The 206844-nt window shown below is 47.7% G+C and overlaps 8 protein-coding genes and 1 long non-coding RNA gene across 19 annotated transcripts; 3 read left to right on the plus strand and 6 right to left on the minus strand.

Annotated features, from left to right (window-relative positions):
• Nucleotides 1–3794: 3794 nt before the first annotated feature.
• Nucleotides 3795–13976, minus strand: ARRDC2 (arrestin domain containing 2). Of its 2 annotated transcripts, none has more exons than XM_066336327.1 (8): nucleotides 13502–13976; nucleotides 7017–7083; nucleotides 6776–6923; nucleotides 6334–6436; nucleotides 5823–6079; nucleotides 5540–5699; nucleotides 5140–5291; nucleotides 3795–5054 (listed from the first exon to the last, which is right to left on the minus strand). In XM_066336327.1, the coding sequence occupies exons 1-8, from the start codon at nucleotides 13752–13754 to the stop codon at nucleotides 5001–5003; spliced, it is 1194 nt and encodes a 397-aa protein (XP_066192424.1). In that variant the 5' UTR covers nucleotides 13755–13976; the 3' UTR covers nucleotides 3795–5000. The 2 variants fall into 2 exon arrangements, with proteins under 2 accessions (XP_066192424.1, XP_066192423.1); XM_066336326.1 differs by lacking the exon at nucleotides 13502–13976 and adding an exon at nucleotides 7947–8660.
• Nucleotides 13977–16690: 2714 nt separating this feature from the next.
• LOC136371950 (uncharacterized) lies at nucleotides 16691–17844 on the minus strand. The gene is made up of 2 exons (XR_010745426.1): nucleotides 17274–17844; nucleotides 16691–16826 (listed from the first exon to the last, which is right to left on the minus strand). It is a non-coding gene; the product is annotated as an uncharacterized lncRNA (long non-coding RNA).
• A 706-nt stretch (nucleotides 17845–18550) lies between these two features.
• Nucleotides 18551–21455, plus strand: PEX11G (peroxisomal biogenesis factor 11 gamma). 2 transcript variants are annotated; one of them, XM_066336335.1, is made up of 5 exons: nucleotides 18551–18821; nucleotides 19305–19481; nucleotides 19556–19734; nucleotides 19872–19922; nucleotides 20352–21455. In XM_066336335.1, exons 1-5 carry the CDS (start codon nucleotides 18756–18758, stop codon nucleotides 20575–20577), a joined length of 699 nt encoding a protein of 232 aa, XP_066192432.1. In that variant the 5' UTR covers nucleotides 18551–18755; the 3' UTR covers nucleotides 20578–21455. The 2 variants fall into 2 exon arrangements, with proteins under 2 accessions (XP_066192432.1, XP_066192433.1); XM_066336336.1 differs by having other exon boundaries at nucleotides 20355–21455.
• Nucleotides 21456–23127: 1672 nt separating this feature from the next.
• On the plus strand, nucleotides 23128–27178 carry LOC136371932 (ectoderm-neural cortex protein 1-like). 2 transcript variants are annotated; one of them, XM_066336314.1, is made up of 3 exons: nucleotides 23128–23201; nucleotides 23914–25719; nucleotides 26638–27178. In XM_066336314.1, the coding sequence occupies exon 2, from the start codon at nucleotides 23929–23931 to the stop codon at nucleotides 25696–25698; it is 1770 nt and encodes a 589-aa protein (XP_066192411.1). In that variant the 5' UTR covers nucleotides 23128–23201; nucleotides 23914–23928; the 3' UTR covers nucleotides 25699–25719; nucleotides 26638–27178. The 2 variants fall into 2 exon arrangements, with proteins under 2 accessions (XP_066192411.1, XP_066192412.1); XM_066336315.1 differs by lacking the exon at nucleotides 23128–23201 and adding an exon at nucleotides 23437–23740 and having other exon boundaries at nucleotides 23916–25719.
• A 4925-nt stretch (nucleotides 27179–32103) lies between these two features.
• ARHGEF18 (Rho/Rac guanine nucleotide exchange factor 18) lies at nucleotides 32104–80545 on the minus strand. Its single transcript, XM_066336292.1, has 31 exons — nucleotides 80470–80545; nucleotides 75346–75482; nucleotides 74545–75044; nucleotides 72726–72936; nucleotides 71972–72086; nucleotides 71280–71337; nucleotides 71026–71070; nucleotides 70662–70742; nucleotides 70196–70301; nucleotides 69518–69692; nucleotides 57314–57381; nucleotides 55705–55768; nucleotides 52680–52824; nucleotides 51815–51927; nucleotides 51512–51652; nucleotides 50802–51052; nucleotides 50035–50160; nucleotides 48696–48813; nucleotides 47689–47937; nucleotides 46772–46848; nucleotides 44832–45010; nucleotides 44353–44444; nucleotides 43855–44043; nucleotides 43056–43187; nucleotides 41975–42087; nucleotides 41514–41570; nucleotides 40964–41011; nucleotides 39944–40411; nucleotides 38938–39262; nucleotides 37102–37224; nucleotides 32104–37009 (listed from the first exon to the last, which is right to left on the minus strand). The coding sequence occupies exons 1-31, from the start codon at nucleotides 80543–80545 to the stop codon at nucleotides 36849–36851; spliced, it is 4743 nt and encodes a 1580-aa protein (XP_066192389.1). The 3' UTR covers nucleotides 32104–36848.
• Nucleotides 80546–87625: 7080 nt separating this feature from the next.
• INSR (insulin receptor) lies at nucleotides 87626–139922 on the minus strand. Its single transcript, XM_066336298.1, has 21 exons — nucleotides 139699–139922; nucleotides 131486–132037; nucleotides 108880–109195; nucleotides 107138–107283; nucleotides 106734–106878; nucleotides 106278–106492; nucleotides 103895–104021; nucleotides 103018–103268; nucleotides 102517–102684; nucleotides 101669–101870; nucleotides 96890–97152; nucleotides 96551–96693; nucleotides 95291–95450; nucleotides 94870–94969; nucleotides 94550–94617; nucleotides 94125–94354; nucleotides 93458–93568; nucleotides 93015–93174; nucleotides 92083–92212; nucleotides 91715–91849; nucleotides 87626–90672 (listed from the first exon to the last, which is right to left on the minus strand). Exons 1-21 carry the CDS (start codon nucleotides 139781–139783, stop codon nucleotides 90318–90320), a joined length of 4062 nt encoding a protein of 1353 aa, XP_066192395.1. The 5' UTR covers nucleotides 139784–139922; the 3' UTR covers nucleotides 87626–90317.
• Nucleotides 139923–146956: 7034 nt separating this feature from the next.
• USE1 (unconventional SNARE in the ER 1) lies at nucleotides 146957–152260 on the minus strand. The gene is made up of 8 exons (XM_066336497.1): nucleotides 151969–152260; nucleotides 151762–151811; nucleotides 151131–151209; nucleotides 150520–150672; nucleotides 150292–150310; nucleotides 149546–149576; nucleotides 149145–149307; nucleotides 146957–148935 (listed from the first exon to the last, which is right to left on the minus strand). Exons 1-8 carry the CDS (start codon nucleotides 152104–152106, stop codon nucleotides 148753–148755), a joined length of 816 nt encoding a protein of 271 aa, XP_066192594.1. The 5' UTR covers nucleotides 152107–152260; the 3' UTR covers nucleotides 146957–148752.
• Nucleotides 152261–152622: 362 nt separating this feature from the next.
• MYO9B (myosin IXB) lies at nucleotides 152623–194693 on the minus strand. Of its 8 annotated transcripts, none has more exons than XM_066336274.1 (43): nucleotides 194640–194693; nucleotides 189213–189321; nucleotides 185696–186589; nucleotides 178589–178683; nucleotides 177272–177334; nucleotides 177040–177139; nucleotides 176792–176892; nucleotides 176464–176593; nucleotides 175919–176008; nucleotides 175560–175676; nucleotides 175140–175274; nucleotides 173171–173292; nucleotides 172464–172605; nucleotides 172040–172235; nucleotides 170780–170855; nucleotides 170293–170382; nucleotides 169142–169252; nucleotides 168034–168073; nucleotides 167458–167580; nucleotides 166957–167037; nucleotides 166666–166776; nucleotides 166033–166155; nucleotides 165399–165548; nucleotides 165118–165284; nucleotides 163612–164568; nucleotides 163031–163097; nucleotides 162541–162671; nucleotides 161736–161893; nucleotides 161449–161627; nucleotides 160860–160958; nucleotides 160188–160364; nucleotides 159671–159712; nucleotides 159025–159136; nucleotides 158805–158875; nucleotides 158167–158359; nucleotides 157721–157849; nucleotides 157033–157138; nucleotides 156227–156358; nucleotides 155123–155246; nucleotides 154663–154710; nucleotides 154049–154188; nucleotides 153665–153792; nucleotides 152623–153514 (listed from the first exon to the last, which is right to left on the minus strand). In XM_066336274.1, exons 3-43 carry the CDS (start codon nucleotides 186530–186532, stop codon nucleotides 153078–153080), a joined length of 6630 nt encoding a protein of 2209 aa, XP_066192371.1. In that variant the 5' UTR covers nucleotides 186533–186589; nucleotides 189213–189321; nucleotides 194640–194693; the 3' UTR covers nucleotides 152623–153077. The 8 variants fall into 8 exon arrangements, with proteins under 8 accessions (XP_066192371.1, XP_066192372.1, XP_066192375.1 ...); XM_066336275.1 differs by having other exon boundaries at nucleotides 189190–189321; XM_066336281.1 differs by having other exon boundaries at nucleotides 153381–153514; nucleotides 153653–153792.
• A 1116-nt stretch (nucleotides 194694–195809) lies between these two features.
• HAUS8 (HAUS augmin like complex subunit 8) lies at nucleotides 195810–203432 on the plus strand. Its single transcript, XM_066336098.1, has 10 exons — nucleotides 195810–195932; nucleotides 196075–196196; nucleotides 196426–196519; nucleotides 197867–197980; nucleotides 198462–198550; nucleotides 199165–199236; nucleotides 199724–199882; nucleotides 200698–200839; nucleotides 201867–202008; nucleotides 202758–203432. The coding sequence occupies exons 1-10, from the start codon at nucleotides 195872–195874 to the stop codon at nucleotides 202876–202878; spliced, it is 1116 nt and encodes a 371-aa protein (XP_066192195.1). The 5' UTR covers nucleotides 195810–195871; the 3' UTR covers nucleotides 202879–203432.
• The last annotated feature ends 3412 nt before the right edge of the window (nucleotides 203433–206844 follow it).

The raw sequence follows: 206844 nt of genomic DNA on the forward strand, positions 1-206844 counted from the left end.
CGGCCGTGTCACCCGCAATCCCGGCCCGGCCCCGCGCGTGGCGTGGGAGCCGTGCCCTGTCCCCGGCTGGGCGGGCGCTGTCCCCAGGCTCCGTGTTTGTGTGCCAACACATCACGTGCCGCCGCTGGATGACCCGGGAGGGGGATTTATTTTTCTTTAAGTGCTGTTGTTGTTGTTGTTGTTGTTGTTTTAACAAAGCCAAAATATTTGCGTCCCCCACGGGGACGGCTCTGGGTCACCGAGCTGGAACGCCAGGCTGGTGGCCCGGCAGGACAGGGGACACCCGGCTCCGTGGGGAGGGTCCGGTGCCGGCGGCTCCATCCCTGGCGCGGTCCCCAGTGTTTATACATAGACATGTTTGTGCGCGGCTCCGGCCCCTTCCTCGCTCCCAAACAACTGCAGGAAAGTCAAAAAGTCACAAAAATTTTCCATTGCCCGAGGAAGGGAGGGAATGAGGAGTGACCGTGCAAGGGCAGTGCCAACAGCGAGGGACCCCAAATGAGGGGTCACACGCAAAAAAGCAAGGGGTTGGTCTTGATATAGTGAATAAAGGTGGCGGTTTGCTGCAAAGATAACGCCGGCAGCAGCGGCCACCATCGGGGTTTGTGAGGTGTCACGGTGATGTCACCATCACGATCGTGCTGCTGGCACTATGCTCACAGGGGAGTGGACGTGTGGCACGTGCAACGCGGCCATCGGCTGCTCCAGATCCCGTCTTTTGGCTTTAAAAAAAAAAAAAAAAAAAAAAAAAAAGGTTTGGAATTAAAAAATCCTGCGGTTTCTGCGCAGTTTCCCCCCGCAGCATGAGGGGCTCGCTGCCCGCACCAGGCTGGGGAAAAGCTGCGATTCCCGTCGAGCCAGCGGGAAAAGCCCCGCTGCAGGGATGCGGGGACTTTGCCTGCGGTTTCCGTGGGCGGGAGCGGCTCCGGCAAACAGGCGGCTGAGTCAGCGGGCGGAGGGCGGCCGCGATGCCGCCCCGGCATGTCGGGGTGCACGGCTGCTTCCCGGAGCCCTGGCACAGCATGAAGGGGAGCCTCAGAGTCCCAGCCCCCAAAGATGCTGCCAGGCCCAAAGCCGTGCCGTCCTCAGCCCTGGTGCTACTGCAGCGCCGGAGGCTGGGCAAACCCAAAGCAAGGCCTGGTGCTGCTGGGGACTGTGCGTGTCCCCGCGGTGCCCAGGGACCCTGTAACCCGGGCTGGGCAGGTCTCCGTGTTCCCGAGCCTCCATCAGCACCGACTGCTGCACCGCAGGGTGCGAGTGTTGCGAGCCCTGCCTCCCACCCGCTCAAAGATGCTGAATTTGGGCAGTGCCCGACCCCAGCGCAGGGACAGAGCAGGGCGTTCTGCTTCGGCCTAAATCTCGATTTATCATCGCTGCCCGTCCCCCGTGCAACCAGATCAGCCCCCGGTGGGTGCCCCTGGGCAGGTTCTGGGGTGAGCTGCACCCCGCAGGGCTCAGCCCAGCCGGGACGAGGGGAGGCGGTGCTTGTTTTGGGAGCTGGACGGGCGCCCGAGCCGGAGGCAGCAGCGGCGCAGCTAATCCCGGCCCTCGCAGGGCTGCGCCAGCCCCGGCACATTCTGTCCCTGCCAGCGCCGGGACGGCCACAGGCTTTGCGTGTCCCCGTCCCCGCGGCACGGCCACGCCACTGAGCCCCCGGGCCGCAGGACAAACAGCCTCAGCTGCGGCTGGGGCCGCCGGGGTGGCACCGAGCATCCTCCGGGCCCGGGCAGGGCTGCGCGAAGGGGGGGACACCCAAAAGGCTGCAGAAAGGGGCCGCACACCGGGCTGCCCCAGCGCCCTGCAGAGCCCGGAGCTGCCGTGGGGAGTGGGTTCCCAGCGGCCCTCCGGCCCAGGCAAAGGGGGTCCCACGATTTTGGGAATGAAAGGCCAAAATGACAGGATAGAGGAGCAGAGCAGGGGCTGGGGGTGGGTTTCCGTGCCCCTCGCAAGGAGCAGATTCTGACGGATGGTCTGGGCAGCATTTTCCAGCGCACGGGGCCAAGAGCTATAAATAATCCCGGCACTGTAATTGCATCACGCGCCTCCTGCCCGGGGTCGGGTCTCGGTGCTGCCGCGGCATCACCGCCAGGGCACGGGGCCGTTCCGGCTCAGCGGACCCCCAGAGAGCCCCAAACTCCAGGACTGAACCAATAAACCTGGAACAGCCCGGGCTGTTCAATCAGGACTTTGGAGCCGGGGCAGATAAACAACAGAAGATTGGAGGGAGCACCGGCAGCACTGCCAGCAGTTGTGAAAGCACTGCCTGGAAGGGTCTGCACCATGCCCTGGCTCCAAACGTCCAGACGAGGTATTTTTAGCCCCTCCGGGGTTCAGGATTCAGGAGTACAGCCCTTTCCTGGCAGGAGCTCCAGCTTGGCCACGGCCCCCCCACCAACCTCGCTGTGCTACTGCCCGACTGTACGAGAGAAACCTGGAGGTACTGGAAACAAGAATCCCCGCTGGCGACAGAGAGAGCTGCCACACGGGCCCCGGGAGCGCTGCCCACCGGCATTGGGTTCCCCGGGCCGGCATGGCCTGTCCCCGTCACCGTGTGACGCGTTTTCCCAGGAACACACAGCAGGACAGAGGCGGGGTGCTGGGCGCTGGCCTCCCCCGATGGCCCGGGGAATAAACACCCCCTTGTGCAGCCGGGGCAGATGATCCGGGGCTGACCAGCAGCCCCCGGCCATCCCCGCTGCTCAGAGCGGCACAGAATGGCTCCCTTGTGCCTGGCTGCCATCAGCCCGGTCACAGGGCTGCCTTTAGGGCCAGCCTCACCTGGGGGTGCGCTGTGCTGCGTGTCCCCTTTGATGTCCCCAAAAACCCCCAAGAGGCCACGCAGCACCGGCCGCTGCTGCTGCCGCCAGCGGCAGATCCAGACACGATCCCCCCCAAACGGGGATGTAAACAAATTCCCTGCGAGGCCGGTTAATCCTCCCCCGGGAAGAATTAATCAGAGCACCAGGGATGCCAAATAAAAATCAGATTTGAATAAAGGTTGCAGGAGCACCAGGTTCTCACAGGCAAACACAGGGACAAGTTCTCTCGCCTGGCCCAGGGCAGGAGCACGTGCTCTGATGCAGCTGCAGGGCTGAGCAGCTCAGCAAACAAACAAAAAAAAATAAAATTTAAAGGGGGGGTGGGAAATCACATTCCAGTGGCAGTATTTTTAAGCAGCACAGTCCATGGAAGAGAAAACTAAAGCCCTGATTCAAACCCTGCCTTGCATGCACCAAGATTTGCCGTGCCCAGTGGAGATGTGGAACACAGAAACGCTGTGAAAAACCAAATTCCAGCCCAGAGAAGCAGGTGAAGGAGCCTCTCTGCTCTTCCCACACAGCAGCAGCTCCCAGTCAGCCCAGCATGGGGCTGATCCCAACCCTCCTTGGGACTGGCTGAGCCATGGCAGGAGTGTCCCAGCTCCCAGCTGGACCTGCTGGGTCCCTGCCAGGCTTCCAGGATGGAGGAGAATGTCTGTACTCCAGGAGCCTGGACACAAACAGGAAGCAAGTGTGGAAAAATACAACAGGTTTGCTTGCAGTTCTGCATCCCAGGTAAAGGGAAAAGTGCCAGAACTGCACAGATGTGAGGAGCTGGCTCAAGGGACCAATCCTGCTGGAGAGCAGTGCCTGCCAAGTGACCCAGCTAATCCCAGTGTAAAACTGGGTGCAGGGTGGAGCTGGGTGCCTGCAGGGCAGCAAAGAGAGGGCAGGGAGCTCTCCCACATCCCAGCCACAGCATGGCTCCAGAAAACGGGAAGCAGAAAGAGCTACAGAAAACTATCCAGGCATCAGTTTGGTTTAAAGAATTTATTTCAGACAAAAAAGTCGTACAAAAAGAGTAGAGACAAAGAGTGGTCATTACAAAAGTGTTCACAGATAGAAAAGACTCATCTGAGCAACCCCAGCACAGAGCCCAAGGCACGGTGACTTTGGCTGTGCACAGCCAGGGATTGTCTCAGTGAGGGAATGCAAAGGTCCTCAGCCCCCAAACTCTGCTCAGGTCCCCCTGCAGCGAGCGGGGTCAGCCCCTGGCTCCACACCACAACGTCCAGCTCACCCTTCCCACACTGCTTCCCAGCCCAATGAGCACAAGTTGCTGCTGTGTTCTCACTCCCCCAGGGCCCTCAATCCCTCTGTGAGTGCAGCACCAAGGACTCCCAGCCCTGAAGGATCCATCCCAACCCACATCTCCCATCAGCACCTGTGGCTGCCACCAGCCTTAGACTCGGCTTTCCTCTCTCTTCCTCGGCCACCAGCCACAGCTCCAGCCCCCTGTGCTGGTACCAGTTTGGGGCTGCTTTCAGCCCCATCTTGGGGGAGGCAGCAGCACACTGTGCAGGTTTGGTGCTGACACTCACGAACCAGCTTTGCTGTTCTCAGTAAACGGCATCAAAACACTGCCACAGATCATAAATTCATCTCCCAAGTCCTTGTATCAGCCCTTGGAGGCCTTTAGAGTTTGGTGAAGTGGCTCAAACCATTCCCCCCGCAGATACCCACAGGCTTGTGGCAAAGATTATCAGCAGTGGCTGAGCCCTCTGCTTCATCCAGCCAGAAAAGGACCTTTCACTGCCTTGGGGACCTGCAGTCCTGGTGAGCCACAGGTGAAGGGCTGCACCTACATCACCCCGGGGCCCAACCCTGAGCACCATCCAAACATTCTCCAGTAATCCTGAGAAATGCCCTCAAGCTCCCGTTTTCCACACCAGGAGCTGACAGAAGTGTTCAGAGCACGGCACTGCAGGCAAGCAGAGAGCAATCCCTGCTCGTATTCCCTGTTCTAAGCCCAAAAATCCCGGGGCAGTTCTGAGCCCTGCGTGTCCTGCCCGGCCACACACGGAGCCGCTCCGCGCCGCCGGCCCCTCGCGTTCTCCTGCCCTGCCCGGGGCCACGGCACCACGCTGGCTCTGGACCCCTGGGACAGTCACCACAGGGCTGGGAGGGTGTAAGCTGCCATCCCCAGGGATGCTCACGCTGTCACACGCCGATGTGCCTCTCTCAGCAGGTCATGCAGCGCGGGCGGATGGCATCTGACGTGGGGTTCGGATCCACCTGCGGAGCCAAGGTCAGAGTCAGAAACCTCAGCAGTAGCCCAGCCCAGCCTCCAGCAGCCCCCCAGCCCAGGAGGATGCATCACCTCTGAATACAGTGGAGGTGGTCGGAAGCGGAATTCCTGGATGTAGGTGAAGAAAGGACCCTCCAGGATGTCCCAGAGTTCGCTGCGACACGGGGGAGCCAGGCTCTGCTCGGCCTCTGGGCTGGACACGACTGCTGAGTACTCAGGAGGGGCTGAAATGAAAGGAGAACCATCAGGGAATAGCAAACACTCACCATAAATGGGGGACATGCAGGTAAAAGGGCTTCAAACCCACTACTTCCCAAACCCTCCCATTTCCCTGAGGAACGAACCCAGGAGATTCAACACCGCAACCAAAAAATTAGGTTACGAAAAAAGAAAGCCCAACTGGCTCAGTGGAGAACTTTGAGTCTTGCTGTCCTGGGCAGGGGGTTTATCCCAGGGAGAAGGAGATGCTCACCCTCCAGCTGCTCCGGGATGGTGCTGAGCCAGTCCAGGTTGACGCTGTACTGGCTGCTGACACTGGAGGTGCGGCTCCCGAAGGGATGCAGCGGGATGGTCCCAATGACAAGAGGCAATTCAAGAAGCAGCTTGGAAGTCCCAGGAATATCCACACAAACCTGCCGAGACAGAGAGCAGCAGGGAAGCTCAGCTGGTGCTGTTTTCCCCGTCTGGAGGGGCAGGTATCTCTGCTGAGCAGGGCAGGAGGGAATTCCTGCAGAGCTCCTCGGGAGCTGCCTCACCTTCAGGGAGTATTCCACCTGGATGATGCGGCACTGGAGGATGGACGGCCCCACGGGAGGGATCTTCAGCGCCCGCCCGTGCCACACCTCCCTCTTCCCAGCTGGAATGGGGTCCCCAGTGATGCTGGTCACCACTGACTTCTTCTGCTTCTTGGTGCCCCGGGCAATGAAGGTCTGGGTCTGGATTATGGCTGCCTTGGGCACCACGGCGCGGCTCGTGCAGTTGTCGATCTCAGCAAAGATGGGGATGACCTCACCTGCCAAAACAGACACACACAGGTTGGAGGAGGGGAGGCAGAGCCCAGTCCTGCCTCAAGGAATCGCTGCACTGAGGGCTGGCCACACTGTCTGACAGGGCAGGCACATGAGTTCACCCAGGAGCAGTGTCCCAAGGACACTGCCCACACTGGAGCTCTCTGATTTCCTTCCAGCTCACCGTGACCCAAACCCCCTCCTCTGGGCTCTACCCCAGGGCCCACTGAGGTTCAAGGGCCCCAGCTCCTGGTCTCACCTGGGGTGTAGCCTTTTCGGTCAATCTTGGCAGTCACAGACACTTGGCCACGGTTGCAGTACCAGGCACGAGCAAGTTTCTCCTTAGCACCTGCCTGGGGAGCCTGGAGAAAGGGAAATATTTAGGCTATTTAGTAACTAAGGATGAAACTCAAAGCAATCACCTCCCTGGCACCAAGAACCTGCCGGGGAGCATCAGCAACTTCTCAGGTATCTGATGCAAGAAGCTGTTGCAATGCATTTAAAGTTTCCAAAAACAAAGAGGCACAGCTGACCTCTGCCCAGCCCAGGTAATGCTGGAGGGCACAAGTTGCAGGGGGGAACATTCCCTCTGGAAACCAAGCCTGCACTGTAATGCTGAAGGGGAGGCAGACACCTTCCCCACGGGCTTCCTGGGTAAGTTTTGGATGCCAGAGCCCTGGGGTGGAGCAGGGGGAGCTCACCAGCAGTGCCGGGGTGTTGATGTCGATGGGTTCAATCACAGTGAACTCCTTCTTTGCTTTTTTCACTGTTGACCAGGGTCTGTGCAGCTTGGCCTTCACCCAGTAGCGCACACTACCATGCTTTCCCTCAAAGGAGGTGGCCAGGGTCCTGGGCACGAAAACAAACAATTTTTTAAGGGTTTTTGCTCAAAAAAATCCCTCCTTTTCAAGATGTCCTCTCCCCCCAAAAATGCCAACTTACTCAGGGAGCTGGAAGGTGAAGGGGAACTCGTGCCTTCCTGCCTGCAGGACAGTGGCCTCACCATTGTCTGTGGGCAAAACAGATTGAGGAGGATTAACTCCTCCTGCAGAACTTCCTCCCCAGGCAGGTCACAGAGATGTGCAGCACCCAGCAAGGGGCAGGACAAGGGCACAGCAGAGTTTCTGCCAGGGCTGAGCTGCAGCAGCTGTGACACAAGAGCTGGGCACTGTCTGCATTCCATGTGTCTGCAGACACGCACTGCCCAGGGGCACCTCCTTGGAGAGCTGGGCAGCTTCCCCAGGAGGGCTCTGCTTCATCCTGCAGCCACTTTGCTCCACAGCTTTGGAGTGAGAGCCCACGGTGCCCAGCTGGAGGGCGAGTGGCCAGCCAAGCCCCAAAGCCCCTCAAGAGTTTGCACCCCAGGGTTGGAGGGACCTCAGGGGATCATTTAGGCCAATCCCTGATGCCCAAAACAATCTCCTGAACCTCCACAGTTCTCCAATGCTGCTCCCCTGCCGTGAACAGCTCAGAGAAAAGAGGGAGTCCTGTCCCTGACCGAGGTGCCCTGCACAGCAGCAGGGTGCAGCACTGCACCTCAAGATTCTGGGGTGCACCCAGAACGTGCAGAGCCTGCAGGGACCTACACAGCCCATTCCCAGAGCGCTCACACCCTAAGGCACCCCGATTTCAGCTTGTTGGTGTGTCACGCACCCAGCAGCCAAGCTGTCCCCGGCACCCAGACTGCTGCAGTTTTGGGGTGCCATACACTCAGCACCGGCGGCTGCCCCAGGCACGCAGATTTCAGGGGTTGGGGCGCCTGGAGCACACAGCAGCCGGGGTGTCCAGGCTGCCGCACACCCGCCTTGCTCCATTCCCCGGTGCCCCCACGCCCCGGCTCGGGGGGTCCCCCCGGGGCAGGAGATGCCGTACCTGGGGGTGCCATCAGCGTGTCGCGGTGGTTCAGAAACTCCACCTGGTCGCTGTAGCTCTGCGTGTAGGCGGTGCTGGAGCCGGCGCTGCGGGACTCGGTCCAGTGGACGCGGGCAGCGCCCAGCGCCCGCAGCCGCAGCGCCCCGAGCCGAGCGGCCGCCGCCAGCTCCAGCACCACGCGGCCCGACACCGCCTGCCCGGGGCTGAAGGCGGCGGGGCCGTCCCGCTCCGAGCCCTCCAGCACGATGGAGAAGCGTTTGAGACGATCGAAAATCATGGCGCGGCTCGGCCCCGACCGGCGCGATGCGGTTTTATCCTGCCCGGCGCGGCTTTAAGCCCTGCCCGGAGCGGCCGGGGGCGGCCCCGGCGGGGCGGGACAGGCCGAGCCGTGCCAGCCCCGCTGAGCCCTGCAAAACAAGGCAGGGAGCATGTGCGGATCGGCCCCTCGGCACGGCTGCCGACAGCTCCCCGGGGGGGTCGGGCCGTGGGGTGCCGTGTCCAGCCCGCCGGGGCTCCCCGCCTTATCGCCGGGACATCGCCGCGGGGACGTGGGCAGGGGGCTGAGCACGGCCAGTGCTCGGGGGGTGAGCCCCTGTCTGCTGCCGGCTCCTTCGGTGCCCCCCCAAGACTCCCATCCTTGCCCCTCGAACTCCATTCCAGCTCCTAAGCTTGTCCTCAAAATCTCCGTCTTTGCCCCACAAAATCCCCATCCTTGTCCTTCAAAATCCCCCACCCTCGACCCCCAAGCCCTCTTCTAACTTCCATCTTTGCCCCCCACATTTGCTCTCCATCCTTGTCTCCCAAAACTCCTTTCCAGCTCCCATCCTTGCCCCTCAAGTTCCCTCACCAGTTTCTATCCTTGCCCCCCAATATCGCCATCCTTGCCCCCCAATATTCTCACTCTTGCCCCCCAGTATCCCCATCTTTGCCCCTCAAACTCCCCGTGCAGCTCCAATCCCGATGTCCCACCCCATCATCATCCAGAATCCCCATTCTCACAGCCGTGGGCTGTGGCCAGGGGGATTCCTCACTCAAAGCCTCTCTCCTTCCAGTGCCCCCAGGCCAGCGCCGAGGGCTGTGCCACGCATTGACCCGCATCCTTCCTTCCCCAAGAGCCATTCCCAGGGCTCAGAACAGGCCACAACTGGATCTGGGCTCCTGACACAGCCCGGCCAGCTGGCGGTGATGTCTGGGACATCACTAAGTTCTAAGAAATCAAGAACTGGCTGGGATTCAGCTTGTGCAACAGGGTGAGCAATCCTCTTCCCTGCACTTGTTAACCAGGCAAGCGCCAGTTTTCCACCAGATCCTGCTGGGATTGGTGTCCAAAACCCAGTGATAAATTCCTGCCTAGGCAGAATCAGCAAAGGGACTTGCTCCATCTGCAGGGACCCTCCATCCATCCGTGGCTGCCGGCGCTCAGCTGGGGTGAAAGTGTGGAAAGTGAGAACTGGGGATTCCCAGGGTGGACATCACCATCAGCAGCGCCCAGAGATGTTGTAAAAGCAAGGAGAAAGGAATCTGTGCCCCCCAAAAGGGTAAGTGCAGCCTTAGAAACTTCCACTTTAGTGATGGTTGTCGTGTTTGGGGAGCACCAGAGCCCTGCAACCCCGGCACGGGAGGGGGATGAGACAGAACAGGCACTAAAAACGTTACTCAGCGTTTGGCCGCCAGAGTTTTGGGGATTTTTGAGTTGCTCCCGGCCACGCTGGGCAGGACCTGCTGTGCTGAACTCGGCTGATCTCAGCCGCTTAAAAAACGAGCTGGGCTGAAGCCTGGCACTGCTGTTTCCAAGGTCGGACTGGAATTGTCTGTCTCCCTCCCCAGGGGAAGGGGGACTGTGGTTTGTTTTATGTGCACGACCATTTACTGCCACGGGCGAACATGAATCATAGCAAACGCTGCGGAGGGAGAGGGAAAGGAGGAAGGAAGGCACGTCACAGCGCGAGTTGACTGGTGACACCGGCTCTGGGAAGGCGCCTGGTGTCCCTGCAGTGACATTAAAGGTGGGGAGGCTCTTGAGAGGGGCTGGAGCCTTGGCTGGGCCCCTCTCTTTGCTCGGCATCCTCCTCCTCCTCCCGCCTGCCGGCACACACCCCTGGGCCGTGACTCAGCCCTCGCCCACGGGATGCGGATCCCTGCAAACCAAACCCTCCTCCCGTGGCAGCGCACGCGATGCCCCCGGCTGTCCCCTGCACGTGGGGAGGGAGGGCAGCCCTTCTGGGACCCTTCTGGGACATTTCTGGGACCCCTCTGGGACCCCCGCACCCAGAGAGGGTCTCTCCCCTCTCCTGGGATCTCCAAGCACAGCCAAGGGCTTTCCTTGCAGGAACGGCGCCGTGCCCAAGGCAAGCCCAGCCAGGCCGGGCACAGCGCTCGGGGCACGATCTCCAACTCTTCAGCCCCATCTAGAGTCTGGCCGGGCTGGAGCCGCTCCCGGCAGGAGCTGACAGACACCCTGCCCTTGCCCGTGGGGGCTGCACCTTCCCTGAGCCGCTGCTGGGACCTGGTGGCTTCTCCCCACCGAGCCCGGAGTCCCACGAGGGGCCCTGGAGCGCCCGAGAGGAGGGAATGCAGCAGGTAGAGAGGTGAGGCAGCAGCCCAGTGTGGGGTGAGATGGGGCAAAGCAGAGCCTGGCACAAGCAGGTGCTGCCAGGCTGAGGAGGCAGCTCTGTCCCTGCCAGATGTGGGACTGCTGTGTATGGACAAGGGTTAAGGTGCTGATTGAGGGCCACGCTGCAAAGGAAGGAGAGCCCTGATGCCATAACTCCCCTGGATGTCTCCATGAACATAAAATGGCTTCTGGATGTTTGCTGCTTGCCAGGGCAGGAGCTACACCTTTGAGAAGTGCTGCAGGGTCCTCGGACAGAAAAGATCAGTGCACAACAATTATTTATGTTCCCTAGGGCACCCTCCCATCACCTCACCGAGAAGAGTCCAGGGCTCTGCTTGTGCTGCCTTTGCCCATTAAAGCCCTCTCATTTCCTCTCGTCCTGCTCCCTCTCTCAGATGATTACACAACACACGTTTAAAGGCCCTGCCTGAACATCCTCCTTGCACACTTTTTTCTTGTCTCTCAGCGCAGCACCCCGGTGCCAGCACTCACCACCCTGCCAGGAAACTGCAGATAAACTCAGCTGAGGGGAGAGCAGGAGGGAGGGCGCTTATCTGTGCCCGGCTTCCCTCCTCTGCACTGCCTTGTTACCATGACAAAACCTGCATTTTTTAAACACCACGCAGACACAGCTGATCTCGTGGAGAAGCTACAAGAAAGGAGCAGTCACAGGGACTGACTGTCGGATGGTGGCACGTTTCTCACCAGCTGACATCAGGAAGGCCCTCACGCTGCTGCTGGGGACAGAACAGGGGACAGCAGGATCCAAAGGAAGTTATTTTGGCTGCAGGACGGCCCCTCTCTGCTGTTCGCTCCTTTAAACTGCCCTGGTGATCACACGTGTCTCTCTCACAAGGCAGAAAAGGACTCTGTGTACAGACAGAGACAAGAAAATCCCAGCTCCCCAAGTCCTGGCGAGGCTCTGTCCCCCAGACAGCCCAGCTCAGCACTCCCTGTGCAGTAAGGGGGGACCAGGAGCCATCAGCTCTGAGGTACAGGTGTGCAGGGTACCTGTGAGGCCAAACAGCTCCTGCAATTCCTGCAGCCCTTGGCCACAGCCCTTCCCCACATGGCTCCAGGGGCTCACAATCCCAGCAGCACGATCCAAACGTGCTGGCAGCAGCTTGTGGCTTCCCTACAGACATTCCCTGCAGGGATAACGGGGGATAAAACTCACCCTGTCACCTCAGAGCTAACGAGGACCAAGTGCTGCATGACCAAGTGCTCAGGACCTTTGCTGCTGGTCTCCAGGGCACGGGTTTAATTGTAATTTGGACACTTTGTAGAGGTGCAGCTGCCAAGGGGACATCCTTAGGCACAGCATGAAAGAGCTGCTGCCAAAAGACAGAAACTCCAGAGCAGTGCAGGTGTTTGGAGCAGATGGCAGGGCACAGTCATCCAGAAATAGAGAAAATTACCTTCCCAGTGCAGTCTGGAGACAGGAACACCTCCAGGAAGCCAACTCAGGTTCTCTTTCCATCCCTCCAGTTTATTCCTGCAACGTCTACATTTGCCACATTGGGCTGGCACCACTCTCTGGGTTGCACTTGGCCACTGACACAATGAAATGCCCTCAGCCTAAATCCTACAGCCATCTCCAGGGCTGGGCAAGCAGGCCACAGGTAGGAAAAAAGCCACGAGGACCAGGGAAAGGGGGAGGAAAAGCAACAGAGGAATGGCTGTGACTGTTATTGGAGGGGAGGATAAAAGACATGCACGTTCCCAAGAAAAGCCAGAGTTAATGAGTGGATGGACAGTTGAGACATGCCATATCCCTCAGCTCTGGATCATTTCATCCCAAGCACACAAAGAATGGCTTGTGGCATGCAAGTGGCTCTTCCTCTTGCAGCAGATCCAAGCAACGTGCCAGCTGGGCACGCGGTCCCAGCATCAGGGACCCAAAAACAAACACTGGCTGAAGCACTAAGTGCTCTTTCCACACTTGTGAACAGACACTCGTGTTTGCTCTTCCCTGTGCAAACACAACAAAAGCCACAAATCTCTGGAGCTCCCCAGCCCTGGCTTTGCCAGCAGCCTCCTGGAAACCAGCAGCGAGAGAGAAACCCTCAGCTGAGGAGAGAAGAGGGGCAAATAGCCCTGGGTGGGTCGGCAACACCCCTAAGGGCAGAGGTGTCCTCTGAGGGGACATCTGCAGCCTGAGGGGGCCCCATCCCCACAGCCTGGCACACAGACCCATCCAAAGGGCTCCCAGCCCCACAGCCTGGCACACAGACCCATCCAAAGGGCTCCCAGCCCCAGAGCCTGGCACACAGACCCATCCAAAGGGGTCCCCGCCCCAGAGCCTGGCACACAGACCCATCCAAAGGGCTCCCAGCCCCAGAGTCTGGCACACAGACCCATCCAAAGGGCTCCCAGCCCCACAGCCTGGCACACAGACCCATTCAAGGGGGTTCCAACCCCTCACCTTGGCACACAGACCCACCCAAGGGGATCCCAACTCCATAGCCTGGCACACAGACTCATTTAAGAGGGTTCAAACCCCAGAGCCTGATACCCAGACCCACCCTAGGGTGTCCCAACACCACAGCCTGGCATACAGACCCATTCAGGGGGGATCCCAACCCCATGCCCTGGCACACAGTCCCACCCAAGGGGATCCCAACACCATAGCCTGGCATACAGACTCATTTAAGGGGGTTCCAACCCCTCACACTGGGTTGGAACTCAGTGGGCACACAGAGATACCCAAGGGGATCCCAACTCCACACCTTGGCACACAGACCCACCCAAGGGGATCCCAACCCAACACCCTGGCACATAGACTCACTCAAAAGTGTTCCAACCCAACATCTTGGCACACAGACCCACCCAAGGGGTTCCAAACCACACACCTGGCAGACAGACCCACCCAAGACCCACCCAGGGGAGTCCCAGCCCTCGGCCCTGGCGCAGACACCTGCCCTGGGTGCCCTGGGCTCACCGGGGATGAGCTGGCGCCGGCGGTACAGGAAGGTCTGGCAGGATGTGTAGTCCCGGTAGACGACGTTGAGGCCGATGCTGCGGCTCTCCAGCCAGTGCACGGTGGCCATGCCCCGGGCACACACCTCCAGCGCCCGCACCCGCAGCGCCCTTCGCAGCTCCAGCTGCACCCAGCCGTGCAGCAGCTGCCCGCTGCCATGCGCCGCATCCTGCAGCCTCACCGCCAGCCTCTGCACCAGCCCCGGCGGCTGCATGGCTGCTGACCTGACCACGGCTCCCTGCCTGACCGCAGCCTTGCAGGGAGAGGAGGAAGAGCAAAGGCGACACCAAAAATCCCTGAATTTATGCCGGCTCCTAGCTGGCCCCACCCTGCAGGCCTTGCCGGGGGTTGGACTGAGCCCCTGTTTTGCGGTGATGCTTTAGCACTGACCTCATGTGCGTGAGGCTGACGATGTGCCGGGGTGACGAGGGACGTGTTTTTAAACCGACTGAGAGAAAAAAAACGTGATTTCATCTTATCTCTGAGGCACAGGCACTGGCGACGTGACACCGAGACGTGCTGGTGGCGGCACGGGCAGGGAGGGGTGGCACACACCTCACAGTGGCACATTTCACACAGTGGGACAGCCAGAGAAAGCCTGCTTGGCCTTCCCACTTCAGGCATTCCTGGGGCACTGCTGGAATGGGAGAGGAGTTTAGAAAGCAGAGGCCCTCACTCCAAACACCAGCTTTGCTTTCCGTGTCTGAAGTTGTATTAAAATCCGCATGAAAAAGAAAATTAATGATCACTGAGACTCCCTCAGCAACAGCTCTCCCAGCCAGCTGGTGCCTCCAAGGGTGATTCCAGCACTTATCCCCGTGGCTGTTCCTCCAGCAGCACAGGTGGCAATGCCACCTCAGGGTCACATCGAAGTAGTGGGGCAGACCTGGAGCAGATGCAAGTTGCTGTTACTCCACCAAATGATGCAACTGAGCTGCTTGACTGGAGGCATTCAAAACATGCTGGCATGAGGGACTGATGTGAGTGACTGCGTGCACTTGGAAGATGTGAGTGCACGGCTTCTTTGAAGCACGATTGGAGCAGAGACTACCCCATTCCTGAAAAATAAAGAGTCAAATCTGTAAGGGAAGGTACAAGGCCCATGGGCCCAGGCACCGCTCACACACAGACTGAAGCAGTTGTGAAGCTTCAGTCCCAGTGCTCAAAGGGTCCCGAGGAATCAAACCTGTGAGCATGAAAAGGCTGAGAAGAGCTTGAGAAGGGGCAGCTGTGCCACCCTGCTCACTCAACCCCCAAGGGAAGGGGCTGACCAGCCCCCACTGATCCCTCTGCAACACACCTAGATCCCAAACAGAGTTAGTGCAAGCTCAGCAGTCAGGAAGCCCATGTGAGTGACCAACTCGACAAAAACACAGGGCTCACCTCTAGGAAAACAGCCCACTCATCACAAGCTGGGCAGAGCTGCCTCGCTGTCCTACTGTTCACTGACCTTTGGTTGCAGGCCTTGACACCAAAATCCAAACAGATAATAAGGGAATATTCCATCCCCCAAACAGCCCTGATAGTGCCTCTGGCTCTGTTTGATCTCCTGCTTCTCCTCTGTGCTTCCCCCTACCCTTCCTGCTTGTTCCACCCGGGGCCTGCCCAGAGGCGCTCCGTGGGTCCTGCAATCCTGAGGGATGTGTCACCCACGCCTTTGGGCTAATCTCCTAGTGTTTATTCTTGCTGTCACAACACCTCCTTGTGTCCTCATTCAATCTGAGAAATAGATGTTCCCTGTGACAACACGCAGACGGGCCAAGAGCAGAGCACAAGGACGGCTCTGAGATCCCACGCCGTGTAGGCAGCTCAGAGTGCGTCAACAGGCACTGGAGAAGGGGGGACATCACCTTCCTCTAGGGACAGGGCCCTTCCAGGGTCCCCATGGGGACACAGCTGTCTTGGGAGTTTGCCTTTTGGATTTCACTGGGCTTCTGGGCTTGGGTGTGAACTCACCTCTGCTCAGCGCTGCAGACATTCTGTGCCCTCCTGGGCAGCCCCCGGAATGAACATTTCATCTGAGGAGACAAAACAGCTTTCAGCTCACTGGGATGGGGCTGAGAAAGGGGCAGGTGGCACCGTTGAACCTGGCAGGCCCAAGACCTGAGCCCTGTGTTGTCACCTAAAGGGTCACCTCACCCGGGCAACTGCAGCACCCTCCATCTCTGGTACCTGGCAGACGCTCAGCTTTCTCTGCTGGTGGTGCAGAGATGTTTACCCTGGCTGGAACAGCTCTAGACATGACAACTTTCCTCCTCTGACCCTCTGTGGGGGGACTTCAGTTATGTTCTACCTCCCCTCATAGTTCCCTGGCTTAGGGATTTGGTTGCCTGTCCTTCCTCTCCCTTCAAAATATTTCTCATTGACTACTCTGCTCCCACCTGAGGCTGGTGCAGGCAGGGTTTGGTGCTCACTGGTCCATCTCAAGTAGCTCAGGAGCATACTCCAAGGTGGGTTAAGGGGAGGCTGGAGCTTTGTTGGCTGTAAACTCACTTCCCCTGTGGTTAATCCAGGCCTATTCAGGCTGGACCTGCTGTAGCACATCTTTGGGGAGTCCCTCTGCTGCCTGTGTAGTACCAGCATGGTTCTGACAGAACTTTCATCTGCTGACAGATGGAATCAAAATAAAAATTAAATTCGAGGCAGGAAATTAGGAGGCAGCAGCAGGAAAGCTCTGCAGTCACAGATACCTGTGTGCATTTCCCCTGAAGAAAAGGCCAGCTCTGCCATCAGCATGTTGCTCAAAACCTTCGCCCAAACAGAAAACAGCTCTCAGGGCGAGGAAGCAAATGAAGAAATTCACATGGCAGTTACGGGAATATCACTCCATATGGTAGTTATGGAGCTGCTCCAGAAGTTGAGGGCCAAGGAAAAGACCAATTCAACTGTGATCTGTTCCACTTTTAGTAAATCAAAAGGCTTAATCACAGATCCATGGCATGAAGGGACCTCTCTCTTAACTGCTGGAGAAACAGGAGGCAACGTCAGAGGAGGAATTTCTTCATACCTTCCATGACCAGCTCTAACCACATCCCTTCCTGAGGTTGCATAAGCACAGCTTTTGATTAAAATCCTTGCCTGCCTTCCAAAAATAAATGTAAAACAACTTTTAAAAACAAAAGTAGCGATGGAGAAAGATCAAGACATTGGTTCATGTCCCAGAAATCATTTATTTTATTAGTTTTATGTAATGAGGTGGCAAAGGGATTGACACCAGATTGCAGTGAGGTGAATCACAAGGCTGTGGAACAAGGATGTGATGCATCAGGTGGGATAACTGCAGCATCTGAGGATACAGGAAGTGTAGAACAGAGTCACTGAATATCCAAGTGGGAAGGGACCCACAAGGATCTCAAGTCCAGCTCGCAGACTGGAAAGGCTGTGCAGCAAAAGCTTGGCTGGGAGCGGCTCTGCTATGAACCTGTTTTATGAAATCATCAGATTGATTTATTCAAATGATGATTTACTCAAAAGCTTCATTGACTCAAAAAGGTTCTTCCCCCCGAGGGTGCTGGGGCACTGCCCAGGCTCCCCAGGGAATGGTCCCAGCCCCAAGGTGCCAGAGCTCCAGGAGGGTTTGGACAAGGCTCTCAGGGATGCTCAGGGTGGGATTGTTGGGGTGTCTGTGCAGGGATAAGGGCTGCACTGATGATCCCTGTGGGTCTCTTCCCACTCAGGATATTCTGGGATTCAGCTATAAAAATAGAAAGCAAGATATCCAAGTAGCTCTTACAGCTTTAATTAAGAGCAGTGTGAGTGGGACTCTGTGCCCAGCCACCGGACCCACTGGAGGCCGGGAGGGGGCGGCTGGGATCCTCGTGCAGAATAGGGAAGGTGTGGGAGGATGGAGAGAGCCCATTTCTGTCTCCACACAGAACGTTCCCATCCCTCAGCCGGGGGCTGGGAGGTCTCCAAAGGTGGGACAGGAGATGTCCCTGTCTCCGGGGCATGTGGAGATCTGTGTGTATGTGAACGCAGCACTGTCGGGGCCGCAAGGGCCTCTTAAATTTGGCTTTCCCACATTTATTTGAATCCACCCCGGCCCGGCCCAGCACCACTGCAGCTGCGGGCCGGCACAGAACTCCCCAGAACGGGGAAACTGGGGGTGAGAAAAGGGCTGATGGAGGATTCGCTGGAGGGCTGCGGAGGCCGTGAGGGGCACGGACAGCGGCTCCTATCTCTGAGCAGGGCACCATCCCCGGGCCTGCTCCATCCCCGGGCCTGCTCCATCCCCGGGCCTGCTCCATCCCCGGGCCTGCTCCATCCCCGGGCCTGCTCCATCCCCGGGTCTGCTCCATCCCCGGGCCGGCTCCATCCCCGTGTCTGCTCCATCCCCAGGCCGGCACCATCCCCGGGCCTGCTCCATCCCCAGGCCGGCACCATCCCCGGGCCTGCTCCATCCCCAGGCCGGCACCATCCCCGGGCCTGCTCCATCCCCAGGCCGGCACCATCCCCGGGCCTGCTCCATCCCCAGGCCGGCACCATCCCCGTGTCTGCTCCATCCCCAGGCCGGCTCCATCCCCGTGTCTGCTCCATCCCCGGGCCTGCTCCATCCCCGTGTCTGCTCCATCCCCGTGTCTGCTCCATCCCCGTGTCTGCTCCATCCCCGTGTCTGCTCCATCCCCGGGCCGGCTCCATCCCCGTGTCTGCTCCATCCCCGGGTCTGCTCCATCCCCGTGTCTGCTCCATCCCCGGGTCTGCTCCATCCCCGGGCCGGCTCCATCCCCGTGTCTGCTCCATCCCCGTGTCTGCTCCATCCCCGGGCCGGCTCCATCCCCGTGTCTGCTCCATCCCCGGGCCTGCCCCATCCCCGGGCCGGCTCCATCCCCGGGCCTGCTCCATCCCCGGGTCTGCTCCATCCCCGTGTCTGCTCCATCCCCGGGCCGGCTCCATCCCCGGGTCTGCTCCATCCCCGGGCCTGCCCCATCCCCGTGTCTGCTCCATCCCCGGGCCTGCTCCATCCCCGGGTCTGCTCCATCCCCGTGTCTGCTCCATCCCCGGGCCGGCTCCATCCCCGTGTCTGCTCCATCCCCGTGTCTGCTCCATCCCCGGGCCTGCTCCATCCCCGGGTCTGCTCCATCCCCAGGCCGGCACCATCCCCGGGCAGGGCCCGGCTGGGCCGGGGGCAGCCAGGCCGCGTTCCCATGGCGACAGTTCCGCCTCCTTCCCGGCGTGCCGCGCGTCCACACATGACGTCATACCCGGAAGTGTTGCCATGGCGGCGGGCGCGCTCTGGGGGCTCGTGGCCGCGCTGGAGACGCACCGGGGCCGCGACCGGGCGGTGAGTGAGGGGTCTGAGCCCTCCGGCACCGGGCAGTGGGTGACAGAAAGGGGGTCTGAGCCCTCCGGCACCGGGCAGTGGGTGACAGAAACGGGGTCTGAGCCCTCCGGTACCGGGCGGTGAACGACGGGACCCGACTCTGCCTGTAGCGACCCACCCTTTAAGGGGAAGGAAGCACCTAAGAGATTAGTAAGTGCTGGCTGTGGAAAGGAGCAACAGGCAGAGGGTCCACAAACAATCCATGTTTTGCCGGTAAATGATGCGCCTGGGATGGAAATGGGTATGAGAGTCCCGGAGCCCAGGGCAATGGGGTTCGGGTAAAGGGAAGAGAAGTTGAGTAGGGAGAGATGAATTAAAGAAAGGAGAAGAGAAAGAAAGAAGGGGGAAAAGAGAGGATTAAAGAGGAGAGAAAGAGTTCTGCAGCCCTGGTTGCAGCATCCCCTTGCCGGGGGCTCTGCACCCGGCGGCTCCGGTTCCCCGCAGGTCCGGGCGCTGTCCTACGGCTGCCAGCTGGCGGGGGCAGCGCTGCCCGGGCCCGCGGCGCTGCCCGGGGGGCTCCTGGCCGCCTCTGCCCAGCTCAGCTCCTGCCGCACCGTCCTGCGCCTCTTCGACGACCTGGCCATGCTGCGGCACAGCTGCAGCTACGGGCTGGGCCCCGAGGTGAGCGCGGCCCCGGGGGTCCCCGGCAAACCCCGGCCCCGCCGCGGCCGTGCCTCATGTGCCGCTCCCCGCAGGGCGAGGACGCGCTGGTGCGGGGGCTCTCGGTGCTCTGCAACGTGGCCAACCAGCTCTACTACCCCTGCGAGCACCTGGCGTGGGCGGCGGATGTCGGCATCGTCCGCGCCGGCTCCCAGCAGTGGTGGGCGCGGAGCACGGCGCTCTGGGGCTGTGCCCTGCTCCTGAGCATCCTGCGGTACGGGACGGGCCGGGATGACCCCGGGTACAGCCGTGGGAGGTGCTCTTCCTCACTGAAGGAGTTAGTGGAAGAGGGGGAAAAAAATATAGCGCTGCTGTTTGATGCTGTAGGAGAAATAACTCTGTTCTTTTCAGATCCCTGAGAATCTTGTTCCAGTTAAGAAGAAAACTGAGCCAGCACAAGTGGTATGATTTCGCTGCGTGGCTGCAGAGCTGATCGTGCAATGCCAGGATGGTTTGGGTTGGGAGGACCTCAAAGCCCAGCCAGTGCCACCCCTGCCATGGCAGGGACACCTCCCACTGTCCCAAGCTGCTCCAAGCCCTGTCCAGCCTGGCCTTGGGCACTGCCAGGGATCCAGGGGCAGCCACAGCTGCTCTGGGCACCCTGTGCCAGGGTCTGCCCACCCTTACAGGGAACAATTCCTGCCCAATATCCCATCTAAATTTCACTTTTTCAGTGGAAAGCCATTCCCCCTTGTCCTGTCTCTGCATGCTGTTTTCCAAAGTCCCTCTCCGTCTTTCCTGTAACTCACCCAACATCTGTCAGTTCTCAGCTGTAGCCATCACAGTTATTAGGACATTCTGGACTGTCACTAATATCACCTTTTGTTCCAGCAGCACTTCACCTCAGAGCCAGCAGAAGCTGAGAGCTCAGATGAAGGCTGAAGTTCTGAGCATCCTCATGGACACAGCAGATCTCTCCAATGCAATCCACTGGCTGCCTCCAGGATTCCTGTGGGCAGGAAGGTTCCCTCCATGGTTAGTAGGACTCCTGGGGACCATCTCCTCCCTGATTGGAATCTACCAGGCATCAAGAGGAGCAAGTTCTGAAGCTGCTTAAGCCATAACTGAGCTTCACAAGCCCAGTTTTCACATGGTAAAAGTGCCTTTAGTGAGGCAGGTTGTATTTTAACTTTCCTGGGTCGATGATTGTCATTCCAGATATCCCATAATTGGGATTGGAATCCAGATGGCCTGTTGCAGAGGGGATTGTTTGCAGCTAACAATTATTATCACTCTTCACCAGAGAAATAATTCAGAAATAATGAATCCTCTGAAAATCAAGAATCTTCTACAATGGGTAAAACTAAGGGGGAAAGAGTTGCTGCCATCTGTCCCAAAAGATAAATGCAACCTCCCAGTGTTTTCTGCCACTTAAAAGAGCACTGAGGCCACGGTTCTGTCACAGAGAACTGGTAAGGGATGAATCCTGTGAGCTCACACTCTGGGCTTGGTGCTTGGTGCTGCATCTGAGCCAGGGATGGGACCCCTGTCCTGGGAGTTCTCCTGGTATTTTGGGTTTTTGGCTCAGAGCTGATGCCCAGAGCTCAGACAGGAGCGAACAGGGGTGTTGTTTGTGACATTTGTGTTTCCTTAGAGGTGGGAGGGGCAGGAAATTGCCGCTGGAAGAAGCACCGTGAACCTTCCTAGCCTGTCTTGGCCGTTTAAGGAGAAATGTTGGAAGTGGAGACGTCCCACAGAGCTGAGGCTCCAGCTGTGCCTTTGTGGAATGCCACCGGGTGGAGCTCTTCCACCAGGCTCCGGCAGCTGCCAACGGACCTGTTTCATTAAAAAAAAAAAAAAAAAAAAAAAAAAAAAAAAAAAAAAAAGGAAATTTATTAATCACCTTTCAAAGGAGCAATCAAACCAGTGCCAGGATGGGGTTTGGGGTTTGCAGTTCTGGGCGTTGCCAATAATAAACGACACAAATGCTTCAAAGGTGGCCTTGAGTGATCATTCCTCCTAATAACAGGGAGAAGTTCTTTATCTTTGGTTCTGGAAAGCTCCAAAACATTAGTGCTGTGTGAGCTGCAGCTCCACATGTGTCACCAGCCCTCCTCCTGCTGAAATAATTCCCAGCCCCTGCCTGACTGCCATGGAAATTCATCCTTTGAAAACAGTTCTGCTTAGTCTGCGTGGCCCTGCCCCCAGCACGGCACATGCTGCACTTCCAGGAGGTTTGACCTTGGGCTGTGTTGTTGTTTTTGGCCTGGACAAGGGGAACTGTGTCCTGCCTGTGTTCAAAGAGCAGAGTGAGGCCTGGATACTCTTTATCCTTTGCCCTGTCCTTGGTGTTTATCTGGACCTTCAGCCTGCAGAGCAGCCCTGAGGATCCTTGCTGGCTGTGCTGGGGATTTGCTGCCAGACTGACAGGTTTTGGTACAACTTGGGGCTTACCTGGAGGAGACTCCTGATTTTTCTCTCCTGTTCTCATTCCTGTGCCTGAACAGGATGAGCACCCAAGTCCTGCTGCTTAGGGACAGCTCTGGTTGTTGCCTGGTCCTGTTACCCACTGTGGTGGCTCCTGCTGCACTTTAGTGTTTTTTAATAATAAATCAGATTTATTTTGTATTCTTAACCCCATTGAATCATTCCTCCAGGACTCACTGTACTGCTCAACACAGGACAAGGTGTAGATCTGCCAATTTTAAGAAAAAAACAAAGCAAGAAACCTCACATAACCTCTGATGCTAAATTAATAAACTTCTTAACCATGCATTAATTTTAATGTAGAGAAGGACACTGTAAACTGCTCTAAGTGCATTTGCTTCATCAATTCCTCAACGAGTGACCTTAATTTGCAGCTGGTAAAGCTGGAACATGCAGAGAATAAATTAAAATTGAGTAATTCAGAATTTCTGGAATTAGTATTTTTTTCTTGAGGTGGTTTTGATCCCTGCTGACACAGTGTTTAAACACCCGTGCTGGCTGCTGCTGCCTCTCCAGGGCAGCACTCACTCATTTTTAGCACAAGACCTTGTGCAGGCAGACCCAATCTTCCCAAAACTTGGTGCTTTTTTTCTCTTTTCTGATGTGACCATCAGCCCAACTCGTCTCTCGCTCCTGAGAGAGGGTGACAGTTCCTTCCCTTGGGAGGAAAGCACTCTGCCCTGCTGTTGGTGGTGCAGATGATGGGCCGGGCTCCACATCTCTGAGGTGGGCTCCATGCAGGGAAACATTTGCTGAGCAGGGCTGATTTATTCGGCCGCGACCTGCCTTTGTCAGCAGGCCGGGATCCAAAGGCCGCGGGCAGGCGCTGCTGGTGCCGGCGCCGCTGCCCCGTTTATGGCCCTTTATGGCGGGGTGACTCCGTCCGCAAAGCTCGGCCGAGCTCGGCAGCCTCACATCCGCCGTCCCGGCCCCTTGGCGCGGCTGGCCGCGGTGTTCGGAGCGGGGCACACCGTGGGACACCGTGGGACACCGGGGGACACCGAGGGACACCGCACACGTGGGGAGGCGACACGGCCACGCCGCCCGCGGCCAGGGCGGGGTCAGCGCGCGGCGCATGCGCACGGCCGGCTCCGCCTCCCATTCACAAAGAGCGAGCGCCGGGCGCCGCGGCCGCTGATTGGCTGCGGGACGAGCAGGGGCGGGGCCTGCGTGGGGCGGCCACGCGGCGGCGGCGGCGGGGCGGTGGCAGAGCCGGAGCGGAGCGGGACCGGGCGGGACGGGGCACGGGACCAGGTACGGGATAGCGGGGACCGGGTACACAACCGGGTACGGGATAGCGGGAACCGGGTACGGAACCGGGTACGGATAGCGGGGACCGGGTACGGAACCGGGTACGGGATAGCGGGGACCGGGTACGGAACCGGGTACGGATAGCGGGCACCGCGGGGAACTGGGTACGGGATAGCGGGGACCGCGCGAAACCGGATACGGCACCGGGTACGGGATAGCCGGGACCGGGAGGGAGTACGGAACCGGGTGCGGAACCGGCTACGGGACCGGCTACGAGGTAGGGGGACCGTGCGGGATAACCGGACCAGGTGTGGGATCGCGGGTCGGGTGCAGAATAACTGAGTCAGGCGCGGGACAGCGGAGCCGGGTGGGACACCACGGGTGCGGGACAGCGGAACCGGCTGGGGGACCCCTGAGCTGGGTGCGGGACCGCGGGGCGGGCTGGGCGTGGGCATCACCTGCAGTGCACATCGCCCCCTTCCCGGTACTAAGTGAGGCCCAGTGGAGTCGTGCGCTGTGCTTGGTCCCGGTGCCCCGTTTCGGTCGGTGCCCTGTGGCTGCAGGACGGCCCCACCGCGCTCCCGTTCCCGGCCGGTACCGCGCTCCCGCCGCAGGCTCCTCTCCGCGGCAGCCGTCCCGCCGCAGCCCGGCCGTGCCGTGCCGTGCCGGGCCGGGCCCGCGCTGCCCGTGCTGACTCGCCGGTTTTGCCTCGCAGAGCGGCCTCAGCACTATGTCCGTCAGCAGCCACGAGAACCGGAAATCCCGCTCGAGCTCCGGCTCCATGAACATCCATCTCTTCCACAAACCGGGCCACGCCGACAGCCTCCTCACCCAACTGAACCTGCTCCGCCAGCAGAACCTCTTCACCGACGTGGTGCTGCGGGCGGGGAACCAGAGCTTCCCCTGCCACCGCGCTGTCCTGGCCGCCTGCAGCCGCTACTTCAACGCCATGTTCAGCGGGGGCCTGAAAGAGAGCAGAGATGGTGAGGTCAACTTCCACGACTCGCTGCACCCCGAGGTGCTGGAGCTGCTGCTGGACTACGCTTACTCATCCCGGGTGCTGATCAATGAGGAGAATGCCGAGTCCCTGCTGGAGGCCGGGGACATGCTGCAGTTCCAGGATATTCGGGATGCTTCAGCTGACTTTTTGGAGAAGAATCTCTACCCTGGGAATTGCCTGAACATGCTGCTGCTGTCCGATGCCCATTGCTGCGAGCGGCTGCTGGAGCTGTCCTGGAGGATGGCCTTGGCCAACTTCACCTCGCTCTGCAAGACTGAAGATTTCCTCCGACTGCCCAAAGGCAAGCTGCTGGAGCTGGTGGAGAGCGAGGAGCTGGAGGTAGAGGACGAGACGCTGGTCTATGAAGCCGTTATAGGCTGGATCCGCTATGATTTGCCCCGACGCCACGAAGTTCTGCCCGAGCTGCTGCGCTCCGTCCGCCTGGCCCTGCTGCCCGAGTCCTACCTGCGCAAGCAGGTGGCCTGTGAGAAGCTGGTGACCAGCCACAAGCTGGGGGAGGAGATCGTGGCCGACGCCGTGCGATGCAAAATGAAGATCCTGCAGAACGACGGGCTGGTGACGGGGTGCTGCGCCCGGCCCCGCAAGGTCAGCCAGGCCCTGCTGCTGCTCGGGGGCCAGACCTTCATGTGCGACAAGATTTACACGCTGGACCATAAAACCAGCGAGATCATCCCCCGTGCCGACATCCCCAGCCCCCGCAAGGAGTGCAGCGCCTGCGCCATCGGCTGCAAGGTCTACATCACCGGCGGCAAGGGCTCCGAGAACGGCGCTTCCAGGGACGTCTGGGTGTACGACACCCTCCACGACGAGTGGGCCAAAGCTGCTCCCATGCTGGTGGCGCGGTTTGGCCACGGCTCCGCCGAGCTGGAGCACTGCCTGTACGTGGTGGGGGGTCACACGGCCATGAGCGGCGCCTTCCCGGCCTCTCCCTCCGTGTCCCTCAAGCAAGTGGAGCACTACGACCCTCAGCTGGACAAGTGGTCGCTGGTGGCTCCTCTCCGGGAGGGCGTGAGCAACGCCGCCGTGGTGGGAGCCAAGATGAAGCTGTTTGTTTTCGGGGGCACCAGCGCCAACCAGAACAAGCTGCCCAAGGTGCAGTGCTTCGACCCCTGCCAGAACCGCTGGACGGTGCCCGCCAGCTGCCCCCAGCCCTGGCGCTACACGGCGGCCGCCGTGGTGGGCAGCCACGTCATCGTCATCGGCGGGGACACGGAGTTCTCCGCCAGCTCCGCTTACCGCTTCCACAGCGACACCTTCCAGTGGTCCAAGTTTGGGGATGTCACCGCCAAGTGCATCAGCTGCCGCGCTGTCACCTCGGGGAACAGGCTCTACGTGGTGGGGGGCTACTGCGGGGCTCAGCGCTGCAAAACCCTGGACTGCTACGACCCCTCATCTGACACCTGGAGCAGCGTCACCACGGTGCCGTACTCCCTCATCCCCACCGCCTTCGTCAGCACCTGGAAGTACCTGTCTGCTTGAGCGTGGCCAGGGACCTGCAAGGTAAATAGTTGTGGGTTAACCAGAGCTCCTCTTTATCAGGTTAAAACTTGAGGGGCAGGTGCATGCAGCTCTGGACTGGAGCTGTCTTAGAGAACAGCCTTGTGTGAATATCAGCTCCAGAACTTCCAGGCTGGTAATGTTCAATCTAAAACCCTGCAGGAGGAGAGAAGGTCTCTCTAGGTGCTGAAACGCTACAGGGAGAAGATCAGTATAAATAAAAAGACTCTTAACCTGGCATCTTGGCCTGTGCAAAGATTTTGGGGAATGCTGTGTGTGAGGATTGGGTGTCGTCCCTGGGTCAGGAGGCTGGAGGAGTTGATGTTTTTGCAGGCAGGCTGTCTGCAGGAGCTGGGACAGACCCCGTGGTGCCACCGGGTCCGGCTGCTGCTTTTAGCACAGCCTCCTCCTGGTGCCACGCTTAATCTGCCAGTGGCACCCAAATGTCTTGTGGGACGCCAGGGCTGTGAGCTGGTGCCAGAACAAGATTATAGCTGGGATTTAGTCCCAGAATGGTGGGTAATTGCATTTATAAGACAAGCCTTGTCTATGTATAAACACAGGGTTTCTCTGCTTCTAATTATTCCCTGGTGTCCCTTTCATGCCATTGCTTTTCTGCTACACAGAGATTGACTTTCAACATTTGCAACTGGAATTAAACCTTTCTACTAAAGGCTTTTGGCAGAAACGATGCCAGTGAATCACAGACCCTGCAGGGTTTTCCTTTTCTCCTTGCAAGAGTCATGCTGTCTAAATAAAATTACGTACTGTAATAAAACATCCAGCGATACCTTTTAGAAAATTCCTGGCTGTAGAGGGAAATCAGCAGGCATTGCTGGGATTTCTCTGGGATTTGAGGCCTGAGGAGTGGGGTTGGGGTTGCTGTGCCCTGGTCTCACAATGCTCTGCTCTGCACCACAGGCTTCTCACCTGATTTTGCCAAGTGCCTCGCTTGACTGAGGATCCAGATGGAACATGCAGGCAGCAGGAGCACCTCCTCCCACCTGGCAAGTCTGTGAGCTGGGTGCCAGCGTGGAGCCCATCAGCACCAGCAGGGCTCAAGGCAACTCGGTTTTGGCTTTGAATTGCTTCTGCAAATCCATCCCCTTGGTCAGGCCAGGGAGGGGACAGGCACAGAGGGACCTCCTTGGTCTGACAGCTTGTGCTGTCCCTTGAGACAGCAAAAGGTTTCCAAGTTTTCTCCTAACTTGTGTGATCTCAGAGCAGGAACCAGAGGGATTATTTTGGTTTCAGTGATACTAGAAAGGAGAAAGGACTCTCCTTACCAGCTGCAGGACTGCACTGCTGGGACTTGCAGCACCCAAGCAGTGGCCTGGAATGTCAGAACATGTAACAGTACTTTGCCCACGGGCTGGTTCTGTACATTTATTTCTTTTTTATACAGCAGTTTTGTGTGTTTATTACTCAGCCTGGAGCTGCATCAATAAATCTGAATAACATCTACCATGTGCCTTGCCTGTTCTGTGTGCTTAAGGTGCAGGTTTTCCCAGCCCACACTGGAGACCATATCTAGAACAATAAGGAGCACTCCCTGCTGCAGTCCAAATCAAGGGCTCAGATATCCCTGTATCTTTGTAACTTGGGACTGAGGAAAGCTCAGATCTCACACTGCTTTCTGTCTTTGAAGGAGACACAAATCTCTTCAAAACTTCAAAGATTAAAGTGTTCTTTTCCCTTTCCTGGTCACTCTCCACAGAGTGGGGTTTCCTCACTATGCAGAAGAATGGGAGAAGGTGCTGCCTCTTCTGTCCCAAAGGGCTGTGTGCTCCAGGACCTGCTCCAGGTGAGGGGAGGCAGTGCCTGAGAAAGAAAAGCTCTGTTGAGGGGAGGAGGTGAGACAGGAACCAGCATGGTCAGAGGAAACAGGCACCAAAGGTACAACCAACTGTCTCACCACAGAAGCACGGTTTGGGTGTGATCCATTATTTCAGAATTAAATAAATCAATGTCACAGTTCTTCCGAGCTGCTTGCACAGGCAAGAGCTGGCAGGATGGGAAGGAAGGGACCTGCCCTGCTGCTGGGGGCTGGAGCAGATGCACCAGCTTCATTTCCACCCTCTTTTCTGATGCTTTTGCCATTTTCAGCCCCCAGGCTGAGCCTTTTTTCATGCGCCCTTGTTGTGCCTCCTCTCCATCGCTGGCTGAGCCCAACGGGAGCTCGTCAGGCTGCAGGGAGAGGAGCCCACAGCCCGCCTGGAGCACACAGACAGCAGCAGGGAGACAGACTCATTTTGATGAGAAAAAGCTGTTAAGATCATGGGATCCAACCATCCAGCAGGTCGCAGCCTGGCTGTGCCTTGCAAGAGGGGAAAGTCACAGCACAGGGCTCTGCTGGAACCAGCAGCCGTCTTGGAAGTTAACCCTGTTAACCAGCCAGGAGCTGCCTCACCTTTGTTACATCTCCAGCTACTCCTGAGGGCTGGACAGAGTCCGACTGTGCTCAGCGAGTCAGAGGAGCAGAGATTTCATTCATGGCCGTTTGAGCAGCAGCAGCTGTTTTGTTTATGCTGCCAAGCAATAAACGCTGGCTCCCCGCCACATCCGCCTCCCGCTCCGGGGCTGGAGCAGCTTCCAGCAGCACGGATCTGTCTGCCTGGCGTTATCTGAGCCAGGCTCGGCTGTTCTCAGCTGGGGGAACGAGCCGCAGCTCTGCTGCTGCAGCCTTTGCAGGGGCTGAGTATTGCTCCCTCTTTTCAATCCAACCCCCTCTGAGGGAAAAGCGGCGCTCCAAGCACACCTGGGCTGGGCTGCTGCCGGCAACAAAGCCAGCAACAAAGCCAGCCGGGGCTGCACTGCATCGGTTCATCCTCCTTCACCTGGCAGAGAGCCCCGTGCTGTCCCTCCAGCTCCACCTCCTCCTGGCAGGAACCGGCTCCCGGCTCCCGAGTACCCTGGGGAAAACGAGGGAGCTTCACTGGTGCGTGCCGGAGTCTTCCCAACAGACCTGTTTTCCCAGTTTGACATTTCCATGCGTGGATCCACTCGCTGCTTCAGTGCCAGGGCCAGAAGGTTCAGGCCAACTGAGCTGGAGGTGAATTTGGTTTAGAGGTGAATTTAGTTGCTGGGGTAGGAATCCTTGTGAATTAATAGAATTAGTTTAGAATCTCAGCATAGTTCAAATCTAGACCTCTCCTAGCCCTCCACTTTGTGTCTGCATCTCCAGCTGCAGGACGAAGTCACATCGAGAAGAAGCAACTCACATGGGCATCACTAGGCTCAAAGGCAAAACAATCAAAGTATGGTATCACTGTCCCATGGGATGGTCCTCTTCTCACACAAAGTTTAGAAGCCATCACAGCCAGAGAAGTTTGGGGTCAGACTGATCCACCTCCCTCCTGGCCACAGGACAGACAGGGTTGATTTTAAGGGAATTGCTGCTTGGGTTTGTAGGTGCCTCCAGCTCAGCAGCTCCTGCTGCCAGAGCACCAAGACAGCACTGTGGCCTTTCTCCCTCTCCCTCCCTTCCTTTCTCAGCAGTGGCTGAGAAATTCCCCTTCCTGGTTAGGATGTGATATACACTATGAAAATGTTCTGCAGCACACCCACCTCACATCTAGCAAGGAACTGTTGCAATGATAATTCATGGCAGCCTAGAAAACAAAGTTTTAATTGCACACAGTGTGGTTTTGTTCATGATTCCCAATGTTCCAGAAGGGAAAAAGGGGCATTGCACACCTGAAATTCCCTGGCAGATCTGCATTTCATATGTAGTCATCTGGCATGGCTTCAGGTCTAGCAAGACATTGTGTTCCACACAGAGAAATGACATCAGCTGCTGCTCTGACACAGGAGAGGCACATCCACACTGTGCTGTCAGCGAGGAGTCTTCATGATCCTGTGCACAGGGAGTCATGGAATGGTTTGGTTGGAAGGGACCTTAAAGCCCATTCAGTGCCAACCCAGCCATGGGCAGGGACACATTTCACTGTCCCAGGCTGCTCCAAACCCCATCCAGCCTGGCCTTGGACACTTCCAGGGATCCAGGGGCACCCACAGCTGCTCTGGGCACCCTGTGCCAGGGTCTCACAGCCCTCCCAGGGAACAATTCCTGCCCAATATCCCATCTGACCCTGCCCCCTGGCAGTGGGAAGCCATTCTGTGTCCTGTCACTCCAGGCCTTGTGCAAAGTCAAGGAGCCCCAGAACGAAGGGATGCTGCCCTGTCTGAGCCTCCAGTGCCTGTGACAGCCCCTGAGATGGGGATCCTGTGTCACACTCTCCAGCACTGCCAGCTCCAGGAGGGTTTGGCATTTATTCTCTGTCAGATCCCATGGGCACAGCAGCAGCAAATGATGTAGGACAGGCCCCACATCCCTCAGCTGCTGAGCCTTGGGCTGGCCCCATCGCTGGGATGAGAAATTAATTCGGATTTGAGTCACAGGGCTGAGGAAAGGGAAAGGCAGCAAGCAGCACATTCCCACTGCTGGAGCACACTGTGGAGCCAATATCCTTTGTGCATGTTTGTCCTCGAGCATCTGCCTCCCAGATGAATCTCAGATGCATGTATGGGAACCATCAGCCTTGTCTCACCCACATGAAAGAAGGAGGTTTAGCATAAAGCTGGTCATTGCCGATGGCCTCGGCGTGATTCATCCACAGAAAGAATGTGGTTTGGGTTTCGGGTTAATTAGCTACAGATTTGAGAGAGAGACAAGGCAGGGCGGAGCTGCTGGAATATCGGTGTGAGCGAGTTACCAGCTCTGAAGGCACCGCCAGTCGTGTCCTGAAGTCACACCCTCCCTGAAATCACACCCTCCGTGTCTCACAGAGGAGTGACAGCGTTATCAGTGCCACTGCCAGGCAAGGTGTTTGCAATCCCCAAGGAATGTCTGCCCTGCTATTGTGGCAAAAACTGAACACAGCAACACCTACACACCTTTGAACAGGGATGGCTGCAGCAGCACCGAACTTCTAACAGATGCAAATTCTGCCCAGGATTTAAACTTGCCTCTGCTGAGCTCTGGGCTGCTGCAGCTGGGCAGTTCCCAGTGGGAATCTGTGCTGCAGGGATCCCTCTTGGCCATGTTAACCCTGGATCTCCCTGATCCAGGCTCTTCTTGTCTCCTTGAAAACAATTCCTACAGGTGTGACATGAAAACAGCTGCACAAGAGCACAGGGCAGCTCCTCTTAGCTTTTCCCCTAGATTCTCCCTCCCTGCTGTCCCCCACAAAACCGCTTTGATTCCACTTCATGCTGCCAAAAAATATTTAGAAATGGACATGGAGTGACAGCCTTGCTGTGGTGACACAGACACGAGGTCTGGAAGCACAGAGGCAGTGACTGATCTCCAGTGGGCACTGTGGCTCGGCTCCCAGGAGCTCCACACATGGAAGAAATATTTTCCTAAAAAGAACACAAGCAAAAGCTTCTACACACACTCACTTTGAGACGTCATTCTCTCACATGACAGTCTGTTAGCTCCCATAAAGACCAAATTTTAAACACTGGTCTGCCCAGAAGTCTTTGATTATTTATGTATATGGAAAAAGTAGAAAAAAAAATTTGTTTTTCCAGTGGAGTTCCAGTTTGTGTCACAACCCAGATGTCGCATGCACTTCAGAGGCTGACAAATGCTGGCTTGTTTTACTGACTCCTGCACACAAAGGCCCAGGGTCCCCCCAAAGCTGCTTTGATAACCCCAAAAGGCAGTGACAGGCAGAGCACACTGCTGGCACTGCCACCAACCCTGGCTCAGGGTTTTCCTCACCTCTGGCTGAGGCACAGGATTGTGATGATAAAACTCTCTGTCCCTGAGAGCACCAATCCAAGGCTCAGTGCTCCCACTGTCTCCCTGGTTTTGCATCTCTTTTCTCTAGAAATGATTGGAGGTTACAGCTCTTGGATTGCCACCAGTGGGGATTTCACCAGGAAACTCAGCCTGCTGCAGTGCTGGGAAGAGCAGCCCCAGCCAGGGGCTATGGGATGGTGCTGGCAGCAAGGGCTGCCAAACTGGCACGAGCACTAGGGAGAAAGTTTCTATTTTTGTTCTCCTCGTTCCAAGTGGGAACCGATACTGCCTGGGACAGAGCCAGGCATGTCTCAGGCTGGCACCATGCAAAGCACCTCCACGTTAATGTAAGCAACTTAACCAAGCTCTCTCTCTCTCTCACCAGCAGAGTTCAGATGTTTGAGAGCAGCTGATCTTTCCCTCAGGTGTTCACCTCACTGCCAAGGGCTGCAGCTTTTTGTGTTCTGCACTCAACACCTCCTATGCTCCATCCTCTCCTTCAGAAAAGTATCAGTTTTGTTCCTGTGGCACACAATTTCTGTCCAGGGTAGAAAATGAGAAGCACGTGAGAAGTGGTAGCTGCTTTGATCTTCTTTCAAACAGAAAACAATAAATAATTATAGATAAAAGGCAGACAGTTTTTAAATGTTCTTTTTTTTATTGCTAGAAGTTGGTTTCAGTCCTATTGCAGCTCTGAAATCCTTCAGTGGAGAAACATTGCAATCATTGTAAAAATCATCATTTGGTGTGCTAAGATCATGTTTACAATTAATCAAGAGTGCACAATCCAACAGAATATTAACATTTAACCATCAACTTTACAAATAAAATAAAGACTACAAAGATGTTGCTACTGCAGTATCAACAGTAAAGGAAATATTTACAATGTTTACACCCTAACAAAAAAAACAAAACCAAACTCTTCCCCAACAAAATGGTCAATTAAACCATGGACCATGATTATTTATTAAATCTTTACAGTGCAAGGTGGGCCTAGAAACCAGACCTAAGACTAAAGAGTGTCAAGAGAGTTCACAGCTCTGAGTGAGATGCACGCAGTTATGCAAACAGGATCTACACCCATGAGAGATCTCCTTCCGGCTACAGACAGAAATGGAATTTGAAATCAACTTTTCTAAAGTGCTCCAATTTCTTTCAGTACAAAAATATAAAAAACTGATTTATAAACATGGCACAAATGTTATGAACCAGAGCTCACACACATGCTGTTTGAAGAGGAACATGCTGATGGTGGATGACGAAGTCTCCAGTGGTTACGAAGGTGTTGGGTCTGGTCTCGAAGAGAGAGCAGGGGAAAGGCTTTGCTTTGCCTACAGCACTTGTGTAACCTGGCATGCAGATCTGTTTCCTGGTAAATGTGAGAACTGCTGGGGAAGACAACAAAATCTCCAAACTCCCTTGCATGGGGGGCACAACACATAGGGACTCCACTGAGCAGCACCAGGGAGCTTCAGCTCCCATTCCGCAGAGTTAGAAGTAAAATGAAATAAGTATTTTTAACCCTTTCCTAGTTTAAGTTTTGACTCTCATTGTAAATGCAAATGACAAACACCAAGTTCCATGTATGCAGAATCATCTGACCACTACTCAGAAAGACAAAACTGCCTGCAAATTATTTAGAATGACTCCTAGCTGTGCAGGAAGGCGAGTACCTGGATGAGCAAGCGTCTCTAGGAACACCAATTCTTCTGCCTCACGCTGGGGGATGATCAGCGATCTCAATTCGTGGGACATGCCACAGCTACAATCCACAGACAGCACAGTTAAAAACTAGGGAAGCATCCACAACACACACAGGGCAGCTGTGCTCAGCACTAGTGGCCACGGAGGCATCCTCAGCCTGGAACATGGAACCTCCACATTCCAGATGGGAAGAGAAGGAGGAAGCCTCCTTTAACACCAGGGTTCAAATTGAAATCAGAACCATAGAAACAGCCTCTACGTTGCAACATCACAATACTGAAGGACAAACATGCTGATAATTTTAAGGCTGTGACACCAAGCAAACATGGCAGCAGTTCAAAGCTCGTGCTGGCATTTCCTCCACACCCCAGCTCAGAAAGAAGCCAAAAGGCACCTGGGAGGCACAGAATTTTGAACTGTCTAATCCTCAGAAATCACTTAAAAGGAAAGTTTTATCTGAAGTGATCAACAAGTCCAATAGGAAGGATGTGACTCAGAATCAGTAGCAGGTTACTTAGCCCAGGACACAGCAGTACTAATTTACCTAGAAGAGTTGTTTTTCTAGGAACAAGATTTGAGTGAAGAGTCCAAAACCAGTTCACTCAACCGGAGTGATTTGTTAACAATTTCACAGATTCAGTTTTGCACAAGTCAAGAGACCCGTGATTCATTTAAAGAAAGTCATATTTATTAAAAGAAAATAATTCACTTGCTCTTTTAGCCTTCTATGGATCCCCTGCCCACACTCTGGTAACAATGAAGTATCACAGCACCTGCTAATTCCAAAACTTTCTCCAGGATGACCCAAGTGACACCATCTCTGCTCAGGGTGCTAACAGGTTTCATAAAGGCAGCTGCAGCCAGACACGTGCACTGAGGACAGAGAATGACTTCTAAGGTCATTTCTCAGTTACAGATTGAAGTCCCATATTCCAAGAAGCTTTTGGAGTTTGAACCAACAGCCTGTCACAGGCCTGGGTCCATTTGTTAACAGCCAAAACTTATTTCAAGCACTGCTGACAAGAAGTATTAAAGAAGCTACATTTAAGTTAAAACATTAAATAAATGGGACCTCATTGCAGACTTCATTTTCCCCATGTCACTGTTCTATATTCAAATTCTTCCATTGCACAGAAGAAGAAAGCAGCCAATGAGCCGCTCCACCCCTTCCAAGACTCCCTCCCATACTTTAGGACAGGCACAAAATAAACCTAAATAAATGTTTCCAAAAATTGCTTCCAGGCACCAAAACTGACATCCCTTTCTGGCTGAGGTGATTTACTCCACTGATGCAACTTAGCTTTGGGCTAAAACTCCTAAAAACCTGGTAATTTAAGGCAATGGAGGCACCGAGTTTTCACTAGGAGTGGCCCAAACCACAGCATGAAGGACAGAACATCCTGTGCATTCCTGCTGCTTCCCTGTGTGCTTCCAGGGGAAATTACAGGGGACCAGAGGTGACTGGAGTCTGCACATCACTCAGTGGGAAAATCAGTGCCAGTCCTACAGAGCTGCTGGATCCCACACTGCTGCATGGATCAGGAGTTACGCTGATTTTAAGAATTCCCCTCCATTCCAAACTAACTTTTTGGAAAGCAAAAACTGAATATGGAGTGGAACTCTGTTCTAATCACCAAAGATCTGCTATCCCAATAACACCAAATCAGCAGTGGGACAGTCCCACTCTGTTTCCTGCTGACAATCACTCCAGGCTCTGCAATGCTGCTGATTTGCCAAGCAGTACTTTGGTATTAACGCCAAGTGTGTGCATTTTCACTTGCTGGGGGCTGGGGGAGTGTCCCCAGCCTGGTAAGGAGCCAGTCTGGAGTTTCCTCTCACTGAACTCAGTGCCACTGCCTCAGGTTTGTACCAGCTAAGAAAAAGACCCTTAAATCCAAGAGCTCTTCCAGCAGGTGTGCTTGTCCCTAAGACCTACTCAGTATTTTAGAGCTTATCTTTCCCCTGACCAGTAAATTTGGGTTTTTCAGTTTCTTGCCTGAAGGCAGTAACCCAAATTATCACCACCTGAAAATATAAACTGCTGCTGTTTCGTGCTGAAAATTAAGTTTCTTGCACCGTAACTACTGAAATAATTTTAAAGTTCTCAAGCAAAGAGAAGTTATGGCCTTAAAGACATCACTAACATCACACAGGGCCTAATCACAGGGACAATTCAGTGATTTGAGGAGACTGGCAAACACCTCTGGATCCATTGCCATAAGACTGGATGGAGAACTGACCAGGCCTTCAACCCACTGCTGCTAAAATCACTTTAAATCAGTTAAAAATATATAAAAAAAACCCTATTATCAAATATGTCCTGAAAGGTATTAATCCAAGATTTTAAGCTTCAAGATCCTGATTCCTTTATTCTGTAACAATACCCCTAAACAATCTCTCCTGTGCATCATTATCTGACTAGTCACATTCAACACACACCAGAACACACATCTTGGGTGAGGGTGGGAAAAGAATTTGAGACAGAATGAAAAACACAACACAAAATGACTGTGCAAATTACTACAAAGGGAAATAATGCCTTTTCAGCAGAACACTTAATGTCACCACCATTCCATGATCAAGAACTGACCCATTTCACAAGAGGTATCAAAGCTGGTTTAGCTGAAACCAGCTAAACACAGGTTTAGCTAAGAGTATTTTTTTTAGCATAATTATTTTTAATTCTAAAACTGAACAGTTCTTATTCCCTTCATTCCTAACATGATGTGGCAGAGAAGTCTCTGCAGTAACAGCAGCTTTGATATCTTCTGGTACTGGGAGTAAAGTCCCAACAAGTTAACAGACAAACGAAGGATGCAGAAAACAGGATTAAACAAGACAATAAATTACTGCATTCAAATGCTTCTTAGACATGTCTTCAGCAAAGGACAAAATCCAAGCCTCTAAGTTCAATCAGAACCAACTCATGAGTTTGCCTGGGAACCTGTACTGCTGTCCCCAAGGGGGAGACAGGATCCCAGTGACGCTGGTGGCCAATGAAATGTGCATTCAGTCCAATTCTTCATCATCACTGTGAATTCTCACATGTCCAACCCTTCTCCTCCACAAACAGGTGGAGCTCCTGCCCCTTGAAAACGCTGTCAGAAGCTCACCTTACCTTCTTTTCCACTGTACCTGGCCACGGGGCTTGTGCCACTGGGTTCACAGTGCCTGGCACACCTGGCTGGGAGGGGACTGGCTTGCTGTCACCTGGTTACCAACACAAAACCCATTACTGACCTGGACCTGGGAAAACAGATTTAAAAATTTGCAGCCATTTTGGGCCCTACTACTAAAAGTTTTTACATAAAAATCTGGGTGGTTCAACATCACTGATAACAATTTACAAGATGGTGCCCATGAACAGTTACATTCTCCAAAAAGAGCACATTACAATAAATGTCAGAATTTTAACATGCTCTGAATTGATATAGCCATGCCATGTGTTAACACACTGGAGAATTTAAAAGCAAGTTGTTACTACTGTGCCCTCATTCTGAGCTGCTGGCAGAGAAGACAACAAAGCAGGACAGTAATGGGCTGGTCCTTGCTTGTAGTAACTGGGCAGGGATCAGAAGACATCCATGCTGGGTCTCCATCACGGTGCACACTGGGGCCTGAGTTCTTGGAACAGTGTGTCAAGTGATTCATCTTCAAATGAATCACTTTTCTTCTTCAGTTAGAAGAAAATGACATCCTCTTTGCTGGTATCATCTTGCACATTCAACAGGCTGGGCTGAGAGGGCACCACGGGCTGAACCTGAACGTTATTGGGCTTGAAGAGGGTCGCTGAGGCAGATGAAAGTGCTTCTGGCTGAGCATCTGCAGGGCCATACAGTTCTAGAGGGAATAAAATGGAAGAAGACATATTTGTGACACTGCAGAGAGAACCTGAGGCACTTCCATGGACAGGCAGGTTGGCCAAGGCATACCTGGCTGGAATGCAGTGGTCTGGCTGCTTGGGAGGGATGGACTTGCTGACCGCCTGCCCCTCAGGACAGCCTCCTCTCGTCCAGCAAGCCTGGGGGGAAGCAGCTGCTTCTGATCAACAGAGGCTGAAGAAAATATTTCATAAATTAGTATTTGAGGCAAGCAGCACTTCACAAATGTCACTACTTCATGATGAGGCCATTCTACTGACACCTTTACACACCTAAGAAAACTGCAAAACCACAAGGAGTTGGTCCTACTTATATTATCTCTTCAGCTGTTTAAACTACGAGTACTTTTCTTTTCCTTGAAACTCCTAGTTCAGTTACTGGCAGACCCTGACAATCTCAGATTTAAAACACAGAATTGTCAAGCACAGCAGAGAGAAAAAAAAATCTTTGTAGAATTCAAATAGCAAATGGCCATTTGTGCTACTTCTAACACGCAGAGCTGTGATGAACTTTTGTCTCTGCTCTCCATCTGTCTCACAGCTGCTCCACAGCACAGTCCACTGATTCTGGTTTTACAGCCTCTCAGTTTCTTAGTTTCAACAATGAAAGTACTTCATGAAACGGCTATTCTGGATCTAAAGGACTTCTTTCTTTCAGTACACATTCCTTACATGTCTCAAAACCCAAATTCAATACACAGCATTTTGCCTCTGGTACAGAAAGTTTTGTTCCATTTTATTCTAAGATCTACACATGGGCATAACAAGCATGAAGCTCACTAATGCTCACAAGAGAATAGAGACCAATATATTTGTGGTTTATACCTTTCATATAAATTACAGAAAAACACCATTTAGTCCATTTCCACTGCAGAGACCATTATGTAAGAGCTATTAAAAATAAACTGGGGAGATGTGGCATTAGAACTTTATATTACCACCATTTGGTATGAAACCATAAGCAAACCCTAAGCCATAAGCAAGTTTGCAAAGGCACTAAACTTTATGCAGGACAGAGACAGATGTTTCTGCAATGTGCCAAAGCCACTCCCCCTGCTCTCTGTCAGGTTTGGCCCAGAGTCCTTTACAGCAGTGCAGAGTGATGGACAAGATTGCCAAGTCTGAATCCGGCACAATGCTAAAAAGATAATTTTGTAACTTAAAATTACAGGCCATTCCTCTAAGCTGGCAGTGGGGCTACTTTAAGTGGTCGAGATAAAATGGTTTTAGTGTGTCTGTCATTGGCAAAGATCACTGCTCCACTACTCAGCAGTTAGAAAGCAGAAATTACACCAGGACAGGGTGACTGCATTTTTACTTGCTTCTATTTGTGACAAAATTAGACCCTTTCAACTCTGCAACACACACAACATCTCAATTTTGGCCTGGAGATCTGTATTTAATGACTAACTGCTGCTAAGAAAAGCACTGCATTCAATGTCACTACAACTCTGGACAGACAGCAAGAAAAGGCTAAGCTAGCCTCAGAACATTTTAAAACATTTTACTCATGCACAACAGCTTTTTTTTTTTTTTTTTTTTTTTTTTCTTCTTCTTTTGGTTTTGGGCTTTTCGTTAACACTACAGTTAGACAAAAAGATTTTCCATCCAGTTTTAAAACCTCCCATCACCATTCTGTTTGCTGGAATACACAACTCCATTTTCAACATTATCCCTTTGGGTTACACTTCCAATTCAAATACTATAGACATGGAACTCCTAACAGGATTTTAGGACATTAAGAGATTTTAATTGCAGCAAACACACCAGTAACTTGTAGCATATTAATTTCTGGGTTTCATACAGAGGTTTATCTGCAGGGTTCTGTCCCCCTGTGATCCTGGTGGAGATCAGAAATGCATTTGAACAGACTTAAAATCACACATACCTGAACTGTCTGTGCGATGAGATGCTTTGCTCTTGCCACCTTTCTCCTTGCTTCCTTTTGTGAAGGTGGCCAGCTTGGTGGGGATCTGCTGCTGGACTGCAGCTGGTTTCTGGATCTGGTTGGTTGCACTCAGGAGATGTATTGGCACTTCATTCTTCAGGGAGGGCCTGTTCTCCAGGGTGGTGCTGTCCCTGCGGGCCAGGTCTGGCCGCTCCAGGAACTCCAGCCCAGCCACCGAGCTCACCCTCACTGAGGATTTGGAGCCAGCTGCAGATGCTTCCACCCCTTCTCCGTTGAAGCTGATGGAATGACTGATCATCTGGCTCTGCAGGAGGAAAAAGGCATTCTCAGTCAAATTTTCACCTTCTCCAGGATGAGGAGGAGAGACCAGCTCCAGCCCTGAGAGCAAGAAGCACTTCCTAGTGCAAAGCAGAACAGGGTAGACAAAGCCTAAAGGTTCCTGAGGAACAGAAGGAAGAGCACAAGTGTAAGTCCTTGGACACTGAAACGAACCTCAGCAGCTCCAAACTGCTTAACAGTGCACCTAGGAAAGAGAAGACTGCACAGGCTGATGACAGAGCAGAGAGAAAGCAGGACTTTGAGAAAGTTTCAATGAACCAATTTAATCAGACCTTCAAATTTCTATTTAAAACACAAGAAATCAACTGTACAAAATGCTGTTGATGTAGCACAGCTTCTGCAATCACTTGCCTGCAATAGGACAGTTCCTGAACTTGAAAACTACTCAGTCAGGAGTACTTTCAACACAATTGAAAAGAACTTATTCTCCATTTCTATACTTTTAAAAAATATTCTCATTGTCAGACATCTGGGTGGAACTTCACAGACACTGGGAAACTGCCAAGCTCTGATCTCAGAGCTACTTCAGGTGATGGTTCAAGGACCCCAGTGAAAGGCAAAGACAGGTTGGTGCTGCAGCAAGTGCAACCTTCATCCAGAAACCAGTGGGGTATCAGGAATAAAACTGAGAAAACTAATCCCTCACCTGGCCCATTTCTGGGGAGAAGGTGCCCGACACCGTGTTCTGCTTCTTCAGCTTCTTTAGCTGATCCAGGCGCTCCCTCTCCTTCTCCACAGCTCTCTGGGCTTCCCGCAGCCTCTCCAGGTCGTGCTGATAGGCCTCCCTCTGCCTCTCCAGCTCTTCCCTGTCCTGGCTCAGCCTCTCCCGCAGCTGCCGCATCTCCTCCACGCGCTCCTGCAGCCGCGCTTCCGTCAGTTCAAATTCCCTCTGCTGCCGGCTCCTCTCCCGCTCCAGGCGCTGCTGCTCCAGCTTCAGCTGGCTCTGGAGCTTCTGGACATTCATCAGTTCTTCCCTCTGCTTTTCAAAGTTCCGCTGCTTCTCCTGCTCCAGCAGCAGATTCCCTCGGGTGGACTGCAGCCGGTACTGCTTCTCCCGGTCTGCCATGGTGGCTCGCTGCACCTCAATGTAGCTGTCCTGCTGAGAGATCACAGCCTGCAGGGGATAAAAGTCCAGCATCAGGCACCCAGGTTCAACAAACATGCACAGCTAAGCAGGAGACAACAGCATCTACCAGCTGAGGTCACAGAGTCTTCCTCTTCCGTATCTTAATTCCAGCTCACACAGCCCATGGTGGCTGACACAACATTGAAGATGGCCAAGCAAATAAATTATGCTTATGTGTGTAAAACTGGACATTTCTTGCACCTAGTATTGTTATCCAGAATCAAAACAGTCAAAATACTGCTGATTACAAGGTAACAGTAAAAACAACCAACTCATACAGACGTGCATGAACAATGAGCACAGAGAGCAGACAGAGCTCAAAGCAGGAAAAGAATTAAGTGAGCAGGAAAAAGGAAATAATTACTTAAGACAACAGCTCTAACACTTCCTCCAAAATACCAGAGGCAATTTCCTTGTCTCAGGTTCTGCACTTCATTCCAGCTTTAGGAGGTATTTTCAAAGTAGCTCCTCTCCTCACCTGCATAAATTTCATTACATTTAGTGCCTAACAAATCTCTTGAATGGTAAAAAATGGTTTACCTGAAGACTGAAGAGCAACTGTAACAGCATCTGTATCCTTTGGACAAGCTGAAGAGGAGGAAAAAAACATTAGGCACTTGAGGAGAGCTCTGTTTTGAGGCTTTAGACTTTTTGGATTTTTATTTTTAAGCAGTGAAAATAATCCATGGTATCTGTACAAAAACACACACAGTGGAAGCATGGCCACCAGAGTACTCTAGCATAGCAAAAGCCAATATGCAGGTACAAAGAATTCCACTTTATTATCTTTGTGCAGATGTGAATCAGTGCCCAGCAAATCTCCCTGGGATTCCATGGAGAAGTCCTCATCATCTTCTCTTCACCTGAACTATTTAACCATCACTTCCTCCCATGCCCCAGCACTGAATCACTGCACAGGTACAGACCTCACAGGGATTCAGAGGCAAGTTTGGCCAGTGAGCTGTTAATGTGCTGGGTTCCACAGGCATTACAAACACTGAGTTTTGGAGGTGGTTTGGTTTGATTTTACATGCTATTATTATATTATGGCTATTTGCCATTGGATTTCTTAACAGCAGAAATAACATACCTGAGACTCTACGGTGGGCTGAAAACCACTGCTGTCATCCAGCCTTGTCCCATCACTCTGTAAGGGAGACAAAACCAACATCTGTGCTAGGGACCCTTGCTGGGTACTGGCAATGCTGCCAGAAAAAGCTGGGATTGCTCCCATGCACTGAAGGACATACAACAAAAATACTAAATTCATAAGCCAAGCTGAAACAGCAGTGTGGTGATTAAAGTCTGTGTTAATGGTACAGCATCAAATGAGCAAATGGAAAATTGAATTTTCTTGCCTCTCAAGTGCTGAGCTACTAAGTTGCCCCAAAAAACATCCTAAATAGAGTCAAGTAATTTTATAGACAAAGCTGTTCCAAGTCCAGCCCTGCCAGCTATGACAACTTTTAACTTTGTGAAATTTGTTCTGCAGTGCTATCATGATGAGGAACACAAGGAAAAGCATTTAAATCCCTCAGAAGCTCAACATACAGTTTGAGATCCTTCTTCTGCATCAGAAGACAGGTCATGGAGTTGCACATCTGAAGTCACTGCAGGGCCTCTCCAGTCCCACTGCCTTTGGTCACCACCACTGTTCTTCCTGCCTGAAATAGGAGAGGAGTATGAGGAGCTCACACCAGCACAGGGCCTGGGATAACTCAGCGAGTGCCAGAGCAAGTAGAAAAACATGGTGACTTTGAACCAAAATGTAACTGCATGGCTTCTCCATGCTGATCTCAAGTGGAAGATCAGGCAACAGTGACACATAGGGCTGCTCAAAAAAGTTTAAAAACTTGAGAAGGCTGGGTTAAGATAAATAGGGAGGGTAAGTTCAAATTACATTACACTATTTTAAGTGAAGCAACCACAATGTCTGCATGAAAATAATCGGCTCCCAGAATTACAAGTTCATGACATGGAATACGGGCCAGCAGGAATACTGCAGTCACAGCAGCACCAGTGAGTGTGGAAGGAGGTAAGGGGAGATGGACCTCCTCTTGCAAAAAGTACATAACAGATGTATGGAGCCTTTCAGAAAGTGTTCTAGAGATTAACAACCAGTGAAATAAGAGCCATTCCTTTTTCAATTAATGCATGAAGCAAAAATGGAGCTAAATAGTATCTGGTCCTTCCTCTTATTTCATTAGTTAACTGATACATCATCTGTGTCAAAAGGACAATTTATATTATCTAAGGATTCAGGAAACCTCTAGTGACTGTGCAGATACAAAGCAGAAAAAAGTGTTCATGACATAATGAAAGCAGAAAGCTGAATTCAGATTTTCAGGTCAAGCTTATTTTTTTTTAAACAAAATTAAAGTTTTGTGTGGAACTGTGGTAATTACAAAGAATGGGTTAAAGTAATGCTCTCAGCATATCACTGGGAGCCCTACTCTGCTCTCTAGTGTTGGCATCAGGAGCTAAAGATCCAACATGTTGGAGATTGCTCTGATCTTCCTTTTTAGAGCTTAGCGAAGCTTCCTTACATGAGAGCCTCAATTCCTTGTTCTTATTCTCTGTACAGTAATCACAGTAAAAATATCAGAAAAATGCTGAATGTTCCTTTTCTTACTTTTACTTGAAACTGAGGGACTACTGTCATATCCTCCAAAGGTCTCTGCTCGCCGGGGGAGTCCTGAGCCATCCTCAGGCTGACAGGATGCACTGCCAAAGTGAGTGAAGATAAAGTCCTGGAGATTCTCAGCTGGGGAAGAGGGGAACATGTCATGTAAACAGCCATGTCTATACAGCAATACAAGTTATCATGCTAATAAAAAAAAAAAAAAACAAAAAACAAAAAACAAAAAAACAACATTTCAATCATCAAGTCCACTAGAAGTTCTGCACTCTGAGATGTTCTGTAGTACAGATGAATTTTTCTTTGTGAGTAGCTCTGCATGACAGGCTCTTCACATGAAGATGAGCTCTTCCTTAACTGCAAGTTAAGATTATCAAGCTTTGAGTGTTTTTTTTTTTTTTTTTTTTTTTTTAATAGAAACTATGTTGGGTTTATTTTCTTTCTAAACATACTATCTTTAGATAGGCTGTTTTTAGTAGATAACCCTCCTATAACATTACATTTCAGTACTGTGTATTATTAGAGCACTCTGTTACCCTTTCTAAACAGACTTGTCCTAAGATTCCACTGGTTGATCCTTAAAAATAAAACAATCCAAGCTGTGCAGGTCTTCCACCTAAACCCACATCACCTTTCTTGCAGATTGGTTCTGAGAACGAGGAAGTCTGAAGCGTGTTACATAAAAGCATTATGTTATTAGAGGATGATTTTCAGGGCCTGTACTTAGATCCTGGGTGTTTATCCCCACCCCAGCACCTGAGTGAATGCCCACACATTCCCACATTCCATTCACCTTCAGTCACCGCAGACTTGAGAATCGCCTCTCCTTGCAGATTCTCTGAGATATCCCCCCGAAGAAGGAGCCTGGCTCGGGAACCTTGGGAATGGTCTTCAAAGCCATTCACCTCAGCCATTTCCAGATAAATCTGTTGCTTCTCAGTGAGACTTTGCAGAATCAGGTCATCTTTCATGTTCAAACGCTCTGAAGGAAGAAACAAATTCAGTCCTGCCTTCCTTGTCGCTGTCACAGAACTGTGCTCAATTTGGGAGATTAGCATCCATTTTATGGCCAGAGCATCAAATGCAGAGATATAATTAACAGTTAAGGAGAAAACTGACGGAGCAGACAAAGCTTATTAGACTTCTTTAGCCACTATTTCTACAGAACCTTACACCACCTTGAAAGACTTATGAAGGAGAAGCTTGATCATATCTTGATAAAGAATTAGACAGCCATAAATCACAAATAATTCTGAGAAGCAGCTTGTGGAATATATAACTAAGTCATTACCTTGAAAATCTTTTAACTTCGCAGCTCTTGCTTCAGCCAGCCTCCTCTCTGTTTCAGGTTCATTAAATGTTCCTCCTTCCTCATCAGGACAGCTGTCCAAAGGGAAAGACAGATTTATGATTGATTTGCATGTGAGATAATTTAAAACCATCTCAGGATTCAACTTGAAGCTTTTGCTTCAATTGTGGTTTATCCTGGGAGTCAGTATTCCTCCCTTTTCCAAAGCCCTGTTGCATGTGACATCAGTGAGCCTTTTAAAACTTTTTTAAATAAAGGCAGGATAAAGTCTTTGACTAGTTTTTATTTCATCTTTATCAGTGGTTTCTTCTCAATGAACACAAACAGAATTGCACACTGAAGTCTTACAAATAAAGTTTAGGGAGAGTCAAATGGATTTTAAAGATAAATTTACACCTGTGAGTGCTGTGAAGAGAAGACAAGCAAGAAATTGGTCCCTCCTGCTTTCCCTCCTCCCTTACCTCTCCACAGCCCTGCGGATGTGTGCCATCCAGGAATTCCTCTCCTCTTTGGAGCTGGTGTGAATTTCATACATTTCTGGTCCTTTTAAGGAAGCACTAATTAAGAACATTGCCTTTTCCTCATTAGCTACCTCTCTCACAATCAACTTCTGCAGTGAGATAACTGGTGGCTTAGAGTCCTGTAAAATAAAATACCATTTATTGCAGTACATTATATGTGTTCTTTAGGAATTGTGTTTCCTAGCTGCCCCCTCTTCCTACTTATCCAGAGCCACCAGGAGCTGTAACATCATGAGATAACTCTGACTTTTTCACATGACACTTTTTACGTTGTCATTTTTCTACCATGAATCAAAACATGGAATGAAGAATGAACGTGTCAAAAACAAAAGGTCTTGATATGTGATTGAACATCAAAGCCTGTGTTAATATAAAGATTTCCACTGAGTCCCAGAAGTCAAGAACAGGCTCAAAAAATTTTGCTCAGGAGGCAAACCCAAAATTTGAGAAAGAAAACAGAAACCTTAATGACACACTGTGAAGTGAAAGGAGAGAACAAGAGGAAGTGTTAGAGATTTTATGTTGGTTACAAGAGAAATAAAACAGAGGTATTAGAGGGTGTCAGGCCATGATAAAAATTATACCAGATGACAGGTAGTGTATTGTATAATGAGCAGTAATTGGATTAGCTGTCAGCCTTTGCAGTGAAAACACATTTACAGGAGGGATATTAGATACTAAAAACCTGTCTAGGCTTCCTACAGCATAGCTCCAACATTTGAAGCCTAGAAAGTTCCTTCCCAGGATAAAGCAGCTCTTTGTGACTGCTGAACCTTCACAGAATAATCTAGAGCCATGATTAGAGAACTGAACTGTGAAGCAAACACCAGGAACACCAGCTTCTGCCAGCTTCTCTGAGCAGCTGTACTGCAATTCCAGCCACAAACAGAGGTCACTGGAAAAACAGAATCACTGAGCAGATCCATTTGCTCCCTCACTTGATTTATTTATGGAGAAGTGATATTAAATTTCAAATGAACTGTATACATACAAAGATGAAAAAAAATGGTCAGCCTAAGTGTAGAGCACGTTTCCAGAGGGGAAAAAATCCACCACACAGCACCCTGTTCTGTGCATTAGGAGAAGGGTAATTTGAAAAGCAGTTGTTTGTACAGCCCTGAGGTCACAAAAATAGCTTTTGCCATTAGAATTCAGCTCTAATGTTAATGTCTTGAAAAAAAATACATGCAAGAAAACAATTACATAGAAGAGCTTCTCTGTAACAGGTTCTACAACAGCCATCAGTGAACTAGATCAGGACGAAATGTACAAATTAATTTCTTTGAGGACACCTGTGGAAATGCCCTAGAAAAGCAAATGAATTCACTGAATGTTCTGGAGTGCTGCAGTAATAACATCTGCGTTTAGTGCTTATTCCATGTACTTCAGGAAAGTTCTCTGCCCCTAGTAAATCTCAGGGCACTATGACCACAGTTACCATGTTCCTGACTGAGATGGCAGATTCTTAACCTGCACACTAAACAGAAGCAGGATCTATTTGCAAGTGCTTTTCAAAGCACAGTTCTAGCATGTGCAATGTCCATGACTTGTACAAAATCTCAGCCTAACAAAATCCAGTGAAAGGGCAAGTCACAGCACAAGAAGAGAGGCAGTGAAAATCATGGGAGATGTGGCAGCTACAACTGGCCAATCCAAGGAAATACTTTTTGCACTGGGAGACTGGGGAAAGGATTCAACAAGTACCAGAACTGCTTCAGAAAAAGCAAATCCATAATATGTGGCTGATTTATTCACTTAATTTTCTTTCTGAACCTCCTATAACAAGTATCTAACATCCCTAATTGTGTTTCTTTCTGTAGTTACTGTCACTTTCATAAATCCTCTAAGTGCATGTATTAAATAAAGAGAAAAATACCTACCACAGATGCAAATGTGTATTTTTGGTCCTTTTCTTGTAAGAGCAACAGTACATCAGTGAGCAGGACTGCCAGGATATCTACAGTAACAAAAGAGACAAGGGAAAAAGGAAAGAAAGTAATATTTTAAAGCAGAAAGACCAGTCCAGACTCAAAAATCACTTAATTTATATTTCCTGCAGGCCAGGGAACAGTATGTCACCATTTTCAATATTGGGTCTGTTACTGCCTTCCATTTGGGCTGTCCCCAGCCAGGCTGCAGCACACAGAACCAGCTGATTTAAACAGAGCTCATTTAAACCTTGACAACACCCACACACACATCCTACACACGGACTCCAGCACTCCAGAGGGAACATGTCTCTCTCAACAGCAGATTCTTCTGGAACTGCAGCCATTCAGGGTCCCACCTACTCCTGGCTGCACTTTCTGTGCCACTGAAGCTTCTCCTTGAACACTTGAGCAGTGAAGCCACTCAAATATTCCCTGATGGCTACTGCTTTGATTTTCTGGCAAATGCAGAATTAAGTGTCATGCAGCTGACATGACACAGGTTTTGCAAAGTGTGAAGCAGAGCTCGCACAAGATAATGCCTTTCCACAGGAGACTAAGTCAGGATGACTCAAAGCTTTGTCATCCACCTGAAGACTTCCCTCTTGAATTGGGAAGTAGATCAGCCAGATAATAAGCAAACAGCATAAGGAACTTATCATGCACCATTATAGAGATGCTTATTGGACAAGCCAAGAATAGAACAAGTGCTATTTCCTCCAATATCCTATTAAACAAGCAGGTTATTGTCATCTTATTTTATACCCAATCGATCAGTAATAAACAGTTACTAAAAAAAAAAAAAAAAAAAGAAAACCCAACATAAATCTTGTTTCCCAGTTGTGTTTTTGCCCTTGCTGGTGCTGTACCTTTGAGGCGCCCTGAGGCAGCTTTCCAGTACAGCATCCCATCCAGGAGCAGCCGCCTCTGGCCCATGTCATCCTTCCGGAACAAAAGCCCATTCTTGCATTTCCCGGATGATTTCAGCTCCATTTTGTGCATGATCTCCTTGAGTCGCTGCCCCTTCTCACACTCGTTTACCATGGCATCCACATGGGTGATGGTGTCCTTAATTAAACCAAGGGCCTGGGTCAGCTCTTCGTAATCTCTAGTTCCAGCTAGGGGAAAAGAGAAGCAGTCAGCCACATTCTCAATTTCAGAATACAAGACATAAGCCATCCAAATGTATTTTAGCATAAGGGTTTGTTACTGGACATCTAACAGTATTTTCTAAGAGCTTAAGTTTAAAAGCAAAATATAACAACCTAAAGCTAATGAATGAACAGGTTTAACTACTGTGGGTCTATGGTTGCAGACTTTAAATGCTGCTCTTCTCCTCTGAGGAGAGCCTGGGAGAATTTGGATTGCTCAGCCTGAAGAAAAGAAATTTCAGAGTGATCTAAGTGTGGCCTGAAGGGAACCTACAGGAAAGATTGAGAGAGACTATTTAACAAAGGCCTGGAGTGACACAAGGGGGAATGGCTTTGAGATGAAGAAGGGCAGGGTTAGATGGCATACTGGGAATTCTCCACTGTGAGGGTGGGGAGGCCCTGGCACAGGGTGCCCAGAGCAGCTGTGGCTGCCCCTGGATCCCTGGAAGTGCCCAAGGCCAGGCTGGATGGGGTTTGGAGCAACCTGGAATAGTGACAGGTGTCTCTGCCCATGGCAGAGGGTGGAATGAGATAAAACTTTAAAGTCCATTTCAACCCAAACCAGTCTGTGATTCTCTTGACCCTCTGACATGAGACTGATCTGGCACCATCAGCCAACAGAGAAGTGAGAAAGCAGGTAACAGCCTGTCTGAGGTAAGAACATGCAAAACATGGCAGAAAATGGACCAGCTGACAACTTGTGAGGCTTGCAGGAAGCATCCCACCTTCTGTGTTCTGAATGATCCGCTCCACCAGCACCGGGTACTTGGTGATGCGCTGGGTGACCAGGAGGATGCACTCCTGAACACCCAACCTCCTCACGATGGAACTGTTCCCAATTTTCTAGAAAACAAGACAAACTGGTCACACCCACTGTGCATGGTGCTGCTCTAACTCCCTCTCCATTCATATGCTTTCTGCCCCAAAACACTTCTGCACATTAGAGACAGCACCATGAAACTAGCTGCACTCTTCTACTAAAGAAAAACTCCTGATAGTATTCAAAAAATTGCCTTGATTACTGGAAAATATCTTAGGTATTGCTCTCAACTACTGTTAACTAAAAGTGGAGTCAATCAGGGAAACTTCCAAACCTGAACTAACTAACAAACCTGTTGCTAACTGATCACCCTTTATAACAGGGTCAGACCTTAAATATATAGGAAAGTTCTGTGATTTTAAAACCACACCCAACCACCGACCAGACAAATCAGATCAATAATGAAGAAATTAAGTGTTTATTTTACCACTGTATGCTCCCCAATAGCCTGACCTACAGAAACACATTTCTGTTTAGAAAGGGAGGACTGTAAAAAGCACCAATTAATCTGACTGCAGGTACACCACACACCTGGCAGCAGAAGAACACAGTACCAAGATCTTTCTGTACAGGGACTGAAGCTATATATTTTCAAACTCTGGTCACTTATTTAGTGCCTTGGAAGGGAAGGGGTCTCACTTTAAAGGTGCCTGGCTAAGATGAGCTATAAGTACAGAGCTGTGCTGGAAAGTTCACACAGTATCACTTACTGGTGACTGGAAAATGAGAATATTTAGGCCTCTGCAAAGCCATCTGAGACTCAGGTTACAGCTTCCACTTGGGCCATGTCTCTTCAGCCCTTCCTATTAACTGCACGTTAAAAACCACCCTGTAGCAAATCTCCTGGGTTTGGAAAGATGATGGCGTGGGCAAAATCTGACTAAGAGTCCCTGCTTTTTCTACAGCAGCTCATCAACAGCATTTATCATTGATTTAATTTATTAACAAACCAATTTACCCTGATGGCCACACAGCAGGACAGAGCTCTGAATAGAACAAATACTCTATTCCCCAGTCCTAGGTGCTCTCAAGAGCCTGCCTCAAATGTAACACTTGCTAATTGTGGTTTTGTCTCCAAATAGCTCAAATGATCCAAAATACAAACAGTTCACAACCTACCAAATGACAATATGCCTCTAACCCTGCTCATTTACATTTGAGGGATCTTCAAGTATAAAACAAAGCCTGAATTAGTGAAGTATATTTTACATAGTCAGAATAAGAGACTTCTGGTTACTGTTTACCTTTATTAAGTTTTGGAACTTCTTATTGCTTTGGAGCAGGTCTTTGTAATGGCTAACAGCTTCATTGTGTCCACAACAGAACACAGTATATTTTTCTTTCATTCTCTCCCCATTTTCACCTGAAAACTAATTGGAAATAGAAGAATGAAAGACATGAATCATTCAGAGTAAACCTATCTCCACTACAAACCCCAGGTTTAACATGGTTTCTGAGACATTTCTCCTGTATTTCAATTTCTTCTGTACCAGAAATGAGAGACTTATGCAATATGACATGTGAGGGCTTGGGATACCATAAGATAACCAAATATTAAATGATAGTTGTACTAATGAGAATTTTTTTAAAGGATTTCTGGATCTCCAGAAATGGATAACATTGTTGCATCCACTCCATGCCAGAATGGTGCTAAAGCTGTCATGAATTCAAAGGATCCTAACTCTGAATTTTTAAAAGATCAGAAGGAAGAAGTCTGGCTTTACCTGAAGGAGAGCCAAGTTTGGAATGGACACTAGGAATATGTTACTTTACTCTTGGAATAGAGTAAAAGTAGAACCAGACAAGTCACATATCCCACAGCGTGCATATGTGCATGCTCAGAGAACATTCAATGACCATTTCATATTATTTGTGATTAGATATATTCCCACATTAACTGGGAAGAGAACCATAAACCCAGGATTAATCCACCCTTGCATCACATTACTGTCATAGGTAGCTTTTTAGAAGCTTTATAGTGTCAACATCACTGGCAGGATTTAATTCCCACCTGTTTTACCAAGAGGTCTCCAATGTTCTGGATTACATAATTTCGGTCACTGCCTTCTTCCAAGGATTCCTTCCGTCTCTCCTTCAGCTGGAGCAGGAACTGCCCGTGCATCTCCAGCAGCTCATCCACACAGGGGAAGAGCTTGTTGATGACTGCATTTGAGAACTGCAGCTCCTCTCTCATGGCTTTGGAGTACACCTTCAGCATTATTTTCAGCGTCCTAACATGGTGCATTTCAGTCTGCATTAGCTCTGGGCAAGGGGAAATACAGAAATAAAACAGAAGTCATTTATATGCTGTGCGGTGAGCAGTGAGACACAAGAGCAGGCTCTGAAAGCCACGATCGTCTTCTTCACTACAGTCTTTGCATCACTCATGTGAAGCTCTTAAATTTGCCTTGCTAATGTCCCAGCCCAGCAGTGAGTGACCCTACTTATTTAAGGACATCTCCCAGTGGCAGTTGAGCTGCTCCCTAATTGTAGAGCTGGGCTTTGCTGCTTACAGAGCCCTGCTGAAACCCACGGGATGCTTAAAGGCATTCACACAAGGAATTATACACATTAATGCAGGTAACAGACTCCAGAACTGTCACTCAGTTTCAGTTTTCAAGCACAAACCAAAATGGGAACCAACAAAAATGATTTCTGATTTGTTTCACAACAGTGGCACTATGAAATGGAAAAAAATTTAAGAGTAACAAATACTCTTACCATAAATTACATCTTGCCTTTTTATAACGTCTTTTCTTTGCCTCTTTGCATAAGGCTGTTCCACTGCAACACTCCAAGACTCTGCCTCAAACTCATGAGCATCTGCTTCTATTTCACTCCGGAGGGACACAGAATATGCATCTAGACCAAAAGCACATTCAATTTCAATTTTTATTAAACTGTTTCTCACCATATCCCTCTTTACCATCAGTAACAATAACAAGAGCAAAAACACCTCGAAGCTGCTTTCAAACCCCTGGGAGAAGTTGCATAACAATCCTGAAAAGCACAGAAATTCCATACCTTCCAGAAAAATGGAGTCTGCTGTTGAAGGTGCAAGCGAGACAACGTCATCTGAAGTCTGCTTAAATTTTATAAAGCCTGAATCCCCTTCATCCATGTCTCCTGAAATTAGCCTAAATGGCCAAAGAAATTAGACCAGAACAATTAAATTAAAAAAAAAAAAATTCCAACTTCTTTAACAATCATCTTTCCTAAACTATAGTGCAATTATCTTACAATAAATAAATAAGATATCACTGCGCTCTTTAAACAGTTAAATCAATTTAGCAACCCCAACGCTGAAATACTGCAGTTTAATTAGAGCAGCACGAGCAAAGCTTGTAACTTCTGGTATGACAGTTTACAAGGACATCACCTGGTGACAAGCCACAGCCAGTTCAGAGTACAAAGGGCACTTTCACTGGGAAGGGAGGATAACTGGGGCACATCAAAAGTAAATAGCTACTTAAAACAGCAGATAGCCTTGAGTTTGCCTACTATTTTAATGAAGGTATTTAGCAATTTAAAACACTGCTGCCTCCTACACCAGTCAGCACCAGCCCAACCTAGAACAGCTGAACTCAGACAAGATCACTGAATTTCACAGCAGTTCTCAAGACAAACAGATCCATGAAAACCATAATCTAGACAGAAACACTCAAATACAGCACTATTTTATACAATATCTTTTGTGACACAGGACAGAGAGACTAAAGGCAAAAAGGAAAAAAAAAAACCCATTGTTCACGGAAAAATCTTTTAGAATTAAAAGCTCAATAAAACTCTTCTGAGATTGAAAACATGATACGAGTTCTCATTTTTCTTTTCACTGAGGAGGTGGGGAGTAGCTGAAGCCAGTGGATTAGAAGAGAAGCATTTTACTCACCCAAATTTATTAACAGCTCCAGCAGTGTTCAGTGAAGGCTGGGGATGTCCCCTCTGGGCGATAGTCATCCCGAGGTTCCGGGACAGTGCTGGGGTGCCATCCGGTCCCAGGAGAAGACTTCGGGGCTGCTCCTTCAGAGAAGTGGCTAAAGAGGCAAAAATGGAATTGGTACTCAGAAAATGAGGCGTGCACTGCAGCTCGCTCGCTCTCAGCCCTCGCTCGGAATGCGGACGGAGAACTGACAGGATCTTGGATGTCAGGAGCTCATTGTCCAAAAAAACATTCTCATTCCATTTTCTTGAAAAGGAACCACAAAAAGACAGCTCGGGGTGAGCTGGAATGGCATTGCTTCTGCCGCTGCTTTTTGAATTTGTATTCCCCATGCTCACCACTGGCTGCCCTCAGACCTGCCACAGTAAAGTGGCCCCAGAGATGCTCTGTTTTTATACTACCTGTGATCCTTCTAGAAATGTAAAGCTGCCACTTAACTTACTGTATTGGCTAAATCAGCAGGTCTGAAGTGCAGGAAATTGGTCCCTACTGTGCCCATTTAGTGTGGAAATTGCAAAGTATCTTCTCCTTTAGTAAAACACCAGAACCTACACACAATTATTCACACCCCACCGTATAAGGGCATAGAACATTTCATGGCAAACAAGAAAAATCAGAGATCACAGAAAAAAACCTCACAGGTTCTTTGCAATGTTTATTGCTCACAGCGATTTATATCTGCATGCACACACACTGCACATAATAGATACCAGAGCTAAATTTAATTTTAATACCGCAGCTTTTTAATGCTTTTTAAATCTAGACAGACTGTGAACTGGAAAGATATTTGAAATTTTAATCACTATTACACAATACGTGGAAGCCTGTAATAGACTTATAAAAAATGGATACAATTATTTAGTACTAATGTCTGTAATAAATGGTAAAGAACAGGAGACAAAATACATCCTTTTAAAAAAGGAACTCTAGGGAAGTCAAAGACGAAGACTCAGCCAGACAATCTTTAGAATTGATCCCTGACAAGGTCTGTAGCTGCCCTTTTTCAAAGAGCTTTTAAGGACATGGGAGTGGGATCTCACAGATCCCTGAACCCAGGGCTCTGTCACTGCAGGGACAGACACAACTCCTCTCCCAGTCCCATGTCCAGGAGGCTGCTCCAGGACCTGGGGGTGCTGCTGTAGCAGTTCAATGGGTTCTCCAGTTCCCAGATAAGGCTTATGTATCATTTTTCTAGTAAAAACACTGGTGTCCACCCAGCCCTAGAAATTCCCCTTTTTCAGGCTGTCCTCCTTAGTGTACCTTCACTAATAATTCTCTCTCCCACTTCTACCTCGTGCAGTGAAGCACAATTAAATCAAGGTATTTGCGGTTCTTGTCATGAAACAGGTTTTTCCACATTTTTTCATATCCCATGCTCTATACCTCCTTGTTTCTCATTTCATCATCATTGACAGAAGAATTGTTTTGGGGCTGCAGGGGAGGTTTCATCAATGACATTTAATAGAAATTATATCACCACATCTTTTCCTGCTGGAAATCCCTTTCCCAAAACCTATTTGGGTTTGAAACAGCCTAGCTACACACACAGTACCCTGTCAGTCTACAACAAACTGGGTAAACTGAGTCCTCTCCATCCCCTCCGAGTCCCAAAAGGAGACAAATAAAGTATCTGAAAGATTTGTCCAGTCAGACTTCTAAAACAAAGGCTTAATAACCAATTCCCTGTGATTCCATTTGGGGAAGCATTGAAATTATTGGCCATCAAGTTCTCTTTCTGTGCTCCACAAGCCAAGAACATAAAGTCCTGTTACACAAGGATAGGCCAGACCCAAAAATCTTCGGAGGCAAAACAAGAGGAGAGGGATGGGGACACACAACACAGTTTATACCTCTCTTAAAATGAATTTTTCTTTTACATTGAGACAATATCTTTGGGGGTTTTTTCCTGTGGCTAACAACATACAATGCCCAGGCTATTAGCTGCTCCTTTAATTTCCAGCCTCTGCTTTTGACTAAGGAAAACGAGTCCTGTCTGCCTAGCAGAGCCTGCATGGCCCACAAGCCATTTTCTGAGTTCAATTAGCACTGTCTGCACACTGCTGTGCACCACATCGATCGCTGCTCCCCTCACACAGACCAGCCCTACAGACAACTTCTCCCATTTTCATTAGCCCTTGTTTCCTATTTTAGTCTCTGCACTTTCTCCTAAATGCACAGACCCATTCTGGGTAATGCAAACAGCCACTTATCTCCTTACAACAATTATCCCCCGTGCTGCCTCTTGGGAAGAATCATTTCATGAAGAGGACACCTTGCAATGCAAATGGCACCTGACAACAGCTGAAACACCCAGAGTGATGCTCAGACATCCAAGTCAGCTGTGTTTGACACTCACCTGTTCTGCTAATGCACACCTTGTAGCATCTTGTAAAATTAAAATGCCATTTAATACACCTGTGACTGGGATGGTCTTTTCCAGGAGCAAAAAGGTATTTCAAAGTCTATGCTGCAGCACAAATGTTCCTGCTTCTTGGTTTTTTTTCTCCTCCCAGATCCTTTTTCCTCACTTTGTTTCAACAAAGATTTATGTTCAGACCATTAGTGCTAGCTTGTCTTAGAGATTTCTAGCAACCACTAGCTGCAGGCAAGTTTTAAATAGACAATTATGAAAATCTGATGTAAAACAAAGTTCACAGTTCTAGTCTTTTCAGAGGCCAGAGAATAGACAATCAATGAAAAACGAGCTTATTGATCCCTTTTCACCATGATATTTTAGGTTACACAGCAAGAAGGTATAAAGAAAAATAAAAAGATAAAAAGATAAAAACACACAGGAGATTGCTAGGAGCCTCTAAGCCATTCCCAATAGAAAAAAAAATGAAACCATCTTATTAAAAGAGACCTTCTCTATACTTCAATAACACACAGTGTATAGCCTTTAAAACATATTAAAGAAAAAAAATGCAATCGAACAGATAAGCCTTGAGCACAGAAATCATTCTTTAGTACAAACCTGGGGAAATGCACTGGGGCGAACTTTGTGGAGATCCAGAAGGTCTGTGCTGCAAATCTTTCTGCTATAGGAAAAAATACAATATTCTTACACATCCAGACCAAACTCTCAGTCCAAAATGAATCAGATTTTTCCTATCCTATAGCATTAACTGTAAGTGAAGATGTTCACTGAGAATATAAAAGATTTAACACAATAACAGCTTTGATTTTTCATGTGCCAGACGAATGACATATAGACACCAACATTTTGTATTAAATTCCACGAAGTATAAATCAGCCTGAAATAGAACCAAAACTGAAACTAAATTAAACTACAGCTGAATTAAAGCTATGATAATTAATTTATGACATGAAAGCAACCCCTTCATGTTGACATGCGTTCACTTAGACTTTGCTCTTGTTTAGTTCTCACCAATACTGACTAAACTAATCCAGCCACTTTCAACCAAAATTTAGACTGTCCATTTCAAATTGCATCTTTGATAATCTTTGCTAAACTTTGTCCTTCTTGCAACGCTAGGATATTAAAAACCATGAAGATGCAAGTTATCAAAGTTGCAAAGTAAATAAATAAATAATGCAGGCTGTAACAAATGGCTTTTGGGAAGCTTCCCATTGGGGTTCCCATTTCTGACTGAAATCTTCACCCCATTTTGTGCCACCACTCCCTCTCTGCTTTCCTAAGGAGTGGTTTGTCAGGGCTGATTCAACCATGAAGTTTTGGATGGTGTGAAGAGTGGAAATGAAAGCATCAGGGCAAATGAACTTTTCAGTTTAAAAGGGAAATTCACAATGTCCTGAGATGTTTAAAATTATATATCAAAACCCCCACAAGAACATTTCTGCCCTCAGAAGAGTTACATTCTATATCACCAATGGCTGAACACACTTCCTCTAACCTCTAATTGCTCAGGTCTGAGCTGCTCTGCTCTCCCTTTTCCCCCTCACAGTACTCCCTAATCTGCTATCAGTCTCTGAAATCATCAGCACTTGCAGGTTAAAACAAACCAAAACTCCCTCAAGTATTATTAGTTATAAGGAGGAGGAAATGATTTTCAAAACCAATACCAGAACAAAACCCCCAACAGATAGACATCTATGTGAAACAACCTGTGACCTTACATGCAATCACAGGCACCACAGTGACAGAGATAAAAAATAAACAGCATAGCAAGACCAGGTTCATCACAGTTCCCAATGGAATCACTTATTCTGCATGTTCCAGCTTAGAAATAATATGCAACTCTTACGACCAAATTCCCCTTCACCCTTCAAGCTCTTCCATCAGCTTTGAGGTAGCACAATATTCAAAGGCACCATATAATTCAGTTAATATTCCCAAAAAAGTGATAGGTTTGAGCACTCTTAGGGTTAGTCACAGTTTTGTGGAACAGGCTAAGTAATTCATAGTATAGCAATAAAACGTTTCATTTTATTTTCCCTCCATACATTATCATTAATTACTATAATAACAAGTTAATAACTACTCGATGCCTCAAAGATGTAGGGCAAGATTCTGTACTGATGTAAATCAAACCACTTGCATAAATTCAACTTACTATGTCAAGCCTTGTTATGATAAAAGAAGAACAAATGTTAAAGCCCACCTTGGGTCTGATGCTGCTGCATTCAGTCAGCAAACTCCTGCAGTTCTTGTGGACATTCACTGCACAATCTGAAACGCATACACACAAAAAAAGTCTTAATTATTCTTCTTTCCTGTCTAGCGAAAGGAATAGTGACACACAAAGGATCTTCATTTTGGAAGAGGGGCAGAGTAAGCTCAGGTGTTGTGGCAAGTATCCTTGTTGTGCATGTTCTGATCCTGATTTTATACCAAACCCCTGAGTTTTTCAGTAAGACTGCACCACTGAGTGCAATTCACACATGCAAGAACCAAGAGCCACTCTGGAATGCACGAGCTGTTTTCTGCCCAACCTCCACTCCGTGGAGCACAGCTTTCCTCATCTTTGCAAAGGCCATTTCCATGTCTCTCCATCCAAAATTGATACCAATCAAGGGGCAGCAATCTTTTGGCTCCACAGGAATAGCTGCCTTTCTGTATGGACTGTTGCTGGGAGTTGCAGTAACAACAGTAAATTAAAGATCAAAACACTCTCCAGAATCATCAGAGCATTACCAGCACCACAGCATCGCCACCCTTCCAGCTGCACAAAGGAATTGCTCACAAAAACAGGAACAAAAGCAACCCTTTCACCCAAAAGCCATAAAACTATTAATAGTGTAGTAAAATCCAATCTCGGGTTTTTTTCTCCTGATAACTACTTACTGAGAAAACAGGAGGGGAACTAACAGTGCCAAATATTTTCTGCAGCCTTTCTGCCCACCTATAAAAGAAGATCTTCATCAAAAGCAAAGCAGGATACCAACAACTCAGTAAAGGACACCAGGATTTGCCTTTTGCCAGACATGCCTGTTAAAAAAGAGCAAAACTGGAAAGATGAACATTGTATCTGCTAGAGAAAAGCCAGTTTATGTTTAAAGCACAGAGGAAAAACTATTTAAGGTCTCCTCAGAACCACCCCCGCCTGGCGCCAGGACTGGGGATCTGCTTTAAGGCTCCTGGCTAACCCACAGAGATGCTCACTTGTGTCTTCCATAATTTCAGCAGAAGCCAGAGAACAGGACTGAAATACTTACTTGGCTTTAAACACAAATAAATTAATAAAGATATAAAAACAAGTCTGAGAGAAAGACTGGGTGCACAGACCTGCAAGATGCTCACATGTTACACAACTTCCCCAAGTGTGGGAAATGAAGTGCAGAGTTCTGCTCCCAAGTGCCTGCCACACACACAAAAAAACAACTCCACAAAAACTATCACCTCCCACAACTTCTCTTATTTGGGATATTCCTACCACTACCACACCCCACGCCACAAACCAAAAGGCACCGCATCTAATTTCAAATGTATGTGCCTCTGCAAATGCACAAGAAAAATGTATCAAAATCATCACTTAAAAGACTTTGTAGAGAATAAGAAAGATATTCATTATTTCAGCAATGATAAGACCTCCACCTACCATGAGGGAACGAAGAGCTTGTTAGAAAGACATGCCTCAACAACAAACAAGTAATTGACAATGGAAATCCCTTCTTTCCCGAGACAAAGAAACAAACTGTAGGACAAAAATCACCACACAAAAGCAAAGAGAGGAAATTCTCCATGACGTCAAGCTGGGTTGGCTTCAAGTCCTGCTCACAGATGGGTTCCCTTCAGGGCAGAACAGGCAGCCCGATGGATGCCCCATGTTCCTACAGGCACTGCTTTCCCACACCTGAAATCCACATAACTCATCTAGAATTCTGTAATACAGTCATCTATAAACATCAAATTTCAACTAGATATGTACATTCCCTGACATTTACCCATTTTCAGTGATTACACTCCCTAATTGTTTTCCTATCAATGATCAGTAGGCCAAATTCCATTTGAAAAACTTGGGTTCCCTGTTAAGGTAACTGTAAAAGGGATCTCACTTAAAAAACATATTTCAATTTTAAAATCATGCCCTCGCTCTGTTAAAGATAACAGCTTGTGGCACTCTCAGTAGGCATTTTTCACTTAATCAGCTGACATCTCTAATATTGCTGGGTATGACTTCCCTCCACTGCTGAAAGGTTCTTTACACAACAGTGGAGAACATACTAGAAAAGAGGAAAATGCTACAGAAAAGCCGCAGGAAACTGCAGCTGAATCCAAGGACCTGATTCTCCATGAGACTATTCAAAAATGTATTTATTTAATGATTTCAAAGTGGCATTATTTTTGCCCATATAAGAGAAACCTTAAACCTGCCAGAAGACTGTTTTATAGCATACTTCATTTTATAAAACATGCTCCAGCTTCCTCTATTGAACACTTCTGCAGTGCTGAAAGCAAGCCACTCTAATTCAGAATGAGAAAGAGCTTTTGAATACAAGTGACTGTGGTTTCCTTTTTATGCATGTAAGATTTCTGCATTTATTCTTATTACTCTGCATTCTTATTAAGCCTCTCTAAAAATGGTATCAGGGAACTGCAGGGGTGAAAAAAACAGCAGAGAAGAATGAGGGAGAGGAGACAGCAAAGAAGGGACAGGAACCTGCACACATGAAGGTTGATGTTTAAGAGCAGAGAAGGTTGATGTTTAAGAGCAGAGATACACATGAAGGGTTGTTTACAGGTGAAAAGAAATAATAGATCTCTAACAGGTGTATAGAAATACCAGATTTCTATCTTTTTCCAGTCATCCAGACTAAAGCAGCATTAGTAAACTCAAAATGACAAAAATTTTTTTTTTTTGCATTTACCATCAGTAGTATTTGGTCTTATTCAGATCAAGATATTGGGAAGGTCCAAAAATCAAAAAAAAAAAAAAAAAAAGAAAAAGGAAAGAAGAAAGGACAGTTCTGTCAGCCAGCTCTTCCCAAACTGGAGAGGCACAGAAGATATTCCTGAAAAAGGCAGAGATAAAAACTCAGAGAACTGCAGCCAGGTTCTTCCTTGTCTTCTCCTCCCTCAATCACTCACTGAACAGCAAGAAGATTAAATTGGCAGGGAAAAACAGACCCTCCAAAGGATTTCATCTTGATACAGACTATGCAGAAGGGCTGCAGCTCTGGCCAGTGCCAACACCACCACCAGACAAAGTGCCAACACACCAAGACAGTCCAAGGATTTGGGCCACCTCAATTGGATGACAAGAGAACCACTGCTACAGCTGAGGGTACCAGAGCAACTGAACCACACGGCTCAGTGGAAACTGAGCAAACCCATCAGGGTTCTTCCTGGGCTTTAATCAACGGGTTTGGAATTAAGGCCGAGAATTTTGGGAGCATCACTTTACCCCAGATCTGTTTACTACAGGGACTGTCACTCACTTGAAGCATTTTCCAGGGGCCTGTGCCAAAGATGACCTAATGAGTGACTAAAGCAAGATCTCAACCAGTAAGGAAATATTTAAGACTAAAAGGCTCATAAACATCAGAAAAGATCCTGTCCATGGCTGAGAGTAATGAATTTACTATCTGGTGTAATAAAAAAACCTTCCCTTATTAATGAGATATTTTCCCAATGGCTCACAGAAAGTCATTTACAACCTAGGAGCATTTTATTGGACAGCACATTACAACACCCAAAAGCATCACCCTGTTCACAGTATCACAGGGCAACAAACCTGGCTGGAAAGAGGCAGGCAAAGACATTTTTTTCCCCCAGCTGGAATATCTTCCAGGGGATCAGACATTGCCCATCTCTCTAAATGTCTTCCAGAATTGGATTCCAGGACAAATCTATGACTCACCAGACATTATGAGCACTATGACCCTGACCTTTGGTCTGGAACGGTACTGCCCAATAAAATAACTCTTAAAAGGCCATTTGCAAACAATAACTCACAGACAAAAATGCTGTGAATAATTTAAAATTCAACTATTGACTTTCTTTATCTCAATGATTTTTTTTAGTTTATTTTTTAAATGACAGATTAAAAAAAAAAAAAACAAACCTTTAAAGCAACTAAGTTCAAACAGGGACAGGTTTTATCAGTGGTTCTAATGATACAAAGAGCTGAAGGATATATTCACCACCTATGAAATCCAACCAGCTGAAGAGAGCCAACAAGGACAAAATAGCTTCCTTGTGAAATTAGTAATTTTAGGGTTTTTTTTTTTCTGTGTTCAACCATCCAATGCATCAGGGATCAAAGGGAATCTCTTCCCTCCTTCTTCACCCTTACACCACACAGGCAACTCCTCCCCCTTGAACTGACAAAGGAGACAACCGTCATATGAATGATTAACACTGAACATAAACTCTGCATTTATACACAGAGATGCACAATACAACAGCCAAGAAACATTTCAAACCACCACAGCACTCCAGAAAACGCAGAGTGACTGTGATAAAACTTCTCAGGAAAGAGGAGGAGTTTCAGTGGAACATGAGGAAGTTTCTGTACTGGGTAAATCCAGGTCAGGTATCTGGTGGAACTCGGAGCAGATTTAACTTTGTCCTAGTGGCTCCAGTGGTCAGTGTTTACTTGTTTTCTCACTTGTCTAATTACGCAGAGGCAGAAACCAAAAACTGGAAGGGTGCAAGGAGTGAGATACTTCACATTCTGAAACAGAGACAGTCCACTGCAGAGAGCAACAGCACTAGTTTATCAAGTTTCAGCCTCCCTGTTAGAGCATTCCTCTTTGTCTCCAAAACAACCTACAATTACTTGCTCACCATATCTGGTTTTATTGTCAAAATATCCATTGGATGAAGCAGAGAGAGGGGTTGTGTGATTCCCAACAGTGCAAAGTCTGGTGGCCACAGGGGTTTTTTTTAGGCACAGAAACACATAAACAAATGACAGTTCTGTTTTTTAAACAATGCCAAGTAAAATCTGCATGTTATCATAAAAGAAACACGAGTCCCAATACAATTCTCTCATGCTGAACCCTTCCCCCAGTCTATGATACAGAACTGAAGCAGCAACTATGACAATCATAAATGGTATTTAAAATATTTCATAGGTAAACAGTAGGTGGAACTACAACACACGATGTCTAATGGCTCTTGTCTGAGAGCAATGTTTCACGGGTTTCTTTTATTTTACCGTGCCAAAGAGAAACTATTACTTTTATAAATCTAAACAAAAAGAACTAAATTAAAAAGCCTCTCATGAAACTCTTTTAAGAGGGGAGTGAAAAGGAACTAAGTATCAGCCCTTTTTTCTCTTGGTGACACACCAAATCTTCAAATAATACTCAAAAATCATGCTTATTCTTTAGAGCAGCAAAACGAAATATAGCCCCAGAAACATTCAGAAAGCTGCTTGCTCGAATCACTGCCTGCTTCCGTGCTCCTCCTCCAAAATCCATCACCACTCCCAGCGTTCCCTTTCAGCACACACAAGCCAAGCTGATACCATCTCCCGCTCCTCTCCCCAAGGAGCCAGAGCCGTGGAACATTTAAAATGGGTCAGTCTTCGCAATTGTGGACAAACGGGAAGTTTTCACCACCTTTTCCCTAACACATTTAAGATCTCTTCACGCACATCCCAGACTTTTCTCGCTGCTGCAGCACCAGTACATACAATGTGTGTGATAAACGAGAGAACGAGGCGCGGGATTTAATGATCACAAGGATGCTCAGACTCAAGCTGCGGCAGAAAGAGAGCCGGTTTCACACAGGCTACAGCCGCTCGTTTCCCTACTGCACACAGCAACATCTTCCACTCCTTCCGCAGCCCTTGAAAGAGCTTTGTATTGTAAACACCGCATCTTTCAAGCTGCGTCCCGTCCCGCAGCTGAAGCCCTGAGCTGCAAAGGTCGGGCCGGCTGTAAACCTGTGGGATTGGGGCAAAGCGAAGATCAACCCGCTGCCCCGGCCAAACGCTGGGAGCCCCTGGAGCCCTCGGAGGCGCCGCTGCCCCCACAGAGAGCGGGGCCGGGCGGTCCCCGCGCCGCGGCCCCGGGAAGGGGGTGCTGGTGCCCGGGGGCTCGCTAGGGCCGGGGGGAGCGGAGCCAGGGGCCGGCGGGAGCGCTGACAGCCCGGTCTCTTACCGGACTCCCCGGGGAGCCGCCGGTTCCCTCTTGGTCCCGGGAGCCGCCGCCACAGCAACAGGAAACGCCCCCGTGTCCCGGAAGGAAAAACGGGGCCGAGGGTGCGCCTGCGCGCTGCCGGCAGGGATCCCGGCCCCTCAGGGACAGCCAGGGACCGCCTGAGCCCCTGCCTGCCCCGCGGGGAGAGCACACGGGCGCCATGAGCCCGCGCTTTTCCCTCAGGGGGAGCGCTCGAGCACCCGCACGTTCCCCTCATGGAGGGCACACGGACACCCTTAAACCCGTGTTTTCCCCTCATGGAGGGCACACGGACACCCTTAACCTGTGTTTTCCCCTCATAGAGGGAACACGGACACCCTTAACCTGTGTTTTCCCCTCATGGAGGGAACACGGACACCTTTAACCCGCGTTTTCCCGTCATGGAGGGCACACGGACACCCTTAACCTGTGTTTTCCCCTCACAGAGGGAACACGGACACCCTTGTGTTTTCCCCTCATGGAAGGCACACGGACACCCTTAACCTGTGTTTTCCTCTCATGGAGGGCACACGGACACTCTTAACCCTGCACTTTTCCCTCAGGGAAGGCAGAGTCGTGTCCATCCTGAAGGAAAACACAGGCTGGATGTGGCCATGTGCCCTCCCTGAGGGGAAAGCGTGGGTCAGGCTGGGTGTGCTCCTCCCGAGGGAAGGAGCAGGCTGAGGGTGGCCTTGTGCTCTCCATGGGCAATGGGCCCGGGCTGCGGGTGCTCATGGCGTCCCTGAGGGGAAAACACGGGCTAACATGTCTGTGTGCCCTCCTTGAGAGAACCTTGCGAGCTAAGGATGCTCATGCCCTCCGTGAGGGGTAAGAGCGGGATATGGGTGGCCAGTACCAGGGCACATGGCCATCCATTCCCTGCTCCTTCCTCTTGCAGGGAGGGCATGGCCACCCATAGCCTGCCTGCACTTTCCCTCAGGAAGGGCACAGAACCTGCATGTTCCTTCGGGGACACCATGAGCATCCTCAGCCTGCACTTTCCCCTCAGGGAGGGCCCAAGGCTGCCCAGAACCCATGACTTCTCTGAGGAGAGACTCATGGCCCCCCAGCCACTGTTTTCCCCTCAGGGAGGGCCCATGGCCACCCCATTAGCCCACACTTTCCCCTCAGGGAGAGCACACGGTCCCTTCCAGACTAAAGAGGCCCCTAACAGATGGGATGTGGCATCTTCAGCATGGCACTTCATGTGTGTTCACACATCGCCTGGGACTTGAAATACATAAGTTGTTATTAAAAGCCTGGTAGGATTTGCCATCCCAGTGTGCTGGAGTGTTTATAAACACCCTGCCAAGTCCAGGCTGCAGTGCCCGGAGGGTTGGCAGGTGCTGGCTTTCCTGTCCTCCCTTCAACAGCGACTGCCTGCCCAGGCCTTTGTCAGTGACCCCTGCACAGACAAATGAGGAGAGCAAAGGGGAATTATCTTCCCTAGCAGGAGATCCATGCACTGACTCATAGAACCAAACAGCTTGCTGGGAAAAACACCTTTTCCCTGACACAATAAAGTCTGATGTACTACCACAAGGCTGCTGGAGTACTCAGAGCAGGCAGGAAAACTGAGAAGACCTCACCACCTAACCTCCCCTCCCAATTTCACTCTGAGGATTTACAATACTGATGGAAAGTTTGTCAAATTTTAAATCACACATATCCTACTTGCCTGTTGAGCTTGAAAACACAACATACACGATTACAAACTTCCCTCTCAAAATCCATCCTGCAGCTTTCCCATTCTGCTTTGAAAGAACCTGCCACTGTTTGGGCTGGAGATGTGATGAAATCCTGCCAAAGGGCCAATGTGATCTCTGGTTTCCACACTGCCACCTGTTTATTTAATTTTTTTTATCTTTGTCTCATAGTTGCAAGCTTTTCCAAAATGTTCCCTTTTGTGCTGCTTCTCTACAGGACTGAGTACATTGAGGTCCCAAGTTGTTTATTGGGGCCTGTCAGCACTACAAAGAAATGATCATTACATAAAGCGGTTTGGGAGTAAACAGCTGGCTGTCACTTGGTGACTGATTAATCCTCAGGCACTTCAAACTTCGTGCTTTGCTGTAATATAGAAGTAAAGCACTGCAGATTGCCCAACTGCAGCTGTCATGGAGAGAACGTGCTGTGCTTGTGCAGCCTAAGGGCATCACCAGAAAATCAGTGCAAAATCTGGCACAGCAGCCACCTCCAAGACTCTCTAGCTTAGAGCTAAGGTTTGGATTGCAAAGAAGAGTACCAGCTGTCTAATCCTGTATTCTGTATCAGCAGAATTAGCTGTGTATTCTGTAATAGCAAAAGATTTCTTGCTGAATGTGCTTGTGGTTGATTACTGTCCCAATGCATTTGTCAGTTCGAGCGTACAAGATCTTGAGGTTTTATCAGGGAACGGAAGGAGCAGCATTTGGAGATATTCCAGGTCAAGGTAGTACTGCCCAGACACAAAAAAGAAACTGAAAAGCAGAAAAGGAGAAGCACTGAGAATTGGATGTCCTTTGGTTTCCTTTTCTAAGCCCTCTAAAGCTGTCTGAGCCAGCTCTGTGTCAGGACACTCAGCTCAGTCAGTGCTTCCTCTGCAACCAGCGCTGCAGCCGCTTTCACATTTGCTTCAGATCCTGCGCCATTGGCTCAGAACCACCTTAACCACATCCCAACGCAGCCGCTTTGGTTTTGCCTCTGTTTATTTGGACTCCTGTCAGTAACAGTTTATTCCAAGTGGGACTCCCAGTCCATTTATCACTGTCATCATGTTACAGCAGCCAAACCTCCTTTCCCCCCACAAAACAGAAGATTTTTGGCAGATGTGCCTCTCTACGGAAGTGCAAAGTTCCAGGTTGCCTGCTGCTTTTTAGATTTCTCAGGACTCTGTGTGGGCTGTGAACACAAATTTCAGGATAGAAAATCAAGTAATTCCTCCTTATCATAAGCCAAAACTACACTTCACCTATTAGCTTATTGGTACTGCACTGGGAATCCAAAAGCAAAACCCTGCAGGCACTAGTACTGAAGTCATGGTGAATTTCACACCAAATTTCAGGTGTAAACCAAAAGCTATTCTGGCCTCTCCTTGGCCATGGCTGGAGGATGTTTGCCTGACAAACTGCAGAAATCCTTGTCCTCTCTCTTTCTCATTTTGCGAAAGGAAATGGTTTTCCAAACCTCTTTCACAATGCACCTTAAATAAATCCTCAAGACCAGTTGTTACAGCAACCAGTTAGAGATCAGTCACTGCACTGAAGCAGCCAGCAAGGGTCAGCCTAGGACAGGTGGACCATCCAGCACAGCCTGTATTGTTCAGGAAGATTCATTAAACCAAGCACCTTCTCTTAAAGAAGAGGAATATGTCTGAATCCTGCCAAACTTTGGTTGTGGTTATAGGTTTCCTTGGAAGAGGATGGTCAATCTGACACCCCTGTGAGGGCCTTGGCTCTGTCTTCCCCATGAAGTAATAGAGACTGACTGTCAAAAAAAGATGTAAAGATTCGCCTCTACCCCAGTGCTCAAGCTCAAGGGAAGCAATCTTCCTTCCATCTGTATTCCACAGCATATCCCTGGCTTGCCTCCACGGCACAGCCTGCTTGGAGAGCTCTCCTCTTGTCAGGGCTTCCCTGGGACTCATCTAACTCCTGTTGCATAAACTCTGGAAGCATGTTTATAAGAGAGGATTAATTTAGGCACAGAGCCTTCTCCATCCGTGATAGCAAAGGCTCAAGAGGAGCTTTCTCATTTCCAGGTGAACAATAAACCTAGAGACTCACAGCTCATAGTTTACACAACGGCAGAGTTTGGGTGGCCACTGTTGTCAAGATCCCTGTGACTGCAATCATTCCTCTTTGTTTTTCATTTTTACCAGGCTCCTAACTGCACATCTGTGAGCTGCAGAGACTCTCCCGAATCTCTGCTCTTGACACACAGCACAGCCTTCTCCCCTGGGAGACTCTGTGTTGTGTAGGGTGACGACAGAAGGGAGGAATCAGTGGGAGAGAGGAACGAGTTACCATGTACCAGGCTATCCGAGCTGCCCACTTTCTTCACAGCTCACACGCTTCTAACAGAACAAGGGGGTTTTGTTCTGACTTAAATGCAGAATTTCTCCTGCCGTTAGTATCTCTAGTACGAAGAGCTCTCGCTTGCCCAGCTCATCACAGCCTCGGAAGTCACCAGACTTTTTGCGTCTAGTGGACAGTGAAAAGATCTCAGGCTTGCAGTCATTCTCCCAGCCTCCCTCCCCCTTCAGCTTGTCCCTTTAACCACCATCTTTTCCTGTGTTTTCCACGAGCCCGTTTTGCCTTAGACCACGTGGTGGTGCTGCAGTTAAAAATACCACGGAGACAACAACAGCAACAGCAGCACCTGACCAGCGATGGGCCGAGGTCTGGCCGGCGGCCAAGGCACGGGGATGGTCAAATGTGAGTTCACGAGGAGAAAAGGAGAGGCGCAGCCAAATACCCTCACATCCTGGCAGCAGCCACGGCTCAGGCTGAGCCTGACAGAGCTGCTCACACTTCTGAAAAGTAGGCTTGCTGCCCCGGCTTCCCGGTGGCCCCGGAGCTCTATCAGGGACTAGTCAAGAGACCACACACTGCTCCGAGCTGCAGTAACGGGAGCTGCTGATATCAACTACCAGCTAAGCAGCAGCTCGCAAAGGTTTCAGCCCAACATCATCCAAATATAGGCACTCTCAGGCTATCAGCTGTCACACCACAAGTCGCAGCCCAGGTCTCACCACAGACAGACCATTAATTTTAATAGACATCTCAGAACCCTGGCCGATTGTTCAGCCTCAGTTCAAACCACTGCAAAGGGAACATCACAAAACAAGCTGTGCTGCTCTGCTGCCTGTGTTAGCCTGGGCAGCCAAGAGCCAAAGGAGATGTCACAGAGTCCCAAACACAAACCAATGCCTCAGCCACCTTGGAGTTTTTCTCCTCAATGTTCACAGAACAAAGATTCCTCATGGAAAGGCTGAGAAACAAGGTGAAGTTACCATATCTCATGTCTAGTCCCTGGTTATTTGTGATGGACAAGCCATGCTGAGCCACACAGCCAACAACTGGCTCCAATTCCCGATCACAGATCTCCATAGGGTTGTTCAGAGGAGAATCACTCACACTAAATGCCCTCAGACTTCCCAGGACCATACAGAGCATGGCTCAGGGGTATCAAGGACTGTCTGTGCCCTCGCAGGTTAAGGTATTCTTGTAAAGCAGTGTGCAGGACTGCAAACAGAACCTCTGCCTGGGAGATTCCTCACACAGGAATGACAAGGCATAACCCTGCCTCTTCCCATAATATTTAGGATCTTTCTAAATATCTGCAAAGCTCTTATTCAGCTCCCTGCTTCCTACTTTTTGCTGTCTTGCCTGAAAAATGCTCACTAATAGTCAGCTCTGTGCCCCTTTTCAATTTCCCTCCAGCTGCCTTGAAGGAAAAATATATTTCTCACCACAAATGTCCGAGGGCAATCAGTCCCTTTATGCCCCAGAAAGGTTTTACTGACCTTAAGAGCCTCTGAGAGACTGAGCATTGCTTGAGGGTACAGGGTGGAGAAAGAGAGCAATCCTTTCATTTCCAGAAAATTTTCTCTGCCCACAGACAATCCCTTGGGAATGAAAACATTCTTCAGTGCCCTGAGTACCTGCCCCAAAGAGGAGGGACAGGGTTTGTCAGCCAAAGCCATGCCCAGTGGATGCAGTGGGAGCACAGAGGCCCATGCTGCTGGCACTACTTAGAGCTGAAAAACAACAGTCTTGCCCATGTACGTCCTGGGAGGCAACATTTGACTTTTTTTGTTAGTTAATAAAGTTTTGGATGCTCTAGAAATCCCTGGGCAGATGCTGAGCTGAGACATCGCTGTGGCTATGAAAAACAGCCTAAAAGATCCAGCTACACTCAGGCAATTGGGATATTTGTTAAAGCAAAGCAGAACGTCACGACAAAAAAAATTAGTAAAAGAGAAGTTGACCTAGAACCCTTCTTGGGGGAAAGGGGCAGGAAACGGTCAAGTGGCCAAAGAAAATGAGGATGAATAATTGCCAGGCAGGATTCAGAGATCATTTGGACTATTTGGAGAAATAACCAAGCCAGGCCAAGCAGAGTGGTGGGGTAGAGCTGAGCCAGGCAGAGAAGTGAAACAATCCAGGGGGCTGCTTTAGGCAGAACAGCCTGGGCTGAAGGGCAGGCAGGGAGCACAGGCTGGGGCAGAGCCAGGCAGTGACAGCCATACTCACTCAGGCACTGCAGACTACTTTTATTCCCAAGAGGTTTGGCACACAGTGAGCAGCTGGTGCAACTGGAGAAAACCCCTGGCACAAGCTGGTGCCCATTGATATCTTTACACCTCTCTTTTGTCTCCTTTGTCTCTTTCTCCTTTTCTCGCTCCTTGAGCTGCTCTTTGTTCTTACCCTGGAAGGAGAGAAAAACACAGCCCAGTCACAGGCCTTGCACTGCCCACACGTTCCTTTCCCCACTGGTACAAACAAGCAGAGAGCTGGTGGGCAGCAGGTATAGTGGGATGGCAGTGCTTTTCTTAAATGCCTTCCCAAGGCTTGGGCCAGTCCCTCTAGTCTAAGTCCATTTGTGATGAAAGGCAGGACACACTTGGCTGTTCCTCTGCAGGCTTCTCCTGCCCCAAAGAGTGATCCAGGCAGTCACCCAGCCAAGGCACTCTTCTTGCTGTCCACAACTGTGCCAAAGTAGCATAAGAGCATCCAGAACGTGCCCTGGAGCAAGGAGGGTTGGAATTCAGGGATCACTTGCACTACTGCCTTTGGGGTCACAGTGCATCTACTGACACAGAAACCTCAGCCATCCAAAGCAATGCAGCTAACTGTTCCCTACAGTCAGATCCCCTTTTCTGTTTGAAGAATGTAATGATTCCTTCCACAAATTCAGCATCTCTCTCTCACCTTATCCTTCTGCCAGGATCCAGTGACTCGACTCCGCAGAGAACTCAGACGTCGCATCACCTTTGTGCCTTTCTCTGCTTTATCGCTCTTCCCACTGTCCTCATTTCTGAAAGGAGACCAAGATATTTTAAAAAAGGGGAAATTCACTGACCAAGCCCAGCTTAGGGAGATCACTGATGAAGTTTATTGAAGCTTACTTTAGGACCCCAAGTATAAGCTTTCCATCTCCTGGAGGATCTGGTTTGGCATCAGCCATGTCATTTATTTATGAGACCCTTGCAAATACGGAGCTGAACTTTCAAACTATGTATGCAGGTTTTGTTCAGTGCCACACTCCTGGCTGAACCCCTGCTGATACCAGTGTCCTGCACACAGGATGAGTGCGGCAGTAGAGCTTAGATGGAGGGGACTCAAAATCAGTCTGCTCTCAGAACATGAAGTGTGTATCACCCACTGTCTCACTTACTCATTAGACAGGAACTCAAACCAAGTGAGGTTCTGCTGAGAAGAATCGTTGCCTTCTTGCACACAAGCTCTCTGCTTCACCCTGGGCAGGGAAAAGGCATCAGACACAGCAAAGAACACAAGAGCAGAACTTCTGGGTCAGCTGAAACTCTAATTTTCTAGATGGGGCAGGAATATTTTTAGAGTTACCAAGGAGGCTCATGAAATGCCCCATCTCCTTGCAATTCTACCCTGGTTTCACTGGAATAAATCAGTGATTCTGGTACCCTGGGGATTTGCCCCTCAAGGGACCAAGTGTCCTTTGCCAGGTGTGTCTTAGGCAGACCTGTGACCTCCCCACACGTCCCTGTCCCAGACACACTTACCCATGGTAATGCTTCAGCTCCTGAAGTACCTTCTGGACAATTAACCTACCAATAAGAGGTAAGAGAAAAGCAAGGGATTAAAAAATATCCTTGCACGTTCTGCACCCCACAAAGTCTCAGGTGCTGGTTTATGACCAACTGCTCAGCTGTGCCCCAGCACAGAGTGGGATCTCCTTTGCTGTTGCATTCCCAGTAGCTCAGATGCACACAAAAACCTCCCTCATCTCAAACCAGCCAGGACAGACAATACCTACACATGGTCTGGGGACACGTGGTCCTTCTCCAGCACCTCCAGAGCAGGGGGTTCAACACCTGGAACACAAAACACTCTCAGCAGGGATCCTGGTTTGCCTTTGCAGAGCACCACTTTGCAATCTATGCAACTGGACCCTGTTAATTGTGCTGGGCTCCCACTCTGTCTTGATTGGTGAGGAAGAAATGCCAGGAGCAGTTAGGGAAGGAGATTCTGCTCTGCATTTCTGTGAGGCAAGTGAAGGCTACATCACTGTTCTGTGTTACCCATCACCTCCCCAGTCTGTATGATATTTGCTGTTGAGGGTCCTCCTTGCAGTAGGGAAGGAGCTGGTACCACCCCAGAGCCCTTCCCCATGGCAGCCAGCCTCCCCTCCACTTCCCAGGCTCTGAAATCATTCTATTTTCCTCCAGGGCAATCCTCACAGGAGGTACTTGAGTAGTGAGTGACCAGTGCACTGGCCACAGGGAGGTTATGTGGCAATGTGTCACTGGAGCTGGGCATGTCTGAGCTGAGACTGCACTGCTAGCCAGGGCCAGACTCAGAACCAGCTTGGCTTTGTATTTCAGGAGCTCCTGGGACCATGTGGAAGGGAAAGCAGAGGCTGTCCATGCTTCCAGAGGCTACAGCTCCAGTTTTTTACCTTTTTAATTGCACCTTGACCCCATTTCATGGCATAAAGTCTATACCAACCTTCCACAGCTGGAAGAGAAGTGTTGAAACTGTGAGGTATCTTGGGGGAGGCAACGGTCTCACAGGCTGATGGGACAGACTTGGACCTCAGTCTCTTCCCATTGCTGACACATTTCTGGAGAAGTAAAAAGTCACAGAAATCTTTGGTGCTTTGTGCACCACGGGAGCTTCCATCACAGCTGATTCTTCACCTTTTCCCTCTTGTTTTATCAGGGTTATGATGCAGGAGACCATTAGGCCCAGCTGTTTGTTTGCTCCAGGAAGGCTGGAGCAAGACACACTCGTGCCTGAAAGCTTTGTAGGCACTTGTCACTTTTACTGGACATGTAGCACCGTGATGCAATTGTCCTTTTAATATTAATTGAGTCTAAAGGTATTCCCCAAAGCAAAGCAGTGTGTAAGGGGGCAGGGAGTGACACTGCAGTCTTTAACTACCGGACAAAAGATTAGAGAGAAGATAGGGCCAGACTCTTCCTAGAGCTGCAGTGACAGGATAAGAGGCAACAAGCACAAGGGCAGGGAAATTCCAGCTAAATATGTGGGAAAAGAGGGCTGTACTACAGGCAGTTCCCAGGGCCTTTATCCCACAAACCAGAGCAGTTTATCTGGAAAAGCCCATCCTTGCTGAGATTCCTGCACCTCCTGGTTCCATGCTTGCACTGAAGGGGTCCAGCCTGCAGCTGACACCTGTGTATGCTGCTTTCTGCACCCTCAGCTTGCCCTGCTGCCCCCGTGCCCAGCCCTCCACACTCACCACGTCCTGCAAGCTGGGGCTGGCCACGAGGTCTGGGCACAGCGGCTCTATCTCCACTTTGATCACTGTGCCACCTCGGCTGCTGCTCCAGGGCCCCTGTTCCCCTTTGGGCAGCTGAAGGGACACATGAGGCTGGAGGCAGGACTGGCTCCTCTTCTCCACATCGTCCTGCTCTGGGTCACTGCCCAGCTCTGTGACATCCAGGCTGAACCTAATCAGGAGACAGGAAGAAGCCTCAGAGCAGACCTGAGCAGACCTGGCACACTGTGCCCGGCACGGCACAGCCCCTGCAATGTCCCTGGCTGGGTGGTCCCAACAAGCTCATGCGACTGGGACAAGGAGGCTCCCCACAGCAGGCACATGGGAAAGGAAACGACAGGAAGTGTCAGCCTGGACTCCAACTCTTGAGCCTGTTAAAAACAGCTTCTCTGGCTGCCACCAGTGAGTCCCCAGCTCCCTGGTCACAGGGATGTTTAATGCTGGATGGCTCACACTGATCTCTTAGCAACCCCTGAGACTGTGCAGCCACCCTGGCAGCAGCCTGTCCTGCCTGCCCCAGAGCTGCTGCCCTGTCAGCTGCCATCCAGGAAAGTCCCTCTGGACATTTAGAAGTGGCAGATGATGTTGTTTATCACATCACCACTGTGGCATCATGCCATAAATCCTGCTCCCACCAGGGACCAGCTTTGAGGAAAGAAAATAATTATTTTCTATGAAATGAGGGGTGGACCAGCTCCCCCTGGGCCTCACAGTGTCCAGCACACCAAGTGCTGTTGCAGTGACAACACAGAAGCAAAATGATGGATAAAGCTCAGTGGAAAATCTTAGTCTCTGCATGGGTTCTGTCTGCAGATCACTGTCACTTCATTCCTGTTGCCACAGGCAGGCTTCAGGAAGTGTTTGCTTAGGGAACAGTGGGGTGTATTCCCCTTGCCTGGCCTCCTGCTCACACGTGCTTCATCACCCAGCAAGGGGACAGAATGTGTCCCTGACACCAACAGCCACTCCATGCCACTGTTACTCATGTGCTTGTTACAGCATAAACTGTGAGTGATCCATGGCACATGGGACAACAATAGGTCTGAGAACCAAAGTCTGAACTTGAAAAAGGACTGCCAAGATTTCAGGCTGAGATAATTTTAGGGTACCGTATAAGGAGGAGAGATAAAAATAGTCCTTGCTGGCTTGCCCCTAAATCCCAGTCAGCTGGGAGATCAATACATTTGTCAGCAGGGAAAGCATTCCTGGAGGAACCTGGAGCTCAAGGCATTTATGTGGCAGGAGCAGAGGATGGCAGGAATGCCAGGTCTGATCCTGCTCCCAGCCAGAGCTCAGCACCGTGCTACAAACACAACCTCCTCTGCAGCCACGTGGAGGGCAGAGGCTGGAGGACAGCACAGTGCTTGCAGGCACAGGCCCCACCAAGCCAACTCATGGACAAGAAGAAAAAGGCTTTGACAGAGCTCTCTTAATCCCTCCTTGATGGGAAAAACTCCCTTTGAGCCAGAGGATGGAGGTCATTGGGGCAACTGATGCTGTTCAAGATTCCCTCCAGACAGAAAAGAGAGATCTTCCCGGCCCCAACACCAGGAAAAGAGGGTCTTCCTACTTCCAAGAAGACACTAAAGCCTCTTGCTGCCCTAGCACTTCCTCTTCCACATCGCACCCAACATGAGCAGTGGGTGTCCAGCTGCTCTGGTGGATGCTGACAGGTGAGGGAGACCACCCAGCAGCATCTGGAGCTGCAGGCAGTGTGATGTTCAGCCTCATACCTCCACTGCATCGTGTACATCAAGTATCACTCACAGTCCCGCCGTACCTGCGCCTGCAGTCCACGGGTGACAGAGGGCTCTCCCAGCTGTGCCTCCGGGAGGTGGACATAGATCTCACCAGCGTGGGGAAGGAATCCTGGGCCTCCTGCAGGTCCAGCTCATTGTCTGTCTCTGCAGGATGCTCAGAAGTGCTGGTACCATCACCTGGCATGGCTGCACAGGAGCACGGGTGGCCTTTGTTCAGCAAATGACAGTCAGCCTTGCCGTAATGTACTGAGCAGGAAACGGGGTTGGAAAAAGCAACATCCACAGACAGTTTGCTCAGAGCCCTTGGTCTCTCTTCCAATGAGTGAAGGGCAGACACAGTCTGGGATCCTTGTTCTGGCTGCGCTGCTGTGTCTGGCGCTGTTTTGGCAGACGGCAGGCTCAGGAGTCCCAGATCTTTGTAATACTCTGTGCCGTGGAGAGCGGAGTCTGAGAGGAGATCCTCCGTGCTGCTATGCAAGTCTGCTGCTGGCACATCCAGCTCTGTGGAAGATGAGTCCTCCTGCAAAGGCAGCACAAATCTTGTCTGTGAGCCTCACACTAACCTTGCAAAGCGGACGCCTCCCATGCAGAAATTGGGGTGTAGAGCAGGGCCAGACCTCCAAATGACTTTGTAATAGTCGCCCTCCCCTGCTGTCCCTCACAGCAACATAACCTTGTATTACTTGACAATCTGGATCAGTACCACTTTTCCCCATTCCTACTCCACCACAAACCCCTCTGGACATGGAGCTGACCACCCAGTTTGCCTCCCCTGGCCTCTGCCTTGCAGGGTGGTAGCAAGGAGGATAGAGAACACTTACCTTGTCTTCAGCCATGCTAGTGCAGAAGGAATCATCCTCAGCAATCAGGGATGGGAGGAAGCTTTTGGGGGTGGGATACTCCAAGGCAGGGCTGTGGTGGTCAGTGAATTCCTGTAAGCACGGCTTGCAGTCAGACCCTGCAAGACAGAGAACGCCTCAGCAGGTAACCAGACATCTGGGAGGGATAGAAAACCAGCTGCACACTCGCAGGTGACATCAGGAGCACTAAAATGCTCCAAGTGCCCTCTGCTCCTTCACAGATAAGCAGTGCCAGGCAATCTCCAGACCACAGCAGCCTTGATCCTGTAGAAACCTCTTGCAGGGATTTCCTACCATCAGGAACCTCATCCCTCAACAGAAAGCTCATCCCTGCAGCATGTGCAAGGGGACAGACCAGGCGTGCACTCTTGCAGCCAGACCCTCCTCATAGTGTCCTGTGCTGCAGAGGCTTTTTCCACAGTAAAACAATTAAGCACATAATGATGTCTGTAATTGACATTATGGACCTTTGAATCAGAAATCTAGGAATAAAAATACTGACAGTGGTTTTATTTTCATCCATAAGGAATAAAGGACACCTGGGTGGGTAGGTAATAAAGGATACTGGGAGGCAAATTGACTATGCAGAGCAATACTGGGAGCACATAATTCTGGTTCTGGATTTTCCCCAGGCAGGTGTGTGAACCTGAGTGGGAAGGTACCACCTGAAAGCTCAATGAGAAGCAAACCATGGTCTGGATGTGTTTCCTGGTACAATAGATGGTCCAGCTGACTGAAGCACATTCCTGTGGAGCGAGGCACTCTGTAAACCCTAGCCACAATCCCTGAACCATCGAATGACTCATGGAGGCTTTTTATTCCTTGGAGACACACACAGCTGAGGCAAAGGGCTGAGGCAAAGGGAAAAAAAGCCAGGCTGCTGGCTGAAGCACTGTGGTGGATCTCTGAAGATGCAGAGAACAACAGCAAGAGACTGTAAGCAGCCATATCTATCCAATGGGAAAAAACAGCAAGAAAGTGCTAGAAACCCATCACATTCCAGGAAAATCAAGCATAAAGACATTAATGTAAGGAAGACATTGTTAAAAAGCATACTCTTGGAAAGCTTGCATCCTGCTGTGGATTATAAAGCTACACAGTTCAGCCAGGAATTGCATGGTGCCAATTAAAAAAAAGCAGCAAACGTGAGGGAGAGTTTGGAGGTTTGTTCCTTGGATCCCGCTGCACACTGCAGATGCCAGATTTTCTGTTTTAAGGAGCATTTAGTGTGTTCAAATGTCTGTGATGGTTTCAAGAGAAGGACTATAAATAATATGGAAAGAAAATACTTCTGAAGGCACTATTTTAATTGAGGGGTTTCTAGCTACAAGACCAGGGAAAATTTGAAACAGGCTTTCTAGCAAGGCTGTAAATTTACCTCACACGACATTTTTAATGAATAGACCAAATCTTGCCCAGGGTGTCCCTGAGCTGCATCTGCAATTGGCAGAGATTTAGTGAGCTATTAAACATCACCTTTTGCTTTCCTCAGTGCACCTGGATTCAGCTTGCAATCGAAAATGAGCATTTTGAAGTGAATACACCCTTGAACCAGCACAGATTTTGGCATGAACTTGTAGGAAACAGCAGCCAAAGCTTTAGGTGGGCAGTGAAAGCCACTGAAGCCCCCAAACAGGCTGGGATGATGGTTAAGGTAGAATGGACCCACACAGAGCAACCAGGAGGTGGGGAGCATCCCAGGGAGGCCAGGACAGATGGCCTCACACAAATCCAAGGAAAGCAGAAAAAGAAGATTCCCTGCTCTCACCATTCCTTCGGCAGCGGACTACCCACAGGGAAAGCAGCAAAGCCTTGAGAGGCAGCAGGAGCTGACAAGGGCTGTGGCCTGATAGAGGCCAGAGCCCTGGACTGAAGGTTTAACTAAAACAAGGAGTTTTTTCCTCCCAAGCAGTGTCCAGCCATCCCGCCAAGGCTACTCTGGGGCCAGCACCAAGCTCCATGCAGCCCTAAAGTGGATCCCTGGAACAGAGTCAGCTCCTTGGAGGCCTGGAAAATATTCCCTGTGCTCTGCCTGTGCCATGAAGGGCTCAGGATTTGGCCAAGGCATAGGCTGCAGTCAACAGACCCGGTCCAGACCCACCAAAGGACTTAAATCCTCCTTGGAGGCTTCAGACACTCGGTTCAACACGCGATAAATCAGACCAGGGTCGAGGCAGCGGCACGCGGCGCACACGGGCACAGCCCTGGGGACACCATTTTAGGCAATGTGTGAGCACCAGCCACGGCACTGCCACGGCACTGCCGGGCCCCCACTTCAGAGGATGGGCTGGCACGTGGGCAAGGCGGGGATGGAGGAGCTCATGGGGAAAAACGCCTTCAGGCGTCAGGTTGTAGGATGATGGGCAAGCAAGTTCCAGCATGGAGCACGCACAGGAAGGAGGCGGGTCTGGGGGGCTGTGAACACCCCCATATCAATGATCAAGGTGGTCGCCAATGTGTCAGCAAGTGTGGCAAACTGGAGCACCTTGAGTCTCCCATACTCTGCCCTCGAGCCTGTCTGGAAGGAGCCAGGCTCTGGCATGGTGGCAAGGCAACAGGGAATATTGGCCCCCCAGACTCTGGCAGACAGCAGCAGTCACCTTTCCTTAGCTGAAGCTGGAGATGGGATAACAAAATGACACTTTCAAGAACAAATGCTGTTTGCTTTAGGAGAACATTAAGCAGATTAGGTATTGCAGTTGCTTAATTCGTCTCTGGCTGGAAACCATAAAAGGTTATTGCTGCAGGGAGCAGCCTCCTCAGAGGAATTCCCAGGGCAGAGTTGGAGAGGAAGCATCGCTCGCTGGGCTGGGCTGGTTCCTGCACTATGCCAGAGCTTCCCATGGGTGAAACATGACAACTCTGGGCTGCTGCACGGGGAGGAAGGAAGCAGTGACAGGCATCCATGGCATGTGACACTCTGGGGTGGTCTCAGGGGGTTTGATGCCGTGGGGGCAGCAGGATCAGCTGGCTGAGTAGCTCTTGCTCAAGGAAGAAGGCTTCATGCTGTTCTAATTGTACCCAAGGCCATTGAGATCCCAACAGAGATTTTCATCATTCCAGTTCAGGCCTCCAGTCAAACCCTCCCTCCTGTAACTGGCTGTGCTGATTTCCCTCAGACAGGCTGGTCACTGAAGCTGCACTCATAAGTGTCACAGCAGGTGACAACACCAGAGCAGACAGCACTGGGAGAAGCTGTGCCAGCAGTGTCCCATCCTCACCTGCCTGTCCCCTGGCTTGGTGCAGGATGCTGCATGTCCCCGAGTGACCCTGCAGCCAGGCTGGCGCTGGGAGGGGAGACGTCAGAGGAAAACATGGATTTGAGCTCTGGCCACACCACTCACATCCTCCAACATCAAACACTGTCTGCATTCTCACTGGGGAGACCGCACCAAATGTGGCAGGACAAAGGCACTGGGCAGTTCTGCTCCATGAAACAATCCCAGGAGGAAGGAAAGACGAGAATGTCTGGGCATTTCCCAGCAGTCAGGGAATAGAAACTGCTGGGAAACCATGGAGAGCATCAGAGACAAGAAATGATTCCATCTTCCCCTGACCCACCCTTGCCCTACTGGCCCTGCACCAGTTGTCCTTCACATATCCTGTTGAGGATGTCCAGAGCTATAGGGGAAAAACCTCTGGAAAGCAAGTGCTGAACTCCCTGTGCCAGGATGGGCTGAAGTGCAGTCCTGGCGTGGGCCCCTCACAGCCAGCACTGGCAGCAGTGGGGATTGGCTCTGGGCAGGAGCAGGGGAAGATAAGCTGTCCCCCACTGTAACACACTGTACAGAGCCCTACCTTATCACTGCCCTGGGGCCGGGCTCTTGGGCACAGAGGGCAGAGGAGCAGGGAGCCAGGACTGTTCTCTGCTGTCTCTCAGCTGAAGGGTCTCAGCAGGGCTGAGGGGGGTTTGCAGCCCCTCTGATTCCCTCCAAGTCACTGTGCAGGTTCCTGCAGTGGCTCTGGGGGAGACTGAGGGAAGGGCCCACATGGACCAGCGAATACCACACTACAGAACATGTGTGTGGGAGAGGGGCTGAGTGAGACCTGAGCAATTTGTGCCCAAGCACAAGCCCCAACAGGACAAACCACTCTGCAAGCACCAGCTGAAGGGAGCTGGCTGTACCCAGGCCCTCTCCAAAGCAGTGAGTGCTCGGGAGCACCGTGAGGCTGATTCATTTGTTAGAGAAATCAGCCCACCTGAGCCTTCCCAGCCTGCCCATAGCCCCCCTAGCAGGTATGGCACTGGGGACACTGGAGCTTGGGGCTCACCACGCATCAGAGCCTGCAGGACCCCCACCTCCTGCTCTGAATTAACCTTCCCTCGACTGTTCATTTGGATCTTGGTTCCTGCATGTTCACACCAGAAGAGAACTAGTAGTGGGTGGAGAATAATGAAACAGAAAGAGGAGCAGGAGCTCTGATGCTGCAGGTAAAAGTACCCAAAAGCATCTGCCTGAAGGCAGTGTTTTCTCACAAGGACACAAGTGTCTGGCTCCTCCAGGACCGCAAATGTCCTGCTTCCTGGGGCTCTCACTTCCCTCTTTCCAAGTCACGGCACCACATGCAGAAATGAGGCCAGTTCACACGGGTTGCTGCCATTTCCCACCCCTGCTGCTGGACACAGTGAAGCCCAGCCAGGGCCACCCAAACTGCCAGGGCTCCGAACACGGGGGCTCTGCTCATCAGCCCTCACTGAAAGACTGAAGGAATCTTTTCCCCCACATCTGCTCAAACACCAAACTCTGGCCAGGCAGCATGCAGAGACAGCTGTCTGCAAGCACCGGGACCTCCAGCTCACTGCCAACCACGAAATAAACTTATTACAAAACCGAAAGGCTGATATTTAACCCATTACTCAGCTCCTCGAGGCAATTATGTGCCTTGAAAAGAAGATTAAATGGAAGGAAAAGTGCTAACCACCACTTAAGGCAGTGTTCCCTGCAGGGAGGAGTGGGAGGCACCTCAAAACAAATTCTGCCCGGGCCCCCGGGGTTCTTTGGTACCTGCTCAGTCCAGGACAAGCTGTCCCTACCATAGCCCAGCTCCCGTCACATGCTCAGCCCCGTCCCCACAGGCCATTACCTCGCTTAAAGGACCATCTCTTCTTCCAGCGCTTGGAAAACGATGGCCAGGAGTGGTTGAGCAGCGAGTCTGACATTTGGGAGCCCTGTGCAAGGGACAGCCCCGAGCAGGAGACGCCGGCACGGAGCACAGCAGAGCTCAGCGCGGTCTAAGGCAGCGCTGCAGGCTGCAGCCCAGGGGCTGCCAAGGGGGGAGTGGAGAAGCCAAGTGTTTTGTCAGAAGTATCAGCTGATGGAAGCTGTAGCCAGAGAGAAATTCCTGGTCCCTGGCGTTCCCACCTGTGTGGCAGGTCAGTGACTTCCTACAGCTGGGCCTGGGGATTAGTGGCCTGGGAGCACAGACAGCCCCTGAGCGCTCCTGGAGGCTTGCAGACAGAAACAGACAACAAGCTGTTAACACAGCACAGCTCCCCTGCCCTCTGCCAAAGCCTCCCTGCTGCATTCACGGCTGCGAGCATGACAGACCATCACCTTTCAGGCACTGCTTCTCACCTGACTAAGAGTCACCTTCACCTTCAGTGAAGGGTCAGAGTTGATACTTTCAAGGCTTGATGTCTTTACGTTTATGAAGGCTCACTATTTACACTTTTTTCTAATTTTCAAGTGCTGTGGCAGAGCCTCTGCAAGGGACTGCAAGAATCCCTGTCCATCCACAACATCAGCATCATCCTGCAACTCACAGCAAGTCCCAGTCCCCTGGCAAAGACATTTCTCCAAGCCCTCCTCAGCTCTCCCTCACAGGGCAGCAGATGGGAGCAATCTCAAACTGCCCCAAGAGACCCAACTCCCTACCCTCCAAGCCCACTGCTTCCAGTTGGCACCAGCTCCCCAGCCCAGACAGGCTTCAAACTTCACTCCCAACCCCTCCATCAGGCTGAAGAAGCCAGGTTTTACCCCAGCGCAGCTGCTGGGCTCTGGGGCCAGACCAAAACTCCTCCTGGCTGTCAGCTGATGCCTGTGGCCTCGCTGAGCAGAGCCCAACCGGTTTGGGAATAACCACAGGTACCTCCACAGCTGGAAGCCCAGGATGGGCTGGTGATACACAAAGGCAAGTGTCAAAAATCATTTTTCTTGCCTGGCCACAATCTCCAAAATGTCACCCACCCAGTACAACCCTGTCTACATCCCCTCTGCGTCCATCTCCCAGATAACACTGGGGACCAGCCCTGGAGTGGGTGGTCCAGAGCGGAATTTGGGGTGCTGGGCTTGGATCCCTCCCGTGCACAGCCCAAAGCCAGCTGTGGGCAGCGCCAGGGTGTCTTTGCAAACATTCAGCTGTGGTGTGCAGGAGCCAAAAGCAGCACCCGAAGGGTGCCCAGCAGTGCCCCAGAGCCCACCACGATGACAGCTGAGGGTTAAATCCTGACCTCATCCCCTCCTCTTCACTCACAGCCCAGCAAAACCCTCCGTGGGCTGAGCCTCCCCAGACCATGTTTTGCACTGAAGTTGGTGCAGGAGGGAGGCTGCACCAACCCCAGCACTGGGACTTTTGGCTTCCAGACAAGCCGCTTCCTCACAAGGCCTTGAGGAAGGTGAGCGACAACCCCGCTGTTGTGGGATGGAGCTTGTGCAGAGAGTGACTTACCCTGAGGGCCGGAGGCATCTCTGTGGCGCTTCCTCGTGCGCTCTGACAGCCCTGGCTCCTTCCCCGGCTCCGGAGCGGAGCCTCAGCGGGGAAGCAGCGGCCGTGAGGGCGGTTTGCTCACGGGGGCCTCCGGCTCAGCCCTCTCACCGCTTCCCCTTTCCGACGGCACAAACAAACCCGCGCCTCCCGTGCTGCAGCTCCCAGCGCAGCGCCCCGCCGCTGCCCGCTCCCACCCTCGCGGGGCCCGGGGCTCCGGAGGCCCAGCAGAGCCAGCAGGAGGGCTGCGGGCCCCGCGGCAGCCGGTGCAGGGCCTTGGGACCCCTGAAGTCACGATGGCTGCGAGGAGCAGCTATTGCCGCAACTGCTTCCTGTTCCCTTCGGGGAAAAGCCGCGGTGTGTGCCCGAGAGCCCCGCACGCCCGGCCCGAGGGCTCCTACACACGGCTCCGCTTACCGAGGCCCTGGCCTCGGCCGCCATGGCTCGGCCTTGTGGAGCAACAGGGACCCCAAAGCCCAGCAGCCCTGTCTGACACAGGGTGAAGTGACAGCACGGCACAGAAAAATGCCTGTACCGACCACAGTCACCTGTACAGGAGAGAGACAAAGACCTCGGCTCCCAGGCGGTGCCCCCGCCCTGCCCTTGGCCAGCACACAGAGCGGCTGGCACGGTCCGGGCTCGGGGCTGTTGGCACAGTATTCCCTCCTTCCCAACAAGCCCCGTGGGCTGAGGCACACACGCTCCTCGTCCCGGAGCCCCGAGCACTCACCAGCCCCAGCCAAACCCTAATCAGAACAAGAACCACTCACACTCCAATTACTCAGAGACCGCAGCTTTGGCAGCGTTTGGAATAGCAATTACCCTGTGCTCCAGGAAACCACAAGAGCAAAGAGGAATTAAGGTTTAATTTCTCTGAAGTCCACAAGAGCTCGATTAGCATCAGAGATCAGGGCAGCTCCTAAACGCCAGGCAGCTGCTCGGGCGGACGGGATGGTGAGCTGTCCTTGGCTCAAACAAGGACGAGCTCTTTTCGTCCTGCCACGTGTCTGACACGGCCTGGGGGTGCCTGCAGCTGAGCGGAGCAGGCAGCCTGGAAGAGTGATAATGGCACAAGGACTGTCCGAGCCTCAGCATCCTAAAGGGCCCAGTGGGAAGCAAACCTCTCGGGACAGCAAGTTCAAGTTTTGTGGCTTTACTTATTTTTGCGTTTTTAGGATCCCCGGAGAACAAGGCTGTGCCAGAAGAAACGACTCCAAAACATCTTAATATATCAGTCTGTTAATGATCATTCTCACAGCGGGAGAATTCTGGATAGACAGGAAAAAAAATGGCACTGGTGGGGCCTTGAGTGTTGTGTCCAGTTCTGGGCCTCTCACTGCAGAAAGACACTGAGGGGTTGAGAAGGTGTCCAGAGAAGGGAACGGAGCTGGGGAAGGGGCTGGACTCAATCCTATGAGAGAGCTGGGAGAAAAGGAGGCTCAGGGGGATCTTCGAGCTCTGCAGAACTCCCTGACAGGTGACAAGTGAAATCTTGGCTCTGGAGAAACAAAACCAAGTTCGAAACACCCCCCGAGGGGCTGGGGCAGGACAGGAAGCTCCTGGTGCACACCCGCTTACAGCAGCTCCACCGCAGGACACGGGTGGGGCTGAGCCTCTGCCTTTGATGCTTTAAAACCGGCAGTGTTTTAAAGCCTGTGTCTGTCCCCTCCCAGGAGGGAACACCTGGTCCGTGCCCAGGAAATAGCAGAATTACATCACAGAGCCACAGCTCTCGATGCTCCCAAAGGAATCCTGGCACCAGAGTTCACCCGATGGCATCAGAGGCATCATCCAGAGCTCTGAGGTGAGGACAGGGATCACCAGAGCCATCAGGTAGAGGAGTTCCAGTGGCTTCACACTACAAGCCTACAGCTGGTTGAGCTGTGGGTTTTGTTTTCCTTAACACCATTTATTTTGCAGCTTATTCCATGGTACGAATTTAGTGCTTTCTCCACGGCAAAGCAGCCTTCAGTGCTGCACAGATAGCAGACACAAAATGAACAGTTATTCTTGGATAATTTATTCAGAATTTTAATATAAACAGTTAATTGTTCAATATTCTGACACACAGCAAGGATTTTTTTTTACTATTCAAAGATTTTCTGTACATGTCACTGCTTGGCTCTTAGATATGAAAACACTGAAAAAATAAATCAAGGGGAAAGGTTTTTCTCTTTTTTCTTCCTTTTTTTTAAAAAATCATGGCACATTTGATCCTTTATTTCAAACAAGAGGTATCTGCAGTACTATTTATATTCTGGAACCTTAGATATGCAGAGGGAAAGGTGGGAGCAGCAAGAATGAAAAAATAAAAACCCCAAGACTTCACAGAACATCACCTAACATTAACTGAAACTATCTGTAGTTTATTTAAGTGAAGGAGAGAGCGTTTGCTTTGGGCTGTGTTGGATGAAGCTGATGTCCAGGTCCCTCATCCATGAGGGCCTCAAATACAAACCAGTTTTGATACTCCAAGAATAAAATCATTCCCCTAACTAAAGCAAAAGATAATGCTTTTCTTGCTGAAATACCACTCTACCTCTGCAGATTCAGAAGTGGCCTTTCTAAAGTTCTCCATCAGTTTTCATGGGAAAAGACCTGGAAGGGGGGATGGTGGAAGCGTTGGAATGCTGCTGAGAGAGTCTGGATTTAGGGAGCTTTGGTGTCAGGTCCAGCTCAGAGCTCTCAGGTAAAGAGCCCTCAGCTCAAGATTTACTGGTGCTGCTGGGACTGAGCAGGGGCTGGGACTCAGCTAAGCAAGAGCCCACATTTAACCTCCACTGATGGCTCCTCTTCAGCTGCCAGGACTATTCCAGGTCCTCCCAGCCATCAGACCCTGTTCCCAAGGGATCTTTCTGGCCTGAGAAAGGAAACTTTAACACCACCAGTTGGAACACTGGAGTGGGAACAAAACCACTGCTAGGAACAGAATTTCTAGCTGATTGCAAATCTGTTGGCAAAAAAAAATAACAACACCATAGGAGTTAATACTAACTTTATTATACAATATTTAAAAAGTCATTTCTCTACCTGTCCCCTTACAGCTTTTGCATTGTGCTGCAGTGAATTTGCCCAAACTGCAAGAATAAGTGCTTCCTTCCAGGAAGGACAAGAAAATTAATTTTAAAAAGAAATGCACATTTAATGACAGCAGATTTGCTAAAACTGGTAATTTTAGAGTTGCTTTTCAACAGTCAGGTTCCTCCAAAAGTCAGCTAGATGATTGGCTTCACTCTTGTGATGCTCCTAACGAGGCTGAACACGTCAAGGCTTTACACCAACACTCACGGACAGAATCCAAGCAAAGGGAACACAGAGCCAAGCAGAAGGTAATAAAAAGGCCAAATTCCATTAAGTTCATACAAATACCAAACTAATCTTATGTTGAATTTCACAAAGTAACTATTTCTTGATTCCAACCCATTCAGCAGTTCCTTTCCCTGGACCACAGGACACTCCAAGGGGCGGTGGCCCTTTGGGCAGGGCCGGTTCCTGCCAGTCCCCGGCTCCCAGAGGATCACAGGGTTCATCTGCAGTTCCGAGCTCCCTCCAGGCTCTGAGCTGATCCCACACGATCACGGGAGCACCTGGCACAGCCTTGACAGTAAGGTTTTATGGCACAAAGATATTTTATGTTCTGGCTAGTAAAACAAGGTTCCAGTCTTGGTAGCAGGAAGGGCCTGGGACAGCTCAGGGTCCATCTTCGTGTCACAGTGGCTTTGAGAGGGAACTCGACTGCCTCCCTCCCTCCTCTAAAGCAGATGCTTAGCACCCTTCTCATTCCTGTCATTTCCTATTTGCCTTCAGCACAGTCAGCTCAGTAACACAAGAAACAACTTTGAGATTTACTTTTTTTTTCCCAAAGAGATACCAACACTATAGCCAACAGACTAATATTAAGCAAAGTGTCCCATCACTATAATACAAATTTAGGAGGAAAGAGATAAAACTACCCATAAATTAAGAGTACCCTTTAGCAATCTAAAAGCAGCCTCTTCATACCCACACAGCTGCTTTACCATCATCGCTGCAGCGTGGTCTAGTTCCCATCACCTTTCCCAACCCAGTGCTGGCACAGAGTTTATGTCTGAGCTCTTCTATTTTACAACACAATAGAGTATTTACAAGCAGCCAAGACAGACACGTTCCTAACCCAGCAGCCAAGCTTTGCAGCGCTGCGCTGGCCCGCGAGAGCAGTTCCAGATTGGCAAGAGCCGTTCAGGAAGTGGCAATTGAGTTTAATGTGGAAACCTTTCTGAGAAACCTCTCCAGCCTCGCACTTCAGACGTTTTCTCAGTGAAAGCTCAGCAGAGCTCAGCTTCTTGCTCCTTCTGATTCACCAGAGTGAATTTCTGGCTACATGGTGGTGCCAGACTGTGCCCAGGAGGCTCCAGCTGCTCCTGGACAGGCTGAGGGGTCTGTCCTGCTGCCCCGTGCTGGGAGTGGGGCATCCTCTGCCCACAAAGGGCAGGAGCCAACCCTCCAACAAATACTAATGCAAGGAAAGAAAGAGCTTCCCACTGCTGGCTGCCCTTCTCCAGCCATCCCACCTGCTTTCCTGTACTAGTGTTTGGTTCCTCCTAAGCAGCAGCAGCAGAGTGCTGTGCTTCCACTGCAGCTGGGGAATTCTGCCCCATAAGGATGTGGCCGGAGCAAAAAGCAGGTGCCCCAAGGAAGGTTCAGCAGCCCTGCCCATGCTGGGGTCCCTGGCAACACCCCAGAGGTTTCAACAGCACTTGAGTCTCCACTTGCAGGAATTCTCTGAGCAGGAATCAGCAAGATCCAAGTGAGGCATTCAGGCATCCCTGGGGCGAGGATCTTCCAGCAGTAGAGACCGAAGTGTCAGCTGTGAGCCAGGGAAGGATTTTCCAGTACTGAGAGCTGGGCTTTGCGGGTGATGTTCATTTATTCTTCCTAATTCTACAGCTGAGTGTGATCTCTAACAGCCACGAGCAGCAACTACTAGTGTTATTTGTTTTACAGAGGAGAAACACAATACCCTCCCCACTGGTACCACACGCCTTCCCTCCCCCTGGGCACAAGGTAGGAAGGATGAGTAACCTTCACACAGTGCTGGGTACAAACAACTGCTCCGTTCGGTGCAGGGTGAAGGTGACACTGAGCCATGGGAGGGAACTGCCTGTCCACAGAGCAGCACACACTCCCTGCCTCGGCCATCTGAGTGTTCAAACCATGTGTACTCACAGGGCCAACCAGTATCAACCGTGTGGAAAAGCCAGACCCAATACGAGGTTCCAACGTTCCTTCAGGTAAAAGATGTTCTATTCCCACAGTTATGATCATTGCCACTGGAAATGTTAGCAAAGTAAGGGTGTGCTGGGAAAGGTTTGTTTCAGGAGGTCACTGGCAGGACCTTGGGTCACCTGTGCGCAGTGAGAAGAGCAGTGACCAAGCCACCCCAAAAGCAAGGGCTGGTCCCAGTCCCTGCTCCATGCTGGCACATGCTGATCCAAGAGGAAGCAGCCTGCTCCTTTTAGGTCATGAGTTCACTGAAGTCCAAACGTTTAAATGGGTCTTTTGTTCTTTTTTTTTTTTTTAAATCACAACAGAACTAAGGGATGAGATCAGATCCAAATTTGTAAATGGGTTCATTGGCCACTACTGTTCGGATTAAGGATCAACAGTGACAAGCCATTCTCCTTCCCATTCCCTTCATGAATGGTCCCTGGTATTGGAATCAGCTGATACTGATTTTCCCTGATCCACAATAGGTCCAGACCAGAATATTTAAACAGGTTTAGAGGTGCGTAGTATTAAAAAATATCCTTAAGAAACACTGAGGTAGACTGCACCAGAACAGGACAAAAATAATCCCACCACATCCACTTGCCAAGATTTTGCGGATACAAATTTACAGGTTCTGTGTGTTTAAGAAAACAAATTGTTGCTTTTTTTTTTTTACAGTGTTTTATATATTAAAATAAATAAAAAAATTCTAATAAGAAAAACTTCTCTTCCTTAGAAAAGTGTGAGAATATGTCTTCTTTCCTGCAGTGTAGTATAGAGCTGCTAAACAGTTACGACTTTGTAAAGCAGAAGAAATGTAAACGAGGCCTTCTGAAATCCAAAGGTTCTCACCCATGTCTGGACTGTGTTTTTCACCCAAATTTGTGGAGCAACCCGTACCCTCCACTGGGCCAAACCGATCAGCCTCCAGCAGCAAAGGGCCCAACAGCTCCTGGTGCTGCCCAGAGTCTGTGGTGCCCCTTTTGTGACTCTGAAGTGCTGTTCTGGCCAGAAGCAGCCGAGGGCAGAGGATCCCAGAACCAGCTGCATCCCCGGGCATGGGCTTGGAGAGCTCTTCCCTAGGGACTGCAGCCCCTCTGCCTCGCTCACAGCAGCAGCACTGCCCGGGCTGGAGTCACAGCCCAGCACATGCTCCTGCTCTCCCGAGCCAGGTCACCTCGCTTTCTCCTGGCAGAGAGCACAAAACACATCTTAGACTTCTCCAGGAGGAGAAGCGGAGGACTCAGCATCTCTCCCTGCTGTTCAAGCACCTTCTGCACGACACAGGCCTGTGACATCCATCATCTTCCTTCCCTGCTCCCGCCAGCTCCACGCTGGTTTCACCAGCCCCCGTTGGGTTTCACCCTTGTTCTCCGGCATCAGGTGCCCATCAGCTCTGTCTTTGCAAACAGCAGCACAACAAAGCACAGTCCTGACAGTGAGCCGTGTCCCGGGAGTTCTGCAGCATCTCGGGAGTTCTGCAGCGGGAATCTCGGGGAACACAAGGCTGGAGGCCTGGGAGCAGCAGAGAGGCAGCAAATCTCAGTCACCTCCGGTGTGCAGAGCCCAGAGCTTTGTGCCCTCGCCTTCAGTGTCCCTTCCTCAGCTCCAGTTCGTGCTCATCTTCTCTCTCTGGCTGTATCTGCGGCACGGAAGGCAAAGCGAGGGGCACGGGGGCAGAGGAGGAGGCTCCTCGAGGCCAGGATGTTCTGTGTCCTTCAGCTCCCAACACCCAAAGATGGGGCTTCGACTGGAGCCAGCTGACTGTGTTGTATAAATCATGAAACTATTACAAAGCCTTGTCAAGTATGAACTGAACATGTGCTTCATTGCTCCTGCAAGGCTAAAATTAGTTCATTCTGAAATCTTTGGACCACTTTAAGACCAAACAATCCCCCAAAACTCTCCTCGCCCCAAAAGGATCATAAACAGTCAATAATTTATATGAAGTTAAAATTTAAACTAAAGACATCTTTAAATATGTTACAACAAACAATATATATACTCAATGCTGTAAGGACAGAAAACTCCATGTTTCAGGTCAGGGGACTCCTACTTCGTTTGGTCTTGAAAGTACCCACAAATCTCAGAGTTCTGCTCATTTAGCTCCCAGCACGTTTTCCTCATTTGTTAATGAGAGAAAACCTGCTCCCAAGAGTCCTCAGTATAAAAAATAATCTGTTTAGGATTCAGTCCCTCCAGGGAAATGGGGAAAAAAGGTAAGTACACACTTCCAAGAAGAGGAAAGCTTCTGTGAGAACAGAGAATCATAGAGTATGCTGAGTTGGCAAGGACCCACCAGGATCATGGAATCCAACTCCTGGCCCTGTGCAGGATACCCCGAGAATCCTACCATGTGCCTGAAAGCGCTGTAAGTTGTGTACAAAACCAGAAGTGTCTCTTTTGCTAGAGGGTACACCCCACATGTTGATACTGCACACACGCACACACACACCCACGCACGCACCCCGGGGGCTCCCCCCCTTGAAAACAAAGTATGAAAGCAGCAGCTATTGGTCAATCTGAGGATCTGGCGCGTCCGACTGATGTGCTGAATCCTTCAGCTGTAGTGGAGAGCCTGCCTGAAAGCCTGGAATTCTACTGGAAATGCTCTTGTTCCACGCTGCTGGGCTGGAGCTCAGGCACCAGAGAACTTCACGTCTTCTGCTGGCAAACGCAGATGCTTCTCCTTCAGTTGAACTCACACGGTCGCTTCCTGTTGTGAAACCATGGTTACAGAAGGGACAGCAGCCATGGAAACCCCTTCCATTTATGTTCACAGATAAGTCCACTGACAACCAGTCAACTTGGCAAAAAAAAAAAAAACAAAAAAAAACCCCAAAAAATTTAATCGTAAGATGATTAAAAATCTGAAGAGTTTGTAGTTGTGTGTCATACACTGTGGCAGCAATAACAAGAGTCCTGAGATTTGTGGAGGGGGGGAAAAAAGCAGACACAACCCTTGGGCCAAACAGGAAGTGTTAGGAAGGACTTGACCTGGGCATGGAGAGAATCCGCCCGTTTTTCTTGCCACCGTTCATGTGAGTGTAAGGGATGTGCTCCTCGTAGTTGCCCTTGAGGGCCATGGAGGGTCCATTGTCCCTCCCCAGCGCTTTGTCCCTCTGTGAGTACGAGGAGGGGTCAAGGGGAATGCTCTCCATGTTCTCAAAGTCCATCTCGTACTCCTCTGTCTCCAGAGGTTTGTTCTCCTCGCTGTAGAAGAAGGAGACCTCGTGGAAGCTGGGGTGCAAGTCGTCCTTCAGCATCTCGATGATCTCAATGAAGGTGGGGCGCATCTTGGGGTTGTACTGCCAGCACATCTGCATCAGGCTGTGCCTGCAGGAGCACAGAGCACAGTCAGGGGCAGCAGAAACAATGCCACATGCAGACACCCATGGCAGACCCCCCCAGCACCCACACTCCGCCTCTGACACCCCGGGTTGCTTGTTCTCTTTCCAGCCTCCACATCTGCCTGTAGATCCTGACACTCCTTTTTCTCTATTTCTGTCTAGATGAAAAATTCCTTCCGATTCCTTCAATTGTTCTTGACTTGGCTACTGAAGGAAACAGGGCTGTGGTTCACAGACTCTGTGTGGGTGTGGGTGTGTGTGCACACGCACTTACAGCCAGGTCATCCTTTTTTAATTAATTCCCTTTTAATTTTAACTCTGCCTGAAAGATAACAAAGCTCCCAAAACCTCAAGGAAAATGGGAGGCTGGGCAGAGGACAGAGGTCCTGTAAACATCCCACCCAAAAGAAAGGCTGCAGCAAGAGGTCACATGTTATCAAACACCATGGAGAAAGAACTCACAAATACAAATAGAGTTTCAGACTGGAGTTTGTAACTGGCCATCAGACAAATGTCCTGCACAGCAGGCTTTTTTCATAAGGATACTCACAAAACATGTTTATTTTATGACTCTGGAAGTGCTGTTTTGGCCAGAAGCAGCTGGGGGAAGAGGCTACCAGAACCAGAGAGTCACCATCTGTGCTCTCTTTTCCAGCCAGAGCTGCTTTCCCTCACAGCTGCTCCAGTGTGGCTTCTCACTCAGAATCCCAGGATCACTGAGGTTGGAAAAGACCTCCCAGGATCATAGAGACCAACCTCTGACCCACCCCCACCTTGTCACCCAGAGCACTGAGTGCCACAATCAGTCATTCCTTGGACACCTCCAGAGATGGGGACTCCAAACCTCCCTAGGCAGCCCCTTCCCTGGGTCACTAAGGATGCTTTGGTGGAATTTCTGTGGGAGGTGCCTCACTGAAGTCTGTTTTGCTGCTCCCCAGTCGAGGAAGGGTTAAGAGGTGCCCCAGGTCAGGCCATCTTTGTTGGCTACACTTCAGGCAAAGGCTGGTTGTCCCTGCCTGTCCACTTACAGCCTCTCGGGGCAGTTGTCCGGCTGATCCAGGTATCCTCCATCCATGACAAACTTTAGCACCTGTTCGTTGGAGAGTCCCTGGTACGGCTGCTCTGCCAAGCTGCTTATTTCCCAAAGGACAACACCAAATGACCTAAGGGAGAGAGAAGGCTCCTGGTGAGAACAAAACATCCTGGAGCCCTCCCAGTGACAGAGTTATTTTGGAAAACCGCACACTTCAAAAGAACATGACTCTATTTTCATGGAAGTGTTTCAAAACAACGGCTTTGTTTTGTCTGTGCTCTGAGCGAGTCAGTTTAAACTATGTGTGCTAAAAGAAGGATCTCCTGAGCTGGAATCCACCTGGGATTGCAGAGGACAACTTACCACACGTCAGAGTAGGTGGTGAACACCCCATCCTTGAGCGACTCCGGGGCCATCCAGCGCACGGGCAGCAGCCCTTTGCCTCCCTTGCGGTAATAATCCGTCTCGTAGATGTCCCTGGTCATCCCAAAGTCTGAGAGAAGCAATTGGGACGTGTTAAATGCCTCTCCCTCCATCCTGCTTTCCCTCTGCAACATCTTCAGATGGATGTTGCCTTCCCCCCACTGCCAAAGCCCGGCCTGCAGTCATCTGTCACCTTGTGATTAATGGTCAAAATATTCCCCTTTTCCTGCATTTTTCCTACAGAGTCACAACAGAGACTCCAGAGTTAAATTTTTTGGTGACAGCTTCTATTCTAAACATGATTTTATTCATCCTCTGTAAGTACAACAGAGCTCCCTTTGCCTGAAATCCCACTGCCCTGGCTTTAACTCCAGAGAGCTCTGAAAAAATCACACTGTGGGGTTCCAGGTTATTTTTAAATGTTGTATTTACTTATTTCTAAAAGGGTTTGGGTTAAAAACTGTGTTATATTATTTTAAAAGCCACCTGACCCAATGACAGGATTATCAGCACTGATTTCTTGTACCCAACTCCTTCTTTGTCTTAATTCTCATGGAAGCAAAGACCAGTGAGACAAACCCAGGTAGTTCAGGCTGGGAAGGTAATGAACTTTTAGGACAGAGGTTTTGCAATAGAGAAGGTGAGAAAAGCTGCTCTGGTTCTACCAGAGATGCTGTTTTTACTGAAGTCCACAGAATTCTGTCACAGTGAAGTAACAGAGGGAAGTGCTGCCACTTCCCAAAGGCAGACAGTGAGAATCATCCGTGTTTGACACATCGGTTTCATCAATTTGCTTTTACAACAAACACGATGCACAGAAGCATCTCCTGACCACAGAATGGGCTGGGTTGGGAGGGACCAGCAGCACCTACCCCCGATTTTCACAGTGAAGTCCTCTGCCACCATGCAGTTACGGGCTGCCAGGTCCCTGTGCACAAACTTCTTGGCGTTCAGGTAGGCCATGCCATCGGCGATCTCCGCGGCCATCTGGATCATCTCCCTCAGCGTCGGGGGCGGCCGACCCGGGTTATTCTGCAAGGAAAAGTCACACTCACACAATGCTTTGGGTTAGGTGTGACCTTAAAGGTCATCCAGTTCCCTGCCATGAGCAGTGGCACCTTCCAGCCTGGCCTTGGATGCTCCCAGCTTCTCTGGGCAATCTGTGCCTGGCTCTCCCGCCCTCACAGCCAGGATTGTCTTCCCAGTATCAAATCAAATCTACCCTCCTTCAGCTTAAAGCCATTAAATAAAGAAGTATTAAACCCCAAATCAAGTCACTCTGTTCCACAACAAACTCCCTCTCTCTTGTCTCTACCTCAGCTTCAGGTCTCAAAGAGCGGAGGTAACTTTTCAGATCCCCGTGTGCCATCAGCTCCATGACCACCAGAGTGGGCTGTCCCTTGGAGACCACTCCCAGGAGGCGAACCTGGAAAACAAGTGAGAAATTCCCTCAAGGCTGTGTCCAAACAGAGTGGGCAAAGCCAATGCCCCCTGAAACAGAGCCGAGTACAGATGACTGCTTCTAAGCCAATCATTTATTAAAATACCCTACGTGGGTCTTGCTACAATACATCTTTCATAGTTCTATTTCTCCAAAATATCTGGTCTATTTGCAAAGTCATCATTTGAATCTTGTTTCTAGTTCAATTTCTCTCTCAACAATATCTGTCCTATTCTATTCCATGGCCTAAGTCAGCACACTTTATCTCAAAGTGCATACAGATGCACAAGACTATGTGAGCCTTCTGTCAGGCTTTGAGAATTCTCTACAAATCCGTTTCTCACACCCCACAAGGCCTTGCCACGCTGAGGTTTAGAAAGAGCAGCAGTGAAACGACTTGGGCAGAACAGGTTCTGCAGAATCCAGCAGGGACAGATCCCAGCTCTGTCGGATCAGCTGCCTCTGCCTCTCTGGTGAGCTGAGGGTCGGGCTCTGAAGGCACAGCAGAGCTGAGCTGTGTGCTGAGGCACCCAGCACTTACCACATGATGGCAGCTGAAGCCTTTCATCACAGAGGCCTCGTTGAGGAACTCGATGCGCTCGCGCAGGCTGGCGGACTCGTTCACCGTCTTCACGGCCACGCGCGTCTCAGGCTCTCCCTTCACGATGTCCTTGGCAATGCCCTCGTACACCATCCCAAAGGAGCCCTGGCCCAGCTCCCTCAGCAGGGTGATCTTGTCCCGTGGCACCTCCCATTCGTCAGGGACATAAACTGTTGGGCACAGGGGAACAGTTGTGAGCTGAGCATCTTCTGAAAGATGCTCCCGCACCAGCCACGGTTAGCACTGCCACACTACGGGGGCTGAATTCTACAAAAGGACCACAAAACTCCACAGGGACAACTCCAACCCCATCCTGCTGCACTGACTGCACCATTACACAAGAAATAAGCCCTGGTTGCTCTCACCATCACTGGCACTGATGTACTCGGGGTTGGAGGATGCGTACAAGGGTCCTGTTGGTCCCTCGGTTTGTCTGGAAGAGACACAAATTGCTCAGCACTCTGCAGCCTCTGACACCCTCGAGGTGAGGGCAGTTTGATTAATCCCCAAACCATGCAGCAAATAAATAAACTGTCCCCAGATTTCCTATTTCCTGCACTTAAATTAATGCTGCAATCACTATGGAAATTAGAAACTAAACAAAAACTGACTCCCAACCAAGCAGCAAAACTTTTGGATGTAAGTTTTGGTGTTTCTGGTGCAAACAAGAGGAAACTGCACTCACCTCTTTTTCACAAGCACATAAGCCGCTCCAATAATTCCAGCGATTATTATGGCAAAAATAATTGGAACAATGATAACAGCAATATTTGGCTGCGCATTCACTAGGAGAGAAAGAGAGAGTTGGAAGTATTATACAAGTCCAAAATACAATTTTTTTCCTCGATAAAATCTCCCCCTCCAATAAATTTGAACAAATACAAAATGAGAGGCTATTTCAGATCAAAACGTGGGGCTGGTCAGAATGAGGACTGATAAACAAAAGCCATATGTTCCCAAGTAATTTCAGGTTCTTGACAACCGATGTATTTGGATAAACATTTAATGACTCCATGTGGCTCTGTCCACTGCTTGCTACACCCCATCCTCCAGAAACAAACCGAGTTTCTGTCAGGGATTAAACATCAAAACCAAGATGAACTCACAATAATCAGCCACAAAGAAGTAGGTGGGCTCTGTCCAGGAGCCGTTCCCAGCCAGGGAGGTGGCGCGGATCCGCACGCTGTAGTTTCCAGGCTGGAGCCCCCGGAGCTTGCAGCCGTTCTCGCTGGCAAAGTGCTTGCGGGACACGCAGAAATGGGCTTCCTGTGGAGACAGGGGCTGTGGCAGGGTCATCCTGCAGCACCCAGGGCTCCCTGAGAGTCTCCTGGGAATTCCTGCAACACCCAGAGCTCCCTGACAGCCCCCCAGGACTCCTGCAGCACCCAGAGCTCCCTGAGAGTTTCCTGGAGTTCCTGCAGCACTCAGAGCTCCTTGACAGCTCCTAGGGGCTCTTGCAGCACTTAGAGCTTCCTGATGGCCCCCCAGGACTCCTGCAGCACCCAGAGCTCCCTGGGGCTCTTGCAGCACCTCCCTGGCTGGCAAACACACATCCAAGGGCTCTCAGTCTGCTCCAGGTTAGTGGTTTGTGCTGGATTTGTGTTTTGCAGGGCAGTAGATCAGGTTACAGAGAGCAAGTGCCATGTGCTGCCCTGTTCTTAGCACTGACACTGGGCCTGCACTGGTGAGTGCCACTGTTCCCCTGTCACTGACATCAGCTTTGTCCCTGTGGCACTGACACCAGTCCTGTCCCCAAGAGCTCATGGGCTGCTCAACGCCTTCCTAACTCCTATAAGCATCTTAAATTTCATAGAATCACAGAAACATCAAGGTTGGAAGAGACCTTCAAGGTCATCAAGTCCCAACAACAGCCCAGCACCACCATCCTTAGCCTTAAAATGTGTCCCCAAGTGCCACACTCAGGCACCTCTTGAACACTTCCAGAGATAAGTGACTCCACCATCTCCTTGGTCAATTTATTCCACTGCCTGAGCATTCCTGCAGGGATTTTTTTTTTCTGGTATCTAATCTGAACCTCACTGGTGCAACTTTTCTGAGGCACAGCAATGTGGAATTTCTGTCCTTTTGTGAAGTAACATTTCTACAAAAGCTCCCTGCAACAAGTTGGCAAATCAGCTAAACTTGCAGAGCAAAAGGGCACCACAGAGAGAGATTATTTCCTGATGTCATCCCAGGCTTCCAGAGGAGACAAAGTCTCCAATGAAGTTTTGTATTCCATTAGTTCTGCACCAGGAAACCCAACTAGACAGGGAACTGTATGCACAAGGACTGTCAAATCCTAAAGAGCCCTGGGCTCCCAGGTGGAGCCATTTCTCCAAAGGTGGTGTGAAAGCAGAACCTCTCACCTCTGTCTCCCCAAGCCGCCCGTAGTTCACCTCGTAGAGCACAATGAGGCCATTGGGCTCCTTTGGCTCCTGCCACTTCAGATGCACAGTGTTCTTCTCCACCAGCTCATGGGAAACTGGGCCAACGATGTCATCAGCCTTAGCTAGAACCAAGTTCAAGATCAGGTTTAGTTTCACGTCTTTGGGCAAAATTCACACCTGCCAATACCTCATCCATCCTCCTTTCCCACCAGGACATAAGGACGGCCCCGGTCTTACATGTTGCAGCTGCCTCCCGTGGGAAAAGCAGCGTTTTGGGAAGAGCCACCAAGCCACAGCAGGGCTCAGGGAGAGGATCACCTTCTGGCATGGTCCTGGCACTGACATAAGCTGCCACGCTGCAGCGGGACTCCTGGGCATCGTGGTTGCAGGCGTGCAGCTCGATGCGGTACCCGGTGAAGTGTCGCAGCCCCGAGATCACCAGTGACTCCTTGGACAGCACCTTCTCAAAAGGTTTCTGCTCCTCTGCCCCCTCAGCTGAGTTGTTGGGAGAGGATGGGATGGTGGGTAACACCACAGTGGCGTTTGCCACGGAGCCGAGGTCTCTTCGTTTTCTTGATGGCCTGTTAAACAACACGGGTCACCACGTCAGTTGTTACAGTCAATGTCAACACATCCAGCTGAAAAGGAAGAGTTAAAATGGGAGAACTCAGAGTGCCACTGAAAACTCCAGCTGAGCCCTGATATTTGCAATGCAACAAAGAAATTCAGGGGTTTTAATTTTTAACCAAGACACGCGTCTTTACAAAATTCTGTTTTCCCCAGACTCTTCTCCCCACACAACTGCATGCAGGGAGATAAAATAAAAATAAACCAATCCAAGCTTCAAGTATTTGCTTGAGAATTCAAGTTCCCCTGGATCTCTCAGCTGAGTCTAAGTTTACCAGGTTGCTCAAGGATGCCTGGGGCAGGGTTGCAATGCTTTGGAGTTCAGCTCCCACCCACTGCAGCTCTGAGCACACGAGGTCACACCACGGCCCCAACTCGGTGACCTCAGATGTGCCACATAGCCCAAGTGTCACTAACTTGCATTTATAAAGCAAAAGGCCACTCTCCCAGCTCTCTGGAATACATTTGCTGCTCTCACCCCTAAGGCTGAACCTTGATGGATGCACAAAGCATTTTAACCTTTTCCCAAGAGATAAAATCTATTAAGTCCTTTTCAAGGCATGCATTCAGAACTCATGATTCTGGTTATATATTCGTTGGGTGGGTTTGTTAACCAAATGTTGCTCCTCAAGTTATTGCATTTCAGTCTGAAAATCTGATTTTTTCACTTGTAAAACCAGCACCTGCAGTGTGACCATGTCACCTTCCCATATCTGCACCTGAGTACCACCAGCCAGCTTTAATATCAGGTTTTGTCAGCAAATAAACAGAGTAAGTTCTACAGAATTAAGAAGCATCTAAAAATTTCATTTTCTTGGCAAAAAAAAAAAAACAAAAAAAAACAACCAAAGAAGAAAATATCTGTACCAAACTAAAAATGCTCCATTTAACAATCTTATGTGCTGCCACACATTTGCCACAGGGAATTCCAGGCTGGGAACTAACCAAGGAGGTGAATCAGTAACTGTATTCAGTTACACAAAAGGAATTAATGCCAGTTGAAATCCAGACCATGTATTTTAAGGGGGTGATGATCTTTTTGTGTGTGTGTGCATGTGTGTGCAGCTATTAAAGGGTACAAAGAGTGACCTGATCTGAACCCACACTTGAGGCATCTCCAGGCTCTAAAAATGTAACAAGCTGTTGAAGCAAATCTTTGCTGCTGAAGTGAACTTTCCACTGCCACCTCTGACTACCAGGCCATGGCCAGCCCCAGCAGGGACTGCTCTGACAGGTCTCTGCCACCTTCCCTGGTGCTGTTTCTCCTCATACAGCAAAAGCCACCAGCCAGAAAGCAGAATTTGAGATGTCCTCAAACTAAACACCGGGCTGCAAGCAACACAAATATTCACAGAGTTATCATCATCACAGAATGGTTTGGGTTGGAAGGGACCTTAAAGCCCATCCAGTGCCACCCCTGCCATGGCAGGGACACCTTCCACTGTCCCAGGCTGCTCCAAGCCCTGTCCAGCCTGGCCTTGGACACTTCCACAGCTGCTCTGGGCACCCTGTGCCAGGGCCACCCCACCCTCACAGCCAACAATTCCTTCCTGCAGAATATTCATGCACCTGATGACAAAGCAGGATGGCAAACAGCAGGTTCAGCAAGCACATTCCAGTTTTAAGATTTCTCTTTTTTACTAATTAACTCCTTTTGGAGCTGCTGTTCCCTCTGCCTGTGTGGTTGGTGTGAGCAGTGTCCCCTCTGGATGGGGCAGAGTTCAGGGACCCAGCTCTGGGTCATGCCACCTCCCTCCTTGGGAAGGATTCCTTATGGTCAAACAGGACCTGGTTTGCATAAAAGCAAAGCTACACCCTCTGTTTATCAAGTGTGAATTCAGCTGATCCTCGTGTTTAAGGGAATTTTGTTTTTCACAAGTAAAACAGTAATTTGACCACTGATGCAACACAGAGTAAAATGAAAGAATTCCTTCTCAAGTCACAGAAAGTTAATAAAAGCTTTTGAAGCTGTAAATCCCCAATCTTCCCATATTTATTATCCTGGATTTGTGGCAATTTTCTTGCCAAGTTCTCTGTATTTTCCAACATCTGATTCCTCTCAGAGTTGTTCCAGTGCAATTTGCATTGAGGCCATCTCAGCAGCTCCAGGGAGTTCTCTGTGAAACCCTCAGGTCCAGGTTCCTCCTGTCCCCACAGGTGACCAGGGGGTGTGAGGGGCCTGGAAGTGACACCTCAGCACACACAGTCTAGCCTGTGCTGAGGGATTCCAAAAATGCCTTTGGTACCTTAAGCCAAGCTTTTCCACACCCCTGAAACAACCCCAGGTCAGCTGGCCTGGCAAAAGCATTTTAGATTTGTCTGTACAATTAACTGAACTGGGAAAAGCAGGGGAAAAAATTCCTTTTAAAATGAGTCAATCCTCAGATTTTGCTCCCCAGGAATACTGGGAATGGCACAAATGTGCGTGACAGACGACAGAGACAGAAAACTGCTCTTGCTGCACTGGTCATGGAGGGAATACCTGGAATGACACCCTGAACAGCAGCCACTGAGCTCCTCTCTGCCTCTCAGGACTTTTTCTGAAATCTTTTCCTGCTTCCTGGAGGGGTGAGGCTGGAAGGCACCTCTGGGGACTGTCTGATCTGAGGTCCTGGCCCAAAGCAGGGGCAGCTGGACCATCTCCAGGGCTGGGCTCCTGTGCCAGGCTGTAACCAGCCCTGAGCTCCGATCTGTGCAGAACTCCTCCAAAGTCAAAGCAACACAGGAAAGAAGAAACAAAGCATCAGCTGCTGATGGCCACTTTGTTCAGCTCCAAAGGGGACCTGGTGGGAGACACTGCCAGCTCTGCCTGCGCAGAGGAACATTCTTGAACTTCTAGTTTGGGGGATTTTGTCACTGCCAGAGAAAACTGAGCCCCAGGAGTTGTGACAGTGGCTCCTGGAGTGGGTAATCAACATGCCCAGGGGGAAGGAACTGTGATTTCCAGAGGGGTGAGATCAGCCCTGGACTAAAGCTGGATCCTGCCCAGGGATCAGATCACTGGGAACAGGGCAGGAGGGGAGAAATGGCACATGGAAAACAAGGAGACATCAGGGAGAAAGTGCTGTGATTCTGCTCCCCTGGCATCTCATGTTCCCTGCTGGCCTCATCCCTGAGATTCCTCCCGTGACTGACAAGTTCCTTCTCTCCAGGAGAGGCCACACAGCACCTCAAGAGAGGTCACTGAACTCTCCGGAGCCATGAAAAAAGCACCTGAAGTGAACCACACTCCCTGCCCTCTGCCAGGCTCTGTGAGCAGGTGATAGCACAGAATTCACAGCAAAAAGAATTCTGATTTATGTGGCGACAGCCTGGAGCCTGCCAGGGAAGGCAAGCAGGGCACGTGGCAGCAGGGAGCTCTCTTCACCACTGCCTTGTTTCAGAGGATTAGTTGGCCATGGGATGTGGGCATTTCTTCCTCAGGAGGCTGACAAGGTGGCACATCCTGGTGATTGGTTTTCTTCCTAAAATACATACCCCAGAAAGTGAGAAGCATCCTGGGCTGGCTGTACAATAAAATTGGTGGGAGGAGGAAAAAAAAAAAAAAAACCAACAAGAGATCAGACTGTCAGAATTGTCTGCCTACATCAGGAGGAGTCTGGCTTTTGCAGAAGGCTTGGCTCCCCTCTGCTTTGGAGTATGTCATGTCCTGGTATCCTCTGGCACACTGGAGCTCATCCTGATGGGTGCCAACAGCCAGGGAACAGCAAAAAGAGGGGCTCTGCCCAAGCTGCCAGGTGAGGACTGCAGGGACCAGGGCAGGGAACACCAGGGATGCTTTAACAGGGAAAATGCTCAGTGCAGGGACCCAGGCAGCTGCAAATGCAGGTTTGTTGGCTGAGGGCAGCAAGCAGAGAATAAATATAGAGCACAAAACGTGTGACAGGGAAGAGGGTAAATCACCACAGATTCTACCCTGCTCCCCAACACTTCCTCCCCGAGCTCCAGATGAAGTGTGAAGACATTCAACACCACTTAATGTGACACCAAGTGTGCCACTCAAAACAGGACATTCACCACCCACAGCACTCACATTCCTCATGGTATTGGAGGTATTTCCCACACTAAGTGAAGGGAGACCACAAATACCACGCTGAAGGACGAGGCTGTGGCCTGGTAAACTGCCCTTTTCCTTTCTTTTCAACTCAATGAAAAACCTGACCACAAAATTTCAAGTCAGGAAAAGAAAATCGCTATTTTTGGCATCATCTGATGCCAGATGAGCTGCAGGCTGTTTGTTAAGGATTCTCACTTTATTCTTGAGCTGAGGAGAATTCAGGGACAGGAAATGAAAGCAGGATCTTCCCAATCTGCAGGAACACCCGTGGTAGGTGCTCAGCTCTCCCCATTCCAACACCCAGGCTCATGGAAGCCTGGCAATGTGGCTGTGTTCAACCTGGTATTTTTATTTAATCCTCAATTACATTTCCCTCCCCCTGACCCCTGCATAGTCCCGTTTGATGTTCTCACCTGGGCACAAAAACCTCGTTGTGGAGATAATTCTCGAAGGTCTTGCGGAAAGCAGACTCCTCCAGCTCCTTCTGGATCTGGGAGTCTGTTTTAGGACAGGAACAACATTCCCCACTGACATCCTCAGTTTCACTCTGATTATACTTCTGGGGGTCTTCAGATTCAAAAGGAGGAGACCAGGTCCTTGAGGGCAGCTTTAATCCTGGGGACAAAACAGTTTTAGTGTCACTCGTGCCTGTCTTGGCAGAAGATGTTTGACCCTACAAAAAGATCTCAAACCCAGTGTACACAGGATTTATGTCACATTTGGGCATCCCATATTTCACATCCAGGGATGAGCAGTTCCCTCTTTTCTGACAAGCCTTTAATTCAAAAATGCTATCTTTGAAATGGAGCTTGGATGCTGCTTTATCCCAGTTCAGGTAACACAGAGCAGCAGGTGAGATTTTTTAAGTCCTCAATGAAATTCTGTATTCTCAAGGAATTCCAAATTCAGCTGCCTTCAAAAATTAACTTGGCCTTGAGCTCCAGCAGCACTGAAATTTTTAACTTTACTACCTCCATTGCTGCTGTTAAACTTATAATTCAGTTTAAAAGAAGCAAGGGCAGAAGGGAGATCCCCAAAGGAAAAAATAAGCGATTACTTTGTAAAAAACCATTTTTAGACCTTTTGCACATGCCTTGGCAGTAGCACCTAATGTAACAAAACAGGGAGGGACAGAGCTGGTTCTAGAAGAACAGTCCTGAATCCAGGAGAACTGAGCCCCCAGAGCACTTCCAAGGGAAAAACCGCAGGCAGTTCTGGCAGAGACTGAAAGAAATGCCTGGAGGGAGAAGCAGCCACTCACCTTTCAGGCAGTAATCGAGTTCATAGAGCTCACTGTCCTCTGCCTGCTGCTGCCAGTACACCAGGTAGTGTGTGATGTTCCCGTTGGGCTCCGAGGGCGGCTTCCACTTGAGGATGATTTGGGATGAGGAGTTGGAGACGGAGATGGGATCTAACGGGACCGACGGGACTGCGTGGGGGGAGAGACAAAGGTCACTGCACTGCCCTACCAAAGCAGGCAAATTTCCATTTCCATGGGAATCGAGCATTTCTTGGCACCCAGCAGGCTCCTGCAGGCTGGGCTGGATGATCCTGGAGCTCTCTTCCAGCTTTAATGACCCTTCTATCAAACTGGATAGAAGAGGTGCCCATCGGCACCACCTGGAATCACAGCCCTGGTTTAGGAATTCCTTCTTGCCCTTCCTTCCCAGGGCAGTGGGAAGTTTCCTGGACATGGGACTAGCACAACCCCCAGGCAGAATTTTTTAGGCCCGTTTCTGCCCCAGGAATGAGCTGCACTGACCTGTGGCATTGGTCTGCACGTAGATGATCTCGCTCTTGGCGCCGTACGTCCGCCGCTCGTCGGAGAAGGTGACCAGGGTTTTCACAAATACTGCATATTGTGTCCAGGGCTTCAGCCCCCTGAGCAGCCAGCCTGGCTGGGCCTGGGCTTTGGGCTCGTTTGAGCGTGGTGGGGGGTCAACATCCACAACTGTCCAGCTGTTGGAGCCACAGGCGTCCTGGCCATCGAACTCCGTCACGTTTTGGTAGGGACTTGAGGAGAGAGAAGGGTCCAATTAACAGAATCTTCAATCAGTCTCTTAAAAACATTTCTAAACACACACTGAAAGTTATCACTCTTTACCCTTCAGAGAAAGTAAAATTATCTCATTGTATTTATTCTGAAATGGAGGCTTTGGGAGCTTTGTTACCTGGGCCTCCAACAGCAATCACAGAGCAGGATCTGTGACACCCAAGAGCCCAGCAACTAAATCCAGACTGATTATTGTCAGCTTTATGAAAATCAGCTTGGTTACCTTGATTCTAAAAGAATCTTTCCCACCTCAAAGGGGATAAAACCCTCAGCATCCCACAAAGATAGTGGGGAGATGAGGAACTCCATGGCCCAAGTATGCGTGTCTAGAACAGCAGGAATAACTAAAGTTTGGATTGTTCTTAAATGAGGAATTGGGTCTGTGCACAAGTCAGGGATCTTAATGAACCCTTCTGTAGAAGGGTATCACTGGAAACTTTAGTGTAGGAGCCACAAAATCAGAGACTGAACAGCTTTGCCTACAGCAAAACCATCCAGCAGGTTTAACATCCACCTTCCAATGCCAGCTGCTGCTCGTGGCAGCCCAACAAAGCCACTGCTCTGTGACCTGAGGGGGGTCACTTACGCCTCCTTGTAGAACAGCATAAACCCCAGGAGGTCACGGAAATCAGGGGGCCAGTAGGGCTCCCACTTCAGCAGGATCTTGTCATGAGAAGTCCTGATGGAAGAAAATTTCAGCAGTTCGTTTTCACCTGCAACGAGTGAGTGAGAAGTGATGTTAGTTTTATTAATGCTGCAAATTGAAGCACTTTGTTTCGAATTATCTTAGAAGTTTAAGATAAATGTGAGGATGTTGGCACTGAGAAGAGTTGCCCAGTAAAACCTTATCTTACTTGGCAGTCATTCCTACCTCAAACCTGTGGCTGGTATCGATGCCTTCCTAAGGTTAAATTTTTCTATGATTTCATGGAAATTGCTCTGTAGAAGAGCTGAACTAAATTCTAAAAAGTGGGCAATCTAAATGTCACAATTTATAATGATCTGCACTGCTGAACCCAGCAGTATGGTTTGCACAGAAGGCAAGAGGCCACAAAAATGAAGCAGAAGGATTTCCAGCCTTTCCCAGGAGCAGTGAGGTCCCTCTGCAAACAGGAAGGTGTCTGCAGGAGGATGGAGCTCAAGGGACATGGCACAACATGTTTTGTGCCCATAGCCCAAGTGCCTCTGACTGAATTTGCTATTCCTGCAGTAGCTGCAACAGGAGGAAGAACATTCATTTCACTGGCACCATATCCAGAACAAACAGGGGCTTTTTTTCCCCCCCTTTCTATTCTTTTTTAGTAAACAGGATGTTGCCAGTGTGAAAGCTGGGCTCGAAATGTAAAAGCAAACAAAAAGCCAAACAACCTGGCAAGCTGTGGTTTGAGCTGGGGGTGGCACAGACACCAGCTCAGCAGGGTGAGGGTAAAGCTGGCAAAAATTAATGCAACTGTCTCCTCCAGCTGCCTTCATGCCAAACACCAGCCCAGGAGCTGCTCACAGCCACAGGCAGAGCTGGATCTGCCCAAATCCAGGTTCATCCCCAATGTGGGAAGAGCTTTTTCAGTGTCCCACTGGAGGAGATGAACTTTACAGACAGCTGAAGCCTTGTGCTCGTTCCCTCTGCCCAGGCTGGAGCTGTGGTGCCCCAGAGGCTCCATGTGTGTTTTTCACTGGTCCTGCCAGTTCTCAGGTCACAGCCATTGCATTCCCTTCTCCCACTGTGCTGGCCTGGCTGCCTGTGCTGATATGTGGGAAACTAGACCAGGAAACTGAGTCAACTGAAAGATCTTCACTTTTTAGGTCTGTTCACAAGCAGCTACAAGGGGCAATGAGGACAGGGCCAGAGATCACAGAATCCTGCAATGTTTCAGGTGGGAGAGGACCTTGGGCTCTTCTGGCAGTGCTGTCCCCAAAAGCAGAGGGACAGCGAAGGCACAGGATGACCCAAGCTGCCTTGCAGGTTGTGAGCCAGGATCTGAACTCCCAGTTCAGTCAATGCTGGGCTTTTGGTGGCAATACCTGCCCGAGCATCTCTCAGGATCACAACACAGCTGCTGGAATATTGCATGGATGGGTCACTGCCTCTGTCCCCATGTCATCTGTCCTTGCAAGGGGCCCATGACCACCTGCATGTGCTCCTGTTGCTGTGTGCAGATGAATCTCTGTGAGCAGTGAATCAGAGCAGAGATGCCACCAGCTCAGAACAAAGCTGGGTTTTCCCTGCCCCTGATGACTTCCACAATCTGGCTCACCACACAGCCCTGGTACAAACAGGGAAAGGGGATTGTTGGTAGCAGAGAAAGGGAACCAACAGCAGGACTGGGGGTGCAGAAGGACTGCATTTATTGCAGTATTGCTGCCAAAGTAAGTGTCTGCAGAACCCCAGCAGCAGCAGCACAACTTCACCAAGAGCATAAAGCCAACCTGTGCTGTTTGCTGACACAGGTGCTGTCTGATCACTGTTCCTGAAGAAAACAGTTGGGTGAAAAACCTCAGAGAGGCATTGCAAAAATTGTTGGAAAATTTTCTCTGCCTGTTGTCATGGCAGTGGCCTCACGTGGCCACAGGGATGGGTGGAAATCCCGTTCCTCCTGTGTTTATTCCGTGTCGCCTCATGACATGGGAAAAGCAGATTATGACTATTAATCAGGTACTCAGCAGTAACACAAAGTCCCAGTCTGGGCTGAGGTTATGTTGTGCTAAACTATTCCAAAAGACACAATAAATACAGTCCCAGCCTCAAAAACCTCCCAGGGGTTTGTGGGACCAAGGCTGCCAGAGGAAGATCCCGTGGGGACTTTTAATGGTGGCACAGTGACACTGGCACAGGCAAGGGCTACATCTGCTGCTTTACCAAGGGGACGAGGACAGGGCATGGAAAAACATCCTGGGGAGAAACAGGAGTGTGAGGAGAGCAAGAGAGAGGGAGAGGAAAGGGAAGCAAGGCTGTGTTCTGAGACTCTTACATGAGGCCTGATCCCCGTTGCTCTTCAGGGCTATGTCATTCCTCTCCTGACGCCCCTTAGTCCCAGAGATCTCTTCCATCTTGTGGATTTCTGACAAGCACAGCTTGGGATTGTAATGGAAGAAGAGTTTGCCCCGTGCAATAGTGAGGTTGTGTTTGCTCCAGTCCCAGAGCTGGCGAAGATTCTGGTTGTCCAAGGCATAAAAAGAATAATTCCTGAAAGCATAAGAATGAAAACAGGGGTTGGGAGGGGATGCATGAAAAACTCTTTTTGCACTAATCTAGACACCAGAGAAAAATGAATGTAAATTGTCTGCCCTGGTAGGGCACAAGCCACGGGCAGAGGAACATTTAAAAATAACTTGGGAATTGTTTCCCAATACAAATCACCCTGATAGAACTGGCACTCCTTGTACTTCAAAGCATTCAAATAAAGCATGTTTTTGAGAGAACTCACCCAGCCTCGAGTGTCTCTCCTCTGATCAGATGGAGTTTCCGAAAAAAAGAAAGAGAAACCAAGGCGTAAGAGCGGCGGATTTTGAGGTAACCTGAGATTTCTTCTATCAAGCCAAGGTTTGCTTCCAGCTCAGCTGCTATGTTATCTACAGAGAGGAAAACATAGGGAAGAGTTTTCTGGTGTCACAGAGAGAACCACCCACACTGGAGCACAAACACAATGAACAACTGTTTTATGTTAATTCACGAGAACTCGCAAAAATCAATTAACAAAAACCATCAAACGAAAGAAAGCTTTTGCTTCGTGCTGATTTCTCTGCGTCCCTCTAAGACCTGAGGGTGGTCCCAGGCAAGGGAAGAGCCCCAGCTCAGGGCAGTGCCCACTCCCCAGCCACGGCCACTTACTTCCCCCGCGGATGTTGATGACCAGGCTGCCGTTCACCACCGTGCAGCCGCGCAGCTCCTGCGCCGACGTCACCGAGTCGATGGTCTTCTCCTTGCTGAAGTCACACACCTTGGGGCAGGGCCCTGCACAGGGTGTGCAGTGCAGGCTGCAAAACAGCAGAGCAGGGGGCAGGGGTGAGGCAGGATGGCCCCAGCAGTGCCCTAAAAGCAGAGGGATGGATCTGAAGTGACCATTTGCCGCTGCACTGAGCAGCGTTTAGGAACTCCAAAGAGAGTCACAGAATCATGGAATGGTTTGGGTTGGAAGGGATCTTAAAGCTCATCCCATTCCAACCCCTCTCCACACCTTCCACTGGACCAGGTTTCTCCAAGACCCATCCAACCTGGCCTTAAAAATAATTGATGATAAATTTAAATGGTCTCAAATTGTCACTTCCACACTTCAAACGTGAATCATTCCACCCCTTCCTACATAACAAAATGAAGTGACCTGAATTATTGTGAAGAGGAAACTGGCCACATGCTGCCCAGTGCTCTCTATCCCAGGGGTTTCAAGATAACAACCCTCAGCCCAGTATTCATCTCAAGATCATTAACCAAACGATGTAATTGATGAGTGGAGAGCTGGCCTTTCATCTGGGAATCCTCTGATTGTGGACTGCACACAATGTTGCTTTAAAAAAGGCAAGAATGTGCTTTGTGCTCTGGGGAAATACTGCTTAAATAGCACGAGCTGATGGCTTGCCCTGGTCACACCACCACAAGAATGTGTTCCCAAGTAGTTCAGAGAAAGAAATGCTCTAGGAAAAGCAGGGAGCAGAGCTGTGAGGTCTCACTGGCAGCAGCCTGGAACAGCACAGGAGAGGCCACAGGGCTGTTGCACAAGCAGCACAGCTACTTTGGGGGCTGCTTGTTCCTTCTTCGGACAAGCAAAACAGGAAATGGCATAAAAAGTCCTGTTAAGAGTGAATTCCCTGAAATTATTATGGCAGGAGCAAATACATGAGAGCACAAAGTGACCAATATTCATAGGAAATCTGACTCACCACAATATAGAGTGGTATTGAGGGACAAACAACCAAGTTTTCAGTGATAAACAGCTCAGCAACATAAATTATTTAATTCCTTTGTCAAAACCCCCTGGGAATAGGCAGAATGGCTGTTCCCTGCTTTGATTCGTGCTACACTTGTTTGTTACATTGTGCGTTTATGTCTGGCACAGCTTGAACCTGCTCAATGAAAGTAATTACAGGGATGAGGGACAGATATTCTGAGAACGAGCACTCCGAGGACTCTGCGCTCTCTTCATTAGCCATGACCTCTCCTTGTTGTGCTTTTCCAGCCCGGCTCCCTGGCCTGAGGCTGCTCCAGAGGGGAGGGATGCAGGGCTGCTTCCCTCTGCACTGCCCACCTCCCATGCTGTCACACAGAGACCCTTCCAGCTTGCTCTTCCTTGTCCTCTCTCCATCGCCCTTTCCCACTTTTCTCAAACTTGAGAGGAAGCAAGAGAAACCAGGGGAAGAAAAAAACCACCAACCCATGGCAGGGAGAGCTTTTAACAGCTTGAATTAGCAAGGTATTAAGTTTGTAAATCATGTTAAAGCAGACCAGTTGATTACCACAGACGCTCCAGCACCAGAAACTCCTCCTGCTCTTGACACGGCGCTCAAACCCCGTGTCCAAGGGCGAGGAAAGCCCAGCCCACCCCCCGGTTTTACCCCCGGATTTACCCACTCACTCACTTGCTGGAGTTCATGATGTAGCCTGAAGGACACTCGTGCACACACTCGTTGTTGTGGATGACGTGGCACCCCGACTCCCGGGCGTTCTTGCACTTGTTGTGCAGCTCCTGGCAGAAGGCGAAGGTGACGCAGCGCCAGCCCTCGAAGCGGTAGTGCCCGGGGGGACAGGTGTCCACACACCTCCCGTCCAGGTAGAAGTTGCGGCAGGCCACGCACTTGTCGGGGTCGTTGGGCTCCGTGCAGTCCCCCAGGCACTCGCTGTGGCAGCACTGCCCGTCCCCAGTGCAGCCCTGGGACTTGCAGGCAGGGGGACAGACTGCCAAGGGAAAACACCACGGACAGGTGAGTGTCACAGGAGAGCCTGGCCTGGCATCACCCTGAGAGCTCAGGGGCTGGCACATCTGGGCCTGCTTGTCTTGGGGGGTTCCTTTGAGAAGGGGCAACCATGGAGCGCAGGCATCTGCCTCATCTCCCACTGTCAGTGCAAATTCTGCCTCATCTCCACCTTTCAGTGCAAATTCTGCCTCATCTCCAATTGTCAGTGCAATTCTGCCTCATCTGCCATTGCCAGTGTAAATTCTGCCTCATCTCCCACTGTCAGTGCAAATTCTGCCTCATCTCCACCATTCAGTGCAAATTCTGCCTCATCTCCACCATTCAGTGCAAATTCTGCCTCATCTCCACCTTTCAGTGCAAATTCTGCCTCACCTCCAATTGTCAGTGCAAATTCTGCCTCATCTCCACCTTTCAGTGTAAATTCCACATTTTAAGAACATTTTTGAGGAGTTCTTACCATTCATCCTCACAATTCATCAACACTCATCTTCAAAAGAAGAAACCTGAGTTTTCCTGTTCCCTTGGAGTGGCACTGAGAGGCTCCAGGAGAGCCTCTGTGACTTTGGTGTTATTTCTGAAGCTCAGGAGTGATGAGACTCCACAGCAAGAGCTCCCCAGCCTGACACAGCCAGTTTCAGCCAGAAGATTCTTGCTTCTTGCTTTAAAAAAGTGAAGTTTCCTACAGCAGTACTGCAAATAACAAATGTCCAACAGCACTTTTACACAACCCTTCGGTTTTATCAGGATTTGCTTCCCATCTGTCTATCACCCTGTCCCTGGTTTCCTGGAGGATGCCCTGGCACCAGCACAAGCTCTTCAGTGCCTCTCACAATGAAGGGCACCCACGAGTGTTATTGCTTGAGGTTTTTATGGTTTTCTTTTTAATTACTCATTACTTAGCACCCCACACCACCTTTAACGAGCGGTTTGGGCTTTGAACTCAAAACCAAGCAGAGCAAACACCGTGAGTAACTCGGAGAGGAGCAGGAGGGCAGGATGAACAAACCCAGGGGAGCTCCAGGGGGAAGGTCAGTCCTGCCCCTCAGCATCTCCACTCTCAGTCTGAGTGGTTCAAATGGGGCTGAAACTATGAAATCCAGCTCTAATCCAGAACACACCACAGAACTTCATGTCAGGAAAGAGAACAGAGCTGAAATCAGCACTCCAAGAGCCAACACCAGTGCCAAGCAGGGCTTCAGAAGCAGAAAGAAGGGCTTTGGAAGTGGGATAGGGACCTGGATTTACCCTCAGAGCCTTTGAGATCCAGCTGTGAATTGCCAAGATGCAGATCAAGCACCCCCTTATCCTCACCAAATCAGAGTGTTCTGTCTGAGGGAACACCTGAGCAGCTCCTGATGTCTTGCCTGAGCCCCCCTGGTGAAGGAGGCAATAAATCCTGAATTAACACCATCTGCCTCAACATTTCCCCAGCTTTCTGTCCAATACTCAGTGTCCAGGCAGGAGTGGCTTTATTTGGGGACAGCGATGTCCTATTGGGGACATCGTCCCGACAGCGATGTCCAGAGGTGAAATGTTATCTCTGACTTCTGGTTAACCAGCAGTGGAACATGGTCTGGTTTTATCCAGCCAAAAGAGGAGCATGTGGGATCCAGAGCACAACATGTTTGGATGATCCAATCCCCAGCTGTGTGTGAAGAAAATCCCCCTCCGCCCCATTTTAGGAGACTGCAGAATTAAGTGTGTTAAAGCTGTTAATGCCATTCTTGGAATAAGCAGCAGTAGATGAGGTAGTAAAGATGAGCAACCTCTGGTCTGCTCCAGCCTGATAAATCCCTTGAAAAATATGAAATGGATAAAGCTGAAATTCTTCCACAAGGACAATTTAATCTCAAATATCTTACTGCTTCCGTGTTAGTCCTTCACTGCAGGTGTTTTCTGTGTGCATCACTCATCCATTGCAAAAAGTACAGCAATGTGTTTCAAATTAACTTCCTTTCAGGCTGACCAACTTTTTGCCCTTTTCTAGTGACAGGTCTTATTTTGTGAACCTGTCAAAAATAGTAACTTGATTAAAATGCAACAGCCAAAGAGCAGCAGCAACCTGCAGGTAACACCTTGCATTAGATTGAATATAAAATGGGAAGCTTGTTTCAAAAGCCAGGTTATACATGGATGTTTTAAATGGTTATACATTCCTCACCAGGCCATAGATGAGCACAGTCTAGCAACAAGTGTCCCGGCTGCAGAAATATTGGCAACAGAAAGTTCTGGAATTTAGTCCAGAAACACTATCAAACTTACTAATTCCAGCCTGGAATACCAAGGTTTAGGAGCAGGGGGAAAGCCTGGGCTGTTTCTCCCACACCTCCTCTGGGACAGTGATGTCCTGCAAGGAATCCTGCACTGGTTGGTCCCTTCCAACAGTGGGGTCAGCTTCCAGCTGGGAAGCAAAGCCCTGAACAAATGTAGGAATGGCCTGTGGGAGCTGGAGGGCGAGTGCTGCCAGCACAATTCCCAATGTTCCTCACCAGCACTTCCTCCACAGGGCAGTTTTCCCCTGGCTCCTTCATGCCGGAGAATTACAAAGTTTAAAGTATCCAAAAGACAGCAGTTGTTTTCCAAGGAGCAGACAGGTAATTGGGAAAAGCCGGCCCTCATGCAAAGCACCCGGTGACACATGGCACCTACTTAACATTCTGTCACACAATATTTTTATTTAATTTGTTATGGAAACTAATCTTCAAAGCCCCGTGCTTATTTACACATTTTGAATTCAGCTGCAAGTATTCGCAGGGCAGAAACCGCCTGAAGTCTCCACTCCAAAGGTTTTCAGAAGATACAATTAAACTATTTTTAAACGTTCTTAACGTTTCTCTTTTTCCTGTTCTGCGAGCTTTTGATGTCTCAAAGACAGCTCAAAGAAAGCAAAGCACCCAAGGCAACAGCTCTTTTTCCATTAAGCACTCAAGACCAGAAATTGTCAATCACCATTTTGTGCAAATCCTCATTACCCAAGATCCTGAACAGATGTCATGACATTATCAAAGTCTGCATGCTAGAGAGCACCTCAAGTCGTGTAAAACCTCTCCAGAGTATCTTCACTACGGCTTCTTACAACTGTTACTCCAGGTTACGTGACTCAGATGGGCCAGAAATAGAGGTTTTGTTTGGGTTTTTTGGCTGCCACGTTGTGCTTTCACTGCAGGTCAGCAATGAATAGGTTTGTGCACCTCATTATCCTTCTCCGCCGAGGTCTGCACACCCCAATAATTGCCATGGCTCACAGAGATTTGCCTTTTTGCACAAAAAAATTGGCTCACCAGGGAATGGTCCCAGCCCCAAGGCTGCCAGAGCTCCAGGAGCATTTGGACAATGCTCCCAGGGATGCACAGGGTGGGATTGTTGGGGTGTTTGTACTCAATGATCTTTGTGTGTCCCTCCCAAGTCAGGACATTCTGTGACCCTGAGGTGATCCTCGGCACGTGGGGAGGCTCAGGGGGACATCCACAACCCCCAGCCCATGTTCCTGCTTCGGCCTGTGGGAGACTTTGGACAATCAGCATAGGGAAAAAATCAACTCCCCCCATTCTTCACAGAAAGTCCAAAGGGAACTCCACAAACCCAAGAAATGGGACAAAGGAACAGCTGGTCTGGGTAGGGGCAGAAGCCACCACGCTGCACCACCAAAGCTGCTGCGGGGCCTTGGGTTCAGCACCAGCACCAGGACAAAGCTGCCCAGCACAGCCACAACATCTCCCCACCACATCTGCAGGAATGGAGGGTTTAAAATCCCTGTCCCAAAGCTGACAAAGAGCCTGACATTAACAAACCCAGGGAGAAGCGCAGCGACACGAGAGCCTCAAACCTGCTGTTCCAGGGACGAATAAATATTTAACTCGCTGCTAGCGTGGCTCCCAAGACTGAGGAAACAATGCCTTTTCCAAACCTTTCTGATTAGAGATTCAAACGGACATTTCTTGGTGCTGCTGAGGCCCAGCTGGGGGGGACAGGCGGCCGCAGAGTCAGCGCAAAGGAATTTCTACCTCCAGATTGCGCCTGTGTTTCTGCACTTCCCCGTGCTCCAGGTGGAACAAAACACACTGAGACTGTAAACACATTCCCGAGCCAGCACAGGTAACCAGGAGATCGGTATTTAACAGGCAAGTCAATTAAGCTTAAGCAATAAAACCTTTGGTGTTAGGTCTTTTATCTTGTTTTCTGTTAATAAAACGGTGAATTGCCCAAAAAAGAAGGGGAAAACACCACTCAGGATAAGTTTTGCTGTTCCTTTGGGATTCTCTGCCACTGGGTGGGTTTGAATAACAGCATCCTGGGTGAGCTGAACTGGGTGCTCACACAGGTTTGGGCTGGGTTCATTAAGGACAAATCCTAAACCACACACAAGAACACGAAGATGCCGCACACGTGCTGTCCGGGCACCACATGCGTTTGGGACTGATTTGTTGTGAATAAAGGTGATCTTTTTAGAGCGCAAATAACAAGCCCTGTGTGTGTGGATGGGGGTCAGTGGAGGCAGCCTGGGCCACCACGGGTCCTCTGGGCCACCACGGGTGTCCTGTGTCCCGCGGCTGAGCCGGCGGCCAACTCTCCTCGCGCCATCAGCTCCTCTCCCCTGGCTTACACAAACTCTATTTTCATTACAGACAAGGCAATTAGCAGGCTCCAGATCCAACGGAGTCCAGGACACAAAACAACTGCGGCAGGAGAACCGCCCTCAACCTCAGCCAATGCATTTGCTGCCTGCGCAGGGGAGGCATCCAACCCAACCGCCCGCTATCTGCACAAGGCAAACAGCCCGAACCCTGCCAGCTCCCCAGCCAGCCCTGGCCTCCCACCACCACCCCAAAACCTCATCGGCCTAATGCAATTTAATGCCATTTAATGCAGCTGAAGGGCTGCCGGGGGTTTTGCAGCGTTTTCTCGGCGCGGGGTATTTCTAAGCAGGAGGGGAAGGCAGGAGGGAGCCAGCACAGAGCCAGCATTGCCACGGCTGGGAATGGCTTGTTTTGGCTGTGCCATGGCTGGGAATGGCTTGTTTTGGCTGTGCCATGGCTGGGAATGGTTTGTTTTGGCTGTGCCATGGCTGGGCAATGGCTTGTTTTGGCCGTGCCACAGCTGCCCTGGTGCCAGGGCTGGCCTCTGGTGTCACGTTAGATGACGGGCACACAAAGGCAGAGCCCCACAGAAACAGGATCGCAGCGCTCTGCACGTCCCCGTGGCTTTTTTTCCCCTCCTCTCTTACTGTAAATGGCTGCGAGATGTGACACATAAATTTATCCCCGCACACACAGAGTCCTGCTTGAGTTACGGCTGCAGAGAGGGAACTGTAATTTCATTTCCTAACGGTGCAGTCCCAGCAATGACCTCCGCAGCCATGGGTTCTTGTGGTTCTAAACAAAAACAAAACCAACAAGGAAAGGGAAAAAAAAAAAGGAAACCCAAGGACTAGTCACCCCCAGCAGTAACTCCTCAGTGTGTTGCAAGCATGTGATCTTAATTTAGTACTACAGAGCCTGGGCTTGTTTCCTGCTGCAAGTGCTGAGCAGCATCGCTGCTATGGAGATCCATATGGGTCTTACTCCTTATAAAATCATGTATGAAATCCTGTTGTACATACATAGTATTTTTTATTTGATCGCTTTTGCTCTTTCACTCATTCTCTTCCAGTCCAGAAGGCCCCCTAGTTCAGTCAGCTTTTAAGTGCCTTTTGTCCTATAAATGTCATTTTTATCCCTAAACCAATTTTTCATTTTTCCACTCATGATCATCTGCTTTCTTGTGAGCATTTATTCTATCTGAACACATCAAGACAACACATAATCCCAGTGCATTAATGTATCATAAGGCTGAAATCAGCTATTAAATAAAGCAAAACTGTGTCTGGTGAAGACTAAGTAAAAAATAAACCTAAAACCCAGAGCAGAGTGGGTGGACAGAGGACTGCTGCAATAAAGTCAATGTACTGCAAACCCCACTGCACTGTGGCTTATTCCTTCAATTATTTCTTCATGTCACAGAGGCCAAAGAGGCAGAAACCTAAAGCCCAAACCCACCAGCAGCAGAAACGTGCCTGGGAGGGACAGGGCTGGAGAGATCCAGTGGACTGTAAAAAGCACAAGGACTTTTGATCACCTTGGTGACAAACAACAGCAGCTCTCCCAGCCCTTCCTGAACCTACAAAATAAATGGAGCAACTAGAAGAGAACAAAAAATAAGAAGTTGACATGGTGATACCAAAATTCTGACGGCAACGCCCGGCGTTGGCCACAGTGGTCAAGCAAAATGCAGGAAATAATCAAGAGATGCTCAAGAAACTTAATGTCACTTATTCCCAGAGCTCAGCTGCTCTAACAACACTCATCCCTCCCTTTTCCCCCAAGACAACCAAGGAACAACCCTTCCAAAAGGCATTGACTCAAGTGCCGTAACCCACAACAAAGGGCTGCGGTTCTCAGCACCAGCTCAGGAAGGAGCAAGTGCCAAATAAATCCCAGATTTTACAATCAGCACTAAAATAAAGTGTTATTTATAAAATAAGATATTGCAGTACATAATGCCATGACCCCTCTGAACTGTGAGCTGGGAACGTTAGGAGGTCTGTATTTACACAGGAACAGATAAAATTAACTGCAGGTGCCTCCCTTCCCATGGACAGTGACTTCCAAAAACAACACACTTACTACAACGTCAAGGAAACTCTTCCCATTGACATTTCTCAGGACAACATTACACCTCTTATCTCATCCATCAGTAAGGACAAGAAAAAAAACAACAACCTGTTTCTCCTCCCAACCCTTCCACAAATTACGTGCTCAACTGGAGCTACATGGAATGTCTCAGATATTCCAAACCGGGGCCGGGGTTCGGCCGCTTCCCGCCAGGAATAGATGAAGCCCATGGGGATGCTGGACCTCTGAGGACCAGCAAATGTGAGTTTAGACAAGATAAAAGAGTTTGGAGCCGTGTGCCACCTTGTCCTGGTGTGATAGTGGAGGTCTGTGGAAGAAGTTGTTGAATGGAGATACAGGAAAGGTTTGAGCTCGGTTGTTTACCGAGGAAAGGGGCCGATAACAGGAGATCTCTCCAGAAACAGCCTCCTCTGTGCCAACCTTCTGCTGTTTAAACTGAGGAGTAATTCATTATCTTCTGCACTACACCTGCTGGTGGGGCATTTCTCTGGAAATACATATTTGCTCCTATGTGAATTATGACAAGCAATATGGGAAACGTGGTAAGAGGAGTCCGTACATACGCATACGCACACATTTTGCTTATACCATACATAAAATATATGTCAGTAGGATGAAGCCTGGAGAAGTCATCAACCTCAATGGACCCACGACGCCTTTGGTCATTTGTTCTTAATCTTCCTAGGAAGTAACAACCTTTGCAAATGAGGTCCTCCAGCTCCAGGCCAAGGCACAAGGCAGGGCCCAGGTGTGCAAAGTCCTGTGCAAATTCAGATCCCAGGGATGGAATTTGGCAGTATCATCAATATCATCTCTTAATTTTGAGGACAGGACTTCCTGGGCTACAAACCTCAGCTATGAAAGGCCCTCAACTTCTTCCACTGAGCCCTCACAACAGGCTCTCATTTTGGTGGATTTTCAGACCTTTCTGTTTCTCTCCCTTGAAGGTTTTCACTCCTGCTCTCCTCTGTCACCCCAACTATTTACACACAGAGAACTGGATGTTTCCCGCTCAAATATCTCTAATATTGCCCAGACAGAACAAAGATCAAAGAAACATTTTCCTTTTGTGCATTTTAAGGGCTGGTGTTCACACCATGGCTGCAAACCCCTCGTGAACTGGATTTACAGAGCAAAGCAACTCACACTGAAAAAAAAATTATTAATAAAGAAATTAAAACTCAAGACCAGGTCTGTTTTCATTCTCCTGGCACCCTTCAATTGAGCTGATTCCCCATGCAGGTAAAAACAACTTGCAGAAATCAAGCAAAGCTGTTGGCCATCGAGCTCAAACTACCAAAACACAGAGTCTGATTTGAAAACACAGCAGCAACTGTTAAAGGTGGGACAAGTGTCACAAAGTGCACACCAGGATAGCGACCAGAAGCTGTAAATACTTTACCCAGTGTCTACAACAGTGCTGTTGTGCCATTCTCTGGCAAGCAGGTCAAGTCTGCTCCTTGTACTTTGTGTTCAAAATTACATGGGAGCTTAGTGTAAGGGATCAGAAATAACCACCCACCTCTGCTTGGCAGCTGGGTTTTTTTAATATGCCAGCCCCAAAACTGACACCACATCTTCAGGCAAAATATTGTACTTCATTCTGTACAGCAGAAGAGACAATTTGTAATTTAGACCAAGACCAGAATCTTTAACATTAATTTGGAGCATTTCCCTGTAAAGCTTTGACGGTAATTTTCCTCACAACAGTAGGGTTGTTATTTTGTTGTTATGGTTTGTTAAATTTCAATCTTTATTACAACCCACAGATTTGGTGTTATCATCCAACGGTTGATGCCACCTGGGAGCCTCACGAAAGCTTCATGTTAATATTTAACTATTTATTACTCTCCAATGTACAGCATCTTGTAAACATCCCTGTTCACTTTAACCTGCTCCTGCCAAACCTGCTCACTCACTGCAACCCCAAATCACAAGAAAGTGATCCAGGCACATCCTAAAAATAAGTGACGGTCCTTGTGGGTCCCTTCCAGCTCAGGATATTCCACAATTATACGATTCTAGGAGCTGGTATGTGAGAAACAAATGGAGATACACACAATGACTTGGTGATAGTTTAAGACCAAGGTCCATCTGATTTTTCTGAACACAGGTTATTACTTTTACCTCCAAAGCCCGTCCTGAAAACGAGGAGCGATGATACGATCAAGGCATGAGGCAAAACGTCCAAGCTCTGCTTTCTGCAGAGATAAGGGAGGGACAAGATTCCTTTCCTCAAGGCCACAGGGAAGGATGTTGTAGTAAACAAGGCATGAAAGAACGAAAGCTATGCTGACACGTGGGGATGAGGAAAGATGGAATTTTAGATACGTTATATAAACGCAATCCAGACACAGAAAACAACAAATCTACACCAAAACAGAGGCACAGTTTACAGCAAAGATGGAGCTGTCCATAACTGAGAAAGGCAATGGAATGGGCGGAAGTATAAGATTAACCACAAGGAGATTATGCTGATAACTAATGATCTACACAGAAATGGCAGGCAGAGGTTAAGATTTTAATCTGGGCAGATTTCACGGCGCAGTCATGAATTGTAAACATCGATACTGAAACCGAATTTGTGTTTGTAGGTGACCAGACTGAAAACAAACAGAGACGGAAAGGGAAGAGGACTCACTCCAGATCCCCCTTTCTTGCTCCAGATCCCTTCCTGCCTTACCTTCCAGAGAGGATGAGGAGAGAGAGAAAGGCAAAGCATTACCTGAAGGGCAGCTGGGCAGAGAAAGGTGGATTTTCCCGGGAAGCAGAGCTAACTGGCTCTACCAAACAGATTTTTTTTTTTTCTGAAATTACCAGGGTGCACAAACTGTTTAGTGCACAGTCACTTAGCAAGCTGCCCAACTCCAGGCTCACCAGGAGCAGGAGCACTGACACATCCATCCTCCACTGATTTCGCACAAGGAGCTCCACTCTGTGCTGTGCCTCCATACACTCTGCAGGTGTCACTTCAGTTTTCCCTGGAGCCTACAATCATTTTTTCCAAAGCAACATCTGAACTGTGGAAAGGAAAAACGGATGCAGTACCTTGTTAACCAGTATCAAATCCATCAATTCTGGGCACCCTTATAAATTTCTCTCAACTCCTCGAGTGGTTGTGGCCTCCTCAGCTCCTGCCCATTCCCCTGCACACCCTCCCCTGTTTGCCCAAAGCTCTACACAAGCTTGCCACGGTTTATTTCGAGGCAGAAGAATTTCCTTAGCAGGACTGAAATAGATACTGTTTGCCTGCAGAGCCAAGCAGTGTGCAAGGTATTTTTATTTACTACTCGCCCTCGTCATCCTTGGCATACCAGCAATGCCCATTTTCAAGTAATTCACTGTATATGAATATGTGGCACTGCACAAATTATCCAGCTTGGCTTTTCCCAGCTAGCCACTGGCTTAACAGTTTCTCCTTACAAAAACATTGATCCCTGGAGTTTTTTGTGACTGTGCCACATCCCTCTGCTGCTCAAACTCAGACGCCAAATGAGAAATGATAAAAATGACCAAAAGTCACACAAACACTACCCTGAGGAAAACCAAACAACTGGAGACGAGTACAAAAACCATTAATTACACTGCACAAGCCACCCTTGGAGGCAATTAATCCAACTCTCCTTGTAAATTATGCAAGAGAAAGTTGTAATCTGAAGGCATTTAATGCCAAACTAGTTGTGCCATCTCAACAAGGCAAACAACAGGGGAACTGAATCATCCAAAGTTACACTGAACTCAGGGGAGATCTTGGATTCTCAATGCTCCTTCCACAACAGTTGATGGCCCCAACTGTCAATGGTCAGAATTGTGAAAATTCTGCTTTATTTCACACCATGGTAAGCTCTTAAAATAAAACTGACTGTCACTGAGGTCATAGGGAAGTGCAGGAGTAGCAAAAAATCCCATTATCCAACGGGAGGAACAGGATCTGCTGACATCCCCCACCCCTGCAGGCGTGTGCCACGGTGCTAAAAACCTTCACTTTATCAGCACAGGACTCAGATACGGTCTAATCACCAGCTGCCATCAGCATTGTCCACTGCGGAGCAATTAGGATTATTCAGAGCTCTCTAATTGATGCCACAGCCACACACCTACAGATCCCTCATGGGGTAGCTACTGGGGAAATGGGTGGAAATCACCTAACAATGGAGAGAGCCCTCTGGGGGAAAAAAATGACACAAATCAGCACTACCTAGCAAGAAAAAGAGATGGGACTCTCCTCTACAAGTAACCTGAAGCCACATCAGTTTCTCCAGGGACGAAGAGTCTTTTTCTTCAGCAGACTCTGGAGGTTTCAAGTCTCAGCTCAGAGCTGCTGACACTGGAATCAATCTGCCAATGGAAGGGAGCCCAAGGAGTTTTGGAGATGCCACCAGTCCATCCACCTGTCTGAGGCCACCTCAAATACTCTACCTGAGACATTTCTGATGGTTGTTTATCTAAATCCATCCTAAAGTTAAATTTTGCCTCGAAATACCTCCTGCATTGGCTGAAGTTTACGGGAGTCACAGAGTGGGGCCCCAAACCTGTCAGTGCCAGGAAGAGACTTGGCAGTACCCCAGTCCACATCCAGCACCTCACCCTCTGCAGAACACCCAGAGCAAAGCAAAACACAACACTTGGTTCCAGCTGATGGCTGAGTCCTGCTCAGCCTCCTCCAGCACCAAAACAAGGTGCGGATTTGAACCAGAGCCACTTCAAATCAGGCTCCGGGTGGACGGACGTGTTCGCACAGCAGAGAGAGTCACGGGCTAATCTGAGCACTGAGGGACCCACAGCATGTTTGAAAAACACAATCTGAACTTCTTTTTGTTATCACAGATTGGAGCATGTGGAAAAACAACAGGCTCTTCCCTGTGCTGATGAGCAAGAAGCATCACGCGGCCGCTCCTCCTTCCGCCGCCGGAGCCATGCAAAACACGGGGACGTTTTTCTTATCACACCCACCAAATTCACACACTGTACAGGCTCAGAGCAGAACATTTCATACTTCCCAGAACAAAAACGGGCGCCTGATGCAGACACCCAGCTCCAATGGACTGGTTTTGTGGACTAGAAACTCGATATCCAAGCACTGAGAGAGCAGCCAAACACTACACTAATTATTTAAGCAGCTCTGGAGATAAGGGTATTGGAGTGAGGAAGAGAAGCCTAAGGAAAATCTACACATGGCATTTCTTTTGCTAATCTAATAATTGTAGAGATGCTGATGAGGTGAGGAGTTGTTTCAGATAAAGCACTAGTTTCTACATAAATTGCTTTATCTTTAAGTCTCCAGGTAAGACTGTCCTGTGCTCCTCTTGCCAGAAAGTGTCCAGATTCCCAGAATCTAAAATCCACAGAATTGAATGAGCAGAGAAATAGTTTATTGGGCTTTAAAGGCTTCTCTTCAAGTACTGTTTTAAAACAAAAGCCTGATTCCTTTAAGCCCTGTTAAGGCTCCACTGGACGAGAATTTCAGACACTCAGACATCACATTGAGGAGCTCCATTTCCTCTCTGGCTTTTGGGAGCTTTTGAGGGGTACTTAGAGGGAGCTCTTGGACTCCTCCATCCCGAACTGAAGCTGTGTAAACACATCAGTGTGATCAGCCTGACCTCAGAAAAATGACATTCAGAAAAGCCCAAAGACCAGAAAAAAACAGTCCTGTTCATTTCATTAAATCACTGCTCTATGTTTGCACTATCCAGAGAATATAATTAGTTTGTCTTTGCAGAAAAGACAAGAAGAACATTTGTCTGATACTCAAATTTTAATGAACCCTTTCATTGCTCATGAAGTATTAAAATCCTTGCAGTGCCGTAACGCAACATGGATGTGCTTAATGAAGTTGAAAATGGAAACAGAAAAATGCTTTGTTATCCTGTGATGTCTGTGGAACTGCACATGCCTCACCCCTGGGAAACCAACACACAGGGAGGGATAAGGCTTCCTGCACAATTCCTGAGATTTTCTAATCAAGCCCACCTTCAAGTGCAAACACTCTTTATGTACTTTATCAATCATAAAACACTGCTGCTACAACAGAGTTTGTCTGGAGCCTCTGTGTGAGGGATTTCCCAGTGCCCAGGTCATTGCAATATAACTGGAACTTGATTTTTCTGCTGCATGTTGCAGTAACTTGCAGTTACTGCAGATATTTCAGAGCAAACAACTCAGAAGCTGACGTGTCTCACTCACGTTATCGGAAGCAACATTGCCAAGTTCAGCAGCTCTGCCACAGACCCCAAATAATCCATCCCTGGAACAGCCAGTGGCAGAATTAGGCTCTTCACATCCATGGGGGAATATCAGGCAGCAAACAGCCCCATTTTGTGTCATCGAAGTGCCATGTGAAACATCACATCCCAGCACCCATCTCCTTCCTCTGGACAGGGAAGGAGCGTCTCCTCCTGCACCTCTGGAACACTGTGGAGAGCCCAAGCTCCTGCCCTGGGACTCCTGCTCACGGGGTTAGAGCCTTGCAGTTCAATAATTCTGTGTGCTCACAGCATAATTCAGCTCCCACAGCTACAAAACCAGAGGAAAACATCAAAAATTGGGCTGGAAATTATGGCTACACAACTCCAAACTGCCCGCTCCCTTGCCCTAAGAACCCTCCCTTCCTCACACCCTACAGTCCAACAGATTTTGTTTTGATGAACGCACTGGGATCAACCTCCTCCTTCCCTGCCCCAGACAATTCACATTTCAAACCACTAAAATGAGGAATTGTGCCCAGGGATCAGAGCTGAGAGAAGCACAAGGGAACAGAAAGGCAGAACCACAGACATTGCTGCTCAGCTTGCAGGTGTTTTCTCTGATCTCTGACAAACCTGCTCCCTAAGTTCTCTTAACTCTGACTTAAAAACCATCAGTCTTGTGCTGTAAGCTGAGCTCAGGCTCAGCTCATCACATCAGGGCCCTGAAATTCCAGTGTGGCCACACACCAGCACTGACCCTCTGTGTCCTAAGTGATCAGAGTTCGATGTGTGCAGCTTCAGGAGCCTCCAAATTGAACTGAAAACAGACTAAAACGACCCTGTAAGTTATACATTCTTCACCAGACCAATCCTGCTAAATACCTGCCACCTTCTTACACCTATGAATGAGGCATAATTCCTGAGAAGGGTCACAGTTCCTGACAGTTCACAGGTCCAGTGCCTGCAAGTGCCTCAGCAACTGCAGTGTGAGAGCTGAGCCCTGCAAAAGCTGAAACTGCCCGAGTTATAATTCCAGTGGAGCAGTAGTTCTTGGCATTCTTGGAAAAGGGCATCTCTGACCTGATACATAAGATTAAAATCACATTTCTCTTTCTGGAGTGCACCAAAACCACGCACATCCTGAGTTCTTTGGAAATACGCTGAAGAGAATTAACCCCAACATTCTGCTGAATGCTATTCTTTCTAACTGGACTTTCTTTCCAACCCTTTGCTGGGATTTCCTCCAAAACATCATCTTCCTCAGAGCCTTCACCCCTCACGGTGCCCAACAGGCAGAGAAATAAACACAGTCTCAAATTAAGGAATTCCTACTGAGGGTACAGAAGCTCCTTCTTAGTGCAGAGCATCCAACTCCAACTATAAAACCTTCTGGATAAAACAGGTGCCGAGCATCCTGCCCTGTTCTGTCAGTTTAAACCCAGATTCACAAGGAGTCCAGACTCTTCACACCAGACCATTAAAGCACTCAGCCAACATTTAAGCACTGCACGGAGCCAAAGTTAATTCTCTGTTTGTTTTACATGTCCCAAGCCAAAAGAAAAGCCAGGCTGACAACCTGCAGCGACGTCAGCCTGTGCCCCCCAGTACCCTCGTCTAAAAAACTGAGATAAAGACAAGGCAATGGCTGTGATCCATATCTCCCTGCACACTTATGCAATGCCAGACAAAAACTGGGGTCAAAGGAACTGGAATAACTACAGGCTCATCCCAAGCAGGCAATCCCAGCCAGGACCCCCACAACTTCCCCGGGCCCAATGGTTTTTTTTTCTTTCCCACCCAACCAACAGCCTTAATTAAGCAGCATAAACATCCCAGCAAGTTCATTCACATCCCTCAATGGGAATTTGCAGACAATTATAGGATATAATTGGGAAGCCTAATCATTGAACTTGTACCCAGCTATTGTTACAAGCTGAGAGGAGGGTGAGTGTTGCTTCCTCCAGGACACGGCTGGTTATTCCCCAGCTCTGTAATTAATCAAAAGGTCCTGAAACCCTCAACATTTCAGTTAGAAACAATCTTCGTGCTGGTCACACCTGGGGGCCTTTGACCCTTTTTTGTGTTTTGTTTTGGGGGTTTTGTGTTTTGTTGGGATTTTTTTTGAGCACAGCAATTATTTACAGAGGCAATCCCTGTCAAATCCAATTCCTGATAGGGAAAGATGTTTCAGAGAGCTTTGCCAAGTGACATATTTCACTGGTCTGCTCACACACTCTGAATGCACTTCTTTGTACAGACCCAACAGTTCACAGTCCCTTCAGAGCCTTGAACAACAAAGATTTCCAGTCCCTTCAGTAAAATGAGAGACTGTTGTCCCATCACACAGCTTACATTTATCCTGCTCATCTTGCCTAAATCCAGGAAGGAGCATCAGAACTGCACTCAATTTAGACCATTTTAAAATGAATTAAAAGGTTTAAAATGCAGAATCTGCCTTCATGAAGGTGGTGTGAAGGGAAGAAAACATACAGAATACACAAGCTGGCTATTTCCCCATCCTTGCTTAGAGCACCGAAGCACCCTGAACATCCAGCAGGATTTGCTCTGACTGAAGCAGATCTCCTCCCTGAGCAAACACATCATGCCAGGTGAACCATTTCCTGCTCTCTCATTCATGCACTACCAACACACGTTAACTCTGTCACTCACTGTTAGTTTGGGTTTTTTTTACATTCTCTGACTTCCCCCTTGCACACCCAGACAGCAGCATTTTCCAAAGAACGTCTGGTGGTCTCCTGGTTTTTATCTAACAAGGGGTAGTGCAGGTCCCTTGTTTCAGCAAAAAAAAAGTAACTTAGAACTGTTCCTGAGAGAGAAAAGTTCTACCTGGAGCACCCTTGGAGCTCCCAAGGAGCCAACGTCAGCGCTGAGGATCAGGGATTTCAGAAAACCTCGAGTATCCTCCGTGCTGACCCACTGCAGGAAGGCACTGAACTCCTCTCAGCCTCCCCAAGGGCCCAGACACCGACCCAAATTACAGGTGTTTTGGGGAAAGGTTAAGGGTGAAAGAATTAAAACAGCAGCTTGAACCAAACAAGGAGAAAGCTTCCCCAGTTTTTAACGTATCAGCAGCAAAATACCTCGTTCTCCTTTTAACTCATCAAAAACCTTCACCTTGACAAGATTTTTGTGCAGGAATTCAGATCTCTTAACTATGGGGAGGAATTCTCTGTATTTACTGTGTATTTACATTTCTAAAGATGACGTGGGTCAGACAGTTGCCTCTGAAGTGCTGGTGGGGAATTGGGGCAGAAAATCTTCACTTCCCAACCCCAAATTTAAGTAAAGGTGCAGCAGCTCAGAACATGATGGAACATCAGCTCAACTGCACATGTGGGGATTTCTCAGCAAGTTGAGACCCTTTGTATTGAAATCTACAGCCTTGCATCACCTCAGCTCAGTGGAGGAAAGCTGCTCCAGATGCTTCTTCCCCAGTTTTGTTTCTTTCCAAAGGAGCATATCCTCCATTTGTATGGAGGGACTGCTTCCACCCCTTCTCCCCCAATTCTGGGCTGTATCACAACCCCAAGCACAATAAATCTCTTAACTACTCTTAATAAGCTCAAGTGAATTAGTTTAGGATGTCTCAGCGTTGGCAAAGTGTCACCAGTGCCCCAGCTATGGGCCCTCAATAAAGCTGGAGCTTGGCAGGGTCAGCACAGACACCCCAGCGAGATTATCCGGTGTCAGCTTCCATCTGGCATTTGTCAGAGCAAGGCAAAAGGAAAAAAAGGCAGCCTTTATCAGATCTCTGAATAAAAGGAGCACTTCCACTTCGTGTAGTAGCAACTGGAAAAATTTCCTTTGTGTTTGAAGCTTTAAAAATATCTTTGCCTTTGAGGTTGGCTGAGTCTGCTCAGCGCTTCAAGACCCCTTTTCCATACAAAGGTAATAAAACCAAGCTCATGGTTACAGAAATTCCCAGCACATAAAAATTACAGGAAGCTGTTGCTAAGTAATATTTCTAACTAAGTAAACACCACAAAGCGTTTCCCACACACACCTCTGAACTTTGTTATTCAAACCTGCCTTGAAGATGTTCAGAGTTGCAGAATTTCTGCTGGCACTGGTCTCTGAGAGCTCGCTGCTGTTTCACAGCAGTTGAAAGACATTTCAGGCTGAGCAGTGTTTTTCTCAGGGCTTTGTTGTGCTGCTTGTACTTGGGAACAAAGCAACTCCTCAGCTCCTTACCTGTCCCTTATCTGTCCCAGAATTATCCCCAGATAAATCACAGGGAAATTAAAGAGAGAACCTGTTGTATCCCTTTGTCTCTAGACCTGTTTCCCAACATGAGAGGGGGGGGGGGAAAAATCACAGGTTCTCCTGATTTGGAAGGGACCCATAAGGATCACCAAGTCCAGCTCCTGGCTCTGCACAGGACAACCCCAAAAATCCCACCAAAACTGGGAAACACATTAATATTTCCACACAGAACCTTTCTTTAGCAGCTATTTGCATGTCAATTATTCCAGACTCTCATCCTTTTCCATCTGCTGCTTTTCATCCTCTTCAATGGACACAAATTGTTTCATCTACTTTCCATAAGGTCAATATTTTGCCACAAATTCAAAATTGCATCTATGGAGAAACAACTTTTGTTTTTATTATAAAAACAAGATAATAGAAGATAAAAAGGAGCCTACTGACAGACCTGAAATGGCCCACACTCATAATAACTCAAATTTCCTGGTTGCAAGAAGCCCTAAGATCAAGAGGATAACAGATTCCTACAAAGGTTTCATTAAGGATGAACAAGAGAACTTGAATTCTATTTTATCTTCTAAGGAATGAAGCCTATAGTTCACAGAATTAGAGAATTCATTTCAGGATGGTTTGGTTGGAAAGGACCTCAAAGCCCATCCAGTGCCACCCCTGCCATGGGCAGGGACACCTCCCACTGTCCCAGGCTGCTCCAAGCCCTGTCCAGCCTGGCCTTGGGCACTGCCAGGGATCCAGGGGCAGCCACAGCTGCTCTGGGCACCCTGTGCCAGGGCCTCCCCACCCTCTGAGTAAAGAATTTCTCCCTAACATCTGGCCTAATTATTTCCTCTTTTTGTTTAAAAGCTTTCCCCCTTTTCCTATCACTACTTGGCCCTGTAAAAACTATTTCAGATATCCATCCTTATATTCCAGGAATGTGGCCCTTCAGTGTTCACCCAGGGACTGTCTGATACTGCAGACAGTTTTGCTGGTAACTTTTATTTGGCCATTCCACTTTTCCTTCCTATTGCCTTACTCCACTTGCACATGACCCGATGTGCAATAAAAGGCTGAACCCGCCTTTGTAATTAGTGTCAAACCCATCAGACTGCTCCAAGTCCTGCATGGACAGAGCAGCCTGACTGCAGGGGGAATTGGCAGGAAATCCTATTTCAGAGGGAATTGTTCCTTCCGCAAGAGGAGTGACAGACGTATAGAAAGAAAGAAAAAAAAAAAAAAAAAGACGTGGAAAAAATGTGAAATATGAAAATCATGTTTGGCAGATCCAGACCGAGGTCTAGGACGTGGCATTTCCAGCATTTTTGTTGTCTGCATTCTTCAGCAAAGACGCTCTCTGCAGTGCAGGACCAAGAAGTACGTTTTGATGGCAATAAAAGAACTGTGTATGTGAGAAAAAAAAACAACCCTGTTAAAAATGTCAGTGAAGAGGTACAAAACCCCCAGAACAGGAACAGCACTTGGCTGCCATAAACAGCATCAGGCTAGACCCAAATTCCAAACAGACTACACATTTCCCTCCCTGCCTACCCAAAATATAACATGAGTTGGCCTTAACTGAACCGACTTGGTTTTCACACCAACATGAGTGATTTAGGGAAAAAAAAAGAAAACTCTGAGGAAGCACATCCCGACAGATCTGAATCCATGGTGCATCCACCTACACATCCCTGCACTCAGACACAGAGTCCTCAATACTGGTTTTTCCAAGGGTGCAGCTGCCTACAAATGATTTCAGTTCCTCCCCACTGGTTTCATCCCCAACCTTTGCTCCAATGTCTGTAAGAAGATCCTTCACTCTGTTAAGTGTCCTGAACACTTTATCACCAACTGAAAAAAAAAAAAATAAAATTCCAGGCTGGAATTGTAGCTACGGGGATGATTCAGAGGCTTGGATGTGTGCCTTGGAGATAATTCCATGCTATAACTGAAAAGTTAGTTTTGGACTCAACTGGGATATTTGTCCTGATTAAATAAAGGAATAATTAAATAAAGGAGGGATAATGTGGAGCAACCACAGAGAACTGGCAGGGGAAGGGCAGGGAGTGATGTGGAAAGGATGGGGGACACCAGGACCCCACTCCAGCCCCAACTTTGCCTCTTCCCACATACACAAGACCTTTCAGAGAGTCACAGAGTCCTTAAGGCTGGAAAAGACCTTTAAGACCAAGTCCAACCATCAGCACCACCACTGTGCTCATCCCTATCCCCTGCCTCCAAATGCCACATCCTCACTGCCTCTGAGCACCTCCAGGGATGGTGACTCCAGCACTCCAATGCTTCACAACCTTTTCCATGGAGAATTTTTCCCCAGTCTCACATCTAAACCTCCCCTGAGGCAACTCGAGGCCATTTCCTCTCATCCTGTCCCTTGCCCCTGGGAGACGAGACCTGGCTGTCCCCTCCTGTCAGGGAGTTCATTTTCTGTGACATCTCTCAGCCTTCCCACAGGTGCTCTCCCAAGTTTCTTGTCCATCTCCTAATATTTTCCAGTGAGACTCCAAGCTCAGCAGGCTGGAAAAGCTGGTCAGCTTGGGACTTGTCTCTGTCAATTGACACACACTCTATAAAATCAAAACAATCAATATTTACATATCCTTTAAGGGTTTTTCCCAGTCTTGGTTTAGACAGCAACAACTTCCCATCCAGAGATGCAAAAAAAATTAAAAAAAAACCCCAAACCCAGAACCAGGAGATTCTATACCCAGTTTCATTAACCAAACCAGGGGTACAAATAACCTGGGTTAAAAACTCCCCACAAAACCAAACTCCCCTGTGAAAATGATACCGAAATTGCTACATTTCATTCTGGTTAGAAGATAAGGAGAAAAAATAAAAGAGAAAACACTTAAATCCAGAGAGCCAGGAGACTTCAGCACTGCATTAGCTGCTGAAGATTTCCAGATAAGCTGCAGAAACGCAAAGGAAAAGATTTCATGACATTAATACCCTGGGTACTGGGAGCTGCTGTGAGGCTCTTCAGGCTAAGGAAAGCCAAAATACAATTCACACAAGCTTTTAATAATCTTGACAAAACAATTACACATGCTAAGGCTACATTAGGGCTGGCAGGAGAACAGAGGAGGCAGCGATTGCACCGGCAGGTTCCCTAAATAAATGTCACTTAATCTCCACCATCGGCGTGTGCTCAGTCTAAAGGCTGCTCACAAACAGACAAAAAAGATCTTAAAAAACCTCTCAGGCTGTCAAAACAACTGCAGAAGCACAGGGGCAGGTGTCACAAGGCACGGGATCACACAGATCCCAGCTTGTGCAAAACAGCGGCTACCAAAAAACTAAAGTCCAAATCCGAACGTTCCAAACAAAGATAAGCTCAGCTTGGGAAGTGGTTTGGGAAGTGCATTCCAGCCACTGCCCAAATATGCAGGAGCAGCACGGCTTCACTACTGCTCCTTCTGCAAGGGACACACAAAACCAGAGCATCTGTGAACAGCGCCTTTGGAAATCATTTTGTGATTAAAACCTCCATTTCTGAGTCAAACAGAGGTGGTGACTGAGCTGAGGCAGGTACTGGACAGGTGTCCTCCAACAAACTCTTGCACCAGAGGTTCAGGAGCTCAGATCTCTGAGCTCTCAATGGTAAAATGTTATCATTAAAATATTACATTTCGCCAGGTTTCATGGAATTAGGCAGTTTTTAAAAGGAGAGAAAACCATCCGTTCCAGTCTGCAGCAACACAGCCCTAGAAAATTCACAGGAATTTTGGGGCATTATGGCCTAGGCACTAAAAACGTGCCATTTACACCTTTAACATAATGGAACAGCAGAAGACACAGCACATGAAATGCATAAAAAACAGGTTTCAGTGCTGATGTAACTGCATACCTTAAAGTTTATAAATAAAATGCTTTACAATCTTATTTTTCATTTTAAAAAAGGAACACACGTACACACTTGCATCTTCTTGCTCATACCCTGTTATTCTGGCCACAAAAAATAACCACTTTCTTTAAAAGGAAGCTGGACGATTTTGGGGTGAGGAGTAGCAGAGGGGAAACCACATTAATTGCATTAGTTTGTGCATACTGGTAGGAATTCCTCCTCAAATTTGGCACTTAGCACTCAGAGCTGCCCTTTAAAGCTTGGCAAGAATTTCTCTCCAGCCCACAAGTTTCCTAATTTCGTCTCAGGACACACTGGTTCGTTTGGATGCACGACCTCCAGAAAGGCAGACAACCCTAAATGTGTCACTCTCACCTCAATTCACTTTGCTCCCCGTCAAGTCAGATTTAACATAAATCAAAGCCAATATATAATTAAAGCTAAGCTTAAGGTCAGTTCCAAGTTTGGAAAAAAACAAATCTGTATGAAAATAAAAGCAACTCTAATACATTTGAGGACTGGGGTGGCAACAGCAGTGAGCTTTTGGAACACAGCTTCTCCCCTGAACCAAAGCCCCAGGCTCAAAGCCCTGTTATTTCACCCTCTACCCCATCCAGGTCCTCTCTTCTTCTCCCTTCCCCTTCAGGCCTGACTTGGCTCCCAGCTCCTTCTCTGTGCAAATGCTGCTCCCTCATCCACAGACCTTACACCTTTTCACAGCAGGAAGGTTTCGGTAAAAATGGAATTGCATCTTTCCAGAATGGGGTTGATTCCATGGAGACTTTTCCCCACTGTTGTGCTTCCACCTGCTGCAGCCTCTTAGTCAGTCTGGACTTTCATTCCAACAAAGACAGTCAGAGTACCAACTCTTATACCAGACACTCACAGTCCATTAAAATGGTGAGCCCTGGGCAGTTCCTGACTCTGCAGAAGAACCAAACACAGAATTCTGGATGCCCTAGAAACACAGGTGAAGGAACTGCTCAAATCCATCCCAAAGGTTTTCTCCTCGTCTTCTAATGTCAATTTTCAGCCCTGCTTTTAGGAATCTCTGCTTACAGACAGCAATCAGTAGGCATCTATCAGACCTCCAGGAATCCCAGAGTGGTTTGGGCTGGAAGGGACCTCAAAGCCCATCCAGTGCCACCCCTGCCATGGCAGGGACACCTTCCACTGTCCCAGGCTGCTCCAAGCCCTGTCCAGCCTGGCCTTGGGCACTGCCAGGGATCCAGGGGCAGCCACAGCTGCTCTGGGCACCCTGTGCCAGGACCTCACAGGTCAAAATTTGACAGCAAAGCCCCAGCTGAGACCCCTCACTGCACACTCACCTCTCTGGCAGCGATCGTGTGTCCAGCAGCGCTCGATGAAAATCCCATTTATCACTGTGGGAGGACAGTTGCTCTTCCCTTTCACGGTGCCTGGGCACACATCTCCACACTCTTCTTTATCATCCTTGTTGGCCACGATGTAATTGTCTTCTACAGAATCCAAAATCCTGGACCAGTCGATGGTGGACAGGTAGCAGAGCTCGTTGTTCTTCTCGATGCGCACGGCGCCCCGGGTGATGTTCATCAGGTTGTAGAGGCCAATCTCCTTCAGGTGAACCATCTCAAAGATCACCAGGGCATAGTTGAAGAACAGGTGAGTCCCTCGGATCACAGTGAGGTTGGGGAAGAGGCCCTTCAGGCTCTCCAGGCCGTACACACGGAACAGCAGCAGGTAGTCTGTGATCATGGTCAGCTTGGGGAAGCTGAGCTCGCGGAAATCTTCGGGCTTGGTTTTGAACATCAGCAGGATCTGCAAGTGGCCCTCGATCACGGTGCAGTTCTCCAGCATGTTCAGCCGGGTCAGGTTGTTGCGGATGTCCATGCTCCTGCAAACTGGGAGGCAAAGGACAATTTATTTATTGAACAGAAGGTTAATTGTTATAGTTCTCTAAACGCTCGGTTTTGTCCAACCGCACCGCGCTCCGCTCGGGACATGTTGCCCTCTCAGCAAGGCAGGCTTCAAGTGTTAAGAAATACACTGTGGGGAACATTCCTGGTTACAAAACAAGAGTATTTCATCATTTTTTTCTGCCATCTCGAGTCCCTGCCTGTTGCCTCTATCACGACTGCAGTGGTAACACCAGTCCTGGGACATCACTTGGCGCTCACAAAGGGAAGAGATGTCTGAGCTGTTTTCTTTAGGTAGCTGCCAGCAACACACCTACCTCATCTCAGATTGTGCAATTAATGCCAGGGGATTAGAGGGAGTCATTTAGAATGGTTGCAGGGAGGGGAAGATAGGAAAAGAATAATGGCCAGAGATGGTGGTTCTTGGGAAGGGAGCAGAAAAACCTGGAAATGCAGAGGAGCACAGCCCACGCTCCTGCCCAGACTCTGGTGACAGGAGTAATTTACTACATTAGTAATTTTTGCCCTGAGCATTCTTCTCAGATGAAGTGTTGGGGCTTTTTTTTGTTATTGTTTTCTCAAGGGTGCAGATCTCCCTGTCTTGACTATCTGGGCAGTTTATTTCATAGAACCAGTAACCAAAGAACCGGCAAAGTGAACAAATACATGAAGCATTAATTAGGAGGTAAATTGAATAATAGGAATCCATCAAAACAAAAAAAGCTTGAATAGGGAAATTTTTTTTCAACTCTAAGCACAGGTAACAAATCAAGGAGGAAACTGGCAGCCCCATGCCTCTACAGCACAACAAAACTCCCTGTGACAACCCTTTTGAAACCAACTTCACAGAAACATCAGCCAGACCTTAATGTTCAAATCCAGGTGGATTCTTCCTGAATTTTTCCTTTTTGAAGACTGTATCCACTCAAAGGATTCTCTCTTTTGTCTACAGCTGGGCCAGCATCTTCCCTCTCCACTTAAGAACAAAAGACACAGGCTCTTTCCTCTTTTTGTCACTATATGTAAAGTTCACCAACTATAAAACCACCACATCACAGCTCCAAGGGATCACCCAGCCTTACAAAACTGATGTGGACACAAATACTTCAGAGTTAGGATTGTCTGACTCCTCCTGGTTCAACACAAACCACTGCTGTAGGGGTTAAAAGCAAATTCTATGCAAATATCTTAATGATTATTCAAAAAATCTGCTCCACTGACTGCAACAAAAAAAAAAAAAAATTGGCAATACTAATATGGGATTTGAAGCAGTGCTATTGCCCAATGGGATTTTTTGGCACTATATCCAAGTCATTTCATAAATTGCTTTCTGGAAGAAAAAAGCCAGTGCACACAGTGCCTCAAGGATTAAGGATGTACTTGGAAAAAGTGGGAAAAGGAGCCTGATGACCAGCCAGCAGCAACCTCTCTGCCCCAAACTGTACTGCTGTACATCCCAACCTGGGCTAAAAGACCTGGGAGAGCAACACATTCAGCTTAAATGCTCTGGATATTTGTTTGCAATAAATAACATTGGGATTTCCAAAGAAGCAAGTGTGTGGCAGGTCAGGGCAGTGAAAGGAGAAGTAACAGAAGGACACGTAAGAAAATGAAAGACTGAATTCAACCTACAAGTCACCAGTGCAGCTAAAATTACCAGATAAATTCAAAATGCAACATCTTGGTTCTTATTTATTCTTGGTTCTGATTACTGTGGGATGCACAGGCAATGCTGGAGCCCAGCTGCCCCCAGGATAACCTCCTGCCTGTTGGAATGGACAACTGACCTTAAGGAAAAGGAAAGGTCAAAAAATACAGACCAGGAATTACTTCTGAGAGTCAGAGCTCCAGGCTATTGCTGTGGCTGAAGGCCACGAGATGCATGAATACCCTGAGCACAATTGCCTCTGTCTTTCATCATTTTGGGTAGAATGAGGTGAGTCACCAGGGGCTGGACACAAGCCCTGCTGCCACACTGCCCAGCTCCCTGCACAGGGCACCTTGAGCAGGGCTGGAAGGACCTGCACTTAGTATGGTCAGGACAAAGCCCTCTGAGTGCTGTGGCTGAATTTCCAGGCTGTGGAAATCTTCCTTTTCTGCAGGAACAGAGCTAAGGAGCTTGGTCTGGAGGAGCTACCCTGGCTGGGCAGCAGCTGCATCACACCAGGGCCTGAGGGTGGGTGCCCAGCACTGAGGAAATCCATGGTCCTGGTCTGACAGAGCAACAGATCCACAGCCAGCAGGGATTCAGAGAGGATGATCTGAATCCCGGGATGGTTTGGGTTGGAAAGGACCTCAGAGATTATCCCATTCTACCTCTGCCATGGGTAGGGATCCCTTCCACTATCCCAGGTCACTCCAAGCCCTGTCCAGCCTGGCCTTGGGCACTGCCAGGGATCCAGGGGCAGTCACAGCTGCTCTGGGCACCCTGTGCCAGGGCCTCACTGCCCTCACAGCCAACAATTCCTGCCCAACATCCCATCCATCCCTGCCCTCTGGCAGTGGAAGCCATTCCCTGTGTCCTGACACTCCTGGTCACCACAGCCCTGGAGTTCACAGCTCAACTCTTTCCTTAAACACTCAAACCCAGTTAAATTACTCTGCTCCTGAACCTTTCAAGCTTCTGGAGATCACCACTACCATGAGCCACGCTGCTCCTGGCCCAAACAGCCCAAAAGCTGCTCGAAGATCTTCCAACCTCCAGAAAAAATGCAACCATCTAAACACCCCCACAGGGTACAAACCTCCCTCGCTTCCAGCTCTCCCCATCCTGACACAGATTCCCCACTGGAGGCTGCAGAGAAGGTGACCAAAGGCTAACAACTCCAAATATTTTGAAAAGATGTGTTAAGGAACAGAGGTTAGCTAAAGGTGAATCTAAAAAGAGATGAGTGAAGCTTTTGAAGAGTTAAAAATATCAATCTACCAGAGCTGGAAGTACAACAGCCATGGTTCATCAGCTGCTTTTCCCCACATTTAGAGAAAAATCACACTTAATTATTTTTCAGGTTCAACTTCAATTTCGTTTTTAAGTGATAATTGGTATCTAAGCTCCTTCTTTTTAACACCTCAAAGATCAAAGAGAATAATAAGGAATTAAGAACATCTGAAACAAAATATGCTTTTTACTTGGAGGTTTCTCCATCTTTTCATGCCTTTGAATTTTCAGCAGTTTATATCTCCTGTTCATGCAGTAGCAGCTTAAGTCACCCCATAAATTTATTGTTACCAAGACAACAAGAAGCAGTTTTAAGCAAAGTAATAAGTGTTTTTCCACAGCTTCTCTCGATAGTATTTCTTCTGCAGGGACAGGGGAATTAATCAACCATTCAGTGGGAAGGCAAGGCAGGTTTGATCCCAGAAGAAGGAGAGCAAAGTTGAGCCATCAATTATAACACAGACAACCTGATTTCAAAAAACACATAAATCAGCTTTCAGGGAAATAAAAAAAAAAAAAAAATCACAAATTGATTCTCCAGTAGTAGGCCCAAAGCTGCTCCTGTGCAAACTACTGGCAAAACCTCCACTACACATAAATTCCTAAATTTCAGCAGAAACAGCAGCACAGCTCTGAGCTGCCAGAGGAAAGCACTGCTCCATCCCTGCTACCAAACCACTCACTCAAAAAAAATACTAATTCATCCTAGACATGTTCCATCAGCCCCCCCAGAAAACCAAGCTGAAGCCACACTTTTTAAAAAACAAACAAACAAACAAATCCCAAGATGCCAAAGCCCCTTGGACAAACTGGTTTGGTAACAACCTTCAGGACCTGAATGAAGAAACCAGATCTGATGCCAGAGGTTAAGTTTTCAAGATAGAGTCTAACCAGGGGAATAGCTGGAACTTAAACCTTGTTTATAGTAAATCATGTGGATACCAAACCTTAATGATTCACTGCTTCAGACCTCTGGCCTTCAACAATCAAGACCAGTGTAATCTGGCACAGAAGACTGCAAACCATTTGAGGTAACTATTAGTTAATTCTTCTTTTTTTCGTAGTGTTTGCTGCCTATTGAATAAACAAACTATTGCAGAGAAATTACACTTGCTTGGGTTGGGTCAAATGCATTGCAATTCTATGTAAAGCTCATTTTGAGAAGTAGCTTTAGGAAACTGGGAAAAGGATTTTGGGGTGTTTCTTGGGATAATTGCTGAGGAAAACATCCTGGTAACAGGTTAGAGGGAAGGATTGTGCGACAGCTTCTACCTACTGCAGCTACTGTTTAATAAATATAAAAACCACCTCATTGTGAAATATGGATTCTAAGCTTCAGTTCTGTACCTCAGAAACCTCAGGCTGAGCAGACTGGATATGGACTCCAAAATGAGCCCCTGTAAACCCTCAGGGAACATCTCAGGTGCCTCTTACCTCTCACCACACAAGTCAGTGCTGCTGAGCCGAGGGCAAACCCCTCAAAGTCCGGCCTTTACAGCCTGGTTTGGGCTGTCTTTATGCTCCCCTCATCTGAATCACAACCCAAACAACAGACACGACTTGTCCTGCCCCATCTCCATGCAGAGATGACCAGTTCTGGGGTGGCAGCACCCCAGGAGCACCAGGACCACACAGGGTCCCATCCGGGTCCCTGGTGCTGCCAACACACCTGAGGATCCTCCCTGCTCCAAAGGCAGCAGGAACAGGTTCTACACCCTGCCTGTATCAGTGTCATTTATATTCCACAAGGCAGTCACCCCCAGAAAGCTCTGGGGTGTTACACTGTTCAGAGACAGCCACCGTGCTGCCTGTCCCCAAAAACAGGGACAGGACACGCTGGGGCCTGGGTTGGGTACAGCCCTGCCCTTCCGCACTCACTTTTCCTACTTTATTCTCCCAGGAGCAAAAATTCATTCTAGACCGAGTCTCTCAGCATCAAAAATTAACACAGGCTTGAGGTGGAACAAGGGAACAGTTTCTTAATGAGTTTACGAGAACAAAAATATCTGTATCAGGCACATACGATACTAACTAAGGAACAACCTATTTTCTAAGTGTGTTACTACAGCAATACACAGTGAAATTTGTCCCACAGGATGACTTAGGTAGAGATCTCTTAAATGCATTCCCAACTCCCACATCAGCAGCAGGTACTGGAGCACATGTGTAGGAACCAGATTTAGGGGGAGAGTTTAGAAGGGGAGGAAGAGCACTCTAAACTCCCAGGACTGCATTGATCAGTTTTCTATTAACCAGAAATGGAGCCCAAAGTAAGCTGCTCCATTAGCAGATGCCTAAAACTAGGTGAGGTAAATCCCACCCCAAATACCAGAGCTAATGAACTGACAGGCATGAGTCATGTGCGAGATTTATTTCAAGAAGTTGCATTATGTTTACACAGTGACCAAAAAAAAAAAAAAATACACAAGCCTGTCTTTCTTCCCAAAACAAGATATATGGATCTTCATTTAATGCACAGATCAGGCCTTCTTTCCTTAACTCTTCTACTCCTGTCAGTAATTCCTGAACTGAGCAACCACCTTTAGCCACAAGTAAGGGAGGAAGAGTGCTCTCACATGAAGTATTCCTAAAATATTTAGGAAAAACGGGCTGGATTGAGGAAGAAAAACTCATGATCTGGATGTAAATGTGAACTTTACCATCCAGCCCATTTGTGTCCTGAACCAGCTCCATCTACCTGTTGCTTGCCCCCGGCTCTTCCCCAAAACACACCGAACTGGAGATAAATCTACGGGGCACAGGGAAAAGCGGGGATGGGAATACTGCCAGTGGAGAGCAGAGCTACCCCGGGGGCTGTCTGTGGGAACACAGGGCACACAGCTCCAGGAAAGCTCCTCCATCAGAGCCGTTGCTCAGGGAACAACTTGTTTGCTTATGCAACTCTCGTCAGTGCGTTTCCCCCCAGCCAGGCGGGTGCTGTTTCCATCCCCACCGTGACCTCACCATTCCCAGAAAACAGAGCCAAGCACCCAGAAAACACAATCCAACACCACGGCAGCTGAAAACCTCTCAAAGCAGGTCCCAATTGTCTGTAGAATGCTTCATAAAGTATTTGCAGCGTAAAAATGATACGGAAATGTTCCAGCCCAGGCTTTGCTCTGCTGTCTTGTGTCCCTGTTCCTCCATCCATGAACTCAAGGTACATTTTCCTACCACGGTGTAACACAGCAAAGATTAGGGAGTTTAGAACATAAACATGCTTGAGCCCCAAAAAGCAAATATGATTTAAATAAATAACCAAATCACAGGCTGCGCTGTGGCAGTAATAATAGTGTTTTCAAATTAGGAACTGCTGGACTCCAGTTGCACACGTATTTATTTATTATTAGTGCTATATGTCAACTGCCTTTTCCATCTCTGGTGGAGGCGGGCAGGTTTGCCCACAGCAGCTGGGACTGACCCTCCCAAGGTAACACTGTGTCACCGGCCTCTTGTAAGGTTTCAATCGTAAAAATATGTATGAGGGAAGAAACTGGGTTATATTTGAAATATGTGACTTGTCCGATTGCCAGGAAAAGAGGCTGTCTTACAGGAACGTCCTGCTTTATTCCCTGAATCCCATACATATCCCAATAATGTCCATCACTGTATTGTCTGTACTTATTCTCTTGCTCCTGCCTTTTCTGATGGGAAAGCCAACAGGCAGATTGTCTCTGCGAGACCTGATCCACAGATCCAGTTAGCTGTCTTTAAACAAATATTTTCCTTTTGTCAAAAAAAAATTTGTAAGGATCACCCAAAATTAAAGAACCTCTCATTAAAAGGATTTCCTGAGCAAGTTTACTTAACGTAACCCATCAAAACAGCTCGGAAGGCTTAACCTCGAGCCAGCCGTGGGTTTAACAAGCTTGTGACCTCCAACACAACATCTTTTATACCCCTGTCTTGTATTTTACAAGCCCCTGTGTACACACGGAGCTTCCCCCCGGAGCTCTCCCATCTTAATACCTGTGGATTTGGCACACTACCTAAAAGTGGTTCAAGACAAAACCTCGGCGTCTGGCCACACTAAACCCTCCTGAAACCGGAGCCGGTCCTGAGGCAGCCGAGGAGCGGCGGGGGCACAGGGCTGGGGACCGGGGAGGGGACACGGGAAAGGGACACGGGAAAGGGACCCGGGAAAGGGACCCGGGAAAGGGACCCGGGAAAGGGACACGGGAAAGGGACACGGGAAAGGGACACGGGAAAGGCACCGGGGAGTGGATCGAGGGAGGGGACCCAGCGAAGGGGCCGGAGAGAGATCCGAGAAAGGGACCGGGGACGGGGCCGAGGGGCAGACGCTGACAGGGCCCGGGGAGGAATCGGGGAAGGGCCGGGGGAAGCCCTCACGGGGGAAGCCCTCACGGGGGAAGCCCTCACGGGGGAAGCCCTCACGGCAGGAGCCGGGCGGCGGCGGCCGGAGGGCCCGTGCCCTTCCCCGCGGCTGCCCCGGCCGCGGCCCCCGCTGACCCCGGCCCGCTGAGGGCCCCGCGGCCCGGGGCCGCCGCTGCTCTCCCCGCCGCCCTGCCCGCCGCAATCCGGGCCGCCGCCGGGCCCTCCCCGCCGGCCCCGGGCCGGGGGTGAAGGTGACCCGGCAGCGCTCCGGGCCGCGCTGCCCGCGGGCCCCGCGCAGGTACAAAGGGCACGGCGGGGCCCGGCCCGCTCCGCCGCCGCCGCCCCCGACCCTCCCGGCGGGGCCCCGACTCACTCTCGCCGCGGCCGCGGCCGCACCAGGCTCCCAGCACCACGGCCACGGCCAGCGCCGCCGCCGCCGCCGCCGCTCTCGGTCCCATCCCGCGCCGCTGCCGCGGCCGCCGCCGCCCGGCGCGAATCAGAGCCCGCGGGGCGGGCGCGGGGGCCGGGCCCGGCCGAGCATCGCCGCCGGAGCCCCCGCGGAGCCCCTTTATAGCGCCGGGCCCCTCCCTGCCCGCGGTGTCGGCCCCGGCCCGGCGGCCCCTTCCAGCGCAGGCCGGGCTGGCGGCGGCGCCCCGGCCAGTAAACAAGGGGCTGCCCCCGTCAGCTGCGAGCCGAGCGGGGCGGCCGCAAGAGGCGGCGCGGAGCGCGGCAACGGGACGGGACGGGCCGGGGGAGGAGCGGCGGCGGCGGCGGCGTCCAGCCACCCGTCATCGTCCGTCCGTCCGTCTATCTATCTGTCTGTCTATCTATCTATCCATCTATCCATCCATCCAACTATCTATCTGTCTGTCCGTCTGTCCATCCGTATGTCCATCCATCCATCCATCTATCTATCTATCTGTCTATCTATCCATCTGTCCATCTATCTATCTGTCTGTCTATCTATCCATCTATCCATCTATCCATCTATCTATCTATCCATCTGTCTATCTATCTATCTATCTGTCTGTCTGTCTATCTATCTATCCATCCGTCCATCCATCCAGCTATCTATCTGTCTGTCTATCTATCTGTCTGTCCGTCTGTCCGTCCGTATGTCCATCCATCCATCCATCTATCTATCTATCTGTCTATCTATCCATCCGTCCATCTATCTATCTGTCTGTCTATCTATCCATCTATCCATCTATCTATCTATCTATCTATCTATCTATCTATCTATCTATCTATCCATCTGTCTATCTATCTATCTATCTATCTATCTATCTATCTATCTATCCATCTGTCTATCTGTCTATCTATCTATCTATCTATCCATCCACCCCTCCGTCCAGCCATCCATCTGTCCATCCATCCATCCCTCTGCCCCCCCATCCAGGCGCCTGTGAGTCCTGCTGGCGCTGCCCAAGGAGCCGCTGTGGCCCCGGCAGCTTTCAGCGAGTAAAACGCAGGAGTTTAGCAGCCTCACCTCACTGTGGGTTCAAATGGAAGGACAGTGGGGTTAGGTGAGAGATGAGGGAAAAGATTTTTACTGGGAGGGTGTGAGGCCCTGGCACAGAGCAGCTGTGGCTGCCCCTGGATCCCTGGCAGTGCCCAAGGCCAGGCTGGACAGGGCTCGGAGAAACCTGGGACAGTAGAAGGTGTCCCTGCCATGGCAAAGGGTGGGATGAGATGGTCTCCAAGGGCCTCTTCCAACCCAAACCATTCTGGGATTCTGTCCCCAGTGCTGACAGCCCAGGCTGAGAGCAGGGCTGCTGCCCTGGCCATGCCCATGTCCCTCCTCCTCCTCTTGGAAAGGACAAATTGCCACAGAGCTGGACAGAGCTTGGGATGAGGATATCATCTACCACTGCCTCTGCTTTCAGTATCACAGAACCCAAAGAGCCATTGCAGATTTCTGGTTCTTTTTCCAGTGGGATTCACCATTTGGTGCCTTTTTTAATCATCTCTGCGCTGCACTCACACTAAGCCATGACAGAACGTTTCCTGGCAACTTCCAGTAATTTTATCTGGCTCTTGCTTTCAGCCATTTCTGCGAGACAAATTAGTTATAAACTGCTGGAATAAAGCCTTTTTTAAATTCAAAAATGCTTTAAAATTTTTATCCCACCATCTTTAGCTTACAAAAGATCTCTCACTTCTGTGTGACATTAAGGACCCCTGGGCAAACCAGTGGTGACCAGCAGGTCACTGTGCCTCCGTGCCTTTGTCTGGACACTGAATTGCACTATGAATTTACCCTGTTTAAAATACTTTGCACTGCTTTTTCAGGTAAAGAGTCTCTGCAGTTGTCCCAGGGACACAGCACAGTGTGAATGAGAGGAAGGCTGGTCAGGGAAATCAAGGCTCTGCCGGTGTGATTCACCTCCTGACGTTGTTTGAGGTTTCCCTGTTGGACAGGGTAAGGCTGGCAGCCTGATTCGACCAGCATAAGCAGGATTAGCTGGGATGGTACCTGTGCAACAATAACTTGGAATTTGCAGACTATTTAAATGCTGAGATGAAAGGCTCTGCTTAAGTGGGGGATGCTTTCTCTGTCATCAGCACAGCAGATGTGTGTGTGCACAGCACAGGATTCAGCCCATTGGTGCATCAGAACCAGTCATGGGAAGGCATTTCCCCCATTTCTGTCCTTTTTTTCCCAAATCCACTCTGCTGCCCTGAGCTGACAAGTGGAGAGAGACTTGGAACCCCACTCATTCCAGACTGCTTCAGGAAGTAAGGGCAGTTAAGGAATGGAAATAAACAGCTAAAGTATGCGTTCTCTGCTTGCAAATTAACCCGCTTTATGACTGTAGACTTTGCATAGAACAGACAGAGCCAAATATCACCTGGACAGCTTGGGCTGTGTGGAATTTATACTGTGACTGTAACAGCAACCTTCTCCTGCTTACTCATTTATGTTCCCCTTGCCTTTCATGTAATAATGATATCAGCTTACACATTGGCACGTGAGGATTAAAGGCTACAGATTTATTATCTTTCCTTAAAATACTATTTTTAGTTTCTAATTACTGATTAAGAACATCAGGGTGCAACCTTTCCAGCATCTTTCCCATACATTCACTGCTACATATTCATCACGCTACAGTGCACTTGGTTTGCAATCAGATAAACCAACAGGAGCGATGTGGGCGCTTAGAAACTAAGCCAACACCTGCTTACTCTTTTTTTTTTCTTTTTTTTTCTAATAGCTGCAATGCAGGCTTTTCTTTAATTCTTGATTCAAGAAGCTACTAAAATCACCAGTTTGATATATTAAATTTTGGCAACAGTCACATTTCTTTCTCTCCACTACTGATGTTTTATGCTTTAGTTAAAATAACTTGGAAATAAGCAGGGGTAAGTGTCTGCTATAAACTGTGACAATCACAGACCATGGGGGCTCAGATCTGAATCCTCCTAAGAAAACAAGTACAGAGAGACTTGTCATAGACTGTATCCATCTGTTTGACTCTACAAAGGCTTATTTGTTCTGGTTTGATCCATTCCTTATTTAAATCATGGAATGATTGGGTCAGAAGGGGCCTTAGAGACCATCCCATTCCACCCCTCCCATGGCAGGGACACCTTCCACTGTCCCAGGCTGCTCCAAACCCTGTCCAGCCTGGCCTTGGGCACTGCCAGGGATCCAGGGGCAGCCACAGCTGCTCTGGGCACCCTGTGCCAGGCCTGCCCACCCTGCCAGGGAACAATTCCTGCCCAATATCCCATCCAGCCCTGCCCTCTGGCAGTGGAAGCCATTCCCTGTGTCCTGTCCCTCCATCCCTTGTCCAAAGTCTACTGCTTTGTCCTGCAGATACCTCCACATCAAACCAACCTGTGAGTACCAACTTCCCTACAGATCAGTGCTGCTCAGACCTGAAGTCCTTGGAAGCCCACCCCTGGAGCAGGACACGTTTGCACAAACAGGTAGGGACAATGACGTTGTAAAGCAGCTTGAATGTTGCAGCAGTGACATCCTTGCACTGTCACAAGTGTCTGTGGAGAGAGAACCCAGCTCAGCTCCCAACCACCAACACATGGAGCTTGCTGAAAGCTTCACACCTCAAAAACCAAATACATCTTTTTCTCTATATGCTGGAACACATGGGTGGGTTTTAGACTGTGTCTTTAGCCATACAAATTAATGTTCCTCACTCATCAACCAGCCTGGGAATAGTCAAGGAACACAAACTTTGTGCCCAAAAGGAGCAGTTGACTCACGAAGAAGGTTCATTGGTACCGATTCTGTTTTAATAACTAAACTGCTTGTAAGCTAGTTCAGGAGCCAAAGCCACACAGTAGCCTGGAGACTGAGCTGAGGTCACAATTCCCACTTTCTGCTCCACCAGTTCACTGTGGCCTTCTCTTAACAAGAAGTTGCAACTGCCTGGGTAAAGAGTTACCCCATGGCTCGGGTTGCTCTGTTTCCATTGATTTTCCAGGCACTCTTTCTTGCTCACACATTTCTCACCAGGCAATTTGCACGTTATGCAGCCTTTTGCCCTTTGAAGATGCAGCAGAGCTGCTGTTGAAGCCAACAACAGCCAAGTCTCTGCATCACTGGCAGGATGTTGCTGTGAAGGTTTACGGGATTGACTGATTGACTTCTCAGTAACTAAACCTAAAGCTGAGAGTACAGAAGAGCTGACCTTCGAAAATTATCTCATCCTGTTTAGAGTCACACGAAACCCTTTGCCAAATCTCTTAATATAAAATATTTCACGTCATGGATTGACAGAGTTCCTTTCTTACCCTTCCTTCCGTCCACACCAAATCCGATAAGTGACTTTTCCCAGTGAGAAGGCTCAGAGGATGGAGATCCGGTCACTTTATGTGCTAAGGACAGAATTCTCAGCTTTTTACTCTTGAAACAGGAAACACAGTCAGATCCTTCTGGAAAATTCTATTGTTACATGAGCAAATACAAATTTTGGCTGGGGTGAAAATGGCAGAGGGCATCTCTCTGCTACATGCAGGTCAAAAACCCTGGAGATGAAGGACGCAAATTCCAGCTCTTCATGGCCAACTGCAGCACTGCCTCATTTTAGCTTTTTTTGGTCCAGTTTCTGGGTTTGTGCAGTTTGAATTTTGGGCATCACAGAGGCAGATGCAATATTTGACTTATTTTTAATTCCTTGTCAGAATATCCTTGTTCTCATTCGGCATCAAAGTTTTCAACTTGAAAAAACCAAAGCACTGTCAGCGTTTCCCACCTGGGTCTGGCGAGCAGGGCCCAGATGTGAGACAGCCAGGCAGATGTTGCTTTCAGCCCCTCGAGCCTCCTCATCCTCCATCCTCTATCCTTCCCTTGAGCTTCTGCCTGTCACCTCAGGCAGCCCCAGGTGTGCTTTGCACAAGCTGCTGCCAGGCTCCCTGTTGTCCATCAGCCACCCCGTCACTGCCCCCAGCACGGCCACACTGGGCTCCAGCCCAGCCACTGGCTGCACCAGTTCTGATCCACAGCTCACCCCCAGCCCCTCCTCCTCTGGTTATTTCCTGACACTAATGCCTGGTTTTGTTGATCCAGTCTAATTTGGAGGGAGAGCTGACGATCTGGGCAGCACCAGGGGTTCACAAACCCTGGCTCTGCGCTCCACGCTGCTCAGGCTTTGCCTTTGGGACGAGCCAGAACTCCCAGTTCCCGTTTGATAACCGGTTTGTTCTGTCGCTGGGAGACACGCCCTCCCTCTGTAAATGTTACAAATCAGCCGTATCTGATCCATTATTCACTAACCGCTGCTGCTTCCCACTTCCAGCCCCTATTAGAGGGAGCGCTCATGCCAGAAATGTCACGGTGGCATCATGTGACGGGTGGTATTGATTTAGCGCCGTTGGCGTTTAATGTCACTCCCGTTCAGTGGGACACACGGTGAGTGCACACGGATTCCCAGCAGTGGGGCAGGTCAGGACAGGAGCTCCCAGCCCGGCCCCATGCCAGGCCCTGGGACTGGGGAATTACATCAGGAATTCTGCTGCAGACCACGACATTTGAGTATCTGCTCTGAGCTGCTCTAGAACTGTCATTAGAGTTTTTATGATTCACAGAATCTCAGAATGGCTTGGGTTGGAAGCATCTTAAAAGCCCATTCCATTTCCAGCCCCTGCCACAGCAGGGACACCTTCCACTGTCCCAGGCTGCTCCAAGCCCTGTCCAGCCTGGCCTTGGGCACTGCCAGGGATCCAGGGGCAGCCACAGCTGCTCTGGGCACCCTGTGCCAGGGCCTCCCCACCCTGACAGGGAACAATTTCTTTCACAAAAGAATCTAGATCACAACTACAGATCATAAAACTCCATCCTGATGTTTCACGGCAGGTTTACAAACAGACAATGAGAAGGGAAGTGGCACTTGGTGTCACAAAAGGAACAGTTGGGAGCAGAACTGTGCTCTGCCCTTTCCCTCCTTTTCACTCTTTATAGAATATTCCCTTTTGACAGAATTGCTGCCAGTTTGGAGAAGCTGCTCACAGCCTCTCAAGTCTGATGCACAAAGTGCAAAGAAAACCCAAGGGAACATGTGCCCAGCACCTGGGACTGCCCAGCCACAGGAGCCATTATACCCAATGTTCTGCTCCTGCCACTCCTGCACCCTCACCAACAGCCTGTGAGGCTGGAACATGCTTCCAGCACATCCCATCTGGCTGTGAGGACACTGCTCAACACTGAGCATTGTAACACTCCGAGTCTCTGCCACCAAGGGTGTTTGCCAGAAGAGCTGGGCCTGATCCAGAGGCACTGCTGCTGCCAGACTCCAATCCCTGCAGCCACTGGCCTGACGTGACCCAAGCCTCCAAAAGGGTTTTGGTTTAATGCTCCTTGCTCTCCCAAAGCAGGTAGTCTGCCAAGAAGCCAAGCAAGGCTCAGCCACGTGCCTGATAAACATCTCCCCATTTGGATTTCCCAAGCTTTTGGGAAAGTTAAGCAACTCTCACAGAAGGCCATTTCTATACATATTCTATACATATTATTCTGTGGAGAGATGCACAGAGCCATGTGCGACAAAATGGAGCTGAGGGCTGGAGCAGTAGAGCATCCACCACCCCCCCCAGGTCAGCCAAAAATAAAAACTGTCATTCATTTGGGAAATGTCACAAAGCCCTTAGTCATTGTTTATTCTAAATAGCACCAGCTCCCATCTTCAAAGTGGTGTTGAATGACTGCAATTGCTAAATGAACTCGAGAAAAGCAAAGACACCAACCCAGCCCTTATGTGCAGGGGTTGCCGAGGCAGTGGGGCCCTTGGGTTGGAGGTAGAAGGGAACATTCTTCCACCTGGGAGAGAAGCCCCGGGAAGCAGAGGCTCAGTGCTCAACGGCCACTGCAGATAACAAAAGGTGTTACAGGGTTCACTCCTGGCTGTTCATTCAAAATAAGAAACATCCTTGAAATGTCAATGGTCAAAAGTTAAGTGGTTTCTGAACCCACTCCATGCAGGCTTCTTTGTAAATCTGTATCTGAGACTTGGAGGGGTGAATGTTTTCTTGGAGACAAGCTATCACTAGCAGTTCCCTTTCATGTCTTTCCAATCAAAAATTTCCTAATTTATAAGTGCCAGAAAGTTATAGGCAACCCATTTTGCTGATAGCAAAATTCAGTTTTAAACTTGTCTGTAATGACACACCAAATCTTTTGCAAGATAGGAAAAAATAATTTATTTCAAGTAATAAAGACAAAGTGTTATGGATGATGAAGCATTAATGTTGCATCTCAAAATCTCACACACAAAAACCATTCCAGCATCACATTTATCCTTCAAGAGAAGAGCTCGGCATTGAAATGCCTGCAGGGAAAGTAGTAAACAATTAGAATTGAAAAATAATTTGGTGACACAGCATTGACTAACGAAGCACAGTGAAATGTCAAACATTATACAGAGATGAAGAAAAACAACTGGGAAAAGTAGAAAGGTCCATAAATTGATTGCTACAATTATAATTTTCTCTAAATTCACAGTAAGTACAACAGGAGTACACTGCAGATATCTGAGTAGCTGGAATGAAAAGCTGTACCTTGTAATATAATTATTCATCTGATAATCCATAAGTGAGTGGCATACTACATTGCAAACATCATGTTAAATGAACAGAAATAAGTTGTGTAAAAGATGTTAATTGTCTTCATTACCACCAGAGATGGGTTTGTACAGGAGAGAGCACAGCTCTGACACAGAGCCTGGTGCTTTGGGATGTGTTCAAAGTGGAGCTGCATGTTTCTAAGAAACCAGTTGTGACCAAACAGCTCTTGCCCCACTATCCCTTGTCCTGGAGCTATTGGGATCAGCAGCCAAGCCTGGAACAGCCCATGGTTTTGTTCCAGACCAAAGCACAGCTGGGATTTCACCTGCTGCCCCTCACCTCCTCCATGGGTCACACCTGAGCACTGACCAGCAGGGATGCAGAAGGCTTTGCTTTCAGCTTATCACAAGCACCTACAGAGACTCTAAGGCTGTCACACAAACTCTGCAGTCTCCAAGTTTTTCTAACAGCAGCAATGTTTTAAAAATATGAGTTTACTTTTTCTCTGTTTTATTATAGGGAACTCTTAAGGCAACACTTAACCGGAATAATTTGCTCAAAAAGAGAGGCTGAACATTTTTAAAATTATAATTTCCATTTGGAAGACACTACCTTCCTTTGCCCTCATCCTCCAGTGCAAGCATGTTTGCACAGGTGAAGTCTGTGCCACCTGCAGCACTGTGTGTACAGTTCAAAGGTGGCAGGGTCACGGTGCTTCCTTCATGCAACGGCATCAACACAACAATGTGAAGTGAGAACATTTGTACACACAAAAGGGAAGCAAACACTGCACAGAAAGCAACTCCAGTCCTGCAGGAAGTCTAAACTGGAGAAGATGGTAAAGTCCAAAGTCCCAAATGCCCATCTGGTAAAAAGGTGAGCCTGAGGAGAGTTGTTACCTGTTGATACTTTGAACCTGAGCCAGGCAAGCACCTGAACAACAGAATTCTCTTCCTACACCTGCAGCTGTGTATGTACAGAACTGAAATTAAATATCCTGTTGGCAGCAATCTCCTAGGTCAGTACAGAAAAGCTGCGAAGACAGGAAAGAGTGTAAGACTTCAACTGTTATATAAATTTATATTGACTAAACACCTTTTAAGAGTCATAACATTTGTCACAACCACATTAAAAATGACTGTATTTATCCACTAAAGAACCTGTTAGCAGATCAGTGTAAATTCTCATCATCACCTCAGGTCTCCTCTCAAGAGGCAACAACAGTCACCAAGTAAACCAGTATCCAAGTATGGAAAGCCTTCCCCAGGAAACCCTCCACTGCCTGCACAGGGAGGAGATACAAGGTAAGCCTTGGACAGCCTCTTTACGGACATTGACTGTGACAGTTCTCACACCAGCTGAGCTTTCCTACTGCACTGCAGGCAGCTTTAAATAAAATGAAACACAATCATTTCAGTTTGGGAAAAATCCTGATGAAGAGAATCATGCTGATGAATATAAAACAAACTACAATTAGCATTATCCACAGCAGCCAGTTGACGGATTTCTTGGCGTGCTGTTCCAGGCGGTCGGACTCGTCCTTGAGCTTCTCGAAGTTCTGGTCTGCCATCCTGAGGGAGTGTGACAGGGTCTGTGGAGCAAAGAGAGCAAACAGTGTCAGCCTCACAGCTGCCAGGTCTGGCAGCTTCCTCCAAGAGAGAAAAGGTTCAACTGCAGGCAGGTATTGCCCCAGTCTCACCACTCCAATCCCACCTGGAATTGAGCTACAGGATTTCACAAATCAGCACTTGAACCTCGTGGGTTGCAAAAATGAGGGGGTCACAGCTGAACATGCACTACCTGGTTGTCCTGTTTGATCACGTTCTGGGCAGCCAGAGTGTTGTTTTTGAGGCTGCGAGCCAAGCTGAGCATTTCCTCAGCCAGCTTCTCCTGCATGTCCTGGTGGTGCTGCAGCACAGCATCCAGCTCCACTGCCGACTGCTTCTCGTCTGATGTGAGGCCTCTGCAAGAGCACAAGGGAAAAAACGGGATTTACACTTCCTTGTGGGTCAATCTCACAAGTTTTCCCCAGGTTTTATATCTCTACAAGAAAACATGGCCCACTGAGTCAGCTAAAGCCATTATATTTTGGTTTCTATGAGCAGACACTTCACCCAATTTAAAGCATGTCTGAGATTTAAAGGTCATTGGGAAAACAGTTCCCAAAGCACTAAGCACTGGAATGAGAAATTCTGACTTACTTTCGCTTCCTTATGTTCAACTCCTCAGAATCTGGAAAAATAAAATAAGTGTTTAGCATGTCATAAATTCCCATGCAATCTCAGGCTGAAAAAACAATTCTCCTGTACGGGATTTTTGGATATCCAAATCCTACTTAGCCTCTACCCTAAGGAATATAGGTGCCAAATGCCTACCTGCTTTCTGCAGGGAAAAGAGGACACCCAACATCAAAAGAGGGGAAAAACCCCAGCTGAATCACATCCCTGAGGGCAGGATTTCAGCCCCTGTGTCTCGGTGTTCTTTCAGGACACGTTAGATTGGCCCAGCTCCAGCTGCTCTAACGGTAGCCATGGAAACATCAAATTAATTCCTCCCAGCTCCCTACGTGAATAACATGGCTGTGTATTCCAGAGGAACTGAACAACACCTACTCAAAAGCACCCAGGATCACGTGGTTTGCTCAGAGCAGAAGGGAACAGGAGCAACAATAAATTGCCCCTGCTAATTCTGTAATTAGAATGTCTGTTTCTGCATGAATGCTACAGAAAGAGCTTCCTGTAAGTTCCTGCCACCATTGATAACAACACTTCTGCTTTCATCTACCAGGGTTTTTGGTTTAATTTGTTTTTAAAATCTGCTGCCTTGAAAAGAAGTGAGGCACTAAATTAAAAGTACACTTTGGGAAATCTTGAACACCTGATCACCTTCTTCCCATCCCTGTAAGACTCAGGTTGCCTAGTTAGAGGAAACAACAGCTCAAACTTACCATCAGTAGCCAGGGGGTCCTGGGAGGAGAAAGAGAACCAAAACAACAGATTACAAAAGCTCAGTAATAAAGGACAGCCCTGCAGGCCTGGCAGACTGCCCGTGCCCAGGATTTAAAGAGGTAACTTCCCACCCAGCCTGGGACACTTCTGAGACACAGCCACCCGAGGCAGCTGAACACAAGCAGGACAATGTGTAAATCAGCAAAGCAGCAGTGAACTGAACGTACTGTGCCAAGCAGCTCACTCCTCATCTGGCCCGTGCAGCGCGCCTTGGTCTGCAGGTGGACAGTTTTGGTGGCCGGGGTTCTCTCCTTGGCCGTGGTTGGCGTGCGCCCGGGGGCCAGGAACTGGTTTGCCAGAGCCTTTTCAGTCGACGAAGGCTGGGAGTGGGGAGAAGCAGGGAACAGTCACAGGTATGACACTCTGGGGTGTGACCCACTGCTGCTTCCCAACAGTGAAGCAGCCTGAACGGCAGCACTGACTGCCCCTCACTGAGTAAAACCCAGCTTTATTGGCATTTCACACCTCTCCAGGTGCACCTGTGACCATCCCAGAGAGGTGTCAGGCCTGAGGGACAGTCCCTGCCCCTGCATCTCACTGCAGAGTGGGAAGGATGTAGGCAATGTATCCTTTGCTTTTGAAAAGAAGTTTCACACAATAGCACCTTTTGACAAAATATGAATACAATATATTTATTCAGGCTTTCACGAGGAGTGCCTAACAAGATTTTAACAACTTATTTTGAGATGCAAGATATAAGTAAGCATAGGAACCAGACAACAGATGACTATAAACACAGAATACTGGAGTCTTTTCAAGCTGAACTAGTAGATCTTACCAATTTTTCAGCTTCTAGGAGTCCCTTTAGGAAGTCCACTTTGCGAGAGTATTCATTCAGCAGTTCTGGGGCTGGCTTGCTATTTCAATTCAAAGATAGTAAGATGAAAACCAAAAGTTACCAGCATTTCCTACTGTTGTACTTTTCAAATAGATTTTTGTAAGAACCCTACATGGTTCTTCAAAGAAGCAGAAATAGCCCCAGGTTGGGAACATACTTGGAACCCTCTGCAAATCACCTTTTCCAGGGCAGGGAGGGCCCAGGGCACAGGTATTTCCACAGGAAAACACACATTGCCGTGGTGTTTGTGGGCTATGGCTGACTTACAGGTAGGAGATTATCAAATCAAAGTGTCACTAATATTGGAAAAGACCTCCAAGGTCATCAAGTCCAACCTTCGACTGAATTCCCACTAAACCATACTGCAAAATGCCACATCTGCTCTCTGTTTGAACACTTCCAGGGATGGTGACTCCATCACTTTCCTGGGCGACTCGTTCCAGTGCTTAACCACGGTTTCAGTGAATGACTTTTTCCTGGTATCCCACGTAAACCTCCCCTGGCACACCCTGAAGGCGTGTTCCCTGACGCACAAACCCACAGCAGGCACCTAGAGGCTCAGAGCGCTCACCTGGACTGCTTCTTCAGCTCCCGGAGCATGTCCTCCAGAGCAGCCACATACTGAGGGCAAAAACAGCACTTTAAGCGACAGCATTAACCAAATAGCCGGTCTGGCCAGGGCTGTGAGTTTAACACCACAGCGCTCCCCAGCTCAGTTACTGAGGCCCCGGACGCGGTGTCGAGGGGCAGAGAGGCGAGAGGGGCGCGGCGGCCTCACCTTCTCCAGCCGCCACTCCTCGGGGTCCCGCCGCTCCGCCGCCAGCGCCTCACACCGGCTCAGGAGCCGCATCAGGTTCAGCTCCAGCCGCGTCGCGGCCATGGCGGCACCGGAACTCGCCTCAGCGCCGGGCGCCATCTTGGGGCGGGGCGCGGGGAGGGGCGGGAAGCGCCGGGCGGGCCGTGACCGCCCCGGTTTATTTAAAAAATAAAAAAAACAACCAACCCGAAAACCTCTCCCAAATCGCCCCAAACCCAACGCCCGCGCACAGGCACAGAGGCAGCGGCGGCTCGGGGCCGCTGGGACAGCGCTGTGGTGGCTGCTGTGGCCGAGCTGAGCTCTTCCCTCACTCCAACATGGCGCAGCGCTGTGAGGGGCCGGGGCACGGCCGCGGCTTCAAGGCGCTGATGGAGGACCGCAGCTCGCCCGCAGGTGTGTCCGGGCACACAGGTGAGGCGGCTCCGCACAGCTCACCCAGCATGGGAGTTCGCCTTTGCTAAAGGAGCACCAAAATCCTCCCCTGCGACATCGCAGCCGCGTTAGTTCTTCTCCTTTCCCCGTCCTTCATCAGTACTTCATGAAAACAGTAACCTGATTAAAGGCTTCCTTTGAAATAAAGTGCTTGTTAGGCAGATATCGACAGAGTACCACATGTATTTTTTAAAAGTGCAATATTTTAATAAACGTTTTCATAAATGTTCGTCTAAGTTCAGGCTATTACCACATTAACGGTTCTGTAAACCATAGAGAAACATTGTCATACAAAATGTTAAGGCAACATACATTGACCTAAACTCACTGTTGGTCCCATCAGAGTCCATTGTAAGGCAAATGGAAAAGGCACGGGAGCGAAATGGGGGGACTTGTTTCCTGTGCACTTAACCCATGTACTTTATTCAACATTAAGCTTTACTTTCTTTGCAAGGTTTTAATTTAAAGTGGAGAATATTTGCTTTAAACAACCTTGCTTAACCCTTACAGTACTGTTCATTTCTGGGCTGCCTTCCCCCCACAGCCCTTTAAAAGACCATGAGCAAGTTCACAGCCTTCAAAGGGTTAAAGCCAAAGCTGTGGTCAACTTCAAGAAGAGTCCAGAGAACTGAAGAATTTCACTTCTCCACACAGGGAATGTGAGAGTAAGGGTCTGAGAACCTGCGTTTGAGCTTTGCTGTGGGTTCGTATTCATCCCCGAGTTCCTGAGCATGGGCCAGAGCAGCCCCTTGTGCAATGTACACCGACTGGATGCTGTCAGTCCGCCTCGCGGGCTGCTCCCTCCGCTGCACCATCTGAGACTCTTCCTTAGCGAAAATCTCCTCCTGCGACTCTGTACATTTGAACATCCCGGGAGGAAGTTTTATGTTTGCTGTTGGCATCACTGGAGTTCGACGGGGCACTTTATTCTTGCACAGTGTTACAGAGTATCTGCGCCTTGAAGCCAGGGATGCGGTGTAAGAATTTGAAGAGGTTTGTGGGAGAGAAGGCACTTGGCAAATGTCTTTGGCAGGCATGCTGGAGCTCTGAGCACGGCAGTGTAATCCAATAATTGCTTTAAAGAAATAAGATACTTAGAGACTGATAGCAAGCCTAAAATGTAACTTGATACAAGCCACTGTGACCAGATAATGTTTGGTCACCTGGCTGTATGCAGTGAAAGATATAGAATAAAAAAAAAAGCACTTACTACCTTAATACTGACCTTCGGTATCCATCCGGCCTGGTTTGTCCTCCAGCAGGCTCTCTGTGCTCGCAGAGGTCTCCGAGTCCACGTTTTCCTCATCAGAGCCTCGCTGGTCCAGCTCAGGTAAGCGGTAAGTGATGTCCTCCCTGCATCAAACACAGGCTGCAGCACCTCTGACACAAGCACCTTTAGGCAGCTCATGTTCAGAGGTAAAGCACGTAGTCATTAACTATTAATGCCCATAGTATTTTTTCTCAGCTAGGGCTTTGTATTTTCCTTTCTCCTCTCATAAAGGCCTACAGAACAGTGTTAGATCCTTTTGGACAAAAGGTATCCTGCTTTACTACCTGTGTTGTCTCCAAGTGCAAAGGGCATGGCCAGACCAGGTGAAGTGGGACTTACTTTTCTTCTTTTATTGACTGTATGCGATCGATGAGAATCTCCTTCTCCCGGTTGTTGGCTTCAGAAACATCCTCCTCTTCATGCACCAAGTCCAGCTCTGAGGTGCCACTGTCATTTCCTTTGACCTGAGAGCTTTTACTCTGCAAGAAAGATTCCCATGTAACTCTTGTCAGTCACAAGCAGCTACACCCATCCCAAGTTTCAGAGTGGAAGACAAAATGAGTAAGTCAAAGGAGAGGCTGATGGAATTGATGAAGAGCTGTTAGTTATCCATACAAATGTTTCAAAAAATTAAAGAAAATTTCCTATTCACCTGATTTCCAGGATTTTGTTACCTTTTTTTATCTGTCAGGCTCAGCTTAGTTTTAGTAGTCACCTAATGAGTGAGTTATTACAGCCAATGTAAGTTATATACAGTGTCTACAAAATACCAGGTGATGACAGAACAGGCCAGCAGCCCTGCATGCAGTCTGGGGAGGAAATTGCACCAGTACATGCAGTCCCAATTGTTCAGAAGAGTGTTTAAAACTGAGCTACAACCCGTGTAAGTATTTTAGTCATGCAAGAGTACCATAAGAGAAACCCATGCACTGGAGCCAGGCAGTTGTACATACCAGCTTCCCCTCGTAAGGGGAAGAGAACCCAAGTTTTATAGGCCAGAGCTAGAGAGAGATGGAGACCAAATTCACTATATGCAGCCTCTGATCAGACACAGTTTGGTTTGTATTAATCAGTACAACAAAAACAAAGAGCAAGTGTATTTTCCCTCCTAGAAGGCAGCATATTTTTTGCAAACCAGCCATCTCTGGAGTGAAGGAACACTTTTGCTATGTCAGACACTCAATCTTAGTTCCACTGACAGAAATACATGGGAATAGATTTTGACCAGTACAAAAGCAGATTCCCACCCCTGCACCCTTCATTTATCAGAACTTCAGTGTAGCTGTATATTTAGCTCCTACCTACAGCTTTAGGCAGTTGTTTTTTTCCAGCTGATTTTAGACTCACTGAATGGATGGACAGGACAAGTAGCACTCCCTCCCCAAGAAGTCGGTGTTTTATTTCAACACTTACCGTGTTCTGCCGAAGCAACGAGAGCCGTCGGAAAGCGAAGCTCTCTGCTGCTTCCAGCTGACTGATTTCTTCCATTTTTATCTTGTACTTCCTTATCTGTTCCTTTATGAGCATCTCTACACACCTGTGAGAAAGGTAAGAGCTTATTGAGCTGCCTCATCCCATGAAGGTTCTGAAACAACCACGGTGGCATGGGATGCTGCTCCTGGCCTGGGGGTGTTTGTCACACACACATGGCTGGAGTGCAACCACAGCGTGCCAGCCCATCCCTCACAGCAGCACTGCACAGTAATGGGGTGAAGACTCCAACACAGCAGGCACAACAGGACAGGTAATGGTGACAGGTAATGGCACGTGTTCCTCCTGGGGTCACCAGAGCCTCCCATGCTGGCTGTACACAGTGGTGAGCAGACAGACATTGCCATGGCTGCCAAAAGCTCCTGCTGCTTCTACCTGTTGTCCCTGTGCTGGCACAGGCTGGCAGAGACACAACGAGCCTGCAACTGCCCTTCTCCACCTCTATGGCCCCAGGGGTCAGTAAGAAGTTATAAAAAGCTGTCATGTTTCAAACTCTGCTTTCATTGGAGGCAGAGGCAAGGCCAGGTATGCAGTGAGGATGGTGAAGGGTTCTCAGAGAGAGAAGGGTTCCAGAGTCGCTGGAGGGTGAGGAGAAGAGAGAGGGTCAAGGACAGAACCTTCTTCAATTCAAAGCACAACGCAGAAGAGATCATCAGGGGGTTTCAAGTATGCAGGAGACACCTTAATTCTATATCATATTGTTTATACCTTAATTCTATATCATATTGTTTATTATGCCTTGTATCTCAGCAAAATAGATGATTAGGGTACAGGCCCCCTGAAAAACAGATTATCTTGATGCAAAACACAAACCTAATAGTTAAGACTTAGAGATCATCCTACTTTATGCTTGGTAAAATGGAGACAGGTGGAAGGTCTGAGAGGGGTGTATAAATTGGCAGCACTGCCAGAGCTAGAATTCAACAACTCTTGAAGCTCAGCTTCTCAGCTTGATACGAATAAAGTTGTAACTGACCTTCCATCCCATACCAAAACACTGCTTCTCCTCAGACTGGCAAAACTTACATGGTTGTTTTTGAAACATCCTTCATGCTGGTCAAGGGGTCAGAGGTATCAGGACAGCGCAAGAGGCACGGAGCAAACACGATGGCCAAGGCATTGGGGGACATGCGGTTCACATCTTCTATTAAAGCCACTCTGAAATTCAACATCCAGGGAACGAGATTTTAAGCAGCCCTTGGTAGAATACAAACACCCTCATCACACCTTGCCAGAGTTTCCAAATAACATGTCAGGAGGCCTCTTGGACACTCAGTATGTACAGCAGTCCAAAGAAGCTTTACAATTATCTTGTATCTACTAAGTAGGCAATGCTTCATGTATCAAAGGATGAGGGAGTCACCCAGGTAAAGCTAGTCTGGTAGCTTCTCAAAAGTATGTCTGGTGATTCAGCATCTTCTCTTCAAAAATCTCATTTGCCCATGTTCAGAGTCCCCAGGTTCTTGGGAAGTGTCCAGGCTCCTTGGGCAAGAGCAGCCCCTTTACCAGCAGCATTTATCCCTGCTCCTGGGACTTGTATGTGTTTATCCTCACTACAAACCCCTCTGTCTAAATCCTGGTGCTCAGATGATTCACCAAGGCTTTGAAATCTACCTTGACTTCAAAGTTGTCCTTACCTGGTTTGATCCAAATACACCAGGTGGTAGAAGTAAACACACACCTGTTTGTGAGCAGAACTACCAGCTTCAATTCTTTCATTTCTAAACCAGCAGAATCCTTACATTGACACTAAAGGTGTTTAACACTTTAGAAAGTTTCCAAGAAGCATTCACAATCAGTTTCTCTACAAATGAACAAATTAAACTCATTACTTGACAAGATGGAAGATGAGTCGTTCCAAGGTATTATGGTTTGCTTGTGGGAGCTGCTCCAGGACACTGTAAATGGCACAGAGTTGCTCCTGTTTCTCTGGCAGTTCTGCACAAAGGGAGAAAACACAAGACTGTAATTGCTGTGCAAAGCTAGTGGAAAGCTAAAAATTCCTAAATTCTGCTATCTTACTGTCATTTCATTTAGCAACTGTTATAACTGAATGTTCAAGTACACATGGCACTGCAATTATCCTGCATTTTCAGATGCTGCTGCTGCTGTTAGCAATCATCAGATGACACACTAAGACCCCCAATACTGTCTATGGTCCCTTAATCCCCCTGAAGTTAAAAGAATCTAGGGATTTAAAGTATCTGTATATACAGATCTGGTTCAGAATAACAAGAAAAAAACACCTGCCCAAAAAGAAACTTATTCATATGCTTACACAGTTTTGAGAAAGAGCAGCTGTAAGTGATACATTAAAATAAAAAAAGAACCCTGAAGCAAGATCAAGTAAGCTGGAGGAGAAATTCCCTGGAAAGTGTTTTATGTAAAATGTCTGAAATCATTCTTGTAAGTACACTGGAAGGAGCTGTTTAGTCAGCATGATCACAGCTTCAGAATTTCTTTTCCCAAGGACAGAATGAGTTAAAGAAGAAATGTTTAAAGAATGGTTTTAAAACCTACCTACAGCTCTGAGAAAATCATTGTACTGTGCCGAGGTCATTAGGGGGTCTGGCAATTCCCTCAGCCACTGCTTAAGGATCCCTGTGATGGTGTGAATAGGGTAATTCTCCAGTTTCACTGAGTTTGGGTCTGGAAAGAAATGTGTTTAGAGCAGTTCATTCCTTTGATGCACACAATGAGACCCCATAGAAATAAGATTAGAAACATTCAAAACTCTTGTTCACAGAATCCAAATGGCAATTCGGAAGTTAAAAATAGGCAAAAGAAAGTAATTTACAGGTACTAAACAGCTTTTAGCAGCCAAAAAAAAAAAAAAAAAAGCAGCACAGTGAGCAAAAAACTGTTTTTAAGCACTAAGAAGTGACAGATACTTTCAGATAGAAGAGAATTCCAAGGGAAACTGATATCATGCAATGAAGTGCAAAGGGTGGACAACACTGCCTGACCTTCTTGCAGCAACTGCTTCAGCTCCTTCATCCGATTTGCTGATCCTGATTTCCTGTAGATGCCTTCTGTGTAGAGTCCATGCATCTCCACGTACTCCAGCAGCTTCTCCATGACCACGGGCACCGAGTTCCTCTCGCTGGTCAGGGCACTCACACACACCCCGAAGTGCCGCGGCTCCGCGTCCTGCTCACTCTGGGGATGACACAGGAGTGATCCCACTGTGAATTCCCCTTCCCAGGCTGGGAAATGCCATGGCTTCCTGCTACAACCACCTTATCCTTCCAGAAGCTAAAGCTGAGTGTTTTATTCTGGCTTGCTACATTCTCCCTGATCATAAGGCAGATTTCCTGAGCTGCAGCAATAAAGAGGCTTTATGGTTCACACTGCAGGATTTCCTTATCAGTTTCCTTATCACTGCATACACAGTGTGTGAGAAGAGTTCCTAAATTAGCTCAAGCATCACCTCCTATGCTCTATGCAGGACCCCTCTCTGACTACAGACAGAGGAGGGAACTGTTTAAGTATTTTTTGCTCAGTGCCTGGACATTCACTGTTCATTTACTGAGAAATAAAGGCAGCATTTTGCATGCACAACTTCTAGTACCACAGAACCCCACCCCAGATCCACGGGCCTTACCTTTTTCCCACAGGAGGTACAGCTGCTCTGGATTTTGGACATGCACTTCTTGTGACAAGTCAGCTTGCAAACTAGAGAAAGGAGCAATTGTTACAAACATCCAAATCCCCCAAAACACTTTGCATCTTGAATTACCCACTTTCTATATGGCCTGTTCACCAAGGCCCACCTGTAGCAACCAGTTACAAGCAGTCTGCACACGTGAGGAGTGTTCACTCACCACTGCACAGACAGGCCTTCTCCATGGGCCAGATGTAGGAGGAGCAGTGCTCACACGACTGCCGGATGCTCACTTGGTAGTTTGTGAACACGTGGCCATTGTGCTCTTCAATCTGGTGAGAGACAGCAAGGAACCAGTGAACTCTTTTTCCTTTTTAAAAAGTATTATTATTCTTTTTAATAAACCCATCTACCCTATCTCAGATTTTCACATTTATTTTACAGTTACAGCTGAAAGCTTTCACCTTGAAACCAAATTCCATCCTATCTTAAGGCAGTTAAGTTTGCTGTAACATTTCATAATTGACTGGCTGCCTTAAAGTTCATCAGTACAATACAAGAGCTACAGTTTTGTTATTAATATTTAGTAGTTGTTTTCTTATAAACAGCCCATGCATGAGAAAGCCTTTACTCCAAAAGAAGCTATGGACAACCAAGAAAATGCTTGAGTATCACCTATCACTGCATGAATTAGACTGCTACTTTGTGAAAACCAGTTTTATATTGTCACATCTTCATAAAGGAGGTAAGTGAATGAGCATGCAAAACAAACCAGAATGTCAGTACAAAATCAAGCTCTTCAAAGGGTGTTTGTGTTCTGTGATTGCACCTGAGGACTTGGATTATTGCAAGAAGAAAGCACTTACTGCACGATCTTGTTTTCGTTTCTTCTTCTGGGCTTTGGTTTGCTGCAGTGGGAAACAAAACTGGACTTAGTCTTTGAAATTCAGACATGCAGGTCCTTTTTTTATCCCTATTGAGTTTCCCAGACTTTACTTCACCTCCACACATTCGAGACACTATCCTGCAGCTTCTGCTTGGTTTGAGGGTTGTCTGAGCTCACACTATCAACTTCCTAAAAACCAACTGAGCTCACTGCCTGATGACAAACTCCATCTCTCAAACCTCCAGAGAACTCCTATGTTTTCACCAGAGAAAATGCACATTTTCAGATTCTGAAAATATTAAGTTAAAAAATTAACAGTTCCATAAATGTGTATCAGCAATCAGAATTTGTTTTACACGTGATGTGTGCATGGTAAGTGTTTCCCAAATAATAAAGAATGCCACAGAAAAGGTTTCTAAGGTAACACAAGTCCCTTATGTTAAGAGAGCAACAGTGTTTCATCATCCCATAAACCAGTAACAGAATAACTTTCATACCTTGGGCTGCTCAGATTCCTCTTTCTTTGTATAGCCTCTGATGAATTCATCCAGAAGGGATAGAAAGAGATTCAAAACCAGCTTGACTTCTTTCTCTTCCCTTTTTTTGGCCAGGTTTGTAACTAGGAGCTGGTAATTTTCCACCAGATCTTTATAGCCAACATGGATTTGTCCATTCTAAAGAAGGAAAAATACTTGTCAGACATTCCTTTTTGATACTGTTGAGACAGTTTCATATTTTCATCTACTTAAGTTCAGAGGTGAAAAAGCACAGCCATGATCAAAGTCAAAGATAACAGCCCATGACAGAAACAAGTTAACACACTTCCCTCCTGCACTGTCCAACAGCACTTGGCTGACACAAAGCAGTGTCAGAAGAATATTGGAAAAGCTGTTGGCTCCTCTCTTTGGTGTTTAAACACAGCAACATTAAGAGGCTGAAGACAGCAAAATCCATCCATTTCTAAAAATAAATTTATGGCTGAGTGAATGAGAAAAGGAAAACAAAGCAGGCTGCTTGAGATTACAACAGAACTGTAATGAGTCTAACATTCAGCTCTGAATTCTATGCTAAGAATTGCTTTGTTGAAGAGCTGCAGGCCAAGCCTTTAACCTGCACACTCAGTTCATTTACTGCCCGCCAACTTTCCTTTATTGAGACTTACTACTTACAGGAGCAGAGTACATGGTCTTGATGTTTCCTCTGAACTTCTCTGTGGCTTCAAAAAACAAACATTCAACAGCAGACTTCTGGGAGCGTAAGTCATTGATCTAGAAAAAAATACATCTGCATCAGATTTTGTTAAAAAATGAACATCTGAACAAAGTTAAGCTTCAGTGGCTGGGCTTAGTCATTTGTGATCATTCCAATTATTTAAAACAACATTTTTTTAATGCATTGTGCTGATGATACGAAACAGGAGAGTTGGGTAGCTGGGCTTTAGAGAACTCTCTCTTACAACTCTTACTTTTTAATACAAGTTTTTCTGCCCACTCATTTGGAAACAAAGAACTAACATGAATGCCCTGTATCATATTTTATGCAATATTATGCATTCAGCAACTTGAGGAAAAGAATAGGAAGGGCCCTAATGCAGATCTAACTCAGTCAAACCATCCGATCAATCCCCTTCTGCTTTATAATTATAACACAATTATAGATAACAATATTATAACAGAAACTTGCACCTAGATCAGCAGGCTTTAAAATTCTACAGAGTGAACAAAGACTTTAATTTTATCATGGCTGGGAGCCTTTCACCTTGTTTAGGAGGAACTCATCCAGGTGTTTCAGCTCGTTGGCATTTGCAATCTCCCGAACCATGGACGCGCGCCAGTTCTGGGACACGCTCGAGATCTTGCTGATCTTGATGGTTCTGTTCTTCTTTGCTTTGCTGCTCTCCTTCCCTGCCTGGGGGCGGCCTGGCTGCCCTAAAGAACCTGCCAAACAAATGGATTTGTACATTTAAGCAGGGTAAGGGAATTCTGCAGCATTTGTTTCCTCGCAGAAAAGATGTACTGTGCTGAGGGTTAAATCACCAAACTCACCTTCTGAAACTTTCTGGGTTCCTCCTGTGTCTGTAAAGAGGACACAAGACACGAGGGAGAGGCCATCTCCTTCCTCAATCACATCAGAACTCTCCTTAACAATTTTCTTGTCTGGCTTCTTCCCCAAAAGTCTACGCAAAGGGCTTTTGAAAGCAGACCTGAATACAAAAGCAGATACAAGTCTGTCCCATTAGCAATGGAAGCTGGCTCTGCAACAAGAACGGGCTCTTAACAATAAACCACAACAGGATTCACAACTATGGGGAATATTTAAGGCCCAGCCTGCAGAAAAACTCAGCAGCACAAAAAAAAGGAAAGACAATGTGAAAGCACACCTGGACTTTCTGGTATTTACAGGATCAGAGCACTACCTTCAGCACACACAGACAACACCTGACATATCCAAAACATTACTTCTGGCTCGTGAAGTCCCTGGGTTGCAGAATGCCAGAGGCTGGAGCAGGCCAGGGAAGCAGTATTACATGCTTGCTGGCTTCTTCAGCTTTTCTCTTGGTGTTGTATTACACTACATGAACCTTTAATCCCAGATGTAAGTTGGTTCTTATTTTAAAAAGAACCAGTTCACAGAAAGTGTTATGCAAGAAGCAGAGAATCTGTTTCTCAGCAGGGTCAGATATCATGCTCACAGCAACATGAAGCAGCAACACAGCCCCTCACATAGCTGATGCCAACTTGTGCCTCTCCACAATCCCAGTCTCAAGGTGCCCAACTCAAGTACCAATGGAAAATCTCCTTTTTTTTGTCATTTTCTCAAAGCCAGGCCAGTCACACACACAACCCCTACTTGGCATCCCCTTGCTGACTCGCTGGCTGCACGGGAACGGCCGTGTCCGAGGTAAGGAAGTGGTCACTGGGCTTCTTCTGCACTGGGTATTTCTTGTTGCCTTTTTCTTCTTCAATTGGATCTGGTGATTGCTACAGGAGAGAGGAGGAGTCACAAACTGCATTTTGAGTGACATAGATTCTTTAAATGGTTTTTAAAGCTAAAATGCTGAGGTTTGCTTCATCAAGACAAAACACTTTACCCAACAGATATTGGCTTCCTAATACAAGAGCCAAGTATATTTAATGCTTTGATCAAGGATCCATTTATTAAAAATTAGGTTTTCAAGTTACTGTATAATATTTCCTGATGATTGTTTTCACATGGGTATCAAGCAAAAAGAAAATCAGCCTGAAGGAATGCAGAAACACGCTACAGACAATTATTCACAAATTTTTAATATTTATAAACAATGATAATTAAGTATAAATATGCAGAATAGCATCAGTACCTGGTTCATGGCAACAGTCTGGGCCAGTGTTGAGAGGTCACTCAATGAAGCTGAACTGCCCTTCCTCCTGTAGTAAGATGAGTTTCAAAATATATATTTTAATAAAGTTTGTGGCCTGTTCACATCTTTTAAATACCCCACATATCCACACTGCATCTGAGTCAGAACCCTGATCAGCCCTTTTAAATGCAAAATGTTCTGACAAAGTGAAAAAGCATGGGAATGTCAGATTTCCTGCCATATCAGAGGGATGATACTAGCAAGCTGCAGGTCACTAAAACCTTGTTTTCAGTGAGTAAAAGACACATGAAAATAAACTCCAGACACTATTTCAACTAATGCCCTGACTCTCCAATTTAATTCTCCATTTTAATTTGCCTCTTTTGTAAGCTTCTGAACACATTCTGCCCATACAGATTCACTGTAGGACGGGGAGCCAAGGAAAAGCAGTTGTTGTTCACAACTCCATTTGCTCCCATGACATGGCCCAAATGTACAGGCTTTCAGGAGTTGTCCACAGATTTTTAAACATTACAGCTATCTGTTTTCTGTGAAATGAAAGAAAGGAAGGCTGCCCTTACTCTAGCTGATCCTGAGGAGACTTATCCACACGTATCCTTCCATCCAAAGACTGGCTCAGCACATCATTCTGGCCAGCATCAGACTGTCTCTTTCCTTTCCACTTCTCTCTCTTGTACTTTAGCTTCTCTGGGTCATCCACGTATCTCTGGATTGCAGAAGAAGTGGGGCTGTCCAGGTCTTTGGTTGCCCTCTGCCGCCTGTTTTTATCTGCCCAGCAGTCAGCAGGGCCCTGAAAGCTGCCAGTAGCAGACAGCGTGTTACGAACAGTCAGTGCAAGATCTGTCGGCCTTTCAGGGCAGGTAAAACTTTGGCTGCCTTTTATTTGGTTATTTTGATTCCCTTGTGGTTTTGTTCTATCAGCTGCCATGTCTTCTGTTTCTGATCCAAGTGGGTGCTCAGGAACAGAACCACTTTCTTTTATCTCACTTGAAGGTGGAATGTCTGAAAGAGTTTTTTCTTCACTTGGACTTTTCTCTCCCTCGCTGCTTCCCTGAAGGACATTATCTTCTTGTGCTGTGGATTTTTGCTCCTTCTCTGGCTCTGGAGAAGTTTCCAGGGCCTCTTCGGAAACAGTTTGCTCCTCGGGGCACAATGCAGATGGTCCTTCTAAGGACAGGAGCGCATGCTTGTTCTGCAAGTCATTGTGTTGCAGCCCCCTCTGCCGACGGGATTCCCGCTTCTCCCGGCTGTTGGTTACTTTCTCTGAGCCCTCCATCGTGTGCTTCTGGGGTAACGTGGCTTTCTCAGATGAGCTCAGGTTTTCAGCTTGTTCATTCTGAGCTTCATCTTCATCCTCAACAGCTTGATCTGGCTCTGACTCTTGTTTCACAGGCAGCTCATCTGTTGCTGGCTCACTCTGCTCATCCTTGCTAGTATCATCCTCTTTGTTTTCATCTTCCTGCATTTCTCTCTTTTTTTCTTCAGCTTCCTGCCTTTCTAGAACAATTTTCTGGTATCTGTAAAGAATTTTTAATATGAAAACACAAATCTTTAATGCCCAAGGGTCAAAAACCCCACCAACTGCTTAAATGGAAACCAAACACTAATACAGATCCAAATTACTCCTACAGTCCCAAGGGGAGTGCAGGGAGGTGTCTGCTTGTCAGGACTGGCAGCACCAGTGCAGCTCAGCTGAATAAAGCTCAAGTCCTGAGCACTTACCCAGTGTCCACACTCCACTGACCACCTGATACTGATTCAAATATCACATGGCAGTAATTACCTTAAAGTTCATACAATCTCAGAATGGTTTGGGTTGGGAGGCACCTTAAAGATCATCTCATTCTCACCCTGCTGCCATGGGGATGGGACACCTTCCACTATCCTAAAGTGTTCCAAGCCTCACCCAACCAGGCTTTAGACACTTCCAGGGGCAGCCACAGCTTCATTGGGCAACAATCTACCAAGCTGTTTACTAAGTGACCCCAACACACAAACTGAGCTTGGCAGGTGAAGCCAGGTGATGAAATGGATGTTCTCATGCCACGTTGCACCTTCCCCTTTACCTCTTACGCTGCAGGTGTCCCCTGACCAGGGCCTGCAGGAGACAAACTCTCCTCCTGAGCTGCAGGAAGAGTTTCCGCTGCCGGTGCCGCCTCCAGGCCGCCTGGATCTCGATGGCAGCGTTGTTCCTCTGCAGAGCCATCCTGACACAGCGGGAGCGCCAGCACGCCTGCAGAGGGACAGCTCTGAAGTCAGGGAGGGACACTTCAAGGTGGGGAGTGTTACATGACAGAGTTTGATTATTTGTTGTTAGGAAAATAAGGTTGGAAATTCTCGAAGATACCTGTAAAACAACGGCCGCCTGCCGCATCCTGAGAAAGCGTCTCCTTTCCAAAACCATCCTGAGCCAGCTCTGAAGGAGGATGATTTTCCTGATCACTTCTTTGTGTAGTGTATCCTGTAGTATCTGCCGTTCAGCCTCTTTCATAAAAACCTGTTCAGTTATAGAAAAGTGCATCAAGAAGCAGTTAACAGGAACCTTTCAGCCCCCACTGGAGCTACAATAAGATCACAGGAAAGATAATGGTTTGGTACCACTGCACCAAACCTCACTGGCTGACAGCTTGCCCAAAAAATAAAAGTCCTTTTCAATCTCAGAGTTTAGATTCTAAAAAACTTACATTTGTCCTTACAGCCTCCAAATCACAGAACCCTTCTAAAATGCAAACACTGACCTGTTTGACAAATGTTAATAGCAATGATTTCCCAAACTATCTACACATGTATTTGTACTGTAGTCAGGAAATCAGGTTAGCACCAAAACCAAGGGGTCAAGTATAACCTCTGTCACCACTGGCAAGAGTTAAAATAGCCAATTTAGGTACAAAAAGCAGACAAGAGTAACACTTGTAAATATACTGCAGAATTTTGCAGTGTACAGCAGTGTTTCTTACTGCCTTATAGAAAGTTTCACAGACCTTGGTCTTCCCTATTTGATAGTAGTTTTCATTCAGTTTTAGTTTATTCAAATAAGCACAAATGTCTTCCTTGGAGGCTTTGGCATTTTTGGGTAGTAACACCTGAAACTGGTCGATGAATTCCTGTAAAAAGCCAACACAGCAAGAGACCAAAGTTAGAAGGCAACTCCCAAGTTTAGAGTTTTAGCCCCAAAATAGAAATCTATTTAAGACACTTAAGCTACAGGGATCTGAAATTACTCGCCTCTCATTCCAAACTGAGCTACCTTTCCATGTAAAAATGCAGGCTACAGTCAGCCTCCTGCTAACAGGAAAGATCACCTGGACGTGCTCTCTACACCTCCACAGAGTTTTTTTACAGAAAACTAATTCCCACATGGAGACAACACAGGGCAGCACTGAGTGACTGCACTCAGAATGTTTTCCTTCATGCAACCAGTAAGAATTTGCTGGCAGATGACTCACAACAGTTTAACTACAACTTTTTGCCGTGCAGGCTCTCTCAAAACTGGAGTGCATTTTTACAGTTCATCCCAAGTGCTCACGAGCCTCATGTGAAGAGACACACAAGAGTGTTTTCTGAAGAGAGCAGATATTCCTGAAAGCACAATCAACTTCCAGTTCCCACTGTACCTGGAATGTGTATTTGGCACTGTAGCCAGACCTCCTGATCCGCACAGTTTCCAGCATGCCCGTGTACCGTAACTGCTGCAGCACCAAGCTCTCATCAAAGAGCATCTCCTTCTGTAAAACATCAGCAGAAAACAGCCAGTGAGAGCCTGAGGAACCCAGCTGCTGGCGTAGGCACAGCAGAATTCCTTCCACACCTCGGTTACCTTTCACCTCACACAGTGATAGTGAACAAGTTGAAATAAAGAGATTCCAAGGCTCGTGCCCTGGGTCTCAGCTCTGAGGCAGCCTCACCTTCTCTGCATTGGAGCGGATGCAGCGGATGAAGAATGGCTCAGCTCTGCCCAGTGTCTCCAGCAACTTGTTCAGTGAAGTCTGAAATGAAACAGCCACAGAAGTTGTATCAGCATTTTGAGTGGTGTTTGACAGCAGGACAGCTTCTGCCTCAGGAATCAGGTTGTTTCAGGTCTCATGGCTATACAAAACCCAAACAGATCCTCCCATATTGCTCAGCACATCCCTGTATTTAGTATTTGCTTTCAGCTTTTCTCAAGAGAATTTAAAGCAGGGTTTGAACATGCTCTCACAGTAGCACTAGATCTGTATACAAGGATGATCAGTACAGAGAACTGACACATTTCATGGCATAAATGGCATCTCAAAATGTACTCTGACTTTAATCAAATAAAAAACCTCACTTCAAAATAACCTCAAGAATAAATCCCACTTAGTTTTCCAAGCAAGACTACCCTAGATCAGGCGAGGAGAGCCTGTTCCTAGAGGTGTGTCACCTACCTGGAACTGGGCACTTATGCTGGGGGGTTTCTTCTTCTTGTGCAAGTGCAAAAGGGACTTTGTAGTCCGATCGTGCAGAGTCATGCTCATGATGAGCTTCAGAGATTTGGAATCCAGCAAGTTCTACAAAAAATTTTTCATAATCAACAAAGTGCAAGTCTTTCAATTAAAAGAGAAATATTTTGTTGGAAATGAGTCAGAATGAAACTAGCTACTCAAGAGTTCCACGTTCATGATGCATTTCATGGTTATTTCTATTTTGGGCAAAAACATTTCTTAAGAGTGAAACTGTTTCACTGCCCTGTTCCAAGATTGTAAGGTGAACAAGGGAAATCATATAATATTGCATGTGCCTTCCCGGACTCAGAAGTGGCTTTTCACTTTTATGGCATCTCTATATCTGTCTAATTAAACAATTCTTATTAAAATGAACATTCACCTATTTTTTAGTTTGTCGGGATTAATAACACAGTTTTCCTACACTATAAAACAGTTCTGAAGTGAGTTTTATGAATTAAAATAAAATTCCCAGTGCAAAAAGCCCAAACTCAAGAGAAATCTAAATTTTCTGATTACCTTGGGAATGATCTGCTTTTGCTTGACACCTCTACTTTTCCTGTTGAAATATTAAAGATAATTTAAGGAAAAAATACACATCATTTTTGATTATTTCAGCAAGCCATAAGTTGGTGCAATTTATGAGGCAAGGTGAAGGACAGAAGAGAATGAGCACAATAGCATCAGGGTGCGTTCATGCACATCTCACAAGTGATCAGTGCAAGAAATGCAAACTGCTCTGCAACAAGAACAAATTTTTTTTCTTAAATAAACTCTGTAGGTAATGGAAGCTTTCAAAAGTGAAACCCTGAAGTTAAGATTAAGATTAAGAAAAGATTACCCTGAAGTTAAAGCTAATTAAAACTGCATTGTTTAACTCACTGCAGTAGTGTGTACATCTCTTTAGCAACTGTATGGTTATTAAATTAATTTTAACACAAAGGCACTATCAAATAAAAATACTCAATTCAGAAGTTACAGCTGCTGGCAGCAGAACCTCTGTGAAAGCACCCAACTGCTCTCAGGAGGGCAGTGCCTGTCCCAGCACCAGGAACTCTGGAATGTCTGAGCAGGACACACACCTCAGGTACAGCTCTCATCCACACACAGAAGGTGGAGTGGAAGCTCTCAGAAAGAAGGCTGCAGTTCACATCCTGCTGGTTCTATGCCTGTTAACTCTGTGACATGGGGCAGGTTCCTGCTCTGAGACACCCAGTTTACATTTACTTATTATACAGCAGAGCACAGCTTCTTTTCCTTACACATGCATAGAACTGCAGATGTAAAGACTCTAAACCCAGGAATACATCCAGCACCAGCACCCTGATTTTCAGGAAACATTTCTCACACCTTGTGGGAGATCTCACTATTGAATATTTTGCAACAACAAGCTCATACTACATACTTGGGGTTTTTATTGCAAGTTCACATGAGAAGCAGGTTTAACTTTCAGCTAATGAAATGAAGCAAAAAGCTGTTCTCTACAGCCTATTTGCAGAAGGGACGTTTTATTTATAATTGTCTTGTTTAGTGTTTTTCAAAAGACAGATTTGGGACAAGCATTATTTTTAGGGACTGGAGTAACTGGTTCTTGTTGCACTTCCAAAGCAATGCCCAGAGCACTCACAGGAGGTGGGAGCGGTGTTGAAGCTGACTGAGGGACCGAAGCAGCTCACAGGGATCATCACCCTGCCAGGGCAGTCCTTTAATACTGGCGATGATTTGTTCATGCATGTCTCTAAAATGATCCACAGCAAAACACAGGTGGCAAACAGAGATACACAGCCATGAGAGAGGGGGCCAAAAAGGAGTTAAAACCCCAAAAGGTTCCACAACCAAGTGTGCTCCAAAATGTAGCAGGTCGATCCCAGGCTACTTTTTCCTAAACATGAATGATTTTGATGACAAGTCAGCCCTTTCTACTCCATCAGTGCTCTAAAATTTAATTGCCAGGGTCTCATACGCAACTTACTCTCTGATTCTACCTCTTAATGCAAATTCTTGAGCCATCAATTCAGAAAATGGAGGGAAATTTAGCAAAATGCACTTAACGGGCAGGGAACCCTTCTGGTTAAGCCAAGGAACCTTTTCAGGTAGATTTAAGCTTCTTTATAACCATCAGTAAACATGTTTATAGAGAGATTTGACCACTAAAACGAAGCTACTTCAACAGACTTACATCAGAAATGTAAGTAATAAACAAGCTGTTAGAGGGATACCTGAAGAAATTTTGAGTTTCATGTCCATTTCAAACTTATTCACATTTAGCTTTTCAAAGTAAGCCTGGGATGGTCCTTAATTCGTGGCATGTTTCATTCTTCAAGCATGCACTGTGCTTGTGAAGTGCTGTGTCCTGCCATAGAACTTACCTTCTTTACTCTCCAGAGAGGCACAAACCAAAAATAACAGAAGTGTAAGAATCACTTCTGATTCTTAGATCCTTTCCCCATTCTGAGCTGCTCACAGAGGCAGCAACATTTTTATGCAGGGTTGTTGCTTCCCTGGGTACCTCTGAATTTTTTTGAATATCAAGATTTAAGATATCCCAAGGAAAAAGATCTGCTAAGCTGTGACAAATCCTTTCACCCAAACTGGATATTTAGTTCTTTGTTTCCCCAACTGACAGAGGCTGTCCAGGATGCAGTAATTAGGAAGCAGCATGAAGTCACTACTTTAAGTGCTCCATGGCTTCACTGTCACCCAGAGCACACTGAGAAAGTCACTGTGTCCTGGAAATGTGCCTCCCTGGCCTGGGAGTTCAGGCCTTTTGCTACTTACTTCTTGTTCTCACAAAAAGAAATGATGTCTTGAAAAGCATTTATATCGAAATCCTCAGAACAATCAAATGAGAAATCGAGCACTGAGTGGCTGCAAAAGGAACATGTACAAAGCCTAAATATCCATGGAAAGGCAAATCTCCCTATAGAGATACAGTTCTGTAAGACTGGCCCTGCCTCTGCCCCCTTCAGTAACCCAGACTGGCTGCACAGGAGCACACAATGCTAAAAGCTGCACACACCAACCAAAGAGAACTCAAAAATCCAGTGTTAAATTGGACTGAGGCTGTCCCAACATGTGGTGGCATTGGGTCTTACATAAAATAAGCTAGAGTGTTGTTTTGATGATATTAAAAAGGCTAAAGAAAACAAGAAGGAAGAAATAAAACTTGCTTTCCTTGTGCCAAGATCTAGTTGAGATTTGATATATGAAAGTCCAGCTCAGCAATTCAGCTTTTCCCTGTAGGGGTTAAGGATGTGTTTCTCACCGATAAACTTTTTCTACCGGCGTATTCGATGTCTGGAGTTCTCCAAGGGGAATTCTGGGTCCTTGACGTACCACTCCTGTTAGGAAATCACCAAAAAATTGCATTTTGACAAAGATATGAGCAGGCAAAAAACCCCAAACAAACCATCAACTTTAGCAAGCAAAGTATCTATCCAAGGGCCTGGAGTTTTTATCCAGTCCTTTATCAAGCTACAGTACTCTGATGCTCAAACTCCCTTCTATTAGAAAGGAAGTTGCAGCTACTCAGTTTAGTAGTTGATCCTCAATAGTAATTGGATACCTCAGAGAGGTCTAAGAAGATCAAAACCAGTGATAAGAATACCGGAACTATCACCCAGAACTTTGACAAATAGGCCTTCAAGTCTGCTGGAAATGCTGCACTGACTGCAGGAGGAAAGTTCAATGACCCCAGATAAGAACAGTGACAATTTCCTCCATGTGTGAGTATTAAAGCATTTCCACACTTAGTTTGCCTTCAGCACCGAAGACGGTGAGTGGTTGCGGTTTTGTCACAAACTCATTCTGCCAACAGAGCAACTGTAGAATATCAAGCATTTTCAGACCAGTTTCCTGTGCCATACTTGCAGTTTCCCAACCCCACCTGCTATTTCCCAGCCACCTGCACTTCTGAGCCTTACCGCACTTTCCCATGCCTTACCTGCAGTTTTCTGAGCCCTACCTGCCATTTCCCATGCCATCCATGGACTTCCCCATGCCTTACCTGCTCTTTCCGAGCCCTACCAGCACTTTTCCCCAGCTCTACCAGCACTTCCCTGTGCCCCATCTGCTGTTCCCTGTTCCACCTCTGCCACTCCCCATCCTCACCTGTCACTCCCCAGCCCCATCCCCTGCCTTTCCCCAGCCCATTCCCTGCTCTTCCTTGCTCCATCCTTGCCCTTCCCCAGCCCCATTCCCTGACTTTCCCCTGTTCCAACCCTATCCTTCCCCAGCCCCTCCCCAGCCTCATTCCCTGCCCCATCCCCTGCCCTTCCCCAGCCCCATCCCCAGCCCCATTCCCTGCCCGCCTCTCCCCAGCCCCATCCCCAGCCCCTTCCCTGCTCCATCCCCTGCCCTTCCCCAGCCCCATCCCTGTCCCTCCCCAGCCCATCCCCTGACTTTCCCCAGTCCCTTCCCTGTCCCTCCCCAGCCCCATCCCTGTCCCTCCCCAGCCCCATCCCTGCCCCTCCCCAGCCCCATCCCCTGCCCTTCCCCAGCCCATCCCTGTCCCTCCCCAGCCCACCTGCCGTTTTCTGTGCCCTGTCCCTGCCGGCCTGGGCGAACACGGCCATGGCGCGGACGGCGGCGCGCAGCACGGCCCAGCGGAACACGGCCACCGGGTCCATCCCGATCAGCTCCCGCACGAAGGCGCTGTCGCTGCTGCGCAGCAGAGCCACGATGTCAGGTCTCATGTAATCCATGTTTTTCTCCCTGAAATCCTGCAAAACAGGCACGTGGAACCACAATATCTCGCCACAGCTCAGTTTCATTTATACAGAGTAATAGTGAGGGTTACCTTCCAGTCTACATCACCACCCAAAAAACAAAGCCCAAATACATCTGAGAACCCTTCTGATCCAGCCCATTCCCAGCAAATTTTCCACATCCTGACAATAAACTCCCAGAAAGACAAGGAATTTTTTGTGCCCATCATATCCACCACGTACTTTGATCTGGTATTTCACTTTGCCAGCAAAGTGGCGAATAATAAAAGCAGGCTCCATCACTGGGGTTCCAACAAAAAACTTGTTCTCCTCATGCTGCTGTTTGAATTTTGCCAGTAGAGTTTGGTTGGTGGCATGTGGAAAACTGGGAATACAAGACAAAAGAGGTGAGCTATTTGTCAAATACAGGTCTTTTTATTAGGGTGACAAAACGAACACTTACTGACCCTGGTGGAAAGTATTAACTGTCCAAGATCTCTACACCTTGAATTTTAAAGGTGAGCTCAATTTCTGGACCCAAACCAAGCAGCTCCACACACAGCAGAATATTCTGAGGTTTGCAGTGTATGTCAGTGTTTCCTCCTGCTTCACCAGCCAACTTTAGTTAGCACCCCATTAATTATTTACCACACTTGCTATTAATGCTCCAAAAACTTACAGACATGAGTTTTACTCTAATTGAAGTTCCATGGTAAGCCACAAACATGGAAGTTCCTAAATTTGCATAAGCCAAAGTTCAGTTTTAGCACCAATGTATATTACCACCATAATGGAGTCACTGGAAGCAAGCTCCAGTGTAAATCAATTATAAATAACCCCTTGCTTCCCACAACATTCCTTTTCTTTTTCAAGGGCTGTATTTCTGTTCCCTTTCACAGTCCTTCCCTCCCCCCTGCCACATGTTTTTTCAGAAGATATTTGTTTCTTACTTGCTTTCTTCATCCAGAAGATAGAAGAGGCCAGTGGGCTTCTTGCTGATTAAGTGAATGCAGGCCACATTATCAGTATAGTCAATATTGTGCCAAGTGATCCCTTCACTCTTATATTCCTCCTGTGTAGCTCAAGAAAATTCCCTTATCAGTACAGTGCCCTAACCTTTGATGTCCCGTGATCTAAGTGCTTAAAACACAGCCTTGGACATCCACAGCAAGTGGAGTTTGTTAGTTCAGGCAACAGAGATAAAAATAAGGAGGATTTATAAATCAGAAGAGAAGAACAGACGTAGTGGCACAGATCAAAGGTCCTCAGGCACGTCAGTCAGCAGGGTCTGTTTGGGTTAAAACTATTTCAAAACCAAAGCTGTGAAAGGAATGTTCTGCTGTGCTCTGCCTTCCCAGCAGTCAGCAGCCTACGACCCTGGAGTCAGACATTACATCCACAGCACTCCAGTAAAACTGGGCAGACACAGAGGAGTTCAAGTCTATTTCCTCTTCCATAATTTTTGTATCATGGGAAACGAGAATAGTTAAATATCAAGTTCCAGAACTTTCGTATTGCACCTTCAGAGCAAATAACAGAAGTTTCACATCAGGCAGTTAAGGCCTACACAACACCAGCACCAGAACTTCCCTGAGGAAGCAATGGATATTGCCTAGGCTCAGAACATTTGGAGCTCCCTGACAAGAGAACATGAAGCTCTTCTGCTGAAGTGACAATCCCTCAAATGCTTCACAAGACAAGCTTCCCACTGAGATACCTAAGCAAAACACCAGATTTTCTTAATGCTGCAAATATCCATAGGAAGAAGCTAATGGTAATGTAATAAAGCAAAAGAATGATAAAGTAAAAAGATTCACACAGAAAATTAAGTAAGTTTTACATTTAACAAAGGACAAAGAGCACTTCTCATGTTCTGGAAGATGATGATGATGATAAATGCATTATTTTTAAGTAGGTGGAATTCAGTCTGCCCAACACAGTGCACACCGTGTTACAGAACTGAAATGCCATTTTCCATAGACAAAAAAGCCTTTCTTTAAAAAGATATAGAGATCCCCCTGAGGGCCCTTAGACTGCAAGAGATACAGGAAATGGGTCATTCAAGGACTAAGCTTATTTAGAAAAATGGCATTAGAAAAAAAAAAGAAGACAATGTAACTATTTACTCTGGCCAGTCTGGATAGCCAATTCTGCCCTAAGTTACAAAACAGAGACCTCAACATTATGTTTACACACAAAGTTTGGATGTTTGGTGATTTTATTTTCTTTAAAATGCTTGCCTAAAGTTGTTGACAAAGTACCACATACTAGAGAATGACTCCTTTCAGCAGAGTGACCTGAGAGAACCACACTTCTGCACAAAGCAGAAAAAACCCTCAAGTCTGGAGCAAACCCCCCTCCAAAAGCCAGTGAAGGAACAGGATCTGTTGGCTCCTGCAGCACTCAGGGTGCTCTGTCAGATGACACCATCTGCAAACAAGTCAATCAACACATGCCAGTAATACCAGGATTTCAGAACCACTGCCAGGATCAGAGCACAGCTGTGTCCCCTAAATGCAGTTGGGTGGGAGAAGCAGCAAAGACTGGTTATTAAATACTTGCAGACTGATAAAAATAAGAGAAGCTGTTTCCCAACCATTTAAACAACAACACCTGAATCCAACCCCTCACCTACAGACTTCCAACACCAAAGTTCACAGTTTTAGCTGACTTTTGTCTGGGATCACCTGAATGTTATCTTAGCTTTTGCAGTCAAGCAGAAACTTAGTGCCAGCCCTCTGAAGAAAGACCCCATTAGTACAAAAGCAAGCAATAGTGAAAGAAAAAATTTTAAAAGTAAGGACTTTCAGAAATATTCAAGCAATTATGCCATGAGGTTTTGCAGAGTAAAGGCTAAGTTTACATGAACACAAACACTTTATAAAAACAGGTTTCACTTGAGCTTCTCTTGTTTCTTACCTGCTCCAGCTTGAAAATGTGCTGATTGAAATAATACTGAAGTTGCTCATTTGCATAATTTATACAGAACTGCTCAAAACTGTTGGTTTCAAAATCTTCAAATCCAAAAATATCAAGTACACCAATGGACAGACACTAAAAGAAGATGTGGAAATCTAGTTACCAATCTGTCATACAGTGCCTTAACCTCCAACAGATAAACAGTCCAGAGAGCACTGCAGTCTCTGCTGAAAGATTTTAAATATTTAATAGTTCTGTCTACTGTGAAAACAGAGATGACTAAATATTACTAGAAAATTTACCATGTGCTTGAGAAGCATCAAAATTTATTCCAGATATCACAACACATCATCTCTAGCACGGACTGTTAGGTCCAAACATGCAACTGCCTGCAAAGACTTGGTTTGCTGAGAGACTTACTGTAACAGATTCCTCCATGTCCTTCTTGTTAAGGAGTGCATGATTGATCCTCAGGACAATCCAATCAAACAGAGCACTGTACAAGGACTTGGCCATGGAATCACGAGCTGTTATTGCCTGCAGATCAAACAATCTTCAGAACTTTGTTTAAAAAAGCAATCATTTCCATTTCAAACCAGTGTCACTCACAGGTTACAACCCCAGCAGAGAGATATAAAACCACAATATGCCTTTAATTCAAACTTTTAACTTTCCAATCATCCCTCACAAAATGTGAAAGTATACCTCAGTAGCTTTTTTATTCAAAAAAAGAAAGCTTCAGTTATTTAAAATCACTCTACAAGTGCTCTTTTACTCACCTCATTGAGACTATATGGCAAAATAAGCTTATCATTAGCAGTCACAGTTTTTCTTTTTGTTAGCACTTCTACCAGGATTTCCCGTTTAACCTTCAAAACAAGAGAGGACAAGAGTTGCTGTCACCATCAAGCTCCCCAATGAGTTATTTGACTGCAGCAGTGGACATACAACTTCTTCAGAGAATCTCTTTGACAGCAGCCACGTTTATCATTCATCAGTAGCTTTACAGGTCCTACAACTTGTTTAAATTATCCTGTTTACATTCATTGTGGTGGCAAAGAACACACCTACACTGAATCTATTCTTGCTCATCTCTGTGATTGGTAAGTCAACAAATTCTATCTCCATGCTATAGGTTATATTCCATCTCTAACCCAAATAATCTCACTAATTTCATGTTTCCCCTCCCACAAGATAAATTTTGTGGCAGTATCACAAAGGAGATTTAGATACAGCAACTGGGATATCTGAGTAAAATTCTGGGGTAGAACATGACAAACAGGTGTATCACACATTAATGCTAAATTAATGAGGAATACTCTACTTTCAACAGCTGGGAAAGAATGTCCAACACTTCAGGAGGTCCCACGTCCAAGCCTTCATCCCGACCTGTGGCTTTCTTCTTGTATGTGACGTTGCCCAAATACAGAATAGCTGAAAGTATTGAAAAGATCCTAAGGAAGAAAAATTGAATTATGTCAGAATTTCATTATAACAGGTTAGCAGACCTAATTCTACCTCAAGAATTAGTCTGTGGGCTCTCAAACACTCAGCTCTCCTCGTTTCCTATACAAGTACATGTGATCCCAACTGCTCATTGCAACCCATGAACAATAACTGCCAGTTACAAAAGCTTACAGAATTCCACTTACTGTTTCTTTGTTGCTGAAAGGAAGCCAACCATCTCCATGGCTTGTTTTAATCTCTCGAATTCATGTCGGAGATCTTCCCCATCTTCAATTTTCAAGTTATGCTGCAAAGAGAAATCAAAAAAAAAAAAAAAGGCAAAGAGTGAAACCCAAACATCACAAAAAGCCCAGTATAATCTATTCTCCTTCCTTTCATCTTTGACACAACACAGAGACAACCCTTATCAATGCATTGGTAAATCACAGATTACCTGGTTGAGGTAGAAATAATCTTCAGGTTGCTTGAGGTGAAATTCTTTACGCTCTTCCTCATTGACTCCAAGTAGCAAATAATAAAATACATGGTAGTTCCTGCAAAGTCAATACATTTCTCTCGTGAAAATACAGTGGATTTTCTTTTATTCTATGTAATTCAGATGCCCTTAAACTGCTGCATTGATTTTAACTCTCTTTCTCTATATAGAAACTATATTTCTCTCTTACCTTTCATCTTTCTCTTGAGAAACCAGACGAGATTTTTCAAGCAGGTATTTTTCAACCACAGCCCTAAAGAGCCACAGAAAATGAAATAAGCATGAGGGGAAAAAGAAAAGACCTCAGAAAACATCAGACAGCAACTGCTAAGAGAGTTCAAATAATGAGATCTGTACTGAAATATGCAAGAGAAGAGCTTAGACACTACCTTAAATCTAAAACAAGAATTTCAGTATATTGTGACTGGAATAAAGAAATACCCAAGGAACACCTCTTTGCAGAGCTTGGGTTTAGTAAAGCTAACTTAAAACAGGCAGAGCAAGCAAGGAAGGTGCTGATGAAAATTGCCACCAGAAACAAGACCCACAGAGTGGTAACAATGTGTTATCCTGGAAGATTAACACTTATCTGACAAGGCATGCCAAGGCAAGACCCCAGAAATATCCCAGATATCTGTCTGATTCTCATCCCAACAAATCTGCTGGATTTTTATGTCAGTGAAGACATCAGCCCAGAATGGAAGCCAGCCAGCAAACCCCCTACAGGAGGACAAAGTAACCTAAACAATAATTCCAAGTCCTTGACAAGGGGTACAATGATTGAGGACAAAGTTTGAGCGCCTTTTTCTCAGGCTGAAGACAAAACAAGTGTATTTAAATTGTACCAGTCTCCTGAGCCAGTGTGACAGAGTCTGAAAATATGTTAAATTCATTCAGAATAACTCTCAAGGCACATGTGGCCCAGAGTTTCCAGTCATTCATGTTACTGCAAATGAGAAGAATTCCAAAGAAAAGAAACACTGGAGCATAAAGGTCAGGGATTGCTCATGACACTCCACAGTCCCTCAGAACCAGCAAATGTAGGCATTAAATATCTCATGTTTTAAGACCTTCAGATATAAGCACCACATTTGATTAATAAATTTATAGCTTTCTTCATCTCTCTAACTGATGTTTAAACTGTTTCTTTAAAATGGCTTCCTCAAATCTATTTCACTTCTCTCCACTCCTCTTAAAAATTCAGATCTTCTGTTTTTAAATGCAAAATGGAGAGGGCAGGGGATGTTATGCAAAAGCCTTCATTTAGCATGAAGGTAAAGATACAGCAGCAGATTCTTAACCTGAGCCAGCTGTACAGCAAAGTCAGGATATTGTGCATCACCTGACAATTCCACAAAGCTCAGTTTACAGAATTTTAAACTCCACAGCATCAAGCTATTCTCGTGTGAACAGAGCTCCAACAAGGCAGCATTTTATGCACAACAGAGGCTTCCCAGTTCCTAAAAGCACAGAGATCACCCCCAGAATCAGCTCACCCTGGACTTACCCCCGGACAATACCATTCTCTAAATAGTTGACTTGAATGAACTTCCCAAAACGACTGGAGTTATTGTTATGTGCTGTTTTTGCATTTCCAAATGCCTGCAATAAAGCAAAATGAGTTAATTTTCTATCAGACTAAATACGTCAATGCACAGCTTCCCAAGCTCTTCTGTTCATTGTTCAGATTCCCATTGGCTTCCAGAATAAATCAGAATACTGAGGGAAGTGCAGCACACAAACACCAAAAAGGCAGCTTAGGAAGCCCCCATGTTCCTCACTGAACTCTGTGTTTATTATTTCACCCATGCAGTAACATGTGGGACTGAGGGAAGGGAATAACACTTAGAGATATCTTCAGGATATCTATGTAGATATCTTCAGGAGTACAGGACAGTAACCACAGGAAGAGAGTGCAAATCAGCTTCACCCAGTAATTAGGACCTCAGAGAAGACATTCAGCAGAGTGAAAGCAGCACAACCACCACGAAATCACCTTTTTGTACAAAAATCATAAACCACATCCTATTCCTCCATCTATTGCTACCACTGAAAAAAAATCACATTAGACACAACTTTTCTTCAAGAGAGACAGAATATTAATATCTCATTTATAAAGCTACCCCAGCAATCTTTTAAGTTGTGTATTCAAAAAGAAACAGGAAAAGGACAAACAGAAATATTTTTGGTTTACAGAACAACTCATTGGGCAGCTACTCTGCTACACAACACTGAAAAATGGAGTTTCATGATGAGGTGTTAGGAAAGAAAAAATACATATGGCACAAACCCTAACTGTGCATGTCTAATTCTTCTATCAGAAGACAGCTGCTAATACACATGTAACACAAAATCCTCTGCAAAGGAACTTATTACATGTGAAACTCCACTTTTCTTAGTTATTGGGCATGTCTTTATCAACTCTTAGCTATGTGTTCCAAGGGCAAGGGAAACTTGTCACCCTTCTACTATACTGCATCTAAAGAATGAAACTTCAGCAAAATTTAATTATTTGCACAAACACCCTGCTCAGGGTAGACTATTCCAACATCTCCTGCCACAGATATCAACTCTTAAAGCTCCAAACACTGAAGTCCTCCATAGGAAATCCTCCTCCCTAACACAGAGCCCTTACGATGGCACAGAGCTGTGCAATCTCTTCCTCCACACACACTCACTCTGACACCCAGAGCATGACAGATGTGTGACTGCAGTGCCACAGCCCAGAGCTGTGTGTACACCCAGCCATGCTGTACACATCCAATGAGGAGCTCTCTCCATGGAAAACATGGTCATTAGCTTTATCTGGATGCTGAAAGTCTTCCTTTCTCTTCTGGGTTTTTTTTTTTTTTTGTTTGTTTGTTTTTTAAAGTATCTTAATGGTTTCAGTGGAACTTTTGGGCCACTAATTCCAGACCAGGTTCTCCAAGCTCTCCCACAAGCAATTTCCACTATCTGCATCCAGAGGATCTGAAAACTTCCTATAAACTGTGAGAATGTCCATAATTCTTCAGGAAACTGCCGTTCCTGACCTAAAGGAATAAGCTCAAGGAGTTTTTCCTGTGCAAAGTAACTGTGCTGCAACTCCAGAAAAATCAACAGGCTTCAGCAGGGAGAGGATTTGTATCCAGAAGTGCTCACAGATGGCTGAGGCTGAGCTGCAGCTTTGGATTTTCCAAGACCACACCACACATGTTACAGTGCCAACAGCATCCCCACTCAGATGTTCCAAAGCAAGCATTGCCCAGCCACTGGTATCTCTTTGCAGCATTCATCCATCAATGTATCACCCAGATTTCCTTTTTTAGAGCCCATTTTGCATGCATATGCATATTAATAGATGCATAAAATCCAAATCAGCTCCTTGCAGTTGCCAAACCAGCAGTGAAAGTCCTGTGACGTCAGCACAGTGAACTGTCAGTAAATCAAACCCCTCTTCCTCTCCAGGACAGTGGCTCAGCTCCTGCTCTCTGCAAAACACCATCCAACTTCCCATTCTGGGCTTTGGGAAATCTGCTGCAGTGAACTTTGCCAGACTGCAGAGTAATGGACTTGCAAAATGATCCCAGAAAACCTTTTTATAAAGTTTTCCAACTTAAGCCACCAGTGAACTATCAGTTGACCAGTTATGTCCAAGGAGCCAAACCACAGCACAGCTACATTCGCAACATTCTTTTTATCAATAAATATTTTTGGCATTATAGAGTTAAGAAATCCCATAACTCAGGCTTCCTGAAAAACTTTTCTTAGTGATTACTCACGTAAGCAATGAATACAGTTTAAAACTAAAGGCTCTTATGATCTCATGTGTCTGGTATTTAGTCAAAGCATACAGCAAATTCTTAAAAGCTGATCTAATATTAACAGTTTTTAGGAAAGTTTTCATGTACTGGTTTCCTCAGAAGAGCCTTTAATATCTACTACTTTTTAAAGAACATTCTAAGTCAAGTAACATTTTGGGTGGGTATTTTTTTTGGTAACATTTAACTTTAATGACTGTTACCATGTTCTTCAAAATACTTTGAAGAGCATAAAATAAATTCAGAAGATCTGAGGGAACAAGGAAACTTTAGCTAAAGATAATTAATCCCTTATATAAGCAAACCCATTCACTGTTTTCCCTTGTGAGTCCACGAGAAGACAAATAAAACCAAAAAGCTAAAACTAAATCACTCCAATGCACACCACCAGCTGTATTAAAAGGGTGAGTCAAAAATAGCAGAGCAATGGCAGCAGGGATCAGAACTGGGAGAGTCTATTCTGGGAGGCAGGAAGTCATTCAACCCATCCTCTTACCTTGGAATGCAAGAGGCAGAAACTGGAGCCTGACACATAAAATTCTTACAACAGGGACAGAAATAAAAGTATGCAGAAAATCACCAAATTTTCCTTTTATTTGTTTAAAAAAAAAAAAAAATACCCCACACAAACGCTCCCAGCATGTACTTCAGGAACACAACAAAAACCTCATTTAATTGTTTCGTAAGAATTGCCAAAATCTGCAAAAGCTCTTGGGAGTTCCACGTAAACCACTCAGCTGCATGGCAGAGCCACCACTGCACACAGACCCAGCTTCTAATGTGCCAAAGGACAGGGGAGGCTCAAATCCCACACCCTGGCAGAGGAAATGACTCCTCCAGAGCTGAACTTGGTTTAACAGTGGTCCTTAGCTCCAAGCTGTGAATATCCACTCAACCAACAGGAAATTGCAGTGTTCAGGGTAATTCTGCAACTCCTCCTGCTGGGGGATGTCCTGGGAACTCCAAGCAATCCCCGTGGCAGGAATGAATGAAGAACCAGGTGGTTTTTCCCCAAGAGTTGTGTGCAGCAGGGAAAAGCAGGCACCATCACACTTCTACCAGAAAAAGCAGTGCCATGCAAGCAAATGGAAAAAGGAAGTTCCAATCCTCCTTTGATTACAATTCTTACAGCAAACCCATGCAGATAATGGCCTCAAAACAAGCACCTTCCCTGGAATAGAACAGGCTACACCCACGAGGTGCATGTGCAGGCTTTGAGAGCAAACAGAAATGAAAACTCAACTCCTCTGAGCTTCAGCCCATCTCATCCCAAGGCCACAAGGACAGCAGGCCTCTCGTGAGGGAAACAGCTGGCAGCAAACTGTTCTGAATTGTAAAGCATAAAACTTGTTATGTTTAAGCTTAAAATGTTTTAAAATATGGTGACTTCTAGAAAATTTGATTCCCCCCCCCAATCGATTGTGCTGTCAATAATAATTCTTCTTTAGAAGACCAAATAATAAAAGCTTCCTGGTGGAATTTCCATTTTATTTGGCCTTAATTCTTTCCAAAGACTGGTTCAGCATCATTGAGAAATCAAGAACACATCCAAGTGGGAATAAGCAATGATTTTCAAAATAATACATGAAGAATTATAACACCCCAAATATCTTCATCTGTCCCAACTCTTCTCAGCTCCCATTTCAGAGGGACATGAACTTTCACACACTCAAAAAGTAACTGAAATTCTGTAATAAACAGGGGACACTGAGGGTTACAATTTAACAACAGACAGAAAGCTAAAGGGAGCTCTGCTGCCAGAAAACAAAGTTCCCATTCCTTCTGTTCTCTCACCACATGCTCCCATCTCCTAACTCAATTTTCTGTCACTTTACTAAATTAACTGGATTGAAGACAAGTTAACTTTAAGTTTCCAAAATAAATTCAGAGCCTTAGACAGCACACTGTGCATTTTATAGCTGAAACATGCAGTTAAGCTATTTTTCCCTGATGAAAGGAAAATATAAATTTATTGGAAACTTCTTCGGTGTGTATGAAAATTGTCTTGTTTGAGACAATAAAATAAATAAAAGGTTTGATTCATTATTCCCAATTTGACACAAAAAATAGTTCCCCAAGGTTTGATTCACTATGCCAAATTCGATTCAAATAGTTCCCAAGTGTAAATTCCTTCTTAGGATTTCAGTCATAAGTAACTTGAACTTAGTCAATCCAAGAAGGCAAAGCTTCAAGTCAAGGAGCTATATTTTAATTACTAAATTTAGAAAAGGTTGAAAAAGTCAGGAGTATCTTAAAACAGAGCTTATACTTATCACCTTCCCACCAGTTTTAAAGAAACTGCTCTTCACCAGAGATGATCTCCTTTAGCCTGGAGATAAAACTAAACCAAAAAAGAAAACAACAAACTATAATCTGAGAGCAATTCCTATATAGGAAAGGCAACTGAATGTCCATGAACTGTTAAAGACCAGCACAAAGCTCAGCTTTAGGCACCACTGTCCATGGAAGCAGCTTCCCTTCGTGATCCTTCTCTGGAAAGCTGCAAGCAGTGCCAAACATAATCAGAATTATTGCAACTGATCTCTGCTTATGAGCTCCCTACAAGGAACCTTTTAAAGAGCTCAGACGGGTGCTGGGATGGAGCAGGAAGCATCTGAGGCTCAGAGCTGCCCCATGACCACCTCCTCTCACAGCACATGTGACAGCAGTTGTGCTGATACCAGGGTTAATTTTGAACTACACTGCCTCAGCATCTCGGCTTTCATCTCTCAGATGTTTGACAAGGCAACATCAAGCAACATTTAACATCAAATCTTTCATGGTCCAGCCCTAACTCCATTCTTCAGTCTAGAAATTGTAATTAAGGACTAAAAATATTAACAATAGTTTATCTGTCAACTGTTCAGAGATCTGAATTCAGATTAATCAGCCAACCCAGAAATGGGATTTAGTAAGAAAAGTTCCTGATTCCCAAAGCATGAAAAGATAAAATTATAAATCCCCCTCCATAACACCTTAACTGTGCTCACCCCTCTGTGCTAGAAACAGCTGCTTTAACCCCTTGAACTTTTATAGAAGGTCAGCCTACTAACAGCCCTGTTTTACTTAAGGAGCAGAAAAATCAGAGATCACTAAAAGGAGGAAGCTCTGACCCAGAATGCACCCCATTTCTACATCATGGAAGTTACTAGCTGAGAATACATTTTCAACTTTGACGAAGATTCAGAATAAAACTTCGAAGTTAAAAAGAATGTTCTCAAATAGTCTGGGCACACCTCAAAACAGTCTGAGCAAAAAATCCCCAGAAACATCCATTTAAGAAAAAAATCCCCTGTAGCACTTGAGTTCCCATCAGTAAAACCCCAAATGAGTAACCATGGATGGATTTAGAAGTGACCAGCTCTAAGAGGAGCCTGCAGTCAGTTTAACTTCCACAAAGCAACATAAACTTTCTGTGCATCCCTCCCCAGCACCAAGAGTTGACTTTTTTTTAAAATTATGCTTAGTGACAGGAACTGAAAAACATGGAAGCTTCACTCATAAGAGGTAAAATCTGGATTTTACCTCTGATGTTCTAAGCCTATCTTTTCAATGCACACTGAATTTACATGAACTTCTATTCAATTTTGAAAGACTCTTTTCTCATGAAAAATATTACTACACGCTCAGTGGAAATCTGAAGAAACTGTGGTACTTAAGACAACGAGTCTTAGCATAGAAAAACACAAATATCTCTTTATGAAGATCCTGTGACTAGAACAAAGTAATGAGCTTTAGTTCTGAGCCCATGGATAAATGCATCTGTCACTCAGCAGACACACAGGATGTTAAATCTCTGCCTGGTTTGACACAGCTGTAGCAGGTCTGCAGACGAGGATATGAAACAGTTAAATTTATCAAAAGCAGAGAGATCAGCTGATCAAACAGGGCTTTCCACTGTGACCCCTTCCTGTTTTCTGTCAGAACTGCGAACTTGAACTCCAGCAACCAATAAGCCTCAGTTTTACTTCTTCTTTCAAGCAGCTGAAAGTAACACAAAATAGAACTTGCAGATATTCCTCATTTTTTTTCAGAAGAACTTTAAAAAAAAGCTTGAACTTCTTTCATGAAGGTGTTACTACATTTGAAACTAAACCTAAAAATTACAATGGCAGTGTTCAAGCTCTTTGCCGTTGAAGAATTTTGTTATGATTACATCCATCCACACTTCAGAGTTTTTCCTTTAAGAGAGTAAAAGAGCCAAACAGAAGAGTTTAAGCTTATCCTGACATTACCTAATACAGGGCCAGCTGTACCCCCTCCTTCTCACATGTTTAGTTTTGCTTTCTGTTGGAAATGCTGTAATAATTAAAAGCCCAAATAGACTCCCACTTTCTCCCCAGCTAAAAATGTTGCTCTCATCCACAAACAGCTGTAGAAATAACTCCCTCAAAAAGTGAGTTCCATGAAATGGTCACACACAAAGGCAGGATCACACCAAGCAGGTGTGATGTTTCAGTGGAAAAATATTTATGAAAAATTTGCTTATGATTTGATTCAAATGCCATCAAAACTTTCAGATAAAAAACACAGGTAAACTGGGCCCCAGATTATTGGCGTTTAGTGGTGCAAAGTTAAGTCACATACAAATTACAAGCAACAGGAAGTCAAACACACACAATAAGGAAAATCAATCAGAAGCAGCGGGGTAATGCTGCCAAGCACCACTGCAGCCCAGTGACATTTAAACCTACACCAAGTGACAAGCTTAAACCAGTGACATTTTAAGCCTAAACCAAAGTAGCATTCAACAGCAGCCATTTGAAGTTTTTAAAAAACAATTTGCCCAGAAGGCAACTTGAGCATGAATTTACCTCCAGCACTGGTCCAGCTCCCAGAATGGTTCTCTCCACACCACTGGCGTACCCTTTCTGGCTCAGCGCCGTGAGGCAGTGAATTAAGAAGTTTGTGCTTTGGGTTTTCCCAGACCCACTTTCACCTGATATAACGATGCACTGATTAACATGTTTTTTAAGCATTGTGTGATAGGCCACATCAGCAATGGCAAAAATATGAGGCTCCAACTTCCCAAGCTGATGGTTCTCATACATCTTGACATACTTGGGGTTATAAATGGGCAGGAACTTGAAGGGGTTAATTGCAATCAGGATACTTCCTGCGTAGGTGTAGATTCTGTGCTTGAGGAAGCGGCACTTGAGATTCTCCAGGAGCGTTGTCTCGGTCAGGTTGGGCAGGTTGCAAAGGTCATCAAAGTCCTCCTGGTGCCAGGGCAGAAAACCCCTTTCCACCAAGCGCCGAGCCTCTGTCTCCTTGGAGAGCAGCTGCATCTGCAGGTACTTGATGGTGCCATCAGTGTTCCTCTCCTGCAGGAGGAAGTAGTACCCATCCTTCTGCGGGTGCTCGTCCTGAGCGCGCCGAGGCCACAGCAGAACCCTGTGCACAGGAGAGTCGTTGATGTCCAGTACCCATTCTTCTCCACCTGATTCTTTCACCTCCACGAGCACGTAATGTTTGGAGACGTCCAAGTTTAAGATATTAATCACATCCTTGATGACATCTGATGATGTGCTGTCCTTGGTTGCTGTCACTTTGCAGCAGGGAGCGCTTTCTGTTGAGAGCTGGGGGTAAATATGAAGATTATAGGCTGCCTTTGCCTGGCAAACTGCACTGTCAGCATCTTTTAAACTCATTCTGTCCCCAGATGGGCTTCAGTCTTCCACCCCTGCTTAATATGCAGTGCCCATTGTCTGAAAAAAAAGAGAAAAACGAAAAAATCAGGTGTTAAAAAGTGTGTACAACAGGTATTAGGGCAAGGTATTATTTTCTGCAGGATGAGAATACAGTTATTACATAGTGCATTTGTAGTGCATTTGTTCTTTAATAATTTACTATCAGCAATATTATTTCTAAAAGCCTGTTTGGGATATCCTGTGACTGAAGAGCTGCCACAACACCCAGCCCCCTTTCACTTTTCCTTCTATTCCCATTCCACCCCGTCCTCCCTGCCACGGCACACACGAATTCACACAGCCAAAGCAGTACAAACCAGGATCAATGTCCAAACTAAAACTTCCTTGTTTCCCCAGGTTAGTTTTAGCCCAGATGCTTTCCTTGACCTGGTCCACATAAACATTTATCCACCCTCCCACATAAACTCTTCCTTAAAACTGCACCAGCAGCTTGAGGAAGAAACAGGGTTTGGTCACTTAATTCAGCAGTGACAGTTTAGAGCAGCCATGAACTATGACAGAAGGATCAGAGCACACAGGCACAAGGAGGAAAATGGTTCTGGCACTGAGACCCACGTTTTTTCCCTCTTATTTTCCCTAACTAAGCTCTTTCCATGAGAGGTACAAGACAGGTACAGCATCTACCCCACCAAGCTTTTAGGAAGCAGAGCCCCCAGCTGCCTGGAGCAGACACCTAACACACCCTAACACACCACAGGGGTTTCTTCAACACGGGTCATTTACACAGCCAAGAGACTGCTCATTCCCCTTGAGTGAACCACATCCTTGCTGCAGAAGGTTTGAACACAACTTCCATCTTAGGCAAGAAAGTGAAGTCTTCCTGCAACTACTTTTCAGCAGTAAACAAGATTCTAAATAACCCACTTGGTTCACAAGCCTTTCTACCCATCACATCAACTTCCTCCTCGCTGGGTTGGGAACCTCATTCACACATCTGCTAAAATCAGCCCTTGCAATTGCTTTTTCCTCCCTTCAGCCTTGGTGCAGGCCAGACATGTACCTCCAGCCTATCAACAACCTCAGAACAAACCCTCTTCCTCACTGCCAAGATAAAAGTCTCTAAATCCTGTTACCATCTGTGCTTTCCCCAGTGATTTTGCTCCTCCCATGTGCAGTTTGGTGCCCACAGGTCACCAGGACTAACTTTGCTCATGTTGCTTCAGCTCCACAGTTCCTTTGCTTACCAAGGGGTACTAAAAGGAGAAGGATAATAAAGTACCCCTTTGTTTTAGCAGTCTGTAAAACTTCATACTGAGAATAGCAGTTCAATTTTTGTTTCAAGAACAAAGTGTTCTAATTATACACTGACATGCCAAATACATTTAAAAAAAAAAAAGAGGAAAGAGGCAGAGAAATGCCAAAGAAGTTACTTTTTGCCACTAAACAACTGCACAGGAACTTGCACAAGGCCACAGAGAGTAATCATTTCAAATTAAAATCAGTAGAGTCAGAGGCTTTTAGCTGCACTTCCAGTGCAAGTAATGAATCACTTCACAAAACATATGACATAGCTGTGGCTCATGAACAGCCTCCAAGGAGGGAGCTGAGCTTTCAGGGACTCTGCACAGACAGCTTACAGCAGACACTGCCACACAAGCTGGATCATTTGTAGTGCTATTCATCTAAAGGAAGGCTGAATAAGCCACAGATGGCAAGACAAACCACAGTACATCCCTGATCAAACTGTATGATCCACCCAAGAATGTTTTTTCCCCATTAAATGTCATTCTCCATTCATTAAGGAGGGCTGGTTCCAAGAACCTGGCCATACAAAAGGCTGGAGCAGTGAGCTCCAAGTGCCCTCTCCATTTCCTGTAATTATCACTGACCAGTAAAGAAGTCTGAAGCACCTTTGAAGTAATTAAGCAAGTGTTAAGCATTCTTAGTACATAAAAGCTCAGACCTTGGCACAAAGTAGAAGGTACAGCAGACTGCTGTTCATGGGGAAGATCCATCTGAGCACAGACAGAAAAATGGAACAACAGTGACCATTTTCCTCTCCAGCTACTCAGGCAGTTCAAGGGACACAAGCTTTTGCAGACTTCCTTTTTTCACCCCCCAGCAATTAGTTTCAGACACACAGTTTCAGACACAGAGTCGGCTGAGTTAGAGGAAGTCCTCTCACAAGTACTGTAACTTAAACAGCTCCCTAAAAAACGTTGCACCAGCTTTTGGCCCACACAGAAGAGCTGAACCTCGCTGCTGACCTGTGACTTTACTGATACACATTTCCTAACCTTGTCTCATGTCAGCCACCCAAATTTGGGACATTGCTCAAGACCCCAGCTCACACTTCCCAAAGGGGAAATCAGAATGTAGATGCCACTTCTCTACAAGTGACAAACCCAAGGCCATTAGAGCCAGTAGGGTCTGCTCACATGTATGACTGGAAAATTCAATTTTTCCATCTGAGAATGTCCAGACATTGCAGAGGTTTGAGGAAAACCTGCTGGTCTCCTCCTACTTGTGATTTCCTTAGAAAGGATATCAAATTTATTTGATGATTTTATTTTGCTCTGAAAGAGACAGACCTCTGGCTTCCCACTAATCAATTTTTCAAGCCACAAATTAGAACATAAAAGCAAAAGAGCATTCACTGGACAGATTATAAATTGGTTACCTAATGAGTCCCAGTATTCAACTATGGACAGGTATCTTCAAGCAATTGGATGATGAGTTCCTAGTGAAGCTGGATTCCTGGCATCTAAGTAAACATTTTCATGATGGTTCTGAAAGAAAGAAAAGTGTTACTGATGAAGAACATATCACAGAGAGATTGGAAAGGCAGCAAGTGAGCAAGAAGTTAAATCAATTACATAGTTCAGGAATATAGGAGCAAGAAAACAACTGCTAAACAAATTTCAGCTGAGTTTACAGATATATAAAACTACAACTTTATCCAAGAACCAATCTTTAGCAGAGGGATGGAAGAGGAGCTATCCTGAAACAGGTTTGAAAGCATAGCAAGGAATTATTTGAACACATTATTCTACCATAGCACCACAGGTATGACAGTGAATGCAATCTCCAGTTAAACATAAACTAATATTTCATTAGGCAACCATATTACCCTTGTGCTCAGAAGATACAGGACCAATACAGCATCTAGAATAAATCCAAATTTCAATTAAGGAGCTAAGGGCAGCAACAACAAGAACAATCCCAAATCTGTTAGAAAATACTCCCCTGACAGGCAAACTCTGCAAGCTTTGTCTGCAAGGAGCACACAGAGGACACTGTTATCAGTGGCAGCCCTTGCACAGGACCTGCACTTGGGTACAATCATCAGGCTGGAGGACAAAGCCACATCACAAGGCAGAGGCTGGAATTCACAGCTAAACAAACTCGGGCAACATAAGACATAAACATCACCAGGAGGTTAAACTGCACTGCAGACACTTAACTGACACCAACGAGGCCTGGTGACCAAATCTCCTTATAGAAAATCAGCCAGCCCCCAGTAACCAAGCTGTCTCATAATTAAAAGAGTTAATTAGGTATCACCCTCTTGTTTATGTTATGACAGTCTGAAGAGATGATCGCAACGATTCCTTCTCATTTTATGATCTCTAATTATTTAGACAATTTTGAAGCAACTGAAATGCTTATTCAGTGTGATTTGGCTCGTATGGAAGCACAAGCCTGAATTCAGGTGCAGAGAATACTGGAAGCAAAAGGAGAAATACAAGAAGAAAGAAGGTAATAGTGAAACCATACAGGTCAGCATGCAAAGCCTGCAGCCCAACCACCACTGCTGGCTTCTGTCTGGAGATGGAAATTCTGCAGTTACCTCAAGTTCTTTCAATACCCTTTCTTATAAGAAACCTTCTTTCAATATATGCAAGAGGAAAAAATCTCTAACTTCACTGTTTGCTCAGGCATTTTTAGCAACAAAACTAGAAAATTCCAATTCTAGATGGTGATTTTGATGGTATTTTGTAAGGGTTTTCTAGACTCCATTAAGCCAATTAATTTGCTAACAGGCATTAAAGCCAAGAGTGGCCACTTGGTAAGAGAGTGGAGCTCCAGTAGAGAGCTTTGCCCCAATCAGTGCAGGGTATCTCTTTAGTTTAAATAAGGCCATAATTTGAAGCCACATATTTAGCCAATGAATCACGGTGAAGCTAAAAAGGGAAAGCTAAAATCACAGCAAAATTGTTGAGGATGGACTGTATAATATTCCAGTTCTTTGCATTTTCACATGTATTTCCACTGCTTCATTCCTCAAAGGGAAAGATTCCAGCTTCTCCCACTGCTCACCAAGCAATTCTCATCACAAAAGTGGAAATGTCCCACAGGTACTTGACCTCTGATATTCTTAAACACCAGAACTGCCAGTGACCATCCCCAAAAGGGACCAATTCAATGGTCAAATTGAAAACATTCAGCAATTTCAAAAAATTCAGCTATTACTGACCTAGATTTCCAAAACAAGGAATTTCCAGGAAATCAGGCTACAGAGACACCTTAAAGTTTCCACAATTAACTGGAAAAATTAACTGTGAAATTAATGGGTAAGGTAATTAACAGGTAAGGTAAAGATCTCCTTGTCCTACCTCATATCCTAATAAGGTTTGAGCATAATTGATTTAAATTTTTCTCACTATTCCAGGCATTTGTAGATTAGCTGAAAATCAATTCAAGTTCTCATCACAATTCAGTATTTTCCTTGGTTATAAAAAACTCACCTGGACTAAAAAACTTTATATCCTTGGTTTTCTTTAATGAAAAGCTCTTGGATTTTCTGCTCCAAAAGGAGGAGTTCTGAATGGGCCACACAAAGATTACAACACATTGGTTACTACTCTTTGCAATCAACCCTGCAGGGAAGTTACTGCCCCAGAGGGCCTGACAAAGGAGAAGCTGGGCTGCAATGCAGTGTAACACAGGAAAAAGTCAGAGAAATCACTTTTGTTACACGCAGTTCCTTCTGAGTTACCTGCTCCTGGGACCCTGATCCTAAACCACCCACCCCTGATGCAGCCTCCACTTCCTCTGAATGACTCAAAGGCACAATCTCACCCCAAAACACAGATACCTTATCAGGCTTTACAGTGATGTTAGATGTTATTACCTTACAAAAAGTGTGAAGTCAGAGTTATAGATGCACATGAGAGTGATTCAGAAAGTGTGGCCCAGTTGAGGAATCAAGGCAAAGCAACTGAAAGGGTCACAGGTAAAGAATGCATGCCAAAAGAACCTTGGGGGCCATTCTACCACTTTTTGTAGTTTTCTTAATTTTTTTTCCTTAAAAGCACTACAGTTGTCAACAAAGGAAATAAAAGTTTTACTGCCCTACTGTTGCATTTACACCAATGAGAAAATTTTTAAAGAAACTTTAGGCTGAACTTTTGCGTGGACAGAATGTACACATGTAAAAATAGCTTTAAAATCACTTTTATTGTTGAATATCAATGGTCTTTATAGAAAGGGCAGATTTTTCTGGAATCTGCATTGAGTTTCATTTGGTAATCAGAGACACACAACACAATAAAGCCTTGATAAAAGCAACTCCACAAGCCACGCTCAAGTCACTTGATACACCAAGAAAACACAATATTCTACAGACAAAACCTCTGAATTTTCGTTTTGTGAAATAAAGACATTCCTAGTCCTTCCTTTTAGAAAAATAAGCCTTTATCAGCATCTCGGGCTTTGCTTCTCCTTGATATTAGCATAAACAGGCCTTGTTTCTTAGAAATGTGATAAACACCTTCAGCCTTCAAATTCACAAAAAAGAACTGAGCCAAAAACATTTTGTTGAATCAGAGTCTTTCACTCTTTTCCTTGAGTGCTGAGACAGCCAATACTGTTGCATTTTTTAGAAATACTTCCTTTTTAAAAGCCTAGGACATGCAAATCCTGCCCTTTGACCTTCCAGCTGAGGAAAGGCCATATTTAGCCTCAGTGTGCATGTGAGTCAAACATGTTATTCATGCACAGGATTATCCAAGAGACCTAATGTTTGAATCACTATGGGTCAGAAAACTGTCTGCACAGAGTATTCCTTTCTAGGTGAACCTCGTGTAAATCTTTTATCAGCTGCATTTACTCTTCCTAAATTATTCAGTTCCACGGGCGTTTTGGGTTCCACAGAAAAGCCCAGCCCTGGGAGTCTTCCCACTGGGAATGGACAGTTTGTGCAGGCAGCTGTCACTGCAGGAGCTGTAACATTCAACTTGTGAAAAAGCTTTTTGTTGAGACAAACGTTCAAGCACAGTAACAAAAGGGGAAAAAAAAAAAAAAAAAACGAGCCCCAAACTGTACAGTTTTACAAAACACTTTGCATTACTGCAGTAACTCCCGAGTTTTATGTGAATAATTAAGGATTCAAGATTGAGGAAGTGGCCTCGGCTGCATCATCCTGAAAAGCATAATGTTATTGGATTTCAGATCTAGGGCAGGCAGAAAACCCCATAGTGCAAAGACCAAAAAAAAAAAAACCGCCACAAAAAAAAACCCCAGATGAACTCTTTTATAAAAAAAAACCTGCCACAATGAATCTTGGAGCTAATATGAATACACCTTAGAGGTTCCCCAAGCTGCTTTCCCTACGTTACCTGGATTTGTTCCTGACAAGATTCTGAGTTCAAGACACTCGGGGCTTACTAAAACTTGCTGGGTGTGACAGCAACATCCTAAACCGGAATGCAAGGTTACCCCACGCTGTTACTTTAGGGCAAGTTCTTCAGCCATGGATTCCAGCTAACAGGCCTGAAATCAAAGAGCTCCTAATTACCCATGACAAACTTATTTGCAAACAGCCCGGCAGACGCACCGATACCGATCCACCTCTAGGAGCACCGTGGGAGGATGCTGATGACATCTTTGAAAGGCTAATTGCATCTGCCAGGAGCTTGAGATCATCTCCAGCCCTTTGCTCCACTGCCACCCATTTCCAGAAGGTGAAATCAAAGAATGCTGAGCTCATTTGCATCCAAAGTGCTTCTCGCTTTTCTCAAACACGAATTGCAAATAAAGTTGGGCAAGAATTTTGCTACAATACTTACAGAGTAACAGAAAACAAAGCTAAAATGATACTGGGAATTCATCTTCCGCCAGGATCACGCATACCTGTACCAGACCTATGGCCAGAATTGTCATGAGTCAGGATACTAGTCTGATACTTTTAGTCTAGAAACATGTAACAAAGGATGTTCCTAGCTTGCAAAAGTTTTACTTCCCAGAGATTGCAAAACCGAGCTTGCCAAAAACACAGAGCACTCTCGACATCCACACAGCAAGAGGCACAATTCAATTGGGCGGTGACGGTCAGCACGATAAAGCACGACCTCAGCACAGCAGCAGCACCAACTGTCAAGAGCTGCTCAAAAATAACACAAGGAAACAAAAGAACCCTGAGAGTTTTAACGAACTTTTTGAAAGACCACGAGCTATTTGTCCGAAACATTCCAGGCTGCTCATACCGAGAGTCAGAGACATCACACGAAAAAAGCAGAACACTGTGTGGCTGAAAAATCGCAAGCAGGAGACGCGAAAAAGCAGCAGCTGGAAGTAACACCGTGCCCTGCTCAGGCTCTGCCCGAGAGACGCGAGGCACAGCCGGGCACAGTCAGACACTTCCCCTTCGCTCGGCACCTCCAGCTACCCGGACCCAGCTGACACAAGATCAGTCAGCAGCACTGTGTCTGCCCCGCGGCCGGCACAGCCCCGGAGCCGGGCACGGCCCCGAGCACCCCGAGCTCCTGAGGGCTCCCGGCGAACCGCTCCGGCCCCGAGCACCTGAGGGCGGCGGCGGAGCCCTGCGGCTACCCCGGCCTGGAACTGACCGCAGACAGTCCCCAGAGCTGAGCCCCAGACACTCCCTCAGAGCCGACCCTCACAACTCCCTTCACACCTGCCCCGAGGCACCGGCACACACACATCCCCTCAGAACAGCTCTAGCCGCCCCACAGCGCTCGGTGCGAGCCCCGGCCCCTGCGAGGCACCACCACCACAGCGCTGGGTAGGCCGTAGCGAAGGAGCAGGAGGCAGGAGGAGCGGGAGGGATGAGGAGCAGGGGGAAGAAGAGCGCGGGGCCCGTTACCTGCGCCGGTGTCGAAGCGCGGCCGCCCGGCCCCGCCGCCGCCACAGGCCCCGCGCGCGCCACTTCCGGGTGGGGGGGGGCCGGGGCGCGCCCATTCAGCGCTGCGCTCGCCCTGCGCATGCGCCGGCCCGCGGCGGGCCCGGGGCGGGGGGCGCGGAGCGGCGCCCACGGGCTGAGGGGACGGAGGGGAAGCGGCGGGCGCTGCCCGGGGGAGCCGGGTTCGAGCCCCCAGCCTGCTTCTCGCCCCCGCCGCGGCTCTCCGTGCGGCTGGGCGGCGGCAGCCAGGTGTTGTCTGCCGGTCGGAGGCGGCGGGGGTGGATTCTCGTCAAAACCAAAGAACCCCGAGTCCTGCTGGTCCGGGAGCGTCCCCGCCCGCAGCTGCGGCGGTGGTGGGATGGCTGGTGCTCGGTGTGTCGGAGCACTGGGCCACAGTGGTTCACAGAATCCGGGAGTTGGAGAGGGTTGGAAGAGACCTCTGGAGATCACCGAATCCAACCCCTCTGCCAAGGCAGGGTCACCTGCACAGGTGACACAGGAAAGTGTCCAGGTGTGTTTGGGATGTCTCCAGAGAAGGAGACTCCACACACTCCCTGGGCAGCTGTTCCAGTGCTCGGCTACCCTCAACGTAGAGAAGTTCTTCCTCATGTTGAGGTGTTTGTCTCGTGTTTAATTTGTGCCCATTACTCCTCATCCTGTCACTGGGCGCCACTGAGCAGTGGGACCATCCTCTGGACACCCTTTGGAGATATTTGTGTATTTATATAGGAACGATGCTATTCTCTCTCTGCCCTCTCTTCTCTGGACTAAACAGACTGCTCCCACAGTCTCTCCTCATCACAGAGATGCACCAGACTCTTCATCATCTTAGTGGCCTCCACTGGATCCTCTCCAGTAGCTCCTTGTCTTTCTTGTACTGAGGACACCAGAACAGACTTCACCAGCTGAAGCTACCTCCCACCTGAGGCAAGGAGTACCTTTAGGGCCAGCCGTGCTGCAGGAGTTGCCAGACTTTCCTTTAGCGGTTTGTTTAAAAGGCAGCGCAGGCCGCGGGGCTGAGCCCCTGCACCGGGGCTCGTTGGATTCCTCCGCGCCGCTAGGGGGCGCGCTGGCACCTCCTCACCTCTCCCGCCTCGGCGTGCGCATGCGCGGTGATTCAAAAGCGATGGCGGCTCGGGGCTGAGGGAAAGCGATCCTTGCCTAGCCCTTCGCCCGCCCGCCGCTGCCTCGGCACGATGTCCTCGGAGGGCAGCGGCATAGCGGCGGGCAGACAAACCCCTACAGCTAAACAGAAAGGTAGCGTGGGGTGAGGGCGGACCGGGCTGGCTGAGGCGGGAGCTCAGCCGAGGCTCGGCCCGGCCCGGCCGAGGAGGGAATCGAGCCTGAGGCGGGAAGCTCCGTGGTGCGCCTGGCTGAGCTCTCTTTGCCACTCTTTCAGGAGGAAAGGTCGTACAGCCTCGCTACCTGCAGTTCGATAAGAAAGACAGCAAGAAGGTCGTGCTGAAAGAAAGACAGCCGAGACTGCTGAGCTCAAGCGTCGCTCAGCGAAAGGCAGAAAAGGTGCGAGGGGCGCCTTGGACGTGTATCAGGGAGATGTGGGGGGAAACCGGCTCGGCTGGGGTTACGAGGGAGCCGTGGTGTGTTCCTGGGTGCGAGCTTGGGTGGTACACTAGGGTGACACACTCGGGTGACCAAGGTATCCTGGGATTTAGTTGTTTGTTGTCAGCATTTAAGTTGAAGATAAGATATTGCTGTTAACGTTCTGGCTTAACTGCTTCTTTATTTTCAGGATGGTTTGTCAAGTTCCTCTTCATCAAATGCTTCCCAATCGTCTTCCAGAACTAAAGCAAGACCAGTTTCCTCTCAGAACCAAACTTCTGCTGGTAGGTTTTACCAGTGTTCAAAAGATGTTCTTTTGTATTCCCAGTCTATGAAACTTTTAACAACTCTAAGATAGTGATATTTTGGATTACTTGCATCACTGGCAGTTATTATTTGTGTGCAAAGGAAATTAAGAAACTTGATGTGAGACTAAGACAAATCAGGTCCTGGCTCTGGAATTGAGTGATTGGGTCTTTCCTGGCTTCTGCACAAGGTTTTGAACAGTTCTTTTCCTATGCCCTTACCATTACACTGCATTTTTTATTTAGTCTTATTTGATCTGTTTAGCCAATTGTGAGTGACTAAAAATCTGTCTGCAAAACCATCCATTTTTATTTCTGTTGTTATTACAAATTATTCCTGCCTGGTATTACTGCCAGTCCTTGGTTGTCTCTGCAGATATCCAGTTACTGAGACAAATTATTTCCCCTGTTTTCTGTGAATTGGGACCTCAAAGGTGTTGGAACCCTGGAGGCTGAGGATTTCAGCCTTTCTGTGCTGAGGAACATTCACCCTCAGGCAGGCACTGCTTTTGACTTGAGGCCACGGAACAGGGTTCTGAAATTGAGTGACAGCATTGGGGTATTGTGTGATCTCCCAGGGTGGAAAACTTAGAATTTGGGGTTATAGTATATGTGAAGCAATATGGAGGATTTGGGGCATTGTCTAAGTCCTTCTTCTTGGTTTCGGGTGGTTTTTTTCTAATAGGCTGAAAAAGTCCTGCACTGTGGGCCTTGTGTGGTCAATTATTGGGTCAAAAGTATAAATAATATAGGTGTCATCTCGTTATTGAGTGATTAGTGCTTAAATAACCATGGAAAGAGTTAGAGGCACCTCCATTTTCTGTCTTGTTATTAGAGCCCACAGCTCCTGAGCTGTGATATAGATAAGAGTTAATAAACACCGAGTCCAAACAGGAGAACTGCGACTCCAGTGCGTTAATCCCGGCTCTAACACGAAGAAGAAAAGAAGATAAGTCTCGCTGCATGAAGTCATTAGAGAGTGGGCTTCAGTCATAATAATTTTCCATTCTAGCTGCAATTCCAGTTGTTAACTTTCTTTGGAGGTTGAAGAAAAATAACTTTTTAAGTCTTTTGGAAAACAGGCGCTCATTAGACATTCCTGTGAAGAGAGTTTTTCTGATAAGCTCAAGAGGGTCCTTGTCCAGGTGCAGTTCATCAAGACCAAGGCATAAGGAGCATTTCTCAGGTCATAGTGGGGTGTGAGGGGAAGGATGTGTCCCAGATCAGCTTCCCTGGGCCTCTACAGCTTGGAACTGTGAACTTGTGCAGAACCTAATTCTTCTAGTTCTAATTTTTTTATAGTCTGATAACAGATTCTTTCTACAGGTGTTGACCACAGCTCATTAAATCAGAGTGGTTTTGGGAAGGGTGTCTTGCAGTCCACTTTATTAGATGGAGAGAAAATGAAGCTACCAGACCTTGATATTTCTGCTATTAGTGGTAAATTTCCATTTATATGCAATTTCTGGCTTTTTTTAAATTTTTAATGTATGTGCTGAAACTTGGAGATAAGAAATTGTTGTATTCTTGTATATTTGCAAAAGGATTTTAGGCAGAAGTACTAAGTCCTTTGGAGTTTAAATTAACCTCTCAGTTTGTTGTATCTTTTGGGTGCTCTGTTTTTGTTTAAAGTCAAAAAGTAAAGAATAAAGAAAAAAATTAAGTACTCTTACATATTTATTTCTTTAATGGAATAAAGATCATCAGCCCTTCTGGAAGTGGATCACATTTGTTTGTCACTTAAATGCTCACCTGATTCATATCTGCTCATGAGTATATCGGAGCCAGAAACAGAGCACAGATCTTTTTTACTGGTACACACAATAATTTTGGAATGATCTCTTTAAAGAACCTGGTGGTCTATTGACCCACCCTATGGACCTTGACAGAAGGGCACACTAACTTTGTTGTTGTGATACAGATAAAAGTGACCCCAAGAAGAGTTCTTATTCAGAATCTTCTTCAGAAGGCGCTTCAAAGACAAAGAAAACAAATGATGTGACTGATGAGGTGAGTCTCACTGCTGACATTGGTAAAGGATATTTATTTTGAAATGAAGATTTTTCTGTTTATCTTTAATCTGAAATACAGCTGAGGTTCTGGGAGGATCTAAAGCCTTCTTGCAGAAGTCAGTTCTGCTGCTGGCAGTGTTTGGTGTGTTGATCAGATATCTGGACACTGACCAGAGCTTTCCTTCCATTTCTTGTGGCAAAGAATCTGTTCCAATTGTTGCATCTCTTCAGGTGGATTTTTCTTGCATTCCTGCCTATACTCATTAATTATGTCACATTAAGTATTTCCTGGCACTTTCGTTGTGAGAACTAACACTGATTCAATCTAATATAAAGTGCCTTATTTGGGGATTTCATTCAGTGTAGCACTCGAAGCTCAAATTCTCTACCAGAATTATGAAAATCTGCTGAAAATATTATAAGAGGTGGTGCAACAAAGGGATGTATTAAATTAACATGAGTGTTTAAAAAACAAACTTCTTTCATTGAGCTGCCTGTTGTTTTTGATGATTACAGCCATGAATTAGACTATTGGTAATTAGTATGGCCACTGAAAAAAATCAATTGTTTAAATACCAAACTTGATGTAGAATGTTCTTTTCTTTTCTGAAGGAAACTGATTCTTCTAATCTGATGGCAGAGCTGGAATCTGAGACACTGCTTTTAACTTTCCTAAGAATAAAGGTGAGAGTTGGTCAAGTATTTGGTGTTTCAGATAGAACTTGATATTGAGGAAATGTTCAATTTCTTAAATGCTTCCTGACCTGTAAAAGTTAGATTTTTTTGTGACTCTATATATTTGTTTGTAAAACCGTAAGACTTACCATGAAAACTCTTAGAGTGGATTCACTGCCAGTTTATTGAGCTACTGCTGATTCTTAGGAATTAGGGGGATGCAGAAGTTTTAGGAGGACTGTGAGTCTGTCTGGAGTTGAAGGTTGTGGCAGTGACTTTGTTTCCCTCAGTGCTCTGTGTGTGTGTATTTTCCTTTACAAAAAGGAGTGAGGGTGGGAGGAGTCTTTAACTGATTTTCTGTGCTTACTGTGTGATGTTCCTGTTCATTAATTGAAACTCTTTGGTCTAGTCTGAGGCTTGCATTTCTTTATTCAGAATATGTTAATTGCTCAGATGTTGCATTGCTTTAATTGTGAATATTTTTGGGATGTAATAGGCAGAAAAAAGAGTTGCCAAGATGGAGGAAAAAGCAGAAAAAAACTTGATAAGTTTGTGTGAAGAAAAGCAGAGACAACAGAAGCAGCTCTGGGAGCTGAAACGTGAAATTCTGCTCAAGGAGAGAGAGGAGAAGCTCAATGAAACATTAGACAAACAGGTAAGTTTTAATTAATGCTTCTCTGATAGTTACACAGACCCATTTATGAAGTGGTCCTTTATCCAAGGGAGATGTCTCTGCTTCTGTGGCTTGCATGGGGTACAATTTTATCTTAAAGCAAACAAATATCTCCTTCCTGTTGAGGCCTGCAGCACGTGAGCAGGTGCCTTTGTCACTATGAGTTGGCCCTGTCACTATGAGGGGGGAGAAACTCTTGGGCAAGGACAGAGATTGCAGAGGCTGCCAGGGCAGGCCTGGGAGATGCACAGGAGGTGGAAGGCTCCAAAACCATGTGAACATCCCACACTGGAGCAACTCCAGTTATGGGTAAAGCTGAGATGCCACCCCTTAAAGAGAAGTGAATATCTTCTGCTGTTTATTTGTCTTGTTTGTATTTGTTAGCCACGAGTAGTTCTGGCCTAGTTGTGAGAAGACAGATTTCTAATGAATAATTAATGTTTGGCTGGTGAATTTTCAAAACTCAGTCTCTTTGCTTTTTAACAAATACACATTGCAGAAATTGAACAAGGCTTTTGGAGAACACACTTGTTAATTACAGTCAGGTACAAACCCCTTTGCTGGCTCTGTTGCCAATATCTCTGAGCTACAGAAACAAGGGTTCTGAGGACATAGAGGAAAGCATAGTAAATAGTTTGATGGGATTATTGTACCACAGACTTCCTGCATTCCTCTGTCAATAAGCATTTCAGACTGGTATTAAGTTTGATCATGAAGTGTTTTTTTGTAGTGAGCCAGGTGTGTAATTACAGAAGGTGTGTTTTGGAGAAGTGTTGTTCAGTGTGTGTCTCTTTCAGATAGAAGTGCTGTCTCCCCTCGTGGCTGTCTGTGAACAGTTCAAAAAGCAGTACAAAAGCTTTGCAGCTTCCTTGGATGCTGTAAGACACGAATTGCCCATAAAGAACATTCACATAGAAGGAGATAAGCAAGCCTACCTTGGTATGAAAATTTGATTTATCAAATTTGCTTTCGGTTACAGTGGGTTTATGCTAAAAAAGCCTCTCGCATTGTTACTGCTACATCTGCCTGTGGCCACTGGAGAAACTTTGTGTGCTCTTAGAGCCTTGTGGACATGGCTGCACAATAATCACATGTTGTGCTGTGTGTAATTCTTATCTCTGTTTAACCACCTAACTACACAGTTTTTTATCTTGCAGAAGAGAAGAAATTAACTTTTTAAGTTAGCTCAGTCTTCATATACACCTTCTTTAGCAGGTTTCTATATACTTTAACTGTATTCATGGTATTCCTTCCCCTTTCTTTTTCCTGTGTAAACAAGTTGTGGGAATGCTGTGATCTTTCTTGTTTCTGTGTGTGAGGGACAGAGTCACCTGGGCAGATTTACTCATGTTTCTTGCACAACTGGAGCTTAAAGTCAGTGTGTGCTGTCTTGAATCAGAGAATATGTAATAAATTAGTATGTGTATTTTGTATTGAAGTCTGGACAAAAAGTTAGATTTTTAATCTGCTGGTCTGCAAACAACAAGATTCTTAAATAATTTACAGTAACCTTGCACTTCAAGACAAATGCAAAACATTTATTGAAGAACTTGGAGTTCTTCTAAGAAGAATAGAAAGGGAAAGGTTCATTTTTTTTGTTTGTGAATGTTGAAGGAAATGACTGAATAAATTTCATGGAGGGGGTACATGCCAACAGCAATACATGAAACTGGCCAGGGATCTTTGGGTGTCTAAAACTTGTTTATTCTCTTATATTTCTCCTAAAAATCTTTGGCATACTCTAAATGAAAGCTTGATGAGCAATTTCAATAGCCTGTTGCTGGTGCTAGTCACAACAGTGAAAAATAATTTGGCTTTCACAGTTTCATGGTGTTTTTGTGGAAGCTGAACAGTATCCTTTTTGTCATCTAGTTCACCTGTCTCTGGGTTACTCCAGCTGTTAATATCTTGTATTAGCTGGTGCCTCTCTCATTTTGGATAATACCTTTAACTTCTCATCTTCCAGATGAACTGGGAAAGCAACTAACAATCACACAGGAGCTTTTGACAGAGGTTATGCCAAAGCACTCAGAGAATTGTGGGAAAGCACTTGGTGCATTGAAAGAGCTTAAAGAAGTGTCTCAACAACTGAGTAAAGGCCTTCAAAGGTAATCTCAACAATTGGGTGGAAAGACTTGTTGTCTAAATAGTCAGAGGAAAATCTAGAATTCAGCCCTTGCCAGATATATCCAGAACTGAGACTGGAGGGGGGTTAACTGAGGGCTTGGTAGCACTAAGTGTAATTCTCTTTGTAGCAGTCATCTGCATTTCTCTCTCTGCCCTGCCTACAATCACATGGGGATGTTTGGGGTTGGTACTCCACATGAACCACATCAGTGTGGCATTCTCTGACACTTCAGCTGAGAATTTCACTGAGCAAGAATAGACTTGGTAAGTTTAGGTGTGTAGGAGTGGAGAAAAACAGAACACAGAAAAGTGAGCTGCAAACTGTCCTAAATAACAACCCTGCAAATGTGTCATCCTTGAGAAGACACAAGGAGCACAGAGAAGGGTTTTCTCCTTAACTCTTGTGACAACAAACACAAAGCATCACTGGGAGGATGAGGAAGTGATAAAGCATGACTAATGTCCTTCCCTTCCTTCATTGCCCCAGAAGAGATTGGAGTTAAAATCTTTGAAGGTCAATAGACCATTAGGCCATCCATCTACCCCTCCTGCAAACTGCCCCATCTCTCCTCCCAGTTCTTGCTTGTGAGAAAAAAAGTCACATTTTACATTTGTTTTCTTCTAGTGGAGTTATAGTAGGAGAAAGATGCCGATGCCCAGGCATGTAGTCTTTGGGCTAAAGCAGAGCTATTGTCCTTCAGAGTCACTGATGTGGCTTCATGTGTTCCAGGAGCTTCACAGATGTGCAGAACCTGTCGTTAGACGCCAGTAAAGAAGTTTCTCTGCATAACCAACAAGTGTGTGAAGAGAATCATGGACTAGATGTTGTGAAACGCTGGTATTTCAACTGACTTTCTGTATTGTTTTACTGCTGGGTAGGTACTAACTCAAAGCCAGCTGATGTTTTTTTTCCTTTTGGTTCTTGTGTGGACATATGACTTGCCCACTTTTTCAGTGCAGCCAGCAGCAGGGATGCTCACTGATACAGGAACTGGAGGGCTGTTCTGCAGGCTCACAGGGAGACCTTGCCACTCACTTTTAATGGGGATTTCTGTGACAGGTTTTCTGTCCCTTTCTGCCTTGACAGTACTGAAAGGTAAATGATAAAAGGTGTTATTCCTGGCAAATCTGACCTGTGTGGTCATCTGCGGCCTGAGCGTTGGTTGTTCACTGAACAACTTCTGCAGGACCTCAGGTTTGTCCCATATTTCTGGATGTGCTGGGTGAATACAAAGCACTTGCCTGGAAGGAACCTGGTCACTTTTAACTAGTGAGAGGTTTTGGTAACCGGTTGCCTAATTGCCTTGTAAATAAATTATTGAAATAACAAACACTTTTGTATAAACTTGACTCCTCTTTAAGGAAATTCTTTGTAATAATAAAGACTCTCTTCCTCTGCTCTATTGGTAGCCTTCAAGTTTGAGTATGTTCACTGATTTCCTACAGCAGCTTTTGTTTCCATCTGGCCTTACTTAGGGCTAATACTGCACAGGCCAGTGATGCACTTGTACACACCAAGTGGTCCCAGTGGTCAGCCATGAGCACCCCAAGTGCTGAGGCCAAAGGATTGGGAATGGGGGAAGAATCCACAAACCTGATTACTGAGTGCATGTGCTGTGCTGGGAACAAAAAGCCACATCTGGCGTGTTTCTTCAACATCCTTTCCTATTCTTAGTTGGAATGCGTTTTTCTCTGGAAGACATGCTGTAGCCTGTATTTTTTAACTTGCAGAGCCCTATTCTGTGATGGTTTTTCACATTTCTAGCTTAAGCATTGTCTATAAACCTTTTGGGCCTATTCCTAAGATACCTGGAGTATTATCCTTGCACTCCTTCAGGTGCTGCTCAGGCTTTCTTCCTGGCACTACTAAAGTTAAAACTAGATTCTTGTCTCCTTTTATTAAAAATCAGGAGTAAATTAAGTAACTGGATCAGTAGATAAACCATGCCCATAAAACAAACTGTTCAGACCCTCCTTGCATACAATGTCAGTGTCATTTTTTTTAGCAGCAGCTTGTCTGTGAACCAGTGTTATTTCAGGATATCCATCTGTTACTACTTTTTCCTCACATGATCTGCACCTGGTAGTTCACCCGTGTGGCTGCAATCCAACACATCAGCAATAGGTGCTGGATCAAGCTCTGGGACAGGAGCATGAGCTGCATCCATGGATTTGGCCACTGGATGGGGAACTTTGCCCAGCAAAGTCAGCTTGGCTGTCCATGTGTGGGCTGGTTAGTTTTGGTGGATGGAGATGTGGGTAGAAAGGCTGCAGTATGATGAAACTGGTTTGGATTATTGCTGAGTTGTGTGTCCTCACACCTTTAACCTCTTTATGATCCATGTGGCGACTCTGAGACTGAAAGTTGGGGAGGGTCGTCTTAAATATGACAGGGGAGGATGAAATTGATTTCAATATTGTAGTGTGTTGATAGTAATGTCTCTGCACAGGCATATCAACTTGCCTTTCCTAGGATTCCTTCATGGTGCACCTCACTGATGGTCTGAAAAAGTATTTTTAAGAAATACTTTTAAATTAAACCCGTCCTTTTCAGTCGAGTGACTTTCTGCCCTTGAGATACTATTGGATGCTTATACCTACACCCAAACGTTCCTTAAGCAACAGCCAGCAATGCGAATTTTCCCTCTGAAAAGCGGTGGAATGCTGCTGGTTCTCCCCCCGGGGCGGTGCTTGCTGTGAGCACAATTAAAGGCTGTAAATCTTGCGGGGGCAGTAGTTCAGCCCCGCTGCTGCAGGCGGCACTCGCTGCACTCCTCATCCTCCCACGGGGCAAAGGGGAGTCCTGGGGCTGAAGCCAAACTGCTGCTACAGAACAATTCTGCGCCCGGGGATGTGCGCTCATTGTTTCAGAAAAATCAGAGGCATTAATTTCGGCATTCTGGCCGTTCTTTAAACTGAACACTTGTGTAATTCTTTGTACAAATGGTACAACAAGTGTTAGCTAAAGCAGCTCGGCCTCTCCAGGAAAAGGTTTTTAAACTATTTGAACAGAGACGTTTTCTTCTTGATTTTCACGAATGTTCTTTCAAAGTGCTGTTGTGGCTCTTTGCAGAAGTGTTTTAGGCTCCTCCACCTTGAAATAACCACAGAATTGGCTGCTGTCATTTAACACTGTACGAACAACAACAACAAAGAACTGCAGAATCACTGGAGCAGGAGCTAAACAGATGTGACACCACTTATTTTGTATTTCCTACTTATTTTCTGACAATGTCACATGCTCTAAATCGGTTGGAATCCTAAACAAATTAAGGGCTCTTTTTATTCAGGTTATGTGTCTTTTTTTCGTCCTGTGGAATTAATAATGTTCTCCCTGCTGTAACTTGTACCAATGTAGATTTACTTTAGTTTAGTTTTGTCTCAACTTGTGCTGCACTTACTAACTATTTATTAATCTTTTAGGCCAGAAGTTCTTGACCAATTGTTAACATTCCTGTGTGCTAAGGTGCTTTTTTGGGGGAAGGGATTTTTTTTTTCTTCCTCCAAAAACTGAAAGCAATTGTGAAATGAGCCAGGTGGGCCTGGGAGGATGGGGAGCTCAGAAATTTAAGTATTTGTCCCTTGCAAAACTCTTGATTGTTTAAAAAAGAGATTGGCAAAGCTTTTAGGCTGGGTTTACCCTGCAGCTTGCCCTGCCTTGGGTACTCATGTGTCTAGGGGAGCTGTGACCACATTCTCCTCAGTGCCAGACCCTGACCACCAACTCAGGAGGGCTGAATCAAGGCTTTTTTATTTTTTTTTTTGGCTGTAATTCCTGTGCTGCCTGCAATGGGGGCTCCGGGGTCAAGGTAAGGCAGGATCCCTCCTGCCCGGGGTGCTCTGGGGTGGAGCTGCAGCTCTGGAAATCACCGAGGTTCGTTTATCCCCTCCCCACACCCCAAACCCTCAACTCTTTGTTCACACGAGCTGCAAAGGGAGCTGAGCCTGTGCTCATCAACAGCCAGCAAAGCAGCTCATGACCCCAGCAGATGTTTCTGCATTTTAGGCTAATGAGAACTTATTGGATTACTGCAGTCTTCCCTGCCTCGGAGTAAATACCACTTTGTTGGAGATCCGGAAATTCATACTGAATATGATAAACAAACTGCTGGCTGGGCTGGGATTGCCAGGACATGAAAAGAGTTCCAGAGCGGCAGAAGATCTAACAGCTCTGAAATGCACCACTGAGCCACACCAATTAAGAGCATTTCCAGTGATTATGTGAGCATTCCTGTTCAACTCACAGAAATTATTTTAGGTTGTTCCTTCCACTGCATTTGTGTGTGGTCTGTACAGTAAAGCACGAGGTTTGCAGAGTGGGCTCGAATGCCTCTGATCAGTTTCTTTTAAAATATTTCGGTCATAATGAGTACCCAAAAACTGAGTTTCCTGCTAATTCAAGATCTTAAATTTTCTGTGTTATGGTTGCCCCTTCAGATATAACTAATTTTTTGATTTATATAGAAAATGTATGTTTGGAGATGGCCTGTAAGATATCAAAACTTAATTCCTTTGTTTTAATATCTCTTGCATATAGGAGGTGGCTCTACTGGTGAGTCAGACTATGCACAAATTGTATTTCACCACTCATGTAGGAGCTGAGAAGAGAATTGGGAAATTATGTTTGACTAAATGTCTGAATGACAGCCCCTTCTGATAAGAACAGCGCTCTTCCTTCTAAATCATTCAAAATCCTTCATTTGAATGCTTTCCTAGTATTATTTCAGTCACTTTGTCAGGAATTAAAATGTTATATCACTGTGAAAGATCACTCTCCTGTTCTATAGATGAATAATAACCATTTTCGACAGAACTAT

Source organism: Sylvia atricapilla, chromosome 26 (assembly GCF_009819655.1).
Source record: "Sylvia atricapilla isolate bSylAtr1 chromosome 26, bSylAtr1.pri, whole genome shotgun sequence".
NCBI lineage: Eukaryota > Metazoa > Chordata > Aves > Passeriformes > Sylviidae > Sylvia > Sylvia atricapilla.

Excerpts from the sequence above, each read along its gene's own strand:
- ARRDC2 (XM_066336326.1), bottom strand. The coding sequence starts at position 8,223 with ATGATTTTCGATCGTCTCAAACGCTTCTCCATCGTGCTGGAGGGCTCG. Across the intron at positions 5,700-5,822 it reads AGGTGGAATACTCCCTGAAG|GTTTGTGTGGATATTCCTGG; the intron begins GTGAGGCAGCTC and ends CTGTCTCGGCAG. Across the intron at positions 5,292-5,539 it reads CATCCCGGAGCAGCTGGAGG|CCCCTCCTGAGTACTCAGCA; the intron begins GTGAGCATCTCC and ends CTTTCATTTCAG.
- PEX11G (XM_066336335.1), top strand. The coding sequence starts at position 18,756 with ATGGCGGCGGGCGCGCTCTGGGGGCTCGTGGCCGCGCTGGAGACGCAC. Across the intron at positions 18,822-19,304 it reads ACCGGGGCCGCGACCGGGCG|GTCCGGGCGCTGTCCTACGG; the intron begins GTGAGTGAGGGG and ends GGTTCCCCGCAG. Across the intron at positions 19,482-19,555 it reads GCTACGGGCTGGGCCCCGAG|GGCGAGGACGCGCTGGTGCG; the intron begins GTGAGCGCGGCC and ends CGCTCCCCGCAG.
- LOC136371932 (XM_066336314.1), top strand. The coding sequence starts at position 23,929 with ATGTCCGTCAGCAGCCACGAGAACCGGAAATCCCGCTCGAGCTCCGGC.
- ARHGEF18 (XM_066336292.1), bottom strand. The coding sequence starts at position 80,545 with ATGTCAGACTCGCTGCTCAACCACTCCTGGCCATCGTTTTCCAAGCGC. Across the intron at positions 72,937-74,544 it reads CCCGTGGACTGCAGGCGCAG|GTTCAGCCTGGATGTCACAG; the intron begins GTACGGCGGGAC and ends TCTCCTGATTAG. Across the intron at positions 51,053-51,511 it reads AAGGCAAGATGTAATTTATG|AGCTAATGCAGACTGAAATG; the intron begins GTAAGAGTATTT and ends CCCCTTGCCCAG.
- INSR (XM_066336298.1), bottom strand. The coding sequence starts at position 139,783 with ATGGGACCGAGAGCGGCGGCGGCGGCGGCGGCGCTGGCCGTGGCCGTG. Across the intron at positions 104,022-106,277 it reads CAACGGGGATCAGGCCTCAT|GTGAAAACGAACTGCTGAAA; the intron begins GTAAGAGTCTCA and ends CACTCGTTGCAG. Across the intron at positions 96,694-96,889 it reads TGCCAGGACCATGCCAGAAG|CTAAGGCTGATGACATCGTT; the intron begins GTGATCCTCTCC and ends ACTTGGTTCTAG.
- USE1 (XM_066336497.1), bottom strand. The coding sequence starts at position 152,106 with ATGGCGCCCGGCGCTGAGGCGAGTTCCGGTGCCGCCATGGCCGCGACG. Across the intron at positions 149,308-149,545 it reads TTGAACATAAGGAAGCGAAA|AGGCCTCACATCAGACGAGA; the intron begins GTAAGTCAGAAT and ends GTGCTCTTGCAG. Across the intron at positions 148,936-149,144 it reads TGATCAAACAGGACAACCAG|ACCCTGTCACACTCCCTCAG; the intron begins GTAGTGCATGTT and ends TTTGCTCCACAG.
- MYO9B (XM_066336274.1), bottom strand. The coding sequence starts at position 186,532 with ATGAGTTTAAAAGATGCTGACAGTGCAGTTTGCCAGGCAAAGGCAGCC. Across the intron at positions 177,335-178,588 it reads GAGAATGGTATTGTCCGGGG|GGCTGTGGTTGAAAAATACC; the intron begins GTAAGTCCAGGG and ends GTGGCTCTTTAG. Across the intron at positions 153,793-154,048 it reads CAGTCAATAAAAGAAGAAAA|GGAGGACATCACTTACCGCT; the intron begins GTAAGTCCCACT and ends TGTTTGATGCAG.
- HAUS8 (XM_066336098.1), top strand. The coding sequence starts at position 195,872 with ATGTCCTCGGAGGGCAGCGGCATAGCGGCGGGCAGACAAACCCCTACA. Across the intron at positions 195,933-196,074 it reads CCCTACAGCTAAACAGAAAG|GAGGAAAGGTCGTACAGCCT; the intron begins GTAGCGTGGGGT and ends CCACTCTTTCAG. Across the intron at positions 196,197-196,425 it reads CTCAGCGAAAGGCAGAAAAG|GATGGTTTGTCAAGTTCCTC; the intron begins GTGCGAGGGGCG and ends CTTTATTTTCAG.